The sequence below is a fragment of the Lissotriton helveticus genome, chromosome 10 (assembly GCF_964261635.1).
Source record: "Lissotriton helveticus chromosome 10, aLisHel1.1, whole genome shotgun sequence".
NCBI lineage: Eukaryota > Metazoa > Chordata > Amphibia > Caudata > Salamandridae > Lissotriton > Lissotriton helveticus.
This window is the reverse complement of record NC_136071.1, coordinates 686,769,539-687,057,896: the sequence shown is the minus strand read 5'-3', so window position 1 is coordinate 687,057,896 and position 288,358 is coordinate 686,769,539. Positions and strand designations below refer to the sequence as shown.

The window sequence follows — 288,358 nt, the reverse complement described above, 5'->3', positions numbered from 1 at the left end:
CTCTCCTGCCTATCTTGTGCATCTTTTTAGTATTTAGCGCATTTTAAACTTTGTTTGCATTTAGGCTTGATTTAATAAGCTTGGAGACTTCCTGTTGCTCCCTTGTGCATTGTGTCCTCTCCCCCCCCCTCCCTCTGCCCCCGGACCGCTCTCGGCCGAGCATCGACGCCGAGGGTTGGTCTCTCGGTTTTGGCTGCCATATTGGGTGTGGGCCGTGCAGGTGACGCGCTCTAGTAGCGCTTAAAAGGGGCCTGGTGAGCCCGTGCGAGTGATTATTGACAGAAGTAACTCTCCCCTCCTGAGGCGGAAGCCGGGAGGTGTCTCCTGCCTATCTTGTGCATCTTTTTAGTATTTAGCGCATTTTAAACTTTGTTTCCATTTAGGCTTGATTTAATAAGCTTGGAGACTTCCTGTTGCTCCCTTGTGCATTGTGTCCCCTCCCCCCCCTCCCTCTGCCCCCAGACCGCTCTCGGCGGAGCATCGACGCCGAGGGTTGGTCTCCCGGTTTTGGCGGCCATATTGGGTGTGGGCCGGGCGCGTGACGCGCTCTAGTAGCGCTTAAAAGGAGATGACTATGACTCCGCGCAGCGGACACGTTCAGCGGACGCGCCGGACCTGCGCCGGAGTCGTGCCAGAGTCCTGCCCGTCTGCGCCCGTCCGCGCACGACCGGGCTCTAGGGCTCACTCCCCTGCTTGTCGATTGATCTACTCCTGGGGTGAGTTACACCTGTTGCGTACTAACACTCTGGTATTACCCTCAACCATCTTAACTAAATTAAAAGAGTCCAGTATATTGTCCACTGATAGGAGTAGCATGGGGCGTCATCTCAGCCTGAAGTTAACTAGTCTAAACACCAGATCCCTACAAAAACACCATCTCGAAATATTCACTCTTCTTCAGGATAATGATATTGATATTTTAACTCTCACAGAAACGTGGCTGGGCGATAACTCTTTACCTGATATTGTAAATGTAAATGTAAATGTAGTATACTTGTAAAGCGCACAGCTGCCCCAGCAACGGGGCGTCCCGGCGCTGTATAACTCTGGGGAACCCGTCCTGGCTTTCCCTGTGGGATGGTCCCTTGCTGGGAGTCCCCAAGGTGGAGCCAGGCATCCCCGGAATTGGTGGGGCCGTTGTGGAGATTAGGCAAGCTAATGCCCAGAGTTGCCGAGTGGAACCCCTGATTAGAGTAAGCACCGAAGCGAGAATTATCGAGTCCGCTGATTAAGGTCCACGACCCTGCCGCGTCGGGAATTGAACCCTGGTCCCAGGCTGACTTCTGCTCTCAGGCCTGCCGCCTCTAACCAGTGAGCCACACTACTCCACATATTATTGCCTCTCCACCTTCTGATTACGATGTAATTTGGCATAATCGTGCCGACAATGCCCGTGGGGGCGGGGTAGCCATTTTTAAAAAAAAAACATTTGAAGGTTATTAAACTTATGTCCGAAACAATTGAGTTAGCGGACATACTTGGAGTGAAGATTTCATTGAAAAACACCTGTTTGGTCATCCTTACAGTCTACCGCCCACCAAAATCTACTACATTGTTTAATGATTTACTGACCCCAATTGTTTCAGACATCTGTACACGCTATCAAAAGGTCCTTATAACTGGAGACTTTAATGTCCACTGGGACAACTCATGTAAAGACAGGGCAATGCGACTGTTGGAGAACACTATGACCCCATTTGGACTTAAACAATTAGTAGAGACTCCCACTCACATCAAAGGTCACACGCTGGATCTTGTCTGGACTTCTGACCCGGCTGTAGCATTAACAGACATCATACCCTGCATATGGTCTGATCACTATATGATAAACTGTGACATTCCAGTGGATGGCCTTTTGTCTCAACCTTCATTCCTTAAATCTAAAAAAGTCAGACAATGGAAGAAAATTGACTCAGAAACTCTGTCGGACACCCTTCTTAAAAACTTACAGTCTCATGATGCGCATGGGGACCTCGATCAGGAATACCTTTATCTTATGCAAAATCTTGGTCAGGCTATTGACCAAATAGCACCTGAAAGAAATCAAAAAATAAATAGAGCGGTAAAGGGAGCCCCATGGTTCAATTCCGTCGTGAGGGAACATAAAATTAAATTACGCCTGTTAGAGAGACGTTGGAGGAAATCAAACGATCTCGTCGATAAGGATCACTATAAATCGTATCTTAAATTGTACAAGAACTATATTCAATCAACTAAAGCAGAGTATTATGAAACCCGAATTAAGAATGCAGACAACGTTCAAAAAGAAACCTTTAAGATCCTATCTGAGTTGAGCAAAAAAAGTAGAAAGGTCAGAATCTCCCATTGACTGTAATACCTTCCAACACTACTTCCTTGACAAAGTACAAACGATCCTGACTGACATTAAGAATACCTCGAGCAAGTACCCCTGTCTTCCACATCCCCCACTCCCCCCACCAATATACACCATTTCTAAATTTCCTCCGATTGATTCTAAGGTCTTAAGACAGCTTATGAATCGTACAAAATCCGGTTCCCCTGCAGATCCTTGCCCTCCCAGTATCTTTCAGATGGCACTTCCTGCTTTGGAAAGTCTTTTTGTCTCCCTACTAAACAATTCATTAGATTCCGGCCAGCTCCCATCCAGTTTTAAAGAAGCTCGAGTCAGGCCCCTAGTAAAGAAATCGGGGGCTGACCCCACTAACCTAAAAAATTATAGGCCTATATCTCAGCTTCCTTTTTTGTCCAAGATTTTGGAGCAGCATGTTTTGTTGTCCCTGTCATCTTTCCTGGAGTCTCACCATCTTCTCCACGAACGCCAAGCTGGTTTTCGAGCGCATCATAGCACCGAATTAGTGATGCTTTCGGTGCTTGATGAGCTCAGAGGTATGGCTGACAGTAAAAAACCGAGTGCCCTGATATTATTAGATCTGTCAGCGGCATCCGATACTGTAAGCCATACCCTGCTCTTGGACAGACTGGCCGCGTTTGGGATACAAGACATAGCCTATGAATGGCTTAAATCTTTTCTTTCTGAAAGATCTCAGAGGATTCAATTGGAAGACTGTACATCATATTTGGGTACTCTGAAGTGTGGGGTCCCCCAGGGATCTGGGTACATCTGCTCTATCCCCACTCCTTTTTAATCTTTACCTGCAGCCTCTAATTGACTCTTTAGTACGCATGGGCTGCAAAACCTATAACTATGCGGATGACACTCAGTTGTTACTCAGCATCGATAACACTGCATTGGCGCAGACCCATGCTAAAAAAATACTTAGTTATACGGTGAACTGGATGACAGCAAACTCATTGAAGATTAATCCCGAAAAAACTGAGGTCCTGGTGGTATCATCAGAAGTATCTCCATGGGGTGATTTGTTTTGGCCGCAAGATCTCGGCCCGACCCCTAAACCCTGCGCCAATGTTAAAAGTCTTGGCATTAAGATTGACCATGAGCTGTCAATGGTCAGCCAGATCTCCTCAGTGGTTGGGACTTGCACTAACTTAATTAGACAGCTACGCAAGTTAGTTCCTTTGCTTTCCCCCTCTAAACTCCGGACAATTGTCTCGGCTACAATCATTTCGAGACTTGACTACGGGAATGCCCTGTATTTGGGTCTCCCCCAAACTCTGATAAAGAGACTGCAAGTGGTCCTGAACGATGCAGCTAGGCTGATTTTTCGGCTACCTAGACGCACCCATGCATCACCATTGTTGTGTAAGCTGCATTGGCTCCCCATAAAACAACGGGTGGAGTTTAAAAGTTTGTGCATTGCCCATAAGGCAATTTATGGTCAAACTCCGGCTTACATTAAAGAACGTCTTGGAATCTATAAACCGACACGATCACTAAGGTCTTCAGATACTCAACTACTGTCCTGCCCTCGCTATAAACTAGCTACGAAGGGTGGTAGATCTTTTTCGGTGGTTGTCCCACAGGTTTGGAACAAACTTCCCGAATCTCTTCGTAAAGAATCTGACCTGTTGCATTTCAGGAAATCCTTTAAAACGTTTCTGTTCAGAGAAGCTTTAGGCTCCACTTAGGGGTATAGCTTTATTCTTCTGTTTTTTGTTAGCTTAGCTTCCTTCTGTCATAAAGCGCCTTGAGACCTGCAGGTGATTTGGCGCTATATAAGCTGTAGTTAACAATAACAATAACAACCCCATTGAGACAGTGCTGGAAGTGCAGCACAAGATCTCTAAGTTAACATATATAACTATGTTGCCATCCCGAATAACCCAATATTTGCAAACCCACCTTTAGACTATCCATAAGGTGGGAGCATTATGGTTCTGGAGAGGAGGCAGAGTGGTGGATCATATCACATATGTTTCAGGGAGTAGAGGTTAAGTCCTTTACCAAATACAAGACAAACTTCAGCCTCCCAGAAAAAGGTAAACTGCAGTATGTCCTTACCGGACATTGGGTAATGCACGCCTTAGTTAAGGAAGTGGCCACAAGGACTTCAGCCCCTTGGGGAAACACATAAGACTTCACTTGGGCATACAGGGAATGATTTTGGGGCTTTATGAGAACCTGTAGGCTGCGACCTGTGAAGAGAACTGGAAATTTCAGGAAAGCTGGACTTGAGGTTTTAATAGTGATATCCCTGAAGAGCATTGGAGTGGGCCCTTGGTAAATATCGCTTGAGCCTACATAAGTGTCCCGCACAAGCTTGTCTACCAAAGATACTTAAACCTGGTATGCCTTCAACATTTCTACCCTCACGTTCCATACACCTGCTGGGCTGCAGCCAAGAACAGGGGATGGGGCATTAAAACCTACTTAGAGTGGATCCTAAGTCATACCAAGATGATTAAGGAAAGGGCATTGACCATTGAACCAAGAGTAGTGTTGTTGGCCTTAATTCAAAACAGTTTGGCGCAGATTTACAAGCACCTTGTGACACTTTTGCGCCGCCGTTGTATCACTTTTGTGACGCAGCAGCGGCGTAAAAAATGCAGCCAATTTACAACATGACACATCTAGGGAGATGTGTAACATTGTAAAGCCCTGCGTCACAATATACCTGCGTCAGGTATAATGTATGCAGGGTGGGCATTCCCCCGTAAAAAGCCTCATAAAAGTGATGCAGTGAAATCTACAAGATTTCACTGTGTCACTTCTAGGATGCCACTGCGTCAGAACCTTACGCCTGCTTGAAGCAGGCGTAAGGAGTGACGCAGTGTAGTGGGACTAGGTCTCAAAATACATTGCTGGAGTTGCATCATGCTTGCGTCACGACACCAGCAATGCGTGACTTTTGCCCCAATAGATGCATCAGAATTTCTGACGCGTCTGTCGATCCTTGCGCATGGTGCGCCGTATTGTAAATACGGTGCATCCATGGTGGCTCAAGGGTTTCTCAGGTTGGCTCAGGGAAAGTGACTAACCTCTACAGATGCATCACTTTCTTGTAAATCTGCCCCTTGAACTCAACTTGGGAAGAGGATGTGGTCAAACGGCTAGATCAAATCACGTAATCTTCCTGTGCCTGACCAAAATGCATGTTTCCATCTGTAACGCGACTGGTGCTCATGTAAAGTGCTCTGATACCTTCAGGTCAAGTTCGCTCGATATAAAACTCAAACAAAAAAACTCAACTAGGGAGACAGCCCTCCTTTGGAATATCTTCGGGGGTGCAAGAACCCTCATACCCGTCTAATGGAAGATAGCACAGAGAAATACTTTACTGTCACTTAATGCTCGTTAATACACTATCCTTCTAGACTGGATGTCCAACACACCCAAAATGTGTGTCCTGCAACTATTTATGTAAAACATCCAAAGTGTCACTGACCCCAAACAGATCCATGAGGAGAAGATCGTAGGGGAATAAATGCACCTGTGATATATGTGTGGGCAATCTGTACGAACAAACAGTAGCTGGGTAGCCAAGTGACCACTGAAGGGATCGGAAGAGCTCTTGGAAGTGAGGGGGAAAAGTGGTTGCATTTTTAAGGTTTGACACCAAGCTTTGTTGTCTGTGTCTCTTTTATATCGCTTTTTCAGTTGTAAAAGAACAATGAAAAGATTTGGAGTAAAAATGACATTTACAATTGTATAAAACGTTTATGTGTGATTGATTAATGGAAAAATAAGCTCATTATTAACATTTTGAATTATAATGAATTTAATGTTTAATATAATATGTTTTACCACTAACATAAATGATATCTATATTTAATATTAATATTACTTTAATTAATTTAATGTTATGTTCTATGTTCTATGGGGTTTTATTTTAAGGCCCTGTCTCCGCTCTTTTCCATGTGTTGCAATACCTGGCCATGTGTGGTTCTAGACTTACCCCAAGGCTGGTCTGGAGTACATTTAGGGCTGTTTTGTGACCTTTTAGTCTGTAGTTTCTTTACCAGTGTAGTTTCTGAATAGAACTAGGCTTACTCTTTTTTGGGCGGGTGTTTGTATTAGCATCTGCCTATCTAGACCCTTCCTTACACCGACCTAAACTCCTCCTTATTCCTACCTAAATGCTTCCTATTTTGTAGCAAGTATTCACCATTTTTCATTCGCTCTCGGTCCCTTCCACATTTAGTACTAAAACATATACTTACATGTGCGACATTTCTGCCACTTTGGTGGAGATCTCCACAAGGAAAAGATAGGAGAGGCAGAAGCAGAGATCTACAACTATAGGTTAGTGAATAACATTTTGTAGTACATAAGTAGGACTACTGCAGTACCACATCACATACCACAAAATTTAGGGCCAGATTAACCACCATATGCTTTTGCGACTCGCAAATTGCAAAAAATTGCAAATCGCAATTTGCGAATTGCAAAAGCAAATGTACAACAGTGGCAGAGACACTGATAGCGATTCCCAATGGGGTCGCAAAATGCGAGGCTCATGAATATTAATGAGCCACCCGCAATTTGCGACCCCATTTGGAATGGCTGGCCCTCCCAGGGATGGTGGCCTGCTGGGCTCAGCAAACCACCATGTCTGGGACTGCTTTTCAATCAAGTAGTTTTTTTTTTTAAAGGCAGCCCACTTTCCTTAAAGGAAAATGGGATGCATTTAAAAAAGAAAAATGAAACGTTTTCGTTTCATTTTTTAAGGGCAGCCAGTAGTCCCTGTGACCACTGCCGGCCCCTAAAAAACATTTTCCCCTGCATTTGTAAAGGGGAAGGGTACCCCTTCCCTTTGGCGAGTGCATTAACACCCTCTTGAAGAGGGTGGCAATTTGCGAGTGTTTTGCAACCGCAATTGCGGTTGCAAACATTCATACATGGCTTTGGGGTCGCTATTAGGAAGAGAGTGCCCCTTACTAATAGCGACTTGCAATTCCTAAATAGCGATTCGCAAATAAATTGTGACTCGCTATTTAGGAATGGTAGATGGGCCTGTTACATTTTGCATGCGCAAACGGTTCACAAACCCGTTTGCGCATGCAAAATAGGGTGGTACGTCTGGCTTCTATATATGCCCTAGAATTTCTTTCAATGTTGTGTATGGCAATCTCCTTCAATTCTGCCCATGAATACTAGATACATAGATCTAACCACAATTTGAAGACTGCGTAGTCTATACTCCACTGTGTATAGTTTTCACCAGATTCACAGGTATGGCTTAACAGTTGCCCACTCCACTTGATGCTTCTTCGCGAGAATTATGTCAGTTTGTTTCAATTACCATAGCCTACTTCAAGTGCTTGTCAGGTGTTGCAAGGTTTCTGTGTCTTTGCGTAAAAGCCTCTCAACCTGTACCAATGTCCACCTGTGAAAATGGCGTGAAGAGTCCACCCAAAGTTGACAATGGTGCTCGGATAACAAATTAAGGATAATGGATGCCCAGTGCTGCAGACAACACAGTCCACAAGAGCCCAAGATTTGTTGGGGATTGTAATGTAGTTGGCAGATCTGGGATCAGTGAAGCCTTAACTAACCTTACCTAGCTATCTTTCAGACTTCTGCAGACAAGGAGATGCGACCTAGGCTATTCCTGAGGTCTCCTTGGAGGCAACTATGGCCACATACGGGATTTTCTGTGACACTGGCTTGGAAAAGCACAAAAAGAAGCTCACCAAACACACTGAAGGGTCCTTCCTATGAGCCCAGGCACCTCCAACAGTTTATGGTGATTGTTCCTCCTGCACAGCAGCTGGGCATATTCTTGTCCTGGGGACCATGAACTTCACAACAGCTCCCCTGCATTCTGAAACATCTGGTTTTGCATACACCTCTGTAGGGTGCAGTCCAGCCTGTCTTATGGCAGGAAGGGTACCTCTCCCCCATCAGGCAGCCCAGCAGTGCTTCCAGAATGACTCATGAACCAAACCCAGTTCATAATCAGGTAGCAGGACAGCAAACTTAAAACTAGAGGCCTTGAAACTCTGGACTGGATCAACCCTGCCGGTATGCAACTCCTACATTGGTTAGTTATGAATCGTAGAACCAAGTACTGGTCAAGCTGGCCAATTTTTATCCCTATAGCAGGCCAATCAGCCCAGCAGCATAATTCACATTTTTGGATACATCTCTGGTCACATAGTGCATGGCCACTGCATGATCAGCACATGTCAGGGCCGTGGACAACAGGAGCATTACTTGAATTAGTTCCAACCTGTTTCTGTACAGATATATATTAGGGCCCAGGAAGTAGGCCAGATCCTCCGTGAAGCAAATGTATTTATTTATTTATGTAGTTTTATATAGCTCAGACATCACCCAAAGGTGTTAGAGTGCTTTATAATAAAACAGGTGTCATTACAAGAGATGCAAAGTTACAAACAGTTGCTAGTTACAGTCAATACAAGAGAAAAAATGTGGTGAGTCGCCACATAGGGATACTGCTTGTTTTGATCGTCACAAAGACATGGACTTACGGGTAATAAAAGGAGGTATGTGGTGTAGGCAGTAACAGCAAGGTTAGGTTAGATGATACAGGAGTAGTCCAGCTAGTCTTAGATATTGGGTTTCTAGTTGGCAGAGGTGTGCACCCTGTCCAAGAAGGGACCACAATCCTAGTCAGGGTAAGCCACAACACAACCTAAATTATCCTGTGCTCACCCTCTGGTAGCTTGGTACAGAGCAGGCAGGCTTAATACAGAAGGCAATGTGTAAAGTATTTGTGCAATAACTCATATAGTAACACAGTAAAAACATCACATAAAGACTCCACAACAGTTTAGAAAAATAAAGTATGACTTTATAAATAACACAAGACCAAAAAGACAAAAATCAGATGTGTAGGAGTTGAGATATTGAATGTTAAAGAAATAGATGCAGTAAAGCGCTTAGAAGCAAATAGCGCTAAAAAGGTTACTTTAGATCATGCTGGACTGAGACAAAGTCAAAGTTCGGGCCGACAATGATGGAGCGCTGGTCGGCGACAGGATCCTTGCAGGCCCTGGTGAACAAAGTACCTTTCCTGGTCGCAAGTAGCGAGATGCGTCGATCTTCTCCACGCAGTGAGTGCAATGTGTTAGTTCCGAAGACAGGTGCTAGACTCATGCACTGGTTTCTGCCACACAGTCGAGGGGATGCATCGATCTCATGAAGCTGTCCAATACATCGATCTTTGGAGGCAAAGCACTGGTTCTGAAGCGATCTGCCGATTTTACTTTAGCAACCGGGTTGATGTGCCGGTTCTGCTACATGCAGACAGGAGATGCATTGAAACCCATGTTGCCCATAACTGGGTCAATTCCAGTGAACCAGGCACAGGAGCGGGGGTAGAGACTTTGATATCCCTGAGTCTCATGCACCAGGAGGCAAGCCAACAAGCCTTTGGAGACCAAGTGGAAGAAGGCAGAGTCAAGCTCATGTTCTAATGCCAACATGTCCCTGAAAACGGTTTCAACCTATTCGCCATCATGGCGGGTCATAACAGAAGGATTATCGTACAGGTTGGGCCTCCCTAGAGTCCGCAAATTATGGGATTAGGGAAGAATTATCTAATTTTAAATAAGCCTGCAAAATGAATCTGCTAAAACTAAGTTCCTCTTTTACCCAAATTAAGTGCCCCATATACCTAAACTTGTCCACCTGACTAATGTGATGGCCATCTACTACGTATTTCATAGTTTTCGAGCTCAGTGGGCCAAACTTCATAACATGTGACTTTGAAAAAATTGGTGTCAGGCCAAGGCTACTCATAAAACTGATAAAAAGGGTAATGAATTTTTGTCCGCCTTTAGCTGTGCGAGCGATTAAAACTGTATCATCTGCATATAGCAAGACAGGTATGGAGTGGCCTCTTAATTAAGGGCCATCTACACCTGGTACTAACAAAGGTTGCTCTATGTGATTGATATAAAAAATAAATTTAAAAAGAAGCTAAAATACAACCTTGCCGATCCCTGCACCGCAATTTAAAGTGCTCAGTACATTCCCCATTAGGGCCAAAACTGACACTGGCTGAAAGATCATTGTGCAAATCACGCAAAAAAGTTTTTTAAAACCGGGTCGATATCCATCTGCTCCACCATGGACCAGAGCTCAAAAAGGTTAACTCTGTCGAAGGCAGAGCTACGGTCTATGAAGGCCAGATGAATTGCCCCCTTCTTGGCCTTGGTGTATTTACAAATTAACAAATAGAGATTCAGGGTTTGCTCAAGTGTTCCCGACCGGGGCGAAACCCATACTGAAGGTCGGAGGAAAAGCCTCTCTCCTCAGCCCAATCCACAAGGCAGTTTAATAAATCCAGCCAATGATTTTCACCTCCTCTAAGTCTATAAGGGCAATAGGTCTAAAACAGGCAGGGTCTGGCCTCTTCTCTTTTTAAAAACAGGGACTATTATTGATTGAGATGAAGTTAGTGGGAGAGGACCGGAGGCAGCAGAGTTTAAGTGTAATTTCAGCAGCGGGCCCATAGATCTATACAGGTTTTAAAAAGGTCCCCTGGCACCCAATCTGGCCCTGGAGCTTTGTTTGATGGTAACTGAGAGATGGCCATTCTGACCTCAGATAAGTGAAAAACTATATGTTGGGCAGTCCAGGAATCTTTCAGTGGCTCTAGCTCCTCATCTATGCTGTAGATGCCCTTAAAATGAACAACCCAGGCGTGATAAGGAATAGTACAGGCCTGGTTAGAGAGGTTGTCATTGATTTGCTAGAGTCACAGACCCAGTACTTACACCCAAATATGCCTTTGAAGTGAGGGAGACTTAAAATAATGGCTTTGATTTGCACCAGTATCCCTTTCAATCCAGTCCTGTCTGCCAGGCTATCTGTGGAGGGTACTCAGGCCTTTGTGTGGGTTCAGGCCACTACCCGTTGAAGTGCAAGTATGAGCCCCTTCCTCCCTTGCTGCCCATGAAGGGCCATCAGAATGCAGATGTATGTAGATGAATACTCAGCCACACCTAGCCTCCCTGTGTATGTGGATGTCTAGAGGGAATGAGCAAAGTGTAACTGTCACCCAGACATGACATATATTAGAGACAGGCTGCAAGGCACACAGAGCAGTAAAAGCAGGGAAATGCAAATTTTCTAAAAGTGGCAGTTCTAAAATCGTAATTGTTAGACCTTGCATCCTTGGCATGGTATCCCCGGTCTTTTTTGCCTTTGCCTCCTTTATTTTTAAAATTAAAGTGCACTGTGTGTGTCCAGGGCCTGCAAATCAAATCCTACTAGTGGGTCTGTAGCACTGATTGTGCCACCCAAATGAGTAGCCCTGTAAACATGTCTCAGGCCTACCACTGCAGTGTCTGCAAGGGCATTTTTTAACTGCCATGTCAATCAGACATACTAGCCCCTTTTATTACATGTAAGGCATCTCTAAGGTAGGCCCAATGTAGCTCAATGGGCAGGGCACAGTGTATGTGAAAGGTAGGACATGTACTAGTGTGTTTTACATGTTATGATAGTGAAATACAGCTAAATTTGTTTCTCATTGCTGTAAGGATGATCTCCCCTATAGGTTATTATTGCAGGTGCCTTGTAACATCTTACAAGTGTTACTTTCAGTTGGGACGAGATAGAGATTTGGAGTTTGGGTTGCCTGAACTCAAAACACATCTTCCTTGGAAGGTGATTTTTAAATTGTGTATTTGAAAACTGCACTTTTAGAAAGTGGGCATTTACTTGCTTTACCATCCTGTGCCTCTGCCTACCTGCGGAATCCGCGTTTGGTTTAGACTGACAGTTGGGCTGTTTGTGCATTCACTTCACACAGTCAGAAAAAGGGAGCTGAGGTGTGCCCTGCATATCCTGATTGCCCATCACCAGGCTGATGGGCCTTTCTGAGCTAGAGTGGTGGGCGGAGTTGTCACTGACACCTGAATAGGGCTATGCCTGTCCTCTCACAATACTGTCTCCACCCCCTGTAGTGTGTCTGGAGCCAAGACAGGGCAGGGCAGGATCTGTACACCACCAAGACTATCCTTTTAAGTATGCCTACTTCAAAGGCAAAATGGGGTACAAGTATGGGACCTGTAACCCCACATTTCTATAACACTTCTGGATCAAGAGGAGATTCTGCCAAGAAGAAGAGCTGGAGAAGAGGTTGGAGGAGAACTGCCACCCTGCTTGTTGCTGTTTTGTGCTGGTCTGCTGCTTCTGTCTTGGGCAGAGGAAGGACTGTACTGTACTTTCTTATCCTGTTTATCAAGGTTCTCCAAGGGCTTGTTTGTTCTTGTCTCCTGTTAGAAGTCTCATGGCCCATCAAAGACTTCATCTGCAGCTCCCCTGAACTCCTCTACCTGCCAACTCCAGCTCTGAGCACCTCGAGGTGGTTTTGTTATGTTATAAAAATGTATAGAGCACATGACTGCCCCAGCAAAGGGGCGTCCCAGTGCTAATCACAGATAGCAAAAAGAAGACCGACCAAGCCAACACTCCAATCCATTAATTAGAGAACAGATAGGTTTTTATAGCCTTACGGAAAGCTATGTGATCATAAATGCATCTAATGTTCACCGGGAGGGAGTTCCAACATTTTGGAGCTAAAGCTCGAAACAAACGTCCTCCGGTTTTGGCTTTCTTGACCCGTGGTATAACCACCAGGTGTTGATTACAGGAGCGCAAGAGATGGGATGGCGTGTACGGAGTAAGAAGATCTGCCAGAATTTCTGGGGATTGGAAGTTGAAAATACGGTGAGTAATACACAGAGTTTTAAAAAGAACATGTTTTTCCCGCCACAAGCTTGCCGTGTGGTTGGAAAACCAATGCAGCTCCGTGTTGCAGCCAAAAAATCTACACAGCGCCTGTTTGTGGCCAGAAGAAATGCCGCCGCCTGAGTCCAGAACACATTGTCTCCGACGTCCAAGACCCTCACTCCAACTCCAATGCAGACCCTGCTGTGCAGTTGAAGGAATCGATGCATCACCTGCTTGCAGCTAAAAGTATCGACACAGCACCTGTTTCGCTGTGGCCGCCGCGTCAACCCAACTGCGTCGGGATTCTCAGTGCATCTCACCTGTATGCCAATTTTCCAGCATCTCGCCCCACAGTAAGGAGCCATTTTCTTAATTTGACGCATCGCTTCTCCTTCCAGTGAGGAATTGATGCCACACTTCTCCTGCTTGCAGCAGAACTGACACCTCTATTCCCCTGGGACCCAAGAATCGATGCATCACTTGTGTCTTTCGACACTTTCCTCCTTTGTAGCTGTTTTTCATCTCGGATTCTGACGCATCAAAGGTACTTTGTGCTAAAATGGCGCATCCATAGAGTTCTATGTACAAACTTGCTTAAACCTTTAAAAAGTGATATCTTTGCTTATGTAAGTTGGATTGTTGTGGTTTTGGTATTGTTTGGTTTAGATAAAGATTGGTTATTTTTCTAAACTGGTGTGGTGTCCATTTGTAGTGTTTTCACTGTGTTACTGTGTATTTTATGTACAAATACTTTACACATTGCCTCTGAGATAAGCCTGACTGCCCGTGCAGGGTCCCTACTTGGACAGGGTGCATACCACTCAAACTAGAGACCCCATTTCTAACAGAAATGTTAAATCCGACTTTACCAGTCAAGAGGATTTATCATTATCATTCCAATGATATGAAACATGATGCAGCTACTCCTTTCTAATCAGGAATTACAGCTTAAAGGTATTTTACGGAATTCCCAGTGTTGGTCTTTGAGAGGAGTAGGCCTCACAGCAGTTAAAAAAGGAATTTAGCCATTTGGCACTACCAGAGCATGTAAAACATTAAAGTACATGAACTACCTTTTAGTTACAAAGCACCCTGCCCTTAGGGCTTCCTAGGACCTACCTTACCGAAGACATATGTGTGAATTCAAAAGGGAGTTTAAGCTTGGCAAGTAGTTTTAGATGTCAAGTCGCAGTGGCAGTAAACTGCACATACAGGCCCTGCAGTAGCAGGCCTGAGACATGGTTAGGGGGCTACTTAGGTTGGTGGCACAAGCAGTGCTACGGGCCACTAGTAGCATTTCATTTACAGACCCTGGGCATATGTACCGCACTTTACTAGAGACTTATAAGTAAATTAAATATGCCAATTGGGTATCAACCATTGTTACAATGTTTTAGGGAGAGATCAAATGCACTTTAGCACTGTTTAGCAGTCCTAAAGCAAGCAAAAACTAGCACAGAAAAATGGAGGGAGGAAGGCAAAATGTTGGGGGTAGACCACCCTAAGGTTGTCATGTCTAACAAGGATGATACATTATTTTGGTGGGAGGATGGCTAATGGGACAACTGGCCAAAATGTGTTTGTAGGAGTAGGGCTTTCAGAAGCGATTTCGCCATAAGTCATTCCGTTATGTAATGGTCAGAGGCTCTAAATCCATAACTTCAGCATTTCGCATAGGTCTGGAGCCACCAGGAAGCTTCAAGTTTGGTATGAAGTGACGAGTCGATGTATGCAAGGATATACGCAGTCTTATAAATTACCCTTGCTTCTATGGGAAGCAAGTGAAGAGTGACAAGCATTGGTGGAATATGGTTGTTTTTTTCGCCCCATAGATTAAGTATAGCACTGAATGTAGAATTGATTTCAGAGGGATGAGGTGGATCAAGTCAGGCACGAAGAGGCGATGGCCCTGAAAGTGTGCCGGCAGTGTACCTGGAGGCAAGTACCTAGATTGTGATCTGACTCACCCACTCATTGGTCACTGTAATCTTTTACAGCAGGGTACAGGGGAAGGAAGAAATGCAAAGATGCTGCTCTCTGGACACAACAGGCCTCAACAGCCTTGCACAAAGCCTAACCATCCTATTTTGCGTATACACATTGATGCCAAAATGGATTCACTCCTGCCCCCTATCAGGTGTGCACACAGTGTACATACAACTTTCACTCCTGACTCCTACAGATAGAAGTGAAAGACTCTAGTTAAGGGAAACTGACAAAACCTTTCCACTGGGGAGTTCGGTTGGATGGAGAGCTGAGCTGTGGCTGCAGAGAATTACACCTTATTATCTGGAGACTCGGGTCTGTAGGGAACCCCCTCCTATCAGAGGCAGCAAGGGGCTATTCAGTTACATTTAGAAATTAGCTTTCTAGACTGGTGATATTTATTGATGTGAGGGAGCAAAGAGGACCTAGAGGTTCAAGTTGCCTTTATGAGAGATTGATGGAGGTATAGGGCAAAAATCAATGCACGGAATAGACATTGGGCCATGGGGCAGTAGTAAGCAGCATGGGGGTCTCAAATGAGAAGTGTGTGGTGGGTCGCCGAACTTTTAAAATATTTCAGCAAAAAGTATCCTCAGGTCAGCCTTTTTTTCTGGTGGCATCATGATTACCCCTGTGTGGGGAAAAAACTTGCCTCGTAAAAACTCGAATCTGCAGCTCCATAGGACACTGAAGCACTGAAGATGGATGTGATAGGGACAAATTATCCCCAAAATACTGCATAAAAAATACCTGTCAAAATATATCAGGAAAACTGCCCGATTGGATGTTTGATAAGAGAAAATATTTCGAAACGAGACTACGATAAAATAAATTGACAGACATTGATTGCCTGGGTGGTTTTGCAGTTACTTTTTACTGTATCAGGCAAATTGTGAAAAGCAATTATGAGTCATTGTCTGAAATGGGCACTGACTTCTGGGACTACATTTGTTCTAGATATAGCAACAGAAATGACATTAAAAATTACATTTGCGGAGCACTCTTTTGAGCCAGGGTCAGGGAAGAACCCAAGCAGGAATATGTAGCAAGGCCCCTACATGAGTCACAAAAAAGATCTCTACTAGCACTCGGTACCTCGTTGTTCTAAACAATACCAATCACACAGATTTTGTTACCTACGATGGGGTATGTGAGAATTAAAATTTCACCAGAATGGAGACACACTGTGTTATCAACTGGTTATATACATATTTATACATAGAGGCAAAAAACCACAATCAAATAAATGATACAAAATAATAAAAAGGGAGATTTGTTGTGCAAGTTGGTACAAAATTTATTTAGTCATATTATCGTTTTTGTTACTATCACTGGTTAAATCATCACTTAAAATACATTCAAGATACACATTTATAAAAACATCAAAAAAGCAATTGTTAAAAATGTTCATCAGAACAGAGGTCGACGCAGCGTTTCGGTTGTGGGTTTATATACAAAACCTTCTTCAGGACCAGTTCTGAGGGTATTAAAAATTCCTCTGACTTGGATCAGTCAAGCAGCATATTAGGCGTTGAGATGAAGAATAGATTCAATCTCAGTGAATTATAGGTTCATATATCTTAACCGAGGTTAACTCGGATTGGAGCTTGTATGATAGGAGCCACCAAAGTCCGTACTTGTGGAAGACGGGGTAAGGCCAAAATAGTTTAATGTCAAAAACGATGTAGCCGCAGACTTCTGACTTGTCAGAACCCCCAAAAAAGTACGGTGCCCAAAGTGACAAGTCAGAAGTCTGCGGCTACCTCGGTTAAGATATATGAACCTATAATTCACTGAGATTGAATCTATTCTTCATCTCAACGCCTAATATGCTGCTTGACTGATCCAAGTCAGAGGAATTTTTAATACCCTCAGAACTGGTCCTGAAGAAGGTTTTGTATATAAACCCACAACCGAAACGCTGCGTCGACCTCTGTTCTGATGAACATTTTTAACAATTGCTTTTTTGATGTTTTTATAAATGTGTATCTTGAATGTATTTTAAGTGATGATTTAACCAGTGATAGTAACAAAAACGATAATATGACTAAATAAATTTTGTACCAACTTGCACAACAAATCTCCCTTTTTATTATTTTGTATCATTTATTTGATTGTGGTTTTTTGCCTCTATGTATAAATATGTATATAACCAGTTGATAACACAGTGTGTCTCCATTCTGGTGAAATTTTAATTCTCACATACCCCATCGTAGGTAACAAAATCTGTGTGATTGGTATTGTTTAGAACAACGAGGTACCGAGTGCTAGTAGAGATCTTTTTTGTGACTCATGTAGGGACCTTGCTACATATTCCTGCTTACTTTCCCCCTGGTCCCAGACCTTAAACAGTAGGGGGCCTCCTTTATTTTTATCAGGGAAGAACCCTACACTGTGCTCTTCGGCTGAAAAAAGCCAAAATATATTCAAATAAATTCACACCCAGCCCAAGGGCTCCTGATCTGTTGTAGAGGAGGTCTGATATAGTGAAATATGATCTGCACACTGTTTAAAGATAACCAGTGACCTATCCAGCTACTTAATGTCACCCACGTTTCAGAACAGGGAAACGTCTAACATAATATAAATGTTCTGAAATGTGCTAATGAGCTGTTACTTGTAATTAGAGCATATCTAAAATAAATAACCAAAATGTGTTCATTTTACACTGAGCCAGTTAATCTGACACCAGAGAACTATGTTTATATTACTTACCTAAACTCTGAAAAGTAATTAGCATATTCACGCAGCCTAAAATTATGCAGAGTAAAGACAGGAGCACAAACAAATGCTCGCAGTGTAAAAATACACAGAGAAGTCAATAGCATGATGCTACTTAATACGTCAAACCCTCCCCTGAAATCGTGCTCATATTTTCCCCAAAATATTTGGGAAACTATTTCACATTTTCTTCAAGTGAGATATTTAAAGTAAATGTATAAGCTACTGGTGACCTTTTGTTTTCCTTCACATGCAGGACATAGTATAGTGGATCTTGAAAGGGCTGGGTCCATAAGTTCTGGACTATTCTAGAATCACTTTCCGATGTTTTTTTTATCAGCATGTAAGCATAGAGGGGAGAAAGTCATTATTAGTGCCAATCAATTTAACAAGAATATCTCTGGCACATAGTAACCACAGACAACTACGTAAGGTTAGTTAATTTATTACAAAGCCAAAAATAACTGGAAAAAAGACACCTCAAGACGAGAGTGTATAGATACATCGGGATCAGCATATAGCAAAATTTGCGCATCAAGTTTGAATGGTGCAGCATAAACAATACAATTAATTCAAGAAGCAGAATGCAGAGGATCAAAAAGCATAATTCCTAGTGTTCCTGCATCAAGAGTTGATGAATATAAAGCATTAATCTATCCCTACACTAACACTAAAGTGACATCCCTACTAAGCATCTTCAGAGACAAGAAATAAAAAGGTATCAGCATGTAGAGTCTTCCTAAGAAGTCTCTCCACCATCGATGGGTCAGATAGCAAAAAGCTATTGAGACAGCTCATTCTATGCTCTCTCTCCGAAGGCAAGAAGGAGAAGTGTGCACTTTCCCTACTCCCAACAACACAATATTGAAGAGAACTTTTCCGAAGATCATTTGCAGGTCACGCCATCAGCTCTGAATACCATCCCAAAGGCAGTTTTCCATGGGACCACAGTGTTCTTCTTCTCACCACATTTGTCCTTGGTTCCCAAGTCTTCACCTGTGCAAAGGACAACGACCTCCCCTTATCGATTCAGACCAAACAATGTAACTTTTTCTCCCCTTGCCTGACCAATAAAACAAAGACATTATTCTAGCTAACAAGAGCGCTTCTTTCACCTGAAACACAAAATGTGAGAAATAACAAATTCCACAGCACACATGAAATTCAGCTAGTAATCCTAAAGTGAGAGCTACCAGGCAAAATGCATTTCAGGCATACAAGAGTCGGCTAACATAAGAAAATGGCATTTGAGCTTTACGAAATTGCATAGGAAAATAAGGCACATTCAATTAATACATTTACCTACATGTAAAATGACATAATTAATAAACACTTTTAATACATGAAAAATTGTCAGTTTCACAACACAAGCTCTTCATGTTAATGTTTTCTGCTAGTTACATTCACTTTCTACGGTAATTCTCCAAGTTACTTTTAAATGGCGTAAAGACATCACAATCTAATCAAAATCTAAGACTTTATATTAATACGACAAGGATTATATGCGGGTGCTCCCCGCACGTGTGATTATAAGGCACCCCTACAAATAAAATTGTGGTTTCTGCTACATCAATATCATTAGTACGCATACTTATTATTCTCCTGCAAAAGTCTCCCATCACAGACAAATATCACCACTGATTTATCCCTGTATTGGCTAGACTAGCTACCTAGCTACACCTTCGCCCCTACTGTGAATCTAACCCCCCCCCATTAAAGCCTGCCTACTTAATTGCAGGCCACTCCCCCTCCACTCGGACGACATCTGGCTTTCCCTTGACCCCCATGCCTGGGATTTAATGTTTCTGACCGAAACTTGGGTCAGGGATCATTCCAACCCCGACCTCACCCTGGCCATTCCTATTGACTTTCGCTTTGCGGGGGTAAACAAGGCTGACAGTAAGGTGGGTGGCGGAATTGCAGTGGTCCTTCACTCTAGTTGGGAAATTGCGTACAGGAAACTCCTGAATATTAGACCCCTAGAAGCTATTTATTTCAGCATTACCATAGCGCCTAGCGTCGCTCTGGACGGAATTCTCTTATATAGACCCCCCAACTCCCCGCCCCATCACCTGTTAGAGCTCTACAATATAGTTGCTGACCTGTTGCTGAAACACTCCCATTTTATGATCCTTGGAGATTTCAATCTGCACATGGATGATATCCACTGCACTAAAGCCCACCAGTATCTAAAGTCACTGGAGGGTCTTAATATGACCCAGCTGGTTGGCGGCCCCACACATCGGGACGGCCATACGCTAGACCTGCTTTTTACCAACAACCCCAACCTAGCCACAGCTCCCCATTACCACTTACATGGTCAGACAACTTCTTAATTCTGTTTAGCATTGCACTACCCCTATGATCATCTAACAATTCCACCTCTCCGGAATACAGAAGAAAATGGTTTAAAATCACCAGCAATTCCATGACTCCCGCACTCTCTTCTACCCCACTTCACTTGGCGGGTGACCCTGAGCTTGATGTACTAAACTTCAACAGCTGGCTTTCAACGGCCCTTGACGCTGTTGCCCCTCTTAAACATATTAACTCCTCTAGACAAAAGCCATCTGCCCCCTGGTTTACTTCAGAATTGCGGTCCAAGAAAAGCCGCTGTAAGAAACTTGAACGCAGCTGGAGATCATGCTATGATCCCGCAGCTAAGTTGATCTATAAATCCACCTTAAAAACTTTTCATAAACTTAAAGGTGCGACGATGAGAGAGTTTTTCATCAATAAAATTAACATCGCCTGTAATTCTTCAAAAACTCTCTTTAAAATAGTAAAAGACTTCACCAACCAGTCTTCCATCTCAAGTACTATTCCCCCTACCCAGGATGTCTGCAACAGGCTATCTGATTTCTTCCACGATAAAATCCTGGATATTTACACATTGTTTGCCCCAACTTCACCTTCCCCTATCCCAGACATGACGACGGGCTCCGGCGATGCACTGAATTCCTTCCACCCTATCCCCACTGACACCTCCCTTCTTAAACTCCTCGCCTGCATATCTGGATCACCTAAGGATCCTTGCCCGGCGCAGTTCTTTATCACCTTAACCCCCCTTATAAATACGCCACTGAACTGAATCTGGAATTCCTCCCTGAGCTTGTGTACTTCCCCCTCTATCTGGAAAAAGGCCCTCCTAGTACCTATCCTAAAATATCGGATGCTGACCCGTCTGTTTTTAAAAACAACCGTCCCATTTCCCTTCTTCCAGCACCAACCACATTTTGGAGAAGCTAGTTCAAGAACAGTTGTTTAGTTATCTTCAATCCCGGCGTCATTTTCACGACTCCAGTCAGGGTTTAGATCCAGATACAGTACTGAGACTGCCCGCCTTGAAGTCTCTGAGACCATCCGTGAACATGTGGATTCAGGCAGATCAGCCATGCTAGTGCTCCTCAACCTGTCCGCGGCATTCAATACGGTCTCGCACTCTATCCTGCTAGAGAGACTCCACAACCTTGGGATCCAGGGCACCCCTCTGTCCTGGACTTGATCCTTCCCTAGTGGGCGCACTCAACAAGCCTTTTATCTCCGAGGAGATACCCTTGTATTGCGGGGTCTCCCAGGGCTCTGCCCTGAGCCACCTCTTCTTCAATATCTATCTCTCTCTCCTGGCAGCACTGGTTGTATCCTGGGGGGTAAGAGTGATCTCCCATGCCAACGACACACAACTGGTGTTCTCGTTCAATGATCCCTCTGAGGCAGCGTATGTCAATTTCAGACACTGCTTATGTAATATCTCCACTTGGATGTCGCAGAACATGCTGAAACTCAACTCGGACAAAACGGAGGTTCTATTTTTCAATCAAACAAGCCCCCCTCCTACATCACTATGGTGGCCATCCGAGCTGAATCCCCCTCCCAAGCCGGTGAACTCGGCTAGGAATCTTGGGTTCTGGTTTGATAATGAACTATCGTGTAAACACCAAATCAGTCAGGTTTCCTCTGCCTGCTTGGAAAGCTGCACATGCTCCGCAAAATCCTTCACTTTCTTCCCATGGAGTCCCGTCGCACCATCATCCATACCCTGATCACCTCCCATCTCGACTATGAAAACAGTCTCTATGTGGGAGGCCCAGCTTATCTGATCAGACGTCTGCAGATCGTTCATAGCGCGGCTGCCAGGCTGATATGCAAAATCCCTTACCGCCACTCAAGTTCTCCCCACTTCAGGAAACTTCATTGGCTTCCCATGACCAAACGCATCCAATTCAAGTCTCTCGTTCTGGCCTTTAGATCGCTTCAGGGTCACGGCCCAGCCTATCTTAGAGCGCGACTCAAGCACTCCCAGTCCAGCCGTGTCCTCAGATCAAACAGGCTCTGCCTTCTGGCTACTCCACACTTCTGCCGCACTAGAATGGGCGGCAGAGCCTTTGCCGTGATCACGGCCAAATCCTGGAACACCCTGCCACTCTCCTTGCGGTCGGCCAAGTTAGAGACGCTCTTTCAACGTCCACTAAAGACCTAGCTGTTTTCCAGCCCTTAGACCATGTCTAGTACCTCATCTGCCACCTGCCACAAGTGTCGGGACACCCCCGTTGGGGGTAGCTGTGCGCTTTATAAGCTTAAAAAATAAATAAATAAACAGACATTCTCTTTTTTGTTTGGTAAGTAGGTGTTGCCTTTGCATTCACCATATTTTGGTGTGGGCTAGATAGCTTTTTTAAATAATATATACAAATAATATTGAATGGGAGAGCCCCCATCAGCTATTGCTGATGTTTTTCATATTTTGGATCAGCCCACAGTACAGCCTATCCAACGGGCGTCAATGGGTCAGCCTCCTTCAGTGACAGCTTTGTATTCTCCTGACGGAAGTCCCAACTTCAGCAGAACATTTGCTGTGGCGAGAGCCACCTAGAGTTGCTGAGCTCCCATGTCCAACTCTAGTTGCTCAATAGCCTCCCACCTGCCGGCCCCTGCTTCTCAAGGAGAGCTCAATCCACTCTCCAGGACCAGACATTTAATAAGGGAAGAGGGAAGCAACAGCTGTCTTGGATGAGAGTTGATCCAGCAGGGCTCCAGCTGGATTTCCTGTTACTCAGGGACATTTACTCGCATGTTTGCTTTGTGTGTTTATTTCTGTTGCCATCTGTTTTTATGATTGTTGCTTTTAAGTCCATTGGAGTCCCTTACTTAAGCTGTGCTGCAGCATATCCCAGCCTTTCTTGGTCTTGTTCTCCATACCATACTTGTTCCAAACTGTGGGCAGACTGTACCACCACCTCCTCCTCTAGCAAGGGATTGCAGAGGACCCTCAGCCATACACAGAGCAGCAAAATCATGAAAATAATAATGGTTCAATGAAATCCTGGTAATTGCATTACCCAAATGCTGCATTATTCTGGATTAATCACTCAATGAGAGGCGTTGAGTCTCCTATAAACGCTTTCAAAATTAACATAGTATACAAATCCCTCCCAACATCCTGTTTTCGTTGACTCAAGCTCTGTTCTTCTCAGTTGGGCTGGTCTGAACAGGGATGGAAGGAGGGATTAATTAATCTAGGCAAAAGCAGCATTTGAAGTTATGCAATTACTGGTAAGTAATTGAAACATTACCTCTGCATGCCGTTTTATGCCCTGATTAAATATTTAGGGCCTCATTACGATGTCGCTGGAATCGATACCATCGGCACGTCAGTGTCGATCACACCGAAATCTGAAGCAGCGGTCAGACCGCCACATTACAATGCGGTCCATCCAACCGCACGGTTGAGGAACTGACAGCTGTGGTTCTGATGGGCTCAAGGAGCCCATCTGCCCTGCAGTCGAAATGTAATCCCTACAATGAGCAGGCACCGCCGTAGGGATTACAATGGACCTTTTTTCGACAGCCTTTCAATGGTGGTCTGACTGCCATTGAAAGGCTTTCAGAAACAAACTTTGGAGGCCCCTAGAAGGGTCCTTGTCCCTCTGCGGCCTCTGCTCTGAGGCCAGGGGGCACCACAGGTGCCCCCACAAACATCCATGCCCCATGTGCCAGGCACCCTGAGGTGCCTGCCACAGGGTGCAGGGATGTTTAAAAACATGCCTTTTGGCATTAGGGTTTGTGCTTCAGCCCTTTTCCTGGCTGCAGCACAAGCCTCAATGCAAAGAGGCATGTTTCCGACCACCTCTTCAGAGGTCGGATCCTAATTTGGCAGTGGAGAGTGACGATTAAATGAAATCACCAGGAAACCAGAACTTAGCTGCGATCAAGAAAATCTTTATCCAATAATTGTTTGTCATGTATTATGTTATAGACGAAAGACCACTAGAACCAAATGAATCTTGAATTTCCCCTTCCCAAAGCAACCTATAGTGCTTGACAAATGTAAATGGCGATGCCCACGTGTCAGCGCTGCATATTTCTGTAAGCGACGCACCCTGAGTTTCAGCCAAAGAATCTGACAGTCCTCTGGTCGACCTGACTTGAATCCCCACCAGTGACCAGGTTCCTGCTTCCTTGTAGACTAAAGTTATGACCAACTTTACCCATCTACTAAATTTCTGAGTAGATAGTTTTAAACTGGCCCTGACAGATCCAAAATTAACAAATGAACTGTTGGATCTACAAGCTCTCACTTCGCAATTCCTTTTAGATCAACTGGAACAGCTCGCCTAACATCCAAACAATGTAGCTCCTTTTCTTCTGGGGTCTAAGGGTCCAGATGAGAAACTAGGAGGATATTCTGCTGCTCTAGGTGGAATGAAGATTTAATCTCGGCCACAAAGGAAGGTCCTAAACTAAGTACAATCCTGTCCTCAAATATTAGCTTGAAAGGGAACCTAAAGGGCATGGATCTTAGCTCCCCTAATCTTCACACTGACGTTATAAGAAAAAAGGTCTTAAGATGTCGAAGTCTTAGCTCTACAGATTCTAGAGGCTGAAAAGGAGGAGTTTCTAGTGTGTAGATAACCAACAATAAATCCTGGGTAGGGACTTTTAACCTGGGTCTGATAATCTAAAAACCTTTACACAACTGCTTCACAAATTATCCACCTTCCTCCAAGCATCCCAAAGCACCTCTAAATGCTTTACCTGCTGTCCACTGACCCCTAAAGGAGGACACTTTAAGTCCCAGTAAACAACATACAGCAAGAACTACAAACTGTGTACAAGCTGTGTAGACTGAGGGATTAACTGCCTAGCTGAGCACCACTTAGTATAGGTAGACCAATGCCTCTTGCCTAAAGTGGAGTTCCTCCTGGAGGCCTCATGATCAATACCTCCAATCATCAATCTTCTGAGATGGTGAATTTGAAGAACAGGATGGGAGGCAAGGGAAGGATGGATTGAAGAAGTCATTCCTTGTTAATTCTCAGACTCACTGCCAGAGATAAACAGGTGGAACATGGTCAAGCTGGAGCAATAAGATTCACCATAGTTTTCTCCCCTTTCAAATTTCAACTAAAATTTCAGACGAAGAGGGAAAGGCATACAAGAGACCTCTCGGATAATTGTTTGATAGGGAATCCAAACTCAAGCCCCGTCCTTTTGTGCTCTTGAACAGAATATTGTAATCATTGCATTCTCACAGTTGGCAAACAAGTGTGCCACTTATGAACCCCACATCTGGCATACTTGTTGAAACACCTGATGACTGAGACAAAACTTGATTGATGGAGGGATTTCCCAACTCAGCATGTCCACAACCACATTTACAGTGACTTTGATTTATACCGCTAGTAACAAGGTCACATTGCCCTGAGCCTAGCTGCATATCTGGTCTGTTATCCAAGCAAGAGAAGCAACTCTTGCCTCTCGCTGCTTGTTAAGGTATTGATGGTGGTGCTGTCTGTACTGACAATAACAGTTCTTTTGTAAAAGATATGAATAAAGGCTTCCAGGGCTAAATGCACTGCCTATAACTCTCTCCAATTCAAAGACTTTGTTTGATGTTTCTCCTGCGTTTGAACGTGAGTCTGATGACAAGCACTTTGAGCACCTCAACCTGTTGCACTGGCATTTGTTGTTATGATGACCGGATCCTCTTTAGAGGCACAGTCTTCAAGATTTTCTCAGTCATCCATGAAGCTAGCTCCTTTCTCATTGCATTGTTCATAGGAATTGTCACTGCTATATCTGTAGATTCTGGGGATCATGGCGGAATGTACCTTATCAGCTTGTTGAAGTGCCATCTTGCCGAAGGCACAACAGCAATTTTTGTTGCCAGGTCACCAGGGACTTGTAACCAAGATGCTGCTGTTGCTTTGACCCTGTGGTTCAGAATCTCTACATTAGCCTGGGTTTTCTTAACTTTCATAACTTTTGGGCAGAGTTATCCGATTCATGTCCGTCCTGAACCTCACCTCAATAAAAGTTTCATCTTTGGCTGGAGCTTTGTGAGATTTGCCAAGATTCATGTTGAAACTATGGCTTCTCTGCACCTTCAAGGTTCTCAGTGTGTGCTCCTCTGCTGTCTGGAGGAATATTGACATGATTAGATAGTCATCCAAATACGGCAATCTTGTGATCCCCTGATGGTGAAGCATGGCTATCAATGGAGCCAACAACTTCATGAAAAATTGAGAGGAAAACTTCAGTCCAAAGGGCAGAACTCTGAATTTGTATTGAAATGGACTCACTGCAAACCTGAGAAACATCTAATGTTTGTGGTGTATAAGGATGTGCATGTAGGCATCTTGTATGTCTATAGTTGTCAGGAAGACCCTTGTGACACAATCGGAATAACATTTTGAAGTGAGTTATTCTCATCCAAATGTTCACCTCCCTGAGATCGAGCACTGTTCTGTACTTTCTTGAGGACTTCCAAAGTAGTAACATAATTGAGTATGTACCTTCTCCTCATTCCTTGGCCGGCACTTGTCTTTTGCACTCTTGGCCAACAAAGCTTCAGTTCCTAACCATAAAGATCCTCTCTTGGCAAGGTCTGAAGGAATTGATGTTTGAACAGCATCCAAACCTGTAGGAAATTGTACCAAATTCTGAGCTAAATGCTCTCAGAGATGCTTAATACTCACTGATATTTTACGTTCCTGTCCCAGATCTTGAAAAATGTTAACAGCTCCTTGATGTTGATAGGAAATAGACTTTTGGGAGTGCTTCGTCGATGTGCCCAACTGGTTCAACTCTTCCTGACCTTTATAAGACTGTTTAGGTTGGAAATTCTTTTTCGATACTGATAGGATTTAGAATCCCTTCTAGAGCTTTCCTTCGACTCTCTGTTCCAGGATCTGGTAGCTCTGGCAGCAGAACTTTAAAAAGGGAGGGTATGTGTCCGATCTTTGTGGAATTTAGCTATTGTTAGATTTAAAATTCCCTTTCTTATAATGCCTTTGTCGTGCTGTTTTAGGTTAGCAGTGTGTGGCTAAAATACATGCATTTGTATTCACGTTATGCAACCCACTGAGTTATCCTCGCAACATGTAAGCTTTGGTTAGCCAGTGTGCATCCATTTTAAATCTGGCAATCCATATTAGACTGTGCCTGGGTTAGGCCTCAGTGTTCATATTGCTTGCCTCATCAGAACACTGTGTTTTGTTATTATTTCTCCTGCTGTTCAAGGCTGTTTCCTTGACTTGCTAATGAATAAGGTAGTCTGCCATCACGACTAGCTGAATGTGTAGCTCCTGCCCCCATCTTAGGAGATGCTGAAACCCAGCACCGCAGCCTTGTATTTCTGCTAGCATGCTCCCATCTGGCATGTGTTAGCTCATCTCTCTGTGTTCCATTGTTCAGGTCCAGCTGAAGCCAGTACTTTTCCACGGTGGGCGGGATTGGAGATGGCTAGGATGCCCTTTTTCCCTACTGTAACCTGTTGGAAAGTCAAATCAAATCAATAAACTTTATTCGGTTCACACAATAGGAAACCATAAAAATTACAAGTTACAAATTACATTACAAACCCACTTTAAAATACACAATACACGTTACAATGAATATACAATCCCAAACATACAGTACAGTAATTCTAATAAGTGTTCAGTGATTAAAATATGAGGGGGACATCACGTTAATTCCAATAATTAAAAACAATGATGTCATAAAGTACATCATCCAATTCCTTTAGAGTTCCAAACATTTTCTATACTTCAGCGAACATTTCAGAAAACCAGCCACGAAAGGGATACATTCGGGTTTTAACAGTTGTAGATAGTAGAGAGCGGGGCGTATCTGTGTAAAATGTAACTTTTTAAAAAGGGTTTTTAATAAAATGCTCCCAGGCGTTTCGTAAAATTTACAAAAAAACGTAAAGTGCAGCAGATCCTGTGGAGACATATTGTCGCCGCCACAGGGTGCTAGCACTTTCCTTTTATAGCACCCCCTAGGAACAGCTAATAAAAGATGGAAATAATCCATTCTAAACCTGATTAGTAAAAAACGCTCATAGGCAGATAACGGCCACAGTAGATATGGCTCCAGATCTAAAGATGTCTTAAGCATCATGTGTTTACGAACACTGATCTTTAACAATTCTTTCTCCTCCTTTGTATTGTATTGTATTGTATTGTAAGGGGAACTTGTAAAGCGCGCTGACACCGTGGGTTTCCTGGCGCTGGCTGAATACTGAAGAACTAGAGGGGTTTAACCGGATTGAGGGAAGAGCCAAGTTTTTAGGGATTTACGGAAAAGGGTGAGAGAGTTAGAGGTTTTGAGAGAGAGGGGGAAGGAGTTCCAAAGTTTAGGGGCCAGAAATGCAAATCTCCGGCCTCCAGATCTGCAGAGTTTGACGGGGGGAATGAGTAAGAGGTGAAGGTGAGAGGATCTCAGATTCCGTGAGGGACAGTAGGTCCTAATGAGGGATTTCAGGAAGACGGGACAGAAGCCAGATAAAGATTTATAAGTGAGGCAGCCGATCTTAAAGGCTGCCCTCGAAATGACGGGGAGCCAGTGCAGTTTTAAAAGAAGGGGTTTGGCGGATTGCCATTTCGGAATCCCAAAGGCCAATCTCGCCGCTTGATTTTGAACAGATTGTAGTCTGGAAAGAGATGTTTTGGGCAGACCGTAATAGATAGCGTTCGAAAAATCTAAGCGGGAGAGGACAAGGGCCATGATTACTTGCAGGAGAGCTTCAGGAGTGAGGAGATAGGCCACCTTCCTGATCCTGCGCAGCTGGAACATGCAGGAGGAGACAACTGTCCCCACCTGGGGCCCGAGGGAGAGACCGGAGTCAATAGTGACCCCTAGGCTTTTTACCGAGGCCACAGGGGTGGGGGGGAGGCCAAGTTCTACCGGCCAAAAGTGCGGACCCCAGTAGGTAGAGCTCTTACCAGGAAGAAGAAGCTCCGTCTTTCCGGGATTCAATTTGAGCTGGTTTTGACACATCCACTGTAGGATGTGGGACATAACTGCCTGAAAGTTGGGAATAGCAGAGGGGGAGTCAAGAGGAAAGATGAGTTGCAGGTCGTCCGCGTACTTGAAGACGGTGACGTCCCACTGCCTCAGAGAAAAAAGAAGGGGTCGAAGATAAAGATTGAAAAGGAGGGGGGATAGGGAGGAGCCCTGAGGGACCCCACAGGGCAAGTGCTCCCTAGGAGCTCTGAAAGTGCCCAGGCTGAGGGTCTGAGACCTCCCGGTCAGGAAGGATTTGACCCATGCCAGCGCCAGGCCCTGGATGCCAGCTTGCTCGACACGGTGGAGGAGGATGTTGTGGTCCACCGTGTCGAAGGCGGCCGACAGATCTAGTAAAACCAAGGCCTGGGGGATACCCTTGTCAGCGCCGTCTCTCAAGGCATCCAACACAGCCAAGATCACAGTCTCCGTAGAGTGGCTGGGTCTGAAGCCGGCCTGATTGGCCTCAAGAAAGTTGGAGCTCTCGATGAACTGTGAGAGACAGGCGGTGGCATGGGCTTCCAAGATTTTAGAGAAGAAAGGCAAGAGAGAGATGGGACGGTAGTTCGCCAGAGCGGCGGGATCAGCCCCAGGCTTCTTCAGTAGAGGCACCAGCACGGCCTCCTTGAAGGAGCGGGGTACCGTACCGGACGAAAGAGAAGAATTCAGCAGGGGAAGGATACAGTCGGGTAAAGAATGGCAGATGTCTCGTAGTATGGTAGGGGGACAACAGTTGTCTGGGGATCCAGATTTAACACGGGTGGCCAGTGTGGCCAGGGCGGTAGGGTCTAAGGGGGAGAACAGCATAAAAGAAAGAGCATTGTGGGGGGGAGAGACGGAGCCCACGCCGGGGGGATAGTCGGAATGGTGTCTTTGATCAAAGCAATTTTTTGAACAAAGAAAGTGCTCAGCGCGTTACAAGATTCCTGTGTAGGGGCCTGACTCGGAAGTGTCCTGGGGTCGGAAGTAAATTCGTTGAGGACTTTAAAAATCTCCTTGGACTTGCAGGGGGCAGATAAAAAAAATTCTGAGGCGTAAGCTTTTTTGGCAGCGGAAATAGCTGTTTTATACTTATTACGCGCAGCCACATATACACTTCTGCTAGACAGGCAGTAATCTCTCCTCCACCTGCGCTCAAATCGGCGGAGTTCCAACTGCAGGGTCTTGAGGTGAGGGGTGAACCATTTGTGGGAGTGACGGTGTCGGGATCGGCGGAACTTAGTTAAAGGGGCAAAAATATCGCTGGCTGTATTGAGCCAGTCCATTTTTTTACGCAGGATAAAGGAGTGATTTACAAAAGCCACATCTTCCCTGGTAATTCAATCAGGTATTAAAAACAATTCTGGACGCCCCAGCTCACTAAAGCACCCCTGTAAATATTTTAACCACGGAATGTAAATCATGTGGTCCAGGCTCAAAATCTCTTTTAAAAGTTTATGCGTAAGATCAAGGTGTTCATTTAGCTAACATTTGAGCCAGAAGGTTAATGGGCGCATACCCAAAATGTCGCAAATGTATGGGAGGCCAGTTTCTTCATGAACCGTTAAGTTTGCAATCCCTTTTGGAACGCCCAACAGCCGTTTAAAAAGTGATTTTCCGTCACCTGTAGGCCCTCAAGTCTAGTATACCCCCATAAATCGCTCCCGTAACTAGCTATAGTCACGCTCTTAGCTCGATAGATCTTTAACATTGCAGCCATCGGGCGATTGCTCATTTTAGCTGCAGCCATTTATCGCTGCATTGGACCTGGTAACCTCTCCCCTTTTCTTATTTAGCAGTGCGGCCTAATTCAGGTGGTCATCCAGTAAGACGCCCAAATAGGAGAAGGTCGTGGATATTGGCACTCTGTCACCATTCACCTTAAAGGGGAACTGTTTTTTAGGGCGCTGCCCTACCTGCATAACGTAGGATTTAGAGTTATTTATGGCCAAATCTCTATCATCCATAAACCCACGGAAAGCGTCAAGTAGGGTTTGTAAACCTTTGGGGGTACGTGCCAAAAGGACTGCGTCGTCTGCATATAGCAAGACGGGCAGTCCCCGGTGTCCCACATAGGGATAGTCAGCCCCTGTTTCCAACAATGTTCCTTCTAAATCATTGATGTACAGGTTGAAAAGGAAAGGTGCTAAAATACACCCCTGTCGTACCCCCCTTTCGGTGTTAAAGTTCCTAGTTACCTTAAGGTCTAGGGCGTATCTGATATTTGCCCTTGTATCTCTATGTAGTTCCATCAGAAAGTCCACCAGATTTGACTCCACACCCATGGCCCTCATGGATTGCCACAACTTTCCCCGATTGACACAGTCAAAAGCAGATGAAAGATCCATGAAGGCCATGTAGATTGTCCCTGGGCGGGCAATGGTGTACTTTCCAAGGATCAAGTAGAGGTTAAGGCATTGTGCCATGGTCGAGTGGCCTGGGCGGAACCCATAATGAATATCCGAAATAATCTTGTTCTCTTCCGCCCAAGCGGTCAATCTCTTTGATATGGCTCCACCTATGACCTTTACCACGGGGTCGATGAGGGAAATCGGTCTATAATTCATGGTGCAATTACGGTCTCCCTTCTTAAACACTTGCACAATTGTAGAGACTCCCCAAGATTTTGGGCATCCTTCCTTTACTGCAGCGTTAACCACCGCCACCAAGATTGATGCCCAAAAAGAAGGGTTAGATTTAAAAAGGTCTGGTGGGATACCATCCGGGCCTGGGGCCTTCTTGTTTGTGAGGTTATTGATGCCTTCCTCCACTTCTCTTAGGGTGAACACAACTACATCCTCATTCAATGTCTTAGCTGGCAGCTCAACAGGGTAAATGTGCTTTTAAAGATGGTAACAAAGTGAGACACCCATTCTTCCTCCGTTATATTGGTGCCCACTTCCTCGGCTCTTTCCGCTAAAAAGAGAGGTCTGTTAATAATGCTCCAAAATCGGGAGCTGCTAGAAAGAGTCAAAGGGTCTAAAAGCTCCCTCCATGTTGCCTCCCTCAATTCCGTTTTACGGGTGGCCAACACTTTTTTATAATTGTTGCGAAGAATACGGATCTGTATTCTGTGCCTTGGGATTTCTTTCAAAGCCACCTTAAGATCTCTGGCGGCTTTAGAGCATAAAGGGCAGAACCATTTAGGATCGCTGGTCGCCCTGTTTTTACCCGGGACAGATAACGACTCCCCACTTTGGAAACAATCCCTTCAAAAGCATGGAGGGTACCCATAGCAGTTGAATCAGTGTTCAGGCAACAAGAGAATTCTACTGCACAGGCTTCTTGGAGTTTTTCATAGAAAAGAGACGGAATTACTTGGGTCTATTTCAACCTACGCCTACCATCAGTTAGCTGTAGCGTGGCAGGACCTATCACTGTTTCCTTTTTCTTCAAAAAGCTCCCTCCCAAGTTAACACACACTGGGTTGTGGTCACTATAGGCGCTTGCTACAATTGAAAAGCCCTGCAGGAAGGGTAAGATAATTCTAGAAATCAGTATGTGATCTATAAAGGATCCACCGCCACGACCTTTGAAGGTCGGTTCCCTTTGTTTACTAGATGGTGGAGCAAAACTCATGGTAGAGGACAAATCATACTTATTAAGCATATCGTTAAGAACATTTCCCTGTACGGAATGCTCAAAATGAAGTCCCTGTATCAGTGGACACCCCAAAGTGCCCATGTCAGTGAGTTTGGGATCACCGCACGGGTGCGCATTAAAATCACCTGCGATCATAATATTTTTTCTAAAAGGGGCGCAACGCTGCTCTACAAAGTTATTCAGCTCAGTTATCTTGCATCCCGCTTCTTTGTGTACAGCATTATACAAATTTATCACACAAAGGCTGGTATTTCGTCGCCCCAGAACAATTGCCTGTAGGTCTCTATTGTCAGAAGAGATGACCTTGATATTACATCTCAGAGCCAGGGAAGTAAAGATGACCAAACCTCCCCTCGCTCTACCACTATTTTCTGGGGGAGACGGGAGTTGTTAATAAAGCCCCTGGTCAACGGGGGGGCGGAGCGGTTTGCCCTCGGCATCCTGGGCCCTGTAGTCCTTAGCCCCACATCAGCAGCGGTCAAAATGCAGCAGCAGCAGTTAATCACGAAGCGTGGGGAAGTCAGTCCCTTCAGCGTCCATCTTAGGGTGCAGGTCTGACAGGGGCTCTCTATGCAGAGAACTACTAATAAAGCCTGTTTATATTCTCTACTGTCTGACCTACTGTTCACTAGGGAAAGCATAGCAGGTGGTTGTATATAAAACCCGCGGGCCCTTAGAGGGCCACGTCCTTCACTATCATCTCATCCAACTGACTTCCAATGAGCCTTTTGCCCTCAAACAGAATCTTTAGAAATTAAGATTTTTCAGAATAATCTGCTTTCTACTCCCTCATCCACAAATTGCAACAAGCCAGAACTAAAGCACCTGAAGCACAAGAAATTGCTTTCATAATATCTGATGATTCACCCACTAAGTATTTAACTTGCTGTTCTATCTGCACCAATATATCCAAACAGTCTCGTACCAGAGATTGCAAAGCATAAGCCGTATATGCAGAAGCTTTCTGCACCAAATTATTAGCGGCAAAGGGTTCTTTGATTGCGCTGTCCACTTTCCTATCGACTACTTCTGATGAAATGCACTCATCAGGGTTAATGGCAGCCCCCTGCCTTTCACAGGAGTCAGAACTCAATCAACCTTTATGGAAGGAGGGATGACTTCTTCTCCGTCTAATAAATCGTAAGATTTCTATAAAACTCCAGGCAATGAAGACTCATCAGTGTCTTTCCACTGCCTACAGATTGAATACCTGATTTTCTTATGGAGTGGCAGGGCCCAACTGTTAGGCTTATTGTATTGAAGGAATAAACACTCATCCTCTTCCGGGCCACTTAAAATTGCAGATTCTTCCAAATATGGTCAAAGATCTGCGCTAGCTCCTCCTTGGCAATATGTCTGCCATCCATAGAAGTGCTTAGCTCCTCACCAACAGAGTAAAAAAACTATCAGAACAAATTCTATCGAAGGTTCTTTTCGAGTCCACATGGAATTCCAACCTGACCGTGTATTTAGCTCTGCCAATCACGAGGCGTTCCTCAGCCTCTCAGTATCGTAATCCTGCTCCTTGCTGTGAATCACCAAAACCCGGAAGTGGAGAGTCTGCCCCTTCGCTGGCCTCTCATCTCCAACAGATTCATCATTGTCCTTTCTCCACCAGCTCCTTTAGCAAAGAACACCAAAGTGCTCTCCATAAAGCAGTGGCTACGCGGCTTGTCTGCTCCTCAAAAGGTAAATGTTCTCATTGCTGGAGTAGCTACTCAGCAGCCACCCTATAGGTATATGTCGATGAGACTCAATAAAAACAGGAAATTGAGAGGGTAGGAGGGCCTTATATACCATCTGATACCCTCGGGTCCAGCCAGCGCTATACAAAACTTCAATAAATAAATTAAAAAACTTAGCAGTGTAGAGCCAACGCAGGCACCCTTGCACCATAGTGCAAGGGTGTCTGCTTGCAGGGGAGGATGGTTTATGTGCAGGAAGGTGTCCCTTCCTGCACATAAACAATCCTGCAATGCCATTTTTTTCACTTTCATGTGTGCAGCACACATGAAAGTCACAAAATGGCATTTTTCAAAAGATTTGTTATGTACAGGAAGGGGTACCTTCCTGTACATAAACAATCCATGGCATTTTGCTTTTTCCATGTGTTCTGCACAAGGCGAGGAGAAATAATGCATTATTTCTCCTCGTTTCGCCAACTTAAGACCATGTTTTCCCTGGTCATAATTTTAGCGCTGTCTCCTATATACTCCACCCTTGTACATAGGGGACAGCGTCAAAAACAATTGGATGTTGTGGTGGAACGCCCAGCGCAACACCCACTGCCCACCCCTTTCAAGCTAAGCATAGTGTGAAATGGGCCTTATTTACAAGGCCGAGTTACCTTAAACTAGGTAATCTAGAAGAAACTATGAAAAAATTAGAAGATCTGAATAAAGAAGTAGAATCGTTTGTAAGCTATTTAGAGAAGCGGAAAAATGATAAACTCACAAAAGAGAAAAGATTTTATTCAATAGAACTGGCCTATCCATATCTTAAACCTGATTTTTATAAACAAAATCATTATATGGACACCAATAGAAATCAACAACAGAGGGTTAACAATTTTTCTGCCTCATCTGAATCAGGTGGAGAAGGAGAAGATGCCTTCTATGAGTCAGATAGTAATTATAATTCTGCTCAAGCCAAACGTAATCAAATTCAGACTCCTTTTTTAGGCAACCGCGGGGGCAACCGCGGTCGGTCCAGAGTGAGGTTCCAACCACAAAACAGAGGGGGATACAAACCCCAGCACCATTACCAACGAGACCCCCAGAATCATTACCAACAGCAGGAACCCCAATTTATCAGAGAGACAAGAAACAGACAATACTGGAAGGCGGGAATGTAATTCCCATATTCAACCTTTCCAGTGCCCCTCTAAATGAATCTAGTGTCAGCCTTTTATCGAAAGGACTGTCGTTTGTACCCCATTGTAGCACTAATGTCTTTGAACTATACAGCGATATAATATCTTTCTTTCGGAAAATCCGACTTAAAAAGTATTTTCAAAATGAATCAATCGATTCATTATCAGTAGAACCTGTCACTCTTAGACTTCCATCTACATTTAGCCCATCCCTCGATCAGATTGGACCAGAGGTAGCGGCTTTCGAGCTAGTTGTTCTCAAAAAATTGGAAAAAACCATTCGTTTTATTCCAAAACCAATTTATAATATGGATATATTGGAACATGCCGCCCTTCATGAACTTGCCTCTGACACCTCCATCACGATTAAGAGCTGTGACAAGGGAGGGGGCATAGCAGTGCTTGATTCCACAGCCTATGAGCTTAATATGTTAAAAATGTTGGAAGACCAAACTTTTTACCAGCCAGAAAGACATAATCCAATTAACAAAATAACTAAAGATATTCGCTTGATGACCGCCCTGGCTTTAGAAAATGGTGAAATAAATGCAAAAGAGTTTGACTATTTAAATACAAATGCAGGCAAAACTGCCTGTATTTATGGTCAACAGTAAACGCGAAAGTGAAACAAGTCATTAACTCTTCATGGCATATCTTGAATAGTAATGGAGCAATTAAATTAGAAAAACCTCTTTTTGCCCATAGGCGTAACAAAAACATTAAAGATTACATCGTCCATTCGAGAATGAAAAGCCCCACAGATTCACAATACTTTGTGCAGAAATCCTTAACTGGTGACAACCCTGTAAAGGGCACTTTCCCTTGCTCAAGCTGTAAGTCTTGTGCAAATATTCATGAAGGAGTTACTTTTACTCACAATGGACACACAACCAGTGCCAAAGGTATGTTCAATTGCAGAACTTCAAATGTAATATACTTTCTGGAATGCCCGTGCCCTTTGGGGTATGTGGGTGAAACATCTCGCGCAATTCAGACACGACTAACCGAACATCGTTCAGCGATTAGAACCAAAAAGGTCACTGCGCCAATTGTGAAACACTTCTTAGACCATGGACATGGTCCCAATGATTTCACTTGGCGGATATTAGAAAAAATCAATACATCTGATGACAAAGGAGGTGAGGCAATCCGAAAGAAACGCGAAGTCTTCTGGATTTTTTCTCTTAACACTTTTTGTGAGGGATTAAACAGTGAAATCCCATGGGAAAATGCGATTGTTTAGATATACAGTTATGGAAGAACATCTTGCAGGGGGGATACATAAATATATGTTCCCCTGTAGTCAGTTAGAAAATCGGATTGGGATTGTTATACATGCGATAAAAATAGACCTCTTTATTGCTACTTTTACCCCGATTAATTATTCTGTACATTGGCGACTCGCGCTTAATGTATTCCTTTCATATAATCAAATGATCGTTTATAAATAGTTATTCTTAGCCTATGAAATAGTCACAGTTCGCTACATCTTTCTGACGTAACCACATCATAGTCTTTCCTTGCGTTTCACTAATCCAAGCCACGTCAGGACAAGCCTAATTGTTCTCACCGGTGCAAACATAAAAACGCGCGAGATCGGCCGAGGCTCCATTTCATCAAGGAACCACGCCCGAGATAGACGTTCGCCTCCACGCGGCCTCATACTAAAAACCCAAGGTATGCATTTTGTAGAGACTGGTACTTAGAAGCTACGTGCTCCTATTTAGAAGCTACGCGCTCCGATATAGGCTCCGAGAGACGATCTGTTTTTGAGAAAACTTATCGTTCTCATAACATCGCATTGTCATTTGTCATTCGGCAGGAATCCCCCAAGCGGCAAAAACTGAAATAACACGGCCAAACCTGACCACGCTATACTGCGGAGAGTAAAAGAGCCGGCTGCTTAGGTATGTTCTCTGCAAATATTACCCAGATATACATATACAGACAGGGTAGTTTTAACGATAGGCTCACATTTATCTAAATAGTAACCAGGCACTTGTTTCATTTATTCAGGCTTGGTATTGCGCATGGTCAATAATTGTGTATCGAGTTTGACGCAGTGTTTCATTCCCAAATACATGTGTCCACAAGTTCACGAGAAACCCGGTAAGAACTGTACTGGGTTTTCATAGATAACCAATCGTCTTTATTTATAAACAATACACTGAATATCCTGCAATTTATTCTTTTCATTTTAGATAACGCTGGTATCCTAGGGCTCAAGAATTAAACGTATAATAAATAAAGTGTGGAGGCGACGTAATTCAAAGCTCAAATACTGGTAAGGGGCTGACCTAAGATTAAATATTCCTCTGAGAGCTTAGATTTACTTGATACAGTCACTATTATGATCTGTTTTTAACGTCATATTTGCACCATTATTCAGGTAGGCCACATATCTTGGTGATGAAGACTGAAGTATCTAAATAAACTATTTGAACACAAGAACTGAAGATTTATCAGATTAGGTTGGTTATTTCTTTATAATTAAATCAATCAGTGACAGCCTTGCCTCTTTGCAATAGTAAATGCTTTCTGTTTTTATCAACAACATTACAGAATCCCTTTCAATCAGAAACGTGCATCCCGGTTCTAAGAATTGTATGGAACCCCTCAGCGTCGAAATTTTTACCATTGTGTTTAGTCTATTTTTGCTTTAGGTAAGTTAAACTGAATACGTGATTACTTTAAAAACTAGTACTGTGTCAGTGAGTTAAAAGAACTATTGGAGGCATTAGGGCCCTTTCTATCAATATATCCATGAGAAATGACAACCACTCTCCTCACAGATAGAACAGAAATTCCTTAGTGTTCTAATCTACCAATAATTTGAATAGTAATGTAGAGTAGTACCGTAATAAAACTATAGAGTACTTGGTTATAAGAGTCGGTCTTGTCCACTCCACTTAATTCTCCTTTTTATCTGTCCTTTTTTAATTAAATCTATAGCTCCACCTATTTTCACACGATAGATGTAGGCATTCGATTTTCCATTTAAAAATTGTGAATTATTAATAAAAGATCAATTTCTGATTCTTAGATTGTATTTTCCAGTCTCATATGATTATGCCTTAGAAACAATTATTTGTTATACCGTGTTCATCAAATATCAGTTAATGAAAGAATTAGACAATGTATCAATCATGTCTTACGCCACTAAAAGACTTTGGCAATAAGCTAAGTGAAAGAACCTTGTAAGCTACAATAGAGGTTATGTTATATATGCTTTTCCATTTTGAGATTATCAGTTGTGCTTTTATTATCTTAGGACTTGGCGTGTTTGAACAGTTTTTCCTTGTCAAAATAGAACACATTGTTTATATAGGTTGTTTTAAATTGAATATATGTTAAGATAAAATTGTAATGACTGATAACAGACGAACAAATTAAACTATATACTAACCTATGCTTTTATTTTCAGAAAGTTGTAATTTGTCTTGAGAAAGGCGCTGGTCGCCGAAACGCGTCGACACACAACTTATTCCTTAATGTCAAAGAATCTTTTATGTTATGTTTGATGTATGTCTATTTTTTATGGAATGTAAATTTTTAGCTATTGTTTCATGATATATGTGTTTTTTATGCTATTGTAATAAACTTTTGTGACTACTTGGAAACTGTTCACCCTTAGTCTTTGTCCATTTACTATTGTGTTAGCAATCTATAATTGCCGCCTAGGTAGTTTTTTCCATTGAGTTATTCCCTGACCTAGGGGTTGATTTTCATTTGTTCTCACAGGGAACCCTTGTTGTTTACAAGTATTTTACCCACAGCTTGTCTGTGCAGGGTTGGCTGTCTTTACCTCATAATTTTTGTTGTTATCTTAACCTCTTGTCACATTGTTAGCTTGGTTCAAGTACCTTTTATCTATATATTTCTCCATTCTATTTGTATCTTCTATCGATGATCTTTCTCTTATCACCTAATCCCTCTAGTAAATAGATATTAACAACACAATAAAATCAAGAGATGGCACAAATTCAAACCTTTGGCTTCTCTGATGAGGAATTTGCATTATTGATAGGTACATCGAATACCTTCTCAAATGCAACAAACTCCTCTTCTAACACCCAGAGAGGACAAGATGATTATAACAAATTATTCGACCTTAAAAAGAAATTAAGACGAATGGAAGCCCATGGGGAATTTATGCTAGCCTATCTAAAATCAGGCATAATCCCCATGGGCTTGCGAGTAAGAAATATTCCAGGTTTATTTGTACATCACCGGAGTTTTATAGAAAAATGGAGCATGATCGCGAGTCGATGCTCGCGAGACTTAATGATGCTCATAGTAGAGACTGCCAAAGAACTAGCATCAGACATTAAAAAGGAAATAGAGACTTTGGAAGAAGCTATTAAACAACTAGGTAATCTAGAAGAAACTATGAAAAAATTAGAAGATCTGAATAAAGAAGTAGAATCGTTTGTAAGCTATTTAGAGAAGCGGAAAAATGATAAACTCACAAAAGAGAAAAGATTTTATTCAATAGAACTGGCCTATCCATATCTTAAACCTGATTTTTATAAACAAAATCATTATATGGACACCAATAGAAATCAACAACAGAGGGTTAACAATTTTTCTGCCTCATCTGAATCAGGTGGAGAAGGAGAAGATGCCTTCTATGAGTCAGATAGTAATTATAATTCTGCTCAAGCCAAACGTAATCAAATTCAGACTCCTTTTTTAGGCAACCGCGGGGGCAACCGCGGTCGGTCCAGAGTGAGGTTCCAACCACAAAACAGAGGGGGATACAAACCCCAGCACCATTACCAACAAGACCCCCAGAACCATTACCAACAGCAGGAACCCCAATTTATCAGAGAGACAAGAAACAGACAATACTGGAAGGCGGGAATGTAATTCCCATATTCAACCTTTCCAGTGCCCCTCTAAATGAATCTAGTGTCAGCCTTTTATCGAAAGGACTGTCGTTTGTACCCCATTGTAGCACTAATGTCTTTGAACTATATAGCGATATAATATCTTTCTTTCGGAAAATCCGACTTAAAAAGTATTTTCAAAATGAATCAATCGATTCATTATCAGTAGAACCTGTCACTCTTAGACTTCCATCTACATTTAGCCCATCCCTCGATCAGATTGGACCAGAGGTAGCGACTTTCGAGCTAGTTGTTCTCAAAAAATTGGAAAAAACCATTCGTTTTATTCCAAAACCAATTTATAATATGGATATATTGGAACATGCCGCCCTTCATGAACTTGCCTCTGACACCTCCATCACGATTAAGAGCTGTGACAAGGGAGGGGGCATAGCAGTGCTTGATTCCACAGCCTATGAGCTTAATATGTTAAAAATGTTGGAAGACCAAACTTTTTACCAGCCAGAAAGACATAATACAATTAACAAAATAACTAAAGATATTCGCTTGATGACCGCCTGTCAGGCGAAGTCTTCCTCAGGGTCTGTCGTGAAGTAATAAGGACCCACCTCTCGATACCTCCAATTCCGAATGTAATTATTACACAGAATCTTGGAGTGATCAAGCGGGGGGGAAAAGGGAATTAGGGAGGGAACAGCAGGGAAGGAGATCTGAAAAGGAAAAGTTAGTAACAAAATACTTCAGAATCCAAAGTTGTCTGATGACCTTTAAACCCAAACTGGGAATTTTCTGGAACACAAGCCTCTAAACATAACTCTCTAAAGATCCAATAGACTTCTGGTAATTTTCATTCATTAACCACATTCCTATTCACTATTTTGTTTATTCTCATTTCTTGTGAATAGCGACAGATTCTTATTTCAAAGAAATAACACCACACTTCAGTAAGTAACTCCTTTACCAAAGTTTGAAGAGCAACCTCATAAAATATCACTATGTTGTCTTTCACATAAGCTTCAGAAAAAATCACCTTTTGGCCTTTTCGCCAAAAATCCCAATAATGAATTGCGCCAAGGTATACTGTGATTGAAATAGAATTTACGCGCCTTTAATTAGCATTGCGCTCTTCATAAACATTAAACAACCATTGCCAGCAATGAGATGAATTTCACTGTTCAAAGAAACATAAAGAGATTCAGACTTTCTGTGCATTTAAATCATCTATTGTAAATAGCAGCTTAATTTACACCTTTAAATCAGGAAAGTAAACCTTTAGACGATTTGCGCCATAAACACAGATTTCTTATCCCCTACCTGTAGAGTACGACCTACTCTACTTAACTGGAGGTCAAAACGTCCCCTCTGGACACTCTAAACGACTCTTCTTGTCAGGAATCCTGAAAACGGAGGAAGCTGGAAACTGCCACGCCCCCTGGGTCGATCACCGAAAGCCTCCGGTGATTTCTTCAGCCAAAAAGCAGGATCTGCCAAAAACAAGATGGGGAGCAAGAAGAACCCACAGCCTCTCCCTAGAAACGACAGAATAGTGAGCACAGGAAACAGGGCGCGGTCGCGTAGGTTAGCGTGCCTACGGCGCTCACGCATGCGACCAGGCTATGAAAGCTCACGCATTAGGCGGACGCTTTCCACATGCCAAACCTCACGCATTAGGCGGAACATCATTAGACAGCGTTTTAAGGCTACACAGATATTCTAACATGGATGCAAGACAGATGCACAAGCAGGCCTAGAACACATCAGCCACCAACGCCCTCCCAAGGAAGAACGATGCATTTTGCCACACGGGTACCCCCGCATGCTGAGTGGGGCGGGCCCTAGACCGCAAGCCACCCGAGCCCTGACAGTATTCCCCCCTCCCAAGAGCGGTCTAGGGCCCGGCTTCAGAGGGTGAAGGAGGTGGAAACGGCGCAACAAGCGAGGGGCATGAATGTTGTCAGCCGGCTCCCAAGAATCATTCTCAGCACCGTACCCCTTCCAGGAGACAAGATACCACAACTTGGAACCCCGACGTTTAGAATCCAAAATGCTCTGTACCACATATTCCCAATTGCCATGAACTAAAATCGGTGCTGGTCGGGGAGCTAGGTTTTGATTAGCAGGCTTAAGAAGGGAAGTATGGAACACTGGATGAATACGCAGGGACCTGGGCAACAACAATTTGAATGTCACAGGATTCACCTGAGTTGCCGCGGGGTTAACATTCTAGCTGAACTCATGAACTGTAGATTTCTATGATCAGTATAAACTGTCACAGTAAATTTCGCTCCCATTATATAATGTCTCCATTCTTTGAAGGCTTCAAGTATAGCAAGTAGTTCTTTTTCAGCTATAACATAGTTTTGTTCTGCTGGATTTAGTTTTCGAGACATGTAAGCAACTGGATGCATTTGACCAGTAGTATGATGCCTGTGAGAGAGAATGGCTGCAATGGCTACATCAGAAGCATCAGCTTCAACGATGAATGGTTCTTCTACGTTGGGATGCATGAGAACGGGTGCTTCAGTAAAGGCCTTTTTTAGCTTCTGGAACGCATTTTCAGCTTCTGAGGTCCATTCAAATTTCACCTTCTTCCTCAACAAACGTGTGATGGGAGCTACCACAGCAGAAAAGTGATCAATGAAGCGACGGTAAAAATTCGCAAAGCCCAAGAAGCATTTTATGTCTCGAACTGATGTTGGAGTAGGCCATTCAGCAACTGCTTTAATCTTTCTATCAGTCATTTTCATTCCAGTTGGTGTGAGGAGAACTCCCAAAAATTCAACTTCTCTAACATGAAAATCACATTTAGATAGTTTACAATACAAGTTGTGAGACTGAAGAGTGCTCAGAACCTTCTTGACATGACCTTCATGTTCAGCTTCAGAATCGGAATAGATCAAAATATCGTCTATATAGACGATAACAAAAAGATCCAAAAATTCTTTTAAGGCATCATTCAGAAAAAACTGGAAAGCCGCTGGTGCATTGCACAGACCGAATGGCATTACCAAGTATTCAAATAATCCGTATCGAGTCTTGAAAGCAGTCTTCCATTCATCACCTTGTCTGATACGAACCAAATGGTAGGCCCCTCTAAGGTCCAATTTAGTGTAAATTTCGGCCTTCTTAACTTGGTCCAACAGAACAGGGATGAGTGGTAATGGATATTTATTCTTGACAGTGATTTTATTCAATGCCCTATAATCGATACAGGTCCTTAATTCCCCATTTGCTTTTGGAATGAAGAACAACGGAGATGCTGCCGGGGACTTGGAAGGGCGGATGAAACCATTCTCTAAGTATTGATCAAGATACTGTCTTAAATGTTGGTTCTCTTTTTCCGACAATGCATAGATGCGACAATTTGGGACACTAGAACCTGGTACGAGATCTATTTGACAGTCATAACTACGATGAGGAGGAAGGAGGGCTGCCTTAACTTCACTGAAAACCTCTGCGTATTCCTTGTACATTTTAGGCAAAAGTGTCTCTTTTTCTTCTGCTGTGGCCAATTGACTTCGAGTTGGTTTTGAGGTGTTTAGACAAGAAGAATGACAAAAATCAGACAGGAAAACCAGTTCTCTCTTCCGCCAATCTATAATTGGATTATGTAAACAAAGCCAAGGCATTCCAAGAATAAAACCATATTGGGGTGCTTGGATAACGTCAAATTGAAGCTCTTCCTTATGTAATTGTTGCTTAGCATCTTCACAGAACATAACAACTTTAGAAGTTTGCATGGTTACCGGCCCTCCAGCTAATATTTTTCCATCCACTGCTTGGACAATTTCTGGAGTCTCTTTTTGTTCACAGATGATTCCAAGGCGTTGGGCAGTTTCTAAATCCACAAAATTACCTGTAGCTCCAGAATCAACTAAAACTTCCATTTGGCATGTTTCACTAATTAACCTGATTTGCACTGCTAATCTAAAATGTGCTTTGTAGTTAGAGACACATGAGTTCACAGAAGGGAAGGCAATGGTTCCCAAGAGATCTCCCTTCAAACATCTTGGGCAATCTAGTTTTCCGACTTTTGATCTGTTTTTTCCAGAGCTGCTGACTTACTTGGGTTAGGAAATCTTCCTTTAGGCTTAGTTAGGCAGTCCTTCACGAAATGACCTTTTCGTCCACAATAAAGGCATTGTCCATTTTTACGTCGATTGTCTTTTTCTTCTTTTGACAAAGGTTGTCTTAAAGTCCCAATTTCCATTGGCTCAGCACTAGCTTCAGAGTTTGCGAATTGAGGTCTGGATTTAGTCTCAGATTTCCAAGTAGGTTTGTCTATTCTTTTTTTATCAGATCTTCGTTCAGAGAGTCTGTGATCTAAACGCAGGGTTAGATTAATCAATTCAGAACACACAGTTGGTTGAGGGTCTATTTGCGCCAAAACATCTTTTAGATCGTCTTTTAAACCCTGATAAAAAAGAGCTGCTCTTTTTTCCTCTGGCCAAGAAGTTTCGGCGATCAGTCTGTTGAAGTGTGACAAATAAGAAACAAGGTCCCTGTTTCCTTGTTTTAACTGAAGCAGTTCTCGATCTGCTGATAAAGTCACAGTTCGTCGATCGAAAACCTTTTCAAATTCTTCCACAAAGCGTTTCCAATTATATAACAAAGTGTCATCTTGTCTGACCAAAGGAACTGCCCAGTTTGCGGCATCCCCGGTCAAATAAGAAATCAAGAACGCAATTTTAGACTGAGGGGTTGGAAACGCAGCTGGTCGACAAGCAAAATGTAATTCAATTTGGGTCAAAAAGATTTGCACCTTGGAGGAATCCCCAGAAAAACGTTCAGGAGCTGCAAGAGGGATTTGGGGAGGAACAGTAACTGCTATGTTCGTAGTTGCCCTACTAGCACCAGTTTCCTGTACATCTTCAGGAAGAGGAGTACTCTGTAGTTGAATATTGTCTACCTTAGCCGCTAACAAGGCGGTTGCATTCATGGTTTCTTTTAAGTCTGCTTGCATACGCATAAGTGCCGACATTAAATCATTGATGGTAGCCATTATAACTTCACGTACAGACCGGGAGGAAAAATATTCGTGGGCTCACTATTCTGTCAGGCGAAGTCTTCCTCAGGGTCTGTCGTGAAGTAATAAGGACCCACCTCTCGATACCTCCAATTCCGAATGTAATTATTACACAGAATCTTGGAGTGATCAAGCGGGGGGGAAAAGGGAATTAGGGAGGGAACAGCAGGGAAGGAGATCTGAAAAGGAAAAGTTAGTAACAAAATACTTCAGAATCCAAAGTTGTCTGATGACCTTTAAACCCAAACTGGGAATTTTCTGGAACACAAGCCTCTAAACATAACTCTCTAAAGATCCAATAGACTTCTGGTAATTTTCATTCATTAACCACATTCCTATTCACTATTTTGTTTATTCTCATTTTTTGTGAATAGCGACAGATTCTTATTTCAAAGAAATAACACCACACTTCAGTAAGTAACTCCTTTACCAAAGTTTGAAGAGCAACCTCATAAAATATCACTATGTTGTCTTTCACATAAGCTTCAGAAAAAATCACCTTTTGGCCTTTTCGCCAAAAATCCCAATAATGAATTGCGCCAAGGTATACTGTGATTGAAATAGAATTTACGCGCCTTTAATTAGCATTGCGCTCTTCATAAACATTAAACAACCATTGCCAGCAATGAGATGAATTTCACTGTTCAAAGAAACATAAAGAGATTCAGACTTTCTGTGCATTTAAATCATCTATTGTAAATAGCAGCTTAATTTACACCTTTAAATCAGGAAAGTAAACCTTTAGACGATTTGCGCCATAAACACAGATTTCTTATCCCCTACCTGTAGAGTACGACCTACTCTACTTAACTGGAGGTCAAAACGTCCCCTCTGGACACTCTAAACGACTCTTCTTGTCAGGAATCCTGAAAACGGAGGAAGCTGGAAACTGCCACGCCCCCTGGGTCGATCACCGAAAGCCTCCGGTGATTTCTTCAGCCAAAAAGCAGGATCTGCCAAAAACAAGATGGGGAGCAAGAAGAACCCACAGCCTCTCCCTAGAAACGACCAGAATAGTGAGCACAGGAAACAGGGCGCGGTCGCGTAGGTTAGCGTGCCTACGGCGCTCACGCATGCGACCAGGCTATGAAAGCTCACGCATTAGGCGGACGCTTTCCACATGCCAAACCTCACGCATTAGGCGGAACATCATTAGACAGCGTTTTAAGGCTACACAGATATTCTAACATGGATGCAAGACAGATGCACAAGCAGGCCTAGAACACATCAGCCACCAACGCCCTCCCAAGGAAGAACGATGCATTTTGCCACACGGGTACCCCCGCATGCTGAGTGGGGCGGGCCCTAGACCGCAAGCCACCCGAGCCCTGACACCGCCCTGGCTTTAGAAAATGGTGAAATAAATGCAAAAGAGTTTGACTATTTAAATACAAATGCAGGCAAAACTGCCTGTATTTATGGTCAACCCAAGATTCATAAAGATGAAAAAAATCCTCCCTATAGACCGATCGTTTTGACGATAGGCACACCCACTGAGGCACTCTCTAAATATGTGGATACTCTTTTGTGCCCTTTTATACCCAATGTTCCATCTTACATAAAAGATACTGGCGCTATGATTAACAAAGTGGAGAGTATCAGTTTTAACCCGTTAAGAGACCTACTTGTAACTCTAGACATTGAGTCTCTCTACAGTAACATTCCTATTAGAGAGGCTACACTAGCAGTTGAATGGTTTATTGACCTCTACTCTGTACCTTGCCCTAAGACCTTTTTGCTGCAATGCCTCCGTATGGTGCTTACGGAGAACATATTTGAATTCGGACAAAAACTCTACCGACAAATAAAAGGAGTCAGCATGGGGGCTTCGGTGGCACCTTCTGTAGCAAATATTTATATGGCTGAATTTGAGGCCCGACACATTCATAATGAAGTAGCGCCCTTCTACGAGTCTGTCTCCCATTGGTCCAGATATATTGATGACATCTTTTTTGTCTGGACCGATGGGAGACCGGCTTTGGATGACTTCCTGGCATGGCTCAATGCATGCGATCCCAATCTCAGATTCACTTCCCACATAAGTTCTGAGAGGTTGGAATTTCTAGATATTTGGATCTTTCACGAGGAAGGAAAACTCAAAGTAGACCTTTTCGTGAAACCGACGGCCAGGAACACTCTCCTGCATTTTCGAAGTTTCCATCCCAGGAATCAGAGACAAAGCATCCCATTCTCTCAATTTTTGAGAGTGAGGAGGAATTGTACTAATCTCCAAGATTTTGACATACAGGCAGCAGAGATGAAACAGAAATTTTTAGATAGAGGCTATCCACACAGATTAGTGCGAGATTCGTACAAAAGAGCCCGGTATTACGATAGAGACTGTTTGTTGAGAACTAAACCAAAGAAAGAAGCTAATAAACTTGTTTGCATCACTCGTCATTCAACAGTAAACGCGAAAGTGAAACAAGTCATTAACTCTTCATGGCATATCTTGAATAGTAATGGAGCAATTAAATTAGAAAAACCTCTTTTTGCCCATAGGCGTAACAAAAACATTAAAGATTACATCGTCCATTCGAGAATGAAAAGCCCCACAGATTCACAATACTTTGTGCAGAAATCCTTAACTGGTGACAACCCTGTAAAGGGCACTTTCCCTTGCTCAAGCTGTAAGTCTTGTGCAAATATTCATGAAGGAGTTACTTTTACTCACAATTGACACACAACCAGTGCCAAAGGTATGTTCAATTGCAGAACTTCAAATGTAATATACTTTCTGGAATGCCCGTGCCCTTTGGGGTATGTGGGTGAAACATCTCGCGCAATTCAGACACGACTAACCGAACATCGTTCAGCGATTAGAACCAAAAAGGTCACTGCGCCAATTGTGAAACACTTCTTAGACCATGGACATGGTCCCAATGATTTCACTTGGCGGATATTAGAAAAAATCAATACATCTGATGACAAAGGAGGTGAGGCAATCCGAAAGAAACGCAAAGTCTTCTGGATTTTTTCTCTTAACACTTTTCGTGAGGGATTAAACAGTGAAATCCCATGGGAAAATGCGATTGTTTAGATATACAGTTATGGAAGAACATCTTGCAGGGGGGATACATAAATATATGTTCCCCTGTAGTCAGTTAGAAAATCGGATTGGGATTGTTATACATGCGATAAAAATAGACCTCTTTATTGCTACTTTTACCCCGATTAATTATTCTGTACATTGGCGACTCGCGCTTAATGTGATCCTTTCATATAATCAAATGATCGTTTATAAATAGTTATTCTTAGCCTATGAAATAGTCACAGTTCGCTACATCTTTCTGACGTAACCACATGTTAATGTTAATGTTAATGTTATGTGGATTTATATAGCGCACGGCTGCCCCAGCCAAGGGGCGTCCCGGCGCTGTGAGCAGACAAAATGCAGAGTGAAAGTAACAGAAATGGAAGACAGATTATTGGAAAAGATGGGTTTTGACGGCCTTTCTAAAGGCTAAAAGGTCTTGAATCCCCCGTATGGTTTCAGGCAAACTGTTCCATAGCTTGGCAGCAAGGAAACTGAAGGAGCGGCCACCGACTCTGGCCAGTCTAGTGCGAGGGATGGTCACCAGATGTTGTCCTTCTGAGCGGAGCGATCTTCTAGGGATGTACTCAGACAGGAGGGGACTCAGCAATGGAGGAGAGGCGGTTTTAAGAATTTTAAAGGCTAAACATAGAGCCTTGAACTGGATCCTTTTACCCACTGGAAGCCAATGCAGTTTTTTTAAGGTTCCAGAGACGGAAGAATGGCGAGGGAGGCCAACCAGAGCCCTGGCTGCCGCATTCTGGACTCTTTGCAATCTGGTGGTTTCGGCCAGGTTCGCTCCCAATAGGAGAGAACTGGCATAGTCCAGTCTAGAAAGGATCGTCGCCTGAACAATGAGCTGGCGGGTGCGGCAGTCAAAGAACTTCAGAATGGGCCTGATGTTGCGTAGAATGCCAAAGCACGTGGCAGCCACTTTCTTAGTGTGGATGGTAAACTTTAAAGCCGAATCAACCCAAACACCCAGATTTTTAACGCAGTCTTTTGGCTTGGGGGGAGGGCCTAGGATGTCAGGCCACCAGTTCTCTCCCCAGGATGCGGTGTTTTTTCCTAGGAGCAGAATCTCGGTTTTTCCGGCGTTTAATTGAAGAAAATTTGCCGTCATCCAGTTGGTGATGTCAGTGAGAGTCTGTTTAAAGTGATGGGCTTCCAGACCACTGTTGTTATTCAGAGCCACCACCAACTGGGTATCGTCTGCATAGGATACCAGTGCCATTCCATTCCTTCTAGCCACCTCCGCTAAAGGGCGAACATAGACATTGAACAGGGTAGGGCTAAGGGACGAGCCCTGCGGTACTCCCTGTCCAATGCTATGCTCCTTCGAGATGTAAGGAGGGGTGGAGACTCTAAAGGACCTGTTAGACAGGAAATCTGTGAACCATCCCAAGGCTGCCTCTGTAACTCCAATTTCCTCCAATCTCGTCAGGAGGACCTCATGTGACACCGTATCGAAGGCAGCACTAAGGTCCAATAGGACCAGTGCTGCAGTGCCGCCGGCGTCAAGAATGGAACGGAGGTCTTCAGAAACACTGAGCAAGGCTGTCTCGGTGCTGTGACCAGCTCTAAACCCGTGTTGGGAATCATCCAGAATGTTGTTGGTGAGGAGGAAATTGGACAGGATATTGTTGACGTGTGCCTCGACAACTTTGGCAGGCCAAGGGAGCAAGGAGATCGGCCTGAAGTTCTCCGGAAGTGAGGGGTCTAAGGTGGGCTTTTTTAAAATGGGGGACACCCAGGCCTGCTTCCATTTGGAAGGAACACTGGCGGTGGAAAGTGACAGATTGATAATGTCACGGATGTGTTCTGTGATGAATTCGTGGGCTTCACAGAAAATGTCCGGTTTTAAGGGGTCTGCCGGAGATCCGGATTTAATCTTTCTACAGATTTTTAAGAAATTCTCTCGGTCAAGTGTAGGAAGGGAGGTGAGAGAAGGCCTGGTAGAATCAATGGTAACCGGTGACTGCGGGCATTTGGGGAAGGTGTCATATATCTTCTTAATTTTATCTGTGAAGAAATTGGCCATGTTGTTGCAAAGGTCGGGCGAGGTGGTAGTAGTGTTAACAGATTTTTTTGCAGTTAGATCTTTCAGAATTTTAAATACCGATTTTGAGGTGTTGGAGCTATTGTTGATTTCACTGGCGTAAAATGCCGCTCTTGTTTTGCAGACCTTACGGTGATAGATTTTTTGGAGCAGGACATAATCTTGTTTAAGGTTGGCATCATAGTTTTTCCTCCAGCACCTCTCTGCCTTCTTACATTCCTTTTTCAAGGCAGCTAGTTCCAAGTTATACCAAGGACTGGCAGTGTGGGTGCGGGCCTTGGTCCATCTGGCCGGAACTAGGATGTCGAGTGCCTGGGTGATCCATAGGCAGAACTGATCATATCCTACATCCAGATCCTCACTTGGGAGTAGGGGCTTTAATACCAAGAGATCATGTAGGTCTTCAAGGCGAAGTTTTCTCCATGGCCGTTTCTGAACAAGGGGAGTAGGTACTACTACCGGGCTCGAGTTACAGGGAATAGATAGAATCACTAAGTGGTGATCTGTCCAAGTCATGGGAATAGGTATGTCTGAGGAACCATCGGTGATATTGGAAAAAATGGGATCAAGGAGATGTCCTGCTCTATGGGTAGGGCCTCTGACAAGTTGATTGAGTTCGAAAGCCGCAAGATCCGCTAAAAAAGTTGCCACTTTGGACTCAGTGTTCCTGTCGAGATGTAAATTGAGATCGCCTATAATCGTAAAGTTGGCTGAGTTGATGACATGAGAGTTCAGGTATTGTAGAAGAGAATTAGTGAAGGGGACGTCTGCACCAGGGGGTCTATAAACCAGAAGGCCAGTTGCACAGAACTGTGGATTAATTTTAATCGAAAAGCGAGCGCTTTCGCTGCCTCTAATGTCTACTTTGCTGAGTTGACAATCAAAGTGAGATTTTATTATGAGCGCTAACCCGCCCCCTCTCGTGCCCCTGTTCACGGTGTGGATAGAATAGCCTGTAGGTGTTACCAGGTTGCAGACCGAGTCCATCTCGTCAAGGAGCCACGTCTCAGTCATGAACAGGGCATCAAGAGAGTGGTCAGTTAAGAGATCATGAATTTCAGAATGATGTTTGGACATAGATCTTACGTTAAGGTGACCTAGCCTGAAGGTATGGGCAAGGGGGGCTTTGGATTTACTTTTAGTAGTAGAGCACAATTGGGAGGGATTGGCAAGGGGGTGGCGTATATGAGCCGGATTGCGTCTAACGCAGGAGCATGAAGAATGCTGAAGGCTCAACAGCTCAGATTTGGAGTAGCACATCTTACCGCCTTGAAACCAGAGTAGAGAGCAGAGTGCCTGGCGCCTAGCGCTACCTTAGCGCGGACGGGCGCAGACGGGCAGCTCTTTGGCCGGTCTTCGGCCGGGCTGCGCGCGGTCGCTGCGCGCTCGAGGCGCTGCGAGGGCTAAGTAACCTCGGGGAAGTTGAGCACTAGAGCGCTAACCGCTCTGCGTGCAAGCCAACCGGAAGTGCCTGCCGGCCCCTACGAGCAACTGCGGGTAGGCGGCTCTAACAATCAGTGATGGCGTGTAGTGCAGGGGGGATTTTGATTTTTTAAAAGCACAGTATTATAAAACACAATTTTGCCGAGTACAATTTCAACAATAATTTTAAAATTCACATATGCAGTCACAGCGCTGATTTCTCTTACTGCCAAGTCAGTCACAAAACGGGTCAGAGACACTGCCACTGTCTCCTTCCCGCAACGCGCTGCAGCCCCTGCTCCGCCTAAGTAACCTCGGGGAAGTTGAGCACTAGAGCGCTAACCGCTCTGCGTGCAAGCCAACCGGAAGTGCCTGCCGGCCCCTACGAGCAACTGCGGGTAGGCGGCTCTAACAATCAGTGATGGCGTGTAGTGCAGGGGGGATTTTGATTTTTTAAAAGCACAGTATTATAAAACACAATTTTGCCGAGTACAATTTCAACAATAATTTTAAAATTCACATATGCAGTCACAGCGCTGATTTCTCTTACTGCCAAGTCAGTCACAAAACGGGTCGGAGACACTGCCACTGTCTCCTTCCCGCAACGCGCTGCAGCCCCTGCTCCGCCTAAGTAACCTCGGGGAAGTTGAGCACTAGAGCGCTAACCGCTCTGCGTGCAAGCCAACCGGAAGTGCCTGCCGGCCCCTACGAGCAACTGCGGGTAGGCGCCTCTAACAATCAGTGATGGCGTGTAGTGCAGGGGGGATTTTGATTTTTTAAAAGCACAGTATTATAAAACACAATTTTGCCGAGTACAATTTCAACAATAATTTTAAAATTCACATATGCAGTCACAGCGCTGATTTCTCTTACTGCCAAGTCAGTCACAAAACGGGTCGGAGACACTGCCACTGTCTCCTTCCCGCAACGCGCTGCAGCCCCTGCTCCGCCTAAGTAACCTCGGGGAAGTTGAGCACTAGAGCGCTAACCGCTCTGCGTGCAAGCCAACCGGAAGTGCCTGCCGGCCCCTACGAGCAACTGCGGGTAGGCGGCTCTAACAATCAGTGATGGCGTGTAGTGCAGGGGGGATTTTGATTTTTTAAAAGCACAGTATTATAAAACACAATTTTGCCGAGTACAATTTCAACAATAATTTTAAAATTCACATATGCAGTCACAGCGCTGATTTCTCTTACTGCCAAGTCAGTCACAAAACGGGTCGGAGACACTGCCACTGTCTCCTTCCCGCAACGCGCTGCAGCCCCTGCTCCGCCTAAGTAACCTCGGGGAAGTTGAGCACTAGAGCGCTAACCGCTCTGCGTGCAAGCCAACCGGAAGTGCCTGCCGGCCCCTACGAGCAACTGCGGGTAGGCGGCTCTAACAATCAGTGATGGCGTGTAGTGCAGGGGGGATTTTGATTTTTTAAAAGCACAGTATTATAAAACACAATTTTGCCGAGTACAATTTCAACAATAATTTTAAAATTCACATATGCAGTCACAGCGCTGATTTCTCTTACTGCCAAGTCAGTCACAAAACGGGTCGGAGACACTGCCACTGTCTCCTTCCCGCAACGCGCTGCAGCCCCTGCTCCGCCTAAGTAACCTCGGGGAAGTTGAGCACTAGAGCGCTAACCGCTCTGCGTGCAAGCCAACCGGAAGTGCCTGCCGGCCCCTACGAGCAACTGCGGGTAGGCGGCTCTAACAATCAGTGATGGCGTGTAGTGCAGGGGGGATTTTGATTTTTTAAAAGCACAGTATTATAAAACACAATTTTGCCGAGTACAATTTCAACAATAATTTTAAAATTCACATATGCAGTCACAGCGCTGATTTCTCTTACTGCCAAGTCAGTCACAAAACGGGTCGGAGACACTGCCACTGTCTCCTTCCCGCAACGCGCTGCAGCCCCTGCTCCGCCTAAGTAACCTCGGGGAAGTTGAGCACTAGAGCGCTAACCGCTCTGCGTGCAAGCCAACCGGAAGTGCCTGCCGGCCCCTACGAGCAACTGCGGGTAGGCGGCTCTAACAATCAGTGATGGCGTGTAGTGCAGGGGGGATTTTGATTTTTTAAAAGCACAGTATTATAAAACACAATTTTGCCGAGTACAATTTCAACAATAATTTTAAAATTCACATATGCAGTCACAGCGCTGATTTCTCTTACTGCCAAGTCAGTCACAAAACGGGTCGGAGACACTGCCACTGTCTCCGTCCCATCATAGTCTTTCCTTGCGTTTCACTAATCCAAGCCACGTCAGGACAAGCCTAAATGTTCTCACCGGTGCAAACATAAAAACGCGCGAAATCGGCCGAGGCTCCATTTCATCAAGGAACCACGCCCGAGATAGACGTTCGCCTCCATGCGGCCTCATACTAAAAACCCAAGGTATGCATTTTGTAGAGACTGGTACTTAGAAGCTACGTGCTCCTATTTAGAAGCTACGCGCTCCGATATAGGCTCCGAGAGACGATCTGTTTTTGAGAAAACTTATCGTTCTCATAACATCGCATTGTCATTTGTCATTCGGCAGGAATCCCCCAAGCGGCAAAAACTGAAATAACATGGCCAAACCTGACCACGCTATACTGCGGAGAGTAAAAGAGCCGGCTGCTTAGGTATGTTCTCTGCAAATATTACCCAGATATACATATACAGACAGGGTAGTTTTAACGATAGGCTCACATTTATCTAAATAGTAACCAGGCACTTGTTTCATTTATTCAGGCTTGGTATTGCGCATGGTCAATAATTGTGTATCGAGTTTGTCGCAGTGTTTCATTCCCAAATACATGTGTCCACAAGTTCACGAGAAACCCGGTAAGAACTGTACTGGGTTTTCATAGATAACCAATCGTCTTTATTTATAAACAATACACTGAATATCCTGCAATTTATTCTTTTCATTTTAGATAACGCTGGTATCCTAGGGCTCAAGAATTAAACGTATAATAAATAAAGTGTGGAGGCGACGTAATTCAAAGCTCAAATACTGGTAAGGGGCTGACCTAAGATTAAATATTCCTCTGAGAGCTTAGATTTACTTGATACAGTCACTATTATGATCTGTTTTTAACGTCATATTTGCACCATTATTCAGGTAGGCCACATATCTTGGTGATAAAGACTGAAGTATCTAAATAAACTATTTGAACACAAGAACTGAAGATTTATCAGACTAGGTTGGTTATTTCTTTATAATTAAATCAATCAGTGACAGCTCTGCCTCTTTGCAATAGTAAATGCTTTCTGTTTTTATCAACAACATTACAGAATCCCTTTCAATCAGAAACGTGCATCCCGGTTCTAAGAATTGTATGGAACCCCTCAGCGTCGAAATTTTTACCATTGTGTTTAGTCTATTTTTGCTTTAGGTAAGTTAAACTGAATACGTGATTACTTTAAAAACTAGTACTGTGTCAGTGAGTTAAAAGAACTATTGGAGGCATTAGGGCCCTTTCGATCAATATATCCATGAGAAATGACAACCACTCTCCTCACAGATAGAACAGAAATTCCTTAGTGTTCTAATCTACCAATAATTTGAATAGTAATGTAGAGTAGTACCGTAATAAAACTATAGAGTACTTGGTTATAAGAGTCGGTCTTGTCCACTCCACTTAATTCTCCCTTTTACCTGTCCTTTTTGAATTAAATCTATAGCTCCACCTATTTTCACACGATAGATGTAGGCATTCGATTTTCCATTTAAAAATTGTGAATTATTAATAAAAGATCAATTTCTGATTCTTAGATTGTATTTTCCAGTCTCATATGATTATGCCTTAGAAACAATTATTTGTTATACCGTGTTCATCAAATATCAGTTAATGAAAGAATTAGACAATGTATCAATCATGTCTTACGCCACTAAAAGACTTTGGCAATAAGCTAAGTGAAAGAACCTTGTAAGCTACAATAGAGGTTATGTTATATATGCTTTTCCATTTTGAGATTATCAGTTGTGCTTTTATTATCTTAGGACTTGGCGTGTTTGAACAGTTTTTCCTTGTCAAAATAGAACACATTGTTTATATAGGTTGTTTTAAATTGAATATATGTTAAGATAAAATTGTAATGACTGATAACAGACGAACAAATTAAACTATATACTAACCTATGCTTTTATTTTCAGAAAGTTGTAATTTGTCTTGAGAAAGGCGCTGGTCGCCGAAACGCGTCGACACACAACTTATTCCTTAATGTCAAAGAATCTTTTATGTTATGTTTGATGTATGTCTATTTTTTATGGAATGTAAATTTTTAGCTATTGTTTCATGATATATGTGTTTTTTATGCTATTGTAATAAACTTTTGTGACTACTTGGAAACTGTTCACCCTTAGTCTTTGTCCATTTACTATTGTGTTAGCAATCTATAATTGCCGCCTAGGTAGTTTTTTCCATTTAGTGGCTTAACGTTGCCTTGTAAATAAGGCGAAGCCTGTATCGCCATCACGACATTGGTAAACGTGACATTTTGGTGGCAGTAGGGGCTTGTACATATGCCCACAAGATGGTAAGAAGTGCTCAACTCCTAAGCCGAAGGCTGATATGGTACCTATCCCTACATGGCTGCATGGCCAGGCCGAAAGCTAAAGACTTCACTGGGATAACCTTTCTTCACTGTCTATATCTCCGTCCTCAGTGTCCTAGGCTCTAACACTGTCATTAGGTCCTTTCTTGATGACCTTGATGCTGGTGTTGCAGAGGGCAGTGCTGTCTATAGGTAAGTCAGGTAAGACTGTTGCTCTATTGATACCTGATCCCATTCAGTCAGGGAACATATGGGGGATGAGATGCAGTATCTGATAGTTTAAATGGGACAGACAATACTGAGAAATGACTGTGAACCTTCTAAAGAGGGACAGGTTGGGTAAATATATATCTCTTCCGGAAGACACAGGGTTAGAGAAGGCAGTGAATAAGGGTGAGTGGTGTTTAGACGGGAGAGTGGTTCCTTAGGTAGGTCCAGTCAGTGACAGTATTAAGTGACTATAGTCACGTTAATGGGGAAGTTGCTAAGAAGAACAGAGTCTACAAAAGGGATATGGTGAAATAAAAGTTTATTTAGATTTCTGTATGGGACACCCCCAAATGCAAACTTTCGTCCCAACAATCTTTGACTCATCTCGGGTTTGTAGCCCCATTTGTTAAGTATGAGTTAAGTTTGACAAAGACACTAAGGGCCAGATGTAGGTAATCCAGATTTACTGATTCGAAAAATACCGAATTTTACTGATTCGGTATTTTAGAGGTATTTACCGATTCGGTATTTCCCATTCATCCCTATGGGCCTCTAGTTGGTGGTAAATAACGAAACCTGAAATGGGAACAGCACTCATTTGAGTGCTCCCTACATTAAAGAATTCAGTAATTTACCAACTGGCAGATGCATCAACGTAGCCTTTTGCTATTCCTAAATAGCGATTTTTAAGGAATCGCTATCTAGGAATAGCAAAAGCCTATGCATGTAGGAATCGCTATTGAAATAGCTTCCTCGCAAATTGCTAGTCGCAATTAAGGAATGTTGTACCATTCATTCCTATAGGTCTACAGACCCATAGGAATGAATTGGAGATTGCATGAGCAATTTGCGAATACCAGTAGGTACTCGCAAATTGCTCATGCAATTTCAAGGGTGCAAGGGTGTCAAAATGACACCCTCTTGCATCCCTGAAATTGATCTCTGCACATATGTTGCACACACACATGCCCTACGGGCATGTGTCTGTGCAACATGAATGTTTGAAAAATGCACAAAAGTGCTTTTTTCAAAGTTTTAGCAAATTACCATGAAGTTCAACTTCATGGTAATTTGCTACTCCTATTAGCGAATTCGCTATTTTTTTTACTTTAATGCATTGCATTTAAGGAATCTCAATTTGGGATTCCTTAAATGCAATCGCAATTTAAGGAATCTCAATTTAGAGATTCCTTAAATTGTGATCTTTGCATTTGGGATGATGCATCCCAAATGCAAAAATACCTGTCGCAAAGGGGCAGATTCTGATAATCTGCCCATTTGCGACCGGTATTTACTTTGAGGCATATGCCTGCAAATCGGTATTTTAAGGAATCGGTAATTTGCCGATTCCTTTAAATACGGATTCGGTAAATTACTAAATCCGTAAAATGGCCACCTACATCTCAAAAGCCTAATACCGGTCGGTAACGGCCGAAATTCGGTCATTTCGGCCGTTACCGACCGGTATTGGGCGACCTACATCTGGCTCTATGTGAGGGTCAACAGGAGTGTATAAGACAACGGGAAAAGTCAGGCATGTAACAGTGTAAAAAACAACACTACTTGTTTGCTTCATGAGGTATGCACAAGTTTATTTTGAAAAACAGGCATAATGTAATATCACAATACTAGCATGTCCTCTACATTCGCTAAAAGCATTCAATGCTAACCCCTCACCAAATTGCATCACTTTTTGAGGTTTTATTAATACATACTTCAAGCGAGAGAGTATATGTAATAGAAACCAAAACAACTTATAGTGCACAACTTTGCCATGAGAATAAAGGAAAAGAAACTTGCAAAAGATACAAGAAATGTAAACTTCCAGACGCTAAACGGGTCATTTGTGAATCCTCATTTAGCTAAGCAAAGCATGACAGTAAGCCTAAATATGTCAGAAGCAAAAGAGCAGAACAGGCTATTCACATCATGGGGAAACAAAATGGGGTAAATACAGCAACATGACCTCAGCTGTTAATGTGATTTCAAAGACATTTTGTGCTATTTTGCAATCAAAATATTTACTGAAATGTGAAAAATAATAGAACCACTGGCAAGAATCTGAATACTTAATGTAAGGACTTATACTTGCAGAGAGGTGTCTAGCATCTCAATTGGCATATAATATCTTTACAGGCACATGCATCAACTATTTTTACGAGGGCAAATGGTGCAATTTGCAAAAATCATCCGTTTGCGCCCACAAAAAGGGCATATGAGATGCATCAAGGTTCAAGGCACTCGCAATTTGAGAATTCGCAATTAATTGTGAATTCTCAAATTGCGATTGCATTTAAGGAATCACAATCTGCCATTCCTTAAATACAATGCAAGAACCACTTTAAAATAGTGATTTCGCTACTAGGGGAGTAAATTATCACGAAGTTGACCTTGATGGTAATTTGCAAAAACTTAGAAAAATGCACTTTAGTGCATTTTTCAAAGTTGTAGGTTACACACACAAATGCCCTTGGGGCATGTGTGTGCGCAGCATGTGTGCACAGAGCTATTTCAGGGGTGCAAGAGGGTGACCTTTGGACACCCTTGCACCATTAAAATTGCATGTGCAATTTGCGAGTACCTATTGGTACTTGCAAATTGCGCATGAAATCTCCCATTCATTCCTATGGGCCTGGGAAGGCATTCCTTAATTGCATCTCGCAATATGCGAGTCGAAATTAAGGCATGTTTAGGAATCACTATTTTAATAGTGATTCCTACATGCATAGGCTTTTGGAAGTCCTTAATTGCGTTTCCTTAATAATCGCAATTAAGGACTCGCAAAAGCTTTTCTTTATGCATGTGCCTGATAGTCCCTTCCTTCCTCTCATTGCTCCTGGGTTGCAATGTGGAATGCTGAAGAAGGGCTGAACATGGACCTCAGCTGGGTGGGAGTGCTGAGTTTCACGCACCAAAGATTTTTGATGGCAGAGACAGCTTAGGTGCCCTGAGAAGCCAGGACAATCAGTGCAGGGAAACTCCACCTGGCCATACGCACTGGTGGTGCTTCATGTCTTTGAAACCCGCTGTTAGACCAGTCAACCTTAAGGTATTCTCCCCCACAACATTTGCCTGTTTCCCTCCATTTTTGTTGAAGTTTGTTGGCCTTCATGACTGCTAACCAGAGCTAAATTGCTTGTACCAACTCCCCTAAACATGGTAGAACGGGATTATACCTGATTGGCATATTTAATTTACATATAAGTCCCTTGTAGAGTGGTTTACCATATACCTGTGGCCTGTTAATTGAATGATATTAGTGGGCTAGCAGCACGTGTTGTGCTACCCACTTAAGTAGCCCCTTAAAACATGTCCCAGTCCTGCCATTGCAGCCTGAAGGAAGTTCTAAGCTTACAACACAAATATAGACCTGATCTTTTAGGTGAACACCACACTCGGAATTCCCTCCATCATAGTTTACTCACCCAGATTGGTGTGAATACGCAGCGGCTGTAGTTATACCGTCGGTTCTAGGGAACCCATGTACACATTATATTTTTTAAAAAAAGGTTTTGAACTCAGTCTCCCCGGTCTATACGACCCAGTGGTGTGGACGGCAAAGAATAAGAAGAAAAAAGTGCTGAAAAAGGTTGACAGTGCCTCAAGGGAGTAACAGCATGGAAGTGTGCAGATTGGTACTCACCTGCACCCTCAGGTTCTCATCATCAGCAACTGCCAACCCTTAACAAAAAAGTGTAGAAAAGTAAGAGAGAGAACATGCTCAGTGTGGGGTATCGTGATGTCAGCACTCAGGATACCTTATCCGCGTGCCCGACTGTACCAACCCTGTAAGGAGTAACGGGATCAGAGAATGAATACCGCTATGCCAAGTCTAAAAATGAGCTAGACAACCACTGGCTATCCTATTTTATTTATGTGCTGTGTGTCTGCTCACATTACAACCAGCAAAACACACAAGATGATGGACGGAATGTTGCACAATGGCAAAACATTCACCCCCAGTCACAGTTCTGGGTTTAATCCAACGTTATTGTGCTCACCAAGCCAACCCAGTTCAGACATGGCCATATACAAATCAGTCTTGGCCCTGTGCCTCATGGGAACAGTCCAGCCCGAACTGCCAAGCCATGTCTTCCCTGGGCTGGAATCAAGCATCCTAGGACCGGTTTCTGGCTATCAGGCGTCTTCATTCAGTATAGCTTGACTCCAGTGGCGTAGTGAGCATGGGACCCACGTCTGGGCATACCCTTCCCACATAGGGTGAACAGCAAAACACACAAGATGATGGACGGAATGTTGCACAATGGCAAAACATTCACCCCAAGTCGCAGATCTGGGTTTAATCCATCGTTATTTTGCTCACCAAGCCACCCCAGTCCAGACATGGCCATATGCAAATCAGCCTTGGCCCTGTGCCTCATGGGAACAGTCCAGCCCGAACTGCCAAGCCATGTCTTTCCTGGAGCGGAATCAAGCATCTTAGGACCAGTTTCTGGCTATCAGCTGTCTTCAGCCAGGATAGCTTGACTCCAGTGGCGTAGTGAGCAAGGGACCCACATCTGGGCATATCCTTCCCACATAGGGTGAACAGCAAAACACACAAGATGATGGACGGAATGTTGCACAATGGCAAAACATTCACCCCCAGTCACAGATCTGGGTTTAATCCATCATTATTTTGCTCACCAAGCCACCCCAGTTCAGACATGGCCATATGCAAATCAGTCTTGGCCCTGCGCCTCATGGGAACATCCTGGCTGATGAAAGCTGATAGCCAGAAACCGGTCCTAGGATGCTTGATTCTGGTCCAGGGAAGACATGGCTTGGCAGTTTGGGCTGGACTGTTCCCATAAGGCACAGGGTCAAGGCTGATTTGCATATGGCCATGTCTCAACTGGGGTGGTGTGGTGAGCAAAAAAACGATGGATTTAGGCCCAGATCTCTGTACTGGGGTGAATGTATGACATTGTTCTGCATTCTGTCCATCAACTGTTGTTTTTGCATTTGTCAACCAGAGTGGGACGGGTATGCTCAGACGTGAGTCCCATGCTCTCCACACCACTGGAGTCAAGCTATCCTGGCTGATGACGGCTGATAGCCAGAAACCGGTCCTAGGATGCTTGATGCTGGTCCAGGGAGGACATGGCTTGGCAGTTCGGGCTGGACTGTTCCCATAAGGCACAGGGTCAAGGCTGATTTGCATATGGCCATGTCTGAACTGGGGTGGGGTGGTGAGCAAAAAACAATGGATTAAGGCCCAGATCTCTGTACTGGGGTGAATGTATGACATTGTTCTGCATTCTGTCCATCAACTGTTGTTTTTGCATTTGTCACCCCGAGTGGGACGGGTATGCTCAGACGTGAGTCCCATGCTCTCCACACCACTGGAGTTAAGCTATCCTGGCTGATGACGGCTGATAGCCAGAAACCGGTGCTAGGATGCTTGATTCCGGTCCAGGGAAGACATGGCTTGGCAGTTCGGGCTGGACTGTTCCCATAAGGCGCAGGATCAAGGCTGATTTGCATATGGCCATGTCTGAACTGGGGTGGTGTGGTGAGCAAACAAACGATGGATTTAGGCCCAGATCTCTGTACTGGGGTGAATGTATGACATTGTTCTGCATTCTGTCCATCAACTGTTGTTTTTGCACATTACAACCAGGACACACTGTTGCCTACTATCTAAATAATTATAGAGGGCCAACATGTTTCATTGCCAAAGGGAACTTACGGCAATTTCTTCAGGGCAAGAGTCAGTTCTCGCCACACTGCGATCATTTTTATGTATTTTTTACCTGAGGGAGACAGAGACAACACAACATATTGCAGTCAGGATGGAATACAACATATAGTAAGGTAAGTATAGGAGCCACCTTCTTCTCATGAATATAATTACCGGGTAGTTGCCCATCCTGAGAATACCTGCAACCCCCTCTGTATTGTGAATGCGTGCGTGTCCACACTCGTACAGCCTTTAACCCCTGCTGCTTAGTGTCAGCCTGTGGAGTAATACAGACATGGGTTACTGGCCGGTATTGTGTCAATTAGTACACTCAATTTCAAAAAGGCTGCTTGCTCTTCTTGATTCATTCATCACATCATATCCCCATCTACTAACAGTTGTACTACCACCCGAAGTTGGGTTACATGGGGTATGTATCAAGCCTCCACCCGTGGGACTCACTGTTACCGCCCCGTTTTATATAACGTGGCGTCGATAGAGATTAAAATAAAGCTGATTACAAGTGAATTAAAAATGAGATGACAAGCCCCCTGCCTTAATTGTGCCGTTACCGGGTCCGCGAGAGTATGTGGCGTCTGCTCAGCACCTCGCGGACTCGTTCTCGGCCAGATCATTTCGACGCGCAACGTGCAGCGTGCACGCGTTTGATCCCACCCATCTCCTAGCAACTACCAGCCTCACGGGTCAGTAGAGGGCAGAACGAGCGCCATTTGGAGTGGTGATAGTGCATTGTTATATACGTGTAGTTTTATTAAAAGGAACCTCAATTAAGGTACTTATGAAAATCCTCTGAAATTATTCTGTATTCAACAGTGATGCCTCAATTACAAGCAGCCAACTCAATGTTAGCCAGGAAAAACAGGTGTCAACTTAATACTAGTATTAATGCAGTTGTGACACTATGTGTGTGGCGGGTGATTGACCAAGCACCCCGCTTCCACTGATCCTAAGAATCTAACCAGTGCATGTGGGGAGACCCTTTTATAATACAGTATGCTCCTACTACATACACGTTTATTAACTCATAGCTGGTTACTCCATGCACAACACATTTAGCTAGGATCTGTTGCATGCATATTAACATGGGAACATGTATACACGTGCAAGTTCAAAAATTGCACATTTGGATCTAAGGAAACACGCAAAGCGTGACAAACTCCGACCCTGAATTAGCCACCAAGTCGACACTAACCAACATATTAACCCTGTGTCTATTCGCAGTTCTGATGACATCTGTAATGACTGGTTTATATGACTTGATCCTGTCGGGTGTGAACCAAATTGCTTCAAAGTCTGTACATATCTTTCAACATATATTAAGGTATAGTTGTGCTACTTATTATAACATCTAGATTCAATCATTAAGTGCAAATCCAAACGAAGAGAAGGGTCAGTAAATGTTTTAATCATTGAATTATTTTTCGTTCATGATTTGTTTTTTGTTTTTGACTGACACCCTATAGTATGCATAGAAATTACTTATAAAAACGGCGCATCAATTCAAATCAGTGAAATCTGACATAACGTGAAATATTGTGACTGAGTGACATAACAATTAGTGATCTATATACACGTGAATGGGGGATTTTGAGGGGGAGTCACAATATACCTTAGTCACAATTATACCTTAATATATGTTGAAAGATATGTACAGACTTTGAAGCAATTTGGTTCACACCCGACAGGACCATTGTCGATATCAATATTGTATTGCCCAGGTTCTGATGGATACTGGGTTGCCCCATAAGAAGTTTACTTTGGTTTATATGACTGGCACACGTCGGTAGCAGCTGATGGGGGTTATTATGAACTTATTGTGTTCCTACTCTCTTCCATTCAATGACATCATTAAGACCATGTTGGTCCGCCCCCTCCTGGTAGATCCAGCATGCTTTTTTAGTGCTAAATCTGCTTTCTATGCTGTATTGGTCACCCAATACCTTTTCCAGGATCACCCATCGAATGTCCTTGTGATGATGCTTCTGTGATAGAAAATGTTGCACCAACCTGGTGGTCAGTTTTCCTGATTTTAATGTACTCAAGTGCTCCTGTATTCTGGTTTTAACTTTACGTGTCGTGAGTTCGATGTAGTGGAGTCCGCAAGGACACGTAAGCCTATAGATGACATTGGCAGAGTTACAATTGCTAAACCTGTTAAGGTACCAGGTTTTCCCATTGGTCAATGTAACACTCTTGGTGGTTTCAGTAAGTTCACAAACCGAGCATCCCCCACATGGGTAATGACCAGAGGGCACTCCGGATTCCTTGGGTTTTTTAATAGGCCGGGTATGAATTAAGCGATCACATAGGTTGGTTGACTGCTTGCAAGCAAATCTAGGTTGAGGCATTTTCATTGTGGAGGTATTAAGCAGATGCCGGTGTTTCCTGATAATCTGGCGAATTTTGGTGGATAGTTGTCCGAAGGTCCTGACCACAGGTATGCAATCCCCACTAGTTCTAGTATTTCTTTCAAGGAGGGCAGCCCTGGGTGTATTTATGGCCCTCTTTCTGGCTCGTTTGATAACCTTTTTAGGATATGCTCGATCCTCCAATTTTCTAGCCAGTTTGTCTGCCTGTACTGTGTATGCCTGGCTGGAGGAACAGTTCCTGCGATATCGTAGGAACTGGCCTACAGGTAAATTATCATGGAGGGCCCTTGGGTGGTACGACCTGTAGTGCAGTAAGGAGTTTTGTATCGGTAGGTTTTTCATGTACATTCGTCACCAACTGGTTGTTCTCTGCCATGATTTCAAGATCAAGGTAAGTGGCAGTGTTCCTATTAATAGTCCACGTAAATTTCAAGCATTCATCTAGACTGTTGACCCAATTCAGGAATGTATAGCGCTCGTCTTCAGTCCCCAGCCATACGCACAACACGTTGTCAATATATCTCTTCCAGAGGACAATGTTCTTCTGGAAGAGATTTGAAGGATGGTTAATGTAGTTGGATTCAAACTGGCATACATAAATGCAGGCCAGACTGGGGGCAAAAGTAGCCCCCATTGAAGTACCAGACACCTGGAGGTACATCTGGTCTTTGTAGGCAAAGAAATTGTGTGTGTGAGCAATCTCCACACACTGTAACACAAACGTATGTGGGACGTCGTAAAACCACTCGCATTCCCCCAGGGCCCATGCTGCTGCCAGCGTGGCGTCCTGGGGGATGCTGGTATATAACGACTCAATGTCAATGGTGACCAGAAATTGTTGGTCTGGGTAATACTCCACAGTGCCTATAATGTTCAGAATGTCGGTGGTGTCTTGAACGTATGAGGGCTGTGTAATAACGCACTCCCTCAGGAAAAAGTACGAAAATTGTGACAATGGCTCCAGAATACTTAGTCCAACATCAAGAGTTTCCTTAAAAATCAGAACCAGTGCTGTAGCACCATTTGCTGACCAGAGAGAAGAGCACTCCGTTCCCGAACATCTGTCTTCACGCTTGAGTTTGGAATAATCTGCACCGTCTCTCCGTACCAGCTTCGATTAAATGCCCGCTTCTTTCCGGAAGCAAGTCCTCCTGTTGCCACCTCTACCCCCGAAGTGCTAATTGGCATTCCATGAGTTGTAGTTTGTTTTAAGCAAAGAAGACGATTCTCGTCTGGCAACATTCAGCGTAGGTCGTGTGAATCGTAACACTGACAGCTCAAGTGAAAAATATTTATCTATTAGATCTAGCACCTGTATACTCTTACCTATGTTCTGTATCCCAACTGAGGTACCTGAGCGTGGCTCTATATCAGCTGTAAAGTATATTTGTATGCCCCATCGCATGGTGATGTTTTGCAACATGGAACACACTACAACAATCAAGTACACAACTTCTGGGAAGTACATCATTCATACCTCTGTACAGTCAAGATATCTGAATCGTGGCTTAAGGATTCCAAAAGAGTGTTTCAATATGGATCATGTATGTACCTCTGCCCTATGGTATCTGTACTGAGGTAGTGTGGTTTGACTTCTGCAGGGTGTGAGGAAATGGGGAGAGGGACAGCATATAATTATTGTTTAAAAAATATTGTAATGTAACATATAAATGTAAATTAAATATTTAATGTATTTGTAACCTGAAGGTATAAAATAAAATGTGACAGCACATTAACTCAACAAATAGATAGCTAATAGTTTATGTCATTATATAAAGTGAATTTATAAATAGTACTTTCTGAACAATTATAACATCCCACACTCAAAACAAACTTTATATTTATTTAATTGTTAGCACATTTTGTCAAAAGGTTTAAGAATTAAGTTACATTATTTAAATTTATTTTTCAACACAAGTTTAACAGTTTAATCAATTTTGCAATGAAGTTATTCTTTTTTAACTAATGCAATAATGCATAATTATATAATACTTTTAACACAAAAATATCTATCTATCTAATTATATTTTTTAAATATATTTATTTATTTCAAATAACAAAATGTTTCCCCTGCTTCTAATGTTTTCTAAAGGAGTGTGTTGCAGTACCTGTGAGTTGCCAATGATGGTGCTTGACTTATTACTGCAATAGCACCTGAAGCACACACTTGTATTTCATTACATTCCTTGGTAAGAAAGAAAGGTGGAATAGTTTGATGGTTCAAAGTGGTGTCTCCATTTAGCATTCCATATAGGTCGTCATGTGGACAATTGGATGTTACAGGCAGCTGACATGTTTCGTCCACAGGACTTCTTCAAGGCTGCGAAATCATATACAGTATTTTAGACAAGCTTAGCAAACATGATACTGTGGTAGGTTTCTGAATAGCATTTTGTTGTATGCCAGTTGTATTGTGGTATATAAATAAATAATACCGGATCTAGGTTTGTCTGGACTTAGCAATAACAGATAGCTCAATAAAATAAGAGTCAAGATTCGAGGTAGTAGGAGTTTGCAGGTTTATTACAGCATAAAGGACAGGAACAGGACAACCTGCACAGGAATAGGATGGCAGCGCTGCCGGGGGCAGAATCGGGATCGGCGTAACATTTAATAACAGTGCACGATCATATATACTAAAACAGTTGCATTACAATACATACGATAGGCGGAGCAGTGGGTGTGGTCAATAGCAGTCGCGAAAGATAAGGGTGAAAGTAGGTGTAACAGAGGCGTATACATAGACATGTGATGCAAACGTAACGGAATATGTCATGAATGGGGCGGAAACATGGAGGGGGCTACCTAAGGAGCCGGGACCTCTGACCTAATGGTGCGCGCAAACTGGCAATGACGTGTTACTAGGAGAAGCTGGGGGCTATGAACTCTGTGCTAGGAGCAGAGACTGAAGTCTGGAGAGTCAGGGCGACATGTACCTAAACAGTATCTAGTATCTGATGTTTAGAGAACATGTTGATATGAACTAAGAGTCAGGAGGGGAGAGGCTAACGGACTCTAAGACTGGAGCATGCATTATTCTACATGTAGTGCGTGATGAAGAATATTAAATGACCATTAAATGCAGTATTTCTCCTACATGGAGACGTAAAGGCTAGACAATGACGGAAACTATTGATGCAGTTCAGTAGCTTAGGAATGCAGAGAAGGAGGACTGGACTGATAACTGGAATCATAACATACTCTTGGCAGACTCAGAGGCAGAGCTAGGCTGAGCCGGGCACTGCGAGGCAGGAAGTAAGTGAAGGGTCGAGGATACAGGTGGGGGCGGTATCGCTCCTCAGCGAGGCTTCAGGAGACAGGAGCTGAATCTGGTGTCCGGGCCCTTTTGAGGCCTAGAAACGGGGACTTTACAGTGGAATAACGTGCACACTGAGAAAAACGTGGCAACGTAGCTTTACATAGGCCTGATATTCGTAGTATTCACGAGGACTGGAAATTGGCATACTAGAGGTGGACACAACTGTAATTGCGTCTTTAATCGAACATAGGGAATACATATGCATATCAATCATGCGCTCATAACATATGATGGAGGACGCGTAGGGACACAGAACATGGCAAAATTTACTTTTCCACATTCCCTCCTTGTCACTACGTTTCCATCAGGAAGCATCAATATTCATGATACCATCTATCATTTCATACAGTATCATTTGCTCGTCTCGAATTTTCTGGGAACGGGTTTTAGAACGGGGCTTGGGACTAGGAATACAAGAGGTAGCACAAATGCCGCAAATCGCAGGGCCACATTGTATACAGAGGCAGCAGCTGAATATGATCGCTACTGCAATACCTAGAAAGGACAAGACTTTCCATCCCCAAGCGGAAATTATATTCCAGAACCAACCGGACCATGTCCAGGTGCCTGGATCTTGGTGTAACAGATGGGCAATTTTATGGAGTCTGGTTATAGCTGAATAAACAGACGGCGCGTTATTTGGAATGAAAATGCAGCAACTAGATCCGATGACTCTACAGGCCCCGCCCCTATCGGCCAATATGACGTCAAGGACGAGACGATTCTGTAAAACGACAAATCTCATAGCAGATTGCTCTTCGGTTAAGTTACCTAGAGCAGAGGCAGTCTCATTTACTACAGCTTCAAGGGTTCTGGTTAACCTACGGATTAGCTTACTATTCTGGATAGGTCCTATAAAGAAGAAGAAACCTCTATTGAAATCTGTATATTGTTCTAGAGCAGTTTCAGTATAATCGACAATGGGGGACTCCCTTCTATGTCTAAGGTGTACTAGATGTGTGTTTCTATGATAATCAGATGGGGCTAGGAAAACAGGTGGCAGTAGGAAGGCAATGTAACAGGTTCCCTCCCAATCGAGGGGCAGACGAACATATGCAGTTTGACCACAAATAAAATAAGAATGACGTGAAGCTTTGAAGATAGATTTCCCACTGTCACTATATTTGACAATAGTAGTACAATCACTATGTCCTACATGTACGGAACCATAATTTCGGACACATAATTCGCCTTTGACTGGTAGTACTGAAATAGCAGGTAAGTCTGGAGTGGAATCAGACTGAACATTCAGGACCATGAAATTCGAAGAATAATTACCTAAATTGTAAACTTCGTTTTCTAGATCTAACCCTGTTCTGTGGGGAAGACCTTGCTTGTCTGGGAAACATGTACTGTTAAGAAAAGACATATCTGTTGAAGATGACGTTAACGTGGACCATGCTCCACACGAACCATTATGTGAAAATGGATAAGGAAAGAGTGGCAGAACTCCCTTCGGTGTCTGGAAAGGGGGGAGTCGACCACACACCCAACAATTAGTGGCATTGCTGGTCTGGTGTGAATAATGTAACATGCGGATGAAAGAGTTGTTACGCATAGCGAGGCGGTAAGAGAGTTCATGAGGAGGCAGATCACTAAACGTGTGCTCTACTGTAGCATTGGAAGACTTATTTACATGAGAAACAGGAAAATACAGATAAAACGCATAACTGGTGCAGGAAATCATAACACTGAGAAATAATATGAAACTTAGAAAAACGATACATCGGATTGAGTTTTGACTAACTCTCTCACTATGGGGGTCTATTTTATACATGTCAGAAACCGGTCTAACCGTTTCACCTAGGGGAGGACTTAGACAATCAAACTGGCTGACTTATTTTACTAGACCTCAACTTGAGTTTATACTCCTGTTGCGGAGTTTTCTCTAACAGGGAGGGTGCAGTATCATTGTCTTTTGCGGGACAGTCCTTAAGAATAGTACTTTGGCAGTCCTTTGAATCCTGGGAAATGTTCTTTGAGACTGGCTTCAATCCATAAAATTTTTTAATATGCGAAAGATGCACCCAGCCTTTGCGTCCCTCCAACTTCACGGCTGTGCGGGTGGCCAGGAGGACCTGTCGGGGCTCCTTCCAGCGAGGCTCCAGCGGACTTGAGCGATCGAAATTTCGCACTAGGACCATGGATCCGGGAACGATTTCATGCGGTGCCACCTCGGTATTGTCTGGAAATGCGGCGGCAACCTGTGAACGACAAGAGTTGAGGGCAGACATCAAGGAAGCTAGGTAATCTGTCAGCATATTACTTGAAACATCGGTAATACTTCGGGGTCTAGGAGTACCCCACATGTTAGGGGGGCGGCCGAAAACGACCTCATACGGGGACAGACCTGATCTGGAATGTGCGACCATGCGCATATAGAACAGAGCAACTGGCAGAGCTATGAGCCAGTCCACACCTTTCTCTTGACAAACTTTTGCAATACGGATTTTCAGGGTCTGATTATGTCTCTCTACGAGACCAGCTGCTTCAGGATGGCGTACACAATGGAACTTCCACTGGTACCCTAACAAAAGGGACACGTGCTTCATGAGTTCAGATGAGAATGGCTGGCCGTTGTCAGAATATACGACTCTAGGGAGTCCATAACGGGGGAAGAACTCACGAACCAACTGCTTGGCAGTGGTCGTGGCTGTGTAATCTGGGACTGGATATGCCTCCGTCCACCTGGTCAAAGCGCATACAACTACAAGGACATACTTGAAACCTCGACATCGCTCCATCTGAATGTAATCCATCTGGAGGACTTCAAAAGGGTGGTCAGGGGGCTGGAATCCACCTTGTTCCACCGGGACACTTTTACCTGGATTGAACTGGCAACATATCATACAGGTACGGACTTTCTGCTTGGCTGCAGCTCGTAAATGCTTGTTGAACCAAATATTCTGGATACTGTCTAACATAGCTTTTTCTCCTAAATGTGCTGGACTATGTGCGGTATTAATCATGACTTGAACCATAGAGTCGGGGAGAAACCATGTGGCTCTACCCTTCGTTAACCATCCTTGATCTGTCTGTACCCCTCCTTGTTCGGACCATTTCTTGATTTCTTCGGGAGTAGCATGTAACTGGATATCTATGACGTCTTGAGTAGGGTCTTTAACTGTCATACATGTAGTCGGATCTGGAGTGTGTGTCGGTGTCTGGTTAACTGAAATGTCTGGAGTCTGAGCTGGGAAATAATGTCAGTAACTTTCGTATGTGCTTTACACTTCATGATAGCAATGGATGTCGGTAAATGTATGGCATCTAACAGAGCTTGAATGAGGAGACCATGCTGAATCTTGGTTCCATGAGAAGTCATGAAACCCCTCTCCTGCCAGAGCACTCCGAAGTCGTGTACAACTCCAAATGCGTAACGTGAATCCGTGTAAACATTAACTTTCAGGTTCTTGGCGTGTATGCAGGCTTGAGTCAGAGCAACTAGCTCTGCTGCTTGAGCAGACAGGGTGTCAATGCGGTGTGTTTCAATAACGTCGGTGTCGGTAGTCACTGCATACGCGGCGACTAGTTCTCCTGTACTTGTTCTCATACATGAACCATCCACATAAAGTGTCAGGTCTGGATCTGGTAATGGAATATCTGTCAGATCTTGTCTTGGCTTTGTCATGATGTTAACTACTTCCACACAATCGTGTGTGGCAGAATTCGAAGTAACTGATGGTAACAATGTAGCAGGATTTAAAACGTTGCAGCGTCTGATTTCTATGTGTGGCTGGAACAGTGTCAATTCATAACCTGTTAAACGTGCAATTGTCAAGTGCTGAGTTTGTGTTCGGTTTAAAAGAACTTCCACGGAGTGTGGGACTTGTACTGTCAGGGAGTGTCCTAAGACTATGGAATCACTTTGTCTGATAGCTAGTGCTGTGGCTGCAACTGACTTGAGGCACGCAGGCAGAGCCTGGGCTACAGGATCTAATGTGCTCGAAAAATAAGCACAGGGTTTGTATTGTCCTGCTTGATCTTGTGTGAGAACAGATAATGCTGTACCTTCGCGTTCAGTGACGAAAAGTGTAAAAGACTTACTGTAGTTCGGTGTTGCTAGAACTGGAGCTTGACATAGGGCTTTCTTTAACTCATTGAAACTGAGTGTATGTTCAGATGTCCAAGGGAGGACAGTCGATACGGCTGCCTCCTGTGTCGTTAACTGTATCAGTGGCTTGGCTAGAAATGCATACTGAGGAATCCATTGTCTGCAGTAAGAAGTAAGGCCAATAAAAGCACGTACCTCCTTCTGGGTCTTGGGCTGAGGAAGACTCGCTATTAACTGGATTCGGTCTGGTGTCAACTGCCTACCCCTCTTGGACAGTAAGTGTCCTAAGTAGACCACTTGCTGGACACAGAATTGAAGCTTCGAAGGGGACACCTTGTGCCCCATCTCGGCTAGGAAATACAAGACTGTAAGGGATGCTCGCTCGCAAGCACATTCAGAACGGGCTGTGATCAGGAGATCATCGACATACTGGAGCAGGGCAGTGTCAGTTGGCATGTGAATGTTGTCTAGTTGTCTCTTAAGTGCTTGACTGTAAATACTAGGACTTTCTGTGAAACCTTGAGGAGCGCGTGTGAACATATAGCTCCTTCCATTTAAACAAAATCCGAAAAGAAACTGGCTGTCTGGATGAATGGGGACACTGAAAAATGCGTTCTTGAGGTCTATGACTGTAAAAAATGAGGCTTCAGAATCAATGGCTGTCAATAGGGAAGAGATATCTGGGACAACTGGGTACTGGGGAATAATACATTTATTAAGTTCTCGGAGATCAATCACTAATCGATATACTGGAGGTGCATTTGGATCAGTACGTTTCATGACTGGAATGATCGGAGAATTGCATACATTGGAGTCAGTTTCTACAACTACTCCTTGAGCCATGAGCTCGTCAATAATTTTGGATAAGGCTGCTACAGCCTCTGGTGGCAATCTGTACTGTCTGATTCGTGGCAGGACTACACCTGGCTTGAGAGTCACACGATGGGGTGTGATTTGCATAAAGCCGACATCAGTTGGACCTTGCGCCCATAGATGCTGCGGAACATTAGACAATCTCGGATCAAAATCTCGTAATACATAGTGACCCTTGAAGTCACGTAGAAACAATCGTATTCCCTCTGGGGAACAGCATATAACTGCACCTAATTCTTTCAGTGTTTTAATGCCTAATAGGTTTTCTGGACATGACTTAGTAAGTAACAGATCAGTAGTGCGGGACAATGGACCTACTTCTAGAGTAACTGGCTTTGATATTTCATTTACAATAGGTTTTCCTGAAAATCCAAGGGAAACATTTCTAGAGCCTGAGAGCGGAGCCCCTGGAACTTCAGCGTGACTGATGGTGGTCCTACTTGCCCCTGTATCAATCAAAAACTTTCTGTCTTTCCCTAGTACTTGACTATGAACATAGGGACCTTCTTGATCTACAGGTATCTCGATGAGAGGCAAGCCTACCTCCCTCTCTAGGCTGTTTCATGAATACGGCTGATACTCTGGATACTCAGACTGTGCATACTGGTACATCTGCTGTGTAACATGCTGTGTTGCAGCGATAGGCTGCGGTGCTGTAACTGTCTGTGGTGCATTCTGTGACTGAGGAGTCTGTGTAACTTGTTCTTGTCTAGGCGGACGTGGTCTTTCTTTAGTCTTACCGGTAGCTATGTTGTGTTTCAGAACTGCACACTCGTTTATAAAATGACCTGGCTGTTTACAATAATTGCAGTTTCCTTTAACGGGAGCTGCAGGATGACTGGCTTGATTCGGACCCCTCTTCTGACTGTCTTGAGGAACAGATTGTGCAACTAGTACTTTCATTTTCGTGTCTTTCATACGTTTCCTTTCATGTTCTTGCTCCTCTCTGATTCTATTCTGGTGATATTGAAGCATCTGTAACATCTGGGACGGGGTATTAGCTTGCCAGGTACTTTCGACTTTCAAAACTCGATTCTTAACTTGTGGACTTGAATTCTCGACTAATTTAGTAACAAAAAGATGAGGGTATGACTCGCTACTTGTCTTGAGGCCACTGTTTATACTAAAACATTTCTCGAATCTAGAATAATAATCACTAATATCTTCGTCTTGTTTCTGTTTACAGGCTGAGATTGCATCCCAGTCTTCTTTTCTAGTTGTCAATAACCTGGGCAAAACTTGTATTAACAGTTCAGGTAATTCTTTACATTTATCTCCAAGACCGGTACCTGGTACTCGTGCCTTATCTTCGGCTTCTAGAACTGCCCAATCGATCTTTTTCTCTCCCACTTCCCATTCCTTTTCCTTGAGTTTCTCATATACCCCTGCGGGCAACAAGACTTTTAACATTTTAATGATATCTGGATACGTGTATTCTCCCATACGGAGCATGTCTTTTAATTCTCGGTGGAACCCTGCTGGATCTTTATCATGACAGGGAATTAATTTTTTTCATCTCTAAGAGTTCCATCTTTGTGATAGGGGTGTAAACAAACACTCGTTGCATTTCACCACCGTCTGTCTTAACTGGATGCACTTCTCGTAACGGATTCTGTCTGTCTATGTAAAACGGTTTACTTTCTGGAGGTGAGACATGAACAAAATGTGGGTTCAGAAACGTTCTGTATTTGTGGCGCTGTTCTAGAATGACACTAATCAAATCGGTACCTAAACCTTTCCATCTATACTGGAGTAACTCGTTCAGGACATCATGTAACGGACCTGGATCAGAATGTTGACCCTCATACAATGTAATGAGGTGCTGGATCATATACATACCCACCAGTCGTTGCTCGGCTGGGGGCAATTTCAGAAACATTTGTGCCACTATTTCGTCTGGAAAAGTGGTAGAATCAGTAATCCATCGGACTGCTGATCGGACTAGTTCTTGTTCATGCATGGTACTTAACTCGCTATAACCGATTCGTGATTTCAGAATGTGATCGGTAGCTTGAAATACTTGTTCTAGAGAACCTTGTTCTGGTGCTGGATGATGAAAAACTGGCTTGTGTTCTAGGCGCAAATGGCGATCTGGAAATCTAGATTTTCCTACATACGCTATTCTGTCGGGATTCTCGTCCTCTACCTCTTCTGTAGAAGAGTCATTTTCTTTCTCGCTTACTTGTGCTGCTTTGCGTTGTTCGTGTATCCGTATTATTTCTTTACGAATCTTCTTGTACATACTCTCTATACTACTGATAGTTCTGTGCTTACCCTCGGCTATATTATCACTCCACCTTGTCAGGACTTTCATTTCGGTTTGATCTTTGGTCGGATAATCTTGTTCCCTTATTAGACAATTAATCAGAAACTTTAATAGCATGAGCTGGACTTCAGCTTTTCTTTGGCACATGACATCACTAATACTTTCTGGATCATTCCCTGTACGGATGAAACGATATATTCTGTCTAGATCTTCTTTCATATCTGGTAGGGTGACTAGATACTCGGTCACCTTTCTCACGCGTAATGAATATAAAACCATACTATCCTCGCCTGGGACTGGATCATAGCCACATTCGGTAAGGGCTTTTCTTATTTCTGCAACAGACTGATACCTGGGCGTACGCTGTGACGCTTGTGCATGTAATTCGGCTAACGTTAAACGCTTGTGTGGCGGCGGGGTTTGAGGAGGACCTCCCCCTGCGGCCCCTAAACTAGAGTCGTCTACTGATGCTCTTCGTCCTGGCAGAGTGGGAAATGGAAATGTAGGCTGGACTTGTATGGCGGGCTGGACCGGGGGTACCGTAACAGGTACTCCGGTGTCTGGAGGAGCGGGAAGTGCCTGATTTACAGGGACTGGCGGAGCGGGAACAGGATTTGCATATTCTGGGACTGTGTCGTCCAAATAGGACGAAATGAAAATATCAGCTGCGGTCGGTTTGTGACGTAGCTTGGTCGGAACTAGTGGTGGCGGGAAATTACTGGATGCCTCCGGGGTCGCTTTGGACAAGCCCTCGGCAAGAAGAGGATACATACCCTTAATAAGAGCATGCCTCTGTCTGTCTGACTGTTCGGTTTTGACTCGTTCACCAATCTCGATTAATTCCCTTTCTTGGGCTCGTTCCAAAGATTCTCTACTTAGTTCTGACTTTCTGATTTCTTTTTCGGTTCTTTTATGAGATTCTTTGCGCCATAACTCAATGGCATCTTTCTGTGACTGTCTGGCTTTCTTTTTCCATAATGCTTCTTCTACTCGCATGATGCACTCGGCATCCCATGTACCCGATACGGGCCATCTATACTTTTCCTCTAACTGTTTGGTATACTCTACCCATAAATCTAGATACAATATGGCGCTTATGTCATGCTTCTGATACATGAAATGACCTGGACTGTCCCTAGGCGGGACAGGAACTGCTTCTTCTAGCAGACCCTTTCTAGTTTTTAACTGACGTAATCTCGAAAAGAGGGACATTGCAAACTTGAATCTGAACACAATACAATACACGAGGAACAATAACAATTGAGAAAACAATTCAGGCATACCACGACATTGAAAATACATTGAATAACATTATGGAGCAACAGTTCGGACAGAATACTACCTGGAACACTGAGAACAGAAACACATGAATTTCTCGAGAATGGAACAGACTAGAATTACTGGATGCGCTGCTGAAACAGCACGGAACATACCGGTCCCATAAAGGGACGCATCAAGACCCGTATCCACCTAGGTGAACACTTCGTTTCAGATCTGCGTACCCAGACCCATCGGACCAGAGACAATTTAGATTGACCCTGTCTAGATACTACCCCAGCAACGGTACTCACCGGGCAGCAAGAACGGAAGGCCTCAGACTGGACTGGACTGCTTCGACGCCGGACGGACGAACTTCGGACTTCTGTTACGGGTGGGCCTCCGGATACCTCGGACCTTGGACTCTCGGCTTGGGCTCTGGTCGGGACTCGCCGCGTTCCTCCACCGTCTCGTCTGGATGCTGGACCGCCTCCTCCGTCTCCTCCGTGGGCCTGAGGGATACTTGAAGCAGAAATATCTGCCGGTGCGCAGAAGAGTTCCGTCACGACTGCAGAGGGTCAGGGGGTCGGCGTGGCTTCACCGACGCGTGGGGAAAGGGCAAGTCCCTATTCGGGCGCCATTATGTGGTATATAAATAAATAATACCGGATCTAAGTTTGTCTGGACTTAGCAATAACAGATAGCTCAATAAAATAAGAGTCAAGATTCGAGGTAGTAGGAGTTTGCAGGTTTATTACAGCATAAAGGACAGGAACAGGACAACCTGCACAGGAATAGGATGGCAGCGCTGCCGGGGGCAGAATCGGGATCGGCGTAACATTTAATAACAGTGCACGATCATATATACTAAAACAGTTGCATTACAATACATACGATAGGCGGAGCAGTGGGTGTGGTCAATAGCAGTCGCGAAAGATAAGGGTGAAAGTAGGTGTAACAGAGGCGTATACATAGACATGTGATGCAAACGTAACGGAATATGTCATGAATGGGGCGGAAACATGGAGGGGGCTACCTAAGGAGCCGGGACCTCTGACCTAATGGTGCGCGCAAACTGGCAATGACGTGTTACTAGGAGAAGCTGGGGGCTATGAACTCTGTGCTAGGAGCAGAGACTGAAGTCTGGAGAGTCAGGGCGACATGTACCTAAACAGTATCTAGTATCTGATGTTTAGAGAACATGTTGATATGAACTAAGAGTCAGGAGGGGAGAGGCTAACGGACTCTAAGACTGGAGCATGCATTATTCTACATGTAGTGCGTGATGAAGAATATTAAATGACCATTAAATGCAGTATTTCTCCTACATGGAGACGTAAAGGCTAGACAATGACGGAAACTATTGATGCAGTTCAGTAGCTTAGGAATGCAGAGAAGGAGGACTGGACTGATAACTGGAATCATAACATACTCTTGGCAGACTCAGAGGCAGAGCTAGGCTGAGCCGGGCACTGCGAGGCAGGAAGTAAGTGAAGGGTCCAGGATACAGGTGGGGGCTGTATCGCTCCTCAGCGAGGCTTCAGGAGACAGGAGCTGAATCTGGTGTCCGGGCCCTTTTGAGGCCTAGAAACGGGGACTTTACAGTGGAATAACGTGCACACTGAGAAACGTGGCAACGTAGCTTTACATAGGCCTGATATTCGTAGTATTCACGAGGACTGGAAATTGGCATACTAGAGGTGGACACAACTGTAATTGCGTCTTTAATCGAACATAGGGAATACATATGCATATCAATCATGCGCTCATAACATATGATGGAGGACGCGTAGGGACACAGAACATGGCAAAATTTACTTTTCCACAGTATGACTGTAGTACTACTTTATATACTACAAAATTACCTTTGTGAATCGGGCCCTAAGGGTCTTCTGAAAAATTGCTTCCCGAAAACAAATTGCATTTCATTTTATGAGCACAATTCCAAAAAGACTTCTCGACACTGGCCCTTAAGTACTGAAATATCATCATCTGTGTCATAATACAATTTGTGTTGGTAATTTAGAATAGGGGTTCTTATCTTCAACTACTGGAGGCCCAGGAGGACCTGATTGGGTTATCACTGGCTGTTCCTTATTGGCGTAGCTGGTGCTAGGCTTCAGTGGAACTGTAGCCCTAATTGATACAAACATAATTTCCTGGGGCCTGGAGATTGTGGCTAAAATGGAATCCTGGAAACTGTAAACCAAATGAGTGGAGGGCAAGGGGGGGCACAAGTCTCTCTGCCTCTCCATAAAAAACATGAAAATAGAAGCAAAAGAAATCGTGCAACAATTGCAAGCTTTGCTCAAAACTAATATGCTGTCTTGCAATGGAGAAAATGACTGAAAGACGACTACCTGGGAGTGAATGAGGCTGCTTCTGCGCAAAGGTTTCAGTTCCCTGAAATAGGCAGACCAAATCTGTGTAAAAGTGATCTGGTTCCACCTCTGGTCTGGTGGAATGTCCCATGTATATAGAGAAAGGGTAGAGAGGAAGTAAAATAAATGAGCTAATTGGTAAAACCCCGAAGACACTAAACTTACTCATTCACTTATCAAAGTTACATTCATTAGCTTAATGACACCAAATCTCTACGAGACCTTTCAGACATTTGGTAATCATTCCAGTACTCCTGAAGGCACTGTGAATCCAAAATAATACTCATACCCCCAGATGCATCAACAACCCATTTTGCGATTCCTTAATAGCGAAAAATACCGATTCGCTATTAAGGAATAGCAAAATGGAATGCATCAAGAAATCACTAAAAAAATAGCAATTTCTTAGAATGCCTTAATTGCGACTCGGAAATTGCGAGTCGCAATTAAGGAATACCTCCCCATTCATTCCTATGGGCCTAGAGGCCCATAGGAATGAATGGGAAGACAATTTCAATTTGCGAATCGCAATTAGCGAATCGCAAATTGAGATTGCGATTTCAAGGGTGCAGGGGTGTCCAAAGGATACCCTGTTGCACCCCTGAAAAAGATCTTTGCACATATGTTGCGCATACACATGCCCTTAGTGCATGTGTGTGCGCAACATGAAACTTTGAAAAATGCACTTTAGTGCATTTTTCAAAGTTTTTGCAAATTACCATGAATTTGCGCTTCATGGTAATTTGCGTGCCCTGTTAGCGAATTCGCTATTTTTAAAACGTCCATGCATTGCATTTAAGGAATCTCAATTTGCGATTCCTTAAATGCAAATAATCGCAATTTAGCGAATTCTCAATTTGCGATTTTTGCATTTGGGATGATGCATCCCAAATGCAAAAATACCGGTCGCAAAGGGGCAGATTCTGAGAATCTGCCCCTTTGCGAGCGGATTATTGTTTGATGCATCTGGGCCATAGTTTTCTATATAAGTGCCAAATAACGAAAACATGAATTGACATTCAAACAGACATCCCTTTTCATACACATTTTTTGAATTAAAACATATGGTTGCTAAAAGGGGGCACTTGAAGTTTTTAAATAAAGGCATCATTCTCTTTCTAAAAGACTACACCTGAAAATAATTGCCTGTTTTTATGCCTAGAGCTCCAAACCTTTCTATTCTTAATGATGGCATTCTTTATGAATTCCACACCAGCTGAACAAAAGCAAAATTGATAGAAGAGTGCAGCACTCCAGAATTCTGAAACTACACAAAATCGTTGCCCTGCATTTTCTCCAATTAAGATGGTCCTGTAAATTGATTCTGGCTCTAATTGAAGACATTGCTTATAAAAGGCAAATATCTGTCTTTTAAGCAACTGGCCCTAGTTAAAAAGCTCAAAACTATAGTCAGAAGATTGGAAACAGCATTTGACTTACAATCCCTCACTACTCATGGGATATCTGTCCCGATTATGCCATTAATACTAATAAATTAGTCTCTGTTTTACCTTGATTACTTTTTCAAAAGAAAGCTAGTTTGATTTTTTTTATCGTGCTCATGAAATGTTAGCAGCAAACACAGAGCTCAAAAAATTGTAACTAAGTCAGGACTGGATAACAGGTGTTCAAGATGAATAATACCAATAATGATCATAGTCTAAGAAAAGTCAGAATTACAGATAGCCAAATAACCATACTTGAACTAATATGAATATATATGTAGACCTTTGGTACTCAGTTCCGCATTACAGCTGGACAAAAGCAGAAAGAAATATTTGCAATAAGTTTTCAATAAGTGAGTCTTACTGTTGTGGAGCATGTCTTTGTTCTAGTTGGTCAAAAGGTACAGTCATGTGGTAGAAAGTACATTTCTTAAAGACACAAATCTTCTAGAATTAACTTCACACAACCTACATTCTCCCCATGGACTTCCATGGCAAAAAGATGCTTCTCCTTGGAATGCTATCCTATCTTAAGGTATTTAAATATGTAAAGCACATATCAATTATAATGTAACCTCTCAGAGCTGGGCCTGAAAGGACACTGGGACTTAGCTGAAGATTGAACTGGTGCTCATCAGCAATGAAAACTGTCTTCAGAACTGAATCTGATCGCTTATATCCCGGATAACATTGGGCAAGAGGACTAACCTAAGAAAGCTAGTCCTCCACACGAACTCCTTCAACGATTTTGTACCCACTAGGAGAGAGTGAGCTGTACATGCAAATGCCCTCCATTGGATTTATTTTCTTAATATCAGGGGTGAAAAGAAGATGAAATTGGTGATTCAACCAATGCACAAAACAGTCACTAAAAGACGAAATCGAGAAAATGAAATTTAATGGAATGCAATCTTGGAACTGGCGGGTTCAGATTAAAACTTTAACTAGTGGTGGCTGGAGCTTCTCAGGCAGTGAGATTGGTACCAAGTAACTTATTGGAAATGTTGGAAACGTTGACGAAATTGGATCAACGTTTGCATCTTGAGTGGTGTCGTTTATTGTGAGTTAATGGTGATGCTTTTGTATCTTGAGACTATGCATGCATTAGTATATACATTACAATTAGCTGTCAGGAGAATTAGTTACACAATGTCTTATGCATAAATATATTATATTTTGTTAAGTAGAGACCAATATCATGCAATAGGAGCAGAGTACTTTCCAGCTAAAACATGTTTACTCATTGGAAACTTTGGTTTGCAAGCTTTTTTAAGGCTTGAGGGGGGCAGACTCTCACCTAAAGTCAGTCTGATATGCAAAGGCGCTCTTGCATAAGCGTGCATTGACTTACAACTCTTGCTTTCAAATTTGGGTTTCTACTCACAAGCCTAAAAAAAGCTCACAAGTGTAAGTTGCCAAAAAGTGAAATGTGTGATATTGTTAAGAAATATTTTTCCGACATCATTATGGCAATGGCTGGAAAACGCCATTCAGATGGCCTGATTCAGAACATAGGATTGTGTTGGGATCTCTAATTTGAGAGAAGTGTAGGAAGGAGATTACAAGAAGAAATTCGGTACCTTGCAAGAGGAATTTGCACTACACAGATCACAGTTCTACAAACACTTACTGGTGATGTGTCAGCCTACTATCTCTGTTAAATGTGTACATACCTCGATTCAATACCCTGTAATTTGTGGGGAAAGTCATACCTTATGGTAGAAATCTGCATCTATTTTCGCACACCTTGGGGACTGTTAGAGATGATTGTCTCTATACATTTAAGGTGGGCAGGGGTTAAGTAATCTTGGTGTAGGTAATTGAACTGGTACATTTAAGACATGCGTTGTGTGAGATACCTTTGACCATTGATAGGCAGCATTCCCACTGGGAGTCTGCCAGCCCCTGTCTTGTGTCCTCCTCCCATTTTTTACGTCTCGCCTACGCAGTGCACATGCGCTGCTTAGGAGGAGACCTTTAGGAATCAATTCACTTTTTAGGCCAAAAACGTGCACGCCTTGCATTGCTTTCAAAGTCAACGCGTGCACGTTTGGCGATTCCCTTGCGGGAGCAAGCTTTGATACCATCTGTTTGTAATTAACTTGCAAACAAATGGTGCCCCTGCTTGCTCCCGTAAGGGAAATGCTATGTGTGCTCTCGGCCGCACTCGCCCTACCCCCCTCAGCGTCTCCAGACCAGCAGGGGCGCAGCTATACCAGGCTTTCAGAGGCCCGCAGCACCCAAAAGCTGGTTTGACGGAGGTCACACTTGAATTTATTTCCTCAAAAACCTGCCGAGATCTATGAGTGGTGCAGAGCCAGTCCACTCTCAAGTTGTTTACTAGCTTGTGCCAATGGAAAGACACTCCTCTACTGCCAAATCTTTAGCGTGTCCATCTTAAGACCAGTACAGTGATGCTCGCATCACACATCTCACAAATTGGTATGTCATTTTTTTTTTAGACTGCGGTGTCGTGGGTGGATCGATGGTTGCAGTTGTCGTTGGTGAGAACCCGGGCTTCTGGCTCCCCGCCTCCTGCTCAGAGGTCAGAGACCAGCCGCAGAGGAAACAGGGAGCTGTGTGCCCCGCTGTCACTTGTACGCCTTATGGACCTGCTGCCCGCCACCAATGCCAAAATTATCTAAGGATTACGGCTGAGATCACTGTCAGTGAGAGAAAAGGCGAGGCGAGCGAGAGAGAGCGGAGAGAGGTAGTGAGGACAGCGCCAAGAGATCAGGTGAGGCACAGAGCCGCGGGCTTCCCCGCTGGGTGCAGAAGCAGCCAGTATTAGTCCAGTGCGGCTTGCCCCCAGGGACGGGGGCCTGCTCACCATATCTCTTGCGCTCCCTTCTCTCTCCCCCCATCTGACAGACCATCTGACATTTCTTTTTCTATAGTTCTGCCATGTGATTTTAGTAGCTGTACTGTAGGTAATTATCTCAAAGTGCTCGTTTCTGAGCTTGTCTGCATGGAGGCTGAGAAGGAGAAAGGGGGTGAGCTCTGAGCTCCACCATGAGAAGTATTGTCTAGTAAAACATGGTGCCGCTGAAGACCACGCAAGTCATACAAGTAGCCACAAGGAAGGGCAGGATTGTTCGTAAAATGGAGACAGTTTGTTGCAAGTGCAGATTGCACTGGAATTTAGCAGCTTTCCTATAAACACCTATGACAATCAATTTTTTAGGAATGATTTTAGCATTAACAAGAACTGCCTTGAAAGCGTTGCACGTCACTCAAAGCCCTTTTCAAAGCGGATTGCGGAAGATAGCAGCTTTCCTTGTCATTATTAGAACCATGTTGATTGATGGGGTTAACCGGTGGCTTCATGTCATCAGGTGCACAATATTCCAGTCCTGGCTTTTCACTTTAACGTCCTGTTGCATTCTGGGAGTTGTAGTCTCTCTTCTATGGCAGCGCAGGTCACGTTCAGTTAGGGTGCTAGGTTAGACAACAAACAATATTTCTATCAGATCTTAAAGGATTCCACCCACTGTGGACTGCACCACCGCAGTACAATAACTCAAATGTAAATGGATTTAAAGAAAAATGTCCATCCAATGTCCAATTTCTTAGTCTTCTTTATTCAATTTATTCAATTTCATCTGGCAGCCAACGTGTTTCCTTCAAAAGAACTTCGTCAGGGCGTGCTTCCGTGTTCGATAAGCACAGATCTTTGAACATTCGAAAAAGAAACCTTTATGCTTTTAGAGCATGCCATCATTAGGGCACATTAGCCAACAACACATCAATATATGCAGCTACTACGGACAAGTAGGAGATCTGTGTTTATCGAACACGGAAGCACGCCCTGACGAAGTTCTTTTGAACGAAACGCGTTGGCTGCCAGATGAAATTGAATAGAGAAGACTAAGATATTGGACATTGGATGGACATTTTTCTTTAAATCCATTTACATTTGAGTTATTGTGCTGCGGTGGTGCAGTCCACAGTGGGTGGAATCTTGGTTTCTGATAAAAAGTGATCGCCCCTTGGGGACAACAGGGGTAGTGGAAATGCATACCATAAGAGCTAGATGCTCATTGTTGTTGACATAATTTGTATAGGTGGGCATATTGTTTCTGGAGAGGTGCGTCACACACAATCTTGTTTTGTGTAGTGTTGAGTTGTTCCGACTGTGGGTGTATTTAGATCTTAACGGATGTTAACAAGGAAAATATGCCTCTCACAAACTCAAATTTAAAACATTGCCAACCAATACGACTCTCGTGCATAACAGCACATTGGATGGGGCACTAACTCGTATCTTTAGACGCTGGTGTAAGAAACACTCAAAATGGAAAACTATTATCTGTATACTTTCAGAAACATCCCAAAAGTCTTGGAACTTGTGCACATGACCAACAAACACACATCACAAAAAGGACTAGTTTAAAAGTGATACAGGTGCATTTTTTGGGATTTAGGGGTTATAAGACAAAAAATACATGTGCATTTAGGATATAAGATTTACGGTTGGCTGTGTTATATTTGCATAGTCAGTCTATGTAAATCACTGCCATGAGCTGCACAAATAAAAAGAACCATGCCTTGCAGTCTCTTTGAATTTTTCCAAAACAAGGCCACAAGAGGGAGGTGGGGGAGGCGGAAGTAACTCATTTGGGAATCACCCTTTGTCCATCCTCAGACTCTCTGGTTAGAGGGGCAGCTTAACTGACCATGCACAGCAGGGTGAAGCAGGAACTGCTGTGCACTGCGGAAGGAAAAAAAATCCTCCACTTGGTGAAATTTTTTTCTTTGCTTTTGCTTACTTAATTTGTTGTACTGAAAATCTCTTCCTGACTACACTGGGAGCAATGCACATGTAGTCTTTTTAAGAAACAATCCCAAAAAAGCATTGGCACCTTATAAGTATTTAGTTATGCAGCATAATATCCTTGGTGCAACAACATCAACTGTAGCGTGGCTAAACACTTATAAGGTCCCAAAGGCGAGACCTATCAGCTATGCCAATGCTTGTCTTTATGTGGCTAAGCTCGGCTTTTCTATGCCCTGCAACCACTCTGTATAGACAGTTCACTGCATTCTGTGCCCTACCGTGTACCAGTAATATTACGAAAACCTATGCTATCTCAGGCTTCGTGCGTTTTATTTCTAAGTATAGACAGTTGGCATGCTAGGGCAGAGTACATGAGAAAACTACTGGGGTAGTGGAAATGCATACCATAAGAGCTAGATGCTCATTGTTGTTGACATAATTTGTATAGGTGGGCATATTGTTTCTGGAGAGGTGCGTCACACACAATCTTGTTTTGTGTAGTGTTGAGTTGTTCCGACTGTGTGTGTATTTAGATCTTAACGGATGTTAACAAGGAAAATATGCCTCTCACAAACTCAAATTTAAAACATTGCCAACCAATACGACTCTCGTGCATAACAGCACATTGGATGGGGCACTAACTCGTATCTTTAGACGCTGGTGTAAGAAACACTCAAAATGGAAAACTATTATCTGTATACTTTCAGAAACATCCCAAAAGTCTTGGAACTTGTGCACATGACCAACAAACACACATCACAAAAAGGACTAGTTTAAAAGTGATACAGGTACATTTTTTGGGATTTAGGGGTTATAAGACAAAAAATACATGTGCATTTAGGATATAAGATTTACGGTTGGCTGTGTTATATTTGCATAGTCAGTCTATGTAAATCACTGCCATGAGCTGCACAAATAAAAAGAACCATGCCTTGCAGTCTCTTTGAATTTTTCCAAAACAAGGCCACAAGAGGGAGGTGGGGGAGGCGGAAGTAACTCATTTGGGAATCACCCTTTGTCCATCCTCAGACTCTCTGGTTAGAGGGGCAGCTTAACTGACCATGCACAGCAGGGTGAAGCAGGAACTGCTGTGCACTGCGGAAGGAAAAAAAATCCTCCACTTGGTGAATTTTTTTCTTTGCTTTTGCTTACTTAATTTGTTGTACTGAAAATCTCTTCCTGACTACACTGGGAGCAATGCACATGTAGTCTTTTTAAGAAACAATCCCAAAAAAGCATTGGCACCTTATAAGTATTTAGTTATGCAGCATAATATCCTTGGTGCAACAACATCAACTGTAGCGTGGCTAAACACTTATAAGGTCCCAAAGGCGAGACCTATCAGCTATGCCAATGCTTGTCTTTATGTGGCTAAGCTCGGCTTTTCTATGCCCTGCAACCACTCTGTATAGACAGTTCACTGCATTCTGTGCCCTACCGTGTACCAGTAATATTACGAAAACCTATGCTATCTCAGGCTTCGTGCGTTTTATTTCTAAGTATAGACAGTTGGCATGCTAGGGCAGAGTACATGAGAAAACTACTGGGCGGGAGCCCTGCTATGGACATTAGGTTTTCAAATGATCGAAGTAGCCAATCTTTAAATAAATACCCCCATGTATTGAGTACGGCCTCAGTCCAGGGGTGGACATCATGCAGGACGAGTATGTCCCTGCAACCTCGCACTGCCCAGATGGGAAGATTAGGGGCATATGGATAGGGCCTGCTGTTCCGCCCAAGCTTGTCTTCCAACACCAGGCGGTCACCTGCATGACAGCTTTACCTCCCGTTATGGGTATCACTTGGGCTGAGGCTAACAGCCACTCTAGTCTCTGTCCCACTGAGGGAGGAGAGAACCAGTTCCCCAACTCCTGGAGGCAATGCACCACCCAGCCACTGTAGCTGCGCTGCAACATAGTACTGGTAATAATTTGGGCCCTTAGGCCCCCTCGATCTGCGGGGTGTACAGCTTGTAGATCGCCACCCTGTGCCTTCCCAAACCCATATCAGGGAAATCAACAAGGATTTAATTTCCTTAAAGAAAGTCCTTCCAAGTCGCACCAGGATTGTGTACAAGAAATAGAGGAGGCATGGAAGTACCAGCATTTTTGCGATCGCAATACGTCCCATAGGGCATAGCGGTAGCCCACATGAACCAAAAGAGAGCGATGCCCTAACAGAGGTCAGCGCCCATCCTAAGTTGACTGTTATCACTGTCTAAGTGATGGACACGGACTCCGAGGTATTTAAAAGTACCCTATTGCAAGGCCAACTGCGTAGATGGTAATACTGTTCGGTGTACGTCAGTCAATGAAGTGAGGGGGAAGAGATAGGACTTTTTCCAATGGACCTTGAGGCCCGATGTCCTACCAAATTCCTTCACAAGTGTAATCCTGTTAATTACATCATCCTCATTGTCTTTGAGGGAAATCAAGGTATCATCGGCATATACGGATATCATGAGCCATCTCCCGTACAGATGGATCCATCAGTTGGGTCCCCTTGACCTCAGTGCACTTGCCAGGGCATTCATGGCTAAGGCAAATATAATGGGGGACAGTGGGCAACCTTAGCGGGTGCCCCTTCCTATTTGTAAAGGGTCAGAGATCACTTTTCCAGTTTTCACTCACGCATTTGGGGTTGTGTAAGGAAGCCTAACTCAGGAGAGGAACCCGCTCCCCATGCACAACTTGCAAAGCACCACAAGCAGGTATGGCCAGCCCAGAGTTCCAAATACTTTCTTGATCTCAAGAGAGGCTGAAGAGCGCACCCATTTCATGATCAGAAACAAGCTACAGAGATTTAGGAAAGTGCATCTACCCAGGATGAAGCTGTTCTGGTCCAATTCCACCAGCGTCTGGGCTACTGGCAGCAGTCGGTTTGCCAAGATTTTCCCAAATATCTTCAAATCTAAATTCAGGAGTGATTCAGGAAAGATAATAGGCAGCACGAGGCCACTAACAGTGATCCCTGCTGGGTTTAGGGAGGTCTGTGAGTATCGCTTCTTTCGTGGAGATCGGGAGCCGCCCCTTGGCTCGGGCCATTTCATACACTTGCAGCAGTCTAGGGACTAACTGTTGTGCATATGTGCCGTAGAACTCCAGCAGTCACCCATCTGTGCCAGGAATATTTCCTCTTGTCATTTGTTTAATACCTGTCGGAAGGTGCAGCGCTTGATGTCAGAGTTGTCCGCCTCCTGTGCAGAGTCATAAAGTCTAGTGTAACAGTAATACTCTGTAAATATCTAATTAATCTCCACCTGGGTGTTTACTATCCTTCTCTGGAGTCACTTTAATGCTGCTATTGGAGTCATTGTAGTCTCAGATCGTAGTAGCCAGACAAGCATTCAACCCGATTTGTCCCCCTCTGAGTGCTGGCAGGCCACATATTCCCTATAGTCTAGTTTACCTGAACGAGCTAGGGTTACCCTATGGTCTTGCGTTGTTTGTACTAGTCTGGGCAAGGCTTCGTCATCGTGCACCGTAGTAGTTTCAAGTGTATGTATCTCCGTTTTTAGAGCTGCTAGCTCACGGTGGAGCACCAATCTATTACCATAAATTGACGCAATACAGAGACCCCTCAAAACGACCTTGAAAGCATTCCATTGTGTTAGGAAGTCCGATGCAGTACTCGCTTCATTCAAGAAATACTGGTCCACTGCTGCCCCTATAGTAGCTATGAACGCAGCATCTACAAGCACCTCCTTAAGGTGGCGCCTCCCCAAAAAGGGACATCCTATGAGGGTTGTGATCAAACAACGTGCGCCCTACATATTTTGCAGTTCTACCCTGTTGACCAGTTTGGGGCTACATTAGAGAATGCCGATGCGCGTGTGTAGGTCGTGTATCGCTGAGTAAGTGAGTATTTCCATGCCTACGAGTATAATAAGCACCAAATATCCACCACCTCCATCTGTGACCCCCATTGTTGCAATCGTTTTATCATCAATATGGATGAGTCGTCTGATACTGTGGGGGGGGGGGGTGAATCGATCTAGGTCTGTGACAAGAAGTGAGGTAAAATCCCCTCCACAGATATATGGGGTCTGAGTATTTGTGAGAAGGGTGTGTCGGAGAGAGTCTATAAATGTGGATAAATGTGGCTTGGCTCGAGTTAGGTGCATAGAGCACAATCAATGAGAGGGGGTGTCCATCCAGTAGTCCCTCCAGCACAACATATTTATTTATTAACAATTTTATATAGCTCTAGCTTGACCCGTGGGAATCGGAGCGCTTTACATATACAAAGGAAAGAAAATTGCATTACATAGCAGGACATAAGGAAGCATAAAGATATAAGCAAAACATAATAATTAGGCATACAGTGAGGGGGAGAAAAATGCAGGTGGTTGAAACAGTCAAATAACTACCTATCCTTGATGGTCAGGTGAGAGGGGAGTCAACTAGGTTATTGAAGTCTAGGTTAGTTGACTTGTTCTGTAAAGTATTTGTTGAGGAGACGGAGTTTCAGGTCCCTTTTGAAGCAGGAGAAGGAGGGGTTGCATCTGAGGCTTACAGGGAGTGTGTTTCACATCCTGGGTACGTTACCAGTAAAGGATCGGCACTGAGTGGTTTTCCTTTTCAATTTCGGGGGGATGAGAAGAAGTGAGTTGGAGCTTCTCAGAGTTCTGGATTTTACCAGTTTGCTGTTTAGGTAGTTGGGGGAATGTGAGTGAAGGGCTTTGTGTGTGATGCAGGCCAATTTGTAAATACATCTACCTTTCCCTGGGAAGCCAGTTGAGGGAGTTAAGGGTTGGTGTGATGTGTTCAAATCTTTTTACTAGGTCTGCCTTCTGGGTTGATAACAGTTGTGTTAATCATGTAGGGCCCCCCTGAGGCAACAGATATGAGTGCTCTCCTGGCGTATCTGGAATATGTAGTGCTCACCACTATGCCTCTCCACCGTTGGCTGAGTTTTACTACTTCTTCACTGGTGAAGGTATGAGTGTGCCATGTACAAGTACAGTAGAAGTGTACCATGTACTACTTGATGTATTTAGGCCGTTACTCTGATATTCCACGTTAGGGTATTATAATAGGGCCAAGAGACAGCTAAAATGAAGCCTTTCTAGTTGGGAAAAATCTGGAGTCTCCCGCCTGATTCGGGTCTGTTGGCATATATTCCTTCTTTTGGAGCCCTCGACATTTTGAACAGGTGTAGCACTGAGGCCAGAGTAGGAACGGCGTGTTTGTGTGCAAAACCTTTTCAAGGTTATAGGTCTGTAGCAATCAATACACATTTCAGCATTTTCTAAAGGTCACCCTTAATTTTATTTTACATCTTTTCCACATTTTTTCCGCTTAGCAGATTCCAGGGATTGTCAGCGGGAATATTCAACATCAAAACCCTTTCCTACTAAAGTAATCTGTGAAATTAGGCTCTAACACGGTGTGATCATAGGCCTCTCTTAAAGGCATGTTGACATTAATGTGTGCTTTTCACAATAAGTATGCTAGGCATACAGCTTTTGCCATAACTTTTCATTATAAACAGATCATGTCCATGGCAAATAACAGAACCCTTCTCACTGAACCAGTCAGGCCTATGGCCATTTCTTGCTTATGAGGGGAGTACATTTATAAAACGTATGTCATAGACATGAAACTAGACTTAAAATCTGCTTTGGAAAACTGAACTGAAACTCCAACATAGTGGCGTTTCCCCAGAAGGGCAATCCCTTGGCCTTACCAGCAGAATCACCTCCACCCCAGATATCGTTGAGTGGGAAGTTGGAAACCAGGAGGCACAGTATTTAATCATCACTTTCCCCTTTGGCCAAATTATGCAGGCTTGGGCAGTTCATTCCTTCATTATTCACCAGAATGGTAGGAATGTTATAGCCTTTGACACAAGCACTGGGACACTGTAGTCGTACTCCTTTACCACACTGTCAGACCTTGTGTAAATCACACTCACACTCTCCCTGTTCCTGTCCCTAGGATCAACTTTATTGTTGGGGCGCCTGATGGAACAATGTTTGTTACCGTCCCAGCCCCCCAGTAACCTCCTTCTTCAGGCATTACTCACTATCACCCTGCAACCATGCCTTTCTCATCTCTCCTTGGCCCCCCTCTCACTTTTTTTTTTAAATAGAGCTACTCTTAGCAATGTTAGGTGTCAGAGTGCTTTACATAACTTACACATATTATCTAGAGGCAATGAATTATACACATATGTAAATAAATGTATAGGGAATGTTCTATATGACAATAAGGGTTACAAGGTGTAGGTGTTACATGTTATCTACTTGGGTAGGCATTATATGTTAAGAGTGCTTGCTCCTACAAAATGAAGGCGCATATTTACTACGTTTCCATGCAACGCTGCGCAGTAACCAAAGTTGCTGTGCTGCATTGCGTGAAAAGGCTGAGAGCATAAATACACTATATCTACTAAGATATGACATTGTTGCTCTCTCACACCCAGTGCAGGAGTACCAAACCATACACCCTTACACCATAGTGAAAGGGTGTATGGGTCACGTAATGCATAGGTTTGTACTGCAAGAGTATCTTTCTAGTGTAAAATACTATGCTTTGATAAAGTTTAACACTTTTCCCACTTTCTATGTGTGATGTGTAATGCAGCACATGCAAAGTTGTAAAAGCTTGGAGGAAAAATTAAAATGTTTTCCCAATGTTACACCTATCATGAGGAGGCTTAATTTTTTATCCAAATGCCTTTCTAATAATTTTAGTAGATGGAGATTAGCGTCAACAATCTATTGATTATTGCAATGGAATGTCCATGTGCCACCCATGGTTTAACCCCTTGATACAAAGAAGTGTATAGCACCCCTTTCCAATACAAATCAGGGTTTGTGCTGAAAGTAAATACGAAAATATTTTGCACCAGGTTGTATAACTGTTGTATATCTTCGGGGTCCGGTTACAGAGGGTGAAAGCAGGTTACCAGTGGGTGCCTGGCGACAAGGGCGGTGTGCCGATTCTGTCACCACCCCCCTCCCGTGACCCATGGTATGATATTTTCCCACCCTACAAGTGCCTTTTCTTGGTTGCTCAGAGATTGAGGATACCTCAGAAGGAATTTTTCCTTCCTTTGCACTTTTTACACCAGTTTTCACTTTCACGCCCCCAGGTTAGGGTGGGCCTTAGCGCGCCCATACCGCCAGGGTTTAGTTTACTTATTTATGGTCCTTACGAATGCCTGGTAAATTTACACCATACACGGCAGAAACATGTTGACCCAGCTATAAGTAAAAGGAAGCAGCCAAACAATCTATTTGGCTCTCTTCCTACACATTATTTTTAATATGTCTAATTGATCAACCAATAAAAAAAGAATTTTGATACAATTTAGACATTTTTCATTTTAAATCACCATCACTTACCACTTCACGAAACCTGGTCCGCAGTAAATCTGGCGTTGTAGCACACTGGGGAGGCATTCGGCCTCTCCCGGTGGGGCCCAATGATGAAGCATGTCACCAACCAGGTTGGTGAATGAGGGCCTTCTATACAGTTGGTTTTGTATCCCTGTGTTCTTTTTCTCGTGGTTGTTATTACAATTATAGCAATTACACTATTTTTTTGTTTAAAACATTATTGCTGGGGACTAAGAGTGTACGACAACATTTTCCCTACCTCTCCTTTTGATGACTTGTTGAGTCATAACCGCAGTGCAAATTGATAGTAAATCTGCCCCACAGACTCAAGATTTAAAATGCAACCCAGCGACTTGGGTTGTCTATATGAATAAGAATGTATTACTGCCAAAACCCTTTTCAGCAATCTTAGAATAAAGAAATGTTGAGAAAAAAAACAAAAAACGTTGCTAAACCTATTCTGTGCAGTTTGCAGGCAGCTCTAATGCTGGTTCATTGCTCACTTAGGTACATTAGAAGGATTGTAACATGAATTGCAAGTAAAACAAGCATTGGTATAGCCAATAGGTCTCGCCTTTGGGACCTTATAAGTGTTTAGCCCTGCAACAGTTAATGTTGTTGCACCAAGGATATTTTGCTGGATAACTAAACACTTATAAGGTCCCAAAGGCGAGACCTACTGGCTATGCTAATGCTTGCTTGGTTTAAACTTTCAGTCATATTGCACAGCAGCACTGCTGCTGTGCAACATGGATAAAGAATGATTCAAAAGCATTTCAGCCATGTTGTCCACATTAAAAGAACATGAAGGGAAATTGTAAAGCTTGGAAGTGTAAACGGGAGACAGAGATGTTTTTTGGTTGTTAGTAAGTATTACAATTGAGCTAAAAATGCATTGAGAAATTATTCTTAAATGCTATTGTCTGCATGTATTCTTCTTGCTCCAGTCTCTATGCTCTTGCTTGCATGACACACTGAAGAAACATCTTTACACACCCAAAGGACATCTGTACAACCCAGAATCACTGCAATTGACCCTGTGATGCTGTAACAATTGAACTAACCACTGGTGTCAGTTACATTTGCATATCTGTAGGCTGACTAATGTGACCAAGGGCCCTACCTTAGCACATTGACCTCTCAACTCTGCGAATCATTTGTGAGCCTGCACTGACCCATGTGACCTTGCTGACCGCAGGGTAGACAACTACACTGACTTCTCAGTTCTGGGGCTGAAGGCAGGGGCAAGCTGTGCTGCAGAGGCGGATTTTGGTGGAAGAAAATAGACAGCATGTATGTATGTATATATGTATGTGTGGTATTTGAATAGTGTGCTGTGCAATGCTGATCTGTTGTGACCCTTGAACCCTGGGCTGACTACCATGAACCCGAGAGTGATCACTCTGACTCTGGGACTGACCACCGTGAGCACGACCGGCAACCATGGTGCTGGCACTATGTCCCCAGAACTGGCAGCGGTGACACCGGGGGAGAACATTTGTATTCAGGTGTTTAAAGCCATGCTTTACTATATGAAACAGATAGCTGCGGCGGGGGCACATGGCGTGGAGTTATTATCCTAGTAGGTTAATGAAATGGCGCTGCTGGTTTGGATAGAGCAACCCTCCGCGTTTATCACATTAGGTCGGGAAGGAGCACCCAAAATATCAGGCACAGATCATGTCATGATGTAAAATAGATGGAACTCGGGAGAAGACATTCTGCTTTTATAATTATTTTGATAGCCTTGCCCGAGCCATGCAGTCACACTCTATTTAACAGCATGGAGAATGACTAGGATCTATTATGACTACCTGATCGCAACTGCTGCTTCTAGCTTTCAAACAGAGGATCATCGGGCTGCCACCGGCTACACTAACCAATGCATGGGTATGGATATAGCTGAGACTGTTGGAGAGACAAGATACTCGCTGAGGACAACGGCTGTCAGTTTTTGGGCAAAAGTGGCTCACACGGATGAGTCTTGTGAAGGAGTTTTTTTGGTTGCACAAGGTGAGGCTTGCCATATGAAATTATGAGGGCGCCTCTGTGGGGGGTGGGGGCTTAGTGCTGAAGGCCGAACAAGCACTCTCATTAAATGCATCTACAAACAGAACGAGCCCGGGAATGGTGCGGGAGTGGTGCACGCGCACGCTCTTAAAGGAATTTTTAAACAAGCTAACAATGCAACAGATCTCCCCACGCACCTATGCCTTGCCTTGCATGGTGCATCTAAAAAAAATTCACTAGAGCATTTGTGTGGAACCATGCCCTGGAGTGGTGATGGCTGCTTCGCTTGTTGTGATTGATGATTTATAAATGTATGTGGCAAATGTCTAGAATTCTCTTAGTTAAATGGCAAAAACGTTTTGCCATAGCTCGCTCTACAGAGTAACTAGCCCTGTTTTTTGAAAGGTTTATGGTAGCACGAGCTTGGCCAAGAGGATTCGGAGCACTTTACGTGAGAACCAAATACATCACACAAGGTCAGTGTTGTATTTTTTAAGCAAATTAAGAGATTTTCCCAGAATCACTTGGTTTTGAGCTGCCATCAAGACACGAACATGGCTCGCTAGGTCTGAGGTCTGCAACTCTGGCCATTAGGCGACGTCTCTTCCCTGCTTCCTTTAGTCAGTGGGAACAGTGGGATACTCACTTGCAAAGATATTCCAGCTCCGCATTTTCCCTTTCGTTGTTTTCGCACGCGCCAAGACCATCCGTCATGATGCTCTAGTCCTTAATGCCGCAGTGTCACTGTCTAATCATTCTTGTGAAATGCAGACCTCTCTCCCCACTTCAAATGGAGACCGCATTAATACGCATTTATGCAGAGCAGGGCAGGGGCTGTCACTGACTAATCGGCGCAAGTATGATAAATGGTGTTGATTTCAACTGATGGAATGAAACACCCGGGCTGATAATAATTGTAATAAAAAGGACAGATCAACTCTGCAACGTGATTAAATTACCGGCACTATGCATTCACGGCGGGGCCTGGCGCCGACGCAGCTCAGCCCTGGGTTCAGCATGCCTTCTCCATGGGGAACATTCACCTTCAAGCGTGCGACGCACCCTTCACCACGGTAACTTTCCTGCTTTTTATTTATTTACTGATTATATGATCTTACAGAGGCATCAGAGCCCTGAGAGCATGGTAAAGAACAAATATGAAGGGGTAGAAGTTGGGACATAAGTTGGCTAGTTTCTTTCACCGCCATGAAAGAAAAACACACATGCGCGTGAATCGCGCTAAAGAAGGAGGCAGCAGGGGAAGGGAAGACAGGGGGGGCCTGTGCCTGTTTCCCTTCTGGGAACAAGCAGGGGCACCATGTGTTTGTAAGTTAATTACAAACATATGGTGTCAAGCTTTCTCCCGCAAGGGAATCGCCGTATGTGCACGCGTTGCCATTGAAGGCAATGGAACACGTGCACGTTTTAGCCTGAAAAAGGCAATCGATGGCTGCAGGTTTCTTTCCTATGCAGCGCATGCAGGCTGTGTAGGCGAGACCTAAAAAGGATCTCTGTGACAAAAGAAGTCACTTACTGTGCTATTATTATTATTATTATTATTATTTGACATTTATTAAGCGCACAGCTACCCCCGACGGGGGTGTCCCGGCGCTGAGGAATGCAGGAAGGAGTTGCAGTTGCTTGTTAATATTATTGATTTAGTGGGCTGAAAATAAAAAGGTTTTCAGTTTGCCCCTGAACTGAGATTCAGTGTCAGTCATCCTAAGACTGATGGGCAGAGAGTTCCACAGCTTGGATACTGCCACTGTGAAGGCTCTACCACCCTTTCTCGCAAAACGAAATCGGGGGGTTGACAGCAGGTGAAGGTGATTCGATCTGAGGTTAAGAGTGGAATGCACTGGTTTTAGTCTGTGACTCAGGTATTTAGGGTCTTTCCCATTAAGAGCTCTAAAGGCTAGTATCAGGGCCTTGAATTTAACGCGAGCAGTGATCGGTAGCCAGTGCAATTTCTTCAAGTGGGGGGAGATTGAGTGCCGATAGGGGACTTTGCAAATTAGTCTGGCAGCAGCATTCTGCACAATTTGCAGTCTGTGAAGCAGGTAGGCAGGAAGTCCCACGTACAGACTATTCGCGTAATCCAAGTGTGACGTAATTAGAGCATGTGTCACTGTTTTCAGAGCTTCCTTGGGAAGAAAGGGGGAAATTTGTCTTATCATATGAAGTTTCCCAAAGCATGCTGAGGTGACTTTCTGAATCTGAGTCTTAAAAGATAGGTCGTTATCAAACTGAACTCCGAGATTGCGGGCCACCCTCACCGAGGCAGGTGGAGGGTTGAGTTCCACAGGCCACCATGTAGAGGGGGGTAGGGGAATCGTCTGATTAAAAAATAACACCTCAGTCTTATCCGTGTTTAATTTTAGCGTGTTTGAGGTCATCCAAGCCACGATATTGGAAAGACAGCTTCTGAAATTGTCGAAACCTGAGGGTGAGTGATCTTCAAAGGAAAAGATAAGCTGAGTGTCGTCAGCGTACGATATCACTCTTACCCCCAAAGACTCGATTACCTTTGCTAGGGGTGCAACATAGATGTTGAAAAAGAGGGGGCTAAGAGCAGAACCCTGGGGCACCCCGCAGTCAAGTGGTTTCCTGTCCCTGGACCAGAAAGGGCGGCACCAGACTTGTTGTGTGCGGCCTGTGAGAAAGGAAGAAATCCAGGCCAAAGGGGTGCCGTGAATCCCCATCTCACGGAGTCTCCCTAGAAGGATGGCATGGGAGACCGTGTCGAAGGCTGCAGACAGGTCGAGGAGCACTAACATAGCTACCTCTCCCCTGTCCACAGTCTCCCGTACGGTCTCTGCCACCTCTAGTAGTGCCGTCTCCGTGCTATAACCGGTCCTAAAACCGGATTGCGAGTCATGTACATAAAATACATATGTGTGCTCTACATGAAACATGTAGTGCTTTGTAGCAGGAACATTAACTCTTAATGCTATTTTATGATTAGCCCAAACTATGACTAGACAAACCACTGATCTCTCCATCACTTAAATGCTGGGTAGTGAAAGGTCTATGTAGGGTATACCACATCACCTCTATTTTTGCCGGTATTTTTCCCCTTAGCTGTACATACTTAAAACAGTAATTACAACAAGAAAGCACTTTCAATTATGTTCTAAAGATGCCTGTATGTGCCCTGTCTGACAAATAAAGTAAATAAAGACAGAAGGGCCATGTTAAAAATGAAAACAGATGTTTTTATTTAAAATTCCATTTTAGGTTGATGTGTGGCCCTTTGCAGAAAATTAAAAAGTGAAAAAATAGCTGGTTTATTTTTGGCAAAGGTGGTAACCCTAATGAGGTATCACAAACTTGGACACTCTGCCTTTGCTACACTGCTGCGGCGAACTGCAGTCCTCTGCTGCTCCCCTTTACACAAGAGTGAATACAATTTTGAAGAAGTTGAAGGAAAAGGAATTAATGCACTTCCATAAGCCTCTTTAAGGTTGCAATGGTGGCTGTAGGGTGCCACCCGGCCTCTGCTAAACTTTGTTGCCGCATGAACTCCGAGGGCCGGGCGCGGGCCTAGGATATAAATAATGGGGCTAGTGGTCGCTCATGGCCACTGCTGAGACCCAGGCACTGAGTGTAAGTATGAATAATTGCAATAGCGAGTCCAGGTCGTGGACACAACACTGGTGACAAGGGTGGTGACTTTGCCCCATGTGCAATGTGTTACTGCTGCCCTGTAGCGAGCTGCTGTCGCACCATGTGGCCCGTGCTGGAGTGTGTCCGGCACGGTGATGAGAGAGCAGCAGCAGTTTCCAGTAATCGGCCAGCATCGTGTGCGCCTACCTGCCTGGGAGAGGGCCTCTTTCTTAGGGTGACCAGAATTTTAAAGCCAAAAACCGGGACATTTCACAAAAATAGAAGAAGGACTACAATTTTACTTCAAGCGATGAGAGCGCTCCTCAGCAGAGAATTACAGAACAGGCAGTAAGAACATACATAAAATGCAATTTTTAAACCCAGTAGCTTGCCTGTTAATTAAATTGCTTTCTTGAAACAACTGCTAAGTATCCCTGCTTTGTAAAACATAAAAAACACCTCCCACCGTTTTCAGTCGACCCTCCCCAAAAACGGGGACATGAGCTAAATTTCTTGAAATTTGCTGGGACAGCTGTTTAAAAACAGGGACAGTCCTGGCAAAACGGGGACGCCTGGTCACCCTACTCTTTCTTCCTTCCTGCCATCGCCCGGCAGCTCCCTCTCTTCCTGGCAGGACCTGTAAGCATCTCAGCCGTGTTCCTGGCCCTCCCTTGAAGCGGAGTCTCTCCACGGTGTAGCGTGCATCCACAGCGCCACCTACCAACTGCTCCCTGTACCACACCATATACTGCTGTGAGACTGACGAGGAGCCTGTTTTGTGTGCACAGAGGTGCCATGTGTCACCCCTACTCTAAGGAGCTGCATGTACTTCTGCAGGTAAGGCTGGGGAAGCCCATTTTGACCATGGGGAAGTGTGAGTAGCTTCTCCTAGTGTGACTCCGCAATGTAAAAGTGATGGAGCAAGGATTCACACGTTACGCGACTTGCTTGTACTCATGAACCTCGAATAACTATATTGAATTAACTCAACATGTTTGTCTTACTAATTTCCCCGTTATTCTGACATTTTGGGTGTCCCAGAGACGCTTGCATATGTGTGTATTAACCTTAACAACGCTTGTCATTAAAATGGCCGCAGCTTAGCGGGGTTTTCTTCTGCGCATGCGTTGGTCACACTCACGTGACGTGACGTACTCGCAGTTCTGGTGGGAAATGTTTGCTCACGCGCAATACTGCTAATATGGCTGCTTTGTCTTCTCATATGCTCCGTGCTTGCAAAGCTGCTTTTGCAAAGTTGTTTGTTCTGCATTTATCCTAATGCTATAGTTATTATAAAGTAAGGGGTATAGAGTAGCTATTCATGGTATACAGTGTATTCATTTTTTCTGTATTTCTAAATTGTTTTCGCTTACTTTTCATGTATCGTATTCTTTGGGGCCTGAGGAACACTCGCGGTTCCATATTGAACAGCCTTTCTGCGCATGACAGTCTTCTGCCGGTGGCATTGAAAACTTGCCAACCCGAAGTCCCAGCGAAGATGTGCCTGGGAAGATGCATCTTCGCCTAGCAGAAAAAAGCTGAACTGTCCTGCAAATGAAACAATTGTATATAATCTATTGTATTTTGCAGAACATGTCATGGGAACCCCAAATTCAATAGGCGGTCCCAGAGTATGTAAATTAGGTCTTGTAGAAATGAAATGTGGTTGGTGTGTTAACCTATCCTACTTGAGGACCAATCGAAATTGGGGATTCTTACACTTGCAACATTTTGGGGGTGGTACACTGACCCGAAAACAGTATAACTAGCCTAGGTTTAGCTAGCGAAATTGTCCGACTTGTCCGAATAGCTGACCTGTCACTGACCCAACGCACTCAATAGGTGACTGATACAGACTGCTGCGGAGCACTCTGTCCGTAATTTCCATAGACTCAATCGGGGTTTTAATAACCTTAAGTGCTGGCGGAGCACTTTGCTGGGAAATTCGATAACCCAATCGGGGTTTTGACTGATAGCTGCAGAGAGGGTGGAGCGCAGGCGTTGCTTCCGAACTGCGGGTGCTGGTCTTACCTTGGTGGTCCCGTCCTGATCCTAACTTGGTTTTCCTGTCCTGTCCTGGGGTGTCCATTCTGCACCTGCTGGCCTACTGGTGACTGTCTTCCCTTGGGGTTCTTCCCGTCCTTAACTGACCCGTGGCCAGGGTTGGTCTTCACATCCTACTAGGTAAATATAGTGCTGAAAATCTACTCTGCATCTTCTATATTTCCTTTCTTTGCTTCAATAAAATCATATTCTTGCATATTTGATTTTTCCATGCTTTTGCACCATTAAGTGAACAAGTCATACATTATTGTTGTTATTCTAGCATGTTCCATTTCTTACCCATCCTTTAAGTATATTCCTGTTTTTCAGTTCATGATATAGATGTTCCTTTTCTTTACCCTCCTTTAGAAAATTATAAGAAATCTGCATTGAAATAATAGCGTGTATGTGCCACTTCCACCCTTCCTAATAGTCACATGTTATCTTTCGAGTCTCCATAGACTGATAAAATTTCGTACTATTCTAGTATGTTCCTTATTTTCCCCGTTCTTTAGCTGTTTCATGCCTAGTCTAAATCTGAAAATTCTTACTAGCATGTTCCCTGTTCTTACCTTCCTTTAGACTCATCAAATGGTTGGTCTCATTTATTTCCTTTATGGATACGTGCTCTTTGTAATCTTGGTTATTGATTGCTTACTTATTGTAAATCTTATGCTATCAGAATCCGATGAAGTTTAGATAAAGGTATTAAAACTTTCTGAGTCTGTGATTATTTTATGAGTGCAAAACATAGAAAATGTATTTTTGGTATCTGTCTTTCTTTACAGCTAGCTCCCTGATCCATTGTGATCAATAGGTACCCGTGACGGTGGATTGGTAAGTCGGGTACACTGGAAATAAAATAGGAAGGAACTGGTATACTGGTAGTAGAGTGTAAGGTCGCCTGATTAATGAATATGGTAAATTGAATTTTATGGGCCCGATACGTATATGGTAAAATAATTAGTCGGGTGACCTGCGCGCTCTATCAGTATTTTTCTGGTAGCAGAGGAAATGGTTAGGGACTAGTTAAGATAGGTAGGTAGGTTATTTGCTGCTAACTGTGAAAATATTACTGTCAAAACGTTCGAACGAATTACAAATGTTTTATTGTTTTGAAAAAAAATTATGAAATGTTTTAAATTGTTTTTGTTGCTGCTATATTGATACATGTTTTAACAAAACTCGTTAGTGATTGTTATATGTTTGTCTGGAATCCCCGGGGAATAGAATAGCGAGTGGTGAGGAGAATCCACTTCGCTCTGAGGTCAGTGGCTCGAGGAAAATTAGTGCATGGTTAGGCAGAACTGGAAGCGCTAATTAGGGTTTCTGTATGAATAGTTGAATAAATGATAGCAACGAGCTCGCTAATGAAACTTCAGTTGTGATATAACCTAGTAAGGGTCACACGAGAAAGGAGTAGTAGGTTCATCAGAGCTTGAGTGATAGCAAAAGAGTTCGCTAGTGAAACTTTAGACTTAGTATATATCCCGGAAAGGAGTGGATAAGTCGAAGAAGTAGCAGGTTCTCTAATGCTTGAGTGAAGGATAGGCAGAAGAGATCTGTCCGTAGTGTATGAAAAGTAGACAGAAGCGGTTTACTTGCAGTAAAACAAATCTTTCTTTCTAGACACTCGAGTACAGTGGCGAATGTTTTTACCTTGTAAATTAAATAAAGCACTTGCACTTTAAGAAAGAAATAAAGTTTCCGTTACCTTGTGAAGGAGGGAGTCAGTTGCGGAGCTGCGCTGACGTCACTCTGTGCCGCGCTGAGATTGGTAGAGACAGCGGGTGTGTAGCGGAGCTAGTATTGTAAAGGAGGGGTGAGTGCCGAAGCGTGAGAACTTGTCTCGCGAAAAGCCCGCGCACGCATTGGTCGAGACTATTTGAGATCGCGCATTTGATTGGTTGCACTAAAAATAAAAGACGCATTTAGATTGGAAGTGATTTTGTAAACAGAGTCGCTTGCGGAAAAGTATATGTGGCATTCGTATGCTCCAGAAACTAGACCGGATCCAAGATATCTAGGGTTTGGAAAAGATCAGTGGAAAGGTCGTAAAAGCGTTATGTACGGAGAAAAGAGGAAAATGACCTTAGTAAGCAAAGTAAAGAATTATTTTAAAAGAGACAAGCCTATCAAAACTAGAGAAGGAGTTGTCATCCCACCTCCTAATACTCCCGCATCTTTCATGATGTTTGATAAAGGGTACCACTCTCGTGTATGGTTGGAAAATTGGGTGGAATACACAAAGAATGACGGAATTTTGGCATTTCCGTTAGATGGTACATTTAATAGCAGAATTCTATTCAATTTGAGAACCCGAATGAATGATTTGCACCCCAGACCCAGATTGACACAGTACGAAGCCTTGGAGGAATGGGAGATAGAGGCTTTTGAAAGGGACAAGCCCCGAATGGATAAAGGGTTAACCAAATGGTATCCTAAAGTGAAACCCGAGACCCGAGAGAAAAGAATGAAACAGTGGAGACAGAATATGATAGTAGAGGGATTATACCCTATGATGTCACTAGAAGAACCCATGGGAGGGAAAAAGACAGAAAAAAAAAAACATTGGGTGACCCTGGGGATTCAGATGACGATTTGTTGGATGACTTGTTCATGAAAAATCCACCTCCTTATAATGAAGGACCCCGATCTCTAGTGTAGGGGATGCTTGCCTGAGACCTCCTTACCAGGAGGGGCCTAGACCTGTAAATGTAAGAGACGGCTGTCAAATACCTCCTTATCCGGAGGGGCCGAGAACTTTAAGCAAAGGAAATCCATTCATGAAACCTAATTATGGTGAGGGACCATGTACGACGCATCCAACTGCCCCAACCCTGACTCCGCAAATAGTACCTGAAGTAAGCCTGGAAAGAATACTGCAGGAGAGAGAGCGAGAGGCATTAATTAAACAGAGAACAGAATTAATTCAGAAAATCTCCCAATTAAACACCAGTCCTGAAGCTTTGACAATTCCAGTAACTATTGGACCAGTTGTTCCTTTGTATGGGGATAAACAGGGGTGTCCAAAAACTCCAATTATTTTCCCAGCTGTAGTACAGCCGAGAAAAGAACCCCTAATTGTAGATGATCAGGAAAGTGAATGTGAGTCTGTGATTTCCTTAATGGACTTACCGATAAGGGAACCAGAAAGGGGTTCAAGAAAAAAGAATACTCCTTTCAGTTCAGGAGAAGTGCAGATTGAGTCAGCTTCTGGTACTAGAAGTGCCACTGTAGTGACTCCGGAAGAAATCGAGAGATGGAGTAGAGAATTAGAGAAACAAACTCCTCAATCAAAACCACTAGATATTTACAAATTAAGAATAGAATTAGAAGAACTGATGGCTGGAAATGTGGGGTTGGACAGACTAAATACCTTTTCTGAAGAAGAACTGCTGTTTATCTGTAAGAGTATTACCCGTAATACTCGAGTGTTCCATGAGAAATTAGTGGACACCGCAGCAAGTATGGGAATTGATATTGGGAAATCTAAATCATTGCAAAAACCCTACAGAGCAGAGTTCTCAGACAAAGATCTGGAAAATATGAATGTGTCAGGGAAGAAGGTACAGATCAAAGAATTCTGCTGCAAAAATGGGGAGACTTAGAAAAGTGGAAAGCCAGATGGGCAAAGAAAAAGGAGGAGATTAGATCCAAACAGATGACTTCTGAGTTCGTCTTAAAGGAAGCAGACAAGGCAGAAAAATTATATCCTATGCGAGAAGTGCCAGGTGGAAAGTATGTGCATGTTCCGTGGTCCCGACAGGATATTGTGTCCTTTACCAATGACTTCCCAAAATTACGAGAAAAGCCGGTAGATTGGTATAGACAGGTAGAGAGGTTTGTGAAGGTACAAAAGTGCCTGTGGAAAGATCTGGATGGGTTTTTCGATATCGTGGTTCCCGTAGATTTGTGGACAGAATGTAAAATTGCCATTGGTTGGCCTAGTGAGGAATTCCCAAGGGACCCTATTACAGGAGCTCCTTCTGATGAGGTAATGAAAAAATACCATCAAGTAATGTTACATTTGGGGGGGCGTGGCTAGCGGCCATCGATGGCGGCTGAAACTTAGAGAGGCTCCGGAGCGGTGAAGGCTTCCCGCAATCATCCGACGTATTCATCCGATACCTACCAGTGCCAGACGGGGTGGTAGAGAACCGGAGTCCATGCAGCGTCCAGCGTTGCAAGTTTGGGGCTGATTCGGCAAATCTGCGACCCCTGAGCGATCGAGGTGATCCCTGGTTGGAGCCGAGACGATCGACGGACCCCTTCTTCCGGACCCGCTTTATCATATCCGGGTCGTTACCTTCGTAAACTGACCATCCTACGAATAAATGTGAAGTCCCATACCACATGAATTAAAGAAGAGAAAAAAAAGTGTGAAATTAAATAAACTGCAACTGCGAATACATAAGGGGTCTTTGACTAGAAACTTACGCAGTAGATTGTCCTCATTAAGGATTTACAAGACAATACCAACTAGTATAGATCATACGAACTGTTCAAGCCCTGAAGAAGTCCCTGGATGGGACGAAACGCGTTGGCAGTTCCAAAAGTGATGCTGTCTAAAGGCTTTTAAAAGATTGAACAATAAAGAACTACTGTAAACTAAAAACATCGACTTGTTCGTAAATTTGAAAAAACTGTTATTGATTTGTCTATCTGTAACAAATGTTTTTGAAGTGTGCTGGGCAAAGGTGTGTTAAAAAATACCATCAAGTAATGTTACATTTGGGGGGGCGTGGCTAGCGGCCATCGATGGCGGCTGAAACTTAGAGAGGCTCCGGAGCGGTGAAGGCTTCCCGCAATAATCCGACGTATTCATCCGATACCTACCAGTGCCAGACGGGGTGGTAGAGAACCGGAGTCCATGCAGCGTCCAGCGTTGCAAGTTTGGGGCTGATTCGGCAAATCTGTGACCCCTGAGCGATCGACGAGGCCCGAGAACCGGTGAGGCCTGTCAACAGCCGGAAAGCAACGGAGCCACAGTAGCCCCTGAGCCCGACCGGAAGCCGACTCCCGGCGGTCACGCTTGGCCGGAAGTGCCGGCTAGTCATTGAAGTTGCTCGAGCGGCGGTGATCCCTCCTCTCCCCGGGAGCCTGGTGACACGGGCGGAGCTCCGTGACCCCCGGCAGCAACAAAAGGGGGCCGTGGACATAACCCGAGGCCTCACAATACGCCGCACATCGGGAAAGAGGTGCCGCCATCTTTGGCGCCGGACGCGCGTCGCGTCCCTACAGTAGCGGCCCCTGCTTGGCGGTGGTTGGACCGGGGCCCCGGATACCTAGAAGGGGCTCCGCGACCTCCTTGATTTCGCCCTGGGCGGGGTGGACACCGGGGGCGCGATTCTCTTTCCCCCCCCCCTCCTCGCCTTGCGGATGCGGCATTTAACGGGGGAGAGAGGACATCAGATTACCCACGCCTGGAAGGAAGCCCCATATTGACGGCAACGGGGCTGCGCCTGCAAACCTATTTGGACCCACAACACCAAGCTGACCGGGAGAACGGTGTACAACGCGGCCTGACCAGCGGTGGGGGAGACACTACATCGTTTGCCATTTGGGGCCACGGCACCCTACGTCCCCTGCTGTCACGACTGTGCTCAAGACCTACCATCGCGTGCACGAGCAGAGTGACCATCCGCCCTCAAGACGGACCTTACGCTTCAGAGGATGTCTGACATGTCACAAAGAGGCCCCAGACAAAATGCCACCCAGGCCAGGCTGGACAAATTTGCATATGACAAACACTCCCCACCCCAAGACCAACGCAAGACGGGGGGGAAAACGATGGAGACGGAAGGCGCCAAGAAGGCCACTATCGAGGACGTCCTGGCGGCATTGGCGCAGGTGCAGGCAACAGTGGGTGCTACAGCTACTGAGGTCACGCTAATCCGGGCAGACCTCCACAAAATGTCTGAAAAGGTCAAACAAATGGAGGTTGTCACCAAATCCCTGGTCGAAGATGTATCGGAATTGCAGACGGCAATGGAACAACTACAGACGGATAACAAACTGCTTCGTGACAAGTTGGATGACCAGGAAGGGCGCTCTAGGCGCAACAACGTCCGAATTTTGGGAGTGCCGGAATCGGAAAACACGGGAGCCATGGACCTCTACGTGGAGGAGTTCATAAGGACCAGGCTCCAGCCTAAGGGACTATCAAACTTCTTCTCGGTGGAACGGGCGCACAGGGTGCCGGGGGGGAAGCCTAAGACTGGAGGGCCACCTCGGCCAATATTGGCAAGACTATTCAATTTCAGAGACCGTGACGCCATCCTGCAGGCCGCAAGAGTGGCGCCGGCCATCCAGATCCAAAACTCGAGAATAGCGTTCTTCCCGGACTACACGGCGGAGGTCGCCAGGAGAAGGAGGACATTCTTGGAAGTCAAAAAAACATTGCGGGAAAAAGAACTACAATACTCGATGCAGTTTCCAGCCCGACTGTGTGTGGTAGCAGACAAGAAGGTGTGGTTCTTTGACACCCCGGACGCCGCACGGGACTGGTTGGAGGGATGGCATACTGTGGACCGACAGCGAAAACCACCTAGACAACATCACGACCGCGGAGGGCACAACGGGACAGGCTCACAATCATCCGGCCGAAGTGGAGCAGAGGGATCGCACTCACATGGAATTGCAGGAAATGGCGGTGAAGAATGACTCCTCAACGGACGATGGCTACGATGACAACTACTGATCGTCGACAAATCATTTAGCAGCTGTTTTTGGACTCTGGCGACACTACCCCAGAAGCACGCAGGGATGCCGCCTGCTCAGGGAGACACTCTCCCCCCTTACACACAAGTACTCTGGTTGTGGGATGGGTAAAGCGCTCTGCTCAGTTGGGGAGGCGGGCAGTTGAAGGTCCGTTAGGCAGGGATGCAGGGAGGGGGCATTGGGGAGGGGCGGGTTTTGTTAAAGTTAGGAACGTACATGCATGGTCAAGGAAAGTAACTAGGTTTCCATATGTATTTAAGCAAGACGAGAGAGACGTCCAGGGAGACGCAGCTCCCAGCAGAGCCTTTGACAGTGGTTCAACCCCAGGTAGGGGGGGAGGACGGGGGGGGGTGCCCCCTGTGGGGTCCTCTTGATCCTCAGTGGGCAGCAGCGCACCCGGTACCCGGGTAACACTTCCCCATCACTACACTACCGACCCCAGAATACCCAATGGCGGATATTTCAAGTCCCGTGAGGGAAGGGGTGGATGTTGAGACACAATGCCCGGCCTTGCGTGTCATGTCCTGGAACGTGAGAGGGCTGGGGGACAAGGTTAAACGAGGTTTGGTCCTTACCGCGATCAGGAGACAGAAACCCATGATAACACTACTGCAGGAAACGCATTTAACAGGGGGGGGGCGGTCAAAGCCTTAGATAGACGGGGATACAAGATGGTAGTCCACTCGGACTTTACGTCCGGATCCAGAGGCACCGGAATCCTGATACAGAAAAACACACGGTTTATCCCCCTACTCACGAAAACTGACGATCAAGGATGCTTCGCAGCCCTGCAGGGACAGTGGGAGGGGAAGCTTCTCAACCTGGTTTCGGTATACATTCCCCCGTCATTACACTCAGTACACCTCCCCAAATTGGGTGAGTTTATCCTGACTCTCCCTGAGGGTGAGATTATCCTTGGAGGGGATTTCAACGCAATTCTTGACACACAACTCGATAGGTTCCCTACGCAGACCCCCGCGGGAGGGATCCCCCGCCTCCAACGATTCTTAACTGCCATGGGCCTAACTGATATTTGGAGACACCTCTACCCTAGCACTAACCGATACACCTTTCACTCCTCCGTACATGGAAGTTTGTCGAGAATTGACCTCTTTTTAACCCTGGGGGACGGTCTCCAACTCGCGGAAGTAATGACGATTCACCCTCGAGGGATCTCGGATCACTCTCCACTTACACTCACACTCTCCTCGCAGACACAAACACGTAGGCGACTGTTCCCCATACAGGCCGCTTATCTCAAGATTCCCCAGGTCCGTAAAGCACTCAAAAAGGTAACGTCGCAGTATTTTACTGAAAATATACACTCAGTGCACTCCTCCGAGATACTGTGGGAGGCTTATAAGACAGTCCTGAGAGGGGAAGCCATAAACACCATCACAGGATACAGGCGTGAACGCTCCCGAGAGTTGGACAGTATAGACCTGACCTTGCAGGACTTAGCGAAGACGCACGAACAGTGCCCCACTCCCTCCGCCCTGCACGCACTGACACTGCAACAACAGATCTATAGCGACCATCTGCGCATGCATGTCAAGGGTCATCTGACAGACACCCAGAATAGGGTCTACGAGGTGGGGGATAAGGCCGGGAAACTGCTGGCATGGCTCGATAAACGGGAAGGGAATTCTAGAGGAATCCCGCGTCTGAGGGACAGAGGTGGCGCGCTGCATACTAACCCGGAGCGTATTGTGGATCTCCTTGCAGACCACTTTGAACAGGTGTACACCCCTGTCCGGGTGGTCACCTCGGAAATGGCCAGAGACGTGCTAGCACCGATCGAGGTCCAAACATTATCCCCGGAAGCATCAGGGGAACTGGAGATGGATATCACCGCTGAGGAAATACACTTAGCTATTCATGCCTTGAACCCGGGTAAGGCCATGGGGCCTAACGGGATACCGGTAGAGTGGTATCAAGCAATGCCTGAGGCCCTTGGTTTGCATCTGCTAGACATGTTTAAAGAATGTCAGGAGAAGGGCACACTCCCGCCTGACCAAAGAATAGCGACTATAGTGACCATCCCCAAACCGGGCAAACCACCTGAAGAATGTTCCTCTTACCGCCCTATCTCACTGCTCAACGTGGAAGCAAAGATACTAGCCAAACTCCTGGCGACGCGACTCTTGCCCCACTTAGCTTCTCTGATACACCCGGACCAGTCCGGGTTTATGCCACACAGGAATACGGCATTGAACCTACGACGCCTACATGGCGTGCTGGCCAGGGCAGACTCGGTGACGTCCCAGGCAGTAATATTAGCACTCGATGCCAGGATGGCGTTTGACCTGGTGGAATGGGCGTATTTGTTTGAGGCGCTGTCACGCCTGGGATTTGGGCCCCGCTTCATTGCGTGGGTCAGGTTGCTCTATACGGACCCGGAAGCTAGAGTGATAGCCAATGGCCATATCTCACGGAAATTTTCATTGGGCAGAGGTACAAGACAAGGTTGTCCCCTCTCTCCCTTGCTATTTGTGATCTCGCTGGAACCCCTCGCCACGCTCATCAGAACCTCGCCCTACTTAAGGGCATCTGCTGGAGGGAGGGTTGGGAAGACCGGCTGTCCCTCTACGCAGACGACATGCTGGTCTACTTAACTAATCCTACCGACGGAATTCCGGCCCTGTTACAGCTTTGTGATGCCCATGGCAGGATCTCGGGATATACGTTGAACTGGAATAAATCGGAACTATATGTTCTGAAGGGGCAACCTCCAGCCCTTGACCCGAGCTGCCCCCTACGGGTGGCGAGCTCATCGTTCAAATACTTAGGCATCCATGTCACCAGGGACCCTACGGAATTCATTGAAAAAAATTTGAAACCCCACGTAGATAGACTCAGACGAGACGTCAAGTTCTGGTCAGCCCTTCCGCTGACGCTCTTGGGACGGGCCGCACTTTACAAAATGATGGCTCTGCCCAGGTTCCTATATGTTCTCGAAAACACGCCATACCCGATAGCCCCCAAATTCTTTCAAACGGTGGCGGCATTGGTCTCCAGCCTCCTGTGGGGAACCCACCCTGCTCGTATCGCCCAATCAAAATTGCATAGAGGTTGGTTTGATGGGGGTATCGCCCTACCCAACTTAAAATTATACTACTGGGCAGCGCACCTTAAACCCATCAACCAATGGCTACATGCTCCACAGGGTGAGCCGTCTTTCCGAACCGACAGGGGACAACTGGGCTCTGATAGCATGTTGGCTCCGCTATACGATCACCGCAAACTTCGCTCCTTAGTGGGACCCACCAAATTGACAGTCGCGGTATGGCACGCAGCGACAGCTGCACTAGGATGGAAAGGGATAATCACCAAGCTGACTCCACTGTGGGACTCCCAAATCCTCGGTCACATGAGAAACAGCAAAGGGTTTTCGCATTGGGACACGATAGGGATCTCCACAGTGGGAGATCTTTGGGACAGAGGCGGGGTGATACCCTTCAGTAGGTTGCAGGACCTGTATGACCTCAGTGAAAGGGAACTCTACCGGTACATCCAGATAAGACACGCAATACTGGCAGTGCTGCCTGTGGACACCGACCTGCCGGAGTCCTCCCCGCTAGAGGATCGTCTTCTTACTGAATTTATGATAGAACGTGCAACATCCCTTGTCTATCGCAAACTACTTAACAATTCACCAGACCCGACACTGACATTGAAGGTGAAGTGGGAGGGGGACACTGGTGGGATGGACGAACATGAGTGGAGTGAGGCACTGGCGTCACCTAGGGAGGTCGGCATCTCCTCGAGACTACGGCTAGTGCAATTGAAGATAGTACATAGGGTATACTACACTAGAACAATGCTACATCGTATTCACAGAATAGAACACCCGTACTGCCTTCGGGTGCGGGGAGGAGGGTACATTCTTCCACACCATATGGGACTGCCCCCGAATTCAAGAATATTGGGAACAGATATTACGAACAATCTCGCAAACACTAGAATTGACACTGTTACCTGACCCGAGGAGGTGCCTCCTCAATATATGGGAACCTACAGATCTCTCACGGCATGGACGAATCTGGGTCACGCTGGGATTAATGGTAGCAAAGAGAGATGACGCGCAGCGCTGGGGGGTTCCAGAAGCACCGACCAAGTCACAATGGTGTTTGAACATGGACAAGACAATGGTGACGGAAAGGGCGGTATACTCTAGCCGCGCCTGCCCGGGGAAATGGAATAAAATCTGGTCAAAATGGAATACGTACAGAGGTGAGATATGTGACCCGTTGCCGGAGGATGACCTGGACGATTCAGATGGAGAAGGGAAGGAGGGATAGTTGCATAAGCAATGTGTGAGAGCGAGGGGGACGAACACTGGAGGGGAGACACGCGCTCCTATACCTCGCGGGGATATAGGGCCAGGAATGCATGGTATTACACATCACAGGCCCACAGGCTTAGTAATAGACCTAACTCTTAAGGGATGGGACGACACTTTAGAAGGCTCTGTCATGGGACGCCTACGTGGGTTACTTGTAATTGATCAATAGTACACTACACTTGACCACAATCTTGTTCATAATGGTTACTCTTTTTGTTTGTTTGGTTATAAAACTGGGAAATCAACAACCATTACTTACTGGCTAACTGCTTGAAATGCCACGACCTGTGCTTGAAAAGGCTATCATGCTAAAAAATTTTTTTGATATTTCTTTGAAGTGTATGTAACGTAGCACTGACGACTTGACTGAATAATAGCGGCCGGCCCAACGGGTTGTAGGCGTTCCGCAGTGTAACTGAAAGATGCAATAAAAGTTTTTGATCCCAAAAAAAAAAGTAATGTTACATTTGAAGGGGAAAGTGCCTGCAAAGGAAACTGATTGGACCCGAATAGATAGAACAACCCAGGATAGAGATGAAACTGTACATTCCTATTACGAACGACTGTTACAGGTGTTCAAAACGTACAGCGGCATAGATAACATTGAGATGAAGGACATGACCCATTTCATTTACAGGTTTGTAAACGGTTTAAGACCTGAAATTTGCCAATGGGTCAAAGACAATAAAATCTGTTGGCAGTCTAAGAAAATTGATGAGGTTTTAAGGTACGCAAAATACTGTGAAGATGAGATGGCTAACAAACGAAAGGCCTTAAAGGAAAAGGTCATGTGGGCACAAGTAAAATTAGCTGAACAACAAGAGAAGCAGTTAGGTAAAATGAATAGTAATACCCAAAACCAAGGTTCTGGGGGTGGAGGGAAGCCCAAAGTAAAAATGAGCCGAGAGGAGGCTAAAAAGAAGTTCCCCTGTCATGGGTGTGGACAGATAGGGCACTGGAGAGACGAGTGCCCATACGCACAAAATGGTAACCCCAAAATTAATGATTTAAATCCACAGACGCAGAATGAAAAACTAAGAAAGACCCAGCAACAGGTAAAACCGAATCAGTTGCCCCGTGCACCTAGACCAAATTTAAAGGGCAAAGCACAGCAGGGTGAAGACATCGAGGTGTGGGGAGGAAAAGAGGATAGAAATGCAGCAACTTCACAATTTTTGTTGAATGATACCTTCCTCTGTGATGAACCTTACTGACGGTGCCTGAGGGGGGAGGACAAGGAGTGCGTGCTTGGCGCCTCCTTGCCGGTGGACCAGTCAGGGCCATACATTGAAGGAAAGGTTGAAGGAAATGATGTCACCTTTCTGTTGGACACTGGGGCCACCCGTTCTACTGTAAGAACAGCAGACGTTCCAAACCTACCCCTCTCGGGAGAAGCGATCCAAGTAGTGGGCGTATCTAATCAATTGATTAGTACCCCAGTTACTGAGCCCATGGAGATTACAATAGGGAATTTAAAAGAAATGCATAGATTTGTTGTCTGTGATTCCAGTCCTGTAAACCTATTGGGACATGATTTGTTGTGTAAAATGAACTGTACCATCTTTTGCACACCAAAGGGCGTCGAAATTCAAACCCCAGACGAAGATGGAATATACAAATTAATGCTAATAAGACCTGACTCAGAAATTAAAAGACTGACAATACAAGACTTACCGAAAGAACTCCAACAGGCAGTGAAACCAGATGTATGGGATTTTACTGGAAAAGATGTAGGACTAATGGCAAATGTTGACCCAATTAAAATAGCCATAAAAGACGATGCAGTTTACCCAAATACTAAACCATACAAAATGAGTGCAGAAGTGAAAGCAGGAGTTGCCATTGAAATAAAAAGATTGCTAGAAGCAAACATCATACAAGAAGTGTTGAGTAGTCCATGTAACTCGCCGATAATTGGCATCAAGAAACCTAGTGGTAAAAACAGGGTAGTACAGGACCTGCGAAAGGTAAATAAAATCGTTGTTCCTTGCTGTCCTGTTGTACCGAACCCAGCTGTGATCTTGTACCAAATTCCATGGAATGCTGAATGGTTCACCGTTATTGACTTATGTCACGCATTCTTTTCAATCCCATTGCATCCAGACAGCAAATTTCTTTTCTCATTTGAATTCGACAGTCACGTGTTCGTTTGGAATCGCGTCCCTCAGGGGTACACAGAAAGCCCCTCAATCTTTAATCAGATTCTGAGAAAGTGCCTTGAATCCTTAGTTTTACCTGGAAACTCAGTTTTGCTGCAATATATAGACGACCTCTTGGTGGCTTCTAAAAGTCAGAAAGACTGTGTTGTTGAAACCATTGCCTTACTGAATCATTTAGGCGAAGGAGGACATAAAGTATCACCTGACAAATTACAGTTCTGTACCTCTTCAGTAAAATATCTGGGGCACCAGATAGAGAAGGGTATCAGGAAGGTTACTTCAGAAAGAATTAGGATAATTCGAAACATGCAGTTACCCAACACTCAGAAAGAGATCAGAATGTTCCTTGGAGTTGTAGGATACTGCAGACAATGGATTGTGGGATTTGCAGTCCTAGCAAAACCATTGATAAAAATGACAAGGAAAGGAGCGAAGGACCCAGTAGAATGCGATGAAGAAAGCATGACAGCATTTACTAAATTACGAGAATGTCTATGTACAGCCCCTGCATTAGGAATGCCTGATTATTCAAAGGAATTTGCACTATTTTGTGATACACGAGACAATTGTGCACTGTCAGTCCTAACTCAAGAGCATGGTTTGACTAGACGTCCAGTAGCATACTTCTCTGCTACTTTGGATCCAGTGGCTGCTGGATTACCTGGATGTCTGAAAGCAGTAGCTGCAACTTGCATGAGTGTCGAATCCATCATTATGGGACATCCTGTAACTGTGTATGTTCCACATGCAGTTGTAATCTTACTAACCAGAACTAAAAACCAGTATCTCACACCTAGTCGGCTGACTAAATATGAGAGGATTCTTGTGGGTGCTGCAAATGTAACAATTACTCAGTGTAACATATTGAATCCAGCTACCCTAGTACCAGATTCACTGATTGCAGAAGCAAAAGGAGAGGTCGAGCATGACTGCATTGACCTGACTGAGTTTAGTACCAAACCACACCCAGATATCAAGGAAATGCCCCTACCTGTAGAAGATTACGAGCTGTTTGTAGATGGCTCATGTCTGAGACATGAGAATGGAGGCTTAAGTGCTGCCTATGCTGTAGTCACAGTATCACGTGCTGTAGAATCATCCTATCTATTTGGAGTAAAGTCTGCACAAGTAGCCGAATTGATTGCATTGGCAAGAGCCTGTAAAGTTGGGAAAAATAAAAGAGTAACCATATATACTGACAGCCAATATGGTTACGGGGTTGTGCATGACTTCGGCCAATTATGGCTGCAAAGAGAGTTCCTGACTTCTTCAGGTACTCCTATTAGAAATGGAAAAGTGGTACAGGAATTACTGGAAGCAATCCAGTTACCAAAAGAATTGGCAGTGGTCAAGTGTGCTGCTCACAAATCTGGCGATGACAATGTGACAGCAGGTAATCGATATGCTGACCAACTGGCCCAACATTGTGCAAGACATCAAATGTCAGTCAATATCAAATTGGGGGGAAATGGAAACAGCTGCCAACTTATGGTGTTTGAGAATGTGCCAACATGGGAGGAACTGAGAGATTTACAGAATGCAGCAGGACCAAAGGAAAGGAGAAGATGGAGAAAGTTTGGTTGTCACCAGAGGAACGAGGATGGTGTCATTGTTTGCTCTGATGGTATGCCTGTGTTGCCTGACAGCTTGCTTGCTCCTATGGCCCGGCTAATACATGGAAATACGCACATTGGTAGGGATGCCATGGTTCGTGTCTTCAAACAGACATGGTTCAATTCGAAATTCAGGAAGATAGCGGAGAGACTCTGCCAGAGGTGCTTGACATGTCAGCAATACAATGCTGGGAAGAAAACAGTAGTTTCACTGGGCAAAATTGGGAAAGCAGAAGGCCCTTTTATAAGATTACAAATTGATTTCATTCAGTTACCCCCTTGTAGAGGAATGAGGTACGTCCTTGTCATTGTTTGCCTGTTTTCAAAATGGGTAGAGGCTTACCCGGCCAAGAAGAATGATGCCATCACTGTAGCTAAATTGTTATTACGAGAACTAATACCTAGGTACGGGGTTCCAGTCACAATTGAATCAGACAGAGGTGGGCATTTTCAGAATGAAATAATTGATCAGATCTGTGGAGCATTCAAAATTACTCAAAAACTGCACTGTGCATATCGTCCAGAGGCTTCTGGAGTGGTGGAACAACTGAATGGCACTATCAAGTCGAGACTAGGAAAGATGTGTGAATCTACTGGCATGAACTGGATAGAGGCTTTACCTCTTGTACTGATGGGAATCAGAAGTATTCCAGACCAAAAAACAGGCCTGAGTCCCCGTGAGATCCTGATGGGAAGAGTAATGAGACAAGCATGGGTACCAGGACACAAACGGATAAGCATTTCTGATGATTTGGTACTAGAGTACTGCAAGCAACTGGGTGACCAAGTGCGTTCTATCTCTCACCAGATTGGGGAAGACGCCGTCGCCAGGCCAGCAACTCCAGTCCATAATCTGAATCCAGGTGACTGGGTGGTACTTAAGAAGCACACCCGATCGAGTTGCCTTGCACCGAAGTGGGGAAAACCAAGACAAGTAATTCTGGTAACCACGACGAGCGGTGAAGTGTGCAGGAGTACCAAAGTGGATCCATGCCAGTCATACGAAGAAGGTAACCGAAGACGAAGAAACTGACGCTGAAGGTTGTCTAGCTGAGGGGTCTCCAGATGTTGGTCCTGAAGTAGCTGATGATGAACAACCGAGCACCAGTCAAGATGAATGGATCCCAGTAATCGACCTGACCGTTGATCCAATAAGAACCAGAAGCCAGACATACCCAGATAGAGAGTGGGATAGTGAGGAGGAGACAGGAATAGAAGGAGAAAATCAGATCATCGAAATCCATGTCAAATCTGATGAGGAGGAAGGTCAGATAGGGACAGAACAGGTTATTGACACACCTCCAAGAACTCCAGAGATTGAAAAGGGACAGATAGAAATTAGGGCGAAAGTTCAAGCGGAAGAAAATCAAAGGTTCGAAGTGCTTGAACAGGATCAGATAGAAATAGACAAATGTGTTCAGGACACAGAGATTGAAACATCCAAAAGTCAAACCCAGCATACACCTGAACAAGGCCAGCTTAGCAACCAGGCAGAAGAAACTGAAATAAGACATGGGACTAGTCAGATAGAAAGGGAGGAAACAGAAGCAGAAGTGCCACAACAAAACGAAAATAAAAGAGCATTAGAAGAAAGCCAAACGACAGTGCCAGTTAAAAGACTCAAGAAGAAAAATAGAGAACCAAGGTACATAAAAAGACTGAGACTGAGACTGAAAACAGTAGAAGAAAAGCTTGAGCAAAGAAAACAAGCGTCCAGTAAAACAGAACAAACTGGAGAAAATTCTAAGCGAAGAAGTGCCCGAATAAAAAGACTGAACGAAAAGTATCAGGATCCTGAATGGACTTACCTGGTGTTGGAGGAATTCGAGGATCTTGATATAAGTGACGAAAGTGAGGAAGAATTGACTGCTAACCAGTCTACCGAAGAAGAAGAACCAACCTGAAGTTGCCCTGTGTAAGCAAACTGTGCAAAGTTACAAAGAGGGGTTGGAAAGCTTCTTTTTAGCAAAAATGTCTGATTCTAGTGTGAATGGAAGACCTAGCCGTAATTGTTGTAAAACATGCTGCAAAGTATGTGTATGTAGTATAGCATTAGTATTAATATTATGGATAGGACTAACAATTACTATTCCTTATATGATGAGTAAAGATACTAAATTTGACTCTACACAAACTATGGCAAAAGACACTGACGAACTGTCACCACAAAGTATAGATGGACATGAGAAAGCACTTAGCGTTAGACAAACTAAAATGGACTTAGAAGCACCAGATGAGGAAGGACTGCATTATCATGGAATCAAGAACAGGACTCATTTAAACGTATTCGCAAACCTTTTAGTACATTAAGTAGAAGCCATGGAAATAGACGACTGTTACGTTTGCATGAAGCTACCTACTTCTGTAGCTGAGGGAGTGACATACCATCACTTGCCATTAACATATGGAATTTCTTGTAGTATTTTAGCTAGTTTATTCTATAAAAGAGGACCGTTACAATACTATTACTCTAACTCAGACGTGATATTTTCTGAACTTCCTATACGTGGAAATCTGAACCCTGTACATACAAAAAGTGATGTAACACGTTATATGGGGGCAGAGAAAAGAAGAGAAAGTTTCCAAAGAAAGGCGAATGATAAAAGGCAGAGAACTCCTAAGTGGGCTGAAAACATGGGAAGCACCTCAAATGGTGGGGCTAATCCTGCTTTGTAGCTGGATTTCGAAAGAAAAGGGAAACTTTCTCTTCACCGAGAAAAGACTAGTTATTATAATAACTTTTTCATTGATTCCATTCAATGCGAACACAATTACAAGGTAATTGGAGGATGGGGTTTCAAAAATGGGTCAGAACCTGTGTTTCCCGGAATTTATTACATATGTGGAAACAAGGCCTATTTCAAATTGCCGGATCACTGGTATGGAAGCTGCTATTTTGGAATTGTCTTCCCGAAAATATACCATGTGAATGAAATTGCTGGAAGCAGTGAAAGCACTAACGGTTTAGTACGTAGTAGAAGAGAAAGTATAGGGGAAATAGTGGGTAGTATATTTAGTGCATTGATACCTGCAGTGGGAGTGGTTCTGAACACACACAGAATTTGCAAATTGTCAACAGTAGTGGATCGGTTATCTACTGACACTGCTGGTGGATTTCTGATGATCAATACCGAAATGGTTGCGATCAGATCTATGGTTTTGCAGAACAGACTTGCTCTTGACACTCTATTGGCAAAAGAGGGCGGAGTCTGTAGAATGTTGAAAGCGCAACATTGTTGCACTTACATACCTGACAAAAGTGTGGAACTCAAAAGGTATGTAAGGAACATTACAAATTTGGAAAATGAACTCAAACCACTGGAGGTTGATAGTGCCTGGAAGAGACTTACTGATGGTCTCTCCGCTGTAGGTCATTGGTTTTTCAATTTAGGTAAAGGTTTGTTGTTTAAGGTACTGATGCCAATTGCAGGAATAGGGTTTGTCATATTCCTCATATTTGTCTGTTGCAAATGTCACAAACCCCAAAAGAAATATACTGTGAACAAGAGAGGCGTGAAACGGAATGTGGATGAACTTGAATTAGAGGAACTGAATAATCAAATTTATAAAAGGGTGAAGAATTCTCACCCTAACAAAGAAACTAAAGAGAAATTGAATCGAATGTTGGAAGAGATTGAACTGGGAAAAATGTAAAAAGGTTGGCATCTGGTTCTATTGTTAGTGATGATAGTAAATATCATCAAAGAGGGGATTGATGGAGCAAGGATTTGCACGTTACGCGACTTGCTTGTACTCATGAACCTCGAATAACTATAATGAATTAACTCAACATGTTTGTCTTACTAATTTCCCCGTTATTCTGACATTTTGGGTGTCCCAGAGACGCTTGCATATGTGTGTATTAACCTTAACAACGCTTGTCATTAAAATGGCCGCTGCTTAGCGGGGTTTTCTTCTGCGCATGCGTTGGTCACACTCACGTGACGTGACGTACTCGCAGTTCTGGTGGGAAATGTTTGCTCATGCGCAATACTGCTAATATGGCCGCTTTGTCTTTGCTCCGTGCTTGCAAAGCTGCTTTTGCAAAGTTGTTTGTTCTGCATTTATCCTAATGCTATAGTTATTATAAAGTAAGGGGTATAGAGTAGCTATTCATGGTATACAGTGTATTAATTTTTTCTGTATTTCTAAATTGTTTTCGCTTACTTTTCATGTATTGTATTCTTTGGGGCCTGAGGAACACTCGCGATTCCATATTGAACAGCTCTTCTGCGCATGACAGTCTTCTGCCGGTGGCATTGAAAACTTGCCAACCCGAAGTCCCAGCCAAGATGTGCCTGGGAAGATGCACCTTCGCCTAGCAGAAAAAAGCTGAACTGTCCTGCAAATGAAACAATTGTATATAATCTATTGTATTTTGTAGAACATGTCATGGGAACCCCAAATTCAATAGGCGGTCCCAGAGTATGTAAATTAGGTCTTGTAGAAATGAAATGTGGTTGGTGTGTTAACCTATCCTACTTGAGGACCAATCGAAATTGGGGATTCTTACACTTGCAACATTTTGGGGGTGGTACACTGACCCGAAAACAGTATAACTAGCCTAGGTTTAGCTAGCGAAATTGTCCGACTTGTCCGAATAGCTGACCTGTCACTGACCCAACGCACTCAATAGGTGACTGATACACACTGCTGCGGAGCACTCTGTCCGTAATTTCCATAGACTCAATCGGGGTTTTAATAACCTTAAGTGCTGGCGGAGCACTTTGCTGGGAAATTCGATAACCCAATCGGGGTTTTGACTGATAGCTGCAGAGAGGGTGGAGCGCAGGCGTTGCTTCCGAACTGCAGGTGCTGGTCTTACCTTGGTGGTCCCATCCTGATCCTAACTTGGTTTTCCTGTCCTGTCCTGGGGTGTCCATTCTGCACCTGCTGGCCTACTGGCGACTGTCTTCCCTTGGGGTTCTTCACGTCCTTAACTGACCCGTGGCCAGGGTTGGTCTTCACACCATACTAGGTAAATATAGTGCTGAAAATCTACTCTGCATCTTCTATATTTCCTTTCTTTGCTTCAATAAAATCATATTCTTGCATATTTGATTTTTCCATGCTTTTGCACCATTAAGTGAACAAGTCATACATTATTGTTGTTATTCTAACATGTTCCATTTCTTACCCATCCTTTAAGTATATTCCTGTTTTTCAGTTCATGATATAGATGTTCCTTTTCTTTACCCTCCTTTAGAAAATTATAATAAATCTGCATTGAAATAATAGCGTGTATGTGCCACTTCCACCCTTCCTAATAGTCACATGTTATCTTTCGAGTCTCCATAGACTGATAAAATTTCGTACTATTCTAGTATGTTCCTTATTTTTCCCGTTCTTTAGCTGTTCCATGCCTAGTCTAAATCTGAAAATTCTTACTAGCATATTCCCTGTTGTTACCTTCCTTTAGACTCATCAAATGGTTGGTCTCATTTATTTCCTTTATGGATACGTGCTCTTTGTAATCTTGGTTATTGATTGCTTACTTATTGTAAATCTTATGCTATCAGAATCCGATGAAGTTTAGATAAAGGTTTTAAAACTTTCTGAGTCTGTGATTATTTTATGAGTGCAAAACATAGAAAATGTATTTTTGGTATCTGCCTTTCTTTACAGCTAGCTCCCTGATCCATTGTGATCAATAGGTACCCGTGACGGTGGATTGGTAAGTCGGGTACACTGGAAATAAAATAGGAAGGAACTGGGATACTGGTAGTAGAGTGTAAGGTCGCCTGATTAATGAATATGGTAAATTGGAATTTTATGGGCCCGATACGGAGGCAAAATCATGAGGACAGGTGAAGGGATATTGTATTGGCAGAACTGCCTTCATGACTGACCTGGGCTGAGGAGGAGGAAGAACACAAACCCCAGAGAAAAAAAAGAGGAGCTATTTAGGATAAAACCAGATTCTAGACTGCCTCTCACAATGACGGATCAATGCCTAGACCAGGCATGATAGCCAGCAGCCCTGTATGCAAATGCCTATGTATCACCGCTACCCCCATTCAGCGAACCAGCTGATCCTGCCATGGCTTCACTGAGATGGCAGTCTTAGGTAGGGCATTTACCACAATATTTTCGTGCCACCCACAAACCGACGGAGCTGTCAAGAGATCACTACTGGTACACTTTGGTGGTGCAGAACTTTATGATCTGTTCAAGAACTTGCCCAATAAGGGGGGAGACAACGATTTTGATACATGCTGAGGCTGCCCTAAACAGACATTTTGATCTGCAGCTGAACCACGGGAATGAGCAGTGCAAACTACGCCAATCCCGGCTGGAGGATGGAGAATCTGTCAACATGTACTACACACGACTTCAAAAGCTGACGTGCACATGCATGAACATTGATCACCCTGACGAAATCCGCACCCAGATAATACAAGGCTGAAAACCAGCGATGCGCCACCGCGTCATCCTGTGGCATCCCAGCACCTTCCTGGACGAAATTCTAGTCCTAGCCCTCTCCCAGGAACTGTCGCATAGCAGGGCAGAAGACATGGAAGTGGCCTAGTCAAAGGCATGCTCCTGGGTGGGCCACAGACAGACGCGAAAGTAAATGAGGAACGTGTCAACGCAATCCAAAGATGACAGGCACCTTCCCGGTCGCGGGGCATCTTGAGGCAGCCAGATGACAGCTGTGACAACTGTGGTCTGGAACATAAAACTTCAAAAGTCTTCCCAGCGAGAGTGCATACGTGTTCAAAGTGTGGAAAAATCAACCACGTTGCCAATGTGTGCCAAAGCAAAAAACAAGGGCCTAAATTGGGGTACCTGAGGAAGATGACAGCTGCATTGTGGCAACTGTCCCTCAACGAGGGCGAAACCAAAGATGTACCAAGCGGTGGCGGGCAGGGCACCCATCCAGACAATGATGAGGACAAAGTATTTGTAATAATGTACGCCAGGAGGGAAGGAACACCCCCCCCCCCATGTGCATGATAGAAAGGGGAGGCACTGTCATCACAGCATTGATCAATACAAGCGCGTCTGTAATCAACAGAATAATTCTGCGCCCCACTCTGAACGCTATCAAGGCATGGATATACACTTACGATGGCACTGAGCCATTGCCGACAATAGATGTTGATGTTATGAGTAAAGGCCATTCAACAATGGCGAAAATCCATATCGCTGAAGGAAGGACGGGCACACTACTGGGGTGCCACACAGTGGAAGACCTGGACGAGTCACATACAGCAGCTATGATGGAAGAATTTCCTCAACTCTTCAATGGTCTTGCCTGACTATAGGGAAAGCGGATCCGCCTGCACATTGATGAGACAGTACGGGCCACAGCACTATGCCACCGAAGGGTCCCTTTTCACCTGCAGCCACAAGTGGGGACAAAACACTGGGACTAAGAACAGAAGGGGATCATAGACAAAGTTACTCGCCCTACACCTTGGGTGTTCCCACTAGTTATCACACCAACACCAAACCAGCCCAGAGTGTGCCAACATGAGGATCCCAAACAAAGCCATCTGAAGGGGGCGACACATTACACCAAACATGGACGACATTGTGGCAGACCTGAATAGTGCCCAACGGTTTTCTAGAAGTAAACACTTGTTATCATCAGCTGGAGCTTGAATCTGCCAGCTGGTAGAGCACAACATTTTCCATGCATATAGGTCTCAGGTGATATCGGAGGCTCAATTTCGGTATCTCATCGGCCGCAGAAGTATTCCAAAATACCATCAAGGGAACTTTCTCTATGCTGATTGGGGCATTAAATATAAGCATGATATCCTGATTTTCTCAGACAGCCTGGAAGAACACCATGTGCGGCTGAGGGCCACATTGAAGCGATTGGTGGAGTGTGGTTTGACACTGCACCATCAAAAATGCTCTTTCTTACTACCTGGCCACACGTCTGCTCTCTCTGCATGACTGGTTTAATAGAGGCTGGTCCGATCGAGCATATAGGCTAGAGCGCAGTGACCTAGGTTTGCCCAATGCCCAGTCGATGCTACATGGGGATCCTATGTCGTGCCTTCTACCTGAAGTGCTACTGGCCTGGCGGGCCGCGTTGTGCCATACAAAATGGACTCACACACTGACCCAATGTACACCCTTTTGGCAGGGCACTTGGCTCAGGGAAGTCAGTGGGCTGCAGGGCTTTCGGTCCTTATAGGTATTTCTCAACTGGGCGACGTATGAGTGGGTGATCATATGCGCTCCTTTCAAGACCTTCAAACTAGATATTACCTACACCACTCGCAGTTTTATAGATACTTACAGCTGCGCCATGTTTTTCAAGCGCACCTCACGACTGGTACACAGCTTCCGGATCATAGCCCCTCCTGAGGCACAAATCATGCGGGGGGATCAGGGAAGGGGGGCATCTCTCACATTTACCGGACACTAATTAACAACACCCCAACATCCTTAGATCGGCTGCGGGCTCAATGGGAGGATTGAGTGGGCACCTTGGAGGAGGAGGACTGGCGTGATGCCCTTATGGCCCCCAGGACAGTCACCGCCTCAGCCAAATTGCACATGGTACAGCTTTATTACTTACACGCCACCTTCCGGACCCCCGCGCGCCTACATAGCGCAGGACTCCCCCTCGAGTCCCCGCATGTGCTAGATGCGGTCACAAACCCGCCGACTTATGGTATGGGACTGTCCGTGCTTGGCGCGATCCTGGGGCGACATTGAGGAGGAACTCACAGAGGTATTGGGGTGGGATACCCCGCCCGACCCGAAACATGCGATCTTAGGTATCACTGATGGGCTGGATAGGTCCAGAAATGAAAATGTGTTTTATACCACGGCAATGGTGGTGGCTAAAAGAGACATAGCGACTGCCTGGAAATGCCCTAACCCCCCCACCATTGGGAAATGGTGAGCCGGGGTCGACTAGTGCGCCACGCAGGAGAAGAGCATGTATGAGGCACGTGGCTGTCCCAAGAAGTATCGTAGGATCTGGGGGAAGTGGTTGGGGGCATGGTTTAGCTTCACCGGGGAAATTCAAACGTTTGTCTCTCTGAATTTGTACGTCCTTGACCTATGGGTTGTCCAGAACATTCCCTATATTCCTTTGTTATCATGGTGTCCTGATGATTGGCTGGTGCTTTTTGTGAAATCAATATAAATTTGTTTACCAAAATAAAAAATGCTCTTTCTACAAAAACTCGATAGAGTTCTTTGGCTACATCTTTTCACATGATAGCCTGAGACAGGACCATGGAAGGTTGATGCCTTCAGGAATAATCCAGAACGTGATGGAAGTAAGGAGCTTCCTGGGTATGGCGATGTACTGTAGGAGGGTCATCCTGAACCGAGCCACCATGTGGGAGCTGCTAAGGATACTAACGAGAGCATATGCCCCATAAAAGTGGGGACCAAAAGCTGACAAGGCATTCCGGCAGGTGAAAGGAGCCCTCCTTGACAATGCCACCATGGCGTACTTCAGTCCTGTGCGAAAAACAGAGCTGGTGGTCAATGCTAATTGGGTGGGGCTACTAGCAGTGCTCCTGCAGGAGAAAGTAGAAGGGTCCCTGTTGTCTACACAAGTAGAGCTCTCTATGACACAGAGACAAGATATGCTCAAATCAAGCGAGTTGTGTTGGGCATCCAGTGGGCATGTCACCACTTCCACCTATCCTTATGTGATCTGCAGTTCCGAATAGTCACTGACCACAAGCCGTTGGTCCTGTTGGGCGCTGGGGCTGCCCAGTCTGGCACCCCCCAAGGAGAGAGATAGGCCGCGCAGCTGCAACTGTGCTTTTTTGAAGTGATCTACTATCCAGGTGTGTGCAGCCTGGCGGACTACCTGTCAAGACACTCCTCGCTTCTGGAAGCATGGGCCCAGACGGAGGATGATGAAGGAACCAAGGGCCATATGTATGAAGGCAAATTTATGATCGCAAACGCCGGAATTCGCCGAATTTCGGCATTTGCGATCGCAAAATTTCTAAGTGGTATGTATATAAGCAAAACAGCCGCGCAAAATAAGAAATCGTAAATTTGAGATTCCCTATTTTGCGATTGCATTTAAGGAATCGCAAATTGTGATTCCTTAAATGCAATATATGAGGCCCAGAAAAAGTGAAATTTGGCCATAAGGAATCGCAAATTACCACCAACTTCAAGTTGGTGGTAATTTGGATTTCTTTGAAAAATGCACTTTTTTGCATTTTTCAAGGTGCCATGTGGCACACATCCATGCCCTTAGGGCATGTATGTGTCCCACATGGGCACTCATGCACATTTCAGGGGTGCAACAGGGTGTCCTTCTGACACCCTGGCACCCTTGAAATTGCATTCTCAATTTGCGATTCTCTAATTGAGAATCGCAAATTGAGAATGTTTTCCCATTCATTCCTATGGGCCTCTAGGCCCATAGGAATGAATGAGGAGGTATTCCTTAATTGCGAATTTCAATTTGCGATTCGCAATTAAGGAATATGTAGGATTCGCAAAATTATTTGCAAATCCTACATACATAGCATTTTGCGATTCTCAAATAGCAATTCCCTAAAAATCGCTATTTGAGAATCACAAAATGTAACTTTCATACATATGGCCCCAAGTACTTTGTGTGAATGGTCATACATGAAGAGTGCTGACTTTCCAGGAGCGACCAATAGAGATGAGAGCATCTACAGAGTAAAAGAGGCCCTTGCCATAAGACAGTGGAAGCACTTCCTCTACAACTCTAGATTCCTGATGCACTTAGAACAGATGACGAGATGACAGTTATGGCAAGTACAGAACGAGCTGAGCACAAGTGAGGAGGGGTTGGCAGATGGTGGTGCCAAGGAGTCTATGGTCCAGGGTGATTGACATTGCGCAACAGGGGGACCAGGTTGTAGTCAAGATAAAGGCAAGGCTCCGGGACAAGGTATGGTTACAGGGGATGGACACTCACGTGGACGAGAAGGTGCGGAATTGTCATTCCTGTGCCATCACTATTGAAGACTCACCCCCAGCCCTGGTGACAACAGAGGAACCCAGCTTGAAACCATGGTCAAAAGTGAGTATGGACTTTGGGAGCTTCCAGGATGGACGTCTCACACCAGTCCTTATAGACTCGCACACAAAGTTCCCAAAAGTTGAACTGATACCGTCACTGGCATTCTCAAAGGTCAAGCCAATCCTGAAAAAGGCAGTTGCATTAGTCAGCCTGCCCGAGGAGATAAAGTCAGACAACGCTCCTCCATTTCAGGGGCAGGAGTTCCAGGAATAGCTGGCATCCCTAGCCATTCGACAGAGGAAGGTTACCCCCCAATGGCCTCAAGCAAACGGAGAGGTCGAACAGTTCATGAGGGCCCTGAACCGAGTGTTTGAACTTGTGTAGGTCAGTGAGAAGACACTGAGTGGTGTTTGTATCACTTTCTGAGGACCTAAAGACAGACCCTGTATAGTGTAAAATCAATAAGGACTATCCTATTTGTGAATATACATAGACTCAAGACTGTACGACAGGGTACAAACCCTTTTGTTTGTTCATGAAGCCCTCACCCACCAACCTGGTTGGTGGCATGCTTCATCTTCAGGCCCACCCAGTGACACCGAGTGTATCCCGGGTGTGCTTCGACGCCTGAATACAGCGGAGCAGGTATGTTTCTGAGTGTGCTGTGTAGTGACATGAAGGTGAAAGTTTAAAAGCTATACAGGGATTCCCAGTACCCGAGGGTAAATTATAATTTAATAACTGGGTCACTGTTAGCATTAAAAAAAGGCTGTTGGATGTTATAGGAGTATTAATTAGGGTCTCCTACATCCAGGTGTGGTCTACATGTTTCAGCCAGGCCTTTATGATTAAAACTGGCTTTCCTCAGGACCAAAGTGTGTAGGTGCAGATTACTTAATTTTAAGTGATTGTGTAATTTTGAAAATGTGTAGCACTCGCTAAGGTGCTTTACATGTGTGAGGGGGATTCCCTCTTAGAGCATTTACTGGACATACAACAAGTATGACAAAACACACATACAGGGGAGAGTCTTAGTATATTAACATATTCACAAGGCAATTTGATTGCCGATATCTATTGTGCTGTGTAGACGATAAATAAATGGCAAAAGGTGCAGCCATATTGGTGGCATTTACAAAAAACACAGTTGATGGACAGAATGTAGAACAATGTCATACATTCACCCCAGTACAAGGATCTGGGCCTAAATCCATCGTTTTTTTCACTCCACACCACCCTGGGTTAGACACTGGCTATATGCAAATCAGCTCTGACCCTTTGCCTCATGGGAAAAGTCCAGTCCGAACTGACAAGCCCTGTCTTTCCCAGACCGGAATCAAGCATCCAAGGACCGGTTTCTGGCTATCAGCCTTCATTCAGCCTGGATAGCTTGACTCCAGTGGTGTGGAGAGCCTGGGACTCACGTCTGAGCATACCCAGCCCACTCGGGGTGAAAATTACAAAAAACACAGTTGATGGACAGAATGTAGAACAATGTCATACATTCACCCCAGTACAAGGATCTGGGCCTAAATCCATCGTTTTTTTCACTCCACACCACCCTGGGTTAGACACTGGCTATATGCAAATCAGCTCTGACCCTTTGCCTCATGGGAAAAGTCCAGTCCGAACTGCCAAGCCCTGTCTTTCCCAGACCGGAATCAAGCATCCAAGGACCGGTTTCTGGCTATCAGCCTTCATTCAGCCTGGATAGCTTGACTCCAGTGGTGTGGAGAGCCTGGGACTCACGTCTGAGCATACCCAGCCCACTCGGGGTGAAAATTACAAAAAACACAGTTGATGGACAGAATGTAGAACAATGTCATACATTCACCCCAGTACAAGGATCTGGGCCTAAATCCATCGTTTTTTTCACTCCACACCACCCTGGGTTAGACACTGGCTATATGCAAATCAGCTCTGACCCTTTGCCTCATGGGAAAAGTCCAGTCCGAACTGCCAAGCCCTGTCTTTCCCAGACCGGAATCAAGCATCCAAGGACCGGTTTCTGGCTATCAGCCTTCATTCAGCCTGGATAGCTTGACTCCAGTGGTGTGGAGAGCCTGGGACTCACGTCTGAGCATACCCAGCCCACTCGGGGTGAAAATTACAAAAAACACAGTTGATGGACAGAATGTAGAACAATGTCAAACATTCACCCCAGTACAAGGATCTGGGCCTAAATCCATCGTTTTTTTCACTCCACACCACCCTGGGTTAGACACTGGCTATATGCAAATCAGCTCTGACCCTTTGCCTCATGGGAAAAGTCCAGTCCGAACTGCCAAGCCCTGTCTTTCCCAGACCGGAATCAAGCATCCAAGGACCGGTTTCTGGCTATCAGCCTTCATTCAGCCTGGATAGCTTGACTCCAGTGGTGTGGAGAGCCTGGGACTCACGTCTGAGCATACCCAGCCCACTCGGGGTGAAAATTACAAAAAACACAGTTGATGGACAGAATGTAAAACAATGTCATACATTCACCCCAGTACAAGGATCTGGGCCTAAATCCATCTTTTTTTTCACTCCACACCACCCTGGGTTAGACACTGGCTATATGCAAATCAGCTCTGACCCTTTGCCTCATGGGAAAAGTCCAGTCCGAACTGCCAAGCCCTGTCTTTCCCAGACCGGAATCAAGCATCCAAGGACCGGTTTCTGGCTATCAGCCTTCATTCAGCCTGGATAGCTTGACTCCAGTGGTGTGGAGAGCCTGGGACTCACGTCTGAGCATACCCAGCCCACTCGGGGTGAAAATTACAAAAAACACAGTTGATGGACAGAATGTAGAACAATGTCATACATTCACCCCAGTACAAGGATCTGGGCCTAAATCCATCGTTTTTTTCACTCCACACCACCCTGGGTTAGACACTGGCTATATGCAAATCAGCTCTGACCCTTTGCCTCATGGGAAAAGTCCAGCCCGAACTGCCAATCCCTGTCTTTCCCAGACCGGAATCAAGCATCCAAGGACCGGTTTCTGGCTATCAGCCTTCATTCAGCCTGGATAGCTTGACTCCAGTGGTGTGGAGAGCCTGGGACTCACGTCTGAGCATACCCAGCCCACTCGGGGTGAAAATTACAAAAAACACAGTTGATGGACAGAATGTAGAACAATGCCATACATTCACCCCAGTACAAGGATCTGGGCCTAAATCCATCGTTTTTTTCACTCCACACCACCCTGGGTTAGACACTGGCTATATGCAAATCAGCTCTGATCCTTTGCCTCATGGGAAAAGTCCAGTCCGAACTGCCAAGCCCTGTCTTTCCCAGACCAGAATCAAGCATCCAAGGACCGGTTTCTGGCTATCAGCCTTCATTCAGCCTGGATAGCTTGACTCCAGTGGTGTGGAGAGCCTGGGACTCACGTCTGAGCATACCCAGCCCACTCGGGGTGAAAATTACAAAAAACACAGTTGATGGACAGAATGTAGAACAATGTCATACATTCACCCCAGTGCAAGGATCTGGGCCTAAATCCATCGTTTTTTTCACTCCACACCACCCTGGGTTAGACACTGGCTATATGCAAATCAGCTCTGACCCTTTGCCTCATGGGAAAAGTCCAGTCCGAACTGCCAAGCCCTGTCTTTCCCAGACCAGAATCAAGCATCCAAGGACCGGTTTCTGGCTATCAGCCTTCATTCAGCCTGGATAGATTGACTCCAGTGGTGTGGAGAGCCTGGGACTCACGTCTGAGCATACCCAGCCCACTCGGGGTGAAAATTACAAAAAACACAGTTGATGGACAGAATGTAGAACAATGTCATACATTCACCCCAGTACAAGGATCTGGGCCTAAATCCATCGTTTTTTTCACTCCACACCACCCTGGGTTAGACACTGGCTATATGCAAATCAGCTCTGACCCTTTGCTTCATGGGAAAAGTCCAGTCCGAACTGCCAAGCCCTGTCTTTCCCAGACCGGAATCAAGCATACAAGGACCGGTTTCTGGCTATCAGCCTTCATTCAGCCTGGATAGCTTGACTCCAGTGGTGTGGAGAGCCTGGGACTCACGTCTGAGCATACCCAGCCCACTCGGGGTGAAAATTACAAAAAACACAGTTGATGGACAGAATGTAGAACAATGTCATACATTCACCCCAGTACAAGGATCTGGGCCTAAATCCATCGTTTTTTTCACTCCACACCACCCTGGGTTAGACACTGGCTATATGCAAATCAGCTCTGACCCTTTGCCTCATGGGAAAAGTCCAGTCCGAACTGACAAGCCCTGTCTTTCCCAGACCGGAATCAAGCATCCAAGGACCGGTTTCTGGCTATCAGCCTTCATTCAGCCTGGATAGCTTGACTCCAGTGGTGTGGAGAGCCTGGGACTCACGTCTGAGCATACCCAGCCCACTCGGGTGAAAATTACAAAAAACACAGTTGATGGACAGAATGTAGAACAATGTCATACATTCACCCCAGTACAAGGATCTGGGCCTAAATCCATTGTTTTTTTCACTCCACACCACCCTGGGTTAGACACTGGCTATATGCAAATCAGCTCTGACCCTTTGCCTCATGGGAAAAGTCCAGTCCGAACTGCCAAGCCCTGTCTTTCCCAGACCGGAATCAAGCATCCAAGGACCGGTTTCTGGCTATCAGCCTTCATTCAGCCTGGATAGCTTGACTCCAGTGGTGTGGAGAGCCTGGGACTCACGTCTGAGCATACCCAGCCCACTCGGGGTGAAAATTACAAAAAACACAGTTGATGGACAGAATGTAGAACAATGTCATACATTCACCCCAGTACAAGGATCTGGGCCTAAATCCATCGTTTTTTTCACTCCACACCACCCTGGGTTAGACACTGGCTATATGCAAATCAGCTCTGACCCTTTGCCTCATGGGAAAAGTCCAGTCCGAACTGCCATGCCCTGTCTTTCCCAGACCAGAATCAAGCATCCAAGGACCGGTTTCTGGCTATCAGCCTTCATTCAGCCTGGATAGCTTGACTCCAGTGGTGTGGAGAGCCTGGGACTCACGTCTGAGCATACCCAGCCCACTCGGGGTGAAAATTACAAAAAACACAGTTGATGGACAGAATGTAGAACAATGTCAAACATTCACCCCAGTACAAGGATCTGGGCCTAAATCCATCGTTTTTTTCACTCCACACCACCCTGGGTTAGACACTGGCTATATGCAAATCAGCTCTGATCCTTTGCCTCATGGGAAAAGTCCAGTCCGAACTGCCAAGCCCTGTCTTTCCCAGACCAGAATCAAGCATCCAAGGACCGGTTTCTGGCTATCAGCCTTCATTCAGCCTGGATAGCTTGACTCCAGTGTTGTGGAGAGCCTGGGACTCACGTCTGAGTATACCCAGCCCACTCGGGGTGAAAATTACAAAAAACACAGTTGATGGACAGAATGTAGAACAATGTCATACATTCACCCCAGTGCAAGGATCTGGGCCTAAATCCATCGTTTTTTTCACTCCACACCACCCTGGGTTAGACACTGGCTATATGCAAATCAGCTCTGACCCTTTGCCTCATGGGAAAAGTCCAGTCCGAACTGCCAAGCCCTGTCTTTCCCAGACCGGAATCAAGCATCCAAGGACCGGTTTCTGGCTATCAGCCTTCATTCAGCCTGGATAGATTGACTCCAGTGGTGTGGAGAGCCTGGGACTCACGTCTGAGCATACCCAGCCCACTCGGGGTGAAAATTACAAAAAACACAGTTGATGGACAGAATGTAGAACAATGTCATACATTCACCCCAGTACAAGGATCTGGGCCTAAATCCATCGTTTTTTTCACTCCACACCACCCTGGGTTAGACACTGGCTATATGCAAATCAGCTCTGACCCTTTGCTTCATGGGAAAAGTCCAGTCCGAACTGCCAAGCCCTGTCTTTCCCAGACCGGAATCAAGCATCCAAGGACCGGTTTCTGGCTATCAGCCTTCATTCAGCCTGGATAGCTTGACTCCAGTGGTGTGGAGAGCCTGGGACTCACGTCTGAGCATACCCAGCCCACTCGGGGTGAAAATTACAAAAAACACAGTTGATGGACAGAATGTAGAACAATGTCATACATTCACCCCAGTACAAGGATCTGGGCCTAAATCCATCGTTTTTTTCACTCCACACCACCCTGGGTTAGACACTGGCTATATGCAAATCAGCTCTGACCCTTTGCCTCATGGGAAAAGTCCAGTCCGAACTGCCAAGCCCTGTCTTTCCCAGACCGGAATCAAGCATCCAAGGACCGGTTTCTGGCTATCAGCCTTCATTCAGCCTGGATAGCTTGACTCCAGTGGTGTGGAGAGCCTGGGACTCACGTCTGAGCATACCCAGCCCACTCGGGGTGAAAATTACAAAAAACACAGTTGATGGACAGAATGTAGAACAATGTCATACATTCACCCCAGTACAAGGATCTGGGCCTAAATCCATCGTTTTTTTCACTCCACACCACCCTGGGTTAGACACTGGCTATATGCAAATCAGCTCTGACCCTTTGCCTCATGGGAAAAGTCCAGTCCGAACTGCCAAGCCCTGTCTTTCCCAGACCGGAATCAAGCATCCAAGGACCAGTTTCTGGCTATCAGCCTTCATTCAGCCTGGATAGCTTGACTCCAGTGGTGTGGAGAGCCTGGGACTCACGTCTGAGCATACCCAGCCCACTCGGGGTGAAAATTACAAAAAACACAGTTGATGGACAGAATGTAGAACAATGTCATACATTCACCCCAGTACAAGGATCTGGGCCTAAATCCATCGTTTTTTCCACTTCACACCACCCTGGGTTAGACACTGGCTATATGCAAATCAGCTCTGACCCTTTGCCTCATGGGAAAAGTCCAGTCCGAACTGCCAAGCCCTGTCTTTCCCAGACCGGAATCAAGCATCCAAGGACCGGTTTCTGGCTATCAGCCTTCATTCAGCCTGGATAGCTTGACTCCAGTGGTGTGGAGAGCCTGGGACTCACGTCTGAGCATACCCAGCCCACTCGGGGTGAAAATTACAAAAAACACAGTTGATGGACAGAATGTAGAACAATGTCATACATTCACCCCAGTACAAGGATCTGGGCCTAAATCCATCGTTTTTTTCACTCCACACCACCCTGGGTTAGACACTGGCTATATGCAAATCAGCTCTGACCCTTTGCCTCATGGGAAAAGTCCAGTCCGAACTGCCAAGCCCTGTCTTTCCCAGACCGGAATCAAGCATCCAAGGACCGGTTTCTGGCTATCAGCCTTCATTCAGCCTGGATAGCTTGACTCCAGTGGTGTGGAGAGCCTGGGACTCACATCTGAGCATACCCAGCCCACTCGGGGTGAAAATTACAAAAAACACAGTTGATGGACAGAATGTAGAACAATGTCATACATTCACCCCAGTACAAGGATCTGGGCCTAAATCCATCGTTTTTTTCACTCCACACCACCCTGGGTTAGACACTGGCTATATGCAAATCAGCTCTGACCCTTTGCCTCATGGGAAAAGTCCAGTCCGAACTGCCAAGCCCTGTCTTTCCCAGACCGGAATCAAGCATCCAAGGACCGGTTTCTGGCTATCAGCCTTCATTCAGCCTGGATAGCTTGACTCCAGTGGTGTGGAGAGCCTGGGACTCACGTCTGAGCATACCCAGCCCACTCGGGGTGAAAATTGGTGGCATGACTAAGGTGAAAGTATCATACATACATGAAGTTTTACGGTGGGCTAAACATCGTACGTGCATCAACACAAAAAAACAGTGGTAGGTGCATGAAAGGAAGATTATCCTCACATTGGATTGTTGCCAAATTAGCCCCATGGAGTAGTTCGGCAGAAGAGTTGACCCTGGGAAAATAAAGGGGCCTCAGGGGGTTAGGGACCTGTGGAGAGAGATCTTACCCGGCTTATAGCTGAAGCGCTCGGTTTACTCACGAAACTTTCGGTCAGTGTCTGCGTTGAACCTCTTGTTGTCTCTGCGACCTCCATAAGACTGTCCTGGGCCATGTTTGTGCCTTAAATGCAGTCTGCATCATTCGGAACACCTGTGCGGGGAAGGACAGAGAAAACAGACTGTGCAAGGACACGCTGAGTCATCGCTATGCTGCACATTTGCGGGAGAGTAGTGTATCCTGCTGTGAGCATGCCCATGTGCGGGGACACGCTGAGTCATGGCTATGCTGAGCATGAGCGGGAGAGTAGTGTATCCTGCTGTGAGCATGCCCATGTGCGGGAGAGTAGTGTATTCTGCTATGAGCATGCACGGTACCGATTGTCGGCGCCTGCGCTTTGGGTATGCTTTGTAAGCTGTACCTAGTGTACACAGATTAGTGTACAGGTGTAGTAACATGAACGGTGGAGAAATAAAGAGCGCTAACGGTGAAAAAGGACTTAAAAAGCGCTGTGGGGTTAAGTTGTGAGGCCAGGTGTATTATAACGGGCTAATATAACAGAGGGACATTTAGCACGGAGAGGAATCAAGAGTAGTGTTTCATGTGGGGAGAAAAGAGTCATGTCTTCAGCGAGCTCCAAGGTATGGAGTAATTCAAGCCCAAACCCAGTTGCTGGGTGGAGAGGCGATAGATCCATCACTGTTCTTTTGTATGAAGGATCCGGTCATTGTCTGTTTGGTTAATGTCAAATTGTTCAATGACAGTCCAGGACATGCCATTGGGGGTGTGGTGTGCTGTGAGGTAGTGCTCTGTCAGTCTGCTGATGTTTTTGCCACATCTGATCGTGCTTCTGTGTTCAACCACTCTAGTCCTGATTTTGCGGGTCGTCATGCCCACATAACGGAGCCTGCAGGGACATGTTATGAGGTACACAAGGTTGCTGGAGTTGCAGTTCTTGTGTTGCCATTGTGTCCAGGTTTTGCCAGGTTCAAGGTTAAGAGTTTTCGTTGGTTTCGTGCAGTGGTTCCCAAACTTTTTTGACCTGTGGCTCCCTTGACCTAATCGGCAGTTGGCGGTGGCTCCCCACCATTTTTTTACCGGTGGGTGGGTGGTATGTACCTCCTGTTATCTTCCCTAAAGTAATTGGGACGCATTCTTTCACTCATCCAACCATCCGTTCACTCATCCAGCCATCCGTTCTCTCTTCCATCCACCCTTTCACTTCACTCATCTATCCATCCTTTTGTCCATCTACCCCCTTTCACTAACTCATCAATCCTTACATCCACCCTTTCACTCATCCATCCATTCACCATTTCACTTATCAATTCATCCATCCACCCATTCACTTGCCCATCATTTACCCTTTCATTCATCCATCCATCCATCCATCCTTTCACACACCCATCCACCAATTCACTCACCCATCAGCTGCCCTTTCACTCATCCATCCATCCTTTCACACACCCATCCACACTTTTACCCATTCATCTACCTTTCCACCCATACATCCATCTATTTACCTTTTTTCTCATCCATACTTTCACTCATTCACTCATCCATCCATCCTTTCTTTCATTATCTATCCATTCCCCCTTTCATTCATGCATTCATCCTTTCAGTAATCCATCCAGCCATTCAGACATTCCTTCACTTATTTACTCACCCACCTTTCCACATTATGAGCTGAGCCTTTGTCTGCAGAGTTGCAGGCAGAAGAGGCCTATCAAGAACGAACTACAGCAAGGGGTGGGGTGCGGTGGGGGAGAGTTCACTATGCCCCTGCACATAGGCAGACTGAAAACGTAGAAGTCATGCATGATGCACAGTGCCAGGATGTGAGGTTACTGTAACATGGTGTTGTTTCCAGGGCTTTAAGCGGTGTAAAAAAACTGGGGGGTCTCTTCAAAGGGGGTGTTGGATGTAATTAAGAGCGCAGTTTAAAACACCTAGGCTAAAAATCTGCGCTTAGCATAGTGTTGCGCCCGACTGGTATTATGTTGTTTATGTCATTGCATCCAGATATATGATACAGCAAGTATCATTGCACCAACAACAAGCCTGGACTATTGGCTTTGTCAATGGTTGCTAGTTCCTTAAAATAAAAAAGCAGCAACCATGGCTTTGTTGAATATAATATTGAAAATCCTTCAGTTCAAAAATTATGAGACAGTGAAAGAACGATAACCTGTTCCTTTAAACTTATTTCACAGGCTTCTTTAAAAGAAGTGTTCTCTAACATTGCAGCATGGGCGTTTTACTTTTTATCTAACAGAAGGCCCTTCTGTACACTGAGGTAGGAGGAGGCCGCCACATGCTTGAACACCCCTGACTGCCCCATTGTCATTCAGTAAGTGGCAATCAGCCCCATACAGAATTTCAATGGGCGGGAGGGGCTGCTCTTGTGCTCCTGGAGGAGTGTGAGGCAGCTCCTGCAGCAGGGGGTGAGGCCTCTCACAGGGGAGCAGCTCTCACAGGGGAGCAGCGCTGCTCCCTGTGATGGCCAAAATTACAGATAAAAGGCGTGGAATTTACGAACGGTTGGTCACCCTAGTGTGCGCGGCGCCCCTGGCACCTCATTACGGCGCACTGGGGTGCCGCGGAGCACAGTTTGGGAACCACAGGTTTAGTGAGATGGCACACACTGCAGTTGTTACATGGGTAATGGCCAGTGACTTTGGGGAGGCCCCGACAGTTGAGGACTGTATTGTCCATAGATTTAGGACTGGCACGTGGTCGTGTTGACACTAGTTTGTCTTTAAGGTTGTTAGCACGTTTAAATGCAAAGCGCGGGGTCTCCCATTCTCTGGTGCCTGAATTGATTATCTTCCAATGTTTGCGGATAATACTAGAAACTTGATTTGACGCTGTATTATAGGTGGTGACACAGGTCATGGGTGGTGGTTCCCGGTCTTTTGTCACCGTTTCCAGTAGCAATTCTCTGTTTATATTGCGGGCTCTTTTGCTGGTTTTGGCAATAATGGCGTTGGGGTATCCATGCTCCTGTAATTTGTGTGATAAGGTGCGGGATTGTCCTTTGTAGTCCGCTAGGTGGCTGCAGTTTCTGCGGATCCGCAGGAATTGCCCAAAGGTTAGGTTTTCTCTTACGGGTCTGGGGTGGAAGCTATCAAACCGCAACAGCAAGTTCCTAGCTGTGGGTTTTTAGTAGGTGGTAGTACGCAGAGTCCCTATTTCTGCTGTAATGTTGAGATCCAGAAAGGTAGTCTTCGACAAAAATAGCAATGCCCTGAAGTATCCAACAGGTATCTATGCAAAAGGGAGGGACAATCTGATAATCTCTTTCCCTAGTGAGCAAAGATAAGCAATAGTAATGATGGGTTTTCGACTAAAATTGGCTATCTTTGGCATTTATATTTTATCCAACAGCCCTGGTACTTGGAAGAGAATTAAATAATCACTGACGGGAATAAGCAAGTGCCACGACCATTGAAATAAGAGAAACTGGGAAGTAACAGATTGGTCAAAAAAAAGGAGAGGAAGGTAAGCCCCTAACGATAGAGCTCACCTTTATTTAAGGGCAATTGACAAAGTTGAATATAATTACATAGGGATATGTCCTTGTTCTAGATAAATTGCACGTCGGAGAATGGCGCTCCGGTTGCTTTTTAAGGCACCGTTGTCTCTATAATTCGACTGGATACAGAGGACACGAAAGAAATAAAGTCATCGATGGTTGGGAACTACATACTTTAAAGTCACCATAGACAACAGTGGCACCAGTGAAGATTGGGCCACATTGATTTACTATTAGTATAATGGAGGAAAGTGTGATTCTCATTCTCTTTTCTTATAGAGATTGTATAATAACTGGTCGGAGGATCGCAATATGGAAGCACTATAGTGGCTACGTTTTTCCGACACATTATAAAGAATAAGGTAATACACCTATTAAAGATAATGAGAACCCTAAACATAGATAGGGGGATGTGGTGGAATTTAACGTGGAACACCATATGAGGACCCAAAATAGGGGGATCTCACAACAAGACCATTTAGATGTATAAGTAATAATGGAGTCATGCCTTTTCAAAATATCGAGGATGCATCGAGAGATCTAGATTTGATCATGAAAACGAATCAGATACTAATGAATAAGTTGTATCAGATGCTGGTGATCAAAATTGATCATCAAAAAATAAGAATAAGCTTGTCTGTGGGAATGTATGATGTGACTTTGGAACCCCATAGGATTTATAGGAGGAATGAGAATAAGGATTTATGAGACAACTGTTTGTAGGTTTTTATTAAAACAAATGATATAGCAATGCTGAATGAATTGTTTTCCATACACCAGACATAGGGTAGGAACAATATATAGAAAAAGTGTACTGTTAGATATGCTTTAACTGTATTATTTGCCCGATAAGGTACTGACTGTATTATGTTTTATGCTAGATTATAATGAAAGCAGTGAGAGAGGAAGGATCTCTATTGTAAATTGTCCTGAAGAAGGTGGAAGAAAATAGCATAACCCCACCAAAACGCATCGACGCCTAAATTGAGGTTAAATCTGAAGCAGGACACAGAGCAGAATTACTGAATCCTTGGTCTTTTTCTGTGGTTCTAGCGTAATACAGATTAACACTACAAGGGCTGAAATCTATGGCCTTGTTTTTGTTTTTCTTCCGTATGATGTTTTCTTGATTTTGAGATTGTTCTACTGTTTTGTGTGTTACACATACTCAGATAGGAATATGATTTTTATTGTGTATTAATAATGATGTTTATGTAATGTAATTTTATATACTGTGATACCAATTGGTTCAACTTGAGATATTTTATATCTTTTTTTAATCATTTGTTTGACATTGAATACATTTGTAACAAACAGACAGTACATTGTCCTTTGAGTGGTTCCAAACATTTGAGTGTGGTGTGTATGACTGAAAAAGAGAATAGAAGAGTCCATAGGGATTTTTTTTTAACATAACTGTTTTTGGTGCTATGTCTCTATTGGACTTTATGAGCCCCTCTCCTTGGTTTCAAGGAGATCCAGAAAGGCCAGCTCGGTGGCACTGGAGTTGCACGTGAATTGTAGGTAAGGGTCACGCTCATTAAGCCAAGTGAGAAAAATGTTTAGTACATCCTGTGTTCCCTCCCAAATCACGAAGATGTCATCTATGTACCTTCGCCAGGTCTTTATGTTTTGTGAGTATGGGTTGGTGAGTGGCATGACGTGTTTCTGCTCGAAATGGTGAACGTACAGTCCTGCCACGCTTGGAGCAAAAACACTTCCCATAGAGGTTCCGTTTGTTTGCAGGTAGTAAGTGCCTTCATACTCGAAATAGTTTTCCTTGAGTGCAAGGGCTGCGCAGTCAAGGATGAATTTTCGTGGTGTATGGTACATCCAGGGGTTTTGCATCAGTACATATTGTAGGACTATCAGGGTGGCGTCTTGAGGGAGACTGGTGTAAAGACTTTCTATGTCCAGTCCCACCAGGAGTTGGGTGGTTTGATCGAAGTTCATTTTGTTGATGATGTTCAGGAGATGTTTGGTATCTTTGATGTAGGTAGGAGTTTCTTGTACCAGTGGGTTCAGGAAGTGGTCACACTACCTAGAGAGTGGTTCCAATAGTGAGTTGATCCCTGAGACTATGGGTCTTCCTGGGGTGGTATGGTGCCCTTGTGCACTTTGGGTACAGTATAAAAGTAAGGTACTTTCGCATTTTTGGTGCACAGGTATTCTGCCTCTTGGGTTGAGATTTGTTCAGCGTCACTGGCTCTCTTTACCAGTGTGTGTATGTTGATTTGCAATTCTGCGGTGGGGTCTTTATCCAGGCGTTTGTAATTACGTGTGTCGCTGAGGATTCTGCGGCATTCTCAATCGTAGTCGGTTTTATCCATAAGGATGATCCCTCCCCCCCTTGTCAGCTGGTTTGATGATAATGGTGGGATTATTTTGTAGGCGTTGTATGATGTCCCGGTCTTTTTTCGATAGATTGTTGAAGGTTCCTTTGGGGTTCAGTTTCTCTATGTCAATGTAAACTGATTGCTCAAAGGTAGAGATTTCTGTGGGTACCCTGGTAGGAGGTGGCACGAAGGTGGATTTTAACCTAAGGCCTGTTTCATTGCGATTGGTATGGGTGGTAGTTTCCTTCATATAAAAGAACAGAGATGGATCTATCGCCTTTCCACCCAGCAACTGGGTTTGGGCTTGAATGACTCCATACCTTGGAGCTCGCTGAAGACATGACTCTTTTCTCCCCACATGAAACACTACTCTTGATTCCTCTCCGTGCTAAATGTCCCTCTGTTGTATTAACAGCAAAAATGAGGCATATTTCCGCCTCAAACCAGATGCACAGCATTTGTGGCGCCAACTCGGCTCCTAATTCCAATTTTTGACCATCAATTCATCCATTTAATCCAATTACTCCATACTATTATTGAAATTATGTTTCTTCTATATATTCATTCACTGTTCCACTTGCGGGATTTATATGGCCATTTCCCAAGTTTCTGATGTTTAAACTGTGCCCATCCAAGCCTCCAGTTTACACACGACAGATGCCACGGTTCATTCAAAGCAGTGTTTTATTTAAAACCCAATGCATTTCGGGTGGGATACGCCCTTCGTCAGGGGACGCTAGAAAATGACAAAAACATTACACAATTACATGGCTGAATATAACTTACATCATAATCAATGTATCACTCGTTTAAATTGTTATGCACTGCCCTATGTTTTTGTCGCTATTTGCATTATGCAGGCTACTCAAGAACATGATTACACCACAAGCGTCTCTCTATGTGCACTGCCTGTCCTCTTGCTTAAATGGCGATTTGCATGCATGTCAATACAAACGAACTGGGTATTTAACCTCTTACGCTGAACACATAGCTATACACAGTTATGTTTAAACATTTATCCCAAACCCACTCTATTACGTTCCTAAACCCTCTCTCGATTATAGTTTGGATTCGATTTTGCGAGTTGGGAACTAAGCGTTGCAATATTTCCGAAGCAGGTACGGTAAAGATGGTTGATTGGGGATGGTTTACAAGAGGTATTAGGCAGGTGGTAGAGTGCTCCTACATTTAATTGGGTTCACTTATACTAAGATATGAACTAAGTAGGGAAAGTGCAGTATGCACACCGATGAAAAAAGGCTGCAAAATCACAGCAAGAATCCAGTGAGTTATGGGGGAGAGGAGACACTTGAGGGTAATATCCTTGGATACCAAACTATAATCGAGAGAGGGTTTAGGAACGTAATAGAGTGGGTTTGGGATAAATGTTTAAACATAACTGTGTATAGCTATGTGTTCAGCGTAAGAGGTTAAATACCCAGTTAGTTTGTATTGACAATTCATCCATGTAATTGTGTAATGTTTTTGTCATTTTCTAGTGTCCCCTGACGAAGGGCGTATCCCGCCCGAAATGCATTGGGTTTTAAATAAAACACTGCTTTGAATGAACCGTGGCATCTGTTGTGTGTAAACTGGAGGCTTGGATGGGCACAGTTTAAACATCAGAAACTTGGCAAATGGCCATATAAACACCGCAAGTGGAACAGTGAATGAATATATAGAAGAAACATAATTTGAGTGATAGTATGGAGTAATTGGATTAAATGGATGAATTGATGGTCAAAAATTGGAATTAGGAGCTGAGTTGGCGCCACAAATGCTGTGCATCTGGTTTGAGGCGGAAATATGCCTCATTTTTGCTGTTATGTATTCAAGTGCCAGCAGGGCAAGGCACTTCCCCAGACTGCACGCAGTCTTTTTCTACAATGGATTAGTTGGTCAAGATTTGAATAATTGGAGTGCACCCTGTAACTTCGTTTTGTTAACCTCTGTTGTATTAGCCAGTTATAATACACCTGGCCTCACAACTTAACCCCACAGCGCTTTTTAAGTCCTTTTTCACCGTTAGCGCTCTTTATTTCTCAACCGTTCATGTTACTACACCTGTACACTAATCTGTGTACACTGGGTACAGCTTACAAAGCCACAGCCAAAGCGCAGGCGCCGACAATTAGTACCGCGCATGCTCATAGCAGAATACACTACTCTCCCGCACATGGACATGCTCACAGCAGGATACACTACTCTCCCGCACATGTGCAGCATAGCCATGACTCAGCGTGTCCTCGCACAGTCTGTTTTTTCTTTCCTTCCCCGCACAGGTGTTCCGAATGATGCAGACTGCATTTAAGGCACAAACACGGCCCAGGACAGTCTTACGGAGGCCGCAGAGACAACAAGAGGTTCAACGCAGACACTGACCGAAAGTTTCGTGAGTAAACCGAGCGCTTCAGCTACGAGCCGGGTAAGCTCTCTCTCCACAGGTCCCTAACCCCCTGAGGCCCCTTTATTTTCCCAGGGTCCACTCCTCTGCTGAACTACTCCATGGGGCTAATTTGGCAACAAGCCAACGTGAGGATAATCTTCCTTTCATGCACCTACCACTGTTTTTTTGTGTTGATGCGCTTACGATGTTTAGCCCACCGTAAAACTTCATGTATATATGATAACTTTCACCTTAGTCATACCACCAATATGGCTGCACCTTTTGCCGTTTATTTATCGTCTACACCAGTGGTTCCCAAACTTTGGACTCCTGAGGACCCCCACTGAATCACTACTGGAAGCCAGGGACCCCCAAGCAATTTGTACAATTTCAATTTCAAAAAATTAAAACAGTAATTCGCAAAAAATACACAAACAAGTACACACCAAACAAATACGTGCATTAATAAAGCTTTTATTATTTTATATTGAAAAATATGCAAAAATAAAAACATTTTAATGGGAAGGATGGTGCTGCATCTCGGCTACTAACTTTTCAATGTTTGGTTTTATTTCAGAAAGTTGAATCCTTAGGTCAGATTCAACATTTTGCAAGCAATTTCTGCACTTATGTTTAAGGTACATAAGATTTGAGAAAGCCTTCTCACATAAATATGTGGTGGGGAAAGGAAGTAAAACCTTAAGTGCCTTGTACGATAATTCAGGGTAATCTGTACGTACATGCAGCCAAAAATTTGTCAGACTCAGAGCCTTTTCCTTGAATTGAAGTTTAAGTGCACTATCTGTAGAGATTTCAATCAAACCGTTTTCTTCAGATGCAGTCAACCCCATTAAATTGTCAATATCTACATTAAAAGGATCTTTAATCCAGTTTTTGCTTTCATCTGGAAGTGGAAAGTACTGACAAAAACTACACCGCATATCCTGGATATGCTGGATAAACATTTCTAACACTTTGTTCGATAATTCATCAGCAGCAGATTCCAAGAATGTCTTCAGGTTATGAAAAGAATCAAAATTTCTTTGTGATAAGCGACGAGCCCATATGTCTAATTTTTTTATCATTGCCTCAATCTTGTCTTCGACATTAAAAATTGTGATACCTACTCCTTGCATACTCAAATTGAGTGCATTTAAATGGGTGAAGATGTCTGCCATATATGCCAGCATAGCTAGCCAAGTATAGTCATGTAAGCGCTCATGAAGTGGAAATGGAGATTCCAGTTCAGTGAAGAAAACTCTGATTTCATCTCTTAATTCAAAAAGCCGAGACAAAACTCTACCACGAGACAGCCATCGGACATCCGTATGCAGCAAAAGCTGATGATGATCACTATCCATGGACTGACAAAGCTGTTCAAAAAGCCTTGAATTTAGTGACCTAGCTTTGATAAAATTTACAATTTTGACTGACTCATTCAAGACCTTTTTTAATTCCTCTGGTATCTTCTTAGTGGCTAATGATTCTCGATGAATGCAACAATGATGCCATACAACTGAAGGGTTAATTTCCCTTATTCGTGCTACAAGTCCAGTTAGTCTCCCAGACATGGCACGTGCCCCATCTGTGCTGATTCCTATGCATTTGGACCACTGAATTCCATTTGATGTCAGAAAATTATCGAAACTGTTGAAGACCTCTTCAGCAGTGGTATGTATCAAATAGCGACAGAACAGTAAATCTTCAATAATGTTCTCCTCAAAATCATATCTAACGTAGCACAGGAGATGAGATTTATTTGCTATGTCTGTACTTTCATCTACTTGCAGGCTATAATGCAGACTCTTACAAATTTTCGATCAACTGTTCCTTTATGTTGTCTGAAATGTTGTCAATTCGCTTTTTTACAGTGTTGTTAGATAATGGCACCAAATGTAAATCTTTTGCTGCTTTTTCTCCAACCATTGCTGTCACCATGGCTTTAGTAGCAGGTACTATTAGTTCTTTGCAATTGTATGAGGTTTTCCAGCTTTTGCTATGAGCATGGACACTCCATAAGAAGCTTTCAGAGCATTTTCATTAACAGATCCTGTTGCAGTTTTCCTAATTATCTTTCTACTTTTTAGGAGCTCTTGCTCTTTATTCTTGAAGAATTCTATGGATTTAGTTGCATGTTCTTTATGCTTAGTTTCCAAGTGTCTTCGTAATTTAGAAGGTTTCATGGCCTCATTTGACAACATTTCATAACATAGCACGCATTGTGGTTGCAGTTCATGTTCTGAACCTGAACATGTGAAACCCATTAGTAAATATTCACCATCGTACCTCTGGCACTTCGTTTTCTTTTCACTTAAATCACTTTGTTTTGACCATGATGGCCCATCATTGATTTCTTCAGTGGCTTTCTGCTTAAGGTTAAGCCAGCGATCCATCTTCCTTATGTTTGGGATACAAATGACAAGTCTATTTCACAGCAGGTAATGGAATCAATTTCTATCCAAGCTTTTTGGTGAGGCAGGTAGTAGACCTTCACTACTTTACCTAGTACAGGTTGCCCTCATCCGATATTTCCGAACTACATATGCTTTGACGTTTAAAGATCAAGCAGCACCTGTAAGAAGATTTTAACACTGTATCAGCACTTGTTGAAAAGACAGAGGACACTAGCAAATCATACGCATGGATATGAGAATCTTATGTACACTGATTCAAGATAATTCCACTTGCTCAGTTTAATTAAACATAGCTCATTCATTTGGCCTCCATTGTGGAAGCAGTCCATTGTTGATTGCACAGAGAGATTCGCACAATAATATGGGAAAATATGATCAGGGTTTGAGTTAAGCGAGAACACTTCAGAAAGTAATTTTGTGCAAGAGATGGCAGTATGGTATCTGCACAGGAGGCATATTGTTTCAGGAAGCTCATGGAGCAATGTTATTCCAATTACCATAAACACGTGTTAGGCATAATCTTTAGTCACAGACAGTAGAACATTTTCCCACCAATGGGTGAGCAGTGCATTTAAGGCATATTTTAGAGAGGCCTCATATGGCACCTGACAAGACCCTCTCCTGTTAAGGTGCCCACTGCCTCCATCCCCTGCCAACAACAAACCACAGAGGCTATTAAGTGGTCCTGCTAAGGGAGCATATTCCACAACCGTTCAGGCATACACAAATAGGATTTTTACACAGGAGCAACTCGTAGCGCCCCGAAGACCCTAGCAACTGGTTCCTCCATGTTCAGACCTGTGAACCTTCATAATTTTTTTTTTTTTAAGAGTTCTATATAGCGCAAACTAGACCCGAGGATATCAGGTATCAGAGCACTTTACATGACCACCAGTTTCGTTACAGAAGGACACATTCATTTTTGTTAGGCACAGGGAGACAAAGTGATTTGCCCAGAATCACAGGATGTTGAGCGTCCCTGCTGAGACTCATACCCGGTTCACCAGCTTCGAGGTTGACCTCGCATGACAGGATGGCCCTGTTCAAAGTCAGAAGGGGAGTAGGTCTTTGTTAGTGTGCAAGCAAATCCCCAAACAGAAATAAAATACTTTGTCAACCTGGTGATAGGTGATATGTAATTGATTCTTTTGTCGAAGCAAAACACTTTTTGAATTCCAGCTCAGTCTCCCCCTGGAAGGTCAGTGGTACAGTCCTCACTTCCGTGAGTCTATCAGATGAGTATTTCTATTACAGTCCTCTTTAAATTTAGAAGCAGGGGCGAGGTGGGGCTGAAAGAACAAGCATTGGCATAGCCAATAGGTCTCGCCTTTGGGACCTTATAAGTGTTTAGCCAGAGATTATGACTTTGCCTATGTCTTTAAGCTGTGTTGTACAGAAGTCTGCAGCATGCTGGAAAGTTATAATAAAGAGATGGCAGAAGCAAATTCCTCCCAGGCTTAATTGTGGGTTAGGCACAGGGCCCGGCTGGCCAAAGGCTGTGCACATTGGGAAGGGAACACTTTCAGAAGTTGAGTTTACTTGTTAGTATAGTTTGACAGGGTGAATTTGTTATTCTAAAATGAAGTATTCTTTTAAAAAAAATATTTTATTGAATTGAGAAGAAAAGATCAACTACAATCCAACGATAACTATAATAAAATAATAAACGACCGCTTGTGAACCCAAAAATAAATGGAGAAGCACGAGGTTAACAGAGGCGAGAGAGCACTTACTGACAAATGAGAGACTGTGGTACAAATATGGGAAATTTCAAACTACACATTTGGCTAGATAGGCGAGATTCTAGTAGGCAGTTTAAAATCTCTACCAAACTGCGGATTAGGTCCAGTTCATGTGAGGCAGTTGTGTGAGTCAGGCGCATGCACATCAAACACCATCAGCCTCGGTATCAGACTTCAAAGGAATCTGCTCCCATGCCGCTCCCCCGCCCCCCCATCAGACTTCAAAGGAATGCCCTACCGCTCCCCCGCCCCCCGCCACAGCAATTCCGACAATGTTTACAGTAACCTTGCTCCTCAAATGCTGTTGCTGTGTTGCCATCTCTCTAGGGACACTCAGCTTGAAAACACTCGACTTGCTAGCTGCAATGATGTCTGCCCTGCCACCATTTACTTTGGATCCTCACCCCCTCACCCACCCTCACACAACCTCACTCACCATCACTCACCCTCACCCACCCTCACACCTTCACCCCCTCACCCTCACACCCTCTCACCCTCACACACCCTCTCACCCTCACACACCCTCACTCACCCTCACACACCCTCTCACCCTCATACACCCTCTCTCCCTCACACACCCTCACCCTCACACACCCTCTCACCCTCACACACCCTCTCAACCTCACACACCCTCTCACCCTCACACACCCTCTCACCCTCACACACCCTCACCCTCACACACCCTCTCACCCTCACACACCCTCTCAACCTCACACACCCTCTCACCCTCACACACCCTCTCGCCCTCACACCCCCTCACCCTCACACCCTCACACACCCTCACTCACCCTCACACACCCTCACTCACCCTCACACACCCTCTCTCCCTCATACACCCTCTCTCCCTCACACACCCTCACCCTCACACACCCTCTCACCCTCACACACCCTCTCAACCTCACACACCCTCTCACCCTCACACACCCTCACACGCCCTCACCCCCCCACACCCACACCCACACCCTCACCCTCACACCCCCTCATCCCCCACACCCTCACCCTCACACACCCTCAAACCCTCTCACCCTCACACCTTCTCACCCTCACACCCCCTCACCTCATGCCACACACTGCTGCACGCCACACACTGCTGCATGCCTCACACTGCTGCATGCCTCACACTGCTGCACGCTGCACACTGCTGCATTACTCATACTACTGCATGCTGCACACTGCTGCCCGCTGCACACTGCTGCCCGCCTCACACTGCTGCTCGCCTCACACTGCTGCCCGCCTCACACTGCTGCACACTGCACACTACTGCACGACTCACTGTTGCACGCCACACACTGCTGCATGCCACACACTGCTGCACGCCACACACTGCTGCACGCCACACACTGCTGCATTACTTACACTGCTGCATGCTGCACACTGCTGCATGCCTCACACTGCTGCACGCCTCACAACACCACCACATCACTCAGGAACTCCACCATATCACTCTAGGACACCACCATATCACTCTAGAACACCACCACTTCACTATAGGACACCACCACATCACTCTGGAACAGCACCACATCACTCTGGGACAGCACCACAGCACTCAGGGGCACCACCACATCACTCTGGGACAGCACCACATCACTCACAGACACCACCACATCACTCACAGACACCACCACATCACTCACAGACACCACCACATCACTCTGGGACACCACCACATCACTCACAGACACCACCACATCACTCACGGACACCACCACATCACTCTGGGACACCACCACATCACTCACAGACACCACCACATCACTCACAGACACCACCACATCACTCAGGGACACCACCACATCACTCTGGGACACCACCACATCACTCACAGACACCACCACATCACTCTGGGACACCACCACATCACTCTTGGACACCACCACATCACTCTGGATCACCACCACATCACTCTGGGACACCACCACATCACTCTGGGACACCACCACATCACTCTGGGGCACCACCAATCACTCTGAGACACCACCACATCACTCCAATACACCACCACATCACTCTAATACACCACCACATCACTCAGCCCAACCACATCAGCACTCAGCACCACAACAGCATCACTCAGCACAACAACAGAACTGTCTTTGCTTGCTACCAACAAGCATTGCCATAAATAAATAAATAAATTAAATAAATAGCCAATAGGACTCGCATTAGGAAAGTGTAAGCTATTGGCTTTGTAAATAACAATGCTATTAATTTATATATTTTCAAAGCCAACACATATTAAAAAAAATTGTCATTTACAATACCAATAGCTCACACTTTCCTAATGCGAGACCTATTGCATTGCAAATGCTTGTTTAAAAATACAAGCTTGCCTTTGTCTCCACTCATGGTGTATGGCAGGTACCACTAGTCAGAGTCTCCACTGCTGTGTTAGCACGCTGGATTATCCAATTCATGATTTCTCTCTTTTATTTAACATCCAGCAGATGCATACTGTGCGGGCATCTTGGTCCAAGCACTGCACTTCTGTAATGGGCTCACAGCTCATAATTAATGTTAAAAGGGTTATGCATGTAACAAAGGGCACAACCTATGTTAGGGGATTTGTGGGGCGGGGGGCAACAGGAAGAAGTTGAGAGACTAAAGCAAACCTTTCTGCTACAGTGGAAATGCTATTTCAAAGTGGTAGGTGATCATCGAAATGAAAACTGTGGTAATATTCACAGAATCCTACTATTTTTCAAAGTTGTAAGTCAGGAAAAACAAATCGCAACAGTGCCCTGTGTTAAAACGTTTCCTTCATAAACTTCAATGGTGGGGGCTAGCATGTAATGTTGGTGAGCCAGAGGCTGTGGTCAAAGCAACAGGCTTAAGTATTGCCTTCTGATAAGACTGGAAAAACCACTGCAAAGTACTCGAGTGGAACACTTTTTTTGTAAAGGTCAACTGGAAAATAAAAACTAGTCTCTATGTAACTGCTCCACCTCCTAGCAAACATCACTGGCAAGTAATTCCACAGGTGAGGTCTTTTCAGACAAGATGGGCTCTGGTCAGTGATTTTAGTTTAGTATGTTAGCTTCTTGTATAATGTGTTGTGGCGCCTGAAGACCGCAATAAAAAGCAAAGAGGGGTTTATTTAATAAAAACCTTGAGACTGAAATTATACCCAAAACTCTGTTGTCCACCGGACAGAGCAATAGTGCATATAGGATAGCCATTCTTTAGCATTAGAAAGTACGTGACAGTGTGGATACATTATTGTACACATGTAAATATAGAATACTGGGGCAAGCCAAAGAGGCCTGATGGGCACGTTTTGCAGGTTGTTGATACTGCTGCAACAATAAAAAAGAAAGCCCTCCTTGCACTAGGGGGCGGAAAAACCACGGACATTAATCTTCATTTATTTATGACTGGTTGCCTGGAATTCTTTTATTTTCTCACACGGTCTTTAATCCGGGAATGCCAGCTCGTTCTGAAGCTACACTTATGTTTGTTTTCAGTGAAAGGAAAGGAAAAGATAGAAACCCATGAATCATTTTAACTAAAGGGCAGTTGTGACAAGCGCACTTATTTCCAAATATAATCACTCATCTGGTATGCTGTAGTCCTGAGTGAATGTGTCACAGATTTTAGACTGCTTTCTTAAATGCAATTACAAAACAAACAAAACAAATCTACACACAAACACGCACACACAAATTAAATACTTACACGCAGTTCCAGAAGAAGAGCCCTCCTGCCCGTTCGATGTGCTCCAGCGCTCTTCAAACTCGCCACGCAGCTGCTTTCAGGGCAAATGGGGAGAGATAGCAAAATGCCCAGGGCCTGGTCACAAACAGAACAGGAACCACACGCACTGCTGTGCGAGCTCGAGGTCGGGTGATGGGCAGATTGATTAACACAATATAAGGGCAATCACCCTTCAGCTTGCACCTATAGCTGAAGGGTGATTGGCCCGATTTCATCGCAGTCATGCCGCCCCTGGCGCCAAGGACATTCACACCTCTCCTGTGTGGGGAGCCTGAGGGGCAGATTTATGGAAGTGTTGGCGCCCGGCCGCCAAGTATATTCACACCTCCTTATGTGCTGCGAGGGCTTGTGAGTGTTTAGTTTTTTATTCCGACGTTAGGCACTCAAGTCCTTCGGACCCCCTGGGAATGTGTCACGGACCCCTGGGGGTCCGCGGACCACAGATTGGGAAACGCTGGTCTACACAGCACAATAGATATCGGCAATCAAACTGTCTTGTGAATATGTTACTATACTAAGACTCTCCCCTGTATGTGTGTTTTGTCATACTTGTTGTATGTCCAGTAAATGCTCTAAGAGGGAATCCCCCTCACACATGTAAAGCACCTTAGCAAGTGCTACACATTTTCAAAATTACAGAATCACTTAAAATTTAGTAATCTGCACCTACACACTTTGGTCATGAGGAAAGCCAGTTTTAATCATAAAGGCCTGGCTGAAACATGTAGACCACACCTGGATGTAGGAGACCCTAATTAATACTCCTATAACATCCAACAGCCTTTTTTTTAATGCTAACAGTGACCCAGTTATTAAAATATAATTTACCCTCGGCTACTGGGATCCCTGTATAGCTTTTAAACTTATACCTTCACGTCACTACACTGCACACTCAGAAACATAACTGCTCCGCTGTAGTCAGGCGTCGAAGTACACCCAGGACACACTCGGTGTCACTGGGTGGGCCCGATGATGAAACACGCCACCAACCAGGTTGGTGGGTGAGGGCTTCATGAACAAAGAAAAGGGTTTGTACCCTGTCGTACAGTCTTGAGTCTATGTAAATTCACAAATAGGCTAGTCTTTATTGATTTCACATATAAAACCCTGGGGATACAGACTAGATACCTAGTCCTCTCTCTCTCCTTTGATAGTGATATAGACCCTGTATAGTACCACAAACTGTGAACCATTGGACCTTCTGTTCCAAAGACCCACAAGGAGCAGCATCCCGACAGAGTCAGCCTGCCACAGTGGCAGCCTACCACAGTGGCAGCCTGCCGTTGTGGACATCCAGTCAACACAAGAGAAGAGATGAGCCACCAACAACCAGGCGAGTCTCGAGAGGAAAGCGATAACCCTGAACATCCAGGTGGGGGACATCGTCATTATGCGGGAGCGCTACCTGAAGTGGAAGTTCCGTACCCCCTTTGAGGCTGAAACTTGGCAAGTGGTGAAAGTCAACAGCACTATGGTAACTGTTCAGGGCGGGCACCTTACTGCTGTGAGGAATGTGTCATGGTTCAAGAGGATAAATAGCCCAACAATGGACTATGATGTGAGGTCAGACGGAAGCAACAATGCCAGTTGAGAAGGACTATTCATGCCAACCTCGCCAACAAGGGACACTGTGGCGGGGACCCCAGATAATACCCCCGTCTGGGTGGCTACACTTCAGCATCTCTGAACTTCGGCATACCGAGCAACACACTGGCTAGTGCAAACAGGAATGCTCCCTGTCTGGCAAGTGGGAGTGCAGAATGGATCCAGAGTCAGAGGTATGATCTCTGCCCCAACCCAGTGCCTAGCCAGAGATTGAAATACTGTGTGTCCAATCAAGTGGCTGTACAACCGGGTCCACCCTAGTAAGTGTTTGAAGGGATGTAGATTGCCACCCGGCCTCTACTATACCTTGCTGCTGCATGCACTCCGAAGGCCAGGTGCGGCCCAAGGATATACATAAAGGGGCTAGTGGTTGCTTGTGGCCGCTGCTGAGATTTAGGCACTGAGTGTAAGTGTGAATAATTGCTGTATCGCCGCGTGCTAACTCCGCTCAGCTACCTGTGTCCATCAGCAGCCGCGGTGCGTCCATTGGGGCGTAGGGGCGTAGCCCCACTAGCCCATGGACCCGCGGCTGTGCAAGGAAGTTATAAATATTTTCATTTTATTAATCCTCATGTCCAGGCCGTCAGGAATCTGGGCAGCACCCGGCGTATCCGGGAGTCGGGGGGGAGTGCTCTGCGGCAGGGGGGCTGGACTGCTGTGCAGCTTGAGTTGAGTGACAGTCCACGTCACTCAGCTGCAGCAGCAGAGGTGTCCCGAGGCTCGAGTGTGCAACTGAAGCTCAGGGCTGAAAGTAGCCCAAGCATGCGCATTAGTTGTTGTCTTGCTAGCGAGTGGCCAGGGGGGTGCTGGGTTGAACCAGGCGACAGCCCCCGGCGATAGAAAGGGCGACAGGGCGAGCACGCAGTGTGCCCCCCCAGCGCCAGGATTGGCCAGTCACCACGCGCAGGGCAGGGCAATCCATTATTGGATGCCGCACCACTGCCTAATGGCCATTGGCCAATCACTGTGTCTGACTTCAGTCATGCAGTGATTGGCCAGCTGCTGACGTCACGATCCTGTTCTCTACTCTCTCTGGGTGGATGGTGGTGACTCTCGCTGCCTCAGCCAGCCTGTGTGCTCTCGAGTCCGTCGACCCGTCGTGTGTGAAGTACTGAGTGAGTGACCACCACTACTTCAAATCTGGTGAGATTGTGGGTTTTACGACCGTTTATGTCACATCTATCCTTATTTAACACTGGAGAAAATAAACCCCGATTCCTGATAGTGCGCTTACACAAAGAGGGCGAACATTCCCATCTTCACCTGATTTGATATTGAAACTCGAGTGCGAGATGCTCTCAAGTGTATTTTTTCACCCATCCGACTTCACCCATGTATATAACCTGGTACAGATTTGGTGATCAAATATTGGGAAAGCGTGCAGAGCAGGCACATTACGGCCTGGGCACACTGAGGCCCTGAGCCAAGTTATTAAACAGGAGCATTCTGCCCACTGAGGGGTCCGCCAACGCTGTAAACCTCACTCACAAGCTCCGAAAGAATCCCTTTAACCTCACTCTTAAGTGCTTTTTCCGGGCAGCTGTGGAGGCCCTCCTATGCGATACAGGTTTGTCATAAGGTAGCAGTTTTGCTTCGAGATGGTCAATGAGTGATTGGAATTGATCTGTGGAGGCTCAGACTGGCGATGGTGGGTGGCCAGAAGGTTCAACGCCTTCGCATTTCTCAGCCTTGCAGTTTTAGCTTAATCTGTTCCTTCACAGTATCTCACTCACAAAGGCAAGGCCTGTCCATCAGCCTGGCTCCTGTCGAGCAGTTATCTTCCAATTTCCCTCAACTACGCAGGGTGACTAGATTGTATTGCCTGCCAGTCCTCTCCTCTCGGAATGTGGCAATCATGTTGGGTTTAATGCAGACTAAGGTTACTGTACAAACTGCAGTTCGTTTCACCTTCTCGCTTACGAAGGATTTTTGCTGGCAGAGGATAATGTGAAAATGCAGTGACATTAAATGTTCTCTCTGACTAAACTGTCCTCAAAGCTCCCCTCCCTGGCTCTAAAATGATTTTGCCGACCACACAGACGTCCCGTAGTACTTCGGAGCCTGCGCCAGAGCTCTTTTCTAAATAAATATTTTCTATGAGGGGGTCCATTAGGCACAAACTGGCGTCCTTTAGAATCCATTTTAAAACGACCGATCACCTTTAATGGATTTTTGACTGTGGCATCTGGAAGGAATTTGAAGTGCTCATTAGATCTCAGATATTGCAGATGCAAGGAAAGGCATACCCTGCCCAGAGCGACAATTCTCTTTTATAAAAGTTTATGTTCTGCTTGCTATGAGGTTAGGGCGAGTCCCCTATTCAGAGACGTGCAAAGCAGAATTGGGTGCAAAGTGCACTCCTGGTCACTACAAACCGTGCAATGTTTACCAGGTCCACGCTTAGCGCCTAGTAAGTGGGCAGATCAAAATAGGACTCTCAGCGCTGTTTTAGGGTTAGTCATAGAAACCCTTTGCAGAAGGTAAGCATGCAGAGGCACGTTCTGCATCACTAACTGGTGGGAACACCCCCTCCCCCCAACTCCCACCCACGAAAATGGACGATTATCAATGAGGGACAGCAACTTTGTTTACAAAGCAATATTCGCACCTGGTGCGGCCACTACACCTTAAGCAAGTCTGTAATAATGAATTGAAGGCAATTGTCCTGTACAGTGGGAATTCATGATATTTGTAAATTGTTTCTGCCTTATAATCGTTTTTTAAAAGTATTCAGCAATGTTTGTACTGTACTGGGGCACACAGACATATCAGTCCGGTTCTTTTTCTTCGATTTTTTAAAGTAAATAAAAAATAACTTAAAAAAGGAAGGCATCTTTGCCACACCCATACGACATATCATTTATCCAGCATTGGCAGTTTAAATGTAAAGTGCTTCTTATTTTGTTTGGATTTTTTTTAAAATCATTTAGCTGTATAGTGTGCAAGAAGAATGGGCTTTTATCTAGCCGCTACCACGAGGGAAGACAAGAAGAGATGCCGAAGCTGACCACGGCAAAGAGGGGCTAATTTAAGGTTTAGTAAACCAGAAAACTCTTTGTTGCTTTGGAAAGGCACCGAGAGAGGCGCGTGTCGCGTGACCGTACTTCTCACTCGAGACTGCTCTAGAGCATAAGCCCTTGGCAGTGGCGTCACTGGGGTTGGTGTCACCCGGTGCGGGTAACTCATGGTGTCACCCCCTCACGACTTACCGCATGGACCACCTCTGTCGGAAATGTCCGGCGCTAGGTACTGTCTTACTCCCTCTAGCTCCCTCTCTCTGTCTAGCTCCCTCTCTCTGTCTTACTCCCTCTAGCTCCCTCTCTCCCTCTCTTACTCCTTCTAGCTCCCTCTCTCTGTCTTACTCCCTCTAGCTCCCTCTCTCTCTTTCTTACTCCCTCTAGCTCCCTCTCTCTCTGTCTTACTCCCTCTAGCTCCCTCTCTCCCTCTCTTACTCCTTCTAGCTCCCTCTCTCTGTCTTACTCCCTCTAGCTCCCTCTCTCTGTCTTACTCCCTCTAGCTCCCGCTCTCTCTCTCTTACTCCCTCTAGCTCCCGCTCTCTCTCTTACCCCCTCTAGCTCCCTCTCTCTCTTACTCCCTTCCCTCTAGCTCCCTCTTTATCTGTCTAGCTCCCTCTCTCTCTGTTTTACTCCCTCTAGCTCCCCCTCTCTCTCTGTCTTGCTCCCTATAGCTCCCTCTCTCTGTCTAGCTCCCCCTCTCTGTCTTACTTCCTCTAGCTCCCTCTGTCTCCCTCTCTCTGTCTTACTCCCTCTAGCTCCCTCTCTCTGTGTCTTTCTCACTCTAGCTCTCTCTCCCTCTGTCTTACTCCCTCTAGCACTGCATAACTGGGTTTGGTTTGGCTTCGGTTTCGTTTCGACTTTCGTCACAGAACAACAATGCAAACCCAAACCCTTGACTACTTGACTTCTGTGACCCATCCATTCTGTGCACGTGCAGAATGCAGATGGTGCCCCTAGCTACGGCGGGCCGGGTGCGGTGGTGGCGCGCTTCTTGCACTAAAGCAGGACGCAGGTAGACTCGTCAGTGTAGGTTGGTGTCACCCCCCAGATGGGGTGACACCCGGTGCGGTCCGAACACCCCGCACCCACCTAGTGACGCCACTGGCCCTTGGAAAGAGGACTGTCAGCCGCCCTGTGCTCTAGATTGACAGGTCGGCTGCATCAGAAGGTGTTTACCTTTCCAGCGCATACTTTGTTCAAGGTACAGTGCATACCTCGACCTGCGCCGACGGGAGCTTTGAACACTAAAGCGAAGCAGGTTCGTGTATTTACCACAGCATTCTCCAGTCGATAATTTACAATTTAGAACGACGGCGCTGCCACGCTGGGTCTTGTGTGCTGCAGCCAGAGAGGCCTAGGCCGGCTCATTTCCGTTTCTGATCAAAACGGCGTTGTTGAATGACGTGTTACTTAAGTTGTTATTTGCCACGCGCTGGCAAATTGTACCTCCCTCCCACACACACACACACTGCCAACAATTTTGCTCCGGAGTGAGACAACATGGTGAGAACCGTCACGGCAAATAAAATATTGCACACCAGGGTGGGAAAAAAAATCACAATGTGCAACACCAGCGTGGAGTGCAAATTGTGCAGGGTCTGTACTGTAATCTCGTTTTGGGCACAAATTGGAGATTGATTGGTGATTGCACCCAAAAGTGGATTTGTAATCCCGCCGTTGGAATCGTGTTTCGGAAGTAGTAATTGTTGTTGACTGTAATAATCTCTCTCTAGACTCTAGTCGACGACTAGAGTCTAGAGAGAGATTAGTAGTCGATTATTTAGAACGACGTCGCTGCCACGCTGGGCCTTGTTGTGCTGCAGCCAGAGAGGCCTAGGCCTGTTTCTGATCAAAACGCCCGTTGTGAGACGTGTTATGTGCCACGCGCAAATTGTACCTCCTACACACACACACTGCCAACAATTTTGCTCCAGAGAAAACATGGTGAGAACCGTCACAGTAAATATTGCACACCAGGGTGGGAAAAAAAATTACAATGTGCATGCTTGTTAGTTCACCATCCATCACCAGTGTGAAGAGTTGAGATCCTGGTATATGTCAATGTAAGGACATATTTCCTTCTGTACTGCACCACCTGACCTTACCTTTCAGTGCACAGGCATGCAGAATGAATCCCTGTTTGCAGACAGAAGGGGATCGCGCGTACAAGGAGGCTTTGGTTGGTATAGGGGCATTTTATACAGAGCAAATTCTTCCTATTTGTTTTTATTGCAGCTTTATTATATAGTGCGAGATCGACCCAAAGAATAAGATATCAGAGCACTTTACATGAGCACCAGGGACCTTACACAGTGACAAGGACACATTCTGAATTCATTATTTTGGTAGGCGCTGGAGATTAAGTGATTTGCCCAAAATTCCAGAACGGTGAGGCCACACCTAGGCTCGAACCCTGTTCCCCAGCGCTAAAGTCGGAAGCTTTAGCCGTAAGGCTACATCCACAGATGAGCTGTAGATGCTCTCTCTACATACTTTCTTTGTTGTCAATACCACAGTCAAAGTGATCCCGGCAGAATCTGGTGGACGTGAACGTGCAGATAAAGCAAGCATGACATTGATTGAATTGGCATATTTCAGGCAGCACTTTAAGCTTGAGTGCACATGGTTATTATTTGTTTTGTTTACCAGACTCATCAACAGTGACTAAACAGAGCTTCACAAAATGCTTTGAGGTAATGCTTTACCATGCGTGGCATAGTGTTTCAGTAACATACACTTCGTGAAAGCTAAACTGTTGCTCTTGCATCCTCCAATTTATGCTTAATGTCAGGTTACGTTAATAGGGAACATGTGGTGGGAGTGAAATTAATGTAAGTGCATTACTGTGTTAGACTGGGGTGCAGTTGTTTTACTATATTAAAAGAGCAAAATCAATGCACTTTGCACAGTATGACGAACAAAACACAGAGACACAGGTCTGTAAAATAAAAGGCAGGGAAATCGACAATTCTGCTCCAAAAGCGCATGCAAATGGCTGCTTCACCTCAACCTGCCTGATTGTGTCTCTGGTCTCTGATCTATGAGATGCAGGCTCGCATGTGGTAGGAATCATGAAAAAACACTTTCTTCCTTTGATTTTCTTAATAACACCACGTAGCGCCATTAGACCATCACGAGCTTCAATGTTCCCCGGGGTAGAAAACACAGACCTGACTAGCTGCACCTGTGCCATGGGTTTTCATACTCTGCCCTTCTGAACCCGTTAAAGCTGGAGGCACAGTTTTTCGCAGGGTGCAGGATGTGTCGGGTTCAGCAAACAACATTTGTTTTCATTGACCAATTATGTGTCATTTATAATTCAATTGCAAGGAAATCATTATTCCCTTACATGAACAACCCTATTATTAAGACTAATAATTACTATGAAAATGATGATGATAGTAGTAAAAATAATAATAACACAACAATAACCTGTCAAGGTACACAAGCAGCTACACTACTAATATTTTCATCTTCCAGTCGTCCAACAATTATGTCGACTGAAAGAACTTCCCTCATCGCCGGCGCTGTAGTGTCAGCTTCGTGAGGGCATTGGGTTGTAACTTCATGATCTAGGTTTTTTTTGTGTGATGTGTGTGTTACTTAAAACTCTTTAGCAAGTCGGACACCTCTCGTTTGGCACCTCTCTGCTCCCTCTGTACTTGAAGTGATTGAGAAATATCTGCGTTTATCTCTGTTCTCACTAATGTCTTGTTAATTGTGCTACAGCTGGAGACACACTGAGTGTGTCATTAATGGGGGTGAGACAGGCAGAGAGTGTGGTCGTGATTTAAGTGCTTCCAAATAAAGGCGACCAAGATGCTGAGATTGTCTCTTGGAAGTCGAGGAACAAATTAAACACTTTCCACAAAGAAGGCACATGCTCATGAGATGGAAATTCGTTAAATAAAGACATATTTACCCTGTTACGCCAACAATCTAGCAATTTAAGAGCCATGTAGGAGACAAAAAACATGTATTATTCGTTGTGCTACAGATTTGGTTATGTGGTTTCTTATTCTTATAATTACTTTATTTCGATCTCCAGGGCCTTAGATTACTAATATGAGGCCATTGACGCGGCGCTTGGACAGGTTCAACGCGACTCGGGGAGAGCGATAGGAGCGCACGAGGCAGCGAGACCCTGGTCGCGAGAGTATGGTGGGAGATAGCATGGGAGGTGAAGGGATAGAGAGGTTGGGGAGGGTGAAGTCAGCGATACTACTGTAGTGATGGAATGGGACAACGTGATAGGGAGGGGGGCATGTGAGGAAGAAGGGTTGAGAGCGGCGATGGGGTGATAGGAAGCATAACATGGAAGAAGTATGGCAGGGAGTGGAGAGCGGGAGCATGTTAAGAGGTAGGGAGGAGGGTGTTACCGACCGTATAAGCCTCAGACAGTTAAAAAGTCACCCCTCTGTCCACTCTGCTGCACTGAGAGGTGTGTGTGAGGCAGCCTTCTTCTACTCTTAGAGCTGAGATTTCCATGAAAGTCTTATAGTCTGAATTCAGCACCTGAGCATAATAGGACGGAATGTATGAAGCTCTGTGGTTATACTGAATAAGCAGCTACCTATGTTATGCCATCTATTAATGTAATAACTGCACTTTCACAATTGCTTTATAACCTTCCTGCTTTCTCAAATTTGCTTGAAAATGCACGATTTTTCTTCTTTTTTTTCAAAATTTTCTTGGGGGGGGTTATCCCCCCAAACCCCCCTTTTGGGGGTCGGGCTCGCTCGCTGCGCTCGCTCGCTACGGTGCTGTATGCAAATCACTTTGCGCCCCACCACTTTAAAATCTCACCCACCGCCCCTGTCCATCAGGCCTTGGACATGACAGTGCCCATGTCAGTCTGCCTCTGTATCTTTCTCCTGCACCCTTTACCATAAGAAATGCTGAGGGAGTGACAACTAAGGGAACAATGGGCTTCAGGGGCTGCACTGCGGCGGCAGGTCAGCCCAGCACCATGTGACTCTGGGCAATAGCTCGCTTAATCTTCCCGACGGCCCCCCAGCGCCTAGAGACCCTTACGGGTGATTGTGCGCTTTACAAATGTGGACTTTACTTTACTTTACTGCAAGAGCCACTAGTGATGCCCACCCAGGTCCTTGAGCAAACGGTGTAATCTTAATCAGATCTCTTTGATGTGCTCATTTTACTTGATCAGCAAATGTAAGAGAACTTTCACGCAATTTTATTCAGTATGTGCCCTACATGAAAACCTCTCTTGTTTGGTGTATTATAGAGAATAATGTTGCTCAATGTATAACAACATTAGCTATATGTGATGGGAACTTAACTTGTCTCTTGGTTCTCTCATGTTATCATCATCATGCTGTGGGTGGGCTTGCATGAATGTTTCTAAGCTAATATTTACAAGCTGTCACTTTAGTAAATGTCACTCTTTGCAGTGATATACTGTAATACACTACATTGGAACATCTCCAACTATTGAAGAAAATATGTGGTTATTGTGTTTTTGCACAAGACCAAATATTTTGATGCCTCGCTTGGGATCCGGCTCTTGAATCCCAGGCTCTGCATGTAAGTTTGCTGCCTTGCTCATCACTAGTAACCATTGTGTAACAAAACTACAAACACAAGCATGTAAAGGAAAACAATGAAGAGAGCACTCCGCCCCTGGCGCTGGATAATGTAAGAGCTCTGAAATTTGCTGAAAATGAGAATAAGACCCCACCACTAACGAATCAAGAAATCGAGTCTTTCTTACATTTGCCTGTATTATAGTTATACCTTGTGCGTGGTATGAGTCATTCTAGGTTGAAGAGAGCTGTTGTTGTCGTCTCTTTTCAGTGTCTATGGCCACTGTGAACATGTTGTCCTATTTCTGTGTTGGTGACCTGTCCCGGGTCTTGGTTTTGAATGTGTAGAAGAAACGAATAGGCTCAGTTCGGTGTTCCGGAGATTCAATGTGTTCCCGCTGTGACACACAGGTGGAAAGTGGCAAACTTAAAACACTTTTGTTTCGAAAGGCCAGTGAAACGCACAGACCAAACGCGTGTAAATTAACGTCCAATGATAAGCCGGTATACGAGCCAACCAGACGCAGTCGTCACGTGATCCCTCAAAACTTACTGTTTACAATGGGGGAGTGAAGTATAGCTGGTGGGTCGGCGGTGTCACTGCCTTTATCTCCCAGGATGAGCCATGACTTTCGCCAGGCAGAGTCTGGCACGCAGGTGAGTTTACAGGAGGGAGTGGACATGAACATTGAAAGAGCTACGCTGGTCGCTGCCACTATTGCCCACCCGTGACATTGTGTGTGCCGCAACATCGCCAAGTGTTACTAATGTCTGTACAGAATGTTCAGTGTCGTTAACTTAAGATTTCAGACTTTGCAGAAAATGGTATGGGGCCACCTGTAGTGCAGCAGTTATATAGCGTGTATTACCCTTATGTGGTGCACAGAAGCGCTTGCCTCCGTCACCTGTGGGCAGCAAGCTACCAGTGTAGGGTGTGTGGCTGGAAGGGCGTTGGCTTTGTTTCTTGATGCGTTGGGAAAGTGTTTCCATCTAGTGGGTGTTGACTATTGAGGTGTGGTTATTGTGCTATGGGACGCAGCACATAGATGTGTGTGAGATGATAGGTTATTTTTTGTGTGGTTTTATATAGCGCGAACTCGACCTGAAGGTACTGGAGTGCCTTACATGAGCACCAGTTACATTATACAATGACATATACTGCTATTTTTATTATTATGTTTTTGTTTGGAACATGTAGGTTACGTGATTTGCCCAAAGAGAGACAGGGGCTTGGTAGGTCCAGCCTACAGGCCCCTAATAGATATGGCAAGAACACAGGTATGCAGTTCCTAAAGGGGCGTGGAAGAGAAGAAGAGGAAGCGGAATTGGATGTAGGGTGTTCTGGTCTAGAATGGGGACTATGGATGGAATAGCTCCAATAAGGAGTCTAAAAAGTGGCCAAATCACTCCTATCTTTAAAAAAGCCAGATGCTGATCTCAACAACTACTGCCTCATATCTAGTATCCCTACTTTAGATAAGCTTTTGGAAAAAGGGTTCATCAGCAACTCTGCAATCACATTGATCAATATCAATCAATCAAGACATTTGTAGAGTGCGCTACTCACCCGTGAGGGTCTCAAGGCGCTGGGGGGGCGAGGGGGCGATGCTGCTACTGTTCGAACAGCCAGGTCTTGCGGTGTCTCCTGAAGGTGATGTGGTCCTGGGTCAGACGTAGGTGGGCGGGGAGGGAGTTCCATGTCTTGGCAGGCAGGTAGGAGAACGATCTTCCTCGGTAGTGGTTCTGCAGATCCATGGGATGGTGGCGAGGGTGGCGGAGCGGAGCTGGCGGGTTGGAGTGTGGAGTGTGAGTCGTCTGTTGAGGTATTCGGGTCCGGAGTTGTGCAGTGCTTTGTGTGCGTGGGTAAGGAGCCTGAACGTGATTCTTTTGTTGACGGGGAGCCAGTGCAGGTCTCTCAGGTGAGTGGTTATGCGGCTGAGTCGGGGGATGTCCAGGATGAGGCGTGCAGATGCGTTTTGTATGCGCTGGAGTCTTTTCTGAAGTTTTGCTGTGTTTCCTGCGTATAGGGCGTTTCCGTAGTCCAAGCGGCTGGTGACGAGCGCCTGGGTGACCGTCCTTCTAGTTTCGGTGGGGATCCATCTGAAGATCTTTCGGAGCATGCGCAGGGTGTTGAAGCATGAGGACGAGATGGCGTTTACTTGTCTGGTCATGGTGAGCGAGGAGTCCAAGACGAATCCCAGGTTGCGTGCATGGTCCGTGGGTGTCGGTGGGGAGCCCAGCACAGTGGGCCACCAGGAGTCGTTCAAGGCGGATTGCGATGGTCCCAGGATGAGGACCTCCATCTTGTCTGAGTTCAGCTTTAGGCGGCTGCCTTTCATCCATTCAGCGACGTCTCTCATTCCTTCCTGGAGGTTGATTCTGGCGGTGGCTGGGTCTTTGGTGAGGAAAGGATCAGCAGGGTGTGATAGGTGATGATGTTAAGGTTGTGTTTGCGTACGACGGAGGCGAGGGGGCTCATGTAGATGTTGAAGAGGGTCGTGCTGAGCGAGGAGCCTTGGGGTACGCCGCAAATGATTGTGGTTGCCGTGGACCGGAAGGGAGGGAGGCAGACTCTCTGGGTCCTGTCTGAGAGGAATGAGGTGATCCAGTCCAAGGCCTTTCCTTGGATCCCTGCGTTGTGGAGGCAGGATCTTAGAGTTCGGTGGCAGACGGTGTCGAAGGCGGCAGAGAGGTCGAGGAGGATGAGGGCGACAATTTCACTGTTGTCAAGCATGGTCCTGATGTCGTCGGTGGCTGCAATGAGGGCGGTCTCGGTGCTGTGGTTGGCTCGGAAACCGGACTGGGACGGGTCGAGGCAGCCATTAGCCTCGAGGAAAGTGGTCAGCTGTTTGTTGATGGTTTTCTCAATGACCTTTGCTGGGAAGGGAAGAAGAGAGATAGGCCGGAAGGCGGATTGCGATGGTCCCAGGATGAGGACCTCCATCTTGTCTGAGTTCAGCTTTAGGCGGCTGCCTTTCATCCATTCAGCGACGTCTCTCATTCCTTCCTGGAGGTTGATTCTGGCGGTGGCTGGGTCTTTGGTGAGGAAAGGATCAGCAGGGTGTGATAGGTGATGATGTTGAGGTTGTGTTTGCGTACGACGGAGGCGAGGGGGCTCATGTAGATGTTGAAGAGGGTCGTGCTGAGCGAGGAGCCTTGGGGTACGCCGCAAATGATTGTGGTTGCCGTGGACCGGAAGGGAGGGAGGCAGACTCTCTGGGTCCTGTCTGAGAGGAATGAGGTGATCCAGTCCAAGGCCTTTCCTTGGATCCCTGCGTTGTGGAGGCAGGATCTTAGAGTTCGGTGGCAGACGGTGTCGAAGGCGGCAGAGAGGTCGAGGAGGATGAGGGCGACAATTTCACTGTTGTCAAGCATGGTCCTGATGTCGTCGGTGGCTGCAATGAGGGCGGTCTCGGTGCTGTGGTTGGCTCGGAAACCGGACTGGGACGGGTCGAGGCAGCCATTAGCCTCGAGGAAAGTGGTCAGCTGTTTGTTGATGGTCTTCTCAATGACCTTTGCTGGGAAGGGAAGAAGAGAGATAGGCCGGAAGTTCTTGAGATCCTGTGGGTCCGCTGTGGGTTTCTTCAGTAGGGCGTTGATCTCCGCATGCTTCCAGCTCTCCGGGAAGGTGGCGGACAAGAGGGAGATGTTTATGACGTTCCGGAGGTGGGATGCGATGGCGGCGTCTGCTTTGTTAAATATGTGGTGGGGGCAGGGGTCTGTTGGTGAGCCGGAGTAAATTGTGTTCATGATGTGGGTGGTGTCCTCGATGCTGGCGGGGTCCAGGTGCTGAGGGTGACGGTGAGGGGCGTTGGCTCAGTGGCTGGTGACAGGGTCTGGGCGTCGAAGCTGTCGTGGATGTCGGCGATCTTGCGGTGGAAGTAGGTGGCAAGGGAGTCGCAGAGGTCTTGCGTGGGTGTGATGTCGTTGGAGTTGGCGCTGGGGTTGGAGAGCTCTTTCACGATGCTGAAGAGCTCATTGCTGTTGTGCGCGTTGTCTAGGGGTTCTTTGAAAGCAGTCCTTTTGGTGGTGCGGATCAGCTGGTGGTGTTTGAGGGTGGCGTTCTTGAGGGCTGTGAGGTTCTCTGATGTTTGTTCGGAGGGGTTCTTCAGTGGTGCGAGGGCGTCGGCGCAGTCCCTGATCCACTGTGTGAGGTTGCGTGCGCGGGCGTTGGCGTCAGTTGTGTCGTTTGGTGGGTTCTGACTTAGTGATGTGGTCAGTTGGTCGGCGGTGACTTTGCTCCAGCATCTGCGGGGGATCTGTTGCGGGCGGTGGTGGGATGTGGTCTTCTGAAACGTGAGTGGACGCAGCTGTGGTCGGTCCATTGTAGGCTGGTGGTGTGGCTGACCGTGACGTTGTTGCTAGGGGAGAAGATGGGGTCCAGCGTGTGACCGTCGAGGTGGGTGGGGGTGTTCACCAGTTGCTTGAGTCCGAGGTTGGCGAGGTTTTCAAGTAGGCAGGTGGTGGTCTTGTCGTTGTTGTTCTCCAGTTGGAAGTTGAGGTCCCCCAGGAGGATATAGTCTGCAGAGGTGATGGCATGCGGGCTGATGAAATCGGCGATGGCTTCGCTGAATTGTGTGCGTGGTCCAGGGGGTCTGTAGACAAGGGTTCCTCTGAGGGTGGTCTTGGGGTCGGTGTGGATCTGGAAGTGTAGATGTTCGGCGGAGGGGAGGGCGTCCTCGGTGTTGGTTGTGACGCTGATCGAGTTCCTGTGGATGATGGCGATTTCTCCTCCGGTTTGGTTGGTGCGGTCCTTCCGAATGATCTTGTAGCCGTCCGGGATGGATATGGCGATGTCGGGGGCTGAGGAGGCGTTCATCCAGGTTTCCGTGAGGAAGGCGACGTCTGGTGTGGTAGTGTCAAGGAGGTCCCAGAGTTCGATGGTGTGTTTGTGGACGGAGCAGGTGTTGAGTAGGATGCACTTGAGGTGGTTGTTTTTGCATGGTCCGGGGGGAGGGCTGGCAGTGCGGAGGCAGGAGAAGTTACATGCTCGGCAGGAGAAGGGTCCGTGGGTGCGTTTTGGGGTGGCTCTGTAGCAGATGGATGATCGGCCGATGTTGAGTGCGTGGAGGGTGGCGGTGTCGTATCTCAGACTGGTTGCATGGCTCTGGCGGCGGCCAGGGGGTCTAGAGCTGGGTGCGGTCCAGGCGCGGACAGACTTGCCTTAGGCGCGGTCGCCAGCGGCCTGCATTATAAGGGGTCGAGGGAGGGAGGAGCAGCTGGGAGGGGGAAGCAGGGACGAATCGGGGCTCGGGGGGGTGGGGCCGCAGGGGACACAGCAGCTGGAAAGAACGTGGGGCAAATGCGAGGGAGAAAGACGGCACAGGCAGCAGCAATACAGAGTACAATTACAGATACAGAGTACAATTACAGAAACAGAGTACAATTACAGAAAAACAGTGGGCAAAAGCAAGCAGGAAAATGGGAAAGCAGAAAAAGGCAGAGTGAAATTTTTAAAAACGATAGGGAAGGAGACCCACCACTGGGCCACCAGGGATCGAACCAGCAGCAGGGCTCAGGGGCACGGCTAGAGCAGGGTGTGCTACCGCGTTGGGGGGAGCGACCTGGCCTGAAAACAGGGTCATGGGTCGCTCCCTTATCGCGCAGCGGCCTGCATTATAAGGAGTCGAGGGAGGGAGGAGCGGCTGGTAGGGGGGAGCGGGGACGAATCGGAGCTCAGGGGGCGGGGACGCAACGGCGGGAAAGAACGTGGGGCAAACGCGGGGGCGAAAGACGGCACAGGCAGCAGCAATACAGAGTACAATTACAGAAACAGAGTACAATTACAGAAAAACAGTGGGCAAAAGCAAGCAGGAAAATAGGAAAGCAGAAAAAGGCAGAGTGAAATTTAAAAAAACGATAGGGAAGGAGACCCACCACTGGGCCACAAGGGATCGAAACAGCAGCAGCAGGGCTCAAGGGCACGGCGAGAGCAGGGTGTGCTACAGCGTTGGGGGAGTGACCTGGCCTGAAAACAGGGTCATGGGTCGCTTCCTTAGCGCACAGCGGCCTGCATTATAAGGGGTCCAGGGAGGGAGGAGCAGCTGGGAGGAGGGAGCGGGGACTAATCGGGGCTCGGGGGGTGGGGCCGCAGGGGACACAGCAGCGGGAAAGAACGTGGGGAAAACACGAGGGAGAAAGACGGCACAGGCAGCAGCAATACAGAGTACAATTACAGATACAGAGTACAATTACAGAAACAGAGTACAATTACAGAAAAACAGTGGGCAAAAGCAAGCAGGAAAATGGGAAAGCAGAAAAAGGCAGAGTGAAATTTTTAAAAACGATAGGGAAGGAGACCCACCACTGGGCCACCAGGGATCGAACCAGCAGCAGGGCTCAGGGGCACGGCGAGAGCAGGGTGTGCTACCGCGTTGGGGGGAGCGACCTGGCCTGAAAACAGGGTCAAGGGTCGCTCCCTTAGCGCGCAGCGGCCTGCATTATAAGGGGTCGAGGGAGGGAGGAGCAGCTGGGAGGGGGGAGCGGGGACGAATCGGAGCTCAGGGGGCGGGGACGCAACGGCGGGAAAGAAAGTGGGGCAAACGCGGGGGAGAAAGACGGCACAGGCAGCAGCAATACAGAGTACAATTACAGAAAAACAGTGGGCAAAAGCAAGCAGGAAAATGGGAAAGCAGAAAAAGACAGAGTGAAATTTTAAAAAACGATAGGGAAGGAGACCCACCCCTGGGCCACAAGGGATCGAACCAGCAGCAGCCGGGCTCAAGGGCACGACGAGAGCAGGGTGTGCTACCGCGTTGGGGGGAGTGACCTGGCCTGAAAACAGGGTCAAGGGTCGCTTCCTTAGCGCGCAGCGGCCTACATTATAAGGGGTCGAGGGAGGGAGGAGCAGCTGGGAGGGGGGAGCGGGGACGAATCGGGTCTCGGGGGGCAGGGCCGCAGGGGACGCAGCGGCGGGAAAGAACGTGGGGCAAACGCGGGGAGAAAGACGGCACAGGCAGCAGCAATACAGAGTACAATTACAGAAAAAACAGTGGGCAAAAGCAAGCAGGAAAATGGGAAAGCAGAAAAAGGCAGAGTGAAATTTTTAAAAACGATAGGGAAGGAGACCCACCACTGGGCCACCAGGGATTGAACCAGCAGCAGCAGGGCTCAGGGGCACGGCGAGAGCAGGGTGTGCTATCGCGTTGTGGGGACAGACCTGGCCTGAAAACAGGGTCAAGGGTCGCTCCCTTAGCGCGCAGCGGCCTGCATTATAAGGGGTCGAGGGAGGGAGGAGCAGCTGGGAGGGGGGGATCGGGGTCGAATCGGAGGGCGGGACTGCAGGGGACGCGGCGGCGGGAAAGAACGTGGGGCAAACGCGGGGGAGAAAGACGGCACAGGCAGCAGCAATACAGAGTACAATTACAGAAACAGAGTACAATTACAGAAAAACAGTGGGCAAAAGCAAGCTGGAAAATGGGAAAGCAGAAAAAGGCAGAGTGAAATTTTAAAAAACGATAGGGAAGGAGACCCACCACTGGGCCACCAGGGATCGAACCAGCAGCAGCAGGGCACAGGGGCACGGCGAGAGCAGGGTGTGCTACCGCGTTGGGGGGAGAGACCTGGCCTGAAAACAGGGTCAAGGATCAATTCCTCGACCACTGCCAATCTGGTTTCAGACCGGGTCACAGTACTGAAACTGCCCTGGTCCACATTGTTGGCGATACTTTACGCTTACTCGATCCAAAACAAATCCTGTTTTTTTTTGCTACTTGACCTATCAGCAGCGTTTGACACGGTCAAACACGAGATTCTCTTGAACCTCTTACAACACAGGATGGGTCTTTCTGGTATTGTCTTAAATGATTCTCATTCCTACAAAACAGGTCTCAGAGTCCTAAACAATCACACCCTATCCGACCAGATGCCAGTCACGATTGGCGTACCCTGAGATTCTACACTTTCCGCCACACCTGTTTAACGTGTACATGGACCCCCTGACTGAAATCCTCAAACTCTCTAACATCTCCTACCATATGTATGGTGATGATATGCAACTTTACATGAAAATTGCCTCTTCAGAACCACATAAGCACCGCCACTAGAGGGGCCAATTACCAACTCAATGCATTGAGGAAACTAAAGCTCTTCCTACCCATTCCAAATCTCAAAATAGCGGTACAAGCACATGTGACCTCCAAACATGACTATGGAAATGCTACCCTCGTGGCCCTACCAAAAATAAAACTAGCACCTCTGAGGACTTCCCTGAATGAGACTGCTCTGCTCATCTCAGGCACACACAAAAATGATCATTTCACCCATGTCCTTCATTCACTGAACTAGCTACATTTTAAGGCTAGAATCCATCAAAAAATCACCTGCATGACACACAAAGCAATTCACCACAATACTCCTCGCTACCTGGCCCAGAAACTGGTTCCATCTCAGGGCTCGACAAATCCGAAAAATGGTACTAGTCCTGCAGGTCTAGTACCATGGAAAATCCCCTCGACCTGACTCCAACCCACTTGACCTCCGTCTCTGAAAACGGAGCAAAAGTGACAAGATAACAAGATTTAAAGGCATGTTTAGTGCTCATTTTCTTTGTGAGCAATAAAAATGCCTTTAAATCGTATTATCTTGTCACTTTTGCTCTGTTTTTAAAGACGGAAGACAAAAGTGAGTTTGATTTCCTACTCGCCAGAAAGGGCGAGTAGGACCTAAAAATAGCTCGTCCTCATCTATTCTCCCTCGCAAATGCGAGCAGGCGAGTGGATTTGTCGAGCCCTGCATCTGGTGGGAACATACCTTCTCGCAGCACAAGCTCTCTACTGCTGAAAGAAAAAATCAACAATAAGAAAACTTACAAGCGAACATTATCAGGCATTGCCCCAAAAATTTGGAGCCCTCTTCCACTGGAGACCAGGACCAAACCTTCAATTACCCTATTCAAAAAAGTACAAATTATACCACTGAATAGTCTCCTTCCTCTCTGATGCGGTTTACTGTACCACCTTGAATCCATTTGCTTCCCGGCAGTTTCTTTTATTTTGTCTGATTCTCATTCGTTATTTTTATAACTCTTCCAATTTTTCCTCCTGACGATCTTCACTTCAACACAAAATATTGGTATTCTACAGTACATAGCCTAGCTAGTCTTGCTTCATGATATCACCCTGTGTCTCGTTGTATTATTTGTGCTACTATATCTTATTTTCCATTGTATAGCACTCAGTTATCACCCTGTAACTGTTTATATTACTCCTTGTACATTCAATGCTATTTTACTCTGTACAGCGCTCTGATACCAGAATTTGTCTTGTTCGCGCTATATAAAACTCCACAAATAAAATAGCAATTGACAAGGTAGTTATGGGTCTAGAGAAACAAGCGTATGATAAATCATTTGTGATGGTCAGCATGGTAGATTTTAAGAAACGTTTTCTCTTATTGATAAAGTTAAGGACTATGATTGCTGTGTGAAGATGATAGATTCTGGGACATCATAAACAATGTATCAAACCATAATGTGAGTGAGGGTTTTAATGAAAGTATGTGAAAACCTTGAAGTCCTGTGTATTTCCTCACGAGGGAAAGGAGAAACTACTTTTGTGGTTGTGGGCGCTTTAATGGCAGATTCTTAATTCAGTAATCACAGAGCGAGACAAGTGATTAGGGACAAAGTGTAATTGACTACTATGGTCACATCAGCATAACCTCCTATAACATTTTGCCTGAACTGCAAAGACTTGGCTTTGCAGTTTACAGACAGAGGATCCTGTAGTTGCTTGTGTGCCAAGCGGTTCAACGATGACAGAAGGAGGAAGGAACTCAGATGTGTGGAGTTGAAGTTGGGTTCTTTGGAGAAATGGACCAATTTCATTGTGGTAAGGAAAGTGTTTAATCTGTGGTAAGGGAGGGAACAGTGGCAGCAAGCATAGGGCATGCTGCGGGGCGGCAGGGCGTGGATGGGCAGGGTGGGAGGGTAGTTAACTTGGAGATACGACTGAACGGAGGAACGTCATAATTACTTTCCTCTGTTCCGTCATATGTCTGAGTTTACTACCCCTACCCCCCGCCCGCAGCACGCCTTATGCAAGCCACCACTGGGAGAGAACACTTATAGCACTACTGCTGTCAAACTGAGTGGTAATGTAAGAGAAAACAGGACAACCCAACATCCCTAGGAACCAGGAAGCATTCTTTTGATTTATTCCTGCCTCTAGTTACTTCAAAGTGTGAAAGCCACACTTCTATTCTCTGCATGCTTGAACTTTTCCCTTCTATAGACATTTGAGTTATTGAGCACTGCACCACCACACTGCTCACTTTGATAGCACCCTACTGTATTTTTATAACATTTTGTGACACTGTTCTATAATAATTGAATGAATATGCACCTATTTGTTTGTAATGTATCTGCTATGGTTTATAGCATCTGTCGTTGATCAGCATTTGTGATTCCCCTCCAGTCTAACTGTCATAATTTCCAAATGATCAAATTCTATTGCTAATTGCCCGAAGGAACCACTGATTTCTTGCGACTAGATTAATTATTTGTGTCTGAATGGACTTCTAGAACCAGCTGGGGCCACAGTAGTCATTGCATGGAAGTTGTCAGTGAGATACAACTGGGTTTATTTGCCCAATAAATGTATTCTGTGTATGCTGCAGCATGCTACACATTGGTTTTGACCCCTTTCTATCATCTATATAATTCTTTTAAGCAGTCGCGGACCCCTGAGTAGGCTTAACAGACCCTCAGGGGTTCACAAGATACAGTTTAAAAAACAATGCTGTCATGCATTACTTAAGGGACACCTAAATTCAAGGAAGCTGACCAAGCAAATGTCTTAAATCTAGCAATAAAAAGGATTTATCATACATAGGTTTTCCTATTATATAATATAAATGCAAATTGGTCTATAGTGGCAGAATTACTAGTTGCGTTGCTCTATTTATTTCATGAAAAGTGTCTCCTAGTTATGTACAGCGTAGGTAATCCATTGGCGTGAGGGACGTTTTCCCTCATGGTGATTATCTGGCCAAGGTGTAATGCAGATTTTATTTTTTGTTTTTTTGTTTTTTTCTGGAGAATTCCTTGATGAATGTAGTACGACTTCTGTTCTGATCCAGGTTCTCGCTCTTGACCACCTTTTGTGATCCCACTGAATGCTGGTAATTTGCTCAATTGAAACATTGAAATTGAGTTGACTTTCAGGCCGGCTCATTCACATCTCACAAGAAGAGAGGTGCTTCTTATTGACCAAAACCATAAATGACAAGATGACCTAGAGCGGGGACTAAATGCATGGATAGTATCGCATAGATGAGAAACCTGAAAACAAACACTTTACATTTTCAAGATTTCCCAAGGAGTACCACAACAAAATAAACATCTTGTTTTTCAAGTACTTAGATAACATTTTCCCACAGTGAAAATCATAATTGCTTCTGCACAAATGGACCATTATTTTGCTAATGTCTCTCTTGCTTAAAGCAGTGTAGAAGATAAATTTACTGTTCAGTGGAAAAATATTTTGAAAAAATCTAAACCCCATCCTCTGTCGCACTCTCGTGGCTGTAAGTCCCTATCATTACACCAGCAGCTATCAAATTATTTCTCCTGATGTTTTTTTTTGTGGCTTGACAACTCAGTTAAGTAGAAGAAAACTTTTCTCTTTGCTTTTTCTTCTTTTCTCTTTTGCTTGCTAAATGAATAACCAAATGTTTAGTGAACCAGAAAGGATATAGGCAATTCACAGGAACATTCTATTTTCAAATTCTACACACCAAAAGGCAGGGAGGGGTCTTAGGCGAAGGGCTAATATCGCCAGATGCATGCCAGATCGTCAGGATATACATGCATGATACTTTTAAGTACAGTCAGTTTAGAATTAACACATTTTCACAATTCATTCTGATAGCTATGCTGGGCATAAGACAAGGATCCCCAAATCCTAAAAGTACATTGGAAATGCCTACTATAAGGAATCTATCTGTGTGAAGCAGATCTCCACGGCTCGACTAACTTAAAAATAAAGTTGTTGTTTCAGGACAAGGGCAGCCTATAGTTGTATGACTTTTTCTGAGATAACTAGGACACAGTTGTTGAAGTTAATTCATTTATATTTTATATAACTTTACACCAAGAATGATCATTACATCGGCCGAAATGTTTGCAGGCAATATGTTTCACCTGGTTACCTCAAAATGTTCTTGAGGCTTGATTTCTGCACAACTTGTGTAGTTATCAGTGGTGGTCAGTAGAGTGCTCCTCTTGATAGGCTGAATGTGGAGCTGCCAGACATATGCAGGATTTCAGTTTTTACTGCCCTGCCAGAAGGAAATAATCAGAAAAGCATTATTATGTTCTGTACACACCGATGGACCCTCTGAGCCTTATGGAATCATATATTTACAGCTTCTGCACCCCTTACAAAATATGTTGTGATTAGGGGAAACCATTTTTCAACATTTTCATGAATATCCTAATTGTTCTTCCTTCCTCATTTTCAAAGCAAATGACAGGCCATTGTAGTGCTCCCCTAAGTCTCCTGAGTGTGAGGATACCTAATAAGCATAGATGAACGATAAATCTTCATGATGGCACACAATTCATACTAAATCAGTTTGCTAGTCTACATACACCATATAAAGAATTCCAAAGCAAATTTGCTTGATATTGTCTTTTATTCTACGTTTCAATCCATAAAAGAGATCCAAAAGTATACAGCCAAGACATGTCGTGTTCTAATAAATTAACTTTTTAAAGGCTATTGTCAATCTAAAGTCACTCTTGATAGCAGCTGACTTAAACTAGTTTGGAACAGAACAAGAGAATGCTGAGTTAATCTTACATTGAATACGGTCTATACCCAGCTGTACTTTCAACTTCTATAATTATATTAACATGTGCTAGCCACTATTCAGAGTAACCCTGAAGCTATCGTACAATTATCCAGTACGACTTTAAGTAATCTTTACATTATTGCCATTATGATTTTTCAGCTACTCCTAGAATATGGTGGACTCAATACTTTTGTCTTGTTCCAGAAGACATCTGACTTTGGCTGTGACTTCAAACTTGTTTTATTGATTTAGATGTTTTGTATGGCAGCGTGGATTAGAAGGAAAATCAATAAAAAAATTCCTGTGACTTGTACCTTCATAGCCTGTGTACCCCGGTAAATTGATGTGCTCCCTGGAAAAGATAAACAAGCATTGGAAATGCAATAGGTCTCGCAGCATTAGAGTTAGTGCTTTTAGAATTGTTTATGGGTTTTTTTTGTAAATCTTTAGCATTTTTGTTTCCTGCAGCCAATGCTAAAGAATTACAAAAAAATTCTTCTTGTTAAAATGAGTGTTTTCCATAGGCGCCCGAGGAATGTCTGCAATGGGAAGATACGGTGTGCCCGTTAGCATTGTTAATGTTTCCAAAATACCAAATTCAACCAGGTGACTCTCAGGGTCACTCAAAATAGCTGTTTGTTTCCATAACACTTTATCTCTATAGTCTTGCGTCACCAGATTGTAGGGCCTGAATGAGCTAGATAGACGAAAGCAAACCAAGAAACTTTAGAATATCCCAGCTAGGAGGAAGTAGCAGGTTTATGTTACCTGGGTAACTTATTAGAAATCTGCGCATGCGCGCACGTGAGAAAATAGTATGAACACAAATGCTGTGTATATGGAGATAAAATCACCTTTATTAAGCCCATATTTCCCTTCTCTGTTTCTTAAAATATCGGGCTAAAACAGCTTACGCTCATGTTCTTGAGGGCTTTCGTGAATTTATACTTCACAAATATTCTAAATACAGAAATAGATATATTTAATATGTCATATTATGGTGTGAATGTATGTGCTGTCTATCCGCCTGGAGCAAGTGGCATGAGTGCGCGTGTGACGTGTGGTGAGTGTTATTAAGAACAGGAACTGTGGTACTTCCCAAACTCGGTGTCAGAGTCGTTTACATGCACCTCTGCTTCCGAAACAAACTTTTACTGCCTCAAGCACGCGGCTGTACTCCACACATCCGCTCTACGTCACATTCATATCCTTTCCCAAAACCACAGCCAAGCGGGGCGCGCACTGCGGACGCGGCTGTCTAGATTTGCATTCCTTGCAAAATCTCAGAACACACTCTATGATGTTGAGGTTTATATAGTCCGCTCTCTCCTGGCGAAAGGTCCTGGAGGGAGTCGAGAAGAGGAAGCTTATAAAACCCAGTGTTTATCGAGGAGGAGTGGTTATAGTTATACTGCCCCCCTCGTCGGGTCGTTTTCACGTGACACGCAGGAATTCAGGTTAAAACATCTAGGGGAAAGAGTGTACACAGAGGACATTCTCTCAAGGTCACAGGAAGTTGGCAACTGGAACACCTCCCGGGAACGTGGAGAGCCGGTGACTGAGGACTGTACAACTGAAGCCCTCATTTTTACCCCCCCCCCCTGATTTAGATGCAGGGGTACCAGAGAGCCAGAACCTCCAATGACAGCCAGTATCCCTGCACCCAAACCCGGAGATAACCTATTGAGAGGGAATTCAATTCTCGTCTTGTCTCGAACAGACTGCGGGCAGGGGAGGGGGCGGAGAGGGAACAGACGGAGGGAAGGCCAGATAAGGGGAGGGGGGAGGAGAGTAGGAGGAGGAGAGTAGGGGAGGCACGGCCTAGCGGCCGTGCAATCAAGAAGTGAGGGGGCGGGAGAGTAGGCAAGGCAGGCGGCTGGGGGGAGGGGGGAGGAGAAATGCGACGCGACATGGCAGGCAGAGAAAATGGGGAGGGGGCTGATCCGGAGGTGCGTCGTGACACTCGTGAGGGGGAGTGGAGAAGGAGGGGGGAGTAGAGTAGGGGAGGCACGGCCTAACGGCCGTGCAATCAAAAAGTGAGGAGGCGGAGCTGGGGGAGGCTGTGACAGAGAGAGCAGGCAATGCAGGCGGCTGTGGGCTTGTGCACGCGCTTTGAAGCTCATTGCGCATGCGCATTGAGCTTCAATTTCTCGTGCACTGCAAGGAATCGCCACGATTCCTTGCAAGTTGGATAAAGAGTGGATAAGCCCCCATAGTCTCGCAAGCTCGATGCGCATGCGCATCGACAGGCGAGACCTAAAAATGATGAAAGACAAACTTACCACTGTGGACAAATAAAGAAAGGTATGCGATTTATTGGTCTTCACACTATCGGTGGGTAATAAACTTCACATACTCATATTGATGGGCAGAGAATCCATGCAGAAATGCCTGTTTTCCGAATGCTTATCAAATGTGACACGAAATTGCAAGTCCCTTGAGCCTCCCTTATTTGGGAGCTTGTCCTTGGCAAATGAAAAGCAACCTATTTCTCCACAATTTTCCTGCGAGTGTGGCAATATCAAAAATATATAAGGGGGAGCATAAAAAATGATGTAATACATATTAAGTAATCTGATGCAGTAAACCCATTGTGCTTCAGATATGTTTGTGTTACTTCTAAAAACCAAGAGGAAGGATTTTTCAAATGCAGGAAAGGCACTTAATATAACCTATTATACTGCCATATAACCTATTATACTGCCACAGTGATAACATCATAATTCATTTTAGATGGGTGTAAATTTGGCTCGGACAATAATCTTTGTATGGAATGAATAATATTACAGAAGATCTTCCACAGCCTTCTAGCAATACATTCAGTCCCAGGTAAAATGTCTAGTCTGCCAACTCGTCTTCATGCATCCGTTGGGCCAAACATGCACCAAAGACGATTGGGACATCTCTTCTTGGGAAAATACAGTCCTCAACTGTGATAAAAAGATCAAATGTTCAAGTCATTCAATCCCAGTATACGTCTTGTTGAAGACTTAAGTGGATGAAAGTACACCAGGACATTTTTTTTATGTATCCATTTTTTCAGGAACCGATAATTCTATACGGCTTTAAGACTTTCTTCAACGAAAACAATTCCCTCTTGGACTGCACGCACTGCAGTGCTATGGAACACAGTCTTGCAACGTTACAAAAATCTTCCATCCAAGAATGGAGAGTGAAAAATTAAGTACTGAACAAAAGGTAGAAGGACTCGCATTCACCATCCTGGCTCTGTAGAATAATCTTTAACTTCCTAAGAACCTAAGAAATCTTGACTCAGGAACCCCAACCCTCATTCATTTGTGTTCATTTCTGGTGCCCTTCGCCAATTGGTCTTTTCTGTTCCTCTATGTACCACCTGCGGAACCTGGAATGCCCATACTAGGAAGCTCTGCTAAGATGTCCTACACCATGTACGTTTATCCCATGCCAGAATGGTTGCTGTGAATAAAACTAAAGCTGGAATTCCTTTTCAGTATGAATACAGTCACTAAAACAAGGTCTAGTTCTGCCATGACCTGCTGATTAGGGTCCAGCTATAAAAAGAGCACGAAAAGAAATTTAGTACTTGCGATAATGTATTATTGTCTTGAATTTGTTTCTTTCTTTTTTGGGTTCACCAATATTGCACTTGGGTCCCCATTACGATGGCGGGCGGACTTCGTTGGCCTGCCACTGTTACGGAAAATGGGAAAGACCGCCAGAGGTGCGTCAGTCCCACAAGGCAAATTAGGATGCGCCCGCCACATTGTCGGGCGCATTCTTGCCATTAACATTGCTGCTGGCGGTGCTGTAAACAGCACCTGCCGCAATGGTAAGGGAGCATGTTGTGCTGTGCCTGCCACCTTGTGTATGGCAATGAAGGGGGGGGGGTACCATAGGTAACCCCCAGTTATGTTATGTTATGTTATGTTAATCGATACTTCTATAGCGCGGCAGCTACTCCAAAAGGAGTGTCCCGGCGCTTTGGCGAAGAGATCCTTCGAGGAAGGCAACATAACTGAGAGACCTTAAGGAGAGGCAAGGGCCTAACTAGTAAAGAGCCAAGTTTTTAAGGCTTTTCTGAAGGACATAAGGTTGGAAATCTGTCTCAGAGAAAGGGGGAGCTCATTCCAAACACGGGGAGCCAAGTGATGGAAGGAACGGCCACTCTGTCTGGCGCGTTTAACGGTCGGGACTACCATTTTGAACAAAGAGGCGGACCGTAAGATTCGGTTAGGTTTGTAAAAGACAAGACGTTTCCTAATATAGGAAGGGCCTGTATCATGGAGCGCCTTGTAAGTCAACGTCAGACTTTTGAAAAGGACTCTCTTGGCTATAGGGAGCCAGTGCAGTTCTTTTAACAAATTGGAGGCACTAGCCCGTCTAGGAAGCCCATAGATAGCCCGAGCAGCTGAATTTTGGACTACCTGAAGTCTCCTTTCCAGATATTTAGGGAGGCCCAAGTAGAGACCATTTGCATAATCCAATCTGGACCCTACAAGTGCTTGGACAATGATCCTACGATGAGTGATTGAAATCAAGGGAAGAAATTTTCTGAGCATCCGGAGGATGCCGAAACATTTCCCCGAAAGGCAAGATATTTGAGGCCCAAAAGTTAAGTCATTGTCTACAATGATTCCAAGATTTTTGGCTTTGACACTTGCATTTGCAGGCGGAAACAAGTCCGGCGGCCACCAGCTTTTCCAATTTGGTTCTGTGGCACAGCCAAAAAAAAGCAGCTCCGATTTATCGGAGTTGCATTTTAGGCCGTGTCCCCGGAACCAACCAAAGACTGCCTCTAAACAGCCTCTGATGCGGGCCCCGTCAAACACCTCATTCTTGTTACATGTGAACAAGAGCTGGGTGTCGTCAGCGTAGGACACGATCTGGGCGCCATGGGACTCCGCCACCTCTGCAAGGGGGGCCAAAAAGATGTTGAAAAGCAGGGGGCTAAGAATAGACCCCTGAGGGACCCCTACTTCCAGAGGTGCCATAGCGGCGGAGTGTGGGGGCGCCCAGATCGTTTGCCGACGGCCGGCCAGAAAAGATTTCAGCCAGTTCCACACCGTCCCCCGGAGACCACATTCCCAGAGTCGTGTTAGGAGGGTATCATGGGGGACGGTGTCGAACGCCGCCGACAGGTCCAACATAGCCAACATGGCCTTACCTCCCGCGTCCAACACTTCTCTAATAGCGACGGTGACTTCGAGCAACGCGGTCTCCGTGCTATGGTTAGCACGAAAACCGGATTGAGTACTGTGCAACAGATGGTTCTCTTCGATAAAATTTGAGATTGATCTGTGCACATGTTTTTCGGCCACCTTCGCTAGAGCAGGAAGAAGCGAGATAGACCTATAGTTGGCATGTAAGATGGGATCGAGGGCTGGTTTTTTTAGAAGTGGAAGAATGAGAGCACACTTCCAAGCCCGCGGGACTACACCAGAAGACAGTGAGGAGTTGAGAATGGAATTGATAAGACCATTTAAGACTGGGGCTATTTTATTGAGGCATGAAATAGGGCAGGGATCAAGCGGAGAGCCTGACTTCAGTCCTGTAAGATGGTCTAGGGAGGAGGCCAGACTCAACGGAGGGAATTCACAAAGAGAGGGGGCTAGGGCAGATTGTAAAGCGGCAATGGCCTCTGGTGGATCAGCCTGAGTATGTTCAGAGTACGCCGCAAGAGAGGCTTGAATGGATGATATCTTATCTACAAAGTAATGTGCCAATTCAATCAGCCAGGGTTCAGAGTGTGATTGGACAAGAGGGCCTAAGGATGGAGAAGTAAATTCCTTGACGATCTTAAAAATTTCCCTACAGGAGTTACCTGAATCATCAATGCGCCGTTCCAAATAAGATTTTTTTGCTTTCCACAGCAACTTGTGGTAAGATTTAGTCAGATTTTTAAATGTTATTTTCTCTAGAGGATTATACTCCTTCCTCCAAGCTCTTTCCGCTCTTTTACAAATTTGGCGAGTGCAGCCACCCACCCCATCTCTGGAGGTCCCCAGCGGGCCCCCAATGTCATTCTCCGCATGCCTTTCCATGGCGAAGTCTCCGCCATGGAAAGGCATGCACATCGCACTAATCATAATATGGTGGCGGTGCCGCCTGGCAGGCAATCGTGACGATTGCCTGCCGGCAGAAAAGCGTTGGACGATCTTTCCGTCCGCCGCGATACAGTCATGGCGTGTAGATTGCTAGCGACGGTCTGGCTGTGTCGATCCGCCGCCATCATAATAGGCCCCTTGGTTACTGCTCTGGAATTAGACCCTTTCCTCCTGCAGACATTTTAGATGGATTATAGGTACCCCACCCATCTATGCAATTATCGTTTTTGTGGGTCTTTGAATAGGGGTACTTCATGGATTACCTCTGACAACCAGTAAGTACTTTAAGTCTTGTTGTCAATCTTGCGCTGCAGCTGCTGGCAATCTAAATTCAAACTTTCAGCTTCTTTTAACCTGAACTGTAATGCTTGTCGATGTAAAGAGTATCTTGACAAAACTTTTCTCTGGCTGCATCTTCTAACCACAGCATGTTGGTTCCTTATTAAGTGGTGGTCTGTTGGTGTGTTGATGCCAGCTACAGCTCCATAATCGATATTCTTATTTGCAGTTGATTGCCATATTCTACAAATGTACTTTTTCCTTGAATAGGCATTTCCTTCATCACGTTTTATGAGTGACTTCCTTAAAAAAAAAAAAGCACTGGGCAATAAACTTCTGAACAAAATGGTCTGATTGATTCTTCTTCCAGCAGATAGATGACCGTAGGAATTTCTGCCAGGTACCACACTGAATCAAGAGGCTATATGCAAGGCTCCTTTTCGCTCCTCGATGTGATGACCTTCAATTTTGTAAGGTGCCACCATCTGTGTGGACGCCAGTTTTGTGTGTTCCCACCTTTCAACTGAGTCCTGAAGGTTTTAGAATTGGTGGTTATCAAAAAATTACCAGTGTGCCTCTTTGTATGGTTGTGTACCCTTCCCATCCCAAGTGTTCAGGCATAAATCCCTGCTGCACTTGCAGGAAGCAGATGTCGATCTCGGATCCACATCCGTAGCTGCAGCTATTCAAGGCTATTATTCCGTCTCCCTCTGTTGTAGTTGTTGGCACCAGGGAGACTCTGGGAAGATCTGTTGCTTCGTTCCTAGCTGCTGTTGACTCCCCTGGTGGCCCCCTTCACCCACCCCCACCTCTCGCCCCTAAGCTGAGTCACCCCAGGTCTCCATTGCTATGCCTGGCAACCTAACCCATTCTGTTAAAGGACTTGCGGAAGGACGTGGCATCTGCACCATTGCTGGGGGCACTGCCTGAAGCTGATTCTCCTTCCTCCAAGACCCATAGGGCTTTGGCAATGCAAATGCTAAAGTTGAAGCATCCTTCAAGGACTAACTACTATTTGTGCTCCTAACTCATGCTGACAAATTCATCAACTTTGAGGCCCTTTTTGTCTAAAACTTTGCCATAAAAAATGCCATTTAAGCTGACGGCACCATTGAAGTAGACCAGCTTCTACTGCAGTATTATACTCACAGTGGTCTCCAACTTGACCTTTAGAATGTCTGTGAAATGGATACATCTCATGAACTGGAGTTGTAATGTCCTTCTCGCCCTCCTCTGAAGTAGGTGGCTTGTTTTACCGCAGTCGTGGAAAAGGCTGCTGAGGCACTTGAGCGTATGATTTTAGTTGAGGAAACAAAAGGTAATTTGCTGAAAGAAGTCTTGTAGCCCATGGCTTCTGCCTCGGGACCCTGCTCCCTTTCACTCACACCCTCCTGGGCCTGGTGCTTTTCGCGTGCCCTAAGGTAACCAGCTGGGGCAGTCCAATCACAGGAGGGAGATACAGGTGGGGAGGAGGTTCGAGCTTTCTGGAGGAGAGAGAGGGTTGGGCATTGCTAGTTGATCTAGGAGACGTAGAATGTTTTTGTGGGATTGGGAGTGGAATTACTCTCTAGGGACCGGGGATGCTATATAAGAGCGACACCAGCTTTCTTTCCAAAGCGGCCTGGTAGGTTCCTTAGACCCGTTATCAGGGCTAACAGCATGTGAAGTTTATTACACTGCAGTGGTTTATTTTTCATGGGCGGCCAACCATTACATCTTCGCCTGATCCCTGTATAATAGCATGTTGACACCACTCTCTTGTACACGCTCCCCTCCCCCACCCACTCCTCCTTTCTCTGCAGAGGAACTCGAAAAGGGCTTGTCCAGAATAACCGCTGGACTCCTGACTTGTCACGACGGAGGAAAGCTAGTGGGAAACATCCATAACAACGCAGGCATTACCCCGCACTGCTATTACAACGCTGCTATTACAACGCAAGTCGTTACAACGACTTGCGCTGGAGGGCGCTGTAGGCTAGGGAATAGTTTAATTTTCTATCCAACACCTTCCCTACTGTCAACGTGGGCTGGAGTTGGAATAGAAAATTAAACTATTCCACTATCCAGCGCCCCCCAACGCAAGTCGTTGTAACGACTTGGATTGTAAAAACTGCGTTGTAATGGCATGCGGGGTAAAAGCCCGCTTTGTAATGCCGTACAACCAAGCTAGTTTCATGAGTGGTTCCCAGTCTCATGGAGTCTCTAAACTGCGGTGGTGCCCGCAACCTAGTGTTGCAGCTGGTCTTCCCAACCTGGAAGCAGAACAAAATACCCCCCTACCAGCCGCTAGAGGACAGGGCTGCTTTGTGACCAGTTACCATTACCTTACCAAGCTTTTGTCGGGTCTCACCGAAACCATGCCCAAGTGTACTTGGTTTGCAGGATCAGTCCTAAAAAAAAAAGTCCAGCATCTACTAGTATAGCCGTATACACAGAGGGACATTGTAATTCCACCACAGAGAAACTATCTGCTATTGGCTTTACCCCCCACTGGCCTCTCTTACCTGCAATGACACGTTAAGGTCCTATAGTGAAATAATCCTGGTGCACTGCTGCCCTCTGGTGGAAACGTTTTAGTGCTTATGTTTTTGATTCCAATACAAGCTCCTAAATAAATAGCTTGTATATTTTTCTCGCAAATCGACACTTTCATTTTGGGTTTTGGCTATGTATGTTTTTCTTTCCACCCATTTATAACCCAACAGGTGGAGGGTCCATATTTTGTATTTTAAATAAAACCATATTTAAAGGCACTGAGATAATTAATTCTGTTTTATTAGAGTTTGGATCTTTAAAGTGTTAATCTCTAGGCAAAAGTATGTTTATAGGGTGCCGTGACGTTTTTCCAGTCTGAATCCCCCTGTCCCACTCGCTCATTAGTTGGGAGCTAAAACTGAGCTCGCATCTACACTGTTGCCTCTCGCCTGTATATACCCTGCTATCTGGAATCCCTCTAGAATGACCGTTGTCAAAACTACCAGGTAGGTAATGTTTTAACAACTCGTTAAAAGCATTTTATGTGAAAATGCACGTTTTTATAGGGTTGCCTTATTCATGGGCTATGGCTTGGGTATTAAATACTTACTTCTGAGTCGAGTTCTGCTTTGAAGAAATATTGATAGAAAGAAGCCTTGTCCATGAGTTTTTTTTAACTACATATGAATGTGTGCAACAGCCTTCAAACTAACCTCCTAATGTTATGTTTTGCAGTTAATTGTTCATTATAATATTTTAATACAATACATCTTTATTTCAAAGCTTCTTGCTCGACTTGAAGGTCGAAGTTCTCTGAAAAACCTTGAACCTTTGCTGTTTGCCGAGGAAGGATTCCCTGTCCATGGTAAAATAGATTTGAGCTTTAGACGTTTGAACTGAATATTAATTCTTGAATTCTCCTGAGCATTGTTGAAATTCCTCTAGGTTCTGTGATCTGCCCTTGTAAAGTGCAATTTTAAATGTGACTGTAATTAGTTCTGTTTTTCTCCCGTTTTTATTTCTTGTTGTATATAATTTCAACTGTTGGCCAAAACCTATGCTATATCAAAAAAGAGAGCACAAAGGTGTGGTTTGAATGTTGATTTGCTTGGTTATACATTTTAAATTGTGATTCTCCATTGGGTGGAGGCTAAAAAAGTAATCCCTATCCTTAAATGCAGTACAGAACTTCCTTAACACCAGTGTTACCTGGTGCTCTTCGACATACCACACCCAGCACTCTCGCACCCCTCACATATTTGCAGTCATACTACAAGAAATCGCTCACATGCCTAACAGGCTAACATCCTCATACTTCTGACAGCCTTCAGACCCCTCACAGAGCGTCAGTTTAACACCAAAAACAGCACTCGGATAACCGTCAGAATAGTAGTACTTCATTGTATTGTAATTGCATTTATATAGTGCTTACTGCCCCTGACGAGGCGTCAAATCTCTTTTTCGGCGAGTGGCACGCTACTCCAGAACCCATAAAGGATTGGTGGTGAATTAGTATAGTGAAATATGAAAGCTTTTGAGTGGTGGATATGTTAGTCAGTTATTTGGATTGAAGAGGATAGTGAAGGGATAGAGGGAAAAGGTTTGCATCTATATAGCGCTTACTACCCCTGATGATGTGTTGAAACGATGTTTTTTTTTTTTTTTTAGGAGTACACTACGGTCTGTGCACTCATACCTCCATAGAGCAGCAGTCACATTCTACCAGTAACTTATGCTGTGTACTAATTGGGCTTTCCCATGCTCCTTGCAGATAGCATGTCTCCCTACTGAAATTTCACACCCTCACAGCATAGCAGTCTCACTACTGTCTCTACCGATGAAGCTTAAGTCAGAACTGATATAGTATTGTGTTAAATGAGATACAATTGTCAACATACGTTTCAAGCGGAAGTTCAAATGCCAAGGTGCATCAACACGCTTTTAAAAAATGGAATCAAAGCAAAGAAAATAAATATTTGCATCCTAGAGTCATTGCATTCATTGATGGCCTAGCTCATTGTATTATTTAAGGCTACTCCTCTTCCCACTGAGGGGCTCATAATGCGGTCCCTGGTAATCTGCGTTGCTCTCATTTAATCAGAACTGTGATAACCGCTTCTCTGATTATGCCAGGGTTCATATTGCATCAAAGTTTAGTTTCTAGCAAAAGTTCTGGTCATGACCAATTTCTGATTATATCCGATTCTATTTATGCCAGCTCGTTCAATATTCATAGGCTCTGTGTCTGGACAGACACTTTTGATGTATGGGCTCTACTTAGTCGAGTTTATTGATCCTCGCCGGCTGACTATACCAAAAAATGTATTTAGCGGACACGTAATATACGGTAGAGTTTTTAATATATCCTTGTTGTATTTGAACCATTTGTCTCTTAATTTAGGTTTCTAAAGAGACCTTTTTTGAATTGCTAAGGCAATTTTACATTTAAGCGTTCACATAACGTTATTGTAGTATGTGTAGGATGCCAACTGGGATCAAAGAGACCACCCACAATCTTACCTTCTCCACTGGACCACATTGTGTAATTTTGTAAGGCATATGACTTCATCTCACTGTGACTCAATTCCATTATTTGCCATAACTGTGAACATATTGCAATCGCTATATCAGGGACTGAAAATGTACATTTTACAAGTAGATAATCTCGGCAAGTTGTAGTTGGACTTTTATGCCTTATTCTTGTAGTTATTGACACATGAAAGTTTTGCTTTCATGTGCAAAAGTTAGTTTAGCAGTCTCAAAATGATTTAATATGTTCACTGGGGCTGAAAGTAGGCATAACGTGGTTATTCTAAAGCCGGAATGCTGTGAGTTTGTGCGCAACCCCAAACTTGAATGTTTTAAGGTATTAACCAACTCTTCTCCAAATCCATCACCCTATGGAAAAATGTAAAAATATACTTCTGACAGAGGACTTATTACATTTCCAGTGTTCGAGTGAACTACTCCCCTTTCAACAAAAATTGATGCTTTAACGAAAGGAGATTCCCTGTGGGGGAAATATTTTTCCCCAGAGAAAAAAGAAAAAATGAAACACACAGAAGATGATGGAAGGCTGCTTTCAGTAAGTCTAACCACTGCAATAGCTTGGGGTGGCACTCCAATAATCCATCGTTCTTTTGCTCACCATTCCACCTCATTTTGGGCCCGCCATATTCAAGTCAGTCTTGACTCTGTTCCTCATGGAACAGCCCATCCCGAACTGCGAAGACAGGTCCTTCTTGAACCAGAACATGAGCACTTGGTATTAGTGACACAGTGAGCATAGGACCCACGTCTGGGAATACCCATGCCACTTGGGGTGGTACAGGAAACATACAAAAGATGATGGGAGGCTGCTTGCAATAAGCCTAACCACTGGAAATAGCGTGGATAGCACTCCAACCCATCCTTCTTGTGCTCACTATGCTACCTTAGTTTGGAACCAGCCATGTGCAAGTGGGTCTTGACCCTGTTCCTCATTGGAACAGTCCAGCCCAAATCTGTCATGTGAATTATAAAGTGACCATTCTATCTGCTCCCCAAAAATGTTTAAGTAATCTTAGTTGATAGACAGCAAAAAGCTAATTGAAGTGCTTGTTAAGTGAAATCAGTACTTAATTTGAGTTACTAGTTGGCAGTGGTGGCCACCGGACCTCAAGTTTTGAGGATCAGCACTTATTTTTCCTGCTCGGACATTTCCTGAGGGCAAGAGCCCGCAAAACACCTAATGGAAAAGAAGGAGAAATACCATCACAAAGGGAGAATGGATGCCCCTGCAAGAATGATATAAAGTCAGGGATTGTCTAGTAGTGGATTAAAGAGACATAAGGTGGATTTATGGCTACACACAACCTTTGTATTTGGTGTGCAGACTTTATTAGTGCCTGCTGTGGGTTTCTAAGCAGGGTTTTGAATGCAGACACTCATTCTTTTACAATGTAAGCAGTCGTTACAATTCTGAAAACCTTTGATAACCCTCTCCCAAGTTCCACAGGAAGTTCTGTGTCTTCAGAATAATGTAACAAGCTATTGATCTTTTTTAATCCTAAAACAAAAACATAATTAAAGAGGACTTCTGTTGGCCCTCAACTTTTAGTGTCCGTTATTCCTAGTTGTCTGACCTCCCTTCAGTCAATATAAAAGTAATCTTTGGCGAAACTGTATTAGAAGTGGTTTTAATTTAAGAAGGCTGTCCTTTCTGATGTATGCTCAAAAAAAAATCAATGATCATCTGACTATTTACCTTCTATTACCTTTTTAAAAAAAAAAAATGTTATTCCTCATTTCACGCCATTTTCTACTCACACAATTTAAAACCGTCTTTGTTTACACCTTTCTTACAATGGCTGTTCCAGAGTCTTTATTGGCAATCTGACCTCTATCCAAACTATGGTACCATGTGGAGATCTACAGGGCTTTTTTTCCTTAAACATTGTTATTCTTCTATTATCTTCAATCCTTGCACCAGCACGGACATGATTGCACAATTGTGGGGTTCTTGCACACATCCTTTTCAAACTTGTATCCGTTTCCTGATCAGGTTTTAGCATTTTTTAAATCATATACTTCCCATTACAGGCTTGGATAACTAGCTGAGTCTGAATCGGACTGAAATTAGATTTTTTTTTTTTTTTTTTTTTAAAACCTTTATTGACATCAAAAGAAGACCGGTCGAGGCCCACAACCAAGTCGGCCGGCCGCAATGTACAAAACAATCAGGAGTCAACAGGCAAATATTACATAATCAATCAGCACAAGCAGAGGCCGTATAATCGCAATAGGGGAGAAAAATGCAGAAACTAAAGGGCTAAAACACAGGAGTAAATAAGGCTTAATTTTATAATATGGGGAGAGGACGTATGACAGGCTCACTGGCAATACGGAGGCATCCGACATCCCGTAATCAACCTCAACATTAAGAAGGGGGCATGGGGCAAAATATCAGGGGGACAACACAATACAGTCAAGAAATCAGGATATGTGAGACACAGTCAGCCCCCGAGCATTATCCTCATAACACGCCCGCCACCCGAGACACTACCAAGCCAGAACAGAGGGATCGGAAAGATAATGCAACAAACCCTGCCCGTCACAGTACCCGTCTGGGACACAAAAAGGAAAAAAAAGGGGGGGGGGGGACTAAGCAGGGAGGGGGGAGAAGAAGGGAAAGGAAAATGGAGGGAAGAAAAACAAAACAATAAAGAGAGAATAAGGAAATATGAAAAAGAAAGGCAGAAGACACGCCGACACAGGCCCCCCATGACGGGAAGACAGGAGACAAAAGGATTAGCGGCCCAAGTGGTGGCATGGCGATCGGGAAGAAAGACAGCCGAAATATAACAGGATGAGTAACGACGCCATACCCCCACCCGAAACACACCATAGGAGGTCGGGACAGACGCGGCCTCACGAAAAAGAGATACAAAAGGGCCATAGAACCAGAAGACAAACAAAAATTAGAACCCAACCCACCCGTCCCACCCTGCACCCCTGTAGAAGGCTATGGCCTATTCTTCAAACAGCTTGCCTGTCGCCCTAAACCAGAACCCGAAATATAGCGAGAAGAAAGAAAGAAAAACAAGACAAAAAGGCAACAAAAGCGGAGAGAAAAAAAACCAAAAGGGGACAGGAGGGAGGAGCAGAATAACTATAATCCAAACGGTCGACCGCAGCCCCCCGCCCAACCCGAACAAGCACAATCAAAAAACAGACCAGGACGACACCCCATCACGCGCCACAAAATATTAGGAGAAGGGGACCTCCCACCCTCCTACGATCATAAACCATTGTGCAACGAAATCATATACCGGGAATCAAACAGAAGTCGTACATTTCACCCCCAACCCTTTCGAGCGACAAACCCCACCCACCACATGGCAATGTATAACCCCATACTATGTACGAAATCAGCATATAATCGAGTGGAATGGTGACTAGCATAGCTACGTGGGGGGTCGATAGAGCCACAAGTGAGCAGTAGTCCAAACTGAAAGTATCGATGCATCAACAATCGAAGCACGAGCCATGAAAAACAGGAGTTCAGTTGCGCCACTGGAGCGGGCGAGGTGGTCCCAATTATAGACACAGGCAAAGTCATCGAAGCAGGCACAGGAGGAAGTCCACCCATAGTTTCAGGCAACAATGTCGAACAGGGTTGCAGTACAGCATCCAAGTCCCCGGGGCCCGAACCCCGAAAAGCAGGACGCCCCAAAGTCACCAGCACACTACACGATCCTCGATCAGTGGTAGAGACATTCAGGTCAATCGAGGGGGGTGAGGCAATGAAGTCATCGAAACAGGAGGGCGACAAGAAGAAACGGCTGCCCAAAATGGCGGCAGATCGTGGCGGACCCATCGAGACGCCCAGGGCCAAGGAAGCGTGCAGGGATCTCAGGGCTTCCAGGATATCTCTGACTGTCGGCTCACGCCCACCAGATCCGATCCCCACACAAGTAGGCACCTCAGGCCCGCCGCCACAGGGCGACTCTCGTTCCGAAGGGCCGGCCGCCATTTCGTGAATCAGCCCAATCGCCGCCCACGAGGACCCCCGGAAATAACAGTTCTCAAATGTAGGACTTTACAAGCGCCGGGGGTCCCAGCAAGGGCGGCCTCGACGCCAAAAGGATGTCCGCCCAAAACGGGTCTCCGCCAGCACCAGCACCGGTGCCCCAGATAAGCGGAGTCCGGGCCCCGAGGACCAGGGCCGCCGGACAAAGCAGCGGCGGGGGGAGACCCCTTCTCAGAATCAGGTCCCGGGGCCTCTCACCCACGTCGGCCGCGCGGCCAGCAGGGCAGGCCCGGGTCAGGATCGCCGGGATCTTCGCACATCGGCTCCCAACACTGGTTCTCGCTCTCGGCCGGGGCCGAGAGCCATCGGATCCCACCAGCCAGGTCCCGGTCCAAGTCTCGCGGAGGCCCCGATCCTTCGGAGGACACAACTCCGGAGCCACTGCACGCCGAGACCCCGGGGTCAGATGGTAAGTACAAACAAGCCGTTATGTTTCCAATTCCCCAAAAATGTGCCGTCCCGGGACAGAGTAAAGGACAGGATAAGCAATCAGGATGGAGGGCTGCGGGAGCCGAGCTAAAGGGCGACCATTACGGCCGCGAGCTAGGCTCCTCCCCCTGAAATTAGATTCTTGTTACTTCACTCTGCAAATACAGAAAATAAGATCTCATAACAACAGATTAAATATGTAGATACTGATAAAATCATTGAAGCTAATTTCAAATCCATTATGTCAAACGTTTATGTAGAATGTTCTGATTCTTGGGTGTGAAGCATAGGGCCACTATTGTCAGAGTAATTGGCATCTCAAAAGTAGGCTGCTACAATGTACTGTTAATCATCCCATCAAAACAGAAATCCTTAAAGCGGTGTAGAACTCAGCAGCCAGCGCTATTGTCAATATCGTGAGAAGGCGACATATGTCTCTGACAAATAAGAAGCTGCCTATGGCAGCTAGAATTAAGTGTACATTTTTAACTAAGTTCAAACACAGCCTATGGGAGTTAACCTGCACGTCTTCAATCTAGGCTCAAAGGTTACAATGCAGTTAGGACCCTAATTTCTAATGCGAAGAATGCTTTGGTAATCCTAGCCATTGTAGTGTCTAAGTTGCAGATAAATCTAATGTAGTTCCTTCTAATTATCTGTGACGCTCATCTATAGAATTTGAAACGTGGTCTTAATCTTTACCATGTTGTTCTCTTTGTCTGCTGTGTGACCATCCATAGGTATGTGCTACTAAATAAATATTAGGATACTGCTAATAATGATGAGGGCTACTGCCTGATCCTCTCTTAGTCAGGTTGACATTACTTTGGTTCTTCTTCATGATTTAGGGAGTTTCCACTGAATACATTGATTGCTGGACACATTTATCGCAAATACCAGGTACACTAAACAAGCACAGCACACATCCTGTCTACATTGTGATTACTTAAAATCAATAAAAAATACCGATGCACGCTCTCCTATATATAGTCCAAAGTACAAAAAGTCAAATAGGCCGTGGAGTGCCAGAGATGCCAAGTGTGTCTATTTCTTCATTTCTTTAGCTAATTCCATATAGCTTGATTGAAAATTGATACAAATCATAGGCAGCCGGGGAGGCTTAGGAGCACCGGATTTTGAGCTATTTTATAGGGTGGCACAGTGCTCACATCTACATGCTTGGATACACGGCGAGGCGGGAATACCATACCTACGTATGGAAACACTGTTTGCCGCTCCACACTCACCTCCGGCGACAAAATTCGAAGATCCAGACCGTAGAACTGGCTACCTTGACTCAATGAACGCTACCAGACATTCATGGCACTGCCTGTTACAACAACAGGCGGGAGCATTACTATACACACCGTCCATGCCCATAGAGTGGGCTCGTTGGCTGGCTCCATGTAGGGACAGAGGAGTCATTAGAACTCTTCAAGCACTGAATATAAGGGCCGCGGTAGACCTCTTTCACGAAGTATACTATATAAGCTCAACTACATTTACATTTACTACACGCCAGAATCGTTATGTAGATACGGACTTGGAGAAGAGGCTAAATGTGAGCGGTGCCGAGCGAAGACAGCGGATTTCATACACCTAACTTGGTACTGCCCTGGAATACTAGCATATTGGGAAGAGGTTTTTAGGGAAAAGGGGAGGATAGTGGAGATGGAAGTGGCTCCGGATCCAGCGCTGGCATTTTTGGGATTTACCAAACTGCTGCCCAAAGCTGTACTCAGAATGATAGATATGGGACTTTTAATAGCAAAAAGGGTAGTGGCACTGTGCTGGATGAGGGGCCCGGTACCAACAGTGCAAAGATGGTCGCATGGCATGCTATACTGTTTACACAGACGGAGAATTATAGCGAACTGCTCCCTCCGCGTAGCAGGCTAAAACATTTTTGGGGATTGTATAGGACATTTAAACAAGGGGAGAAAGGGGAGGCGAGTGAGGGCATAGAAGCGCATGCGGGGGAAGCAGATCAGAGTAATGAGGAGACGGCAGTGGGTTAAGATGGCGGAAGTGGTGATAGGACGGCCCTCAATAGGAAATGGTAACATCAGCCCAGGGAAAGGTGTACGATGGCAATGTGAAATAATGGTCACCAGGGCCGGACGATATTGTAATTGGTGGAAGTCGCTGCCTGCCCAACCTGGGTTGTTGGCTCAAAAGCTGTTTAACCAAGAGACTAATAAGAAAGCTCTGTAACCAAGAGACTTAAGTTTTCATTGAGGGATTGCAAAAGAGTGACACATGGCGAATACTTGCTGGGAAGTTGTTCTGTACTGTACCTGTACAATAAAATAAATGTATCTACAACAAAAAAAAAAATCATAGGCAGCCGGCACGTGTTTAGAAAGAAAATGACTTTTTCAAGGCTGCAACAGTACATACAAAGTTATGAAAACCATATTTCAGAATGATACAGATGAGAGAATCATGTACGAAGTTGTTCTCTACAATCAAGAAAATTGAGAGCCAAGAGACACCAAAGAGTGTGCTACCAAACTCTGTGTTGTGTTTGTTGCATATATAAAAAAAAACAACACTTTCTTTAAAAACCTCTGCTGCACAGTGGAGACCAATAGTGAAAGATATCCAACAAGACCAAAGATCTGCATGCGTAAACGCCCATGCGACCAACCGCAGTATACACTTAAACAATTAAAATTTAGAATGTGTACTGAAGGGAGTATATGTATGTAAAACAAACGCCATTCAATTAAGAAAAAAGTCAGATACCTTGGACTGTATCATTGTACGTAACTCAAGTCGTATCCACCAATACACCAATTTGCAAATTTTCTCCCCTGAGGCGCAAGCCGGGGGATCCTTGCTTTACACTTTGCGTTACTGCAATCTTGATTGTCTGTGCGTTATTGATTAATAATAACGTGTTTTAAACATCTGTAAATATTTTAGCTTGCATTTTTTAAATTGCTGTCCCAACCTCGGCGCGAGATCTGCGTCGCTCCGAGGCTGCCCACTGACCTGTCCATCCACAGCGCTGCTGCCACTAGGCGCTGGGACCTCACCCGACCCTCCTCAGCCGCCTTCTTGCTGAGGGTAAGGTTGGTGGTGTAGTTGTTCAAGCCCTCCGCCCTCCCAGGATACTTAAGGGAGGCTCCCCTGTTCACCGCGTAATTTGCATATTTTCTCCCCTGAGGCGGAAGCCGGGGGATCCTTGCTTTACACTTTGCGTTACTGCAATCTTGAATGTCTGTGCGTTATTGATTAATAATAACGTGTTTTAAACATCTGTAAATATTTTAGCTTGCATTTTTTAAATTGCTGTCCCAACCTCGGCGCGAGATCTGCGTCGCTCCGAGGCTGCCCACTGACCTGTCCATCGACAGCGCTACTGCCACTAGGCGCTGGGACCTCACCCGACCCTCCTCAGCCGCCATCTTGCTGAGGGTAAGGTTGGTGGTGTAGTTGTTCGAACCCTCCTCCTCCCCCATATTCATGTATAAAAACATTAGATTTCCCCGTCCGCGCAGCGGGCGGGCGCAGCGGGCGCGCCAAAGGCAAGCCCGTCTGCACCCGTCCGCGCCGGGACCGGGCCTAGGGCCACGAACCCTGGCCCAACACTCGCTAATCGGCATCTGGTCTATTCCCGCTCTTCCTTGATGGACCTCCGACCGCCCATAGCTCCTGGCTGCACACTGTTCGACTTAACTTCAACTCCAAAGGAAGCTGCTCGGAGTTGTTTCCACTGTAACAGCGCGACATCAACTAACTTTGTTAGAACGCACGCCAAGCCACACACTAAGGGCACTGATACACCTATAGCTATGGCCCTTATTAACGCGCGATCACTATGTAAACATAGTCAGGAAATAGCAGACCTTATAACCGATTTTAATCTGGACATCCTCTTCATTACGGAGACTTGGACCGACGATTCCCTACAAACCAGTCCAAATAAAAGTTCCCACCGCACGAAAAGTGAGATGTTTATGTTCCGAGTAGTAGATGAAATATTGCTGTTCCCAGCATCCGCAGATGATGATCCCAGAGGCACACCAAAGGGCAAGTTGATAGAGCACGTATGTTCCCATCCATCCCCCAAGCAGCTACTGCTGGAGTAAAAACAGCCAATTGGTGTTTCATCAAGACACTGTCACAATTCACTCCCTGTGCTCTGGTGCCCACCACCAGGGGGCCGAATTGGGGGGCTTTCCAGTGTTCTAATATGCCTCCAGACACTCCCCTGTATGCGTATCCTGACTTCCAGTTATTTGGACATCTTTTAGGAATTGACATCCTTTCCCAATCCATGCCTGGTTTTGTGGAAGCCAGTCTGCTCATGCTGGAATCTCTATTACCTAGAATTCCATGTTCTCTGCTTCGTCTCCACCCCTGCAGGCCAAGGATGGGTGGAGAATTTCAGCTCACCTTTGGCTGGCTGCTGCTAGCCTGCTCACACCTGATGCATATGATTACTGTGAGCTCTTTTAAGCCCCAGCTCCCTTCAGGCCAAGGTTGGTCATTGTACCTGTTTTCCGGTGGGACCGATCCTTATTTCCACTGATTCCTGAGTTCCTGAGCTATAGCTATTCTTCGTACCTGAATTGGCACTGCCTGCAGTGCTTCCTTGTTTCCTGAGTTCCCGAGCTATAGTTATTCTTTATTCCTGGGCTTCAGCTATTTTCGTGTTCCTTATTTGCACTGCTTGCAGTGCTCTCTTGACTCCTTGTTTCCTGGGCTGTAGATATGTCCTGTTTCCTGAACTAGCACTGCCTGCAGTTCTACCTTGACTCCCGAAGCTTTAGTAATTTCCCTGTTCCTGAACTAGCACTGCCTGCAGTGCTCCCTTGACTCCCGAGCCTTGCTCAATTCTTGTTCTTGCTCCAGCACTGCCTTCTATGCTACTTTCTTTTCTTGAATCCTTAACCTGTACTATTCTAGTATACCCATGTAGCCTCCCCTTCTGTATATCCCTTTCCAGTCCTTGCCTTTCTTCCCATTTCCTTGGTTCCAGTTTGCAGTCTTTCTATTCTGCTGTCTTGCTTCTGTTACCTTGTATGTTTGTACCTGCTTTCTGCCAAGTGTGCCCTGTGATTTCCTTCCTTTGCTGATAAGCACTCCTCCTTGCTAGCTCCTTGTCTATTGTGCTTGTGTTCAGTTCTACCCCTTTGCTGTTACTGCCTTGCGTGTTCCTGTTTGATCGCCCGGATCGTGGGCACAGCTGACTACCTAGTTGGTGTTTCTTGTTCACTGTGAGTATTGTCTCTGAGTTGCATTTATAATATCACCATAGGTATAAGCTCCACAGACCTTGCCTTTGCATGCATATCCTATATGTGGGTATTTGCAGTCTGTATCTGTTAAAGCAATTGTGGGTGAGAAACTTACTGAGCTTCAGTCTTACCCTGTGAAGCTCCTGAGTGCTTTACCCCACACTCCCCTTTATTGTTAATTTTGTTTCATATATATGTCTTGCACATTCATCCTGGGTGTAGTTATTCTGAATGCTAAATTGCCTCGTGAGTGCCCTTCCTTTCTGAGTCTTACCCATCTTTTTCACTTGTACAGGCTTCCCCTGTGGATCCCTTTTTCTCCTCTGACTCCCTGTATGATCCTGGGCAATGCTGTACTCCTCTTTCTGTGTACGTTTCTACTCGGTTCCCAGTCCTTGCCCAAGTCCCTGACTGTGTTCCCCACATAGTCCCGGACAGTCCCTGACAGACAGAGCCAAGATCAAAACCACCAGGCACAGAGGCAACCCAGGGAGGTTCTTTGAACACAACCAGGTGCAATGGAATCCTCAAGGGACAGCTATACAAATGTGGGTCCATCAGTAGGTATATGTTCATAGGTTCAACCAATTGCGGCCCCAGGCACAGGTCCAGGGCATACTCCTCAGTGCACAGGAGACAGAGGAACCCTGACTGCACGCAATGAAGTCATACTTTCTGGAATTACAGAAACCAATGCCCATCCAGTTCTCATAGCCAAGGTGCGCTACAGCAATACACCATGCATTTATGGTACAACAGGACGTGAGGCAGTGCAAGCTCCATTTGAGCTTAACCCGTTTACCGCGGCGGACATTCTGCCTCGGTGTAGGCGTTCTACAGAGTGGGCAGGGTTGCTTCGGCCAACGGTCGTTCGCAACACCCGCGAGGTAGTGCTCGCGTCGGCCGACGCGAGCACGGAACGGGTTAAAATGGGACATCCATTACTGAGCAAAAATATTAAAAGTAATATCCCAGCAATTAGGAGCAGGACCAGCAGCATACCTTCAAAGATGCTTCTAAGGACCGAGTGGATAAAAGATGGAATAACTCCAAATACCTTCTGGAAGGTGCTTACCGAGCCAGAGCCTATGCTTATGAAAAATCCTGCTGTTCCAGTGTTACTAGATATGTTAAAAATACAATGTACCAGTTCCCCAAAATGTTGTGGGAAGTTGGTGCAGCGTAGCGCCTGTATCTCAGAAGAGGAATGCGCCATCTCAAGATCAAACGTCTCCTTGGCTGAATTTAAGGCCACATCTTTTTGAAATAATAAAGCTTTCAGTTTGCTCAGGCCGTCAAAACGCACGTTGGTAAGAATAATTAAAGGCCTTAGCATATTCTCCCTAACTGTATGGGCAGGCGGATATGGGTCTTGTGTACAACAAGTAACAATGGAGGACCCGGTCACCACATAGGCAACCCCTGGTTTCATCCCACAGCAACCTTGACTGTTGAACATCAAGTAACTTCCATTTGAGAGTAATCTGAAAGTCAGACATGCTCCATGCAACAAGACATCTGTGCATACTAGGGACCCACTCAAGGTATTCTCGCAGCCGGGACAGCTGAGAAAAACTTCAGTGTCCTTATTCTGACACCGGAATTTTAAAGGAAGATCCCAATGCCTATGTAGAAGCCCTTCACCTAATGCTTCATATCTTCCCACTTGATGGTGTTGTAGACAGTACTGAAAGTGGAAAGTAGAGATTATTAGCTTAATGTACCCATGGATTATCCATTCTGAGGATGCTATCTCAGCAACTTTAAAAGGTAATTTCTCCAGCCATTCAGTATGTAACATAGTGTATTTTGCATCCCTGCGTGCCCTAGCGATCTGCTGTTCTGAATGATGGTAGGGTGAAAACAGATTTGTGATATATATATGTTGCCATGGCACGTGAGCGGAACGTAGTATCTGTAATGTCCAGCTCAACAATAGGATAGACCTAAGTTGATATTGTCCGTGCTGTAATGCAGACATGTCTTGCTAAATGACGTCTATATTGTGGATGATACAGAGGAATGTGAGCATCACTGGACAGGTTCCTGGACCCCTACGAACCCCCAAGAGCTCATCCAGAGCAGAATGTTTTACCACGAGCAAACCTCCATAGCCCTAGAATAGACCCACGACTGAAATAATCTTCTTGTATATTATCTCTTCCTCTCTCTCTTTTATTTGCTATCTTTCTCCTTCACCTTTACTCTTATTCTCTTAGCAAGACAGTGGGAAACGGGACAGCCAAACGTGTATACCACTAACCTGAATCTGACGAACGCGGCCAGTTTGGGCTGTACCCAGTAATGATTAAGCAATGACAATTGTTTGTATAAAATACATTTAATAAAATACTTTGAAATTTAAAAAAACAATGTTACCCAAAGAATATATCCTGAAGAATAAGATAGTAATACCGTTGCCCACTACTGCATGAGCCTGTTCTAAGTTGGCACAATCAATCTTGCACAGTCTTTCAGCATTCTCCTTTTGGGATATTTTCCATATCTCATTATAGAAGGCGTTTTTAACATGGTTTTTGAGGACCATTAAAAGTTTTATAGGTCCAGGTCATCAGATAAAAGAGACTAGTGATGTTGTACCTGAGACAGTGTCAAGGTCTTTAGCCAATCAAGGCACAACTTCACAACACTGTAGTAGGTTGTTACCACCCCGAATGTTCAGTCTGCACATATCGCATGTCTGGCCTATTTACTGTAAATCCCTTGCTGTTACTTAGGAATGGAGCCTGACATCTATTTGTGTCTAATTTCTAGGCTAACCATCCCTTCCAATTGGGGTCTGATGAGTTATGCTTACTCTTACGCAGCATGCTGTCTTAGTGTATGGTGTTAACTGCTGCCAGTTCTCAAATCGTGTAAGAGTGGGAACCTGTGGTGTGTTCAGATCTTTTATCTTGGCTAGGCCAATGTTTGTTGCAGTTTTTTGTTCAGGAAAATAATTTGTTGTGGTATTTAACAGGCTCTAAATAAAGCCTCAGTTCTCTGAACCTGCCAATCTTTAGTCTCTTGATGAATTTCACATCTATTGTGTCCCTCTAAAAGTTGAAACCTTGTACAGAGTGTTGGGAAAGGAAAGAAGCAGAGTAAATCAGATTAGCGTCTGTAAACATATTTTTCTTTGTAGGTGTCAGTGCAAGCCTATAATAGAAAGAGACTGGGTCAGAAATGCCATACCCAGAAAAATAATCAAACTTCTGTGCAAATGCTTTTGAACTACCATTTGGTGGTTTATGGCAATGTTCCCATTGGGTAAAGTTGAAAACTTCCCAAGGTTTGTGTAGAAAATGATGTCTGTAATGTTGAAAACAAAACATCTCATCAAAGTTAGCTGTGCCATCATATAACTCATCAGAACAAAACACAGTTGAATGTTCTAGATCTACTACCATTTCATATACTGCACCAATGTCCCAATTCTTCAGAAAGAGTACTAGGGGTGATGTCATTTAAAGAAAGTTTAAACATATGTGGAATTTGTAAAAGTTCAGTGGGACCACACACATCAAATCCCATAGAATCCCATCCGGATCTGGAACAGCTGAAATGTTCATGAGGGACAAGTCTCTCTGTTCACGGTGTGATGATGCTTGTGGTTTCAGAACCAGGTTCACCATGTGTACTGCAGAGTGTTCTGGGAGAAAATGTCCTTTCAGAAGCAAAAAGAACACGGTCACAAAACGAATCCAAAGGACCAGGACAAGTAACACAATTGTAATCAAAAGGTGTAACCATGGAGAAACAAAGTATGTTCTATTAAGCCGAAGATAGAAGACCCACACCTTCAGTTCTAATGGCATCGGCGGTTGCTCCGATGTGTCCGAGGAGAAATCATCAAAGTTGATGAAGTAACCAGAAGCCATCCGGTCTATCCTTGCCAGCTCAGCAGGATGTGTTGAACTTGATGAAGACTCGAACTGTGGTAAATTGACGTGGACCTTATTCAGGGGTGTGGAATTTATTAAAATATCTACTTGTCCATGGGGCAGGTTGCTTCATAAATCTACTTGTCCTGTAAGAAAATCCACTTGTCTCTTTGGTGCCATGCAGTGTGGCGACAAATTATGGCAGCAATCTCATTATATAAGAGCTCTTGTGTAGCCTCTCTGATTATGCCAGGGCTCATATCACGAAAGTCATATAGCTGCACTTAATGCAAGGACATATAACAAGGGTGCACTTTTGAGACTTTCTTTAATAATTGGGCCCCAAATTTGGTCTGGCGTTAACCATGACCCTTTGTGTTTATTAAAATTCTCTAATCTCTTCCCTTAGTTTTGTTCCGTGCCAGTAACTAATGCCAAAACAAGTCGCACATTGCCAAAACTAAAAAGCTGACCGCCCATTTCAGATCTACTGGCTTTGCCAATGCTGGTTTATTTGTATGTTTCCCATAATCTTATTAAAACTGGTTACACTGATTTCTCAATATGAATATTTTTGGAGGAAATGCTGGCATGCATCAACACATATTACTAAATGACACTGCAAAGAAAGAGTACCTGAAATTTTACAGTAGTTTAGCAAAAACAAACTCCTACTTTCATTTTTTTAGGAACATTTTATATTGAAAGCAAATAATCATTAATCTTGCTTTCAAACTTCTGCAAATATTTGCATCTAATTAGAAAGCATTCTGGGGGCATAATGCATAGCAACATAGTGCTAAACTTTTAAACCGTGTGTACACATTTTTATACTGGAACCACTGTCAGTAGTGCAGTCAGAACTTACATTTACTTACAGCGCTCACCTTAATAATAAAGGCTTTCAATTAATGAACCATAAACACAAGGTTGAACAGCATTAACATATGCACACAAATATTAACGTAACTGCAGACAGCGCCCTTCCCTGATCCTTAATGTGATACTGCAGACTGATAGCCAAAGGGTTTGTGCTGCAGGGGGTTGGGCCTACTTGTCCCAAGGACAACATACACATTTAAACTTGTTGCCCTTGACCCCAAACAATATGTCCTGGGCGTCGGGCTATAGGAATTCCACATCCCTGCTTATTCTTTCCAGGATTTTCCCCCCGGGATGGGTTGGAGACTAGGAAATGCAGGGTCACACCCAAACATCCCATGGCCTCTTTGTAAGCCAGAGAGTTAAACACCAGACCCTGATCGGAATGTAATGTGCAAACTGCGTATGTCTCGATGAAGACTCATAGATCCTTTATAACTGCTCGGGCATCAGCCGATCGCTGAGGCTAGACCCAAAGGAATCGAGAGTAGGAATCCACTGCCACCAAGATATACGTGTAAGCACTGTCTGATGATAAAGGACCGCAATAGTCCAAGTAAACACAAACCACTAGCTTGTTTAAAATCCACAAGGCGCCTGAGGTGGACGCTCCTTGGTGGAACCCTTCATCTGTTGACATATGTCACACCTGAGGACAAAGTCCTTGATCTGTTTGTAAAGACCTGGCCACCAGTAGCATTGCTACAATAGTAAAATTGTAGCAGCCACCTCTCCATGTGCAGAAGCAAGACCCTCGCAGACTAGCATGAATTCTAGCTGCACATGTTTGGTATTACTCTGTCCCTCACTCCTGGAATCTGAGCATATGGTGTGGTTTATGCATCTAACTTGTAGGAGTACTGGAGTGGCAAGCCTTTCGACAGGTGTGTGTCATTCCTAGCAGCATTGATGGCCACTATGATGTATCTTTCTATCCTCGTACTAGAACGAGTGATTGCAGTGACCGCAGCATTGCTAACTCACTTTTTCGGCTTCATCAGCCATTGAATTCCCTACCACGTGAACGCCAACATGTTGATGGTTCAGTGTGTGAATGAAATGAGCCTGTGACAAGCATTCTTTTAGCTGTGCCACCTGTTCCCAAAGCAGTTTGTGCTTTACTGTGCAGCCTTTTGAATGGCTGTATCGATTCTGGCTCCAATAATGTAGGTGCTCATTATATGACTGTACACAGTAGTACAAATCACACACTATAAGTGCGGGGAAACCATTTTCCGTATTCTGTAGTGCCAGTACTAGAGCCTTCAGTTCTACCAGCTGCACTGTGAAATTCACCCAGTGAATGCGTGTAGGTGTTTTCAGGATGGAATTCTCTATCATGCATAATCCCTTTTACAACGGCGAACGCTGTTGAGTATTGGTGTTTTGTCCCTACGGCAGACTGAGCAGAACCATTGGTGTAATTATGTAGTCAGTGATTTAGAGGTATGATTTCATTAGGCAGAGGATATTCTTGTTCGTACTGCAGAAATGCCTGTGTTTATAGTGTAGAATCAAATCTGTAATCTTAATCTGTTGCAGTGAGTGAGTTAGCCCATTGTATCCATCTTGAATGCAAACCTTCAGTGTTCGGAATGCTTGCTCTTGTAACCACCTCTAATGTCAGTACCAGGGTCACCACAATAACAAGTTTCCCATGTGCCAGTGCTCGCTCTTTCACTTCAGCAGTCTGTTCTGCTGTCAGTAATTTTTCAGTAGGTGCAAAACTCATTTCAGCAATGGTATATAAATGTGATTTATATGCTATGAGTACTGTGTCACCCTCATTGAACTTAACACATGTATCCTGATATGCCCGCGTTTACACTGATCACCAGGTTTGTAGTGTTTACAGGTGTGTGTAGGTGTTTAGAAGCTATCATATCAGCTTGAACGTAACGTATGTTCTGTGTCCAATGTATGCTTAAAGTCTGGATGTATTAAGTTGTAGAATGGTTTTACCCGTTCTGCGTAATCTGGAATGTTTGTTCTGCCAAATTTCTGAAATCCTAATATGGATTGTAGTCTTTTTAGAGTCGCTGGATGTTGACGCCTGATCCTCAAAATTTTCAAGTAGTTCTGTAACTCTGGCTGAGAACAGCCCAGGGCTATCCCTATACCCTCGAGGTAAACAGCAGAATTCTTTCTGAGAACCTGGTGTGGTGAAGGGTGTCAAATATCTGCGACCAGGCCCTATATTTTGGCAGAAATATCCATTTGAGATATAGTGTTGTTTTGTATTTCTTCCATGCAATGTTATTCATTAGTGAAGCACTGTGTGCGTTGTGTACTGGAAATGTGCAAGTAGGTGTGTTTAAATGTCTGTTATCTAATACTAGATGATATGAATGATCTGGTTTCATTACCAGAAACCAAGGATTATTCATTGAAGAGGTGTAACTTTCTGTCACTCCTTGGAATTCAAGTTGTTCTAGGATTTCCCTAACTTGCTGTTAGCTTCGTTTTTTATTGGCTATTGGCTTTAAGGTTGTGGGGTCATTCTCCATGGAATATCATGATAATATGAACCATCGTTCCACCCCACATGGTTGCGATATAACACAGGAGCTAGCGCTATAGCCCACTCCTTGGCATATGAATGTTTAATCGATTCTGAAACGAGATCGGAAAAAGCTGGCAAAATTACTGTTTCCACGTTTAGGCAATGCATTACAAAATCAGGGGGCCAATCTTTTTTTTAGCCAGAAGAATATCGTACCCTTGAGTGAGTTCCTCCCAAAAGAAGATATTAATGAATCTTGGTATGTCCCCCTCCGACCGTAGTTGGACTTCGTATAAATGATGTGGAACGCTTACCCTGGTATCTGGTGTTTCCACTTTGATATATTCAGTCAGCACTACTCCCAGCAGACAATCCATCAGGTTCTGGCGAACTATTGTGACTTCTGCCGCGCTGTCCAGCATGGTCAATGCCCATTCCCTGTTCAGAAGCACAGTCCTCAATATCTGTGGCATGGCTGACCTTAAATCCAGCTACCACCTTCTTTTTGAATCGAGGCTTTGATGTTTTGGTCTTGTTTTCTTGCTTAGTAATGTAGTCAGGCGAATGTGCGTCTGATCTACCCTCTAACCGTCCTCCTCTCTCTGAACGTTTATCAGACGAATCCTGGAAGGAACAAGAGGAATGTGTACAGCCATCACAGTTTAACATCACGGTTCTGTAAGTTATAAAGTTTTTCAGTGGATTCCTGTGTAGGAGACCCACCCCATGAATTTGTTTTATCCTTTCTTTTCTTACTGTCCCACTTATTCCTTTTTGCAACATCAGGTGCTTGCTTGAAGTTATCCTTTTCAGAATTACTCTCTAAGTGTGGTTTCCCAGGTCTGGCCTCCATATTATCTCTACCCAGTGTAGCATAGGTTTCTTCGCTAATTTTAGGTAATTTGTGCTACTGCAGGGCAGGAGTTAAATCCGTTAGGCGGAGTATAGCTAACACTGCAGCTTTCTCTTTAACATTACTCAACATTATGGTGGAAACTGCTGCAAATTTGCTCATCAGTTTCATCCCCAAGTACAGGGCAGGGGTTTCCCCATGCTCATTCTGGACCTGTTTCAATACTTCAGGTAGAACAGCCAGTGAAGGGGTAACATCTTCTGGTATATACTGCAGCAAAGACCATACCCCAAGTAGCACATTCCTCTACAGGGGGTGCCATATCCATCGGTAAGCGAACTGTCAACATTCTGTGTATTTCCTGCCCTTACAGGCAAACACTGCTTCGAGCTGATTTTTTTTTTGTGGAAGCCAAAACAGAATGTCCTCCCTCTTGGTGTGAACCTTTTGCATAACTGCATTCAGTGTTTGTGGGATAATGCCCTGTGTGATCAATTGTGGAGGTGCAGCTTGAACAGCCTGCCCAGGAGTAAGTGAAAGGCCACTGTATAGTATTTCTATATTATTATATAATCCCCGCAGCTGGGCTGTGGTCAAATTAGTCATACTTTGATGCAGTGTGTATCAGGCTAAGACTGGCCATGTCACCCCCTTATTGCTAAGTGGGCCCAGTTTCACATTTTCTATGGTGTGTGCGAGGGCGCCTTTAAACCAATGAATATGCTCTTGGCACGCAAGAGGAACTTCTGTTGCTTCATATGGAGTGTAATTTACTAGTACTTCATCCTCAGCGTATTCATGAAATGCGTGTTGCATCATCTGCAGCGGGGAATGTAACTCAAGAATAAAACACCTCTGTTCTATGTGCTTCGTGTTCCTCAACCACAAAGGTAAGATCCCAATATCTAGTGTTAGACCATTTTGTAATGGTTTCGGAGTGACTGCATATCTGCAGTTCTCCGAGATGTTTTGTGCCATTTATGCAAGAAACTAAGTACAGAGTTTGGCTTACACAGTGGGAATTAGATCCTTTCAAACTTGAACAGCCAATACACAGTGAATACCTACTCATTTGACAAGGATATTCCTTAGCACCACAGACGTCTCCGGTTTAAAAGGTGTGTAGGGATCCCCGAGAAGGCACAATGGATCCATACAAAATAAGAACCCAACCAACATTGGCAGTGCCATGTCGTGTGGTTTCCACTAATGAGTAGGAACTGTGCGTTTGTATAAACTTTGGGATGGTGTGAGATTGATTCCGTGCACCCCTGCCGGATATGCTGTCCCTTAGACCAGCTAGCTCTTAATGCCACCATAAGCCCCCCTACACTTAGATAGGGAGCAAACAGTTTTAGCAACCACTGAACATGACCACTCTGTTCCCGCAGGAACAGTGGTGATAGAGCTAGAACCTTTCGCTTATACACTCGTGGTCTTGTGTGCTCAGAAAAAAGATACCAAGAATGCACAAGGGGAAGTTCTCAATATTTATTGAACTAAAGTGATACTTCTGTTTTTTTTTATTTCTGTTTGTTTTCGGGTTACATATTACAACCTCATCATCGTTTATCCACATTGAGTACAGTTTGGGTTCACCGCCACAGTATATACAGCTCAAAAACGTACTGATAGATTACAATTTCGGTACAGCATCACAGTATTTACAGTATTTCTCCTAGGGTGCCTGGGCTATCCATTTCCATATACAGGTACACTTTTTCTACCTTATGTCTCCCCCAGTTACATACTTCCAACTTCTAACATACTGACATGTTTGGCAGAGCCTGTTCAGCCCTGTATTGAGTATCTATTCTAGTCACACATGATATCTCCGCCACCTCCCCACACTTTCCCCTGGCTCCAAGTATTATTACACTTATTTCATTCTATGCCGTGGTTCCCTCAAAAGCCCTAGTTCAAGTCCCTCGGGTGGGCAATCGGGTAGCATTTCAATGGAGCCCAGATATCATCGGGCCTGGAGGCCAAGAGTAACAATTCCGCATATGTCGGAAGTCTCTCTTGGCATGTTATCAGGTCATCAAGCCATTCCTTGAATTTAGGCGCACGTCCCCTGCCCCACCTGCAAGCCACCCTCCTTTTGGCCATTAGAAGCGCTATGGCAACAAATTTACGATGTTCAGCGCCTAGGGGCTTGACGTACCCCAGCAAGGCCAGCAGGGGAGCAGGCTCCACAGGTGTATCAATCATTAGTTGCAGAGCGTGAAACACCTCCCAGTAATCTTTGACCCCGGGGCATCCCCATGCTAGGTGTAGGAAATCTGCCCCCTCAGTATGGCATCTATCACACCTGTCATCCTCTCTAAGCTTATACTTGCACATCTTAGCCGAGGTGTATTATAGCATGTGTAAAAATTTAATGTATAATCCGGAGTCTGCTACTCGCAGACACCTGTTCGGTCTGCAGAGAACAGCTTTCCCACTTTTCATCTGTCAGGGCAGTTACCAATTCCTCATCCCATATGGCTGGAAGTTCACTCAGCGTGTGTACTGTTTTATATATCAGGGAAACTAGTCTCTTAGCTGTAGCCTTTCCCAGAATGAGCTGCAGTGGGGCCACCTCTGTGGCTCCACCGAGAAGTCAGGAGTAGGCGATCGTATCCCCTGCCGCAGCCTAATATACAAAAAAACATCAAGTGGTGTCTTCTGCGCTGTTTGAAATATATGATCAATAGTGCGAAATTGGCCATCATTATGCAAGTCCCCCAGGTGCTGATGTGGGTCCACTGTTTAAAATTACGAAAAATAGCCTCCTGTAGCAGCGGCATGTTAGGGTGGTAAGCAAGTGGCAGTAATAGCGAATACAACAGAGGCACATCCAGCATGCGTCCTATACGCTGACATGCTGCTATCGTGCATTCGAGGGCGATGGGCTGTCTATCCCTGTTCCCTACAGGTAGATATAGCGCCCCTTCTATTGGGGTGTGCTAACCAGTGTTCCGCTGCCACCTGTGGCATATACCTCGTCTGTATCACCCAAAACCACGCATAATGGCCTGCGCAGCAGCAAAATATAGCTCGAAATTCGGTATTCCAAATCCCCCTGCGAGTAGGGCCACGTCATTACCTCCCACTGCAATCTGTGTTTTTTACCTCCCCACACGAGGCGTATCATCTCCGATTTAAGTGTCTTAAAGAAGTGCGCACCTGGGTAGAAGGGGATGTTTAGAAACAGGTACAACAGCTGGGGGAGAATCGCCATTTTTATCAATGACGCGCGTCCAGCCATGGAAAGGGGCAAAGCCACCCAACACGTAACGCTATCTACCATCCGAGTTATGGCCGTCCCATAATTCATCCTCATAAGTTCCTCCCTATCTCTGGTGACTCTGATCCCTAAATATTTCAGGTCCTCATCACACCACTCTAAGGGATAGTCCAGCGAGAAGCGCCTTGTAGCCGCCGTTAGCAGGAAAACACTAGACTTCCCCCAGTTTATCTGGACCCCCGAAAGCCGCCCAAACACTATGAACTCACGCAGTATCGGGTTCCGTTTTTGTTGTGGGCCCTGAATATACAGGGTAATATCGTCTGCGTATAGGGATATAAGTATTTGGCGCAGGTTACATTGCAGGACCTTGTCATTATGGTGTTGACACAGTTTCGTTGCGAGCAGCTCCACAGCGATAGCAAATAGTAATGGGGAGAGAGGGCACCCCTGCCTGGTCCCCCTCGTTATGCTGAATGTTTGTGAGGTATGGCCATTGACAAGGACCTTTGCTACTGGCAAGCAATATAGTAGTTTAATCCACGATAGGAACAAAGGTGGGAACCCCATTCGTGGCATTACTCCAAAAATGTAATCACATTCTATGGAGTCAAACGCCTTAGTGGCGTCTAAAAATATCGCGGCTAGAGGGAGGTCCGGCGACACATTATTCAAAACAGCAAAGAGAGTCCCCGGGTTGTGGGAGGTAGCTCTCCCGGGCAAAAAGCCTGATTGATCTGGTAGGATCAAGTTCTCCATCAGCAGGCTCAGCCTCGTCGCAATGATTTTGGCTAAAATCTTGGCATCACAGTCAAGGAGTGAGAGCGGCCTATAAGAGTCGAAATGCTTGGGTGCTTTTCCCAGCTTTAACAGCGATAGTATGAGAACTTCCCTCATTGTGGGAGGCAGATGCCCCACTTCCAGTGCATCCTATTACACTTCTCTAAGAATGGGGGCCATCAAATCTATATATGTTTTATAAATTTCAGCTGCAATCCCATCCGTTCCTGTGGCCTTTCCAGATTGCAGACTCATTATTGCCTCCCTCACCTCATCCAACTCAAATGGCGCACATAAAAAAGCCCTCTGCCTGTCGCTAAGCGAGCCCAAAGCCACTTCCCCTAGAAAGCCATCCAAATCGAGGTCATTTATTCTAGTCTTGGTATAAAGCTTTTTGTAATGCCTCAAAAATGTGTTAAGTATATCGGTTGTGTCACGGCAAACCTCCCCCCCCCCCCAGATCCTCCTCTTCCGTTACGTAGTTGGAGCAACGAGGCTGCTTCACCTTTGTCGCCAATATCTATCCAGGCCTATCCCTCCCTCCATAGTTCCTGGCCACCCAGTATTTACCCTTAAACCTCGCTTCCCTCTGTGCTTCTTCCATATATGCCGTAAGTTTCTCTCTAAAGGTAACTTGTGTCGAGCCCCTTGGATTCCACGCAAGTTCTGTTTCTAAAGTTTTACGATCCGATTCCAATTTCCGCAGGGTAGTCTGTATATCCCTAAGGACTCCAGCCCCCTTCGCTATGCAGTATTCCCGCATTGTTACCTTAAATGCCTCCCATATAACCTCCACACTATTCCCAGAGTCCTTATTTCACTTAAAAAACTTGCTTATCTCCTCCCGCAGCTCCTCCTGGAACACTGTGTCAAGTAGAATGGGTGCATGTAGTCTCTAAGGGCTGCGCGGAGGAGGAGAGCGCCATCAGCACTGGCGCATGATCCGAGTAGGTCCTAGCACGGTGCCTCGCTCCGGCTATCGCTGGTGCCAACCGTCTGGATACTAGGAAGTAGTCCAACCTTGCCCAGGAGTGCGCATGCGCTGTAAAATGTGTACCTTCTAGTGCCTGCGGGTGTGTGTACTGCCAAGCGTCGGTCAACTGGTAAGCTACAATGATATCTCTCACCACTGCCTGCGCTTTAGTGTAGTGGTGCGGTGCTGAGTGTGACCTATCCATGTTGGGACAGTATGTTACATTGAAATCGCCTCCGCAGACGACATGAGTAGAATCCACCTCAAATACCTTGGCCCAAAGCGAATCAAAGAAACCTGGCTCATCTGTGTTGGGTCCATAGCAACTGGCCAACATTACCGATTGGGATCCCAACCGTCCCCACGCAAGACAATATCTGCTCTCTGAGTCCCAATAGCCTCCTGACAGCTCTAATGGTACCTTTTTCTTTATCAAAATCGCAGTGCCCCGTGCGTATGTGGAATAGGAAGAAAAAATTCTGTGTACCGCCCATTTACTGGTGAAGGTGTTCAGTGTTTGTCGTGTAAAGTGAGTCTCTTGCAACATCGCGATGTGCACATTATTCTTGTCTAAGTATGATCGGACATGCCTCTTCTTTCTGGGATCCCCCAGTCCCCTCACGTTCCATGTGATGATGTTTAGTGTACCCAAGGTCGCCTCAGCCATGCTCTCCGAGTTCTAGTCGTGTACCGAACATTATCCATGCGGTACGTCCCCAACCTGGATTCCCACCACGTATCTTTGTTGTAGCGTACTTGTGATGCTGCACAAAATTCCTCAACAGAACCCTCATGCGCCCCCAGGGGCTAGACTCTAATGCAAAGATTCTCAAATAACAAACTGCCCAACCCCCGCCCATCCCCCCTCCTCCCACTGAAGCAACCCAATCTTGCCAGTATCCGTTGCCCTCCCCCCCACCCTCTTCCCCAACTGAGTCAGTGAAGTCCCCAATTCCCCTGCACAAAATGTGATATGTTCAGCTGTAGGGGTATACCCTTTGGGGGTCATCTCCAGACGGCAACACAGTCACTCCTCCCCCCTAAAGCCCTCCTTTGTTGTTGCGCCCAGGCTCCGTCAAGGGGAGAGGGGAGCCTGGAACGCGTTGCCACTTGAACAACTGGTGCAGCTATTAGTGTCTCACCTATGTACTGCCACTGAGTTCATACATACTAGTTAGGCCCAACGCTGTCGTCTTGCGAAGTCTGGCGGCGTCTTCGTGCCAATGTCATTGCGAGTCTTCTTCGGCCCCCATAGAAGGGGCTTGCTGGGAAGACCCCTGGCCTCTGCCATTCCGGTGCATACGCTTCACTGTGCGGAGGAAATCCTCCACTTGTTGCGGATTAGTGAAAAATAGCTGCTTTCCTTGATGTGTGACCCTCAGTCTCACCGGGTATAACAGTGCATAATCGATTTGTGCCGCTCGTAGCTTTTTCTTTACGTCAATAAACTTGCGCCTCTCCTCCTGTACTATGGGTGTAAAGTCCGGGTAAATCGAGAACGTGTTTCCATCATAGTTCAGAGACTGCTTGTTTCTTGCTGCTCGAAGGGCCACATCCCGATCTCGATAATTCAGCAGTCGTGCGATGATGGGCCTCAGAGGGTTACCAGGCGTCGGTCGCTGCCCAAGGGACCTGTGGGCCCATTCAACTATGATTTGTGAGGAAAATGCCTCCGACCCAATGGCTGCCAGTAACATTTTTTCGACATACTCCTCCATCCTGCCAGTGTTGATTGACTCTGGAATTCCTATCACCTGGATGTTATTGCGCCTGCTACGGGCTTCTAAATCTTCGTTTTTAGCTGCAATAATTTTCAGAAGTTTATCCATACGCGTGAGCTGTGCTGTATGACTGGCGGTGGTATCATCATTATCAGATATGCGTCTTTCAGTCCCTTTAATGCGTTCCTCATGCGCATCTAATTTGTGCGCTATGGCGTCCATCCTAGACGACATGCGATCCACTTTGTCCACTACTGTTGCAAATCCTTGCCTCATCTCTTGCATGATATTGTGCATGTCTGCGGTTTGTGAGGTAGCGCCATCGCTGGCCCCCTCCCTGTCTTCAGGGTCCTGATCTTCCTGCGCGGGCCTGGTCGCTTTTTTCGCTGATTCAAAGTATATTTTGGGTGTCTGGTATCGGGTTTCCCCATTATGGCACCAGCGCACTGCTCCTGTCAGGTATGTCTCTCTAGTAGTCTCCCGACCTTCTCACTGTTAGTGCTGAATCCAACGTGGGGAGCGGGGCGTCTCAGTTATGCAAGTCCCAGCCTCACAACCAAGAACGTGTTCAGCACTCTCGGGCACAGTATCCAGCACTCTGTTCTCTAAGGGGCAATTGCAGGCTGCTGTAGGGCCAGGACCCTGTCTCATAACGTATGTGTCAGCCCTACGTCATTTTAGGTCCGGAGAGGCAAAATGGGGGCGAGTGTTTGGTCTCCCCACCCACTCTGCGCAGTTACAGCTGTCCTTGATTGCCAATGGCTCCCAACCACAGGCTATGCCTCCCACCGGACACTCGTTGCTGTTCCCGTTGCTGGTTCCGCGCCGATATTCGAGCTCGAGTGGGGGGGCCGCCCACGCCTACTACAATATGGCATCTCGTATTGGGCTTCCACAGCTCTTTAGATGGTGCCTGCTCTACCCGTCGTGGATGGGCTGTCCTGGTCACCCCCTCGATGTGCTACTTGCTATTCTGCCCAGAATCTCAGTGGGGGCGGGGGGGGCGGCGCCTTCCCGATGCTGCGACGAGACCCGTTGCGCTCTGTGCTGCCTCCTCAGTCCCCGGGTGATCCAAGCTCCCATTATTCCACTGCCAAGCTTTGCCACAATAAGTGCCCCACTCTGCGATATGATTGCGCACAGGCCTGCGTGCTTTCTCTCTCCCCAAGGCTGCTTCAGCAGGCAAAGCGATCTATCCCGCCTTCAGCCGTCGTGCACTTCCGGCGATACGGGCCTCTCACCTCCATTCACAGCGCCGCTTCTGTCCGCCACCCTTCCTTGTGTCAGAGCCTGCCGCCTTCCGCTGCGTCTCAGGAGCCCACCGGGTCTTCCCGCTCCTTCCAGCTCTGTCGCGTTCGGTCTTTGCTTCTAGCGGCCCAGTCGCTGTTTATGAGGCCGCGGACTTGCCTAGTGGTCCACGCCGTTCTGCGCCTTCACTCGGCTCTGGCTCATTCTTATCCGGTTCGGCGTTGGGGCAGACAGCTTCCGATTGGGCCGATTTTCTCGCCAAGGGTGAAATTCACACAGCTCTTCGATTTGGTGAGCTTGCAGCAACCTTACGACCCAGTTGCACAGGATAAATTAAGGATTATAGTTCCAGGCAGCAGGAGCTTCACGTTAGTGCGGCCATACTGCGTGTGCACCATCTAGCGCCCCCCCAACTAAAGTGATACTTGTATAGAATATATGTTCTGCAATGATCAATAGACAGAAGCAGATGAAAGTTCTAATAAGCGTCAGGACAGTGAACAGATCAAAAAGTTCCACCATTGTGCTAAAACTAAATATATATGCAAGCATATAAAATAACAATCTGGGGTACTTGTACTATGCAGACCCTAACTTATGTGTCTAGGGTGTATGTTCTTCCAAGAAACACCCTACTAGAGGATCTAACCCCATTACCTGGTGGGTAAGAATGTAGGACCCTGTCTTGGTCACAAACTGGACTCTCCTCACAGAGATGCCAGTCTACTGCTGAGCCAAAGCTTCAGCATGTAGGGACCTCTTGAAGTCAGCAGAAGTGCCTCCTCTGATTGTGCCTGGCAATATATATTTATTTATGGAAAAAGGCATCCTTGTGCTGAGATTGTGATCAGTCTTCCATTGTTTGTGTTCTGCAGATAGCCGTGTCGCCATATGGACGTAAATAACAAACACATTTGCACAATGTACGTGCAGGCCCTGTACATAATGCCAAGGCAATATGATGGTTTTCCTGCAAAGATGGTTCATGTAAGCAAGGTCAGTGCTTCCACGAAACAAACCCAAAGTGTCACAAATGCAAGTGTCAAAAGTCGTTGTTAAAAGTGAAGGGAACTTTAAGAAGGAGCCATGTGTATATATAAAATGGCAACGTTTCCTACTAGGCCTAGGTGGGACATGATATAAAGAGAAACAAGAAGAGTGCCCTTAGCTAATACTAGTGGCCCAATTAGGGTCCTATATTACAGAATAGCAGTGCAAAACTCACCAAGACTAGAAGCAAATCAGACTGTCCAGAACTAGCTCATTATAAGACAAAGTTTATTTTTTTATTTCATTTCTTTTGTATATAAATATGTGTTCTTTTGTAACAAAGAAAAATAATAACATAGATATCAAAACATACACATGGCAGTCCATAGGCGGTTATAACATTCAATTTAAACACCCATTCATCCCAAAACACATTCAAATGGACTCATATCTCTCCATGCACTCCACAATTATTCAATGCATCCATAAAGTTCAAACACATTCATACATTCATCATTCGTCAACAGCATATCGTGCAACAGTTGCCAGATCTTCGATGGTGAGTTAGGCCCCGAAGGAATCACCCCAAGACACTCGGGAGACTCAAAGAATACTTTTCAGGACCGACTTTAGGCGCCAACGCACATTTCGGTGCTCGGCCAGTTTTAGGGCCACAGCTTCATCAGGGCACACAGCAAAAAGGACAAACAGGTGCACAACCGCAAATAATCTGTAATAAATAAAATTTCTTTTTAGACAGGTTTACACTACATACACAGCGTTTCATTTCTACATGCTTTAAATCGCATCTAGCAGGTTATAACAACATAATCCCGTCTAACTTCTGAACGTCTTAAAGTGAGCTCGGCACTGCAAAGATTTGTCACATTTATAAATAAACTGAAAGAAAATTCTACTTTTATGATTCTCTGCTCAGAAAGTGTGGGGGCTGTCTTGGCCTTGAATGAAAAATGATCCCGTTTTATGTTATTTTGTTTATTGTGGATATTAATATATGTATGTGGTCAAAATGGTTTAATCTATCTGCACTTGTTAAATACGGGTTCTATACATAGTTTATTTATAAATGTGACAAATCTTTGCAGTGCCGAGCTCACTTTAAGACGATCAGAAGTTAGACAGGATTATGTTGTTATAACCTGCTAGATGTGATTTAAAGCATGTAGAAATGAAACGCTGTGTATGTAGTGTAAACCTGTCTAACAAGAAATTTTATTTATTACAGATTATTTGCGGTTGTGCACCAAGAACATATATTTATATACAAAAGAAATGAAATAAAAAAATGAACTTTGTCTTATAATGAGCTGGTTCTGGACAGTCTGATTTGCTTCTAGTCTTGGTGAGTTTTGCACTGCTATTCTGTAATATAGGACCCTAATTGGGCCACTAGTATTAGGGCACTCTTCTTGTTTCTCTTTATAATTCTTCATTCCTCTGCTAGTTTTACCCTATATTAGTCTTGTTCAGGGGGCCACTCGTTGTTTACTAGGTGGCACATGTGACACCTTGTCATGTTTGAACTAAGTGACACGGAGAATACAGTGTAGTACATCAGCATCACCCCAGCTAAATAGTCCTTCCTGTGCAAGCTCTGGAAACTTAAACTTAGCGCTTTTGGTGAATACCAGCCCAAGGGCAATTCCATTCCTAAATCTTTATTTCGATCACAGGATCATAAAAGATGTACAAAATAACTGCATTTAGTTAAAATTCAAGTGCAAATAATCAGTAGTGTTAAAACATTAAAAGAGTCAAAAGATGGCGGTTTTCAAGATTCTACTGCCAAGGGCAATTACATATAGGGGTCTCTTACTTTTTAGTCAGCTATACTTTTTCTAAGTTCGGCCCACCCTTTGAGAGTTGTTTTGTTTGTTTGTCATGGTCTTGCATCCTAAGGACACTGGATACTGCGCTTTGTTTTTTCTGTTGCTCAAAAGGGGGATAATGTTCAATGCCCTATAGCTAAGGTACTTTGCTCCCACTATTTGTGCATTACACTTCATTGGTTGTGTTAGACAGGTGTGTGTGTTTGTGTCTACGCAGTTATAGTACTTACTTCTGGTAGGACACTTTGTATATAATACAAAATGTTGGCTCTCTACCAACCCTGGGCGGAGCTGCTCTACACGGAGGTCCACGGAGTTGGGGACCAACTCCGCTCTGCCGCCCGCCCTCCACCCCCCCTAGAAAGAATTAAAGGAATATACATTATTATAAGTAAAGTAATAAACACTCAACTTGCCTGCGGCATCCCCAGGCTGCCGTCCTCCTCTTCCTCTGCGTTTCACAGTGATCTGCGAATGCGCATTTCTTGCAAGGAATGCGCGCGTGCATGCGCCGATCACTGTGAAACGCCAAGGAAGAGGACGGCAGCCTGGGGACGCCGCAGGCAAGGTAAGTGATTATTATTTAACTTATATTGTATATTTGTTTAATTCTTACTTGGGGGTTTGGAGGCGGGGGCTGGTCAAATCTGCTCCACCGCGGAGCGTGCAGAGATTTGCCTACTCCGCGTTCTTCGCTGAAAGCGGAGTAGGCAAATTTGCATAGTTCGCAGGGGGAGCGGAGTTCTCTGCCCATGCTTATTCTCTACTGTCTCAGTCATGTTGGTTGCCCAGCAGGCTGCTCTTCAGAGACCCCTTATTCTTTAAACCTGTCTAGGTTTGTACTGGAAACTCTATCCAGGAGAAACTCTGTTGAGAAGCAGTCCAACAAACATTCTTGAGTAATCCCCTGCTAGTTTTGCAGATGTTTATCCAGTTCAAAACCTCCAGAAATGTGTACTCCTGTTCTTCTCCGCCTGCAGCATAGCCTTAAAATATGCTCCCTCCATTGGTTGCTGGGTAGTTCAAATCAGGAATTGGGCCCTGCTTCCCGGCCGTTCACTGAACACCAGATAAATACTGGGCTATTTATGCCAGTATTTTGTAATAGTTTTGGCTCACCAGAAGACTGTCACCCAGCTGAAATGTTGCCAGTTCCCCTTGAGCCTAAAATCAAGACTGATTAGCCCTGCATGAAGACAAGAAGATAGTCTGCTGTGACTGAAGCGGTTACCAATTAAAAGCCTACTTAGACTACAACCAGTAGTCAAAGATCCTACTCATAGCAGAGGCAGCCGTTGGTGATGAGGACTTGCAGCCCTATTCGCCTGGACTAAAGAATGCAGATTGGTTTGGAAGGATATTCCAGAACAGAACTAGTCTCTTTGGACTTGTCTTTCTCACCTTGACTCCAGCAGATCAGTTACGCCGACCTCTTTGGTCCCCATCAATAATCAAGAGTCGGACTTAGTCTTTTCAACCTATTATTTGCTGGCTATGCAATCCAACTTGCCCGGGCTCCCAGAGATAATTCGACAATAGTGATTGAATCTCCAGAGAACATTTTTCCAACTGATGCAGTAGCCATGATTGCTAGATGCCACTCCCTGTTCCTTACGCATATGGGTACTAGGATGCTGCTCGCACGGGCTTCACTAGTAGAAAATGCTTATCGTGCAAAGTGTGGGGTTGAGGATTTGTTTTGCCAGTACCAATAGCTAGCAGACCCATGGGGACACTCCACTTTCTGGCGATAGTGATAATGGCAGGACCTGTGGGTATCTGTGTTGCCAGCAGGTTGTGTAGTGTAGTGTCTCATGCAAGGATAAGGGGGACTGGTGGCATTCCAACGTATCACTACATAGTGTGGATAGACTTCTAGCATGCAGCCAGCAAAGAACAAGATTGTGAAGAAGTAGAAAGGTGTGGCCTATCTGGAGGTGAGGAATAGGAACAGGGCAACAAACCGAGCCTACCTCAAAACTAAAGTTGAGTGAAAGATTATTCAAATACACAGTCATATTCCCACAAGGTGGCAATGCAACAGGGTGGGGGAATCTATCAAATAAACTGTGCCTCCGCCAGTTCAGCGAAGAAGTGTCTCCTAACCAGACAGCCATCTGTATGGAGACATATGGAGGAATAAGTATGGTGGGTCAGGGAATAGGGAGCAAACATTCGGGAGCTGACAAAATAGCAGGACCTACGCAGCAGTTATCATATAATGGACTTGTACTTAAAAAAATATTGTTATGTTATAAAGAGGGTTATGCAAACCAACTTTGAGTGGAGTGGTCTGTTCTCCTGCACCATTCCATACCAGCTTTAGCCAGAATGTCTTCTTTTTCTTCATTACAACGTTCAAGACTATTCAATGTAACTTTCTCAGCTGCAGCTCCCTAATGTGAAGATTGTGAATACAATAAAATATCCTTTTTACCTATACTTACCAGTGAGCCTCACTGTGCACCCTCAGCCCCTCTTGCAGCTTGTTCTAAATGCTCATCTGGAGTCTTTTACACAGGTCTCTTGCACAGGTCTCGGGTTCAAGAGCTGCACAATATTTTTATCATGTTTATCACACGTGCTATTATTAAGGTATATTTAAATATCTCACAAGCTAGAGATTGCCACAGACCTTTAGATCACACTAAACTGTTGGTGGTTATTCTCTGCTTCTGGCCATCCTGTATCCCTGCTGCTAGTATCTCTTATACCGGACTGTTTAGGGATAGCGTTTGGAGAAATGTATTCACTGTCTTGGTGGCACTAGATCAAACGTTTTTTGCACTAGAGTATGGGTGAGTGAATACTTGGTTTTAGATAGTACAAAGGTTAAACTATTGACTGAGCTTTGGTTGAAGGAAGCTATTATTTTGTGACCCTGTTGAGTTCTGAAAGGGCTGCTCCCAGTTCCCAACTCAAGAGGGCCAAAATATGGCTACATCTTCCTCCGTCCTGCCTTCCCCTGTGGTCACTCTCTTAATACCCCTTGATATGCCTTCATCACCATTTACTGCCCTGATTCTCATCCCCACTAGATTGCCCCGCTCCGACTTCCCCTCTGTGCTCCCAGCTTGCTTTGTCCTTCCATCTGAAACTTTCTTTTGTTTTGTAGCCAGGTTCATTACTTCTGTGACCCCACATGCTTACATTCACATTCGAAGTGATTTAACAGGAGAACGCCTTTAATTTGTACCTGGGCGGTTGCCAGATTTTTTGGGCCTTCAGCGAATCCGTTAACTCTTTTAAACAAGCATTTACAATGCAATAGGTCCCCAATAGCGAGATTTTGAGCTATTGGCATTGTTAATGGCAATTCCTTTTATAATATTAAAAGGCATTGAGCGGGGTGAGAGGGGCGAGGGGAGGGTGGTGAGAGGGGAGGGTGGTGAGAGGGGAGAGTGGTGAGAGTGGCGAGAGGGGAGAGTGGTGAGAGTGGTGAGAGTGGCGAGAGTGGCGAGAGGGGAGAGTGGCGAGAGGGGAGAGTGGCGAGAGGGGAGAGTGGCGAGAGGGGAGAGTGGCGAGAGGGGAGAGTGGCGAGAGGGGAGAGTGGCGAGAGGGGAGAGTGGCGAGAGGGGAGAGAGTGGGGAGAGAGTGGTGAGAGGGGAGAGAGTGGTGAGAGGGGAGAGAGTGGTGAGAGGGGAGAGAGTGGTGAGAGGGGAGAGAGTGGTGAGAGGGGAGAGTGGTGAGAGGGGAGAGTGGTGAGAGGGGAGAGTGGTGAGAGGGGAGAGTGGTGAGAGGGGAGAGTGGTGAGAGGGGAGAGTGGTGAGAGGGGAGAGTAGTGAATGGGGAGAGTAGTGATAGTGTAGAGGGGAAAGAGTGTTGAGAGGGTAGAGTGTTATCGCATTTGTAATGCAACATGTTTAGTATTAACGTGACTTAGATGTATTGATATAACAAATAACAATTGTTTTTTCTAAAATAATATTTAATACTTAAATAAAAGTAATTTAAATTTATAATGGCAATATCTTAAACTTTACTAAAAAACTTTTGTGAATGTTATGTTCAGTGTATTGTGGTGGTGTCCCTGAGTGATGTGGTGGTGTCCCTGAGTGATGTGGTGGTGTCCCTGAGTGATGTGGTGGTGTCCCTGAGTGATGTGGTGGTATCCCTGAGTGATGTGGTGGTGTCCCTGAGTGGTGTGGTGGTGCCCCTGAGTGGTGTGGTGGTGCCCCTGAGTGATGTGGTGGTGTGCCCGAGTGATGCGGTGGTGTGCCCGAGTGATGCGGTGGTGTCCCTGAGTGATGCGGTGGTGTCCCTGAGTGATGCGGTGGTGTCCCTGAGTGATGCGGTGGTGTCCCTGAGTGATGCGGTGGTGTCCCTGAGTGATGCGGTGGTGTCCCTGAGAGATGCGGTGGTGTCCCTGAGTGATGCGGTGGTGTCCCTGAGAGATGCGGTGGTGTCCCTGAGTGATGCGGTGGTGTCCCCGAGTGATGCGGTGGTGTCCCTGAGTGATGCGGTGGTGTCCCCGAGTGATGAGTGGTGGTGTCCCCGAGTGATGAGTGGTGGTGTCCCCGAGTGATGAGTGGTGGTGTCCCCGAGTGATGAGTGGTGGTGTCCCCGAGTGATGAGTGGTGGTGTCCCCGAGTGATGTGGTGGTGTCCCTGAGGGATGCGGTGATGTCCCTTATTGATGCGTGGAGGTGTCCGTAAGTAGTGTGCCGGTGTCCATGAGTGAGGTTAGGGTGTCCCTAAGTAACGCGGTGTTGGCCATGAGTGTTGCCCCAGAGTGATGTTTTGTTTGTCTATAAAGTGATTCGTAAAATGTGAATGAGATTGTGAGCATGTTTACATAAAAAAGTAGAAACGAGTTTGGGCGCGTAAATTTCCAATTTAAAAAAAAAAGTATTGTAAGTAAATAAATGTAAAGCACATGCTAAAAGCTTAAATATCAACTTTTTCATAAATACCCAGTGGCTAATGTAGGTGCAGAGATGGTATTATTTACCTTTCACAGATTTCAAATGTGACATTTTGCATTTTTTTTATGGATGGGCTCGGTATTATTTCCCACAAAATAAGTGTCTATTTTTAGAATGAGCATGTAGTGTGCTGAAATGCTCTTATTCCGTCTGAGAGTCGAAGCCCCCTTTCCCTGTGGCTGCAAACCTGAGCACTTTTCAGAAGGTGCCCCATCCTCCATGGCGCCCGTCCCCCCTCACGCAGATATGCAAGGCAGGGCTTCTTTTGTCTTGCAGGCGTATGAGGAACAGGTGTGAATTGGCGATTGCCCAGGCAATTCTGCATGAAAACGGGCCTAGACCTTGACACTTCCAGCCCCTCGCCTAGGTGTCTCCAAGTGAACTGCAGTCTGCAGTTTCAATAAACACACTCATCCCGACAAAAGCATAGCATACAGGGAATGCCGTGCATTGAACGATAAAGGTTATCAGAGCTGTATCCCTTCACCATCCTTTGACTCATGTAAAAAGGCGCAACTTGCGTTGGAAGGACTGTTAAGGAGATGTCCTACGAAAGGAATTATATTGCAATTCAAAGACAAAACGTATTTCCTGAAAACTGTGACAGTGTAACATTATCTTAAATGCGTGTTCATACACAAATGCTGACTGTCACCATGCCAAAGTTTGTGTGATTTTGGAGCTTGACCTTTCCAAATGTTGCCATCTTTCTTAAAAAAACTCTTTTAAAAGAGCACTCCGCAAGCAGCATTTCTTTTAGTAAAGACTGTCAGTGAGCTGGTCTTTGCATGGGAGCCAAAAGGAACAGGGGAGTGAGCGAGTGGGAGGGAAGCCTGGCGACAGGGGGCTGGGGAGGTGATCCCTTTGAAGGCATTGCGAAGAGGGGGGCGGGGGAGAGGAGGCGGGGGAGAGCTCCTTTGAAATGCGGCTGGGGAGCAAATGGCAGGCTCGTGCACGAGCACATGCACTTGCCGAAATCCGGCCGCCTGGTTCAGCTCCTATTTTGGCCACTATAGATCGACCATCTGCAATGCGCAAGCGCATTGGCAGAGGTCGACCTAAAAACAGAGTCTAGTGTTCAAAGGGTTTGACATTTCAGGCTTTCTACCTCATTGATCTGAACATCACAAAACAACAGTTTTTGTACCTACTTATGTTCTAGTATGATATTCTAAACCCTTCGGGATTTCACCCTGGTGTTGCTTCAGAAAAGAATTTTGAGGCACTCCTACCTTGATTTATTTTTTTTAAATATAAAAATAGGAAAAGGGAGGAATTGTTTGAGAACCCAATTTTTCATATCTAAACTTCGAATGCATTTTTACATCAAGGTAAAAAAAAAAAATGACTTCCAGGAGCAAAGAATCTACTGGCCTTGACAAATATAAAACATGATTGCCAGACCTACTACAGAATAAACATGGACTCACAACAAAGGTTCCCCTTTTATTATGCATGTAAACCCTTAGCATGGACTTGCCAAGCCAGACAAGGGTGCATTGGTGACACCAGTAGCAAGGACGTCACTTAAAGTCTCACGCTGCTATGAAAGAGTGGAACAAAGTCTTGCATGTGGACAGGAGTGACAAAATAAAAGAAGGGAGATAGCCCTGACTACTTGTACAGTATAAAGTACTTTTATCTAAAACTCTGAATCAGAAATGTTTGTCATCACAACATGATTAGAGGAAATAAGATGTGGACCGAAGAGTCGCATATGTATGTATGTATGTATGTATATGGTATTTCTGTAGTGCGATCTTTGACCATGTAGAGTGCGCTGCTGTTTTTTAGCAAAGCCAATAAGTAATAGGAGAGAAAGCTGAGCTGTAGCTGGTTGGTTCATTGTGATATAGCGCTCTTTAAAGAGGCGAGTCTTTAACTCATTCCTAAATTGGAGTAGTGTTGGCGCATTCCTGAGGGATAAGGGATGTTGTTTTAAATCCTGGGTGCATAGAGGGAAAAAGCCTTTTGTCTTGTTTTTTATTTTATACACTTCTTAGTCTACAGTATGATGGTGTCCTAGCTGTGGGATAAGAACCACCAGAGATGGTGAGTTTGTCTCCAAGATAAGCGGGGTTGCTGGTTGTGATGGCTTTGTAAATGATGCAGTTGGTTTTGAAGACGGTGCAGGGTGGCCAGGGGACCCAATGGAGTTCCATTAGGATGGGGGTGATGTGATCATATTTCTTCAGGCCCTGTATGATACTTTCTGAAATGTGTTGGATGCCCCCTAGGAGTATCAGTGTGGCATCTGGGGGGCCATGGAGTAGGACATTGCCACCATCCAAATCCAAAAGTACAAGGCCTGGAACAGATGTTCTTAAGTTGCTTTCTGGAAGACCTGGTTTGGTTTTCTTAAAAAGAGTGAGCTGGTGCAGACCATCTTTGTGTCTTTTTTTGAAAATGTGTTCCTTGAGGGAGATGTTTGTGTCCAGGGTGAATCAAAATGATTTGGCATTCTCCAAGAGTATGTGTTTACAGCAGGCAAGGTTCATGCAATTGAGCCAGGTGTGTACTGCATCTTGTTGTTTTTTCTTGGCAAATAATAGGAATTCTGTTTTGGGTTGAGCTTCATGTAGGCACTGAACTTCAGGTCTGGATGATGTGCAAGCAGTGTTTGAATCATTGGATGTCTGAGGCAGAGGAAATTTTAAAGTACAGTTGCGTATCATCGGTATATTGGTGAATCTTGATGTTGTTCTCGGTGCACCAAGTGGCTCCATGTAAAGGTTGAAGATGACCGGAGACTAGTATGGAATCCTGGGATGCTGCACATGATAGAGGGATATTTTGTGACCTAGAGGTGCCATGTGAACAAACTGGCTCAGGTTAGAAAGGCAAGAGGAGAACCACTGGACGGCTTTTCCAGTGAATCCAATTTCCGACTCGACGGGGAGTATGAAGTTGGGATGGTCAACTGTGTTGAAGGCAGCAGAGATGTTCACAATATCCAGACGTAGGGGTTATCTTCATCTATGGTCAAGAGGGCTACGTCTACTTTGTTTAAGGTGGCGGTCTCTATAATTTAACATGATCTGAACCAACACTGGTAGTTCTTCAAGAAATGGGTAGCACTGATGTAATATTGAAATGGACATGGACTGATTTTTTAATGATCTTGCCCATGAATGGTAGATGAGTGATGGGCCTAGTAGTTGGCGAGGTCAACAGGGTCTAGGGTAGGGTTTGTTAAGAGTGGGAGGATCTGGTCAGTCTTCAGAGATCCTGGAAGGAATGCCTTGAGAAAAGGCATTGACAATGGTAAGTAGGGACAAGAGAGTATCCTTAGAGAGTGCCTTGATGAAGGATGATGGCAAGACATCCTCTTCATAAGTAGTGACTTTGAGGACGTCAGTCAGATTTGGGAGTGATAGGGCATTGAAGGCTGGCCATTGCAGGAATCTATGGTAAGGGGTGGGTGTGAGAGATTTAGCAGGCTTACTATTGTCAATGTACTATCTGATCTTTTGTATTTTTTCACTGAAGAAGAGGTTGAAGGCATTGCACTTTTCTGTGGAGTGAAGAAGAGATGGGTCCGGCAGGGGTTGGTGCAGTGCTAGTCTTAAACTGTTTCAGTTGGTGACTTTATTGATGGTAATGGTATAGTGCTGTGCCATGGCTGATGTGATAAGATGTCTGCATGATGAGCGGAGGGCCTTCAGTGTCTAGAGGTCCTCAGGAGTCCTGGTTTTCTTCCATTTTCTTTCCTGTGTGAGGATGGTTCATTTATTGTCAGCAAGATCTTTAGAATACCAGGGTGCTAACGGGTTTGGCTTGCCCTTAAATATTGTATTTTGATCGTGGACATGGGAAGTTGTGTCCTAGAGAAATCCAAAGTAAGATACAGAATAATGCTTTTATTGATGATGAGCCTAAGACAATCACGTTTGTGCAGAACAAGTGTATTTTGCCATTCCATTATGACACCTTGCTAATGTAGTAAACCAGTGTTTCACCTTGTGCAGGGACATAAGCAGTGTTCCAAGATTCATCAGAAGTACCTGTAATTGGAAAAGCAGGGGTGCCCCGTAGAAGCCTAGTTGGCTCAGCAGCCCTGGAATTCATTACCGCGTTGTCCAGAAACATGGAACTATGCTGAGATTATAGCCCACCCACTGCCTTTCTCTTCCATTATGTAGGCTGTGGGCACCAAAGTAAGGGACATGTTTATCACTGCAGTAACTTGTGTCCACCAGCTCGTCCCCTGACTTCCATATAAAACCTTCCTGTCATTTGTTTGAGTATTTTTATGCATACCAAGACTCATAGAAAACAAGCATTGGCATTGCCAATAGGTCCCGCTTGTGGGACCTTATAAGCACATCTTCCACCTCATTATTTTGCAGCCTAGGCACATGTTCTAATGCCGCCCAGCGAGTGGCGCTGTTTCCTCACATGAGGTAAAGAAGGAAGAGAAATGCACGGCCGTGAAAGTGGCTCTCGGGGGCGCATTCCTTTGAAGTGTCGGGTCTGATGCAATTATGCGAGGCAGGCTGGTTAGGAAGCAAATGGCAAGGGAGGGAGGCTGAGGCTTTGATGTGGGGAGTCACAAGTGAAGTGAATAATTAGGGGAGGAGAACTGGCAGGCTGATAGGCAGAAGGCTCAGGCAAGCTCGTGCACGAAGGAGCTTGCTGTCACGTGATTCACGTGAACTTAAAGAAAACTGCAGCGCAAGAAGCCCTTGGTTTCACGAGGATTTTGGCTACTTGAATTCTCGCTCCGCTCGATGCGCTTGCGCGCATCGATAGGTCGCGAGACCTAAAAATAGGAGGAACTGAAGAAAATTATTCAAAGTGCTCATGTGGTGACTTCTTGACCATGGAAGGGTTTGTGCTTGCGTTACAGTTTTCTAATCTGGTTTCACATGTTCTCAAGGTTCTTTTAAAACCTTAGAAAGATTTCCCAGACATATGAAGAAAGAGGGTGGATTGTTTATAAAATGCAAATGTATGCTTATGTGCTTGGGCATTATAAAGGAATGTGTTTAGTGTTCGATGCAATCATTAAATAAAACTGATATCCTGAACCGTAAACGCTCCTATTGAGAAAACAGTCCGTTCTTTAAGTCCTTCGCAAATGTTAGCGTAATCTCCATTACCTGGCTATTTTAAAGGCATGATGCAGAATAGAAAAAGCCCCCCCTACTCCCCTAAAGGATAGGCACAATCCGTGGGTGCATAACCAGCCAATTCACTGCACCTTGAAACACTTCAGTGTATCTTACGGACAAGCAAGTGTTCACATTAGTGGAAAACTGGGGACAACATACAGTTAAGGGAGCATGATTAGAAATGACATATTGACTTTAAGGCTTTTAGCTTCTTTAAGCATTGGTCTTAAAACCTGTCATCCGTAACCAAGTAAGAACTCGCAGTGCCAATCGAGGTCCCACTTTACTACCTGATCTTGACTCAGCAACATAGCTCCTCTTAATTCTGAAGCAAACGTTATTTGTGCCTTGCCCTTTTCTTTTTTTTTTTCTTTTTTTTTTTATTATACATTCTTAAGTATATAATTTCCTTCTAACACTCAAACTCTTTCAAAGCTTCTGATGTAAACCACTTATCCCTCAGACAAAAGACAATGAATCCCAGGTAATATTCTCATATCACCTCACCAATTGAGTCTGATGATGAGATAGAATAAATTATAAGAAAGCTGAGAGTTCATGATTTCTTCTGTCCTTACCAATATCCAACATGAAGGCTCTTTGACACTTAAATCACTCTATGGTGACCTCCGAGTTAACTTGTAGAGTGGGGCTTGGACTTCACTTCCGTTAGCAACTCGTTCATTGTGGAACCTAGGACCAGCATGGATATGCAATGTTTTTGGTAGGGTCGGTGCTTGGATTAGGAATTTAGATACACCAATTAGCAATACATCTTTAAGAATGAGTGTGTTTTAAAAAAAATGTTTTATTAATTAAGAAAGTTGTTTCTCTACAAATGACTCACAGTTGCCTGCGTAAGGAAATAAGGTGAATATGAGAATGATGCACATCTAGTTGTAGTATACTCTTTGTGTATGTAGTATTTTATTTATGTTTTGGTGATGGCTTCAAGCTCTTTATATACGTTGCTGTTTTACCAGACATTGCCTCTTGTGTAGATGAACCAGAAACAGGATTTCAGAACACAAAGCTCCTGTTGAAAGACTTCAACATGCTTGCCTTCAGTACATTTGAGAGTAATTGTAACCTTTATGGGTTAACAAGGAGGGAAGGAGCCAATAGCCAAGTAGTTGGTTCAACAAAAGGTTTATTCGTTTGTTTAAAGGATGCGGGCAGAAACAGTCTTGATTTGCTGCTTTGCTTAAGTCTTGTTAATCTTGCTTGTTTTCGGGCTCTTCAGAGTTGGTTTCCTCGTCATTGTTTCACCACGAAGAGAAAGAAAAGGAAAGGTGGCTTTTAGATCACTGCTCTAAAATTACCGATGTTATGGGGCAGGGTGTGAGGGTAACGCTTGTGGGGGATAGACCATCACCATTGGAATCAACAAAAGAACACTGGCATGATAGCGGCGCTTCACCCCGAACTTGTGACGTGGAAGTGCGCAAAGGATAAAGTGAACGTTTGTTTAACCAAGGAAAAACGACGATCCCTTCCCCCTCCCCTTCGTTACCCGGCCCCCCCTTTAAAAGTTAGGAGACCTCTGAAGGGCCCGGTCCAGTCCTGTGGAGGAGACTGATAATCAGTCACGGGGACACTACGGGCGATCCCATGACCCCGTGACAAATCTCCATCCCTAGCTTTTCCTGTTTGGGGGAAAGAGGATAACGAGACAAAAAGTCTGCGTTCGTTTGATCTATCCTTTTTCTATGGTGGACCTCAAAGTCATAAGGTTGAAGCTAGAGAAACCAACATAAAATGCGATCGTTCCAACCTTTGTTCTGTTGTAGCCATGTCAGTGGGTCGTGGTCGGTGAAGAGAGTGAAATGACAACCCTCGAGGTAATAACTGAGTTTGTCAATACTCCATTTGTCCGTGAGGCATTCCTTTTCAATGGTAGGGTATGCCACTTCCCTAGGGAACAACTTTCGGCTCCGATACAAGATGGGCCTTTCCCTGCCTTCCTCATCTAGTTGGGACAATACCGCCCCCAAACCTACTCCTGAAGCATCAGTTTGTAAAAAGAACGGTTTCTCAAAGTTCAGTGCTGTTAAGACCGGGGCGGAGGATAGAATGTCTTTAAGGTTTTGAAAGGACGTACAAGCCTGAGGGGAGGTTTTTTTTAAGTGAGTGGAAGTTGCTGTCTTTTTTAATAGGTCAGTTAGGGGAGCAGAAACCGTAGCGAAGTGGGGAATGAAGCGGCGGTAATAGCCCACCAGTCCAAGGAATGCTCTAAGATCTCTTCCAGTGGAAGGGAAGATCTGTGATTGGATGGCTCTTACTTTTTCCTGTTGGGGAAATATGTCACCCTCTCCTAAGACATACCCCAAATATTTGACCTGTGTGAATGCAACTCGGGATTTCTTCGCATTTATGTGTAACCCAGCTTTTTGCAAAGCCACTAGTATTTGTTCCAGATGGTGAAGGTGGGCCTTCCAGGTGGGGCTATGGATGACAATGTCGTCCAACTAGGCTGCCGCGTACTGGGTGTATGGGGCTAGGAGGGTATCCATAAGACGTTGAAACGTCGCTGGAGCCCCGTGCAGGCCGAAGGGGAGGACAGTAAAATGAAAAAGACCCTCGGGTGTTGAAAATGCGGTCTTCTCCTGCTCTTGGGGAAGAAGGGGTACTTGCCAGTGCCGCTTGGTGAGGTCAATAGTTGTTATATATTGAGCCTCCCCAAGAGGCTCAATAAGCTCGTCCACCCTCGGTAGAGGGTACCCATCTTGTTTGGAGACCTTGTTGACGGCGTGAAGTCTATACAAAATCTAGTACTCCCGTCCGGTTTAGGTACTAGGACTACTGGGGAGGACCAGCTGCTTTTGGAGGGCACTATGATCCCTGATTCTAGCATTTTGTCAACCTCCATTTTCAGCAACCTGCGTCGTGCTTCTGGTACGCGATAGGGTTTTTGTTTTACTGTTACCCCGTCAGGGGTTGGAATGGAATGTACCGCTAGGGATGTCCTACCAGGCTGGTCTGAAAAGATCGTCTGATGTTTTAGAAGTACGCCTATTACTTCTTTTTTCATGTTTTCAGTAAGGTCAGGGTTTATGACAGTTTGGTTTACTGTATGTGAAACTGAGGTGTGTGTGGACACTGATCGGGGTGAATGGGGCGGGGGACCCAACCATTTTTTTAAGATGTTGATATGGTATATTTGTGTTTTGGATGGGGAAAGCCTTAGGACATAGGTGGTTTTTCCTATTTTTCGCAGTTCTGGGAAGGGTCCCTGCCATTCCTTGCGGAGTTTGTGAGTTGATGTAGGTAAAAGCACAAGGGCCCAGTCACCAGCTGCCAATTCCCTCCATTTTTTTCCTTTGTCCTAGAAGGTTTTCTGTTTGACTTGGGCCTTCTCAAGAGTCTCATATTAGAGAGTTCTTAACTTATGTAATCTGGTTTTGAGCTGTTGGGAATACTCAAGTAGTTCATGTGCATCCTGAGCCCCCTCTCTTTCCCAGCTATCCCGGGTGATCTTCTTCAAAAAGGAGTTCAAAGGGGGAGGAGCCCAGGCTGCTCTGAACTTGGCTGCGTAACACAAACAGAGCTAAGGGAAGCAACTGGTTCCAGTGTTTCCTGTCCCCCGTTAGTAGTTTTTTAAGTGTGACTTTCAGAAGGCCTTTAGAGCGTTCCACCAAGCCGTCGGTTTGTGGGTGGTAAACCGAAGTACGAAGGTGTTTGATGTGTCAAAGAGCGCATACTTGTTTCATCATATGGGAAACAAATGGAGTGCCCTGGTCCGTTATTAATTCCTTCGGGAACCCCATTCTTGAAAATAGCTCTACTAGCCTTTGTGCAATGGCTAACGATGTTGCTGCTCTTAAGGGGAACATTTCCAGATAACAGGTAGCGTAATCTACAACCATCATTACGTATTGGTACCCTCGAGTAGATTTAGGAAGAGGGCCCACTATGTCAAGCCCAACCCGTTTGAATGGTTTCCCTATGATAGGAAGGGGAACTAACGGGACTTTAGGGGGAATGTAGGTTTTACGTTTTTGGCAAATGGGACATTCCCGACAAAACCATTTTAGTTGTGCATTTACCCCGGGCCAGAAGAAATGTTGGGTAATAGAGTCAGTGGTTTTCTCCGCGCCAGAATGTCCTGCCAGGAGATGGGCATGGGCATAAAACATAACTTGGTCACGAAAATCGCTTGGTGCTATTAATTGGGGAGACGCTTGTTTGTTTCCTAGCCTATACAAGAGTCCCTTTTTTTCTACAAAACAGGGGTAGACAAGTTTTCCCCGGTTTATGTTGTCCTGGGCGTTCTGCTAGGCCTGAGCAAGAGAAGCATCATTTAGTTGGGCGGTTCGGAAGTTAGAGTCTGTAGCCCAGGGCTCGGAGACTAGTAGACCAGGCATGTTTGCACCGTGCGCCCTATTCTTTTGTAGCGATTCTGTAATCAGGGTGGAAAAACATGTGTTGGCAGTACCTATAATGAGGTGTTTGGATAATTCGGGAAGCACCCCTAACTCACACTGTAATTGTGTACCTTCCTCGGTTGTGATCGTTACCTTTGCTAAGGGATAGGTTCGGACATCCCCATGTGCACATTTTATCCTAACTGTGCGGCCTACCAGGACATAAGAGGCAGGGATTAAACTTTTCCTGACTACCGAATGACGACATCCTGAGTCTAGTAATGCTTGTGTTTTCTGTTGATTGTTATGTTATGTTATTAGGTTTTGTAAAGCGCACAGCTGCCCCAGCGAAGGGGCGTCCCTGCGCTGGCCGCGGGAGGGCACAGACACACATAACAGTCTAATAAAAATGGCAGTATATCCTGTCAACAAAGCTACACTGAAGGGAAAAGAAAAGACTTAATAGCTTTCCTAAAAGCAAGCAAGCAGTCTATGCCACGAATTTGTTCGGGCAGGGAATTCCATAGCGTAAGAGCGAGGTAGCGAAAAGAACGTCCGCCCGCACGGGATAGCCTAGCTCTAGGCATAACCGCCAGATGTTGCCCTGCTGAGCGAAGCCGGCGTGAGGGGACATAGAAGGTGAGCAAATTTCTCAAAAGGGCAGGACTAGTAGATTTCAGTATCTTAAAAGATAGACACTGTCTTGAAATGAATCCGCTTTTCCACGGGAAGCCAATGCAACCTATGGATAGTACTGGTGGCAGAGCAGAAGCGCGGGAGACCCACCAAGGCTCTGGCAGCAGCATTTTGGACACGCTGCATCCTCCTTATTTGCCCCCAAAAGGAGGGAGCTAGCATAGTCCAGGCGAGATAGAATAGTCGCCTGAACGATTAGTTGTTGTATTGGTGGGTCAAAAAACTTCAGAACGGGCCGAAGGCCCCGCAGAAGGCCAAAGCAGGTGGCAGCAACTTGCCTAGTGTGGGCTTGGAAAGTAAGAGATGCATCCATCAAGACCCCAAGGTTTTTAACCCCTCCCTTGAATGTGTGGGTATTACACCCAAGGCAGTAGGCATATGAAGCAAGAATCCAAATGAAGATAGCATGTATCACCCATAAAGCGCTACACCACAACACCCCAAGATACCTAGCGAAGAAAATCCAGCTATCGGGAGGTAATCGACCAGCTAGGAGTACTGAGGAATTGCTATTACGGCCAGCCTTTTTCCACAAGAAAAAAACCTATGACAGAGCGTTCTCAGGAGCTGCCCCCAGAATATGGAACTCACTCCCTCCTAACATCAGGAAGATCCAAAATGTGGCATCATTTAAGCGAGAAGTGAAGAGCTTTCTGATGAAGAAATACACTACCTAGAGTTGAACATTCACGAACTGATAATGACCTAACTATCATAATTGCTTACACATTTTACTTATGATAGAAGTATACCCACAATTGACTACTAACGCTAACTACACACGTGTTAGCGTATATTTATCATCTACCTCATATTTGTTGTCCGTATAACTGTCTGATATATATGTCTTTCTCCTACGCCTTCTATGTTAAGCGCTCTGATACCCACGGGTCTTGTTCGCGCTACACAAAACTTTATAATAAATAAATAAATAAATAAATGATCGTTCCACAGGCTGACGTTTTTTTCCAACCAACAGGATCTCAGTTTTGCTAGCATTTAATTGCAGGCAGTTGGTAGTCATCAATTCTGCTACCGCAATCATTCCTTCTCTAAATCTAGAGGCAATTTGGGAGGATCCTTCAGCCAAGGTAATAACAAGCTGCGTGTCGTCAGCGTAGGAGACCATAGTAAGGTCCCATTGTTTGGAGACCGCAGCTAGAGGCTGAACATAAAGATTAAAGAGCGATGGGCTCAATGCTGATCCCTGGGGAACCCCCTGATCGATGGAATGGATCTGGGAGAGAAATGGGGGAGCAGACACTCGGAAAGATCTCTTGGTCAAGAAAGAGTGAAACCATTCTAAAGCCGACCCCATTACCCCCACCTCCTCTAGCCTCCGAAGTAGGATACCATGGGAGACCGTGTCAAAGGCGGTACTGAGATCTAGCAAAACCAGAGCCGCACCTTGACCAGTATCCATGATAGACCGCAGATGCTCAGTCGTGGCCAGAAGGGCCGTTTCCGTACTGTGACCCGGACGGAACCCATTCTGTGAGGGATCCAAGATGTTATTAGAATTCACAAACTGAGTTAGCATGTTGTTAACATGAGCTTCTGCGATTTTGGCCATCCAAGGTAGAAAATGTGGGTCCCGTTTCCTGAGCATTCATGATGGCGTGGGGCAGGTAGCCCACTTCCATTGGTTCTTCTTCTCCTTTTTCTTTCTTTTTTCGACAATACCTTGCGATATGCCCCATTCTCCACACTCATAACATTGTGGGCCAGTCATAACAGGAGGTTCGGGCTTACTGGGGCGAACTCGAAAATGGGGTTCAGTCATTGTTCTGGGAGTTTGCTTTTAGTTTTTAACAGGAGTCATACCTTAATTTGTTCTTTCCATTTCCCGGGGGTTAGGACGTGTCTGAGCCCTGGCATATGAATTGGCCATTTCTATAGCCTGTTCCAAAGTTAATCCTGCATGCTGCGTAAGCCACCATTGGGTCCCATATGGTAGGGCCTCAAGAAATTGCTCAACGTATATTTTACTCATGACTTCATCCGTGGTGGAGTCCTGGGGTTTCAACCACCTATCAGCTGCATCTTTCAACCTATAAAACAGTGTTTTAGGTGCATCGCTTGGAAGTCCTTTTTCTTGTCGGAACCTTAGTCTATGGCTCTCATCATCAACTCCCAGTCTATCTAAAACGAACTGTTTTACATGACCATACGTGGCTGTCCCATCTTTGTTGGCCAACTGATATGCCGCTTGGGCTTCCCCGGACAAAAGGGGCGCCAGGTAGAAAGGCCAGCTTTCTCCCGGCCATGCACTGGCTCTGGCAGCCCTTTCAAAGTTTAAAAAGAATGAAATGGGATCATCTCCAGCTACATTCTTTTGAAGTGGAACAACAGCTCCTGTCCTGGAGGAGCGGCAGCGCGAGTTTGCCCTATGGTAGCTAGGAGCTGTGTCTGTCCTTCCACTAAGTTTGTTAAGTTCTCTGCCTGCTATTGTATTGCGGCCGTGAATGCGGCTCTGTCATGGTCGGCTTGGTTGGTGGACTGTCCCATGACCCATTCCAGCTTGGCCTGTCCCTCCCTCATTTGATTTATCAAGGCCTCCATCTTGGCAGATGGAAAGCTCCTATCTGGCTCGCCACTTGTAACCTTTAGGGGTTAACAAGGAGGATAGGAGCCAATAGCCAAGTAGTTGGTTCAACAAAAGGTTTATCCGTTTTTTTAAAGGATGCGGGCAGAAACAGTCTTGATTTGCTGCTTTGCTTGAGTCTTGTCAATCTTGCTTGTTTTCGGGCTCTTCAGAGTTGGTTTCCTTGTCACCGTTTCACCACGAAGAGAAAGAAAAGGAAAGGTGGCTTTTAGATCACTGCTCTAAAATTACCAATGTTATGGGGCAGGGTGTGAGGGTAACGCTTGTGGGGGCTAGACCATCACCATTGGAATCAACAAAAGAACACTGGCATGCTAGCGGCGCTTCACCCCGAACTTGTGACGTGGAATTGCGCAAAGGATAAAGTGAACGTTTGTATAACCAAGGAAAAACGACAATCCCTTCCCCCACCCCTCCGTTACCCGGCCCTTCCTTTAAAAGTTAGGAGACCTCTGATTCGGCCCCATACCTTTCTTAGCCACGCGTCTCCGTGTGCGTGGCTGGGCGAAGCGAATTGTCGGTGGCCTCCTGGCTTCTCCTTCGGTGGCTGCTTCGATGCTTCTTCTCGGTCGGGGACTCCTTCGGCTTCTTTGCTCGTCGTCTGCTCCTTTCGGCTTCTTTCCCTCTCCTCGATGCTGCTGCCGATTGCCCAGCTTGATTTTTCCTGGTCCGCCTTTTCTTCTTTGGACGTCGGTGCTGATAACGCTCACCCCCATGACGTCAGAAATTGTCCAGGGAAGTCCAGCCTTTCCTTAAAGGGCCCGGTCCAGTCCTGTGGAGGAGACTGATAATAAGTCACGGGGGACACTACGGGCGATCCCGTGACAGTAATATATGATAATCGAGGCATATTGGGGGCGTGGCTTGGGAGCCGACGGGAATGGCAGCGTGAGCACTGAGCTCCGAGCTCGATCCCTGCATTAATCCTGATTGGAGCGTTTGCTCAGCCCTCCTGACAGTGCAGAGTCCGCTGGGGGCGACCTGGAGCTGAGCAGGAGCAAAAACTGACTGTTGCCGAGCATCGAACGGGAGCTGTGCCCGTTCGTCTGAGTGAGGAGGCTTATCGGCGAAAGAAACAAGATGGCTCTGAGCCCGACTCCCGAAGCTGAGCGCTGCGTCGGTGGAGGTTGGCACTCTCGGAGCAGGAGCACTGCGGTGAGTGGACTCTCGGGACCGGAGCGGATTAGTCTTGAAAGCGGCCATCACAGGGACGACGTGAGCAGAGACCGGGAGTTGAGCCGCGCTGCTGGGGGCGATCCGGACTGCGATACGCCGGAAGTGGGAGCGACGCAGGGGCTGGAAGCCTGAGCCCGGAGAACCTGGCTCGCGGGTAGTTGCGGGGGGCGCATAGATGCCCCGAAGCTGAGTGGGACGATTGGCCGACGAAGTGCGCGAACGGTGATACCTGCCCGAGCCAGACTGAGGGCAGAGAGGCAGGCGCTGGAGCCGCTAGGTGGCGAGGTGCTGACCAAGCTCCCTGGGTGCGTGTGGCCGGCTGGAGTGGAGCAACGCAAGTGAAATCGGGAGCGTTCCGCCAGCATAGACAGGAGCGTGACTGGGCCGGGGGCCTGCAAAACCAAATAAGCAGTGAAGTACGGAGTAAATGGCTTGGGAGCACTCCGGTAGGCACCTGGTTGGGCACGATTGAAGGACAGAGGGTCCAGCGGTGGAAGGAGCAGCTCCTGTGAGCAAGGGATCGGTGTGGTTGTGGGGGGAAGTGCCCCAGCAAATCGCAGTGGTGCGGAAACAGGCAGCGGACCCGCCCAGCACCCACTGACGAGATATTAAGTTTTTGATACCGGATAGGACTCGAGGGGAGAAGGAAGCTCCGAACGGACATGGTGGCAAGGAGCACAAAGGCATGAGGACCACCCGGAAACTGTAGACCGGAGCGAAGCTGTTCAACAACGGATACGGGGGTGCACAGGAACCGCAGGGACTAACAACGGTTGGGAATAGCAGGGACCTTGCTCATTACTGCGACTCGGGACCACTGAGAGTGCACGGAGACTGGCTAACACAAATTATTTTGATTCGAAACACTGAGCGAGGGGTGTGGTGAGCCTGGTCGAATATCGCTTGGGACTGCTGGCAGTGATAGCGAAGAGGTGGGATCCCGGAACTTACAGGAAGCAGACTGGAGATCAGCACCATGGTGAAGCCCAAAGGAAAGAAAGATGGAGCTCAGCCAGTTCGGATACAGAGACCTCCACCCAGATGAGGCAGGGAGCCCAGGAACCACCTCAGAACCCTGGGATGCAGCAGCAGTTCGACCGCATTTTAGCGGCCATAGCAGACTCTCGCACCACTCTGCAGCAACACATCGCGCAGGTGGCAACGGGCCTAGGCCTCTTACGGGCGGATCATTCGAAGTTAGTGGACAGAGTGAAGCAGGTGGAGGGAGTGCTCCAGGAGGTGGCGCCGGCCCAGACCACATTGGAGAGTAAAGTGACGGAGGCGCTAGACTGTATCCAGGCGCTGGAAAAGAGAGCCGAGGATGCTGAAAGCAGAAATTGACGTAATAACATCCACGTGGTGGGTCTGCCGGAAAAAGAAGAAAGGACGGATATGGTGCAATACCTAGAGAACTGGCTGAAGACAACAGTAGCTCCTGAGGGTCTGTCCTCCTTCTATACATTGGAGCGTGCGCATAGGGTGCCTACGAAGCCGGCGATCCCGGGTCGTCCGGCCAGACCGGTGGTGGCCAGACTGCTCCATTATAAAGACAGAGATCTCTTGCTCCAGAGGGCACACATGGAGGGCCCGTATCAAGTCTGAAACGGCAGGGTGACGCTATTCCCGGACTATACAATGGAAATACAGCGACGCCGCGCGTCCTTTCTCTCGGTCAAGAAGGAGCTCAGAACGGAGGGCATCCAGTACTTCTTGTTGTTCCCCGCCAAGCTGAGAATAATTTTGGATGGCAAAACACAGTTCTTTGATACTCCGGATGAAGCGTGTGCGTGGCTGGAAACGTACAGGGCTGGGACGGATCGGACGGATATTTGGGTCTCCGAGCCGCCAAGGGACCATCAGCTTCGCAAATCGCAACATCTACGCCGTAGACGGCGAGGGCCGCAGAAGCCATCGACGTCACAAAATTAGGTGGAGCGACGAGGGGTGCTGGAAGCGGTTTCGGCCCTATCGGGAGATCAGATGAACAACTCGCGAGAGGGCACGGACTAAAAAAAGGACAAAGCACAATCCGCCACTGAGTTCTCGGACACAGACAGCTTACAGGGACCTACGGTCACGCCGGCAACAGCAGATGGGCTCTTGGATGAGTAGTAGCAACTATAATGGGAAGGCGCTGTTGGAGGACCAGAGATATCTGGTGAATTTGAGGAGACTGTTATGGCTGCGGGATCTGGGAGGTTGAGCAGCTCGAGGGAGGTGGGCTTTTAAAGATAGCACTGTGAGGCGGGACTGAACAAGAGGGGAGCCGCGTGGGTCTCGGTGACGTACGCAGGAGGGAAGAGGAGTAAGTGATTTCATAGGGGATCTTAGCGGGATGGATCCAGGAGTTTGCGCAGTCGCCTGTTGGCACTGAGCACCCCCAATCGCCCATAAGGCACGCCCGCAGTGACTACTGTTTGGCTTAGAAGTGTGTTAATTGTTGGTTTGGTTTGGATGGGGGCTGGTATTTTTGTTCTAGGTCCTGTTCTTGGGAGGGCGGGGGGAAGGGGATGTTGGGGTTTTGGTTGGGGAAAGGGGGCCACTGGGATGTGTGGGCACGAGCGAAATGATTGGTGGATTCTGATCGGCTGCAATGGGGACGCTATCTGAACTACGTTGCATTACTTGGAATGTAAGGGGTCTGCACACTATGACGAGACGCCATAAAGTACATGCATACTTAGTCAGGAGGGACGTGCATATAGTGCTGCTACAAGAAACTCATCTTACCAAAACAGAGGGTCAGGCGCTGCAGCGCAGATGGAGGGGACAGGTTTTCAGCACATCATATTCAGCATTTGCACGGGGGGCACTAGTTTAGATAAGAGCAGGAGTCCCTTTTCAGGCCACGAAACAGACAATAGATCCAGAGGGTAGATATGTGGCAGTAGAGGGGCGGTTGCACGGCAGAGATATAGCGTTTTGCAGTATATACGCGCCAAACATAGACCAAGTTAGCTTCCTGGATCAGTTGTCGAGCACACTGGCACACTATCTGACGGGCCCAGTGTTACTGAGGGGGGACTCCATTGTAGATGTAGCACTGGACAGATCGCACCCCCCATTAGCAGATTCCCCAGTCTGTAGGTTGGCTAAAGGTGGGTTGGATTGGCAAAATAGGTGGCGCCTAGTAGATGTATGGCGCAATCACCACCCGCAAGACCGGGATTACTCCTCGGCGATGCATGATCTTCACGTTCGGTTAGATGCAGTCTTATGCTCAACAGCCATAGTGCCCAACGTCACACATTCGGAATATCTGGCTAGGACGCTGTCTGACCATAATCCGCTTTTATTTACCATGAACTGGACGACGGTGAAATCTGCCATTCCCACTTGGCGACTGCGACCAGAGGCGTTAGAGGATCCGGTTTTTCAGAGGGAAGTTGGGGAGGGTATAGAACATTACTTTACTGAAAACGAAGGAATGGCTGCCACTAGAGCAATAGAATGGGACGCCTTTAAAGTTGTGATAAGGGGACTCTGTATTAGCAAGTATGTGGGGGTAAGGAAGGTGCTGCTACGTGATGTGGACAAGGCGGAGCGTAAGTTGAGAGCAGCAGAACAGGCTAGACCAGAGCACCCAGAAGTGCAAGCGCCAGTGGTGGAGGCGAAGGAGGAAGTTGCAAAGGAAATAGAAAAGCTACGGTGTTTTGATTATAAGACGTATACCATGAAAGTGCATGCTGAAGGTGATAAGACTGGAACATTGCTGGCATGGTTGGCCAACCCCGATTCGAGAGGCACCCCCATCATGGCATTAGCAGCACAAGATGATAGCGTCATGCATACCCAGCATGAGATACTGACTCGATTTATGGATTACTATGAGACATTATATAAAAGTGCTCTGGTAGCAGGGGAAACAGAACTTGATGCCTACCTGTGGGGAGTACCACTACCGCAGCTGGAAGAAGAACAGGCGGATCTATTAGACCAAGACATTACTCTGGAGGAGATCAGGTGTGCAATTAAACATATGGCTCGGAATAAAACTCCAGGGGTAGACGGACTGCCCATAGAATTCTACTCGCGGTATATGGACATGCTAGCCCCACACATGTCCATGAGAGAGGCGCTTATCATCCCTTTACTGAAACAAGGGCGCAAAGGTACAGATGTGACAGCTTACAGGCCACTATCAATGCTGACCACGGATTATAAAATCCTGATTCGGATTTTGGCGACCCGTTTTCTACAACATATGACAACCTTGATACATGGGGATCAGGCCGGGTTTATCCCAACTAGGAACACAGCCACAAATATACGACGACTGCTGAGGGTTATGGGGGGACGAACAATTGGACTTGTGCGAGCCCACGATATTGTCAGTGGATATTGAAAAAGCCTTTGATAGTCTGGAATGGCCATACTTATACAAAACCTTGGGACGGTTTGGACTGGAAATGCGTTTGTAGGATGGACTAGGGTGTTATATACTTCTGCAGTGGCGAGAGTGCAAGTAGGGGCGCTGATTCCGCCCCAATACCAAGTAGCAAGGGGAACGAGACAGGGGTGCTCGCTATCTCCGCTTTTGTTTGCACTGGCAATAGAACACTTAGCGGCTGGAGCTAGGTCAGGACAGTGTTTTGAAGGTGTAAGGTTTAGAGAGGAACCGCAGTACATATCGCTCTATGCGGATAACCTACTGCTGTTTTTGGCGGATACCGAAGGGGCGCTGCGGGGAGCTGCGGGTTTACTATCAAGGTTTGGCAACATTTCGGGGCTGAGAGTGAATTGGAACAAGACGTGCTTGTTCCCGGCGAGACCTGGCAGACTGCTTCCTGTGCTTTCCTGGGATGTGCGCTGGGAGCCGGCATGCCTGACCTATTTAGGGGTTCGTATTTACCATGACGCCGCTGACATGCTGGAAGGGAACATAGGCAGATGCGTGAGAGCTTTGAAGGGTAGCATGTCATTTTGGTCCATACTTCCATTGTCAGTGATGGCACTATTGAAGATGGTGGCTCTACCTCGGCTGTTATATTTCTTTAGGACACGGCATGTATGGGTTCCGGCCTCGGTTTTCAAACTATTGAAGTCCATGGTGGTGGGTTTCCTCTGGGGTACTGGGAGAAGGAGGGTAGCGCAAGCGACACTAATGAGACCAAAAGCTGAGGGTGGGCTGGCGGTCCCGGATTTTGAGCTCTATTATTTAGCGGCACAACTCCAGGTTTTAATGCAAGCAATTGCAATGAAGTTTAGAGGTCCGGAACACTTAAGAGGCAGGGGAATCCAGAAACATATATTGTCATTCATAGTCCTGCAGCAAAAGCTTAACCTTCGGGAAATCTCGTTGGAGGAGAAAACGCTGAGACTGTGTTGGAACCGCAGTCAACGTAAGGCTGAGGTACTGCACCCATATGCTCCCGAAATCCCATTGGAGATGATCACAGCATTACCCCATGGCGGAGATTGGCTGCCTTTGATGGAGTGGGAACAGGCGGGGATACAAATGCTGGGCGACTTATACGAAGAGGGGGAATTATTGCCTTATCAGATGTTGCGGGAGGGATATGACCTCCCTGGTGGTGGATTTTTTTATTACATGCTGCACTAGTGGCTGTGATTAGGAAACACTGGAGGGAGGGATCTGTAGAGCCCAAAACGACGATGGTATGTCAGTATGTGGTGATGGCAGCAGGGACATTCAAAGCAGTTACTTGCCTTTATTCCAGAATGTTAAGTGAAGGACTAAAACCGCTGGACACGTTAGGACAGAAATGGGAGACAGGCATTGGGAAGCCCATACCTGAAGCCACATGTGGACATATCCTCCGTAGGGCCTGGAAGGGGAATAGGAATGCACGGTTCCAGCTAGTGCACTTTTTCATACTACACAGGGCATACTTAACTCCGGGTAAGATCAGACAATACTTTCAGGTAGAGGATGCAGCTTGTCCCAGATGTGCAAGAGGAGTGGAGTTGGAACACATGCTATGGGAATGCCCAAAGCTAGGGGTTATTGGGAGGAAGTGGGAGACCTGTTGAATGCAATCACTGATCGAAGGTTGGATTTCGATTTAGCCACATGTTTGCTGCATTGGTTCCCCCACACGCCCAAAACGAACGTGACCAGTACATTTGTAGATATGGGATTGCTACTAGCGAAAAGGGAAATAACAATGCACTGGAAATCGAGGGAGGGTCCCAGTGGCAGGAGATGGAAGGCAGAGTTCACTAAGTGGGCCAGCAGTGAGGGTGCAATTAGATTCCAACAGGCACGGCGCTTGAATACCGAGAAAGTGCTAGAAGCTGCGACGGCTTGGGAGATGCTGGTGCAGTCGCTGAAAGAACAACAAACAGAGGAAGAATAACTAGGGGGCGTAGCTGTGAAAGGAGGCACCTCACATTGCAATGGTAGAACTGTTTGCAGTACGGTTGGTCCTAGGGATGTGATCTATTGCTGAAACTTTATGTGACACACACCAGTGGCGGGGAGGGGGGTGGGAATTAGAGGAAGGTAGAAGTAGATGTGGTAGTTGGATGGATTTACAAACAGGGTAGGAGAGGGGTCATAGATAGGGTGCATTGCTACTGTGGAATGGAGTACTGATGTGACGGGTGATTACATTTGAAGTACCACAGCGTAATGATCTAGACATTGACTCGCAGTATTGTACCAATGACACCTACTGTTTCTTGTATTTTGTGTATATGCAACCAATAAAATATGTTTACAAAAAAATAATCGAGGAATATCAAAAATGTGAAAGTGTCTGTCCAGTCTTTAAAGTCGTTTTCCAATGACTTGCTGTCAGATAATTTTAATGCAGATATTCACTACCTACACACTGAGATAATGAATGACCAAAAATATATTTATTTATATGGGATCGCTTATTGAGTTAAACTCTTTCTCCTGAAGCTCTGGGTGCAACAAGGACTCTGTTAAATTCAAAGAATTAAAATACCCAAAGGATTTACAAGCGTTAGTTAAATATCTGCCATTTGCAACAATTTATTGTCCCCTCCCAGCGGCATGGCTGACACACAAGACCTCACTGAGCACTAAGCTCTATGTCCAACATCCCGGACTCCATTGTCTCCCAACCATTGTCATATACATTGTACCATCCGCACGAAAATAAAGGTTCTAAGTGGTGACCTTTTACCTAATAGTTAGCCCTGTCTCTTCGTAAACAGGCTCTTAATATATTTTGAAAATAATGCTGTACCTGATATACATAAACATGTCCCCAGGCTCAGCATAATTAATCTGTATAAGGGTCACCACTTTTTTCATCCTTGGCCAACAACCAGCTGTGCATGATCGCGTTTGTTTGGAAAAAAAATGTAGGATTGTTTTCAAAACATGTAGGATTGTTTTATAAAAGATATCGATTCCAGAAGAAACCCTGGAGTGACCACTCTAGTATATAAGACCCTGATTACCCCCTGCAATTTAGAGCAGAGACAGGGTCCTCTGCTCTCCACCATCAGTTGAGGGGGTTTGAGTTTCCCTAAGGGATTCTTGGCTACATACACAATGCACATCTACATGCTACACCTACATATCTAGGCTAGGTACATTTAGGCAACATTACGTAGGGCATGCATTATAGGAGTATGCAAATGCTACTGTTTTATCTGAACTGTATATGTTCATTTTCTTAGCACTATTGTAGAATGTATCTACTGTTTACCATATTAGCACTTGCAATATCTTTCGTATGCTTCTGTCTCCTAATTGTTGCAGCAAATATGTTTTACACAAGACTGTCGCTGTACCTATAAATTCTTATTGAAACGTCCTATTCGCCATCCTGTGTATTTTCCTAGAGTAAGCAAGCACGAGTGACTGAGTGAAAAGTACTGTACTGTTTTCCACAATCCCTGAGGAATCAGGGTTGTCATGTTCGGTGGTTGCCAGAATTACCTACACCACTGTAAGATACAGAGGGGTGGTAGTAGCACTGTAGAGCTAGCTGGTCTAATGGGCGACATAACCTGTGGGGGTGTCTGGAGTCAGTTTAGACACCAAGCCCTCAGTTTAGGTAATCCAAAACGCACAGGTCCTGGGGATTCCTAGGAACTACACAACACCATTAGAGAGAGTCCCAATAAGACGATCTAACCCCTGGTTCAACTGTAGCCTCAATGAGGAACTCCCCGCCCTTAGACTTGCAGAAAGAGCATGGAGACTGACTCCCCCTCTCTCTGACGAACCTTAAAGTTCTGTTGCAAAAACGGAGCACTTACAGGAGGCTCATCAGAAGCGCCAAATCATCTTATTTCCATCAGGAGCATGACACGGCCATCAACCAACCCCAAAAGACTCTTTGAAATGGTTAAATGGAAAACGCAATTCCTCCACGTCAGACATTTAATCTCCACCTAATTGCACAACATTTGCCACCTCCTTTTTTGAGAAAAGTAATTTAAATGACGTTCATCTCCGAAATGCTGTGCATCTCTTGCTGATTGAAGCTCCTTCACATCACACCGCCATATCTCTTAAAGATTGTCCTGGTAGCCATCTCCTAAAACTTAAAAACTAAAAAGTGGCCAAATCACCCCTATCTTTAAAAAAGCCAGACACCGATCTCAACAACTACTGCCTCATATCTGGTATCCCTACTTTAGACAAGCTTTTGGAAAAATGGGTTCATCAGCAACTCTGCAATCACATTGATCAATATCAACTCCTCGACCACTGCCAATCTGGTTTCAGACTGGGTCATAGTACTGAAACTGCCATGGTCCACATTGTTGGCGATGCTTTACGCTTACTCGATCCAAAACAAATCCTGTTTTTTTTTTTTTGCCTACTTGACCTATTGGCAGCTTTTGACACGATCAAACACAAGATTCTCTTGAACCTCTTAGAACACAGGATGGGTATTTCTGGTACTGTCTTAAAATGGTTCTCATTCCTACAAAACAGGTCTCAGAGTCCTAATCAATCTCACCCTATCCGACCAGATGCCAGTCACGATCGATGTACCCTGAGATTCTACACTTTCCCCCACCCTGTTTAACATGTACATGGACCCTCTGACCGAAATCCTCAAACTCTCTAACATCTCCTACCATATGTATGCTGATGATATGCTCTTCCTTTGCCTTCTTTTTGTTATTGATCATTGTTACTTGGACGAAATCGAGGCAACACCTTAATAGCTGCACGTACCCCTAAACCACGCATAAAGTAAAAGCTGAGTCAGGTTGGAACCCTAGTAGCTAACAATGGGTGCTATACAGCATGGCTGACATAAAAAAAAGCCCTATGACGTGACCAAACGCGCATCAACGTGGGAGGAAAGTGGGCAAGCAACAGTGGGCTAAGCAAGAAAGTGAGATGGGGGAAGGGAGGGACCAAGGCAAGCCAAGCAACAACGTCGGAGAGACAAGGCAAGCAGCAATGCGGGAGGAGGGAAGGGTCAAACAACAACGCATGCAGGGGGCAGCAACACAGGAGTGAGGCAGGAGCAATGATGCAGGCTACAATGGGAGAGGAGGATGGAAGTGACGTGGCAAGCAACAATGCTGTAAGGGCAGGTGTAAGTAAAATCTTGAAAAGCACCTCCGGGGGCGTGGCCTAACTAGCAATCGAGTAGGACGTGTGTTGTGGGAGCTCCGGACCGACTCCAACATTTTCAGCATTTTTTAGCAGCTTGATAGCGGTGAGGGGGGCTCCAACCAGGCCACCCGCATGGCGAAGACTCCGGGAGTCGGAGATCAGCCTCATTTTCCCCCGGACTTGCGCAGTGTTGTGCCTACTCGGGGCCAGCGGACGAGTGTACAGTCCTGACTGGACCCGGTCGTCCTCTTCAGTGACCGTGGCCTAACTTTACCTGGTCGTCCTTAGAGCCCTGCAGGTACGCCGGGAAGAGCGGAGGATCGCCGGCGGCAGCATCGGGGTGGCGCGGGAGTTGGGAGGCCTCGCGACAGGCAGTGAAGGGGTTGCTACAACATCATTGCCGGGATTGACCACACCCGGAGGCTTCAGGGACGAAGGACCAGCGCTGCCAGGGGTAAGCAGGGGCCGCAGCCGGGCTGAGAACTGAGGTGCCCGCCCGCCATTGCGAGCTGCCTGATTGCTCTCATACTTCTGCGGATGGCCAGTCCGGGGCCGCGAGGAACGGAGGCGGAGGGCCCGTGGGTGGCTTGCGGGTGCTGCACGGCCTGGGAGAGTCTTGGCTGCAAATATGCGCGTCCGCCATTTTCTCCCGCCGGGCAGCGGCTGCCCGCCATTTTATTGCACTGGGCCGCGGCTGCTGTGCAGAGGAGGCCATCGCCAGCAAATGCACAGGCAGCCCTGATTGTGTGGGGGTCGCTGGAAATCCCCCAGTGTGTACTGCGCATGAGGTGTTGGGAGCAACCGGAGGCTGCTACTACATGCAGAGAGGGGCCTGCTTTGTTGACTCGCCGCCCACCCGCCTTTTGGGGCCTGTGTAGATCTTCTTTGGCCCCTACATCGGAAGGGGGCGCTGGAGGCGGGAGCGGAATTCTTGTTCTTCTAGCCCTATAGCTTGTAATGTGGTGCGGGACTCTCTGTGGACTCCCTATTCAGATTTGCCCAGCGGTGCACCCTGTTGCTGATGAACTTGTAAAAGGCCCTCCACGTGCGTAGGGGCCTGCGCTGGGACCATCAGTGGGAAGCGAGTGCCCCCGACCGCCATCTTGTACCTTTAAAGTGGGGGGCTGCTGGATTAGTGGCGCTTTCTTCCTATCCCCGCATAGAGGCTGTAGCTTGTGCCTGGTGAAGGCTTGGACGGTGGGAGAGTGGAGGTACGAGACGCAGCAGCTGTGGGGAGGTGGTGACCGGGACTTGTGGAGAACTCCTGGTGCCTAGAGAAGCTGCATTGGGCGACTGCGGGGGTGGAGGGGCCAGGCCTTCGGCTCAGGTGTGACTGGATTGACCGGAGAGGAAGGGGACTACCTTTGACGGACGGGAGCGGCTGGCGGGGCGCTGAAGGGGAGCGCAGTGGCCTGCCTTGAAGACAGCTTGTAGGTCCTATCTGGTCTGGAAAAAGGCTGAATGGGGGATACGCCCCTCCCTGTGAAGTGCATTGGGGTCCCTGGGTGCCTGGATCTGGCGACGGCGCCCCAGCTTGCTACTTAAACTCCCTGGAGGGTGGGCAGCGGGTATCCTTCGGTCCGGGGTCTGCCGCACGCTCACTGGGCCGCCGCACACGGGCCGTGTCCCCCCCTGATAGCAACGGAGCGATCGCGCGCCCGCCCAGGGCAGTGGAAGTAAGATAGACTGTATGAGCCTAGTGGGGGGCTTGGGGGGCGGCTGTGGCGGAGGCTGTGAATCCCCCGGGGGGACTCTATGGTGGATAGCCCAAGCTTTTCTTTTTTTTCCTCGCTGCATGGTATTGAGAACGCTGCTGCGGACCCTAACTGCTTCGGAACATTGGCACGCTGTGGGGAACTTCCTGCCTAGGAATGATGCGCTCTAAAGGGAGCAAGGACGCCCCGGGGGCGATTCCCAAGGACAACTCTGTGGTAACCATGTGGGGCAAGATGAGCGCACCTGCTGCGATCAAGGCGGACCCTTCGCCTGGGGGGGACTCTTCGCCGGTCACACAAGCGTTTATGACCTCCTGGAGCTAAAAATGGAAATTGGCGCCCTGCGCTCTGAAGTGCACTCCTGCGTCAGGGAGCTAAGAAAGGAAGTGGCGGATCTGGGTGACCGAGTAGATGGCTTGGAAAAGATTGTTGATGCCCGCACCGAGGACCAGGAGCAACTATGGCAGCGCTTGGCCACCTTGGTAGAGCAGCATATTGAACTGCAACTAAAGCAAGAAGACCTAGAGAATCTGAGTCGTCGGAACAACCTCCACATTCAGGGGGTACCTCTCGGAGCGGAGGGGAAGGACATCCTGACGTACGTGGCTCAGCTCCTGCACAAAGTCTGGGGGGGACGATGATGCCTCGCCGCCGACCCTGGACCAGGCCCATCAGGTGTCGGCCCTGCTGGGAGACCTGGAGTTCTACCGGACATCCTCACCAGAGTCCATTTTTTCACGGAAAAGAAAGCCATTCTTAAGGCAGCGCGAGCCAAGCAGGACCTCGCATATGATGGGTACAAGATCCAGATTTTTCAGGATTTGGCACCCAATACTCTGCGAAGACGACAAGCCTTTAAACCAGTCACTGAGGATTATGGACATTCCTTATCAATGGGGGCACCCGTTTGCTTTCATTTTTACATGGGAATCCAAGTGCAGGGTGATACGGTCCTACAGGGAGGCGGCTCAACTACTCCGACTCCCATCCTCGCCGCCGACCAGACCCACCCGACCCCCAGCCACGACACGGATTCCTGCTCAGCCGACGTGGTCCACTGTGCGTCGTCGCTGATTATCTCCACCCATTGATGAGCAAGCAGCATCGCAGGCCAAGCAGGACATTATAAAACATATCCGGTCTCTAGAGGGAGACACAGCTGGGCCTACACAACGTGCGAAGACCCCTTGATATAATCTCGTGCAGCCACATTGTGTTCACTTCCTGTCCCGGGGGCTGATTATCCCCCCTATTGAGCGGGACTATTGAGTTACCAACCCAGTCATTGTGTTAGCCACCTGATTGCAATGTTGGGGGGACCGGGGTTCCTACCCTGGATGTGCTGGTCAAGGGTTATCGACCTCTTCTAACTGTTCCTGTGGGAGTGACATCTCTGGGACTATCCGAACCTTGGGTGTAGGATGTTCCGTTCCTGGAACAGGGTTGCATGGCCCCGTTGGCCACTGTTGGGTTTTTCTCTTTTTTCTCTTTATTTCCGCCTCTCCCTAGCTTTTCTTTCTTGCTCCCTCTTGTTTCTTGAGTGTGGCAGGCGGGTGATCCTGCGGCTGCAGCGCATTGTACCGGCGGGGATGGATAGGCCTTTCCGTGCTCGTGCTTTCCCCTTGAGCTTGAGTAGGGGGCAGCGGAAAAGACTAATTTGGACTTAATCATGACTGCGACTCTCCCTAGCCCCTTGAAGGTCTTAATGCTTAATGTCAAGGGCCTAAATTCTCCCAATAAGCGGCGGCAAACGTGGCGCTATCTTCTCCAGCATAGTCCTGATATCCTATTCCCCCAAGAAACACACCTCCTTCAAGTTGATGTGCTGCAAATGGCGAACCCTAAATACCCCCTCCAATTTTTAGCTGCAGCGGACACCAAAACGTCAGGAGTGGCGATTTTGAGCAGGAATGGCATCAGGCGAGGGGGAAGCTAAACCCTTTAGGAGCAGGGATGGATGCTTTATTAGAGTAGGTGTTGGGCTTGGGATGCGCCTCTTTACATTGTGTAATATATATATATATATATATATGCGCCCAACCAGATGCAGGACAGCTACCTCCGAACAATCCTGCAGGAGCACGTGCTGCAGGGCGACCCCTCACTGATCCTGGGTGGCATTTTAACCTAGTATGGGACCTTGGAATGGATCGCAGTGAAGCCTCACTTAGTGGGATGGGGGCTATGTCTTCAGCGCTACGCAAGCAAATAACGGACCTAGGCCTGTTGGACACGTGGCGGTATCACTCCCCGGAGGTGAGGGACTATTCGTACTATTCCCATGTCCACCGCTCGTACTCCCATATCTATTATCTATTTATCTGGTGTGGCTCACTGGTTAGAGGCGGCAGACCTGGAAGCAGAGGACGGCCCGGGACCAGGGTTCAATTCCCGACGCGGCAGGGTCGTGGACCAGGGTCAGCGGACTCGATAATTCTCGCTTCGGTGCCTACTCTAACCAGGGATCACACTCGGCAACTCTGGGCATTAGCTTGCCTCATCTCCACAACGGCCCCCCACATACACCGGGGATGCCTGGTTTCACCTTGGAGATACCCAGCAGGGATCATTTCACAGGGAAAGCCAGGATGGGTTCCCCAGTGGTCTACAGCGCTGGGACGCCCCATTGCTGGGGTAGCCATGCGCTTTACAAGACAACATAACATAACATCTCTCATGCACTGATGCGGGACATGCTTGGAGCTTCCATGTTTAATATATCGCTCTCTGATTATGCCCATGGTGAGCTGCTCCTGCAGGACCCGGCCGCTTGCCCCACCCGTGATATGCGGTGGCGCCTGCCGCCGAGTATTCTCCAGGACTCAGCCGATGTGGAAGGCATACGGGCTTCCATTGACTCTTACTTCGCTAGTAATGATCTCCCGGAGACGCCCTTTCCTGTGGTGTGGGACGCCTCCAAGGCCACGATTCGTGGACACATGACCTCTCTCTCGATTGCGCGGTCGCGGGAGGCCCGGCTTTTGGAAGATAACCTCTCTAAGGACATAAAACTGGCCAAAAAACGGGATCAGTAACGTTCCTCGCTGGCGTCTAGGCGGCGAATCGCTAACCTCCGGGGACAGCTCCGACTCCTGCGTACTAATAGGGCTGAAAAATCTCTGTTGGCTCTGAAACAGCGGTATTTTGAAAAGGGGGATAATGTGGGCAGGTTGCTGGCGAGACGTCTGAGGGCACGGGCAGCCAAGGCCCATATAGCTAATATTCAACCGTCAGATGGGACGAGAGTTACCTCGGAGAGGGATAAAAGCGAGGCGTTTAGAGCTTACTACGCCGCACTTTATTCGGCGGGGCACCGTCACCATATCTGGTAACGGACGTTCTGAACCGGTTTACCTGGACGCCGATACACCCCCATCACGCCAAGATCCTAGAAGGTCCTCTCACCGAAGAGGAGCTAACAGCAGCCATAAGGGACCTCACTCTTGGGAAGACGCTGGGCCCGGACGGCCTACCCTTGTCCTTCTACCGCATGTTCCAAGCACAACTCTGGCCCTATCTTTTGCAGCTGTACAACTCCTTTAATGACACGGACAGACCATCGTCCTCCATGGGTATGGCAGAGATAGCGCTCATACCTAAGCCGGGCAAGGACCCCATGCTTTGTGCTTCCTACCGACCCATAGCCTTGTTAAACACTTAAAATGTATACTAAACTGCTTGCGAAACGCCTAGATCCCAACATGCCGAACTGGTAGAGCCGGATCAAATTGGCTTCATCCGCAATCGACAGGGGGCAAATAACGTGCGTAGAATTGCGCTCTTAGTTGGGAAAGCACACCACTGGAATATACCGGCCTGCCTCCTGTCGCTTGACGCAGAGAAGGCGTTTGACCAGGTGGACTGGACCTTCCTCCGGGCGGTATTGCAAAAAGTCGGGCTAGGTCAGAATATGGTTTCTAGGATCATGACGCCATATCTCGCTCCGCAGGTCAGGATTAGGGTAAATGGGCAGCTTACTGAGCCCTTCTCCATTCATAGGGGTACTAGGCAGGGGTGCCCTCTCTCACCCTTGTTGTTTACCCTTGTGGTGGAGCCCCTAGCGGAGCTGATCCGGCAGGCAACGGATATCCACGGTATCTCCCTTGGAGGTCGTGAGAACAAGGTGGCGCTCTTTGCAGACGATCTTATCCTTACATTAATGCGTCCCCAAGTGTCCCTCCCAGCACTTCACTCTCTGCTGCGGCTTTTCGAGCGGGCCTCAGGCCTTAAAATCAATCACGACAAATCTTGGGCCCTCCATCTTAACATTCCACAGGAGGATATACCACTCCTAGAGAAGCTTGCGCTGTATCAATGGGCCTCCAATCACATCCGCTATCTCGGCCTCCAGTTGACTCCCTCCTTAGATATATGGACTCAAGTAAACTGGCGGGAGTGTAGGCAGGCTGTCCTAGAATAGCTATGGGGGTGGAAACCCTAGACGATGTCATGGCTGGGCAGAATCCATGCCATTAAAATGTCGATCCTCCCTAAAATTTTATATCTATTTCAATGCCTCCCCACACCATCCCGCAGCATCATATACAAGGCCTCCAACGCGAACTTATGACTTTTATATGGAGCGGGAGTCGACCACGTTTTCCTCATAAGCTTCTCATGTTACCGCGAGACAGGGGAGGGCTGGCCTGTCCCAACCTCATGGATTACTATTGGGCCTCACACCTTCGCTTTGCGGTGAAATGCACGACGACTGAGAGCGAGAAGGTATGGCTGCATATGGACCGGATGGTGACTGGGCGAACCATCTGGGACCTTACATGGCTCCACCGGGCGCGCGCTCTAGAAGTTCTTAAATGGCGGTGCCTACTAAAACGGTCCTGGATATATGGGACAAAGTGGCTGTGCGCAGAGGTCTCACGACGTTCCCTTCACCGCATACTCCACTGGAAGGGAACCCCTTATTCCCTCCAGCCCATCGCACGCGCGCCTTTGCTAAATGGGCGCAAGGGGGATGCAGGGTGATCAGTGATCTGTACGAGGGTGGCACGCTCAAGACATTTGCCCAATGCAGAGAGGAGTTCCGCGTCCCATTGGAGGCGGGAATGCAATACGCCCAACTGAGGCACTGGGTCTCTGAGTGGGAGATGCAACAGGCGGCTACACGCGCATTCTCCCCCTTCGAGCGGCAGGTCCGTTCTTTTGACGAATCAAAGGGTCTGATATCTCGGATCTATCAGATCCTGCAGCACCTCCCTGTAACGCCTTCCCACCCATACCAACGACAATGGCAGTCGACGTCCAACGGGGAAATGACACCCTCGCAGTGGCACCGATTACGGCAGGATATCCCCAAAATCTATCGCAGTATCCCGCAGAGGGAGAATGCGTATAAAATTATGACTCAATGGTACTATACGCGTTTGCATAAGATGTTCCCTGCGTCTTCTCCCTTATGTTGGAGGTGTCTGACTGCATCTGGAGATTTCATTCATGTTTGGTGGGAGTGTCCATCTTTGACCCTGTTCTGGAAGGAGGTCCTTAGCCATATTAAAGGGGTATTGGGGTTCCCTCTGCCTGAGGCCACAAGCACGATCCTATTGGGCATCAAGCCTGCAGTGACTGGGTTCTGGCGCTTCACATGCTAGGGGCTGCTAAACAGCTCATAGCGTTATACTGGGAAAAAAACGAAGCCCCTCCAGTTGCTGCTTGGTTTGTGCGTTTATGGTATGTCATAACTATGGAACTCTTCACAGCGCGGCTGCAGGCGCGCGATACCCGTTTTAAGGCTGTCTGGCAACCTTGGATTAAATATCTTTGTGCAGTTGAGTGTGCGCGTTACATGCCTACCAAACTTAGGACGCTGTGCCTATTTGAAGATGCTATACTTTCACCTGACCCCGGTAGATTGCTATCGTAGTCTGACTGCTTGCTTGAATAAACCGCCCCCTAGAAACTAGACTCCGCCTGGCTATGTGCTGATATCCGCTCCTCCCCCGCCTGCATACACCACTCTTAATCTCGCTGCTCTGTCTTCTCTCTTTTCTTATTCTTTTCACTCTTAAGGTCCTCTTACCTGCCTACTTCTGACTGTTGTCTTTGGGCTTGTTGCCTGTGCGATAAAGTTAGTTTTTCAGAGGTCTTGCGTAATCCCACACCTAGAAGTTATAACCCTATTCACTATGTTACGCGGCCGGCCCGCCAGGGGTTGTAGGCGACATGCTGTGTTTAAACCTGCTCCTTGTGTTGGATCCTTATATCACCAGTGAAACACCAACAGACGCGGCCGGCCCTATATAGGGCTGTGGGCTTAACGCTGTGTACAACCGGACCTGTATTCTGTGTTTTCGCTTGAAAATAAAATAGATCTAAAACAAAAAGCACTTCCGAAAGCTTGACCGATGGAAAGGCGCACACTGGACAAGGTAGCAGTAGGACATGCTCCAAGGGAGGGGAAAACACATGAAGAGGAAGTGAAGCCATCACGAACTAAAGAGAAGCAAGGAAATGAGTGACGATGAAGCCAACCAATGGTAAGAAGTGGGCGGGCTGTATGCATCCTTTAAGTAAACAAAATGTCATGTAAGCAGCAGCATATCCACTGTCTAAGGCGGGACCTAAACCCAGCGTGTCAAAGGTCTACATGTAAGAATCCAGATAAATCCACATTGTAAGGAAATTGTCAAAGAATATTTATGGTTCATGCAACCTTTCTCAAAAAGGTATTTTTCACATGAACAAGTCCTTAATCCGGACTCAAAAGAATTTCTGTATGCACTGTGTAGACTACAATTTCCACCTACATTTCAAGTGTGCAAGTGTATTCCTCACCCAGTCATTACTTCAGCAATAGACAGATGACCTGCCAATACATGTACTGTACTTAATATGAGAAAAGGGATTTTGTTAGATCATCCACTACACAGCGAATTGTGGTGGGGGTGGGTAACAGTATAGTTGGATGACGATAACCTTGTTGAGTGGAGATGTGCGCAGGTGTGACATATGGCCAATGCGCAAATTGTGCTCTGAATAAGTGCTGGTGATGCGAGTCAGTTGGTGGCTCAGTAGTGATATGGATGACAAGGCAGTTGTGTGGTTCACAGTGGGTGAGGTATGATGTAGGTTCCTGTGCATAAATTATGCTGTTTGGGCAGTGTGTGCAACTTTTGACTAATATCTGTGACTGTGAAATGTTGTCGGTTGCTATGTCTAATGCGGAAGGCAACTATGATTAGTTTCTCATGCACCTCTGTTTTTTCATAAATGTGTGTGATTGGTAGGTTTCCTTGTTTGCCACTGGACTGAGAACCAAAATCTGTGGACATCCCGTTAACGAAATTTCAGTTTAACAAAGGAACCTCGAAAAGTAGCCGAGTTTTAATCCTATTCCTCTGCTTCGGTTCACCTACACATGTTGTCATGGGGGAGAGTCTGACTGCAGGTTGTTAGGACAATAGCCATTAGCTGCGTACCGCCACATAAATTAGGGAATAATGCTTTGCCCCAATATTTGACATTTTCAGAACATTATGGATTAGGGAAGCTTGTGGAATCCACTTCTCTCACACTGCCTTCTCGAAGTTCTCTGTTCCATATGTTTTTTTGTCTTAGGTGGGTTTTCCTGGGTGCGAAGTGACCTCAGACAAAAAGCTGTAAACATATCACTTTTCCAAATCATAATAACATCTGAAAAGCTCTCCAGATAGCTGCAGTTTGTGCCTGTCCGTCCCTGTTGCACGAGAACCACCCACACACGAGGTTCCATTTTAATTGATGCATTCGATATCTGGGTGGAGAGGGAAGCTTAAGAAGACCACAGACTGGGCAATGTTCAACAGCTCTTTCATATTCCCAAATTATTATTTTATTTTAAACTATTTTCCCCTTTTAGTTATTGAGTCCCTACTCCCATATGGTGAAAGATGGTAGGTAGATCATCTGATCTGCTTCTTCAAGGGAGCTAGAGTGCAGATGGTGAGTAGAGGCCAGAGAGCGATTAGCCTTATGCAAGAAAGGCAAGCTTCCACTGTATGTTCTTTTCTCCTTTTCGGCTGACTAAAAATTACCCCTGCTGTCCGAAGGTATTTCATGTGCACTGTATGGGGCAGATCATTGGATTTAATCTCTGTTCACCTCTACCAAGGCAGGCTAAAATGCAGATGGCAGATACGAGACAGAGACACTCCTTCTATCAGATTGCACTTTGCTTTATTTTTTCGTTTCATAAAAAATAATCCTTACACTCCTGATGGCATTTCAGGCCTCGTTAACACCTATGATCTGGCGCCCCACTTCAAATGCTGATGGCGAGAATAAGGCTAGAAATATTCCTTATGCTAGGATGCCTAGATTCCCACTCTGTTTTTTATTTTGTTTTCAATTAAACAGCAATGTGCTCTCTAGAGTCCAGGGGACAGGTTTCTGCAGTGAAGGGGATTCGAGTTTCCGCCCTAATTCTGTCACATTTCTTGGGGGAACTAATAGAGGTTCAGCCACTAGGAGGGGGCGTGGCTTCAGCGCGAAGCGGAATGGCTGCCTGTTAAGGGAGCTCCGCACGCCGGACACCTAATCCGATTAATCCCATCCTACAAAGACCCTCTGCGTGCTGCGAAACCCTCACAGGACAGAGCCCACGGGAAGTGGCAAATACTGGAGTGGTCTGAGCCACCATGCCCGCTGGGAAGCTACTGCACTGAGCCGATCTTCCCTCGCGGGTCGGGCGAGAAAATGGCGCCGACCTGGTGATTGCTGCTCGGCGTCTGCGACTGATGCGCCGGGACTGGCTTTAGGTGGAGAACTCTCTACTGGGAATTATCGGCAGCTGGAAGAGACGAGATATGCTGCGGGTCGGGGCTGCCTGTGCACATCTACTCGTGGCTGTGGAGGCGGTTTTGACTGCCGAGTCCGGCCGTGCCTAAGAGGCCCGCGCTGACGCTGTGTGAGGTGCTCCTCCTACAGTGGATGGCTCCGTGCTGTATGGTGCAGTGGTGAGGACCGAGGTGAGGCCTACTTATGAATCTGGGACTGGCGCTGTGAGTAGGAGGCAGCGGCGACGTTGGAGCGGCTGAGGCGGCTCTGGCGGACGTAGCTGGAAACGGTGTGGGTGGGTGAGTGCAGCGCCGGTGCGAGCTGCGCCTGGGTTGGCTGGGCGGTGCAGCCCTTTCCGGGTGCTGCTGCAGAGTACGTGGTGGCGCCTGGTGGGGCTCGGGCTGTCGGGTCGCTGGGGGCGCAGGATTGCGGCGCCGCTCCCCGTGTGCCCTGGGCGGGTGCTGGACTGTCACTCGGTGGTTGAGGGGTGCTACCTGGGGGGCTCCTGAGCTTCAGCTGGCCCGGGCTTAGCGGGCTGGCGGGGTCGGGGCGCCACGTGAGGTCCCTCGGCTGCGGGAGAGGCGGGTGTAGCGCTACCTTGGGTGCACCGTGAGTCCACCCGTGCCTGGTGAATCATCGGAGAGTCAGAAAAGGACTTGGGATTGTCGGAGTGGCCTGACCAGTTCTCCGACAGAGAGTCAGAACGAGGTGCTGCAAGCTGGTGGCGCAGCGCTGGACAACATTTGAGATCAGTCCATGGTCGTGGGGTGCTGGCTACCCTGTCTGAACTCTTGTGGCTCATACTCGCACTTGAGCAGTGGGGCTACCCTTCTGGGATATAATATCTGTGAAGATGTGTGCTGAAGTGGTACAGTGGCTACCACTGGAGCAGGGATTGCCGGAACAAAACGTCTATGTGGCTGCCGAACTGGGTGGTTTGCAACGTCCAGAGACTCTCAATTCAATTCAAGATTCTTTATTTCGGCTATGTTGCCATAAAAGAACAGTACGTGTACATACAATAAAAAAAAAAGAACAAGATAAAACTGTACAGCATGGAACTAAAAAATCATTCGCTAAAACAATACATTTCATGTTGGAGACAATCGATACACAAACAATCATAGGGTTCAGCAGTGGGCCCCCCACTAATAGCTAAAAAAGTTTGTCAGTTCTATCTCTGGAGTTGATCCCGTTTACAATTGATATCCCAGTTTTTTCCTTTGGAAAAAAATACAATGTAAAAATGTGCTAACACTAAATACTATAGGTTGAGTTGTGTTAGTTGAAAAAATTCTCAAGGCCTGTATACATGATCTCACGCCTAACACTAGGCAAATTGGTTTTATCCATCTTTTCCTGGCCTTTGCATATACTGGGCAGAAAAAGAGGATATGTTGCTCATTTTCTTTCTGAGGGCTATCACACATAGGGCAAAGTTCATCTATCACTGGATTTGAAACATTTGGGCCACTGGCCCAACGTGCCAAGGTTGAGCTTATTTGGAGATTACCATATTTGAATTTTAAAAATAAAGTTTTGGCGAGTGGCGGCTCTATTTCATCCAAAAAGGTCTCGAATAGTGGTTCGTCCTTAAAAGTGAGAAACTTTGTCACTAAGGTCCCACCAGTTGGAGCACTCTTGATCATGTTAGCAACAAAGGTCCAGAATGCCCTTTTTAATATTTGTTTCGGATCAGATGGTAGTTGGTCTGGGTTCTCCCAAAAATGTTTCAGACCTAAGTTAGTAAACCAAGTTTTGACATGTTTAAACCACGGGATAACTTTAAGATTATCAAGCTCCATAATTTCTTTTAGCCCATCCCTGTAATCTTGTAATTCGGGTACCCGCCATAACCTAACCCACAGGAGCAATGGGCGTATTATAGTGTGGTGGTCTGTCCTTTTGAAATTTAGGTCTAGTTGAAGGGGCACAGTGGGTGTGCCTCTCGGAACCCTTACCAAACTTCTCATAAAATTATTGTCCAGGACACTAAAAGTGCCCTTGGACCCAGGGCCCCAAATTTCTGCACCATAAAGCACTGCTGGCTGTACTTTAAATTTAAAAAGTTCAACCGCCGGCGACACGGCTTTACTGGTACTCAGGCTTTGTTCCCTAAGGATGGGTTTAACGTTCTGGGAAAATATCATTTTACTTTTTTCCAATTGAGCCTTCCAGGAAAATTTGGAGTCCAGTGTCACCCCTAAATATGCAAAATGGGGGACTGATTCTAGTTTTACTCCTTTTAGGGTTAAGCAGCCTTTGTCTGATTTAGTAGGGTTTAGGGCCATACATTTAGTCTTTTTCCCATTTATCTCCAGTCCCTTCTTACTACAATATTCACTGAAGGAATTCAATAAAGCCTGGAGACCTCTTTTAGTTTGGGAAATCAAAATAGTGTCATCTGCGAATAGTAGGGAAGTTACCTTTTCACGATTCAGTTTAGGAGAATCATTTTCGCATCCCTCAAGATATGAGGGGATGTCATTCACGAAAAGGGAAAAGAGTGTAGGTGCCAAAACGCACCCTTGGCGAACACCACGCTCAATGGGAGTTTTTGGGGTTAGTTCTCCATTAGGGCCCCAACGGATTCTCGCAAAGTTGCCTCTATGAAGCTCTTTGATTTGAACTATTAAATTGTTGGGCATCCCTACTGCACTCAATACTTCCCATAATAACTTGCGAGGCACTAAATCGAATGCTGCCCTTAAATCGACGAATGCGACATATAATTGACCCTTTTTGATCTTAACATATTTCCAGTAAAGGCAACAAAATCGGAAGATTTGATCTATTGTACTGACTTTGGATCTAAATCCAGCTTGATATCTAGTTAAAATTGCATTTTCATCCAGCCAATCATTGACACGAAGTAAAATATGTCGTGCATAGATTTTCTGGAGTATATCCATTAAACTGATAGGACGATAGTTGGAGGGGTCCATCCTGTCTCCTTTTTTAAAAATTAAGACTATTTCGGCTCCCTTCCAACTTTCTGGAAAGTCTGGATTACGGGAAAACTTATTGCACAGGTAGTTGATATAAGGTACCCATACTTTTAGATCATGTTTATATAAGTCTCCTGGAATCTTGTCTAACCCTGGGGCTTTACCAGATTTTATTTGGGTTATTACCAACTCTGTTTCACCTAAGGTGAAATCCAGATAGTCTTTTGGGAGTACGTTGCTTGAGGCATTCATATCAGAGGGGAGCTCTTCGTATTTTTTATACAAGTTAGTGAAGTGGTTAACCCAGGTTTGTTCGTCCAAATAGACTTCCTTAACCACTCTCCCTACATGGTTTCCATTAGCTACTAGCCTCCAAAAAGCTATGTTATCACGTGATTTGGCGGCCAGCAGCATGTCGGCCCATTTTTCCTCTTCCCAAGCTATTTTTGAAGCCTTTTGTACTGATTTATAATTGTTCCTAGCTGTTTTAATATCTAAGGATACCTTAGATTTAATCGCTGTTAAAAGTTCCCTTTTGGACTCCCTGCAAGCTCTATCATACCAGGGTTTACTGTGGGATAGATTGTGTATCTTTTGCTGACTTTTTTTAGGCAATTTAGTAACTAAAAGCTTAAGAGCATCGAAAAAATGTTGGTGTAAGGTTTTAAAGTGAGTGTCGTTTCCCTCATCTGATATGCGGTCTACATATGGGCCAAATATGCATGCGAAGAGTGTGTATATTTCTGCAACGATTTCGCCATGGTCTAATATAAGTGGCCATTTTAGTGATCGCCTATTATTGTTAATATGGATCTCATGGTTATCACCATGACTTCCTTCTGAGGACGTAGAGGAACCTATAACCTCCAGCAGTGAGGCTTCCATTTTAAGATCTAAGGGAAAATGGTCACTTTCTAGTCTCTCTATTACCTCAATGTCAAGGAGGTATGCCCAAGTTGGTATGGAAGCAATAACAAAATCAATATTACTTTTGTAGTTTTTCCTACAAAAGGTAGGCTTCTTCACACTATCAGACGGTAACCGTCCATTGCAAGCCCTAAGGCAGTATTCTGTGCATATTTTGGTCATTTGGAGAGCCAAAGTTGAACATTTAACTGATTTAACATTATCCATGGCGGGGATTCTATTAGCCTGGTCTTCCTCTTCAAAAATATCGCCAAGACCCATGACTGGCTCATAGTTACAATTTAAATCACCGGCCACAATAATAAAATCCTCCCTGACATCCAAATGACTTAAGAGGTAATCTAGCTTGGATAGTATTGGTGATTCTCTTGTTGCGGGTGATGGCCTATTATAAATGTTTATTAAAAATAGGTTCTTCCCTTCTCGTGCAGTGATTTTTAATGCTAATATGTCTGGGGAATTCACATCCACCACCTTGATTTTCACCCTTAGATATACTTTCACCCAAGTTATTAAACCACCCGCGGGCCTTCCACTCCTAGATGGAATGGCACCAATTCCATAAGTTTTGTAACCCAATCTATGTGGAGTATCAACTGACCAGGTCTCCTGTAACATGCAGAAGTCGAAGGAATCAATATAGTTAGCCCAATCTGGGTCCCTCAGGTTTTTTGTGACTCCGGCTATGTTCCAGGAGACCAATTTGAGTGGCTGCCTTGTTGCAACTGTCGATTCCAGAAGTACCTCTTCCACCTCCCTGCAACTAGGGAGAACCTCGAGTTGTACAACCGAAGAACCTTCTGTACTACTCAGATTGTCCTGAGGTGACACCAAGACATTTAGGTGTATATCACTCTCATCTGGGGTAGATCTATCCCTAGTTGATAGTACAGCCTCAGGTAAGAGCCCTGTGTTCCCCAAATCTTCAGTTTCATTGACAGTGCCCCCAACACTCAAAATACTTATTCCACTTTCCGTAGTTTCATTGACAATGCCCCCAACACGCAGAATACTTATTCCACTTTCCACCCCCCCAACATTGACAGTTCTTATTCCTTTTCCCTCACCCCCCAGTGTCTTATGGCATCAGTCACAATCATCTAGTCCTCTAAATATATCAAATCTATTGGTGGTCTCTAGAGGTGTGAATGGTTTTAAGTGGTTCATTAGGTCTCGCCTGTCGATGCGCATGCGCATCGAGCAAGGCGAGAGTATTGCGAGTTATCCACTCTTTATCCACACTGCAAGGAATCGTGGCGATTCCTTGCAGTGCCCGTGACTTTTAAGGTCAATGCGCATGCGCATTAAGCTTATGCGCATGCGCATTGACCTTAAAAGTCACGGGCGCGTGCATGTCCGTCTTTGTTTACCCGCTCCGCCCCCTCCCGCCGTGTCGCCTTGCCTACTCTCTTCCACAGCCTCCCCCAGCTCCGCCCCCTCACTACTTGATTGCACGGCCGCTAGGCCGTGCCTCCCCTACTCTCCTCCCCCCTCCTCCCCTGCCTGCCTGCCGCTAGCTGAGTCCACTTATCCCAGTGTAGATGCAGGAGTACTTTACATCAAACACAGAGGCACAATAAAAACATAAGGATTTAGGATTACATGCGTTACATAAACGGGTCACCCTAATTAAAATTCAATGAAGTGAGCTCTTCGACTAGGTTAAAGTCGCGCCTAACAAAGCAGCAGACTCCAAGCACGGTCCCCTTCCCAAGGTACTCCCCCACCCACGTTAAACTCGTCGCATTGTGGGAGGGCGGACCTGTTCTCAGTGTGCTCTGTTTCCACACGAAGAATAACAAGCCCACTCCCTAACACCGAACAACCCCTGCTACGGAGTCTGCTTGCTCTCATCGTCCTCGAGCTCAGCTTTGGCTGTAGCAACAATCCACTCGCGCGCCCCTCCTTCACAACCGGCTGCGTGGACTGCTCACGTGTGGGTTATTCCTTATCTTCCAGAGCAGCAAAGAGGTTACTTCCGGTGCGCTGTCAGGAGCAGCATCTTCCGGTGCAGCAGACTTTTTAGTGGATGGATGGGCGGTCTATTTCGAGGCGGGCCAATGTTGCTGACCAATCACAGGACTCTCTGTGAAGTACAGCCTCAAATGCCCGTATGGTTTTATTTCTCTTTTGCTTGTCAAAACAATTTTAAACCTTTACTTCGGTTTCACGTATTAACTATAGATGATAGCGGCAAAAGGATGTTTGAAATCTTCTGTCGGGAACGGCAGGTAAGGAAGGCCCTTATCGGGAGCCATGCCGGCTGATTCGAGGGGTTTGTCATGTGGATAGGGATATAAGTGTGCACGAAGAACCAGCCCTCAGCCTTAACTCTGCTTTGGTGCTCATACAGAAACGTATTTGTAATCTGAATATGAAGCTGTGTTGTCTATGAAGAATGTACCTGCTCTTGCTGTCGGTGTCAGCTGGGAGAGTCTCTCCTGGGATTGAATGGCCGTGTGGTTATTTATCATCCTTATCTTATATATGTCATTCACTATGGTGGAAGTGAAAGCCACTCTCGTGTTATCGTGATTGTTTGCTTTGAATACGATTGTGCTTAGTACTTCTCAGCAGGACTGCTTGCTATCTTTTTAAATGGGCCATTGGCAACCGTAGCTGTTATATTCTTTAGTGCGATGGCACCAGCGATGCTCGGGCTTTTAGAAATGTTTATGGCTTTTTTTTTTAATTCTTTAGCATTGGCTACAGGAAACAAAAATGCTAAAGATTTACACAAAAACCCATAAACAATTCTAAAAGCACTAACTCTAATGCTGCGAGACCTATTGCATTTCCAATGCTTGTTTTTCTGTTGTTACCATTAAAGGGTCTGGCTGGCATATAATTCCACCCATAGGAATCAGATGCTGGCGCCAGATGGGGTAGGTAATGCGAGTCCCTTGCATTCTGACTGGTTGGCGGGAACAGAGTGTATTGGGTGTTCCCAGCACTCTGTATGAACGATGGATAGCAACTGGGGCGGGTTAGAGATGTTATCTGCTGGGGTGGTTGGTGCTGGGAGGCGAATACCACTGACCTAGGATAAAAATACGTCAGTGGTCTTGGTTTTATGCAGTTGTTAGTAATGCCTGACGGCCAATTTAATATAAATTGGACAGCGTTAGGATCCCTGAAGTTCACAACCACCACATCACCCTCGATTTCTTTGGGTCTACCCCCCAGCCATTGAAGACGGCGAACGTGAACAATTTCGCCATTAATATGATTTGCTATTGGCCTGTATAGTCTTAGCCAGTGCTTGATCTTATTCTTCAATTGGCCAAAACCCTCCCGCTTGTTTGGTTGCAACGTAGGGACCCCTGTTAGGACTACCACAAAGGGCACTGCCTCTGGTGGTAGTTCAGGTAAAGGAGCCTGTTTAGGTCTCCCCCAGCTAGACTTGGGGCCCCCGCCTCTATTGTTGGTCTCTCCTGGGGTTTGTTTGCCGTAGCATTGGAGGATTTACTAACTAACATAGCTGGTATTGGATCTGGTTTATTTTGTGATTGTTTGGGTGGTGGAATAAACTGGGAGGTCGTTTTATTCCCTGTATGCTTGGAAGTGGAGGGATTCATCAATGGGATAGAAATTGGGGCAGAGGCTGGTACAGCTAGGATAGATTCTGGTTGTATCGTGGTGTTATGCAGTACATTGCTAGGGGTTGAGATGTTATCAACACCCTTACTTCCCAATGCACGCTCAATTTTGCTTAATCTACGTTCCACTTCGATCAGCCTCTCTAGAATTGGCGCGGAGTAGGTTTTAAATAGGCTTTCTAGGGTATCTAGTGTAACAAGGTCTCGATTTACTTGGGGTACTTTATCAACCATAATAGTATCCAAACTGCCCTCTTCGTCTATATGCATTTTGGGTGAAACCAATGATGTAATGTTAGACACTTCTGTGTCTACTAATGGGTTAACCGGGTTGTTAACGAGAGTCTTCGTCTTTTTCCCAAAGTCAGAGTGACTTAACTTTGGTTGTTGCGAATCCCCCCTTTTTCGCCGTTTCTTACAAGGAGGAGGGCCATATGCCCTGGATGCAAACAAGGGTTTTTTTACCCTATTTCGCGTTGTTGTGGCTAATATATGGGCAGGTGCCTTTGTTATGTTGGAAGTACTCATGTGAGTAATTGGAGAGGTACCAATCATAGCCAACTCGGGGAGGGTGGTTAGCGTGGGTATAATATTGTTCACTTCTGGAAGCTGAGTGTCCAGTATATGAACAATTACATTGGCTATCTGGGTATTCTCACTGATGGAAGCAGTAGATAGAAGTAATGGCGATGCTGCCTGATTTTTCATGCTTTCCACAGAGCGACGGCGTTCTGCTCGCCGCTCTGCCAAAGCAATTTCCATGGGGATATCAGGGGAGGCCTTGGTGAAATAGTTGTTGAGCGTTTTGTTTAGCAACCCTCCCTGTTTATCGGACATGATCAACTCAAGCTGGGCAATGTACAGAGAGACGAAACAACAGTTCAAACATGTCCAACAGACCAGTCTAATATCATATACAGGAATAGGGAACAACAAAGTACCAAGGGTTATGTCCGGTCCGGTCTCGTCGGTTCTCGGAGGGCCTCAGAGGGCCCGCCCTTTGCCCGGGCTTAGCCCCGGGCGCTCCCACGCAGCGTTGCTCTCTGGTATTTATACGGTGAAAACCGTAAGGAGGTGGGGCGGGGCGGTCAGGGAGAGCAGGCCAGGTGACTCGGCCAGTGGAATAACCGGGACTCCTGGGAAAGCGAGTCCCGGTTCCACGCTCGCAGCCCTGCTACCTGTCGCGCACCCCTCAGGAACCACAGGAGCCAGACGGTCTTTCCAAAGGGCGATGCGGGACCCGCGAAGCGGGTTCCGCGAGGCTTGGGTCCAAAGTTATTAAAACGGCAGTGACGGCAAAATACAAAGTTTCAAGGTATCCCACGACGCGGCTGTGTCCTCGCCTTTTCAAATGGATGGAGGTGGGGCGGGGCGGTCAGGGAGAGCGGGCCAGGTGACTCGGCCAGTGGAATAACCGGGACTCCTGGGAAAGCGAGTCCCGGTTCCACGCTCGCAGCCCTGCTACCTGTCGCGCACCCCTCAGGAACCACAGGAGCCAGACGGTCTTTCCAAAGGGCGATGCGGGACCCGCGAAGCGGGTTCCGCGAGGCTTGGGTCCAAAGTTATTAAAACGGCAGTGACGGCAAAATACAAAGTTTCAAGGTATCCCACGACGCGGCTGTGTCCTCGCCTTTTCAAATGGATGGAGGTGGGGCGGGGCGGTCAGGGAGAGCGGGCCAGGTGACTCGGCCAGTGGAATAACCGGGACTCCTGGGAAAGCGAGTCCCGGTTCCACGCTTGCAGCCCTGCTACCTGTCGCGCACCCCTCAGGAACCACAGGAGCCAGACGGTCTTTCCAAAGGGCGATGCGGGACCCGCGAAGCGGGTTCCGCTAGGCTTGGGTCCAAAGTTATTAAAACGGCAGTGACGGCAAAATACAAAGTTTCAAGGTATCCCACGACGCGGCTGTGTCCTCGCCTTTTCAAATGGATGGAGGTGGGGCAGGGCGGTCAGGGAGAGCGGGCCAGGTGACTCGGCCAGTGGAATAACCGGGACTCCTGGGAAAGCGAGTCCCGGTACCACGCTCGCAGCCCTGCTACCTGTCGCGCACCCCTCAGGAACCACAGGAGCCAGACGGTCTTTCCAAAGGGCGATGCGGGGCCCGCGAAGCGGGTTCCGCGAGGCTTGGGTCCAAAGTTATTAAAACGGCAGTGACGGCAAAATACAAAGTTTCAAGGTATCCCACGACGCGGCTGTGTCCTCGCCTTTTCAAATGGATGGAGGTGGGGCGGGGCGGTCAGGGAGAGCGGGCCAGGTGACTCGGCCAGTGGAATAACCGGGACTCCTGGGAAAGCGAGTCCTGGTTCCACGCTCGCAGCCCTGCTACCTGTCGCGCACCCCTCAGGAACCACAGGAGCCAGACGGTCTTTCCAAAGGGCGATGCGGGACCCGCGAAGCGGGTTCCGCGAGGCTTGGGTCCAAAGTTATTAAACCGGCAGTGACGGCAAAATACAAAGTTTCAAGGTATCCCACGACGCGGCTGTGTCCTCGCCTTTTCAAATGAATGGAGGTGGGGCGGGGTGGTCAGGGAGAGCGGGCCAGGTGACTCGGCCAGTGGAATAACCGGGACTCCTGGGAAAGCGAGTCCCGGTTCCACGCTCGCAGCCCTGCTACCTGTCGCGCACTCCTCAGGAACTACAGGAGCCAGACGGTCTTTCCAAAGGGCGATGCGGGACCCGCGAAGCGGGTTCCGCGAGGCTTGGGTCCAAAGTTAATAAAACGGCAGTGACGGCAAAATACAAAGTTTCAAGGTATCCCACGACGCGGCTGTGTCCTCGCCTTTTCAAATGGATGGAGGTGGGGCGGGGCGGTCAGGGAGAGCGGGCCAGGTGACTCGGCCAGTGGAATAACCGGGACTCCTGGGAAAGCGAGTCCCGGTTCCACGCTCGCAGCCCTGCTACCTGTCGCGCACCCCTCAGGAACCACAGGAGCCAGACGGTCTTTCCAAAGGGCGATGCGGGACCCGCGAAGCGGGTTCCGCGAGGCTTGGGTCCAAAGTTATTAAAATGGCAGTGATAGCAAAATACAAAGTTTCAAGGTATCCCACGACGCGGCTGTGTCCTCGCCTTTTCAAATGGATGGAGGTGGGGCGGGGCGGTCAGGGAGAGCAGGCCAGGTGACTCGGCCAGTGGAATAACCGGGACTCCTGGGAAAGCGAGTCCCGGTTCCACGCTCGCAGCCCTGCTACCTGTCGCGCACCCCTCAGGAACCACAGGAGCCAGACGGTCTTTCCAAAGGGCGATGCGGGACCCGCGAAGCGGGTTCCGCGAGGCTTGGGTCCAAAGTTATTAAAACGGCAGTGACGGCAAAATACAAAGTTTCAAGGTATCCCACGACGCGGCTGTGTCCTCGCCTTTTCAAATGGATGGAGGTGGGGCGGGGCGGTCAGGGAGAGCGGGCCAGGTGACTCGGCCAGTGGAATAACCGGGACTCCTGGGAAAGCGAGTCCCGGTTCCACGCTTGCAGCCCTGCTACCTGTCGCGCACCCCTCAGGAACCACAGGAGCCAGACGGTCTTTCCAAAGGGCGATGCGGGACCCGCGAAGCGGGTTCCGCTAGGCTTGGGTCCAAAGTTATTAAAACGGCAGTGACGGCAAAATACAAAGTTTCAAGGTATCCCACGACGCGGCTGTGTCCTCGCCTTTTCAAATGGATGGAGGTGGGGCAGGGCGGTCAGGGAGAGCGGGCCAGGTGACTCGGCCAGTGGAATAACCGGGACTCCTGGGAAAGCGAGTCCCGGTACCACGCTCGCAGCCCTGCTACCTGTCGCGCACCCCTCAGGAACCACAGGAGCCAGACGGTCTTTCCAAAGGGCGATGCGGGACCCGCGAAGTGGGTTCCGCGAGGCTTGGGTCCAAAGTTATTAAAACGGCAGTGACGGCAAAATACAAAGTTTCAAGGTATCCCACGACGCGGCTGTGTCCTCGCCTTTTCAAATGGATGGAGGTGGGGCGGGGCGGTCAGGGAGAGCGGGCCAGGTGACTCGGCCAGTGGAATAACCGGGACTCCTGGGAAAGCGAGTCCTGGTTCCACGCTCGCAGCCCTGCTACCTGTCGCGCACCCCTCAGGAACCACAGGAGCCAGACGGTCTTTCCAAAGGGCGATGCGGGACCCGCGAAGCGGGTTCCGCGAGGCTTGGGTCCAAAGTTATTAAACCGGCAGTGACGGCAAAATACAAAGTTTCAAGGTATCCCACGACGCGGCTGTGTCCTCGCCTTTTCAAATGAATGGAGGTGGGGCGGGGTGGTCAGGGAGAGCGGGCCAGGTGACTCGGCCAGTGGAATAACCGGGACTCCTGGGAAAGCGAGTCCCGGTTCCACGCTCGCAGCCCTGCTACCTGTCGCGCACTCCTCAGGAACCACAGGAGCCAGACGGTCTTTCCAAAGGGCGATGCGGGACCCGCGAAGCGGGTTCCGCGAGGCTTGGGTCCAAAGTTATTAAAACGGCAGTGACGGCAAAATACAAAGTTTCAAGGTATCCCACGACGCGGCTGTGTCCTCGCCTTTTCAAATGGATGGAGGTGGGGCGGGGCGGGCAGGGAGAGCGGGCCAGGTGACTCGGCCAGTGGAATAACCGGGACTCCTGGGAAAGCGAGTCCCGGTTCCACGCTCGCAGCCCTGCTACCTGTCGCGCACCCCTCAGGAACCACAGGAGCCAGACGGTCTTTCCAAAGGGCGATGCGGGACCCGCGAAGCGGGTTCCGCGAGGCTTGGGTCCAAAGTTATTAAAATGGCAGTGACAGCAAAATACAAAGTTTCAAGGTATCCCACGACGCGGCTGTGTCCTCGCCTTTTCAAATGGATGGAGGTGGGGCGGGGCGGCCAGGGAGAGCGGGCCAGGTGACTCGGCCAGTGGAATAACCGGGACTCCTGGGAAAGCGAGTCCCGGTTCCACGCTCGCAGCCCTGCTACCTGTCGCGCACCCCTCAGGAACCACAGGAGCCAGACGGTCTTTCCAAAGGGCGATGCGGGACCCGCGAAGCGGGTTCCGCGAGGCTTGGGTCCAAAGTTATTAAAACGGCAGTGACGGCAAAATACAAAGTTTCAAGGTATCCCACGACGCGGCTGTGTCCTCGCCTTTTCAAATGGATGGAGGTGGGGCGGGGCGGTCAGGGAGAGCGGGCCAGGTGACTCGGCCAGTGGAATAAACGGGACTCCTGGGAAAGCGAGTCCCGGTTCCACGCTCGCAGCCCTGCTACCTGTCGCGCACCCCTCAGGAACCACAGGAGCCAGACGGTCTTTCCAAAGGGCGATGCGGGACCCGCGAAGCGGGTTCCGCGAGGCTTGGGTCCAATGTTATTAAAACGGCAGTGACGGCAAAATACAAAGTTTCAAGGTATCCCACGACGCGGCTGTGTCCTCGCCTTTTCAAATGGATGGAGGTGGGGCGGGGCGGTCAGGGAGAGCGGGCCAGGTGACTCGGCCAGTGGAATAACCGGGACTCCTGGGAAAGCGAGTCCCGGTTCCACGCTCGCAGCCCTGCTACCTGTCGCGCACCCCTCAGGAACCACAGGAGCCAGACGGTCTTTCCCAAGGGCGATGCGGGACCCGCGAAGCGGGTTCCGCGAGGCTTGGGTCCAAAGTTATTAAAACGGCAGTGACGGCAAAATACAAAGTTTCAAGGTATCCCACGACGCGGCTGTGTCCTCGCCTTTTCAAATGGATGGAGGTGGGGCGGGGCGGTCAGGGAGAGCGGGCCAGGTGACTCGGCCAGTGGAATAACCGGGACTCCTGGGAAAGCGAGTCCCGGTTCCACGCTCGCAGCCCTGCTACCTGTCGCGCACCCCTCAGGAACCACAGGAGCCAGACGGTCTTTCCAAAGGGCGATGCGGGACCCGCGAAGCGGGTTCCGCGAGGCTTGGGTCCAAAGTTATTAAAACGGCAGTGACGGCAAAATACAAAGTTTCATGGTATCCCACGACGCGGCTGTGTCCTCGCCTTTTCAAATGGATGGAGGTGGGGCGGTCAGGGAGAGCGGGCCAGGTGACTCGGCCAGTGGAATAACCGGGACTCCTGGGAAAGCGAGTCCCGGTTTCACGCTCGCAGCCCTGCTACCTGTCGCGCACCCCTCAGGAACCACAGGAGCCAGACGGTCTTTCCAAAGGGCGATGCGGGACCCGCGAAGCGGGTTCCGCGAGGCTTGGGCCCAAAGTTATTAAAACGGCAGTGACGGCAAAATACAAAGTTTCAAGGTATCCCACGACGCGGCTGTGTCCTCGCCTTTTCAAATGGATGGAGGTGGGGCGGGGCGGTCAGGGAGAGCGGGCCAGGTGACTCGGCCAGTGGAATAACCGGGACTCCTGGGAAAGCGAGTCCCGGTTCCACGCTCGCAGCCCTGCTACCTGTCGCGCACCCCTCAGGAACCACAGGAGCCAGACGGTCTTTCCAAAGGGCGATGCAGGACCCGCGAAGCGGGTTCCGCGAGGCTTGGGTCCAAAGTTATTAAAACGGCAGTGACGGCAAAATACAAAGTTTCAAGGTATCCCACGACGCGGCTGTGTCCTCGCCTTTTCAAATGGATGGAGGTGGGGCGGGGCGGTCAGGGAGAGCGGGCCAGGTGACTCGGCCAGTGGAATAACCGGGACTCCTGGGAAAGCGAGTCCCGGTTCCACGCTCGCAGCCCTGCTACCTGTCGCGCACCCCTCAGGAACCACAGGAGCCAGACGGTCTTTCCAAAGGGCGATGCGGGACCCGCGAAGCGGGTTACGCGAGGCTTGGGTCCAAAGTTATTAAAACGGCAGTGACGGCAAAATACAAAGTTTCAAGGTATCCCACGACGCGGCTGTGTCCTCGCCTTTTCAAATGGATGGAGGTGGGGCGGGGCGGTCAGGGAGAGCGGGCCAGGTGACTCGGCCAATGGAATAACCGGGACTCCTGGGAAAGCGAGTCCCGTTCCACGCTCGCAGCCCTGCTACCTGTCGCGCACCCCTCAGGAACCACAGGAGCCAGAAGGTCTTTCCAAAGGGCGATGCGGGACCCGCGAAGCGGGTTCCGCGAGGCTTGGGTCCAAAGTTATTAAAACGGCAGTGACGGCAAAATACAAAGTTTCAAGGTATCCCACGACGCGGCTGTGTCCTCCCCTTTTCAAATGGATGGAGGTGGGGCGGGGCGGTCAGGGAGAGCGGGCCAGGTGACTCGGCCAGTGGAATAACCGGGACTCCTGGGAAAGCGAGTCCCGGTTCCACGCTCGCAGCCCTGCTACCTGTCGCGCACCCCTCAGGAACCACAGGAGCCAGACGGTCTTTCCAAAGGGCGAAGCGGGACCCGCGAAGCGGGTTCCGCGAGGCTTGGGTCCAAAGTTATTAAAACGGCAGTGACGGCAAAATACAAAGTTTCAAGGTATCCCAAGACTCTCACCTTCAGTATGGGCAAATCGGACCCCAAACAGGCCAAACTACAATTTGACAACAAGCGCAATACTCGCGCCACAGACGTGATGGGTGACCAGTCTGAGTCGCGGAGTGCCTCGGGGCTGGTGGAGAGTGCGGAAGACGACACCAGGACCATATTATTGAAACTTCGGGCTGGAATGAAAACGATAGACAGCAAAATTGATGCGCTGGCGACTGGGCTAGACATGGTAAAGAAGAAGGTTGATAAGCACGAACAAAGATTAGAAGTTCTAGAAAATCGAATGTCTGACACACACGATGCGCAGGGTGAATCGCGAACGCAGATCCTACAGATGGAAAAGATATTGGAGGTAATACGTGCGAAGAATGAAGATTTGGAGGCGCAACAACCTTCGAATTATTGGACTATCGGAATCTACTCCTATTTCCAAAATGGAGACGTTCATAGATGGTCTGCTGCGAGAACTCTTTGGATCTGTACTCTCCACAGTGATGATTTTGGAGCGGGCGCATCACTCGCTGGGACCCAGACCGAACCTGGCGCACCACCTCGCCCGATTATCGCACGTCTTTTAAACTACGCTGACAGGGACGCTGTGCTGAGAGAAGCGAGGGCCAAAGACCCAGTTGTTTATAAAGGGGACACGCTGTCTTTCTTCCCGGATTACACCCTGGTGGTCCAGGCGGCAAGAAGAGAATTTGTACCAGTGAAAAAACTGTTGAGGGCCGCCTCGGTACCCTACGCCATGTTATATCTGGCCAAATTGAAAATCACTCATGAGAAACAGGCACATTTTTTCACAGATGCAAAGTCGGCATTGAAGTTTACTAAACACATTTGCAAGATCAGACCTCGGCCGAATGCACTGGAGGATGCGGCTGGGGCGTCGGGACTGGACGAAGCGGACTAATGACTGTGCAGCTGGACTGAAGCTACTGCAAGTGGATGTGACTAGATTCTTCCTGGCTCATTTGGGGTTGATCGCAAGTGATGGCTGGTTTATTGTTGGGGCGGAACGGGGGGGTGGGGGCACACTAATATTGAACACCGTATGTCCTGGGAGTGCAGCCTTTTAGGCATTGACCAGAGCATGTTCCCCTGGGGCACGCAGGGGGTACGAATAGTGATACTCCGGCGACCGCATCCTGGTGCGTGTATTTGTCGCCGAACCTCTTCCCCTAGCGGGTGTTCCCCGAATGATGTATCGGGTAGTTCATGGGGATGTTCAGAGGGTGGGGGTAGGGTCTGGTCTCGACCTAATTGGGAGGTAGGAGTGGGAGGGGGGTGGACAAGGGGAGTTATGTGTTGTTTTTTGTTACACATCTGTCATGGTACACGACGGTGCACTTAGGGCGGTTAAGTGGGTGGAAATGTTGCAATATGCCATGAACGGCGACCCTCTGAGGCAGATTGCGAAGCGACTCAGATAGAGGACCGCCATAAATGATGGGAGATAGATGCAGGATGTTGACCTGGAATGTCCGTGGTCTCAACTCACCTAAAAAAGTGCGGCAGGTGATGCATATCTTAATCGTCATATGATACATATTGCACTATTGCAGGAAACGCATTTGACAAAATCTACCGAAAGTGGCATTGCGGGTAGATGGGCAGGCTTTAAGCTAACTGCGTCATATTTATCCTATGCGAGAGGGGTTATGATTTTGGTCAAAAGAGGTGTGGCGTTTCAGCCGATACATAAGTTTGTGGATGAGGAAGGCAGATGTGCAATGGTGCGTGGCAAGAGGAGTGGCAAACTGATTACTATAATTAACATGTACGGACCAATCATGGATGACCCAAATTGTTTTACCCGCATGTATGGGATATTGAGAGACTGGCCAGAGGCTCCTGTTCTATGGGGGGGATCTGAATACTTACTTAAACACTGAGCTGGATAAGATCAATCCCATTTCTCATCACACCCCTAAGGTTGCTAGGAGTATTGCTTGTGCCATGGGGGAATTTGGTCTGTGTGATGCTTGGAGAGTGGGGAATTCCCAGGTGAGGGAAGGTACACACGCAACACCTTTTGCATGGGGGTTGGTCACGCTTAGACTATTGGCCGGTGGGGGAGATATTTTGGAGTGGGTGGAGGAAGTAACGATTCTTGCTAGAACGCTGTCGGATCACAGCCCTGTGCAGCTGGATGTGGTGATTCCGACAGCTGTACATCGCCCCTTTACGTGGCGATTGAGGTCCGAGGTGCTGCTCGACCCGACATATGAGACCGCGGTGCGGGAGGCCATAGAACAATATTTCACACTCAACAAGGGCACTGTAGACGAGGCTTCGACACTCTGGGAGGCCTTTAAGGTCACGATTTGTGGGGTGTGTATTAGTACTGCAGCGGGCATAGTGAGAGATTTAAGGACACAACTGCAAAACACTGAGGATGCGCTTCGGGAACTGGAATGTGGGAACGCTGAGGCACCAGAGGCGGGCAAACTAGCTCGTATACAGGAATTGCTTAAGGACTATGATGAACTAGCTGACACAGAGATAAAATATCTGTCGCGCAGACACACGGCCTGGCGTTATGGTGAGGGGGGACGACCGGAACGTACACTGGCGTCTAAAATTAAGGAGCGCCTTGAGCAGACACACATAGATAGAATAGTGGATGAACATGGAGGGAAACACCATCACCCAGTCGCCATTACGGAGCAGTTCCGTGACTTTTACACCGATTTATATACATCGTGTGGGGCTGCTTCGGAGGCAGAATTTGAGGCATATCTGGAGGACGTGGCGTGTGCCTGCCTTTCGGACGCGCATAGGGAGTATTTGTGTGTGCCTATAGATGAGCAGGATGTTAAGACATCGATTTCGGCGCTATCGAACGGTAAGGCACCTGGGCCTGGCGGCCTCACGGTAGAGTTGTATAAGAAATATGCAGATCTTCTTGCACCGCATCTTTTGGAGATGTATGCGGAAGCGCATGACTCGGGGAAAATTACCGCTATCCCTGAGACAGGCATTGATAATTACTTTGCTTAAAAAAGACAAGCCCCCGGACAGGTGTGACTCTTACCGTCTGCTGTCATCGATCAATATTGATGCCAAAATACTTGCTAAGATTCTGGCGATTCGACTACAACCCCTGATGCAGTGTCTGGTACTGCCCGATCAATCGGGTTTTATACCCGAGAGATCCACTTTGTACAATCTCCAAACTGTTTTCTCCATGTTCCACGTTCTTGAACCGACCTTGTCAGCGGTGGCAGTATTGTTAGATGCTGCCAAAGCGTTTGACTTGGTGGAATGGCAGTATATGTATTATGTGTTGAGTTGCATGGGTTTCCCGCCTTTGTTCCTACAGTGGATAGCTGTGCTTTACACAGAACCGACCGCGAGAGTACGTGTTGGGGGACTGACCTCCGAACCATTTCACATAGAGAGGGGTACGCGCCAGGGGTGTCTCCTTTCACCGTTACTGTTTGCAATTGTATTGGAACCCTTAGCCTTTGTCGTTCGTCAGCGGCACAGGGAGACCGCGCTCAATTTGAATTACCGACCAGTCACCATTTCGCTTTATGCGGATGACATGGTTCTTTTTGTGCGTGAACCCTCCAGATATCTGGCACAACTGCTCCGGGAGTACGTTCTATTTGGTCGCCTGTCGGGCCTTTGTATAAATTGGGATAAATCTCTTATTATCCCACTGACGACGTCTACTGCGCAACCAGATTTGGAGTTCCCACTGGTGTGGTCGACAGACCCGGTGAAGTACCTTAGAGTCTGGGTCCATCGAGATCCGAATACAGTAGTTATGGAGAATTTTAGGAGGGCATATACGAAATTGGAGAGCCAGGTGGATGCATGGATTTCGCTGCCATTATCATTGGCAGATCGTATTGCGCTTATCAAGATGGTGGTACTACCGCGGTTTCTATATCTTTTTCTTAACATCCCAGTGGTGCTAATGATGGGATTCTTTAGGAATCTTCGCAGACAGTTGCTCCGATTGGTGTGAGGGGGTAAGAGTGCTCGTGTGCAATGGTCTGTCCTTACTAGGGGGTACGAGAAGGGAGGGTTCGGGGCACTGGACTTTTACGCCTATTATTTGAGCGCACAGGCCCAATATGTGTTCTTTTGGTACAGGCCGCATGCGTACACTCTCATGTTGCGGTGGAGGAAAGGGATACTGCCCCGGTTCTGCTACACAGCATGATCACTCATCAGACGTGCGGCACCCCAAGAACGGAAATAAATTCAGTTGATACCACTATTACCGCCTGGCAGAAGATGGGGCATCTGGCACGGAAATTGCCGTTGTACGCGCCATATATATTACTGGAGCATCATGCTGCCATGTCTATAACGCACGAAGCACCATCAATGCGTTACTCCACGAAGCAGGTCTTCAGCGCATGCTTGATATCTATCCAGATAGCTTGTTTATTACACAGGCCGACCTACAGTACGTCAGTAGCCAATCATTACTATTCTCCAGTATTCAATCTTTCATAGATTCACATGCTTGTATCTTCCCCGTCATCATGGTGGGAGTCTCCCGGGAAAAGAGTAACCATGGCAGTAGAAGAAAAAACTGCCTGGAAACCATAGAGTAGTGAAACAATAGGTAACCTCTCCTCCTCATTATGTGGCCCAAACTACAGCCAATCAGCTGCCAGCACCAGCCTACACCATTCCCAGCAGAGCCACCATACCTCAGATTTCCAACAGCCCAAGAGTGAGCTTTGTAAGAAACCAGAGATAAAAGGTGGTCTACCTAGTAGAAACGGGGAGGTGGGCGGGTGCATGTGAATCTATGAAAGATAATACTGGAGAACCATAGTGTACAGGTAAGTAACTAGTTATTTCTCCAGTATTCAATCTTTCATAGATTCACATGCTTGTATCAGAATAGATAGCAGTCCTTTTTGCAAGAGCGTTTCTAGGCTAGACCCCCTTTTTTCTCAGGGCTGTGTGCCATACATATTTTTTTTTTTTTTTTTTTTAAACGAATCATTAAGAATCAAACGGCATGAAACACCATTTGTCATTAAAAACGTTTGTGCATAAACAACATTACAGAAAACAACTGTAAATTCATAAACATGTACCTTATTTAAAAAGATGTTGCAGAACTGCTTGTCCCACTGCTGCATCTGCTTTCCATGCTGTGTCCAGACAGTAATGTTTGGTGAATGTATGAACATTCGACCAAGTTGTTGCTCTGCATATGTCTGGAAGGGATACATCTGCGAGCAATGCAGATGACGTTGCCATTTTCCGTGTATCGTGAGCACGGACTTTCGTGTTGAGAGGTCTTCCTGCTTTCTCTTGACAGACGACGGGGAAGATACAAGCATGTGAATCTATGAAAGATAATACTGGAGAACCATAGTGTACAGGTAAGTAACTAGTTTTTTCAGGTTTGCAATCCATCGCCTATGTCAGGCGGCCAGGATGCACTACACCACTTACCCACAAGAACCCCCCACGCTGTTGTCTTTGCAGTTTGCACTCACTACCCCTACTAATAAACAGCTGGTATCCAAGCTTTACAGGATGATTAAAGATGAAAGTGTAGGCGATTCAGATGGGAGCTGGGAAAGATGGAATGAGTGTTTGCCTGATCCGATTTCGGAGGCGGACTGGAAATATATCTGTGGATTGACAGGGACTCTCAGCATTTATGGAAATTTGCTAATTATACATTTTAAATACATACACCAAATGTATTACACTCCTATACGTTTGCACAGGTACGTACTGCGTGTATCTGATCGTTGTGTGCGTTGTGGACAAGAGAATGCGGATTTTCTGCATTTAGCTTGGGGTTGTCAGAGGGTGTTCGAGGTCTGGGAAGCGGTCGTGGGACATTTGAAAGATATGGTAGCTGTGGAACTTCAGTGCACCCCACTTATATGTTTGCTCTGCTGCGTACCCCACATCAAGGGAGTGAGCGGTAAGTTTGTGCGCCTGGCTTTGTTACTAGCGGCACGGAGAGTGGCGATTGTGTGGGGGGGGCAGATGTCGGCCGAAAATCGACCTGTGGATAAAGGATTTGGTATACTGTAGAGAAACATATGCGGAGGAACTGCCGACGATTTCGAGGCCAAGAGACATTTGGGAACCATTGCAAATCTTTTTGCCAAATAAAAGTGATTGATGTTGAGTCTAGAAGAGAGATCGGGGGGGCGGGTCATATGGTGGGTGAAGTTTGATGCATTGCCCAGACACGACTGTGTAACCCAGAATTGTATCATGCCAAGGATGTGATTCTTTTGGTTCATTTTTTTTTTTCTTTTATAGTTTCCGTTTGTTGCTTTGCTTTGATGGGGTTTATTCTATTCTAGGCATATGGAAAAATGTGATGTGGGACTTACTGGATTACGGTTGATACTCTATCATATATGCCATGCAGACTTACTGGAGAAATATTATGTATTTTTTTTGTTTGCCTTTATTTTGCAATAAAAATTTAATTAAAAAAATACAAAAAAGTTCAACCACTAGGAGACAGCAAAGAACGACCGGATACCAGTAAGCAATGCCGCTCCATTTGGTTGCTTTTACCAAAAATATATTCTCTGGTGTTTAGTGGGCATTTCAGTGTGCCCCGTACGTTCTACTGAGTGGTTCCAGAATGGAGATAGACCTTGTGGCATGACTTGTACCTCAAATCCCAATCAATCTCTCCATCTCAAAGAAATAAATACCTCTCAGGTCATAGTGCAAATTTTTGATCCAGGATCATTCTCCTGTAGTTCTGTATAAGTAACCGACGATCAAGATGCTGCTTCTCTATCAATACTTCTGTCTTGAGGGGCAATAGGTAAAAAAGCTCTTTCTAGATGCAGCTGCTCCAGTGTCAGTTTCAGTGACATCTTTAAAAGTGGGCATTGCAGGAAGGGGAAGTGGGGTCAGGTGAAACGTCAAGCCACAGTCTTTCCTCACAAGTGCTTTAATGTTGCAAATGTTATATCTTGCCTACTGACAACTAACTGTTGCCAGACAGATACTGTTTTATCTTCTATAGACCTGGGCTTTAGGTCTATCTTTTGCTCATGATACACTTGCTTTCCTGTCTATCTCTGTTCCCTTCTCCGGATTCAATGACTTTCCTGCCTATATTCGTGTTTGTCCCACCCAAGGAGGATTACGAACTCCCTCTGTTTTGAGTAAATTAAATGTATCCTTCGACTGTGTACATCAGGGCCTTTTGTTGCAGTACAAGAGGGTCTATTTTCCCTCTCTACGTACTCGCTGCCACATACTCCACTTTCCTGCTCTCTGTTCTTATTTATTTTTTAATGTGTTGGCTTCCCCCATCACCTACTTGCAGCCCCCCTCCCCCCCACACCTCAAACTTGGTCTGCTGCACACCCTGTATTGGTAGGTGGCCACATTTGAATGATTTTTAAACCATTCAGAGAGCTGGCTGTGCTATACATGTTCACACGCATGATGCGCTCCTTGAAATGCTTTTTGTCTTTTGCTTCATAAAAAAATATTCCAAGATGTGCGCACACGGTCATCTTGGAATCGTTTTTTTTTGCATAAGGAAAACTATTGAAAGATGGCTAACATGCATGTGTACACATGATGAGCAGTTTACGATGAATTTTCTTTTCCTCGCATTAAAAGTCTTCCAGGATGGCTGCCTATACACTCACATGCGGACCTCTTGCATTAGGTTTTGAATCACAGTGGCGAAACAAAAAAGCATTGGCAATAGGTCTGTCACAGGCAAGACCTATTGGCTTTGCTAATGCTTGTTCCTAACTTCTTTTGGCTGTTGGTGAAAAGAGAAGATGTGTGTTTATTATGATTATGGTTCTTAAAAACATGTTTCTCCATGTTCCTTCGCAGGTGATGTTGTAGAATTCCATGGTCCAGAAGGAACGGGAAAAACGGAAATGCTTTATCATCTGATTGCGCGTTGTATCCTTCCGAAGTCAGATGGCGGATTACAAGTTGAAGTCCTATTTATTGATACAGACTACCACTTTGATATGCTTCGTCTGGTTACAATTCTGGAAAACCGACTTTCCCTCAGTACGGAAGACATAATGAAGGAGTGTCTCGCGAGATTTTTTCTTGTACTGTGCAACAGCAGTGTTCAACTGCTACTCACACTCTACTCCCTAGAGAGCATGTTTTGCAGTCGCACTTCTCTGTGCCTTGTAGTTTTGGACAGTATATCTGCTTTTTATTGGATAGACAGAAGCAATGGAGGCGAGAGTTTTGCCAAGCAAGAAGTCAATCTGAAAAAATGTATGGACTTCCTTATCAAGCTTCTCAAAGAATACCAATTGGTGCTCTTTGCATCAACCCAAACTATAATGCAGAAGTACCAAAGTAATCGCGATGGGGCATCTGGTTCACTGAGGCAACAACATAATCCTGACTTGGACTATAAGCTGTATCTTTGTAAACCATGGAACCAAATGGTAACTCACAGAATCCTATTCTCCAAACAGTGTAACAGTAAATCTAACAAGCCTGAATTTTCATTTGTTTCCTGCCATACTAAAAGTAACTGCGTAAAAAGATGTTCATTTAACATCGGAGAACATGGAGTTCAGTTTTTGTAAATTTTGCACCTATTTCAGATGTTGAGGAAAGGCACTCAGGAAGAATTTGTTTGCCTCTCTAATTTTATAGACAGGACTATGAAGCCTAAAACTTTTTTTATATATATTCATTGCACATTTCAGTACCAGTGATCAGACTTTCACTGTTTTGAGAACAACTTTGCCGTAGGTGGGAATTCAAATAACCCAGAAAGAAGAGTGAAGCTATTTGTAATGGTGAATCTTTTGCGTTTCTAAAGACTTGGTTTCCTCCCTTGTGTAGTAGAGGAATCCTTGTATCCTATTGTATGGAAAAAGATCAACTTTGGTACTGCACATTAGTGGAAAACTTTGTGGGAAAGTAATTATTCTTTGTGTACGTGACACAAATTTCGTTCAGGAAGAAAGTCACTGTTGTGATGTAAGTGAAGAGAATTGTAACATATGTCTGTCGCTGGTGAAACTTTTGAGGAGGGCTAGTAGCACACGTTGACATGTCAATCAGGACGGTTTAGGGAACACTTGCCTTTTTACAAAATTTTTTGCAGACTGCTTTGCCCCATAAGATTTTTACTTTGAAAATCATAAGTTAAAAAAAACAGTATTGACCATTGTGTTCCCCATGCACCCGTACTAGATAATTCTGTTATACGACTGGGGGCATGCGTACTTGTAAGTTGTGATGATACGAGAGTAGACAAGACAATGATCTTGCTGTGTGACAGTTTTGGGTTGGAATTTTATCACTGTCTACTTGAAACCACAATCCCTCATTTTTTTAGGGGCTGGGGCGGAATAAATATGAATATTATATTTGAGAATAAAGCTGGAGTGATTGTTTTTAAGAAGTGTTATTCTTTGTAAACATGATCTGGATGTTTATGGTGGCACGCACACTGAAAATATGTTCAGAAGTGAGGTTCTAGGTTGAAATACGTGGTTTGATTGTATGCTGATATCGTAAAGCACACATCTTTTTATGTGAGCAATTTTAGGTACATTATTAGTACAAAGACTGAGAGAACTGGTATTGGGAGCAACAGGGCAAGCAGAGGTTACTGGGCCCCAAATGTATCTATTGGGTCAATTTACCTCTCCTGTACTGGGGCTTCCTATTATTGCGTCCACCCTTTAACATTTGACCCTCAAGATGATGTCAAAGCAGTCCAAGGTTTATGCATGGAGGTGATAAAGCCTATTGACTCTGAACTCCCTCAATTATGGAGCACCATTTATTAAATCAATGTCCAGCCAGTGCTTTATTTTAAAGAAAAATTACTCTATTCAAAAGAAAAAGTATTTTATTCTAACGCACACCGTGTAGCACTAAACAGGCAAATACGGGGGGCACACTGCTACCTTCATATGCATAGGGAAATGGCAGGCAATGTTAAGTGAGTTCATAATAATACAGAATGTGTTGACTTCTAGGTCTGCCCATTTACTATGTGTAGATGCACCCTCTATGACGTTCAACTATTACAGAAAGCAGCCATGAGCTACATACTGCACATCAGTTTAAAGCCCTGTATGAGAGTATTGAGGGTACATAGTCATTTAAGTAACAGGTACTTTCACCATTTTGCAAACGTTGGGTACCCAAAAAATGTGGCACGCCTTAGAAGCACCAATTTTTGGAATGGTTTTGATCAGTGTACTAATAGTGGATACACTAATAGGGGATTCATATGGTTAACAACAAACATAGGAAGGCTCAATCAACCTGTGCAGGTAAGCCACTGGGAGATAGGCCTCATCCCCTTAAACACAGTTAGAGACACCTGTGGATTTCTCGCTGCAATTTCTGAACAAATTACATCAAATGCAAAATAGTAATTTCAAGCTTATTTGCCATATTCGGTTCTTGTCAATGTATTTACCTTGCCTTTGTTCCTCCTGGAACCTTGCCGATTCCTCTGTCCCAACTTTCTGCCTTCAGTCTGTGACTGATCGCTGACCCTTTGGACAGTTTTGGCTGTATCAAGTTGTCTTAATGAGGTAACCCCATCTTTCTCTCCTGGTGGCGCTACCGTTTGGCATCCCAGAGCCTTGTGAAGTGTACGGCCATTCCCCTCGCCTCACTTTGAGCCTAGAGGTACCTTTAATTTGGTGGCATATCTTAATCTCTTACCATAAACCTTTTTCTGCCCCATTCATCTTTTCCCTGCCACTTTTGCTCTTCTGGTGAAGCTAAGCCACATGAGAAACGTGAAAGAGACCTGGGAGTAGCTGGTTCCTTGCTCGTAATAACACTTGAGAGAAGTTGTCAGAGCCTGAATCAGGCCCTTAATCCGAGTCTACACCAAGGTTGATGATTTCTTTGGGGGAAGTCTTCCACCTTGTCCAATTCCCCTCATCACTCTATAGAGAACGTGTGTGATGCTTTTCTTTTTTTAGGTTTGCCTTTGGTGGAAAGCCAGCAGGATTTGCACCGGCTTCATATGAACACAGGCTAAGAGGTACCCAAGAGCTTCTTTGGGTATCTCTAGGTGGAGGCAATATGAATATGATGCCTATGTCTCCCACTGTGACATACAGGAAGGCCACACCTATGCAGTGCGCACTGTGCTTAATTTGAGCCAGTGGTGGCAGGTGGGCATGTTTTGGGACTGGTACTTTTCTTCAACAGACCTTCACCTAGAGCGAGAGAAAAACACAAATGGAGGAGGAAGAGAAGGACAGAAAAACAGTAACACAGGGATGAAAAAGAACCTGCAAAAGTGAGATTAATGGGCAGTGAGTGTCTGGGGTGGAAGAAAGAGTCCTGAGATGGAATCAGGACTAAGCAGCCTTGGTATTTGGAAATTCCAACCTACACCATGCCAGCTATGGGCTTCTGAGAAAAACTTTGGGCACTGGCCCCTATTATTTTACCGATTTAAGCACTGCGTGAGCCCACATACATCCCTCAAAACCTCAGTGTCTCAAGCACCACTTGCTGCCCATACCAAAGACTCTGGCTGGCAGAGCCAGACTAGGAACCCAGAGCAGCACTGGCAGTTTTGATGGATCAGCCCCCCTGCTGTTTTTGTTATTGTGGGGCGATGTAGCAGAACCGCTACAAAAAATACAGCCCCCAGTAACAAAACAGCCCCCTCCATTGCAAAATCAGTACGCACCTTTCCCGCCTCCCAGGGAAACGCCCCATACCCGCTACTGCCAGTCCAGCCCTGCTGGCCGGACGGAATCTCAGTATTTTGCCAGGAGACAAAGTGAACAAGCATTTGCAATGCAATAGGTCTCGCATTAATTACGTTTGAGCTATTGGCATTGCTAAATATTGCAACACCAATTGCAACAAAAGTCTATAAATTGTAGGCCAAAAAAATGTGTATTTATTTTTGTAGCAATTGTGGCATGCTGCGCTTTAGATGAATATGTTTAAAAGTTAAGTGCGCTATACTGCGATTGCTACAATAGTTAATTGTGGATGCGTTAACAATTGATGTGTGCACTGATGGCTGGTGGTGTGTGTGCGCCTGTAGAAATTGTGCACTGATGGCTGGTGGTGTGTGTGCCTGGTGGAAGTGTGCACTGCCGGCTGGTGGTGTGTGTGCCTGCGTGCTCTGACGGCTGGTGGTGTGTGCCAAGCGTGCACTGACGGCTGGTGGTGTGTGGGTGCCTGGTGGAAGCGTGCACTAACAGCTGGTGGTGTTTGTGCCCGGTGAAAGTGTGCACTGACGGCTCGTGGTGTTTGTGCCCAGGGAAAGCGTGCACTGACGACTGATGGTGTCTGTGTCTGGTGAAAGTGTGCACTGACGGTGTGGTGGTGTGTGTATGGTTGTGTGTGTGTGTGGTTTTGTGTGTGTGGTTGTGTGGTGGTTGTGTGTGGTTGTGTGTGTGGTTGTGCTTGCGTTTGTGTGTGTGGTTGTGCTTGTGTGTGTGGTTGTGTGTGTTGTTGCGTCTGTGGTTGTGCGTGTAGGTGTGTGTGGTTGTGTGTGTGCTTGTGGTTGTGTGTGTGTGTGGTTGTGTGTGTGGTGTGTTGTTGTGGTTGTGTGATTAACCGCCGCTGTTTAGGAGCAAGAAGGTAGGCTGTGGGGAGGTGTCTCGCCACATGTATAGAAGGGATAGGACAGGGAAGGGGGAATGAAGATGTTATGTTTGAGGATGGAATATCGATATGTTTTATTATGAGCTATGCCCTAGATTTCTCTTAAAGAGAGATGCAATTTTGTATTCAGCTAGAACAAAGTACTGCAAGGTCACCTGCTTAGACTTTTCACCTTTGAGAGCTCAAAGTATGTCAGGTATACAATACCACCATTCAAATATGGAATGTATGGTGCCTTAAAAGCTAATGTATCCATTCAACCACTCACAGAGACTGCTTAGTACGAACCTGAAGACATTGGAACTGAAGACTAGACGCCAAGGAAAAAAGTTACCCGCTGTAGATAAAGGGGGACTAAAACGGTGTGCATCGCTCTGTGTACAACCTTGCTGCTTTTATGCCCACAATTCATAATGGATTTTCCTCCAGATGACATAATAAAGGAACTGCGTTTGTGTTCATAATTTCTTGATTCCCAGTGATGTTTGTTGAAAAGATTGCAACCTTGAAAATGCTATCGCACAGTATTTCGCATTCTTCGTGGAGACCCTGTGGCAGTTCTGTTTGCAAATAGCCTGTCGGCCTTGCGACAAGGCAAACACTGAGCTTCACCCTGTGGGTAGAGATAGGCAAACACAGGAATTAAAGTAACACATCGCTAACGTTTAATAGGGTTTTAATGTCCACATTATAGCTGGGTTTTTTTATTTGTATGTATGCAATTGCTTTTAACATTCCACTCTCGGATATTACAATTACTACCATTGCTGTCTTCTCGCAAATGAAGCAGCAGAAGGACAAGCTCCCCATGCTGCAGAGTGTAAAAAGATGTAGTGTGGTTCTTTCTCTGCAGTAGCAGCTGAGGAAAATTGTATAGTGCTTCACAGGGCTTTAAGTGGGATGAAACAAGTGGGGAGGTCTCCAGAAGGGGCGTGGCCAATGTCATTAAGGGCGTGGCTTAAAACACAGAAACTAACAATCTGTACTTAGCATACTGTGTTCTGCCCGACTTGTATTTTGCTGTTTCTGTCATTGCATCCAGATATATGATACAACAAGTACCATCATAACTACAAGTCAGGACTATTAGCTTTGGCAATGGTTGTTAGTTGCGTAAGATAAATAAGCAGCAACTATGGCTTGTATATAATATTGAAAAAGCTTCCACTTAAAGCCCTGGTGACACAGCAACGATGTTGCTCCTGCGTTTCAAAAAGAGAAGGGAAACCCAGAGATAAAATGACTCTCTTTGAAGGATTTCCCTTCCCCTACAACGCTCACCTAACATGACGTCACGCCGTAACTTCTCCACTAGTGAGAAGTGACCATCGATGTGCATGCTGTCACTACAGTACCGAAAAAAACGGACCGCCTTTGCCAGGGCACAAAACAGAGCCGATAGAGACCCGATTCGAGGGCCCCTTTAAGAAACTGCTGGTGCTCAGCACCAGTGAGACCCGGCCCACTTAAAGCCCTGGTGCTTCAGTTCCATAGCTGAGCAATCAGCTTGGCAGCTATTTTAGAATGGGAAGCATTTTTAATTTACTTAAAAAACACCCTGGATTATGTGCTTAATAAAAATGCTTTGGCGACTTTCCACAGTACCCAAGTAGGATTCAGAGTTCAGAATAAAGAACTCTGCGTAGTCTCACAGTTAGCTGCAGTGCACATTTCCTTCATACACAGAAGCCATGCACTGTGAGCTTGCACGCACACATAAGGCAGAGTCAGAGCATGAAGAAACAATGTTATCTGGGCGTTACTGTCAGGCATTTCTTGGCTGGAAAATAGGGGGACTGCTTTAGAAAGTAGATGGCATGCCAGGAACCAGGCCTGACAGTCCCATGGTACCATTTTATTCATAGCTCCACCCCATTGTGCACAACTTGTGAGTGGCCCGACTGCTTCCCTGAATCAAAGCAGCATCATTTTCATGTTGAACATTTTACGAACATGGAAAATCAAACATGTTGAAAAACAATACCTACGACAATGCTCATGTAAATGTGCACAAAGGTGTTATCTGTTTGTGATTGGAACAGAAGGGGGCCATGGAGCAGAAGGTCCGGTCTAACTCCCCTTGGGAACAAAAAGAGAAGTACAGCAGGGGAAGAAGTAAGCACTGTCTTATATCTATCTCTATAGAAATTAATTAAATGTCTTGAAAATGGCCAACGTGGGAGATAGGCCTCATGTGTTTGCAGGTCCAAATGACAACCACTGGCACCTCCCCTGTTGTCATGCTACTCCAGTCCCTCCCACGCCCCTCACTCGTGTTGATTCTCACACCCCACTGCTGCTTTGTGATGCTTCTCCCGTCCCTCCCACCTCACTCCCACGTTGTGATGTTCTCTTGCCCCGCCCACGTTGTTTCTTCTCCTGTGTTGTTTTGTTTCTCAAGGCCCTCACACCCTTCTCCTGTGTTGTTTTGCTTCTTCTGTCCCTCCAACTCTTCTACCATCTCCCATCCCTGTTCTGGAATGTTTTTCTTCTCCGGTGTAGTTTTGCTTCTTGCGTCCCTTCCACATCCCTCCGGTTTTCTGATACTTCTCCAGTTCCCCCTTGCGTTATGCTGCTTCTGCCGTCCCTCCCAGTCCTCCCATGTTGTGTTGCTTCTCCTTTCCCTCACAGCCATTGTGTTGCTTGCCCTATTCCTCCCGCCCAATTCGCCGTTGTGTTGTTTCCCTCTCCTCCTCCTGCGTTGTCTTGCTTGCTCCTATCCCCCGACTGCATGGTTGCTTGCCCCGCACCTCCCGCCAGAAATAAAGCAATATGATACGACCAATGCTTGTAGCATCGTAGCACTTTTTCTCTAACTTTCAGAAATGCTGCACAGCAGCCGCGCTGATGTACAACATGGCTTAAAGAAATTAGCAAAGCCAATAACTCACATAGGCAAGACCTATTGGGTTTGCCAATACTTGTTATATTTAGAGAGAGAACTCCCCTAAAAACCATCCCAGTAAAGATTGAGGTTTGCTTGCTTGCATAGTGAAATGTGGCTCTGGTTTGAAAATGTTTGCTGTGGCTTCGTTTGTTTTCCTAGTCCTTCCAAGTACTACCTATGCTCACTTGCAGTGGCCAGGCAAGCTTCTATCAGACAGCAGTCATCAGTAGTAAATGTAAATTGATACTTGTATAGCGCACTACTCACCCGCAAGGGTCTCAAGGCGCTTGTACGAATACCGCTGTGGAACCCATCCTGGCTTTCCCTGTGAGGTGTCCACTCCTGGGCACCCCCAAGGTGGAGGCCAGGCATCCTTAGCGTTGTGGGGGCCGTTGTGGAGATTAAGCAAGCTATTGCCCAGAGTTGCAGAGTGGGACTCCCAATCCGGTGCCAAATAGGCACCGAGGCGAGAATTATCAGGTCCGTGGAATTTTGAGCCGAAGACCCGCCGAGGCGGGGAATTGAACCCTGGTCCCGGGCTAGACCTCTGCATCAGGGTCTGCCGCTCTAACCATTGAGCCACACTTCTCCACTAGTAGTGACCAGTGCATCACACTCAACAGCTACACCATGATGTGAAGTACCCTGCCCTCGTTCCACCTCTAGGCCAACAGCTGTGAGAACTTCCCCAATGATCAATGCTATATCACAGTACAATGAAGGTTGGGTCAAGCAGCAATGATGTTGATGAGTGAACTCCAACTTGAGTGACGTATTCCTTAGTGCACCTATTGGCTCAATAATGCATGTATTGAGATATATGGTGCATGTTTTGTGGTGCGTAGAAAATAAGAGTGGAAAGCATCAGTAGGGAAGTAAAGAGAGTGCTTGTGTTTGTGTACAATATGGTATGGTCACTTGGTGGTCAAGTGGGGCATGTGTGGGTGTGCATGCACACCCTGGACTAGATCAAATACTAAAACACAAAACTCTGAACAGAGTGGGCTTATATAAGCGGGCTTGTTTGGTATATGGATTTGTCTCCTGTGTATGTCACTAGAGTATTTGTGTGTGGGGTGTGTACAAAGCTTTCAACTGCTGTTACTTGTGCTGTACATGAGGGAAGTTTTAATTGTTGCAGGAACAGTTGCCCTTCTTGTGTTTTTTAGGTCTCGGCTGGCCTGGCTGCGCACATGCGCAGCACGCTCGGCGAGATTTTATGTTTTAGAGTAGCTTTCAGTAGCGGGCTTTAAGCCCCGCCCCTCTTTTCCATTGGCCGGTGTCACCTTTTATGCTAAAAGGTGTATCTAAAAACCGAAATGGAGATACCCTATAAACCAATACACAGGACAGGGTGAAAGGCAATAATGAAGTAGGTCCTGATAACAAGATCTAAACTATCTCTACTCTGGTGTTACCGTCTACTATAGTACCCATATAGGAGGCAGTAAATAACCATTACCTAAAGATAGGTGGTAAAGCAATATTAAAAACACACATAAAAGTGCCTTGTGGTCTGAAATCAACACACAGTCACATAATACGTCGGGGGAGAACCAGTACCTTATATTTATCCAAAGAAAACAATTATACATTTAAAAACATGAAGTATTTATTCTTAAAAAACATGGCATAGCCCTGTAAGTAATACAATAGTTCTGTAAGTAATACAATAGTTACACAATATACAATTCATTTGTTAAAAAAACCTAGAGTCGACGCAGCGTTTCGGTGCTTGAGTGGATATGACGCCTTCTTCAGGACTGTTTTTCTCTAATCCCTGAGGATTAGTCTCAATCTTGATTAAAAACAGGAAAGACCAAGCTGCTTAATAATTAGCGCTGTAGTCAGATGTCTGACACAACTTCAAGTCCGGAGATGTGCCGAGGAAGGAGGACAGAGAGGCCGTTTCATTTATTTCCAGATTACTGGACCCAGTGCAAAAGTTAAGAACTGGACGGTCTTTAACAAAATAAAGAGAACTGCTGTATGATCCTATAACACTGCCAGACCCCACGATTGGAGGGTATCTCTGAACCCAGGTTAAGCTTTGTCCATTTGAAGTAGTTCGTAACCACAGACACGGTGGTCACCTCTGGCACAACTTTTTTTGTTTCATTGAAAAACCTAAATACAGGGGGATGGCCCAAAGAGTAATAACAGACATGTGACTACAGCACTAATTATTAAGCAGCTTGGTCTTTCCTGTTTTTAATCAAGATTGAGACTAATCCTCAGGGATTAGAGAAAAACCGTCCTAAAGAAGGTGTCAGATCCACTCAAGAACCGAAACGCCGCGTCGACTCTTGGTTTTTTTAACAAATGAATTGTATATTGTGTAACTATTCTATTACTTACAGGGCTATGCCTTGTTTTTTAAGAATAAATACTTGATGTTTTTAAATGTATAATTGTTTTCTTTGGATAAATATAAGGTACTGGTTCTCCCCCGACGTATTCTATGACTTTGTGTAGATTTCAGACCACAAGGTACTTTTATGTGTGATTTTAATATTGCTTTAATACCTATCTTTAGGTAATGGTTGTTTACTGCCTCCTATTTGGGTACTATAGCAGACGGTAACACCAGAGTAGAGATATTTTAGATCTTATTATCAGGACCTACTTGATTATATGCTAAAAGGTGGCCAGCCGTTGGAAAAGAGGTTTGTGTAGCGTAGACTTTTTTTCTTTTACAGATGGCCCGTCCCTTCCTCCCGTCGTAAAAGGTTTCTTATCTTTATGGGGCCATGTGCTCAAAACATATGGCCCCATAAAGACAAGAGATCACCGCTGGGAGCTTCATCGGCTGTGGACTCCTACGTCACTGCAAGCCGCGCTGGGATTGGCCCAGCGTCAGGTTGCCTAGCAGCAGAGGGGGGCTCGTCTCTTGCGAGCGCCGCTCCAAGATCCAGGAAGTGGAATCCCCAGCGTGACTTTGGCACCGAGAGCGGAGCTGCACTCCAACCCATGCCTTATCAACAGGAAGAGGACTCCCCAAGACTCGCCCCAAGCACAGGCCACAGGTAAAGGCTCCGGGCGGTGATCTGAACCGACACCCAAGACTGCTTCTGGTGAGAGTGCTGCGGGCAGGGTGCGGGTCTGTGGGAGCGGCCCAACTGCGAAGGGGCTGCTCCCGTAACTGCCTGGCCCGGCGGGGCTGTGAGAGCTGTCTACACTGTTCATGTATGTGAAGCAGTGTCCCGTCTACCAAAGCCTAGATCTGGCCCTGTGTTATGAATTTAACAAGAGTGCAAGAGCTGGAGGGAAACTGACGGTGCCTGAAACACTCGGCAGCATGGACACCGGCGGGCCAGGCTCCTCGGGAGTCCGTGGCGGCCTGGGCGGTTTCTTCGGAGGGGCAGGACCCGGGTATTCTCATGCGGATCTGGTGGGAGTGCCGTGTGAGTGAAGAGCTAGCTGGGTGGTTGGGCTCAAGGTGAGGTAACACGAGGCTGGGGTAATGGCTCCTGGCGTTAAGCCAGTCGTAAGGCGTAGTCAGGGTCTCAATAAGGGACGGTGTCTTGATAATTGGGGTTCCTCCCCCACGATCTCGTTAGGGTTATTCATCAAAATGTAAATGCTACAATAATCTACGTACCCTGGTTGGGATAATCTATGAAGCCGAAGATGGGATGCGAGACCTTTGCTTACAGGAGTACGAGGGTGCCCAGGAGAAAACACGATTCTTGGTGAATAAGTCCTGATACACTATAAATGAGTTAACTGGGACAATATTCAGGTGGGGTGGTGGGTTCATTGTGCAGGGAGGGAAAGATGAGTCACATAATTGGTAGGTGGGTTAGAGGTGTTAGGATGCGGTCGGGAGGTGGAACACGTGGGTCGTGCATTAAAAGATGAGGCCTTCACAGTGAGAACCGTCAATTCGCGGGAGGGAGGGGTTAGCATTACGAATTTACTCTACGGTTTTTCCGAGCACCGTACATTTCAATACTAACAACTTCACTTATAATTAGGATGCACGCCTTTGCAAGTATGGCGACATTGCTCCGCCAAGCCATTAGTTACAAGCAGTTTTTTGCGGGTGGGATTTTTGAATTGTAGTCGAGGTTTTGTGGCTTTATTTTGTACTGTCCTCTTCTATGTCTTAAAATGTATTGATTGGACTGGATATCAGTCTGCCAGGTGTGATTACTCAGTGTTTCAATTCATCTACCACCTCCCGCAGTTAGTATAGACTGCTCGCTTTGCCAGCCCAGAGTGTAATTGGACAACCTAATTCTCAAATTGGGCCAATGTAGATTTGTAGGTTCTGACCTATGAACGCACTTCCCCACGGCGGACAGGGTCAGGTTACCACCTATTGCCCCACAGCACAGGAAAAAGTCTTCACAATCTCATTTTGACTTATTGCTCCTATAATGCTCGATATAAAGTGGTCAGGTATCATCCATACATTAATCGTATTATTCAGCAGCTTGTTCTCTAGTGAACCCACGTTAAATGTTGGGGAGAGGATGTAGCCTTACGGCTAGAGTGGTCGCCCTTGAAGCTGGGGAACGCGGTTCGAGTCTCGGCAACAACGCTCAACATCTTGTGATTCTGTACAAATCAGAGTTGTCCACTTTCTTCCTCCCCCTGGTCTTGCTGAAGCCGCCACCTCCACCCACATCGAAGGTATGATAAATGACTGATGACAATAGATGAACGTTACTATGGTTGTAGGGGTCTCTAGTTACAATGTTACTGGCCCCCTCTCACCAGTTTACTGATCGCTGCCTTGGTGTTGCACAGGGGTTTTGCCCAGGGATTGATATCAGTTTTAACAACCAATTACAGCCCACACTGTACTATACGGTACTGCAGCTAACTCAGCCACCGCAAGTGCACAAAAACATAATGGCGTAAAAGCACCCACAGCCTTGCTACCCCGCCCCCCACCGCCCTGCAGTACATCCGAGCCCACCGCTCTCCAAGAGCGAGCCTGGTACAGTGGCGGCGGACAGTAGCAGGAGCAGCAGCGATGGTGCTGAGCTACCACGATTGATGCCTCCAGGAAGGAAGAGTCAGGCATAGTGCAGGCGGAATGCAGGCAACAAAAAAGATTAGGACCAGCCACAAATAAACAGCTTGTACCAGTGTTGTGTGTGACGTGTGTGGGCGGCCACGAGCACGCTGTCAGAGAGTTGTTTGCATTCCTTGTCCTCTATGTGTCCACTTTTAACATTGTGTCAAAGAGGTTAAACAGTAAAGAAATGTGTGGTCCTGTAAGAAACTGAATCACTGTGGTGACAGGCACTGGTTCAAAGACAGGTCTAGGGCAGTGTATAGGCCTTAGAAGAGAGGGGCACTGGTGACACTGTGGTACAAGTGGCTGGCACCTGCTTGCTGCACATGGCATTGTAACCCATGAAGATATAGGAGGTGGATTAGGGAGTCCGAGTACGGAGAGGTGTGGCGCCACGGCCAGGACGACTGACGCTGGAATCTGGGGACCACTGTTCGATCCCCGGCTCCGGCGGCAGGTTAGCCCAGCACCATGTGACTCTGGGCAATAGCTCGCTTAATCTTCCCGACGGCCCCCAGCGCCTAGAGACCCTTATGGGTGATTGTGCGCTTTACAAATGTGGACTTTACTTTACTTTACTTTAGTACGTGCAACTGTCACCAAATATAACAAGCATTAAAAATGCAATAGGTCTCGTCTTTTATTAAGTTAAAGCAATTTGCTTTCCTATACCATTAGCGAAGCAAATGGCTTTAACTTAATCAAAGGCGAGACCTATTGCATTTCAATGCTTGTTAATAATGACGTTTGAGAAAAATCTTTCACAATGCAAAAGCCAATCTGTTTGCCAGTGTGATAGGGCAAAATAAGCAAAATAATTCGAAAAGGCCGGGGACAAATACAAGGGAAAATTGAAGCTTGAGAACCAATTAAGAGCTGAAGCCTTAATAGAGACAGTTTCACAGGAGTAAAGAAAATTAGACTTTTTTGATTGTACTGTTGTATTAATATCTATGCAACAATGTATCTACAAAACACAGATAATGAAGAAAAGAGCCCTGCCATCTTCCACTGCTACGAAATTGGAGGAAATTGCACATCTGCCACATTAGATTTATGAGTACTTTTTATTTCTAGCTAGTGACAGATTTAGCTCATTTAATAAGAAAAAAATATTAAAAAGCAGCATAAAGAGAGAGGGCTTTGACTCTGTCCCTTTGTTGATCTTCTTTACAAGCAGTGTATTGGGCACCAGTTACGTTAGTCCACCTATGAAATGTTTCCAATGGTCATAACTGACATTGGTAACACTAACTCCATGTGAAATACAGTAGCAAGGGGCTTTTCATGATTTAACCATATGGCACTTAGGATAGGGACAGGTTTTACATTTTGAACTCTCT

At 46.0% G+C, this 288,358-nt stretch overlaps 1 protein-coding gene across 1 annotated transcript; it reads left to right on the top strand.

Annotated features, from left to right (window-relative positions):
- Positions 1–160,346: 160,346 nt before the first annotated feature.
- On the top strand, positions 160,347–275,893 carry XRCC2 (X-ray repair cross complementing 2). Its single transcript, XM_078663240.1, has 3 exons — positions 160,347–160,666; positions 182,428–182,509; positions 274,345–275,893. Exons 1-3 carry the CDS (start codon positions 160,628–160,630, stop codon positions 275,067–275,069), a joined length of 846 nt encoding a protein of 281 aa, XP_078519366.1. The 5' UTR covers positions 160,347–160,627; the 3' UTR covers positions 275,070–275,893.
- Positions 275,894–288,358: the final 12,465 nt, after the last annotated feature.

Coding starts and splice junctions, on each gene's coding strand:
- XRCC2 (XM_078663240.1), top strand. CDS start 160,628: ATGAGCCATGACTTTCGCCAGGCAGAGTCTGGCACGCAG. Junction 160,667..182,427: donor AGGCAGAGTCTGGCACGCAG/GTGAGTTTACAG, acceptor TTTATTTCAAAG/CTTCTTGCTCGACTTGAAGG. Junction 182,510..274,344: donor GGAAGGATTCCCTGTCCATG/GTAAAATAGATT, acceptor GTTCCTTCGCAG/GTGATGTTGTAGAATTCCAT.